The 288,358-nt window shown below is 40.8% G+C and overlaps 3 protein-coding genes and 1 long non-coding RNA gene across 8 annotated transcripts; 2 read left to right on the top strand and 2 right to left on the bottom strand.

Annotated features, from left to right (window-relative positions):
- Nucleotides 1-13,195: 13,195 nt before the first annotated feature.
- On the bottom strand, nt 13,196-78,936 carry ap4e1 (adaptor related protein complex 4 subunit epsilon 1). 3 transcript variants are annotated; one of them, XM_072565091.1, is made up of 21 exons: nt 78,735-78,936; nt 76,744-76,815; nt 71,577-71,700; nt 70,212-70,285; nt 61,275-61,396; nt 56,266-56,425; nt 55,218-55,384; nt 51,575-51,648; nt 49,586-49,708; nt 49,371-49,480; nt 48,901-49,040; nt 47,594-47,706; nt 47,035-47,153; nt 43,513-43,815; nt 42,475-42,589; nt 36,894-37,029; nt 33,605-33,839; nt 24,128-24,733; nt 22,362-22,552; nt 19,260-19,420; nt 13,196-14,877 (listed from the first exon to the last, which is right to left on the bottom strand). In XM_072565091.1, exons 1-21 carry the CDS (start codon nt 78,864-78,866, stop codon nt 14,711-14,713), a joined length of 3,444 nt encoding a protein of 1,147 aa, XP_072421192.1. In that variant the 5' UTR covers nt 78,867-78,936; the 3' UTR covers nt 13,196-14,710. The 3 variants fall into 3 exon arrangements, 2 of the variants coding, with proteins under 2 accessions (XP_072421192.1, XP_072421193.1); XR_011955897.1 differs by lacking the exon at nt 22,362-22,552 and having other exon boundaries at nt 14,723-14,877; XM_072565092.1 differs by lacking the exons at nt 70,212-70,285; nt 71,577-71,700; nt 76,744-76,815; nt 78,735-78,936 and adding an exon at nt 64,417-64,530.
- Nucleotides 78,937-88,440: 9,504 nt separating this feature from the next.
- Nucleotides 88,441-115,180, top strand: scg3 (secretogranin III). 3 transcript variants are annotated; one of them, XM_072565089.1, is made up of 12 exons: nt 88,441-88,762; nt 89,729-89,781; nt 90,115-90,154; nt 90,655-90,873; nt 91,066-91,208; nt 91,981-92,103; nt 96,185-96,365; nt 100,248-100,364; nt 108,556-108,639; nt 108,763-108,873; nt 111,149-111,235; nt 113,767-115,180. In XM_072565089.1, exons 1-12 carry the CDS (start codon nt 88,666-88,668, stop codon nt 113,883-113,885), a joined length of 1,374 nt encoding a protein of 457 aa, XP_072421190.1. In that variant the 5' UTR covers nt 88,441-88,665; the 3' UTR covers nt 113,886-115,180. The 3 variants fall into 3 exon arrangements, with proteins under 3 accessions (XP_072421190.1, XP_072421191.1, XP_072421189.1); XM_072565090.1 differs by having other exon boundaries at nt 88,450-88,762; nt 91,981-92,142; nt 114,778-115,180; XM_072565088.1 differs by having other exon boundaries at nt 88,451-88,762; nt 91,981-92,142.
- A 9,478-nt stretch (nt 115,181-124,658) lies between these two features.
- On the bottom strand, nt 124,659-195,291 carry lysmd2 (LysM, putative peptidoglycan-binding, domain containing 2). The gene is made up of 4 exons (XM_072565087.1): nt 195,274-195,291; nt 194,861-195,191; nt 147,521-147,852; nt 124,659-128,766 (listed from the first exon to the last, which is right to left on the bottom strand). Exons 2-4 carry the CDS (start codon nt 195,056-195,058, stop codon nt 128,703-128,705), a joined length of 594 nt encoding a protein of 197 aa, XP_072421188.1. The 5' UTR covers nt 195,059-195,191; nt 195,274-195,291; the 3' UTR covers nt 124,659-128,702.
- Nucleotides 195,292-196,349: 1,058 nt separating this feature from the next.
- On the top strand, nt 196,350-202,336 carry LOC140468952 (uncharacterized). Its single transcript, XR_011955895.1, has 2 exons — nt 196,350-198,987; nt 200,409-202,336. It is a non-coding gene; the product is annotated as an uncharacterized lncRNA (long non-coding RNA).
- The last annotated feature ends 86,022 nt before the right edge of the window (nt 202,337-288,358 follow it).

Below are 288,358 nucleotides of genomic sequence, written 5' to 3'. Positions count from 1 at the left end.
AAACTGATTGCAACTCTGACTTCTGGTTCTGGGAGGCGCTGCCACTCTCCGGCTTCGGAGGTCTGCACAGTCAGGATGAAAATTAGACGGACTGTTGCTGGACGGCCAGACTGTAACACAGAGTGACATCAACAGCACTGGTTCAATTTCAGCACTGGCTAAGGTTACCATGAAGGTCCTGCCATCTCAACATCACTCCTGACCTGAGCTGTGGGGACCGTCAGGTTAAACCATCACCAGTCATCTCTCTCCAAAGAGGCAGCAGCCCTCTGGGACTAGAAGGATTGCACCTTTAACAACCCACTGTATGTTGGCAGGCACAAGTTAGCAGTAATTTAGTTCATTCCTTCAAAACGAGACCCATCACGTCTGATAGTTATTTGCCAAGGATCTTTTTCTCCTACGAGGCAAAAAATTGAACTTTTAAAAATTATTTTGCGATTGATATTTTAGATTTTTTTCTTGTGCAGATGAGGTGAATGGTATATGGTGCAACATTCTTCTGCTACAGTCTCAACCATAAAATGTTACTGACAATTCAGGTTAAAAAAAAACACTGCCTAACAAACCGAGCATCAAAGATCTTGTACTGTGCCTTTTACATCTCTTCAAACACCCGTTTATAATAGCAACTCCATTATCGTCCATTGCCCTCCAACCTCCTGCACTAAGAATTGGATTGGGAGTTCACCAAACTGATTGTAAGTTATTATGAAAAATAAAGAAACTAAAAGAGAAACCACTCAGCAGGTCATTGGGTAGTGTTAAAACAGTGAGAAACAAACCATTTCAGGTCACCAGCCTCCCACTGGAGAGAAACCCCTTGGCAAACACAAAATGCTAGAAATCATAAATGACCAAAATGCCAGAAATAGCGGGCATGTCTGACCACATCTGTCCCAAAAGGAACAGTTCAATGATCGTCGATCAGAAAAGCGTTGATTGCATCCAACTGAACTCTGTTCAAAATCAAGTGCCATTCTTTTGTGACAGAATATTATTTCTGTTGGTAATGAGCTTGGAGGAAGGAATGGCATTTATACAGCCAGGGCAATGATATACCTGAACCCCTCTATCTTTTTTACATTTTTGTATCAACTTTGCCGGGAGGTTGTGACATACATCTCAAACAGATAGGACTTGAACCCAGATTTCCTGGCCCAGAGACATGGACATTACCACTGTTCCACAAGAACCCTCAACCTTGATATCTTACCCCATCACCCCTCCCCATCAGAATGAAGGCCTGAGCAGGAAAGCTTAGAGTTGACCTGCCTTCCCTGCCAACTGAAGGCCTTAAGTGGCCAATTAATGACCTCTTAAGGGTGTCACTCCACTTCCAGTCGTAAGTAGCCAATCATCACTCAGAATGCACAACAGGTGAGACTGTGCAGAATGCTTGGAGTCTCCTGGGGATAAGCAGGAAGGCCCTCATTCAAAGACTTAGTCAAGGGACCCAATGGTAACTGGTCCCTTCTTGTTCCGACTCCTCTGACATCACCCACTGTCCCCTTTCTGACACATATTATCTGTAGCCTGTGCCCTCTACAATCATGGGAACCTAAGTGATGACCTCCTCATTAGCACTGCGAAGCACACTGCTCGCTAGGCATGATTCACACTCCAGGCCCCTGATTCCAGATGAAGACCTGCAAGGGGCCTTGCTACTGCCCAATGAGGATGGGGTCAGGCTAGCAGATGAGAGGTAATGCCACAATGAGATTCCACTGTATATTCATTTGCCAGTAGTCAACTGTGGATTATAATGATACATTTGAAATAAATGGGATCACACACTTTAATCTTTCCACCGAATGACACACTTGCCAAATGCAGTATGATCTTGCCGGCAAAATAAGCTACTAACTATTATAATCTGAGAGTTTTTTTTGGAAGAACATCAGTGAAAGTTCAAGTGCTACAATGCCTCCACAGTTAGTGAGTCTAGGAGAAAAGATGAAGCTGATCTGTTGTTGGGTGACGGTAAGCTTGGTCATCTGTGGAATATAGGAGAGCTGCTGCAGTTGGATAAAGTGTGGAACGTAGAAATAAAAAAAAGGAATCAAATTAGAAGGATCCAGATAATGATCATAACATTAACTCTTCTTTGGTATATTGACATCTCAAGTTGCGACAAAGACCTGTAACCATTGTACTCATCAATGCCATAATCTTTTAGTCATCAATTGTAAATAATCTCTAAGTTATAGCCACAACAAGAATTACGTGTGGTGTTTGTTAATTGATTAAATTCAAACAATTCAACAGTGCAAGTTGAAATTTTAGACTTTAAACCAATATTTAGCGTACATTATAAAAACAGAAAAGAACTGCAGATGTTGTAAATCAGAAACAAAGACGTTTGATGGTAAACTAAGTGAAGTACTTAAAATAGTAAAGAGAGTAGATTGTGTGGATGCAGAGAAGCTATTTCCTCTGACTTGGGCATCCAGAACAAGGGGATACAATCGTAGAAAGAGAGCTTGACCATTTAGGAATCTCATTCTGCCAATTAGAAATCTGGAATTCTCTCTTATAAAAGGCTGGAAATGCTGGGAAAATTGAAATTTAAAACAGATTCAATTGGCGTATAAGGATTTGGAACAAAGGCCTAACCATATATTGTAGATTACCCACAAGCTATTAGAATGGCAAAGCAGTTGAGTGGCATATTTCCATTCCAGAAGATTGTGCTCCAGATATTAAGCTGAATCTTCATATGCCTGTTTTGATGAGAGAGCCCATTGCACTTCTGATAAAGAAATTGTCCCTGTCCATTTTTGTCTAAATCAACACCCTCTAAAGTCAGACTAACTGATCATTAGCTCATTGTTGTTTGTGTGTCCTAGCTCTGCATTTGCCTACGTAACAACCGTGACTGCACTTCAAAACAGTTCTTTGGCTGCGAAGCACTTTAAAATCTCCTGATCTAACAGGCACTATCCGAATACAAGCCCTTTCTTTTATAAGTAACTATCATTCACTGTGAATCAACAGCTACAGGAAGTACACATTTTGTCAGCAACCAGAACACCGGCAGCTGATTCAAAAACTTCAAGTTGAATTTCCCTCATGACTGCTAGATCTTTCTATGTTTTTGATATTCAAATATGTTCATTATCATCATACGTACTTGCTAAATTTTATTTTAGGTATGTCCCTTTGGGTGCTGTTCAATTTTTCTGTTGCACATAACTGTATAGTGTTGATAAGCTACAATGTGAATATAAAATTGTCTCAAAAGGTCAATCTGCAACTGATTTTTGAAACCATATTTCAATCACATTTAGTATATCTGGTTCTAATAATGCACAGACTTTGTATGAAGTACCAGTCATGTACTGTAAGTTTTCCATACCTTTTAAATAAAATGTGTATATTAAATGTAGAGTGGATTTTAAACAACTGTTTTGTTACGTGGTTACACATCTAAAGACTTGTAAACCCCAGAATGTTGATAGTAGTGGAGTCAGTGATGGTAATGCCAATGAATGTCGAGGGGCCATGGTTAGATTCTTTCTTGCTCAAGATGGTCATTTGGACCGCACAAGTGTCAGCCAAAGTTACCTGTCACTTCCCAGTCCAAGGCTGGATGCTGTCCAGGGTATGCTGCATCTGGACATAGTCTGTTTTTGTATCTGAGGAGTCGCAAATGATATTGAACATGCAGACATTACCAAACATCCCAACTCTGACCTTACGGTGGAGGGGAGGTCATTGATTTTTTTTAATAGATATTTTTATTGAAAATTTAACATTTTTACAAGTTTACAAATAAAAAACCCCAAGTATAAACATTGATATACAATTAAATCTTCAATAAATAATAACCAAAATTTATCAACAGAAAAAAGAGATACTGAGAGAAAAAAAAACTCAACTAACTACTAAGCTAACCAGAATGTATAATTAAGTCTCTTATATTATTCAGGGAAGAAAAAACCCCCGATGGATAACACAGAAATTGAGATACATGCTCAGAATATGTTAACATCAAATCATAACAAAACCTGTATTCGTGCTGGATTCCTCTCCTGAGGGGCCCCGGACCAGCTAGGTTCACCATCTCAATTAAATAAAAGCCCTTATTAGGATGGCCGAAATATCTGTATTTATGTAATTCAAGAAGGGCTGCCGTATTTTAGGGAATAATTCGGTCTTTTGGTGCACCATATTTGTAAGGAAGTCAAGGGGAATACATTCCATGATTAATATGTACCAATTCGAAAGTCCAGGGGGGCCCTCAGCCACCCAGTTTACCAAAATATTTTTCCTTGCACAGAGAGAATAGAAAATAATCTCTTCCCATGCATATCCAGGGAGGGTAAGTTCGAAAAGCCCAAAAGGAGAGATACAGGGTCCACTCTAATTTCCGTTCCTAAGATTTCTGTTAGAGCACTTGCTACTTTAGTCCAATATCTACAGATCTTATGATAGGTCCATAAGCAATGTACAAGAGTGCCCACCTCTATTTTATATTTGGGACACATTGGAGATGCTCCTGCCTTAAATTTTGCCAATCGGTCTGGTGCTATATTGGCCCTATGAAGTATCTTCAACTGAATTGTCTGAGTTCTGTTGCAGATGGAGATTTTTCTGACATTTTCCCAAATGTCATTCCACATTTCTATAGAGATTTCCAGTCCCAAATCCTGATCCCATGTTTTAAGCAGATTGTCTATATCTCCCGATACTTCATCATGTAATAAATGATAAATAGTGCTGACCGAAGATACCCCCGTTGGCCATAAAACTCTATGTTCTCTATCTGATTTATAAAGTCTATCTAAAGCGTAGTCTTCTTCTGTATGTATTCTCGAATTTGGAAGTATCGAAAGAGGTCTCCATTAGGTAATCTAAATTTCTGGTGCAGCTGTTCAAAAGACATCAGGACCCCTTCTTTAAACAGATCCTCTAAACAGGAGATACCCCTGGATCTCCAGAGTTTAAAAGTGACATCTGTAAGCCCTGGTTAAAATCCCCATGCTCCCACTATCGGAGCATGGGGGATGTTTTATATGAGTTGCCCTCATTTTGCCGCATTATATTCCAAGCTTTAATTGTATTTAGTATTATGATTTTCCTCTTGTCCGAAAACAAGAGGTTAATAAGTGGGCATTTTACCTGAGAAGCCTCGATGTCCAGCCAGATTGGTTGTGGGTCAGACAAGACCCAATCAGCTATGTAACTTAATAGGGAACTTAACTGATATTTCCGAAAATCTGGGAAATCCAGTCCTCCCCTTGCCTGTGGAAGTTGTAGCTTCTTCAGCTTAATGAGGGGCCATCTATGATTCCAGATAAAGGAACCCAACCAGCCATATAATTTACGTAGTGCCAGCCTCGGCAGCATCACCGGAAGCATTCTCATAGGGTATAGGAGATGGGGCAGGACATTCATTTTAATTAGTGCTATTCTACCCAGCCAGGAAATTGGAAGGTCTCCCCATCGCTGGAGGTCCTGCCTTATCCTTTCCAGTAAATACACAAAGTTAGCCTTGTATAACTGACCAAATACTGGGGTAATAAAAATGCCTAAATATAAGAAACCCTCCAGGGACCACCGAAAAGGAAAGTGGGATCCATCCAATAAGTGGGATATACTAGCAAGGCCACCCATTGGCATAGCATTCGATTTTGAAAAATTAATTTTATAGCCTGAAAATGCACTAAATATATTAATAACTTAGATTAAGCAAGGCACGGACATCAGAGGATTACTGAGAAATAGAAGAACATCATCTGCATAAAGGGTAATTTTATGTTTACCTGTACCAATCCTCAGGGCCGTTATATTAGGGTCAGCCCGTATAGCTTCTGCTAGTGGCTCAATTATTAGCATAGATAGCAATGGCGAAAGAGGACATCCCTGACGGTAGCCTCTATCCACACTGAAGCTATCCGAGCTTAATCCATTGGTAATCACAACTGCTTTGGGATCACTATACAGTGTTGAGACCCATTTTCCAATGCCAAACCTTTCCAATGTGTAAAACAGATATGACGAACGCCTTTTCTGCGTCTAATGAGACTACTATTCCTGGTATCTTTCCCTGATGGCAGGCTTGAATCACATTCAAAACCCTTCTAACATTATTGGATGATCTACGGCCCTTAATAAACCCCATCTGATCCTCCTTTATGATATGTGGCAATACCCTTTCTAGCCTCAATGCTAACGTTTTAGAAAAGATTTTAGAATCTACATTTAGCAAGGATATTGGTCTGTATGACGCGCAATCTTCTGGGTCCTTGCCTTTTTTGAGAATAAGGGAGATATTCGCCTCTTACAGCGAAGGCGGGAGACAGCCCTGACTGTATGAATAGTTATACATGTCCATAAGTGGACCAGCCAATATTCCTGAAAATTCTTTATAGAATTCAGCTTGAAAGCCATCTGGGCCAGGCGCCTTACCGCTCTGAAGTTGCCTGATTGCGTCAAGTATTTCTTGGCTTGTTAAGGGAACATTCAGGACCGATACCTGTTCCGGAGTTAGGTCCAGAAAGGTCAGACTTTTAAAAAATGATGTATCCTCCTAGTTCTGTCTTCACAATCCTGCGATTTATATAAATCAGAATAAAATTTTCTAAAGATTGTATTAATCCTTTTATGATCATGAGTCAGAATACCCTTACTTTCCTTGATAGACATGATAGTTTAAGGGGCCTTCTTTTTCTTTATGAGAAATGCTAAGTATCTACCAGGTTTATCGCCAAATTCATATAACCTTTGTTTTGCAAGTAATATTTCCCTCTTAGCCGTTTGGGTAAGCGTGGTGTTTAGAGCAGTCCCCAGGGCCGTAATCCTTTGTAATTTAATAATAGAAGGTCTGTCAGCGTATGCTGTTTCAGCTGCTTTTAAGCGAGTTTCAAGCAGACGCTGTTGTTCTCCCTTTAATTTTTTCTGGGTCGCTGAGTATGAGATGATCAAACCTCGCGCGTAAGCTTTGATGGTCTCCCACATCATTGATGGGTTGCTAGCCGTACCTGAATTAATTTCTAAAAAAGTTTTAAATTCCTGAGAGAAGTACTTTACAAATTTACTTTCTATCATCAGGAAGGGGTCCATACGCCAATGCCAGGGGGATGTCTCATTGTTCCTCGCCTTGATTTCCATATGTACAGCAGCGTGATCAGAAATTGATATACTGCCTATTTTACAGGATGATATGGAATTTTTAAAAATTGAGGGGGCAAAAAACATATCAATTCTAGTATGACATTTATGTGGATTGGAGTAAAAAGAAAAATCTCTGCCCTGTGGATGAAGGCATCTCCATACATCTACTAGTCCTAATTCTTAGTTCAAATCCACCAATTATCTAGATCTAGGAGATACTCCTGCAGTACTCTTGGGAATCCTATCTATTTCCGTATCTTTAATACAATTAAAATCTCCCCCTATAATTGTATGATGAGCACCAAGAGCCATCAATTTTGAGAAGGCTTCTGTTACAAATTTAAAAGGATGTGCTGGGGGGCAATACAGATTTAAGATCCCATATTCTTCTCCATTTATAAGGGCTTTAATCAGAAAATATCGTCCAGAATCGTCTATTATCTGATTTAGGATTTTGAAAGGGAAATTCTTCCGAATAAGAATAATAACTCCCCTACTTTTTGAGCTGAAGGAAGAAAAGAAGGCCTGATCAAATCCACCCTGTCGTAATTTCAAATGTTCTTTATCCAATAAGTGTGTGTCCTGTAGGAGAGCTATATCAACCCTTTCTTTCTTGAGGTTTGATAATATTTTCTTCCTTTTGACTGGTGAGTTACTCCCCTCGACATTCCAAGTGCACCATTTAACCGACTGATTAACCATAATCGTCCGGGCAAGTCCGAGACCCCTCGGGAGGAGAAATCCTATCCAGAACATCCCGAGCATAGAGCATATAAAATTCACAAAAATAAAGGCTTTTTAATACACTCACATCAATATAATAAAAAAACTATTTCTAAATAAAAAAAATATAAAACGTATTTAAATGGAGATTTTCCCCCTTGTTCCCAGGGGCATCACCTCCTTTCCAAAAGCCCATCATATTCTCTCCCAACCAGTGCCCCACCCTTGACCCAGGCGCCCCACGATAGGATGAAGAAAATTCAAATATACTACAGATCTAGAGTTAACAGTGAGCACCCAACCCCCCCACTCACACCAACACCTGGATATATTTGGTAATGTTTAATATCATGTATAAACATATATAACTATAAAATTACAGTCTCAGCAAGTAATAATTAAATATAGTAAAACAAAATAACAGAGGAAAACAACCCTGCTCCTAAAGACAGAAATGAAATATGATAAGGTAACCACCTCCCCCCACCTACATTAACTAAACCCCCCGGCGTATATTTATAAAAGAAAAATAAAGGGGAGAGAAAATCGCTAAGTAGAGAACAAATAAATAAACCCCTCTCCCCACCCCCCGAAGATAATATTAAACAGTAAGGTAATGAAAGGGATTAATATTTTAAAAAAAGGGGATTGTAAACCGGGGTGGGGGGAGAGCAAAACAACAGCAATTAATTCTTACAATTTATCTAAAAGAGTCCAAAAATTCCTTGGCCATCTCCGGCGATCCGAAGTTGTAAACGGACCCTTCATGGTTAAAGCGTAGCGTTGCTGGGTAGCGCAAGGAGTACTGAATATTTAAGTCCCTTCAACACGTCTTCGCTTCGTCAAACGCCATCCTCTTTCAGACCAGAGCTGGGGAAAAGTCCTGGAATAACATAATCTTGGCTCCTTTATAAATCATGGCTTGGGGATCTTTCCCAAGATTTCTGGAAGCTTCTAAGAGTATCTGCCTCTCCTTGTAGCTCTGCAGCCAGAACAGGACCGGGCAGGGGCGCTGGTTCGAGCCGGGCCCATGCATTGCAACCCAGTAGGCCCATTCCACCCTTACCTGGCCTGATCCAGCCTCCAGATTTAAAAGCTGTGGAAGCCACTGCTCCAGGAACGCTGTAAGCTGGCCTTCCTCTTCCCGTTCGGGAAGGCGCAGCAAACGAATATGTTTTCACAAGGTCGTCGATGTGATTCTCTAAGGTCCGCACTCGCTGTTCGAGAGTCCAGACCTGATTCACGGCTGATTCTGCTATAGTCTCGGAGGTCTCGGCCTTTAGCTCCGCCCCTCCGACTCAATTTTATACTTTTATTAGTTTCATACTTCATATTTCTTGAGCTACCAAACGCTCTGCTACCTCACTTTAATAGATATATATTGCTCTGGTGAGTGAAGTGAAGCGGGAATGAACACTTAAAAGTGCGAATAGAAAGAATGCGATTCTGAAGGACTCCTGCAAATGTCCAGGCTCTGATTTGATTGAGCTCCAACAACAGTAGCTATCTTCTATTGTGCTGGATATGATTCCTAGTGGAAAGTTTCCTCCCACTTCCCATCAATTTCATTTTTAATAGGATACCTTCATGCTGCACTTTGTCAACTATTGCCTTCATTTCAAGGACAGTCACTCTTGCCTCATTTTGAGATCAGCTCTTATGTCCATGTTTGGACTGAGTATAATGAGGTCAGGAATCAAGCGGCCCTGGGAGAATGGAGAATGAATATCAGTGAGCAGACTAATTCAGAGTGTCACTTAATAGCACTGTCATTGATCCTTTCCATCACTTTGCAATGATCGCGAGTAGACCAATTTAGCAGCATTTGGTTGAGTTGGATTTGTCCTGCTTTTTGCGGACAGGAAATAACTGGCACAGATTTTACAATTTCAGATAGATGCCAGCACTGTCGCTGTACCCAAAAAACCAAGATAGAGGCAGGACAGTGCTGAATCAGAGGTCTTCAGTGCAATGACCAGAACTCGAAGGTCCCAAGGTCTTTGTGGTATCCATTTGTCTTAGACCATAGCAATTAGGAGCAGAATTAGGCCATTCCATCATGGCTGATAAGTTCTCAATCCAATTCTCCTGCCTTCTTCCCATAACTTTTGATTCCCTTATTAATCACGAACCAATCTTTCCCCCATCTTAAAGACAATCAATGACCTGGTCTCCACAGCTTTCTGTGACAATGAGTTCCACAGATTCATCACCCAATGGCTGAAGAAATGCCTCCTCATCTCAGTTCTAAAGGGTTGTCTCTCACTCGGAGGCTGTGCCCTCGGGTCCTAATCTCTCCTGCAAATGGAAACATCTTCTTCATGTCCACTCTCTCCAGGCCTCTTAGTATTTTGTAAGTTTCAATGCAATTCCCCCCCCCCCGTCCAACTAAAGTCTGAGTATTGACCCAGAGTTCTCAACTGCTCCTCATTTGACAAGCACTTCATTCCCAAGATCATTCTTGTAAACATCTTCTGGACTCCCTCCAAAGCCAGCACATCCTTCCTTAGATACAGAGCCCAAGACTGTTCACTATATTTCAAATATGGTCTGACCAAATACTTAGGCAGCTTCAGCTGTACATCTGTGCCCTGGTGTCCTAGTCCCTTCCTAACTGCCAACTGAACTATCCTTGAAAGTTGCCACCCAGGTTGACAGGGTTGTTAAGAAGACATACAGTGTTTTAGCTTTTATTAATAGAGGGATCGAGTTCCGGAACCATGAGGCTATGCTACAGCTGTACAAAACTCTGGTGTGGCCGCACTTGGTTGTATTGTGTACAGTTCTGGTCACTGCATTATAAGAAGGATGTGGAAGCTTTGGAAAGGGTACAGAGGAGATTTACTAGGATGTTGCCTGGTATGAAGGGAAGGTCTTACAAGGAAAGGCTGAGGGACTGGAGGCTGTTTTCGTTAGAGAGAAAAAGGTTGAGAGGTGACTTAATAGAGACATATAAGATAATCAGAGAATTAGATAGGGTGGACAGGGAGAGCCTTTTTCCAAGTATGGTGATGGCGAGCACGAGGGGACATAGCTTTAAATTGAGGGGTGATAGATATAGGACAGCTGTCAGAGGTAGTTTCTTTACTCAGAGTGTAGTAAGGGTATGGAATGCTTTGCCTGCAACGGTAGTAGATTCGCCAACTTTAAGTACATTTAAGTCGTAATTGGACAAGCATATGGACATACATGGAATAGTGTAGGTTAGATGGGCTTCAGATTGGTAGGACAGGTCAGCGCAACAGCGAGAGCCAAAAGGCCTGTACTGTACTGTAATGTTCTATGTTCTATGAACCTGCACATTAACCTTAACAGAATCCTGAACTTGGACTGAATTCTATTGTGCTTCAGAATTTCAAATCCTTTACCTGTTTCCTGCTTAGAAAATAGTCTACTCCTCTATTCTTCTACCAAAAGTTCTTAAGCTCATACTTTCCAAATGGTATTCCACCTGCCACTTCTTCGCCCACTCTCCTTCTACAGCTTCCCCGCTTCCTCAAAACTACCTGTCCCTCCACCTATTTTTCTCTCATCTGCAAACATTGTAACAAAGCTCAGAGTTCCTTTGTTCAGATTGTTAATGTATAATGTGAATAGTTGTGGTCCCAACACTGACCATCTCACAGAACTCCACAAGTCACTGGCAGCTATCCTGAAAAAAATCCCTTTATGTCCATTCTCTGCTTTCCGCCTATCAGCCAATCCTCCATACATGCCAGTCCCTCGCCCCTTACACCACAGGCTCTTCTCTCGCTCAGTAGCCTCCTATGAGGCACTTGTCAAAGGCCTTCTGGAAATCTAAATAGTCCTCAGTTGTGAGTTGAACTGGCTGGCATCTATGCTGCTAGGGACCTCAGGAGGAGGCCATGTTGAATCACCCACTCAACGCTTCTGGTTGAAAATGGTTGCATGAGATTCGACACTGTCTTTCACACAGATATGCTGGGCTGCCTCATCATTCAGAATTGGCATGTTTGTGGAATTTCCTCCTGCAGTGAATTGTTTGATCGTTTACCACCATTGACAACTGGATGCACCAGGACTGCAGATCTTCGATCTGATCAGTTTAATCATAGAATAGAATCCCTCGTGTGGAAGCAGGCCATTCGGCCCATCGAGTCCATATTGACCTTTCAAAAAGCATCCCACCCAGACCCACTCCCCTGCCGTATCCCTGCATTTTCCCATGGCTAATCAATCTAGCCCACACATCCCTGGACACTGGGCAGTTTAATCCACCTGTGGGAGGAAATCTACACACACACGGGGAGAATATGTAAACTCCACACACACAGTTAGCCTTGGCGCTATGAGGCAGTGGTGCTAACCACTGAGCCACAGTGCTGCCCTTGGTAGTGGAATCACTTAGCCCTGTCTATTGCATGCTGCTTCTGCTTTGGGCATGCAGGTTACCGTGTGTTGTAGCTTCACTAGGTTGATGCTTCATTCTTTAGATGTGCCTGGTGCTGCTCCTGCCATGATCTTCATTGAGCCAGAGTTTATTCCTCAATTTGATAGTGATGGAGGAGTGTGGATTTTCTGGTTATGGTTGAAAATAATTCTGCTGCTGTTCTAAAGATCTTCATGGTTGCCTAGCTCTGAATACATCTCACTTAATATGACGGTAGTGCCACACAACACAGTAGAGGACATCTTCAACGTGAACATGGGACTGTGTCTCCACAATAGCTATGTGGCGATCACCCCTATCAATACTGCAATAAGCAGACTGACGATGACTGGCTCAAGTGGGTTTATTCTCCCCCTTTAGTTTCCTCACCACCTACTAGAGACACAGTCTCTCAGATAGGCCTTTTCAGACTCAGCTCAGTTAGCAATGGTCCACCTAAGCCACTTTGTGTTCGACATTGAAGTCCTACACCCAGGGTTCATTACCACATGAAGATCTCAGACCCATTGTTAGTCTGTCCAAGCAGCTATTTGATCATGGAAAAACTGCAGTGCCTATAGATTAATAATAATCCCACAACATTGATAGACCACATGGCCAAAGACAATAATAATCAGCCTTGGAGTATTTTCTGCCAATCTGATTACATTTATGCCACTCATTTCATTAGCTGTATATAATGAAGCTGACAGCTAGATACAAAAAGATGGAACCATCTGTTAGTCCCAACGGCTGAGGTTGGTTGTGTAAAATAAGTATGACTTGAATTCGCATAGCCTCTCAGACATGTCAAATTGACTCTCAAAGCTCTTCACAGGGTTACTTGGAGACCAAAGTTTGGACCAATAAATGTAACTATGCTACACCAACAAAACACCAAATAAAAATGAGCTAAACAGCCAATGAGTCTTTTGTTTTGCTGGTACTTGTCTTTATTTAAAGTCCTTTAATATCGTCAGTTTGTATTTAAATTAAAAATATTTAACTTAAAGCAGATCAAGTTAAAAGGCTTTTTTTCTCAAGAAATGTACATAGTTCATATGCATTTTGCCTTTGAAAAGAGAATGGCAAAAGAATCAGTAAATATTTCACACTGAATTAAGTATCTCCAAAGAAACCAGACTACATCACAGTGGCGCAGTACCATCAACTCTGACTGGTCAATGCCAGTGATGAGTCTGAACTATGCAACTCCAGGTTGTGAAGTACGATTCATAGGATGATGATATGGGAAGCAGCTGTGTACTGAGAAACAGGATAGAAGTCAGAATATGGATGAAAGACTTTTTTTAAGCATGGTATATTTATTAAATTACAGGTGCTTAAGAAAATCATAATAAATCACGTACAATATGATTTTTATATATATGATATACATATCCATTATTAAATAGGGAGGTTGTACCATAGGTACAAACCAGCTTGGATTATTATACAAACATAAGGCTTTGGGTTAGTCTTCGATAAACACTATTAAATTACATACAGGGTTGACCTGTTTCACCATGAAAAGTCTTCCCTGATTTTTACTTTTATCTTGTCCACAGTGCAAAAAAATAAGAAGCAAACTCACTTAATTATAGTGCAACAAACCAGTAGAGCTCTTGTAATGAATTTGAGTGTTAGAGCTTAAACACTTGAGCAGTAAATTGCTGCTTAGTACAGGACATTGCTTCACTGCTCCGGTGTTTCAGTTCTGACTACAGCAAACAAGATTCAATATTAATGCTTAATATAAAGAATACAGGTTTGATCATTTCGGTGCTTAGAAAAAGACAAAAATATGTACAAAATACTTCAGGTACTTGAATAGATTACCAATACATAACTTACTTCAAGTTGTACCACAGGCAGAATAAATTGGCGTGCACTTTGGTGAAATTGTAAAAATGAGAACTTTTAAGCCCACCTGTAAACTGTAAATATATTACAGCATCCAAAGGCTATTGGCATTAAAAAATCTAGGAAACTGTGCATTTATTTCATTAATCCCAACATGTCCAAAATTTCAAATATGTTTTATCTAATTTCTTTTAGTTCCCACTAGCACACGCTCGGAATTCATTGCTACAACTTGGCAATTGCCAAGGTCTTAACTGGAACTTAAAAAAACACTTTGGAAATGATATCAAAGTGAAATATTTGAGTATCTCTCAAAGAAACCACCAGGAAGACAAATCTATTACAGACCTACAAAAATCAGTCAAGTAGCTGCTGTATCGGGTTGTTTTAATTATTGCAAAACTCTCTTATTCTGCAATTAAACATTACTGACAATGGTTAACCATTTTTGTGTTGTGTCACTGTTCTTGAAAAACCAATCCTCACTGATCATTAACAAAACATCTTGCACACCAAACACTTCAGTCATCTTGAGTCCAATCTACTCAACAACCTCTGCAAACCACAATGAAGCTTAGATAAGCTAGTCCACTTTAGTTTTGGCTTGAGTTTTTGCTAAAGTTGAACATTTTGCATCACCTTTTGGCATTCATATAACATACAGTCTGGAAGGACACTGCAAGGTGATCGCAGCCACACTGATAAAATCCCACCATGAAATCGACAGTGAAGTAAACAGGGCGTTGATGGAAGCAATTGGCATGCTATAATCCCTTCTGTTCCTGCAGAAGGAAGGAAAAGTTAATTTGAACCAATATTCCATACTCAGCACAGTGAAATACTTCATTGTGGGGCAATACTTACTTTTGCCAACATACGTTTTATAGCGAGCATTGCAATATTGAATGTAAACTGAGGTCTATGTTCTGAGAGAAGAATCCCATCCATCAGTTTCTGAACCAAGACAATTCCAACACATTCCAGTTGAGGTCAGTGCATAAAAATATGCTCAGTGTGGAACAAGATGCTACAGCATTCCAGGGACAAGGGAGAACATGCTCATTCCCACCTAACTGTCCACAACACCATGAGCTGAAACCAAGCAGCATTTGGTCCATGAAATGGTCACAGCTGGTTCGTTCAATATCATTTCTTCCCCCCGCCCCACCTCAATCCAAACAAATAAAGAGCATATATTAAACTTTGTCTGATAACAACATTAAATTAGACAGTCAGCTAGACTGAGCTACCGAAAAGGGTGAACAGTTAAGAGCCATAGAAACAAAGGATGTAGTGAAGGCTGTTTCAAGTTGCACAGTTTCTTGCAGTTTACAAACCACCCCTGGACTGCTGGGTGGTGCGAATTAACTTTATTTATGGTCAATATATTAATTGGCAATAATGCATCTGTCTAAATTTCTTACAAATTCCTGTCAAAAGAGCCACACTTTACAAAAGTAGTGGATTAGGCTTCTCCCTGATCGCTATCAAACCCATTGCCCAGGGTTGAGCCACGCACAGCAGCAAAACCTCCAGGTTCAACTCCTGGTCAGAGTTCAAGTTGGCTGCTAGCTGGGACAATTGTCAGATATCTAACGGCAGAAACAAAAAAAAGATCAGCGGAGAAATGCTCACACTAAGACAATCAGGTGCGGGGAGGCTGGGTTTTTGTCTGTACTGATTAGATGGATTGTTTAGTTATCAAACATGCGTGCAGCTTCAGATGAAAGTAATTTACTTCAACACTTCGTTCCATTAGGGTCTACTGACCATGATGTTTTCGCCAAATTTCCCTATTCAAAATTGATTCAAATATGGCAATATAAAAAGGCACCCAATGAGGAGCCAGTCTCAACACAACAGACAGTAATAAAAACCAGTATTCAGCACTTTTTATTTTATCTTACTCAAGTTTCTTCCTCAACATTTTCTAAATTGTTTCCAACAGAGATAGGGTAGAGTGTACAGAAAATAACAGAGGTTCCCAAACTAACTCCTAGAGGTGTTACAAACCAATGTTCTCGGGCCATAACAGAGGTTCCCAAACTAACTCCTAGAGGTGTTACAAACCGATGAACTCTGAGGCGGCAACAGTGAGTTAGCGATGAGTGCTCAACGTAGTGGGACACCTCTAAATTATTGGAGTGTGTTTGCAACTTAACCCAGCCAAATAGTGAGATCTGGATGCTGCAAATCCAATGGAGAAGACTCGCTGCCACAGGTCCCTTCCCAACATTCCTCATTGCAGTCCCCCACCTCTGCAAAAAAAAAACTACACTCAAGGGTTTGGGGTCATGGCAATGGGTGAACACCAAATTGAGTCACAATAGGAAAATGTTTGGAAAACACTGAAATAAGAGGTGAAACAAGAAAAAAGAGGATTACAAAGGGAAAAATAGAGCAGGAGGAGAAGAGATGAAGACAGAAGGAAAAAGAAAACAAACAAAACTTTTCAAATAACTGAAACAAAATCAAAAGAGAAAGATAAATGGCAGAAGTGGAGGTGAATTCGAGAAAGAATTGTGTTGCCATAGTCTTACAGACCATAGGGGCTGCTCTCTCAGAGAGAGAGAAGTGACTGGTGGTGATTTAACCTGAGGGCAACCAGACCTCAAGCAAGGGAAGAGGTTGAGAAGTAGAGTCCTTCATGGTAACCTCAAACTGGTGATGGGAATTGAACCCATGCTGTTGGCATCACACTGCTCTATAAACCAACAATCCAGCCAACTGAGCTAAACCAATTCCTCAAGAGAATCCAATAAGAGGAGAAAAATTATTTTTCAACAAAATGGGTCATGACACTAACACATTTGGAGGGTGACTGTGTAGTGCTGCACAAAAACAGAGATATTTTGAAATGAGAGTATTCTCCAAACATAGCTGTTAACTTCTGGAGGTTGTAAATCAATATTTATAACCGTAAATATATATTGCTAAACCAAATGTGAAGATCAAACCCACCTCCACCTCAGACTATTGAGAATGTTTTTGGGTGTTTGAAATGGATTAATGCCTCTCCTGAAATAGAAGGCATAGCAAGCAAATGCAAACTAACTAAGTATTTGCTTGCTAAAACCAGCTTAATGAGTCCAAGTTCCTGATTAAGTCAGGAACAAGTTTGATGAGTGCGTAACAAAGCAAAAGTATGTTAAATATCCATTCTCCAGTGTGCAGGTAGTCATTAGCAGAATGTTCCTTTACAAAAAGGTGCTTGCAAGATAATAAGGGAAGAACATCAGATTGAGAATCCTAATATAAATTCTTTGAATTAACAAGTTATTAATGCTAATCGGTTGGGATCGTACGATGTTTAGTCAATGACTTTAAAAATGCTAATGAGGTGAGGGAGTAAAACTCTCAGCCATCACAATCAAGTTCCTCTCCTCACTTCCTAAACGGAATCTTCTGTTTTCACTAGTGGGGTGTTTGGACATGAGAGGGGCATTTAATTGAATGGGGTGGTGTCTTACCTAATCCCACTGCCTTCCGGCCTCTGTCAGATTTATGTAGGAGTGGAAAGACCCGAGGCTGACCTCCTCATCCCACTGCTCACCAAGGCTCTGAAGTGGTCCACTTGAGGGCCTCATCCCAACATTTCCAGGAGTAAGCAAGCTGCAAGTGGAGGTGTCTCCATACAGCAGCTAAAACTGTGCAGCCAGTGTGTCATCTGGTGATTGTGGTGGACAGTCTTTTTTTGGGAGGGGGTTTGGTGGGTTACAAATCAGGTTGGAATAGGAGGCAGCCGAGAACCAACCCCTCTGCCGTTGTTACTGGCACTCCCACCCTAAGTGTCCCACATTAGGTGCCAGTGGCCTGATTTGCTCTGTGCCTCCCAGCGTTCTAATGCCTTTTATTCCAGCTGTAGCAACAATCAATGTCACTCTGCGGACCGTTTGATTAGACAGCAACTCTTAGCAGGTAAGACCTTTGACCCTTGATTCTAACCTCACCACTGCCAAATTGACATTTGATTTGATGGATAAAGTTGCACAGGTTTCTTGCCAGCAACAAAATCCCACCAACTCAACAAGATTCCATCCCCATTTCAAGCGACGTGCAACCATAACATAGGAAATTCATTCAAAAACTGAAGATTTAAAGGTTTCTAAACAAGACCAAAAACTTCAGTCTATTTCCTTCTCCAGACTCATTTTACTTCATTCCCTGGGTAGGTGTAGTCACTTTTAAAAGCAGGCATTCTGAACAACCTGCTGTGTTTTAACAGTTTGCCACTGACATCTACTGGCCCAATTGTGTAACTGACGATATCTGTGGAATTAGGCTGTTGCACCAATGCTAACCACAAGGTCAGTCCAAAACACTGCAGCTGGCCAGATATAGGTAGTTACACATCAGCAGGAAGATCTATTTGGAAAACGTCTAACATGCTATTCTACTATTTTCTATTCAGTTCTATAAATCAATCGGTTGAAAAGGGAAGCACAGAAAAGGAAGAATTTGAGAAAAAGGATATTAGGAGAGAGTAAAGGGCAAAACATTGAGATTATTAGTTTTATTCTTCTTGCACATGTTTAAAGTGTTCCAAACCATTCTCTTCAAATGTGACAATGTCTTCTATAAACAAACATGAAATTTAAAATCCCTTTTGTTTTGGATTAAAGTATGGTATATCCATACCCATTGTTAGCCATTTGACAGATGTGATGCCAGTCACAATACTGGCATGGCCAATATCCTAGATTTTTTTAACAGATTAAAGTCAGCTGTAAATTGTTTTAAAATTCATCAGAATGAGCAATTATTCCAAATATAAAGCCTTCCAAGGGAAGCTCCTCCTAGGACTGCATACTTTGGGGCATCGTTTAAAATCTGCTGTCTGCATATAGATGGCTCTTCTGATTCATGGTAAATGAATACATGTTGGTGTTGAATGAGTCAGGGATCACACTTCTCCATGAAGCCCACTGTAGTCACCTGGACAGCTGACAATCATGGGCAAGGTTGACAAATGAATAGTGCCCACTTAACATAAGATAGCAGGCCAACAATCACATTCAGCATGGTTCTTCAGCAAGAATTCAGCAGAGATGAGAGGGAAAATTGACCAAAAATGCAAAGTAAAATGAAATATTTTCAGGTCAGGCTTGCACAAGCACTGACTCCATTAATATATAATTTCAGCTGTATAATAAATAGATGTTACCTATAATATCCACAATATGTAGCTTCAGTTCTTTCTGCAGTGTATGAAGTGCTGAACTCAGAGCTTCAGGTGCATTTGGTGCAAAGCTGAGATTTTGTTTCACATCGTTGGAAAGTGAAAGCCACAGGTGCCCAAATTCTTCAGTGGTCAGTTTTAATGGCCTGGAAGTAGACAGACAAGTGAACAAAGTCAGAGGGCTTATCAAATGAGAACAATAATTTTAACCATGTACTTGTCAAAAAGTTGCGTTTAATCTCATGAGTTCATCAGGACAGTACCAGTACAATTGTATTGAGGACCAACTGGATAACACCAATTTTATCCAGTTTTTCATATTAGAAGGTACAGGAGCTAAACAAATCAGCGAGGTCCAATCTAGATGCACAGGGTTGGTTTTGTGAAGATAGACCATTTCCTTATTCTGACCTTAGTACAAGGATAGTGCTAAAAAACAACAAATATTATCCCATCATTGTAATCTTTGCCAATTTTTTTCTCTATCAGGCTCTCCAATAACTCTGAATGCAAACAAGGTAAAATTTATCTTTACATGTGTAAAATGGATGGCACTTATTCTCTCACTGTTGGAAGAAATTTTTGTTCCGTTGTAAGAACAGGCAAGTGAAGCTAACTTGTTAACAGGCAGAGGCACTATGGCCACTTTGTATGTTGTATAGTTTGATTAGGCACAAAGGAGTTCATTGTCTTGTAAATACTGCCTTGTATACTTGTCTTTACCTGGCAATTTTTAGTTAAAAAGACGTCATCTACATACACCGTTATAACTTGAGTACGCTGAGTAAGTTTTGTTGCCAACAGCCTAATATTAATGAATTGTTACAGTGCACAGAGGCCATTCAGCTCATCATGTCTGCATCTACACTCCAAATGAGCATTAGGAACAAGTGACACTCCTCTCCAAGTCACCCAATGACATTATAGCTGAGAAATACAACTATTTAATTGCTATTAAAAGTCAAATAATGACAGTCTGAAAGGTACTTTTGACCATATCCAAGCATTCTTTAGCTCACTTAATGCAAGACGTGAAAAAGACATTTTGTATTTGCAAAATAATTTACTCTGTCATTATTCCCTCACGCATAGATATTACCATTTAAAGTGGGATCACGATCCAAACATGTCAGCTACCTTCATCCGAAATTGACTGCTACAAGATGTTAGGACACAGTTTAAGGAAAGTCTTCCTTAGTTATTCTTAACTGTTACTGTACGGCATACCCTGAACTCCAGATGGCATCTCCTCACACTAAAACAGAGAAGATTTCACAAAACTGCTATTTACAGAAGGCAACATTAGGCCTATAATTTCTGTAGCAGCTCTCTAAAGGACCATCATACCTAGTGTCACCTCCCACTCTTCTTCCCATAGCTCTGTGCTTTCTTTTCGGATAACAATCTAATTTTGAGTGTCTTGATTGAGCCTGCACCTCCAGCATATGAGCAGCATTATTCAGATCCTAACTACTTACAGCATGAAAAGGGTTATTCTCATGTCACACTGATTTTTAAGTCAAGTGACTTAAATCCATGCCCACTTATTTTCAATGCTCTCACCTACAGGAAGATGATTTGTTTAGCATTTCAGGGAATACAGTATAAGCTCAATGGCAGTGATCTAATAGAAAATAATGAGGTTCTAGCTGTAGCACTGGACACCCCTCTCAACAAAAACTAGGATCCAAGCCAAAAACTTCAAGGGCTGTTGAATTCGCTTGCCTTCCAGTATGGGTTTATCAGCCTGCAAAAAAAAGACTGAAATATAGCAAGTTTCAATCCATTCTTCTTAACTGAATGCATCAGTATCTGGGAAAATACCTAAAGTTTATTATACTCAACACCTCCCCAAGAGTTTTATATTCCACATTTTCGATCCAATTATTAGAGAACTTGGCCAGCGACTGTCCCACAGATGACAGGTGAGTCTGCACTTCCTTTTACAAGATTAAAAAGACAGTAAGTTGGATTGTTCCCAGGCAACAGCCAACCCTGCCAATTCTGCAGTTGCTCCTTCTCCTTCCACTCAGAACAGACTATGTGATCAACTACCTCAGGATATCAACATTCACAGCCAGTAGTTCAATCAGTGCAGAGATATTACACCTTAGTATTTTCAGGTAAATGCTTTTTTCATAACTGTGCTGTTCAAATGATGTTAAATATTTTAATTGCCCATCAAGCAAAGTGAAGGTCCAAAGGTTGTAGTTCACAACCACATTCCCCACAGGAGGTTAACAGGACTTGAGAATAACATGACACAGATATTAAGTACCAAATACTTGGCTATTATCCTCAACAACACAGTTATGAGCTAAGGTTCTTATACACTTGGGATTAGAATACTAATACCCAATTTATTCAGGACCTTTAACAGCTAGTTACTTTTGGACCTTTTGTTCCTGATATTTCATTATGATAAGCAAATGTGCAAGTGCCAAAAACTACAAATAAAGTTATTTGAATAAGTTTCAGCAAATTTCTTCAATATACAGAAACACTTTCTATAAACAGCACAACAGAAAGCATCAGTATTTAAAACTTCAATGAACATTCAATATTCAAAGAGTAATAACCAAACTTGTAATACAGCAATTCATTCTGAAATTCAAAGCAATTTTTGAGGAGATTTGTAGTTCAGTTTGATGATAAGTAAGTTAGCTCGCTTAGCGAGATGATTTGTTTTCAGTCGTTTCATTACCATACTGGATAACATCATCTCCGGTGAAGCACTGATGGTATGACCCACCTCTCTATTTATACGTCTTGGTTACTTAACGTGGGTGATGTCATTTCTGGTTCTGTTTTTCAAGGGAAGGTAGATAGGATCTAAATCAAGGTCCTATCTACCTTCTCTTGGAAAAAATATGCGGAAATGACATCACCCACCTTAAGTAACCACGGCCTATAAATAGAGAGGCGGGTCATACCATCAGCACTTCACCGTAGACTCTCACTGATGATGTTACCCAGTATGGTAACGAAACGTCTGAAAACAAATCTGCCATCTCAACAAGCTAACAGACACACTTATTCATAGCAATGTTTATCAACCAATTATTTTGCTGCACATTAGTCTCATACCTGATGAAATCAATTAAAAACAGAATGAGTGTAAATTCCTCCTGGGTACAATGACTGGACTCTAGTTGATAAGTAAGGTGTCCTGTGAGTAGCACCTGGGTACATGGATTCACCATCTGTAGACAGAGGTGACATTTGACTGTAGTTTGGGATTGCACCACTGGAAAAGGGAAGTCCGTGCTCTCAGAAGTCTGCATAATTATATAAAGAAACATTAAAAGTAGAAACGTTAAGGTTGAACTTATAAATGCACCACAATATCCCATTTAATCAATGAAAAATATGATCTGATAAAATGGCAACATATTGTGATCCTCCTGTAGGTTAAGGTTGCAAGAGATCCTCCACAAAGTAAACTCTTATATGAACACATGAATTAGGCACAGGATTGGACCACTTGGCCCCTCGAACCCTCTTCTCTATCCAATAAGATGATGGCTAAGCTAATTACTCAACAATCCCACCTACCCCCAGTAACTTTTCACCCCTTTATCAAAATCTATCCACCTCTGCCTTAAAAATATTCAAAGACTGCTTCCACCACTTTGAGAAAAACTTTCAACCATCTGAGAGAAAAAAAAAGTCCTCCTATCTGTCCTAAATGAGTGCTCTCTTATTTTTAAACGGTGACCTTTAAAAAAAACATTGTTGTTAAGTTTTAGACTCGCCCACAAGAGGAAACATCCTTTCCACATCCAACCTGTCAAGTCCCCTTAGGATGCTGAATCAAGTCACCTCTTACTTTTTCAAACTCCAGCAGATACAAGCCTAGCCTGACAAATCTTTTCTCTTAGGGAAACCCACCTATTACAGCTAAATGTCCTCTGAACTGCTTTCAACATTTTCTTTAAATAAGGAGACCCTATGACTCTATAGGAACTTGGATGGGTATATGAATAGGAAGGGTTTGGAGGGATATGGGCCGGGTGCTGGCAGGTGGGACTATATTGGGTTGGGATATCTGGTCGGCTTGGACCGAAGGGTCTGTTTCCGTGCTGTACATCTCTATGACTCTCTCTATGACAATACTGTGCACAGTTCTCCAGATGTGGTCGCACCAATGTCATGAATAAATGAACTATAACCTCCCCACTTTAGAATTCAATAATGCTCAGGGGCTTTCCCAGCTACTTTTGTGACTGATGCACTGGAGCACACAGATCCCTCTACATCTCAGAACTGTCATCATTCAGATATTATGCTTCAATTTCATTCTTCTTGCCAAAATGGAAAGTGGCACTTTTCCACATGAAACTCCATTTGTTAGATCTCTGCTCGCTCACTTAACCTATCTCTATCCCTTCGAAGTTAGCCATCTTTATTATTGCTCATCCATCCATAAGCAAGCCTGAGATGATGATAAACAACTTTCCCAAATCAAAAGCCAAAGGATTTCTAGCATTAAGTTGCTGCACAGCACATCACATGCCCGACTGTCTGATTTCAAAGCTGAGGAATAATGTGTGCATTTCGAAAGCGCATGACAAGCGGGATTAAGAGAGAAACCGAGAGAGAAACTCTAATTCTAATGTTAAAATATACATTCATACAATTGTGGTTTTATTTCAGAATTTTATATGATCAGCATTAAAGGGTTTCTTTTTATAAGTAATGTACACCACAAATCCCAATAATGTTTAAAAACTTCAGACAATATTTAATTCCAATAATCTTTTAATGAGATTAAGTTAAAAAAAAGTATTTAATTTTAGCAAGTTGCCTTATTTTAACTGTTCAATACTATACTACTGCTAGATTGTATTTACCTGCAATTCGTCAGTTAATGCAAAGTTGACTGTTGCATTATGAACTTCCACACTGCTGCGGTTAGTAATAAACAAAGGGATTAGCAGACAGTCCTCTTTCCAAATTTTACAGGAAAACAAAGCTATATTTTCATTGGCACAAAGAAGCTCAAGCTTTGAATGAGCATGCTGAGCAAACTCTTCTGGCAAACTTGGAGCTAGACCGGAGATTTGGTCATGAGCCTCAAAGGCAGAGCGGCAATTTGCAGGCTGTATGATGTCAAAATTTCCATCTGCAAATAGACCTGAAAAGGGTTCCTTTGATGCTGAAGGCATGGCTTTGATTGTCTTCAAGTTGTTACTTGGAGTCCACGATCTGTCATATCCTTGGGAAGGCTGCTCTGTAGGGACCTCTGCAGAGTCAGATGATGTTTTCCTTAACGGCATTGCTTTACTTTCTTGGAAGAGACTACATCTTTCTCCGACATTATCCATGAGGTTTGGAATTTGAGGGGGATGTGGAACAATTGTCTTCTGTGCATTCATAGCTTTCTCATGACCATTTTGCCCCTCAACAATCTTCGACTTTCTCCAAACTTTCTGGGTACTGCTCTGAGGTTTGCCCATCTAAAAAGATTGTAAAAATGTAGAAATTATAATTTTTATGGTCTTGATATCGCTAAGCAGCATCAGTCAAACATTTTTATTCAGGTGAACACATGCACATTGAACACACTTTAAAATGAACATTAGCTGCAAGATAAAAAAGATCTTTGTCTTTAAGTCAAATATAGCAAAGAACCAGGTTCACAGTTAACCAAGATTTAAAACTAGATAATTAGTAAGTCTTCTGTTGCAAAATGTCTTAGACATTACAGGGATAATGCTTAAACTGCTCTCTAGTTTTTATTATTTTGTAGATTTTGATGACAATAGAACATGCATCTAAAAGGCTAGAAAAATGGATGGTGAGTAAAAAAAAGAAATCATGGAATAATAATTTGCAGCAAAAATTGGTTACCATGAGTGAATAGAGTAGATACAAATCAGTTTGAAGTTGTACTTGAATTAACAGAAACAGTTAACCACCTCATTGAATCAGTGTGTTATTTGCAATTTTTAAACTATGCAAAATGTTTCCTGGTTAAGTCTTGCACATATTTTCAAATGAGACTGATCCCAAAATAAAATATAAACCTGTTTAGGATCTCATTCAGCCTCATAATACTGAAAACTACGTTAAATGTTTGGCAGATCCAACAAACTATGCTGATGTTTTCCTTTGGGACTTAACTCTCCAAATGCTGAGCCCATTACCCTTTAATTTCCAAATTCATCTTGAAACTGTTAATTAAGGGCACTTGTGGTAGTGGTAGTGTTCCTACCTCTTAGGTAGGAGACCCAAATTCAAATCCCACCTGCTCCAGAGGTGTGTTATAACATGTCTGAACAGGCTGATCAAAGCATCGACAACTGTTGATTACAGATGCGCATGCATAAATATGGCGGCCAGTTAGCTTAGTTTGCCAGCATGCTGTTCAGAATAATGCTAACAATGCGGGTGGTAATTCTGGTTCCAGCTAGGTAGCCTGGGGACCTACCTACCTACTTACCATGCCCTATCCATGCAAGTGGAAGGCAAAGAGAAACTACCACTGACGGAAAAAAACAGCAATGACAAACAGTTCAGGGTGATATTCAGCCAAGGCCCTGCCTTCCAGAACAGCACTTATGGAGCCGAACGGAATGCACAAATATATGCCACTGCTTCACAACCTTTTTTCCTCTGTGACCCCATTTTGAAGCTTGAAAATTGTTGCAATCCACTCAGTGGGAACTGAGGATATGGATATGGGCTGGGGAAAGCTGTGACACTCAGAGCCCTGTTAGGGGAGGGAGCACAACTGTTATAAGTTGGTCAGAGTTTCACAGAAGCAACTGGCGTCGCAGAAACTGACAGCCCAAAATTACAGCTGGCGACACCATTTCGGGTTCTGACCCCCCACTTCAGGAAGCCCTAGAGTCATGTGGTGTAGGTTAGCCACAGTGCCCTTAGGTGGGAGTTCCAAGTTTTTGTCATGGTGACACTGAAGGAATATCAATACATTTATCAGTTAGGATGGTTTGTGACTTGCAGGGAACCTTTGTAGGTGTTCCATGATTTTGCTACCCTTGTCCTTCTAGTTAGGCAAGATCACAGGTGTGGATGGTACTAAGGAACTTGGAGAGGTTGATTTAGTGCAGTTTGTAGATAGTACACAGTGCTGCAACAAATGCAATGGATGTCAGACAGGGGAGAAATCAAGTGGACTCCTTTGGCCTGGACAGTGTCAAACTTCTTGAGTTGATGGGGTTGCATTCATATAGTCATAGAGTTATGCAGCATGGAAACAGACCCTTTGGTTCAACTTGTCCATGCCAAGTATCGCAAACTAAACTAGTCCAACTTTCCCACATTCCTGAAGGTCTTATGCTCAAAACATCGATTCCCACATTCCTCGGATGCTGCCTGATGGGCTGTGATTTTCCAGCACCACACTCTCAACTACTTTTGGCCCATATCCCTCTAAACCTTTCCTGTTCACGTATCTGTTCAAACATCTTTTAGAAGTTGTAACTGTATCTGCATCTACCACTTCCTTTGGCAATTCATTCCATATATGAACCACCCTGTGCATGGAAAGGTTGTCTCTCAGGCCCCTTTTAAATCTTTCTTCTCTCACCTTAAAAATATATCCTCTAGTTTTGAGCTCCCCAACCTTTGAAAAAAGACCTTTACTATTCACTTTATCTATGCCCCAAGTGATTTTAAAAACCTTCATTAGGTCACCCTTCAATCGCCTATGCTCCAGTGAAAAAAGTCCCAGCCTCTCCTTATAACTCAAACCCTTCAACTTGGTAACACCTTTGCAAATCTTTTTTATGCATCATCTCCAATTTAATAATATCCTTCCTATAGCAGGGTGACCAAAGTGGTACACAGTACTCCAAAGTGGCCTCACCAACTTCCTGTTTAACAACAACATGACGTCCCAACATCTGTACTCAATGGTCTGAACAATGAAGGGCAAATGGGGAGGAGCCTATCACACCCCTGACTTGTACCTTGCTGAGAGTGGACAGTCTCTGAAGGGTCAGGGGGCAAGTTACTTGTCACAGAATTCACAGCCTCTAAACTGCTTTGGTAGCCACAGTATTTATGTTGCTGGTTCAGTTTGGTATCTTATCAAGAGTCAACTCCAGAATGTTGATTTTGAGGATTCTTACAATGACAATGTCACTGAATGTCAAGAGGCAATGATTGGAACCTGTCTTGTTGGTGATAGTCATTGCCTGCCACTGGGGTTGCACAATGTTTCTCACTACTTCTTAGCCCAAGCCTCGATATTGTCCAGATATTATTCCATTTGAACACAGTTAAAAATCACACAACACCAGGTTATAGTCCAACAGGTTTATTTGGAAACACTAGCTTTCGGAGCGCTGCTCCTTCATCAGGTGGTTGTGGAGTATAAGGTCGTAGGACACAGAATTTATAGCAAAAAGTTTACAGTGTGATGTTACTGAAACTATATATTGAAAAAGACCTGGATTGTTTGTTAAATCTCTTATCTTTTAGAATGGGCAGGTTGGTTTCAGTTCTTTCATACGTAAATTTCAGAACTTTCTTAAAGTTACATTCTGAAATGAACTTTAACAATAGGCGCCATGTTGGCCCAGATAATGCACTGAAGGTGTGAGGTACCCTGTGTGTGGCTGTCTGTGCCCCAATGTTCAGACTGTTTCTAATCTAAAAAGGGGATTTAATGAATCTTACATGGATTCATGCAGTTTTTGAGCAAAATAAAATGTAAGTCTGCAAACACAAATTCACCCCGCAAACCTATGTGTGCATGCGCGTTGGGGGGTGTATGAGTGCCTGTGTGAGAGAGAAAGAGAGAGAGAGAGAGAGTGAGAGTGAGTGTGTGAGTGTGAGTGAGTGTGAGTGAGTGTGAGAGAGAGTATGAGTGTGAGAGAGAGTGAGTGAGAGCGTGAGTGAGTGAGTGAGTGAGTGAGTGAGTGAGTGAGTGAGTGAGTGAGTGAGTGAGTGAGTGAGTGAGTGAGTGAGAGAGAGAGAGAGAGAGAGAGAGAGAGTGTATGCGAGAGTGTGAGTGTAAAGAGGTATAGGTCTGTGAGAGGTGGGGCTGAGTGTGGGAGTGTGTGTGTGAGCATATGAGAGAGAGCTTGTGTATGAGAGAGGGTCTGCGTGAGCGTAAGCGTCTGTAGGAGTGTGTGTGTGGCTGTAGGAGTGTGTGTGCATGTGTGTGTGTGTGTCCCTGTCTGTCTGTTTGTGTGGATAGTGCAATGGGGGTCATCTGTAATGTGACATGAACCCAAGAGCCCGGTTGAGGCCATCCCCATGGATACCAAACTTGGCTATCAGTCTCTGCTCGGCCACCTTGAAGGATGGTCTTCCAAAGGTCCGAGGTCGAATGTCCCAAACTGCTGAAGTGTTCTCTGACTAGGAGGGAACACTCCTGTCTGTTGATTGTTGTGTGGTGCCCATTCACCCATTATTCTGCTCGGTCTCACCAATGAACCACTCCTCAGGACATCCTTGCCTGAGATAGACAACATTGGCTGAATCACATGAGTACCTGCCACATACATGGTGGGAGGTGTCCCCACGTGTAATGGTGGTATCCATGTCCACACTCTGACATGTCATGCAGCGTCTACCGTCTCATGGTTGTATGGTGTTGTCCTGAAAGCTGGGCAGTTTGCTGCTAACAATGATCTGTTTGAGGTTTGGTGGCTGTTTAAAGGCGAGAAGTGGAGGCATGGGGAAGGTCTTGGCAAGGTGCTCATCCTCGCTGATAATATGTGCAGGCTGTGAAGAAGATGATGTAGTTTTTCAGCTTCTGGGAAGTACTGGGCAACGAAGGGTACCCTGTTGGTTGCAGTTCATATCTGTCTCCTGACAAGGTCATTATAGTTTCTCACTGTGGCACGTCGAAACTGGCGGTCGATGAGTTGAGCATCATATCCCATTCTTATGAGGGCATCCTTGAGTACTTCCAAGTGCCCATCACATTGCTCCTCATCTGAACAGATCTTTGTAGGCATAGAGTTTGTCTGGAGGGGATGGCTGTTTTAATATGTTTCGGGTGGAAGCTGGAGAAGTGAGGTTATTCGTGGGTTGCAGTAGAGTGAGGTGCTGAGGTATGCATCCTTGATGGAAATGTATGTGTCCAAGAATGAGACAGATACTAGAGAGTAGGGCACCTCACACCTTCAATGCATTATCTGGGTCAACATGGTACCTATTGTTAAAGTTCACTTGAAAATGTAACTTTAAGAAAGTTCTTGAATTTACATATGAAAGAACTGAAACCAACATGCCCATTCTAAAAGATGAGACACTTAATGAATAATCCAGGTCTTTTTCAATATATAATTTCAGCTACATCACACTGTACTCTTTTGCAATAAATTCTGCGTCCTATGATCTTACAGTCCACAACCACCTAATGAAAGAGCAGTGCTCTGAAAGCTAGTGCTTCCAAATAAACTTGTTGGAAATAACCTGGTATTGCGTGAATTTTAGCTTTGTACACCCCAGTCCAACACTGGCACCTCGAAATCATTTGAACATAGACTGCTCCAGTCTCTGAGAAGTTGCAACGGTGCTGAACATTGTTCACTGATACTTGCACATTCCCACTTCTAAGCTTATGATCCACGGAAGGTCATTGATGAAGTAGCTGAACCTATGAGGTCAGGAGCTGAGTGGGCCTGGCACAACCCGAACTGAATATCAGCAAGCAGGTTGTTTCTGAGAAAATGCTGGTGATGACACCATCCATCATTTTGCTGAAGAATGTAATCTGACGGGCCAGTGATTGCAGGTTGGATTCGTCCTGCCTTTTGTGCACAGGGATTATAACCTTGGCACATTTTCCATATTGCTGGGTAGATGCCAGTGTTGTAGCTGAGCTAGAACAGTTTGACTAAGGGCATAACTATTTTCCATTTTAAAGCATTTCAATGAGCTAAACGTAGTTAGTTTCCAGAAAAAAAATAAGCGTTTTTGTTATTTGGTTGCATAGTTACTCATAACAGACTTGAAAGATCATAAAGTCGGGCAGCAATTTCAAATGGTTCAGTGGACTATATTTAGCACTCCGATTTTGTAGTCATCCAAAAATGGATTAAGTTCTGTATACATTCCCCTATTAGCATACGCAAACATCTGAAGTTTTAATGTGAAAGAAATCTTGGCAGTCAGCACCTTTGAGTAGGTAGTATAAATTTTAAGCAATTAGTCCTAACAATTACTTGAACTGTGACAGCAAGATTTTTGGCGAGATCCTGGAGTGATTACACAGGTTAATTTCTGCCAATATCCTCACAAATAGCCTTTAAAGGTTTTATTTGGAATTACGGCTTGGGTTGCTGAGGAGCACATAACTCATCTGGAACAAAGAGATTTTATATTGAAGAATCACCACTTATGCTTGGCACATCTTGCAAATAAGCTTCTTAATTTCAACCAGAAAGTCATATTAGATCATCTCAAAAGAAAATATATTTACTTAAGTAGTCAAATTTAAGTCACTTGTCCTATTTCATCAGCCTCACTACTATGGTGATTAGTTTGGCTCAATTAGTCGCATTTTTGTCCTGGGAACCAAAGAGCAAAGCATTACTTTGGGACTAAAATCACTTGTTGCGAAGTCCACTCTTCCATACGATTAAATTAGATTCCCTACAGTAGGGGGACGGGCCCTTTGGCAACAAGTCCACACCGACCCTCCAAAGAGTAACCCACCCAGACCCATTCCCCTACCCTATATTTACCCCTGACTAATGCACCTACACAATATGGACAATTTAACACAGCCAATTCACCTGACCTGCACGTCTTTGGACCGTGGGAGGAAACACGGAGGGGGGAATGTGCAAACTCCACACCGTTGCCTGAAGCTGGAATCGAAACCGGGTCCTTGGTGCTGTGAGGCAGCAGTGCTAACCACTGAGCCACCGCACCGCCCCAGGATAATACACAGCTAGTGCTATGACGAGAATGGCCAGTGATGGGAAGACGTGAGTACATTAGAAATTCAAGAGGTGAAATAGAAGGCACAAACTTATGTCATCAGCATGGGGTAACTCTAGAGCATGAACAAAAAAAACAATTGGTTTGAGGTACATCCAATCGTACAAGTTAGGAACGGCAGGCCATTCAGCCCCTGAAGCCTGCTTCACCATTCAATAACAAGATGGCCAATTGGAGTGTAAGCTGAAATCTGCAATCCCACCTGTCCCAATAACATTCTACTCCCAGGTTAATAAGCATCGCTCCAATTCTGCTTTAAAAGCATTCAAGGACTCTGCTCCACCACCTTTTCAGGAAGAGAGTTCAAAGACTGCCAACCCCCATCTTTAATTTAAATGGATGACCTCTGATTTTTAAATGGTGACCCCTAGTTTGATATTCTCCCATGAAAGGAAACAGTTCTCTACATCGACCCCGTCAAGAACCTCACGAGGTTGTATGTTTGAATCAATAAATATATATATCAATCAAGTCACCTCTTAAACTGCAGTGAATGCAAGCCTGACCTTTCAGATTTTTCCTTAAAATACAACCCAAACAACAAAATCTGATCTGTCGATCATCACACTTCAAGGTTCACACATACTTGATGTGTTGAGAATATTAATTATTTCTAATTTACACTTTGGGAGATCAGATACACAAAGAATTTACTTTCTAGTTAGAATTAACAGCCCAGTGAAATGGGTGAAGGCTATCAAATCCTCAACATCCAACGGTGCAGCTGGAGTACACAAAATGGTTGTAATTTTGATAGACTTTATAACCAGCCCACTCAGAATCGCACCTGAAATTGCTCCACAATACCTCCAGGTGCTACATGTAGGAGTGTCACCAAAACAACACTAAAACAGTAAGATGGCACTGAACCTGGGCCTGCTCCATTCCATCTGCATTTCTTTTCTCGTTTTTTTCTCCCTTATTTTATTTTACTTACCTATTGGTGAAGAGCTCAGTCGTGACGTCAGCATCAGCAAGCAGGCTGGTGCTCCAGACCCCAACTGGGCCCGGCGCTCCGGGCCCGGCGCTCCAGGCCACGAGCGGAGCGGGACCGGCGCTCCAGGCCACGAGCGGAGCGGGACCGGCGCTCCAGGCCACGAGCAGAGCGGGACCGGCGCTCCAGGCCACGAGCAGAGCGGGACCGGCGCTCCAGGCCACAAGCGGAGCGGGACCGGCGCTCCAGGCCACAAGCGGAGCGGGACCGGCGCTCCAGGCCACAAGCGGAGCGGGACCGGCGCTCCAGGCCACAAGCGGAGCGGGACCGGCGCTCCAGGCCACAAGCGGAGCGGGACCGGCGCTCCAGGCCACAAGCGGAGCGGGACCGGCGCTCCAGGCCCCGAGCGGAGTGGGCTCAGTGCTCCGGACCCTGAGCCAGCCCAGCAGCACAGACTCATGGCAGTGACGGAGGCAAGTTCAGGATCACAGCAGCTTCTGCATTGTTGAGGCGATCCTAGCGCCAACTCAACTTCAAGTTCAGCTTGACGCCTTTTGGCTGCTTTAGGTGAGGAAGAGCTTCCAATAGGCTGCAGTAACAGAGAATGTGGTGTGGATCTGGCTGATTCTTGTGGTTGCATCCTGGTGGGTTCTTTGACTCAGCTGCTTCAGCAGCTGCTAAAGGCAAGGTGGGTTCAGGCCCAGGATTCCAATGGCCCAGGTTTCCTTAAGGCTTCTGCAGCATCTTCACAATGACGTGGTTCGTCTGGTCCAGCCTGGGAGACTTTCGGCGGTTTGGTGGCGACCTGGTTGGCTGTTTTTGTCAGGGTTGGTCTGGGTCTTTTTGTCGTGGCTTCAGTCAGTGACTGACTCCATGCAGCCTTTCCTTCGGCAACGTGGTGGGTCCAGCCTGGGATTCCAACACAGGACTGGCTCCTCAAGCCCAGAGCCGAGAAATGGACTACGCTGACTTTGTCTTAAATTCTCTTATTAAATTTTTTTTTTCTTGGTTATATTATCATGGAAGAACTATTATTCTGAACTTATTTCTTTATTTTTCTAATTTATTACTATGATTTGTACATTTGAAGGCCTGTATTGCTGAACTTTTTTATTTTTCTATTTATGTTTTCCTAAGAATTTGTTCTCAAGAATTTGTATCTAGGTACCTTTGTTACTAAGATGGCGTCAGAAGTAGCAACTTGTAAACATTTCATTGTACTCGTGAGTATGTGACAACAAAGCTAATTCAATTCAATATTGTTCAAAAGTTGTACAAATGCTGATAATTCACCTCCTAGAAGTCTTAAGTGCAGATCATTTATAGCATGCATTATAAAAAGCAACCCAGAGACAGACACATGACAATTCTTTTAAACAGTGATACCAATGAGGCTTTTGTAATTCATGCTTAGAGAACAATTCTACTTGTGAAACTGTCGACAAACATGTTAACATTCACTTACCAGACTGACTAAATTGTTGGATCCCAACCCAACAAACAGTGAGGATGCCAACTGCTGCTTTTCCTGTTCTTCTTCAGAAACAGTTGCAGTTCTTTCAGTTTTGGAGGAGGTGTCTGTAGTTGTTTCACTTTCAGAACCGAGACTTGCTAAAGCTTCTACTTTGGACTCCCTCTTCCGAAGGTAGCCCTCCTTGCCCCACACTTTCTTCACTCCATCCAGCTTAAGACTATTTGAACTAAATGAAACAGGTTCACAATTCAATACATTTTATCCAAACACTGGCTGAAGCAGTCTTATTCAACCATGTTAGAAATCAGTATTGTAGGCATTTAATTGCTTTGATTTAAAAAAAACAAACAGAATTCTCAACATTTTTAGACAATGTTTCCTCTAAACAGCTTGCCACACAGCAACTGAAAATGGGCTATGCACAGGTTGGGCACACAGGTTGCACATGTGTGGCTGCACAAGAAGATTTAAACACTTAAGTACACAGATTACTACGGATTTGCATAATGGAGAACAATTAATATTTGTAAGTACTGGTTGAAAGCTATTTGTCAGCCTTGGTTCAGTGTAAGCACTTCTGCTTTTATTAGGAGGTCATGGGTTCAAGATCTACTCCAGAAACCTAAGCACTCACTTCTAAGTGAACACTCGAGTGCAGCATTGACAGCATCCTTTGGATCAGACTTGAAGCCAAGATACATCAGCTTGTAAAAGCAAATACACAAGGTCCTAAGACACTATTCAAAATGGTGCATGAAAGTTCACCTGATGCTTTGGCCTAATCCTTCAACCACGATCACAAATAATAAGCTGTGCTGTTGTAAATCACACTGAAGTTTGTGGAATGTTTACATAAATTACACTTCCCATAGACTGACTGTTATATTTACCTATGAGATGCAGTTAGATTAGATTAGATTACTTACAGTGTGGAAACAGGCCCTTTGGCCCAACAAGTCCACACCGACCCTCCAAAGCGCAACCCACCCAGACCCATTCCCTTACATTTACCCCTTACGGGCAATTTAGCATGGCCAATTCACCTAACTTGCACATTTTTGGATTGTGGGAGAAAACTGGAGCACCCGGAGGAAACCCGCACAGACACCGAGGAGGCAGGAATTGAACCCGGGTCTCTGGCGCTGTGAGGCAGCACTGCTAACCACTGTGCCACCCTGCTGCCCTGATTGCACTTTGAAATATTCCAATGAATTACTTAGAAAATACTTTACAGCCAAAGAACGCAGGAGGCCATATAACAGGTACATTCTCTTTCAATGCATTCTCAATTTACACTGCTCTTTTGCAATGTCGCATCATTAGGGTAAATAAAGTAGATGAACAATTGCTCCCAGATTTTTGTCAGGATCACTTCTAAGGCAAATAGAAGTGTGACAATACTCAGTAACAATTCTTCATACAATTACCTTACCATTTGCAAATGCCTGTCCTTCATTCAGCAGTTATCCACAATCAGGAGACCAGAAATAGATCAGAATCAAGGGAATGAAACCTTAGTTAAAACCTTACTTAATTAGAATTTCCAATGGAAATTAGCTATAATTACCTTTATTATGCATTTGTAATTGCTTATTATGCAGTCTTTTCACCTTCAAATAATTCTTAACTTATTTATAATAACTTAAAATGATCAGTATGTAACTGTTAAAGTACAGAAATTAGGCTAATGAGATCAAAGGACCTGTTTTCTTAAGATTGACATTTTTTATACATTTGAGATACGTTTGGAGTACTGTGCATAATTCTAGTTGCCCTGCTATCAGATAAGATCCTTACAAGGATGTTAGCAGGACTGAAGGGTTGAGTTATAAGGAGAGGCTGAGACCTTTTTTCACTGGAGTGTAAGAGGTTGAGGGATGACCTTAGAGAGATTTATAAAATCATGAGGGGCATAGATAAAGCGAATAGCAAAGGTCTTTTCCCTAAAGTAGAAATACTCAAAACTAGAAGTCATATATTTTAAGGTGAGAGGGGAAAGATTTAAAAGGGATCTGAGCAGCAACATTTCCCACAGAGATGGTGGTTCATATGTGGAATAAACTGCCAGAGGAAGTGGGAGGTGAGATACAGTTAAAATATTTAAAAGATATTTGGACAGCTTCATGAATAGGAAAGATTTAGAGGGATGTGAGCCAAACAAAAGCACGTGGGACGAGTTTAGTTTGGGAAATTTGTTCGGTATGGATGAGTTGAACTGAAGGGTCTGTTTCAATGCTGAATAACTCTATGACGTGAATACTTACATACTGCATCTTTCTTGACTTACATAATTGCAACAGTAAAGTTTGTTTTGAAAGCTTAAAATGTATTAAATGGTCTCAAAACCTCAGTTTTTAAACATGCAATTCACCTGCAAACAAATCACATGAAGGCTGTGCAGGATAGCTGCAACTGCTACGTACTGGTAAGCTTCAGGTTCAAAACGGTAATTTCATTTTTTTTTTAAACACACAGGCAATTAGAATCAGAAAGCTGAGAGTTCAGGACCATTTCAGAGAACCGACTACATGATCTAGATTAGCACTTCAATGCAGAAGTGTTGCATTGCTGGGAATGATAGCTTTTATCAGCAGTCATTAAACCCTCTCTCGCAACAAAAAAGATCCCATTGTACTATCTCAAGAGCTGAATGGCATGTATGCCAATTGTGTAGCTCTCAAGTAACATTAGAACAGATCATTTAGTTATTGTATTGTTGCGGTTTAATGTAATATTGCCGTGTCAGAATTGGTTGCCTCATTCACCCACATTCTAACAGTGGCTACATTTCAAAAGCATTTTATTTGCTTGTACAGCACTTCAAAACATCCTGAAGTGGAAAAGGGAGCTAAATAAACACTAGTCCATTGATTTCCAACAAGAAAATGTTGCAACTGTTTGCAAGTAATTAAACTGTGGGTGATTAAAATTACATGCAGGTAGTTACAATCTTTGCACCTTCAAATTGAGTAAAGAATAGATTGGAAAACAGGCATGAATATTCCAAAGGATGATTCCAGTATCTTATGGCAGTCTCTTCACAAATAACTGAAGACTATATGAATGCCGCTGTGAAGATGAGTGAGTCCAACACTTTTGTTCAAAAACTAATGCTGGTTGTATCTCAATCCTAAAAATTTGGAAATATATCTATTTTGCACTGCAAACAATAACCATAGAAAAGGCTACATCTACATAATGGACCTAATACTATAACTTATCAAACAAGTAGAATTCATGCTTTCATCGGCTGGTAACTACTGAAACAGTTTAAACTTACTCTTTTATTCCAGCTTCTGTGCTGTTACAAGAAATCTCAGAACCGATGGATAATCCTGCTGGTGACTGCCTTCCAGTAACACTGGAGGCTTGTGGGCTTGTAACAAAAGCTAGTCCATATGGCTCAAAGTTCAACACTGCAGCAAAATAAAGTTGGTTGTTTTGATTTTGTGTAATAAATCTTTAAACATATAAACCTGAGTTAAGTTAAATTGTTTAGAACAAACAAAAATCCACACTTACTCTTCTTACAGGAAACATTTAAATACTAGTTAATATAGTCACAAAGAAGCAACTATATCTTCTAATATTATCCCTTTTAGCTCCACTTTACCACTTGGTGGTGCTCTCTCTCAGTGAAATGCATTTACTGAATAATGAATGTAATCTAGATGAAATGTGTTACGTCATAAATGGGGAATCTGAGCCTCACAAACACCAGCTCCAATGTTCTTTCTCTTCAACAGTAAAGTTTAAAGATAGATAAAGAAAGACTCAACAACAGAGAAAGAAATGTGTTGAATTAAAGACCAGAAAGATACCAAAAGATACCAATAGAGAAAGGAAGAGTCAAATAAAGAAAACAACAAAAGGTTTTAGAAAATATGTGCCAAGTTTTTAAAAACTCAATTTACTTACTACCTATGGAAGTGACCTGCCAGTTTGGTGTCTCCAAATGTTGAATGGAATGACAGGACTATAAGTCATTTCCGTAATACAGTGCTTCCAACTTGAATTGCCAGCTATAAGATTATTTTGCATTAATGGTACAAATCCTCCAATCTTATGACTCACTATGGACTCACAGAATGATGTTGTTTATCAATTTTCACAAGGCTAACCGAGCAAACTGGGACAATTGTTTTGGGGGGGCGCAAATTACTATTTAATTAAAGCACTAACAACAAGCAAAGTCCATTCGCCATTACTTTCCAGCAATTTCTGGGCCATTAGTTTGATATAGTGCAGTCTGTTTGTCCAAATATTTGATAATTAGCTCCCCAAACACAGCCAAGTCCCATTCTTACTGAAGTATTTCAATAGGATTAACAGAAACAGTATGTTATTCTTCAGGAAGACCATCCTTTCATGTGAATGAAGACAAATATGAAAAGGTGCTGTAATATTAACAAGGCTAATAATTTCTCTCCTTCCCAAATTAGATAAAATAAAACCAATATGGTCAAGGAGAATATATCCACACTGGGTCTGCACAATAATTATGATACCAATTTGGTTTCCTTTAAACAGGATGTTAGACTAAGGCAAAAAAGGAGAGAATTATCCTGATCTTTGGTCAATAGAGCATTTAAATTTGGAAAAGCTAACCTACGGCCTCAAAACAAAATAAACAGTCATACAATACATTAAAGAATTGGTATAAATGACCACGAAATCCAAGGAAAGGAAACTTAAGAACCCCACATCTTTGGTTACAGTTAAACTAATCTTTAACAGCAGACACATTTTGTAAGGTTTTCAACATTTTCCCAGCCTTGTAACCGACAGATAGTTAAGCATTAAGTTGGCATCATTAGAGTGCAAACTTAAAACTGGTAATGAATCTTAAATTATCTGTCAAATGAGCACTATTCAAAACAGGATAAAAGCAATCTCCCAATCCTAGAATGAAAATCATAGAATCCCTAGTGTGGAAACAGGCATTTTGGACCATCGAGTCCACACTGACCCTCCAAGGAGCATCCCACCCAAACCCAATCCCCTACTCTATCCCTATAATTCTTCATTTCCCACAGCTAATCCACCAAGCCTACACATACCTGGACACTGAGCAATTTAGCATGGCCAATCTATCCAACCCGCACATCTCTGTACTGTCAAAAAGATGAAAGTCTAATTTTACTAACAGCATTAAGCAGACCTAATTAACACTGCTCCTCTTTGAATAATATCAAACAAACAACTGTTATTGCTCAGTGTTGTCTGTAAGATATACGATGGTTTCACAGAAAAGGGGCTAAGGTTGACACATGTAACAGTCCCAAAAAAAACAGCATTTATTTTGCTGTTTAGCTACATGTTCTTCTCTGTCCCCAGCTCAAAGGAAACTGAGTGGTGACAAGCATCTAAAGGTTGATCTGTGGTCTGCAGATGCATAATGTCATACAACCAAGGATAGTTGTAAACAAAGAGTGACTAGGTTGCATACTGAAGACACCAATATGGGCTAAACGGCTTGGGAAGAAAGCAAATTACTCAAATGTCAAAAAACAAACTTCACCATTATCTAGACAAAGCATTTATTAGCTGGGGATGGGTTTAGGTCTTAAGCTACTAAGCAATTTCTTTAAAACAAATCATTGTTTGAAAAGATTGCTTTACTGCTGAGTCACATACTGATTTCAAGGACCCTTATATAATTGACTAAAGGTTTTAAGTCAGAAACTTATTAAAGTGGATTAAATTAAATGTCATTAGTAAGCTTAGCTGTGCATCAGCTTTTCATATGAGTCATAACTAACCCCCAGAAGTCAGTCCTCCCTCTCAAAGCAATCTCTGATTTAATTTTTCAAAATAACACCATTATATAAGGTGAGAGGAGAAAGATTTATAAGGGACCTGAGGGACAACCTTTTCATACCTAGGGTGGTTCGTATGTGGAATGAACTGCCAGAGGAAGTGGTTGATGCAGGTACAGTTACAACATTCAAAAGACAATTGGACAGGTACGCGAACAGGAAAGGTTTAGAGGGATATGGGCCAAATGCGAGCAAACAGGACTAGTTTAGTTTGGGAAACTTGGTCAGCATGGATAAGTTGAAGGGTCTGTTTCCATGGTGTATGGCTCTACGATGCTACATAACAGCTTTAGCTAGGTACAACAAGATTCAACAGTTTACCCATGCACAGTATCACAACTGATCAATATAAATAACTAGTAAAATACATGAATCATCTCCAATAATACTTGATTTCCTATAATAGCTGCTAATAACCGTCAAACAGAAATTCCAAATTGACTGATCAGATACTTGGCATGGTCTTTGATCTTTCACATATTTTGTAAATGCAGAGTATAGAGATAGCACTTCTTACTACAGTGAGGCAATGGTGAACATACACTCTTCTTAATATAAACTATATCCAGAAATGGAGAAGTCAGACTATGTGGCAAGTTTAATTTATTGGGACCCACAAAATTCGATGACCTAAAGTTGACAGCATGTTCCAACTTCAGCTTTCATCTTACAACATACTTACAAGTATCAAATTTTGATTTGCACAATTGATCAAACTAAAATAACAATAAAAGATCAAAGAATATGAAACAATAATCTAATGTAGTTATCAAAGACTACTCCAATTTCCAAAGATACCAGCTCTGATCAGAGGGGAATTCAGAAACAATGGGCCACAATCCCAGATCGGGGAACAGTTCAGAACAGAAAGTCATGTCGGGGGATGAGGCAAAGAGAGCTCCAACCACATGCAGGAATGCAACCGTGGGAGTCTGGGAGGTCCAAGATTGCCTTCTTCAATCTCCAGCCGATACTTAGTTGTGTGAAGGTTACATTACTGGGCTAAATTGGACCACAACCCCAGCACCGTTGCCCAATGCAAACTTGTAACTAAAATTCAAATTAGGCTTCCGTTCACATACTGAAAACAGCAGGTTAAGACCAGACAGGATGGTAGAGCACTGGAATCGAACAGGGTAAGTAACCAACTTCATTTAACAAAGTCCCTAATGTTCAGTTTCTTCCAGACCCCAAGATATTCAATTAACTATTGCCATTTGAACAGGGTTTGATGAAGATGCAGTATCAAAAATTCTAATTATAAGGAAGTAAATACTTTACACATTTGCTTCCCACTACATAAAAGAATATTTCACAGCAAAGGGCTTGGATTGTCCAGACGATATTATAATTCTCCATGTTTCCTCTCCAGTCCAGCAGCTGTGTAAGCATCAATAACAGCTTTGCATTAGGAAATCATATCACAGTAAGTTATAACAAGTGCCAAAAAAAATCAAAATCTGTTGCACACTTTCAAACAATAACCAAACTGCTAATGGAGAAGTGGCAAAGATCCTAGTCCAAAGAACCATTCGTTCTACGCTTTTACTGCAACTTGACCAGTATTTCAGAAGCGCCTATTCATCATCCATAGGATTGATCAATAAACTGCTACAAATAGAGTGCTGCTAATCTTCTAAAGGTAAAAGATTTTGTTACACTATTTCCTATGCACACCTATATGCCAAAATAGCAAACCCCAGAAAACAGATGACTCAAAAGCAGTTCTAGTTTCATATATCTTGAGTGGTGGGTACACAGAACATTTCTATGCTTAGTATTAAAAAAAGAAAAATACTGTGGATTTTTATTTGCTTCCAGAGGAGGGAAAATAACTTCGGGACACAAAAGTTTGAAGAGGCAATCCAAATTGTTGACAGCAAATGAGGAGCACATTTTCAGTTGAATCCAGAGTTCTGCTTCCCTGGATAATTTAATATTACAAAGTGTGGATTTCATTTCATTACAAGGCTATATATATTGTAAAAATGAGAATCTAAAGCAAGGGAAAATCTCAATAGCAATATCAATCAATTACTTGAAGGTAGGGGGAGGCTGTGCTTCATAGTAATGTCAATGAACTCGTACTCCCGAGGCCCAATATATGGTTGCAAATCCCACCATGGCAGCTGGAAGAATTTAAATTCACTAATTTCTGGAACTGAAAGCTAGTCTCAGTAATGGTGGCCATAACACCATTGTCAATTGTGTTAAAAATCCATCTGACTCATTAACACGCTTCAGGGACAGTATCCCATCCTTACCTGGCCTACAGGTGAATCCAGGAGAAAGTGTAGATGGACAGTCAGAGTCAAAACACGTGGTGCTGGAAAGGCACAACAGGTCAGTCAGCATCCGAGGAGCTGGAGAGTTGACGTTTCAGGCATAAGCCCTTCATCAGGAATCGATGAAGGGCTAACGCCTGAAACATTGACTCTCCTGCTCCTCGGAAACTGCTTGAACTGCCGTGCTTTTGCCAGCGCCACACTGTTTTGACTCTACAGGTGAATCCAGTCCCATACCAAAATGGCTGACACTTAAATGCCCTCTGCAACGGCACAGCAAGCCACTCAGTTCAAAGGCAATGGAAGATGAGTAACAAGCACTGGCCTTGCCAGCAACACCCATATTCTGGGGAAGAAGACATTTTAAAAACCTGTTGCTGTAATTTTCTCCTTATCCGGAAAAGCATCCAATCGAATATCATTTTAAGAGAATCATTATAATCTCTTTACTACACAGTTTAAACAAGGCTCTGAAAATAGACATTAAGTTTGTCTCCTTGGATTCTAATGACTACTATAATACAAAATCAAGTTTTCTTTCATCAATGTTTTAAAAGTCAGCTTTTATTAGTGTCTCTTCCTGACTTTGGGAAATGCCTACTGATGATTTACTGCTTCATCAAAAAGCTCCCAGAGGTTGGACTTTCACTTTGAATTTAATTTAACGTACAAGCCTCTTATATCTCTTATGTTTAAATTTGTGCGTCAATCCCAATGCTCTATCAGCTCATCATTAAAGTGAAATTTTTTTCTTTACCTTTCTCTTGCGACAACTTCTCTTCCTGTCTTTGATGGTGTGGCTTATAAGGTGCAGCACCATGACCCAAAGCTTCAGCAACAAAACCATCAAGGAAAGATAATGAAGCATCGACCTATACAAGCAAACACAAGCTCAGTCATAGAATTACTGTCATACTCTTCTGATTGAAAGTTACATTTGCATATAGAATCGAGGGTTGGTTGGAATTTCACATTGTAAAATTCAAAATGTCACATTTAAATATCCCATTCTTACAAAGCTGATGTCAACTGATTCTGCAATCATCTTGTCACAGGTACCATTACCCTTATCCAGTATGTTTAACTTCCAACAGGAATAGCCAGATAATCACGAGGAGCATGAACCACAACCAATTCTATTCCAGAAACTGAAGGCAAATATTGGTAGCTTGCCTCAATGGACATCTTCACCTCTTAAACAAGATGACCAAAGGTTCTCAACTCACTGCAAGATATAAGGAAATAATCTTAGCAAGCACTGCATTACTGGAGGTGCTATCTCCCAGCTGGGACATTAAACCAAAGCTAGATTTGCCTCATAAAATGGGCTGTCCTCCCAACATATTCAGGAAATTTTTCTGTTGTCTTAAGCCCTGCATCAATACCACTGAAACAGATTATAAAAGCACTGATCTCATTATTGTACAGAAATTGTCTGTCATGGCTACAAACGTGACAATGGCATTTCAAAAGTAATTCCATAGCCATGGATCACTTTGAAACATACTTGGTGGGGAAAGGTGCTACATGAATATTTCTTCATGTGAAAACCTTATTGTTTTCTGCTAACATTGAGACTAAACCTGGGATCTTAATGAGCTATTTACAGTACTTCAGTTCTACACCAAGAACTACACATGAGAATTGAGCCAATTAGGAAGCTGGACACAGTTTTTAATTTAAATATAACATTCATTCTATTTCCAAAGATTAAACCATGTCTGGATTCTTTTAGCCCCATCAAAATCATTTTAATTTTGTAAAAGGAAAATTAAAATTGCTGCACAGAACTTACCACAATATCATCGCAACTTGCATCCAGAGGTAAAACTGTGTTCATTATTTCTCTGTTCTCAACAAGCTGCTTCAACTCAAAAGAGCATTGTCTTAAACAAGAATCCATTGAATTGCCATAGCTTTGCAGGACTTCAGGCAGTACTTTGACATTCAGTGTTAGACGAAAGAGTTTGGTAATTGCACTCAAGATCCAGGCTTTTGTCTCTGAGCTTACAGAACATTTCCCGAGTAAACAGTGCAGTTTTTCTATGATATCTTCTGGTTTGGTTTCTGTTTTGAGGTAGGAATACTCCCCCAGCACCTGATACATGTGTCAGACGAAAATATTTCAATCACTTAATGCCATCCATGTGAAATTACTTCCCATGATTTCTAAAAAGCAAAGATGCTTTTATTTTTAGGCTTGCAAATGTTTAATTATAGATAGTATTAAATCTCAAAACAAATAAATCGTTTAAAATACACAGACTGTGTTAAGCTTGTGCTCAAATCCTCAGCAACTGTCTCAACACAATTTTGTAAATCCCTATGCAATGTTGTGGACTAAAGTCCCTTGCATGTTGCATGAGCTAAGATAGGTAGGACACGCACATTTTTTTTTGACAGCTGCTCATAGTGAACAGTTAGACAACAAAAGGATCAGTGAAAGAAGATACAAACTTAGAATTATTCAAAAAACGTATCTAGATACTGGGTGAAGTGTGAAATCAGAGGAGGCCCAAGGCTGACTAGCATATAATGAAGTAATCAATCCCAGGCAGAGTATTATTACAACTGACATTGACATGATCTGGTTTAGAAAGGGGCAACTTTCCTGCTCCCAAGTTGCATCATCAAAAGCCATTGGTCAGGTGCTGGAAGACTGACGTGTGGTTAATGTTGTGCCACTGTTTAAAAAAGGGTGCAAAGGAAAAGCCAGAGAACTACAGACTGATGACAGTGGTGGCTAAGTTGTTGAGGGGGTTCTTAGAGACAGGATTTATATATATTTGGAAAGGCAAGGACTAATTAGGGACAGCCAACATGGCTTTGTGCATGGGAAATCATGTCTCACAAACTTGATTGAGTTTTTGAAGAGGTGACCAAGAAGATAGAGTGGCAGACTTTGTCTATATGGACTTCAGCAAGGCCTTCAACAAGGTTCTGCATGGTAGACTGGTTACTAAATTTAGATCACATGGGATCCAGGAAGAGCTAGCCAACTGAATACAAAATTAGCTTGATGGTAGGAGACAGAGGGTGGTGGTAGCGGGTTGTTATTCAGACCAGCGGTGTACCGAAAGGATTAATTCTGGGTTCACTTTTGTTTGTCATTTATTTAACCAATTTGGATGAGAATTTAAAAGGCATGCTTAGTAAGTTTGCGGATCACACCATAAAATTGGTGATATAGCGAACAGTGAACATGATCATCTAAGAGTACAATAGGGTCTTGATCAACTGGGCCAGTTGGCTGAGAAATGGTAGATGGAATTTAATAAATATGAGGGTCCTGAGGAGTGTTGTCAAACAGAGAGATCTCAGGGTGCTGGTACATAGCTCCTTGAAAGTTATGTCACAGACAGACAAGGTGGTGAAGAAGGTTTTGCACCCTTGCCTTCATCAGTCAGAGAACTGAATACAGGATTGGAACATTATGCAATGGCTGTACAAGACATTGGTAAGGCCACATTTGGAGAACTGCGTACAGTTCTGGTTGCCCTGTTACAGGAAGGATGTTATTAAACTGGAAAGGGTTCAATAAAGATGCCAAAAAGACTGGAGATTTTGAATTATAATGAGAGGCTGGATAGACTGGGACATTTTTTGCCCTGTTGTACAAGAAGCTGTGATCATATAAAGGTTTATAAAATCAGAAGGGGCATGGATAGGGTGAATAGCCAATGTAGGTAAGGGAGTCCAAAACTAGAGGACATAGGTTTAAGGTGAGAAGAGAAATGTATAAAAAGGGACCTGAGGGACAACTTTTTTACACAGAGGACGGTGTACAGTATATGGAATGAGCTGCCAGAGGAAGTAGTACAGGCAAGTACAAATACAACTATAACATGTAAAAGACATTTAGACAGGTTAAATGGATAGGAAAGGTTAGTGGCATATGGGACTAGATCAGTTTAGGAAACTTTGTCAGCATGGACAAGTTGCGCTGAAGGGTCAGTTTCTGTGCTGTACGACTATGACTCAAAGTCAGATGTTCATTCTGCTGCAGTCTCATGATTGAAGTCCAAGTAATATGATACCTTCATCAAGATAAATGCAACAATAACAAACAAGAATCAAATTCAATCCAACACTGCAATGAATATCAAACCTGATGCACAACCAGTGTCTATGAACAAGTAAAAAGATTGAGCAATTACTTGCTTAAGGCCTGTTACATCTATAATTTCAGTTCTGATAAAAGCTACATATCTGGAATATTAAGCTTCTTTTTCCATTGATGTTAGTCGACTTGCTCAGAACTCTCGGCGGTTTTTTGTTTTTATTTCTGACTTCAAACACCTTTTGTACAAAGGTGGAAGCTTTCATTTAAAAACATCACAAAAGGAAAGGAAAGGAAAGCAAATCTTAGCAGGACTTATACACTTAATGGTAAGGTCCTAGGGAATGTTGCTGAACAAAGAGACCTTGGAGTGCAGGTTCATAGCTCCTTGTAAGTGGAGTTGCAGATAGATAGGATAGTGAAGGCGACGTTTGGTATGCTTTCCTTTATTGGTCAGAGTATTGAGTACAGGAGTTGGGAGGTCATGTTGCAGCTGTACAGGACATTGGTTAGGCTGCTGTTGGAATATTGCGTGCAAATCTGGTCTCCTTCCTATCGGAAAGATGTTGTGAAACTTGAAAGGGTTCAGAAAAAATTTACAAGGATGTTGCCAGGGTTGGAGGATTTGAGCTACAGGGAGAGGCTGACCAGGTTGGTGCTGTATTCCCTGGAGCGGAGGCTGAGGGGTAACCTTATAGAGGCTTATAAAATCATGAGGGACATGGATGGGATAAATAGACAAAGTCTTTTCCCTGGAGTGGGGGAAGTCCAGAACCACAAGGGCAAGAGGGGAAAGATATAAAAGAGACCTAAGAGCAACTTTTTCACTCAGAAGGTGGTTGTGTATGGAATGAGCTGCCAGAGGAACTGATGGAGGCTAGTACAATAGCAACATTTAAATGGCATTTGGATGGGTATATGAATAGCAAGTGTGTGGAGGGATATTGGCCAGGTGCTGGCAGGTGGGACTAGATTGGGTTGGGATATCTGGTTGGCACGGACAGGTTGGACCAAAGGGTCTGTTTCCGTGCTGTATATCTATGACTCTAAATGATTCATGGGTGATGACAGGAAACCTAGTACGGTCTGTCGTAAGTCTGTACAAAACTTGTAATTATTTCATTGTCATTGGTAGCCACTTCTAACTGTTCAATTTCCCTGATAAATATTTCAGAACAGATTGATACCAAACCACATGCCTGAAAGAGCCCGACCCTAGCTACTTGCCTACTTCATTAATTTGAGTTTCAATCTTACCCAGCTCATAACCTGTAGGAATCGCTGAGGATATTGAACTTGATCTTTTTCCAAAAGTGCAAGATAAGAATTCACTGCATAAAGCCTCAGCTGCTTGTCTTCCACTTCATCATCAAATCCTAAACAGATTTAAAAGTATTGCATTTCAAACATTAGAACATGAGCCCAAAATATTGCTGACAAAATCAAACTTCAAGAATCATCTTTAAAAAATAATCTAGTTTACAACACAGCCAAATATATAAATTAAGATTGAAAGACATATTATAGTCAATAGCTATACTTACACTCCATACGCACTCACAATAACAAACCAAGACAGAAAAATAAGTCTTACAAAAATATTTTTCAAATGAGTTTGTTAATATGATCAAAGAGGTACATATAGAGTTGTCAGTAATGAACTAAATGGAATTACTAAGAAAATTCCCATTGTCACTTAAGAGGCATGACATTAAAAGAGCAATTACTGAAATGAAGTTACTATGGCACAGTTTAGAACTGTCCAAAAGTTATCTTTAATTATTTTTATTTATAGAGCATCTTGCTGTTTAATTACCCTCAGCCAGCAGCCTCAGGAAGTTGCTTGGGATATCTGACGGTATCATATCTCCACCAACTGCGAAAACTGCATTCATGGTTTGTACAAACCACTCATTGTTGGGAGCATATGTTTGTGGGTTGTCAAGGACAAAAACAAAACCAAAATAGAAACCAGTTTGGCATTATATTTTGAGAGTTAGAAATGAATAGGGTGCATTTTAATCTGATATTATTTAACATATTTTTTAAAAATGACATTTTTAAATGTCAATCTGAAATCATCACCATTACATCAACTCCCTTTTAATCCTTTTAGCAATAGGATTAGGTGGTGTTTTCATTTCATTCTCACAGCTACACTTTCACTGAGATTAGCTAATGATATAAGTGTTGATCTGCATTCTTGTGCCAGACACACGCATGGATGTCATTAACAACTCCAAAGTAGATGCTTTAATTAATCTACCAACTACAAACATATTTTAATTTCAGGGAAGCCTGAACAAGAACATAAGTGCAGTAAAATTTATTTAAATGTAACACTTCCATTTACTCTATAGAACACTTCTTTAGAAATGTGCCATTTATAATGTTTCAAATTTCTGCCAGCAATGCAAACTGTTAGGTAAGGTGTGAACTTTCAAGGATTTTTTTTTGCTACGCTATGTAATACAACCATCAAGGAATGCAAAATAATTCTTAAAGATGCAATAAACAACCAGAATCACACTGGAAAACCAAAGATAAAACGGACTTTTGTTTCAAAAATAGAATTTAATTTCATACCTATTTGCTTTCATACCCTAATTTCCCCTCCATTCAGTGCAGATTACAATCTGCCATAAAGTAGCTCAGGTCGTCACTTTGTGTATAACGATTAAGGCAGAAATAGAAGCCAAATGTATAAACTTAAATGCTACCACAACGCAAAACTTCATCTTGTCATTACATTGGGGTGGAACTACAGAATATGGAACAAACATGGGTTATGCATTTATTGTCCTACCTTGTCCCACTATCTCAAAAGCATTCATGACTGCATGAATTAAAGAGTTTTTCCATTCGCAAAATAAATGCCTCTAGTACTGTTTTCTACTTTGACTTATGGTTGAATAATAATTCAGTTCACATTTCACAAACATTTCCAACAGAATCAGAATTACAAACACCACTTTTCAACCAATGCCAGAATATTTTATTACCCAATCGCCATATTTTCAATCTCAGCAACTGTCTCATTCTAATTATGAAACAAAACAGTACTGCCCATTAGCTCATACAACACCATTATGTCTTGACTGATTTGCTGTGTTAGAAGGATATTTTTCAGCAAGTTCAGCTACTTTGCCAACCAAGCTGATGGTGACATATTCATCTTTGCTTTCTCTTAAGTACTCCAGCAGTTTTTGGACGATAACAGTTACATTCTGTGCATTTGTGATTCGGTAGAGCAATTCTAGAGTCTGTTGAAAGAGCACACCACAGAAGATAGGACAGTCAGATAAGCATGATTAAAATCAGGAAACACTCAAGCAAACTGTACAGATAGGGCAGCATTAATTGTACAAAGTTTGCATGCACTTCCCACTTCCCAGAATCAATATTCAACTGCAATTTGCAACCTATAGTGACTCTTAGTTAATTTTAAAAAAAATCCCTCCAAAGAAAATGCCAGTGACTAATATAATGGGCAACGGTAACATAGTAATGGATCTTCACATCAATTTTGAACAAGTACAACACTATCTCATTAGCGTTAGTATTCAAACAGCCTAGGTCAAAGTAACTCTTACCACTCGCTTTATAATTGGGTCAGAATGATCCAGGCACTCAATTATTGTCATTTGGTGCTGAAGAACAAGATTCAAATCTTGCTGAATTACGTATGTGAGGGCTTTTAACCCTAGAACACAAAAATAAAAAATATACACCTTCCAACATATGTATGTGTGTGTGTGTGTATATGCAAAATAAAAATATGACCAGTTATTTCATAGAATATCCTTACCCAGATACTTCAAGTTGTTTTTAGGTGATAAGATAAATTTTCCATTACACGTGGCTGCCTTCTCCATTAGATCTGCCTTTGGATGTACAGTATATACTGTTTGAATACACTCAAACAAAATTGCTGAAAAGATGTAAAGGAGAGGTTACTGCAATACGGAACTAACAGATACTTTTAGAATAGTGGTTCTGTATTGTAGTAATGCACAAATAAGAAAATATTGATAACACATTTTAAAATTTAATAAAGTGTAAATAAACAAAGATCAATATGTCAGAATCAATGTCATATTAGCAATCTTACTCTTCAGGTTACGAGAAATCAACAGAGAAACAAATGTGTGAAGTCCTAAATAAGGCAGTTCAAGTTCAGTCAAAATAAGTTATAAGGAATCCAAATGAACAATTTAAGTAAGACCAAAATGTTAATAACTTGCATAAATCAGTTACCACACAAAGCTTTTATAATTACATAATAACAATATAGAAGCAGCAGTAGGCAATGCAGCCTCTTGAGCCTACTCTGTCATTCTAGACTACAGTTGACCATCCACCTCACACCCTATGTTTATACTATTTTAATATATTTTGATGTCATTATTAACCTAAAATCTATCAATCTGTGACTTGAACTTACTTAATGATTGAACACCCTCAGTCCTCTAGTATATAGAATTCCGAAGACTCATCACCCTGTCAATGAAGAACTTTTTAAATGGCTTGTGTTTAATTCTGAGTGGGTCCCTGATTCTAGACCCCATAGTCAGGGAAAGACTTCACTGTATCTTCTCTATCTGGTCCTTTCAGAATTGTGTAAGTTTCTATGTGATAGCCTTCGTTCTTTTAAACTCCAGAGAATACAGGCCAAGTCGCTGTGCAGAGAAGGCTTGCACAAGTTATTGGAATACTGGCAGATAGTACTATTTTCTGACATTCACTTTACAAATGTTGATTAATGTGGAATAGTTCATATTGCATCACATGGACATACAAAATAGTCCATTGAGTAACAGTGAAATGTAAACGTCGGACTAAGCATTTAGAGCATCATAAGGGAGGCACATCTCACAGGCTACAAATATGCCAATGATCCACTGCTGAATGGGGGGGGGGGGGGTGGTGGAGAATTAAATCATTTTTTTCAATTAAAGCACCATTTCTTACAAAGTTTCAAGCACTCGCAGGTCAGGTACAACACTATACAGACACATTGTAATCACAAATTGTGCTTATCACAATTCTTAAACCTCCTAAACTATTTTATTGATTATGATAATTACCCCAACTATTATCACATCCCTAAATTGCAACTTTCCAATGCTAGTAAGTGAATTACAAACAACATCAACCTATGGGCAATATAACACAGTTATCCAACCTTGTTTTAAATAATGAAAAGCTTGCATTGATTATTGATTAAAATTCAAGATTACTGACTGAACTACTTCACACATGTAAGGAAACTAAAATGCCAGCGGGTTTATTTTTCTGCATTTCAACAGACAATGGTGCTGGTCTATGTGCAAGTTCTCAGTCACGACATCTCATTACACATAATGAGGCATTTCATTACAATACACAGAAGATTCAGATAACTGTATTTTTGATAAACAAAAATAATGACCAGAATGAAAATACAAAACTGCCAACTACTGAGTTTTTAATTCAATAATGGTTTGCAATCGAAACAGTTGGGCCACAGCAGAATAGCCCTTCCAGCTTCTTGGGTAGAAGGCACAATTACCCCAAATACTGGAGCAGCTCAGTAAGTTTTAAATTAGGGCTCTGGGATAGACTCTATGAACTCATGAATACAAAACATTCTTTCCAAACAAAGCAGTATGTCTGGGGGAAATATGTTCACTGGAAACCAACACTAACAATACGAACGATAACTCTTCACTATGTCTTAGTTTGAGAGTTGATCTACATGGATTTGGCTCCTTCAGATGACACAGAAATAAAACAAGCTGCACTTGCCAACAGTTACCATAAGTGATATTGTGGTTGATTTCAGCTCTTCGCAAAGACTCGTCCAGAACATCGTACATTTGCTCACTTGTTCTGTCCCAAAAAGAATAACAGCACATTTCAGACAGATTGCAAACTGAGATTAATAAATGCCATGGTAAATACATGAAAGAGAGAAAGATAAATAACAAAAGATTTGCAATTATGTATCACTTATCACAAACTCAAGATGTCTGAAAGCACTTTGCAGCAGTATTTTTAGGGAAACTGGATACCAATATATGCAGTTAGATCCCACACACAGCAATGCAGGTTAACTGCCCCTTAAACAGCAGTGTGGTTTAATTGTCCCTTAAACAGCAGTGTGGGTTAACTGCTACATAAACTTGTTTAGTCATACTCATTGAGGGATCAATATTGATGAATACACCATGCAATCTAAACTCCTTTCTTCAAATAAAATGGGGTTTACATCTGACTGATGTGAACCCCATTTTATGAGGCCTCAGTTTAATATCTCAACCAAAAGAGGGCATCTCTGACAAAACTGTGTCTCATCAGCACTGCAACAAAGTGTCAAGTTAGATTGTGCTCTCAAGTGACCGAAGAGAAAATTTGAATACAAGGCCATGTGACTCAGATGAGCACATGTCAGTGAACTAAGACTGACAGCTAACAATTAAATTATCAATAGAGATGGTTACACTAATACATCCAAGGTGGACTTCTTTCTGTACAATGTGCTCCTTTAATTAGCTTCCTTCTTGATGATGTCACCTTTTGCTGGTACAGAACATGGGTATTTCCCTAATATGTCATCCGAATAACTAAAGATCTCACGAAAGCCTAGAGAGCAAAAGCTGGTGAAATAATAGGAATCAAAGACAGGGGTTTCATTTCTATTGATTTTGTGTACAAATGATTATTACACAATCAGGCGAATGCAAATTTTTAAGTTATTGCCTTCCGGTGATAATTCACAGTTGAATTCATATATCAATGAAAAGTCAATTAATTTCTGAACCAAATCTGGCTAATATTTTCAAAGTAATCAGTTTCACCAATCATAAAGAGACTCTTTCTTTTCCAAAACAATGTATTGCTGTCTAAACCCAGAGCAGGTAGCTAAAACACGCTGCTCAAATCCACACACCGACAGAAATGGTGCTTAAATGTTCCCTCCTAGTTTTACACTAAAGTATTAAAAATTGTTAAACTTCAAAAAGACCCCGACTATTTATCAAATTATATCACCAACTTAGGTGGGCTCTGCATTTAACATAAAACTCACTTTTCAGTTACACAGTCTACTGTAACATGGTATTAGCAGACAATTCAAAGAAATGTAAAATTTGAGGATTCAGAAATAAATTTTAAGCACATTGTGATGATGCTACTGCCGCTCTTTAACAAGATTAAGATGATTTTTTTTTTCAGGAATCATAAAAGCACAGGCTCCAAAATGTCTGGGCGTGATCTACTTGAGGAAACTTTTAAGTTTTAAAAGAAACACTTGTACAATGAAAAGGGAGTGGCCAGTTCTACCAGCTCAACTTTTCTCTGAGTTTGGTTTGGGTTCAGAGCTGCTAGTCAGTCATTTGTGAGGCTGTTGGTCCAAGAAACAGCTACATGGAAGAAGGTGTTCCATGTTGAATCTGTCTTGCCATCTTTCTCTCTCACTCCCTCCCCACCCCCTAATAAGATCCTGTGTTTGGTTTGACTTTTTTGCCAAGGGGTGTTCATGGGGATTGTTGCAGGAAGTTGGAACAGCATCATTAAGTTGGGATGGTCTATTGGGTTTTTGGAAAGGTTAAGTTATTTAACATTCTATTCTCTTTTGTTTATGCTTCATTTGGTAATCTTGCAAATAAATTCTGTGTTGTTTAAAACAAAGTGGTTGGGCCAGCTGCATCCCCCCTGCAATATCACTGCACACCTGCTTAAAATAAATAGCAGAGTTAGGGCTACTTTCTTGAAACGTTTTGAGGGGGTCTGGCCTGGTCCATAACAACATCAGAACTTATTAAAGAAATTGCATATTGTTTTAATTTGGTGTACTAATGCCTCAGTGCTGCTCTCACTTCTTAAAATGATAGTATGAGCCTTCATCACAATATTACTTAGAAACTTAGGTGCCATAATGCAGGATAAATGGATTTAGTTTTTAGCTCTAGCAAGGTCTTTTTTTTTAAACTAAGGTCAGAAAGTCCATTTAAGAGAAATCTTGCGACTTTTGCTAAATGACTATTTAGCAATTTTCATCTCCATGCAGTTTCTGCAAGATAAAGTGACTCCATAAAGATTCAAGTCAAATCTCTATAGCGTTTGATCTAAAGTCCTAAATTTTAAAAATATACATCAGGAATCAAAAGCAGCTCAAAAGCTTCAGTCTCAATTTCAAAATGTGGGCCTCACTTCTTAGGCCAGCATTTATAGCCCATTCCTAATTGCCAGAGAAGGTGTTTGTGAGCTGCCTTCTTGAGTTGCTGCAGTGCATGTAGTGTGGGTACATCCAGAGTGCTGTTAGGAACAAATAATCCTGGAAAGGGTTAATAATTCAAGTTTATTTTAAAACTATAAAGAAGAACGTGGGAGCTACAGGGAGAACACAGGAGAGTATTCGTTACAGCCACAAAAGGCTGAATGACCTCCACTGTGCTGAAACCATTGTACCATTCCAAAATAGAAAAGCAAATGAAATTGATTGCTGTTGAAGTAATGTTTAAAACATTCATACATCTAAGTTTTTATTTACTTAAATTGAAGTTATTAGATTATGAAAGGAGAATTAAAATACATTACAACAAAAGTGTGTGTTTTGGTTTTCATTTTATTCCATTAAGATGGTCTTTTCTGTACTTAATTTGGACACAAATCAAACATGTATACCAACCCCTCAAAATCAAAACCCAAATAAAAGTCATGATTTGGAGATGCTGGTGTTGGACTGGGGTGTACAAAGTTAAAAATCACACAACACCAGGTTATAGTCCAACAGGTTTAATTGGAAGCACTAGCAATCGGGGTGCTATTGGTTCATCAGGTGGTTGACAACCACCTGAAGAAGCAGTGCTCCGAAAGCTAGCGCTTCCAATTAAACCTGTTGGACTATAACCTGATGTTGTGTGATTTTTAATGAAATAAAAGGCGTTCGCATCATGATCACCTTCAAAAACTGACCTCAAACATTCAACTCTTACAAAAGGATGTACAGCGCATTTACATTGTGCCAAATTTAGAGAGCCAGTTACTATTGCTGTATAGATATAGACACCAGAGCTTACAAACAAAATAAGAACAAAAGTAAGGGCAGAGTGTACAACTTTAAAGAGGGGACAAAATTACATCTGGTCAAAATACCAAAATCTCAGCTGAAGATGATTTTATTTTGACGTAACATTTTGAGAGGTGACTTTAAAATTAATCAAAGTCCTTGCATTGGTAGTTGTAATGCATGGGCACATAAAAATCAACTGTTAACTCAGTAATGGCACTGCCTGCTGCTCTTTCAAGCAGTGTTACTACATTCTTCTGTCTGCAATAAACATACTCATTTCCTGAGGGAACACTGAGCAACGCAAGGATTCCTAGTATAACAGTTTCATATTCAAGCATGACAAGATCAACAACTGAAAAGGAAAACTTGGTCAAGAACAACTTACACTGGATCATCCTTTCCCAGTAATCTCAAAATTCTCAGCAGCTGAATCTGGAGCCAAGGTGCTGGTACACTATGATAGTTGAAATCCACTGCAAGTTTTCCTCCAACTACTTGCTTGAGAATTGTTACAAAGCTCCCGGTTAAATCTTTATAGCCATCTGGATTTTCCTAAAATAGAGGAACCAAACTAATACATTCCAATAAGGCCTAAAAATCGACAACTGCTTCACAAAGTTTCAGATTAGATTAGATTCCCGACAGTATGGAAACAGGCCCTTTGGCCCAACAAGTCCATACCAACCTTCCAAAAAGTTACCCACCCAAACCCATTCCTTTACTCTATATTTTCCTTCTGACTAATGCACTTAACACGATGGGCAATTTAGCATGGCCAATTCACCTGACCTGCACATCTTTGGAGTGTGGGAGGAAAGCGGCGCATCCAGAGGAAACCCACGCAGACACGGGGAGAATGTGCAAATTTCACACAGCCAGTCAGCCTAGGGTCCCTGGCACTGTGAGGCAACAGTGCCAACCACTGAGCCACCATGCCATCCAAGGTCACTTGACCATCATTCCTGCCCTGCAGCCTGAAGGATTTTGCTTATTGGTGCTCCAAGTCATTCAAAGCAAAAACCTTTCATTTGATTTCTAGCAAATACTAGGTTAGCCACTGTGACTGAGTATTTCTGTCAGGTAAAGGAAGCAGTTCTGTTCTTAAATGTAAGCCAATGACTCCTGCCTAAAAAATGTGGCTTAGAAATATGTCATAAACTAGGCTCAAAAGAACAATTCAGATGGCCCTTCAACACTTGGTGTCTAGGTTCCCACACTATTACTTGATAGAGTTGCTATGCAATTCGCTAGAACATTTTAAAAACTATTTCCAATTCATTTAAGAAATTTAAATTCATTATTCTACTTTTAAACTTCGACTATAAATTGATGGCATTTGAAAAGTTTGTAAATTGATCGTGAGCTTTGGCTACTAAAAGAAAATTGCCAACATAAGTAGCTTAGCTTCTCCATGAATGGTTACAACATAATACCTTGATCAGCAGTAGGTAGATGTGAAGGGAGGCAGCCATGACTCCAGGGTCCCTGTCACATAGAGCTTTCCTAAATTTGTCATGAATATGCTGAACTTGGTTTGGAGCAATAAGATAAAATTTGTGCAGGGCAAGCACTGCCTTCCGTCTTATTATTTCCCTGTGAAGAAACAATATTTAGTGTTAGAACACATTTTTAACACAGCATTCACAATTACTTAACTGAACAGTTAGAGAAAAGCCCAGGAGCCAGGGCATTATTTATAAAGCAGTATTCTGTTTCTTTCTGCTACACAATTTTCTATTATAAATATCAGCTCCAAGAAACAAAACTTTCCATACCTCCCTAAACTTCTCTTTTATTGATCATATGCTCATTCTCAAACCAAATGTCTTACCAAGTTCACTTACGTGATTAAGAATTTTGGAACATCTTTCTGCATCAAACCCAGCCTCCAAATGCCAGATTTCCAAATATAGCTAAAAAAATTAATAAAACAAAGGGGGAGGGAATCTTCTTGGTGGCAAGACCACCAATAAGACAGGAAGGACGGCATAAACTAATAGAATTAATACTCCTCCACACTAAGTATAGAAACTCCTCATGAATAACAAACAAATTCAGAAAGATTTTTTAATATAATACTGTTTGCATAAAAGTTAGAAGATTGACCTTTTCAACCTGTTATCAAGGTTTCCAAATTAGCAGTTTAAATAATGACGAGGATCAAAGATCGAAATTCCTTTCCTCAGATCTGGAGGTTTGAGAGCTGACTGATAGAGGATTTGAGGAGGAGGCTGTTTTCAGTTGATGGGAGCTTTTGCTAAGTGCTGGATTTTTAAGGACTTAAAAATTGTTTTTTTCAATTTTGCATGCTTAAAATAAAATACTGAGAAGAAGGAGAGTTTGTCACTTTTTTTGAAATAAAAGAACTGTATTTAGAGCTTCTTCTTTTAGGCTTTATGAGATAGATTACATTTTTTAAGTGGTCTTAGTGTAACGTTAAAATATTAAATGAGAATATCTCTCTGGACATTAATGTAATATTAAAGAGTTAGACTGCAAAGCTGAACATTCTGGAAGTGGATGGGGACAACATTGGAGTCACTGAGGAGCACACAGGAGATACAGTATGATAGTTAGCAGATTTAGAGAGGTGGTTAACACTGCAGGTTCAGTCAGATAGATGGGTGACCGTCAGGAGATAGGAAGGTAGTTCAGGAGTCTCCTGTGGCTATTCCTCCCTCAAACAGATATACCATTTTGGCTACTGTTGAGGGGATAGTCTCTCAGAGAAAAATCGATGGGGCATCTAGATCTTGGGCACCAAGAATGAATTTTCTATTCAGCGGGGTTTGTCAAGATTCAAAAGAGCAATTGTTATAGGAGATTTTCTTGCCAAGGGCACAGACAGGAGATTCTGTGGTTGAGACACTCAGGGGCAGCACTGTGGTTCAGTGGTTAGCACTGCAACTTCACAGCTCCAGGGATCTGAGTTTGATTCCACCCTTGGGTGACTGTTTGCATGGAGTTTGAGCATACTCACAATTTCTACATGGGTTTCCTCCTACAGTCCAAAAACGTACAGGTTAGGTGGATTAGCCACAGGTTACAGGGATAGGGTAGGGGGCCATGATGGAAACATGGCTGAGTGAGGAACAGGATTGGCACCTCAGTGTTAGATGCTACAGGAAGGATAGAAAGGGAGGTAAGAGAGGATGGGGAGTGGTGTTCGCAATTAAGGAAAACATTCTTGCTGTACTTAGAGAGAATATTTCTGAGGGATTGTCCAGTGAAACTTTATGGGTTGAACTCAGAAATAAAAAGGGCAAGATTACCTGGATGGGATTGTACTATAGGCCCTGCAATAGTCAGAGGGAAATTGAACAGCAAATATGTATAGATCTTAGATATATGTAAGATAATTGGGAATTTTAGCTTTCTAAACAATGACTGGGATTGCCATAGTGTTAAGGGCATAGATAGTGCAGAATTTGTTAAATGTGTTCAAAAAACATTTCTTTATCAATATGTAGATGTACCAACTAGGGATGGAACAAACTTCAACCTTCTTTTGGAAAATAAGGCCAGACAAGTGACTGAACTGTTTGTGAGGGAACACTTTGGAATCAGTGATCATAATTCTATTAGTTTTAAAAAAGGATAGGCCAGGTATAGAAGTTAAAATTCTTCACTGGAATAAGACAAATGGTATGAGACAGGAACTTTCAAATGCTGAGTACAGTAAATTGTTTGCAGGTTAAGGGACTGGCAAGTGGGAGGCTTTCAAAAATGAGATAATGAGAGTATAGAGGCATTGTGTTCCTATTAGTGTAAAGAGTAGGGTTGGCAAGAGAGAGGAACAATGGATGAATAAAAATATTAAGACTCTGGTCAAGAATAAGGAGGAGTTATATATTAGGTATAGTCAAGTGGGATCACATGAATCTCTTGAATAGTAGGGGCATTCTTAAGAAAGAAATCAAGATGCCAAAAGGGATTAAGACATAGTCTTGGCAGACAAGATTATGGAGAATCCAAAGAGATTCTACAAGTACATTAAGAGCAAAAAAGCAATTAGGGATAAAATTGGGCCCCTTAACAATCAACTAGATCATCTATGTGTGGAACCACAGGAGTTGGGAGAGATACTAAATGAATATTTTGCGTCAGTTTTTACTGTGAAGAGATGGAGGAGTGGAAACTCGGGAAAATCAATACTGAGTACTTGAAAACATTTCAGAAGAGGAATTGCTAGAGGTCTTAAAAAATAAAGGTGGATAAATCTCCCAAATCTGGTCGAGTGTACCCCAGAACATTGTGGGAGGTTCGGGAAGAAATTGCAGGGTCCCTTCCAGAAATATTTGTATCATCTACAGCCATGGGTGATGTGCCAGAGGACTGGAGAATAGCTAATGTGCCTTTATTCAAGGAAGGCTGTAAGGAAAAGCATGGGAACTATAGACCTGTGAGTCTAACATCAGTGATGGGTAAATTGTTGGAGAGGATACTGAGAGATAGGATTTACATGCATTTGGAGAGGCAAGGTCTGAATAGAGATAGTCAGCATGGCTTTGTGCATGGGAAACTGCTTCTCACAAACTTGGTTGAGTTTATAAGGACGCAATCAAAGGCAGAGTGGTGGATGTTGTCTACATGAACCTGAGTAAAGCCTTTGACAAGGATCCACATGGTAGACTAATTAGTGAAGTTAAATAATGCGGGATTCAGGGAGAACTTGCCAATTGGATACAAAATTGGCATGATATTCGGAGGTAGAGGATGGTGTGGTGGAAGGTTGTTTCGTTGGACTGGTGGCCTTTGACCAGCAGTATTCCGTAGGAATCGATGCTGAGCCTACTTTTGTCTGTCATTTATGTAAACGATTTGGATGAGAATTTAGGAGGCACGGTTAATACGTTTGCAGCTGATACCAAAATTGGTGGTATAGTCGACAGTAAATGTGGTTATCTAACATTGCAAAGGGACCTTAATCAATTGGGCCAATGGGCTGAGGAGTGGCAGATAGTGTTTAATTTAACAAAAGGAAGGTATTGTATTTTGGTAAAACAAACAAGGGCAGGATTTGTACAGTTAATGGTATGGCCCTGGTTAGTTTTGTCAAACAGAGAGATCTAGCGGTTCAGGTACATGGTTCTTTGAAAGTTGTGTAACAGGGAGACAGGGTGGTTAAGGCAGCATGTAGCACACTTGCCTTCTTTGCTTAAACCATGGAGTATAGGAGTTGGGACATCATGTTGAGGTTGTATAGGACATTGGTGAGGCCAAATTTAGAGTACAATGTATAGTTCTGGTCACCCTGCTCTAGGAAGGATATTATTAAATTGGAGACGGTTCAGAAAAAATCATTAGGATGTTGCCAGAACTAGGGAGTTTGAGTTATAAAGACAAACTGGATAGGCTGGGACTTTTGTGTCACTATAGGCAAGGAGGTTGAGCGGTGACCTTATAAAAGTTTATAAAATTATGATCTTAGATAAGGTGAGAAGGTAAGGTCTTTTCCCTTGGGTGGGGGAGTTCAAAACTAGGGGGCATATTTTTAAGGTAAGAAGCGAAAGATTTAAAAGACTGGAGGGACAATGTTTTCACACAGAGAGTGGCTTGTATGTGGAATGAACCATCAGAGGAAGTGGTAGATGCAGGTACAATTATAGCATTTAAAGGACATTTGGATAGGTACATGAATAGGAAAGGTTTGCAGGGATATGGGCCAAATGCAGTCAAGTGGGGCTCATTGATTTAGGGGACATGGTCAGCATGGATGAGTTGGACTGAAGGGTCTGTTTTCGTGCTGTATGACTCTGTTCCACCTGAAGCACACTCACTACACAGAAATTGGATTCCTAATGGGACATCTCACTCAGCTACAGGGAATAATAAAATGAAAATATCCTCATGTTCTAGATTTAGATATTCGACTTCTTCCCAACTTAGTTCACTTACTGAAGGTTCGATTTTAAGCCATATAATTTTTTAAAAATCATTTTCAACTATATTATATAACTGCCTTCAGTCAGTGGAGTTAGCCCTCTGTAGAGCTGCAACAATATTCCATAGATAGTATGTACAAGTCATGGTGCTGCAGGTTACTCGGCATTATCAGTGAGACAAACAAGTATCTTCCAGCCAGCCAGTGTCTGTGTGATAGCACACAATTCAGTCATCTTCATACACTGTAAATTAGGATCATTTCAAACTCCACTCTAAACCTATCAGTTGGCATGGGAGAAAGGGGAAAGAGGTGTAAGAAATATTTATTCCGCAGCCTTAACAAATCACTAAAAATTATTGAGAAATAAGTTTATATTATAAACTATAAACAGTGTCAATCTTCTCCCCTCATGGTGAAAATGTGACCAAATCTAGTAAAACACAAAACCTACAATCTACAACCCTGACCAGATTCAGACTTGATTGCTCGTCTTGCCTTACAAAATACGTAATGAATGTTGCAACTTTGTAATAAGTTTTCTTCATATTTACTTACTTAGAATGCTGAAGCTTCTCTTCAACCAGAGGAAGAACTGCAGGGATCATTTCTGGTGGGAATAGCTGGCTAGCAACAGTCAGAGCCATGCACACCTCGAGAAGGTTAGTGCTCTGCAGATCCTGAAGTTACAAAAATAGTTTCCAGAATTGATGAAAAGAGTATAACAAGTCTGGGCTTCACTCACATCTACAGACAGTCAATTGCATTAACATAAAAACTACGAGCAGGAATGGATCAAATGGCCCCTCGTGTCTTCTCTGCCATTCAATGAAATCATGGCTGATCTTACAAATGTAGGTCTGAAGTGTTTTATTATTAAACCCAACACTATACAGAAAAGAAGTGCTTAACAATATCGAAGTTCAAGCACAGAAATGGCTCATCCATAAAGTGTGAAACTCTAAACATCTACAGGACAGGAGACGGTCATTTAGCAAATTATGTCTATGCCAGCTCTCTGCTGCAGCAACCCAACAAGTACCATTCCTCTGCCCAGTCTGGTCATCCTTAAAGGAGAATGTTACACATTTATTAATTCATGCACACAAGTAAAATGCATTCTGCAGACATCCATTTAATTTTAGCCCACCTGTTCACTTTATGAAACCAACCGTTCCACTTAATTAATGGATCCAAAATAAAAATTTACAACCACTATTTGATGGTGGAGCCAAATACCAGTCCAAAAAAAAAGCTGAAGTAATTGCAATCATGATTCATCTCACCCCTATTGATATACTCAACATCGTAGACATCACTCTTTCGCAAATTCACTTCACTGCACGTGATGTCAAGAAATGGCTCAAAGACCAGGCTAGGGAACCTGTCATAATCCTGCAGATTTTGCTCCAGAACGAGCCATGTTGATTGCAAAGCTGTTCTGGTACAGCTACAACATTGACATCTAATCAACAATGTTGAAATTCTCAAGGTACACCCTGTCCACAAAAAACAGGGCAAATCTAGTCAATAACTATATCTTCATTTGTCAATGCCCTAAGCTCTGAATTCCCTCCCACTACACCTCACCATATTTCTTTAAGACACTCCTTAAAACGTTCCTTTTACCCATGGTTTTGGTCATATAGCATATTTGTTTTATATCACGCGTGCTATCTTACAATATTACATTACATTAAAAGCAACAACTTATAGCAAATGTTCATCATTGCATTGATTCACAAGACAGTTAGTATTTCATGCACAAACACGTACAAAGGTTTGGAAATAATTGAAAATTATCTTCACCTCTACATTTAGATTTTCCAACTCGACTAAATTATATAAACAAAACGTAAAATTTAACCATTTACAATGATACCAAGCATTACTAATAACTCAAACTTCAGTTAATGAAACTGTACATTGATAAAAGTATAATCTTAATTGACTTGTTCAGACATGACAAAGTTCCAGGGCAACAGGACTTGAACCAAAACTTCTGGCCCAGAGGTTGGGACACTTCCAAAACATCCCAACAGCCTGCCGAAGTATTCTAAAATTGTCTGGTCATGTTATGACAACTCCAGAGCAGGTGTGCCTTGAACCCAAATCTTCTGGCTCAGAAGTGGGGCACACCATGTGAAAGCACTCAGCCAATGAACGGCATCTTGGATCGACAACCAAACTATCTTATTCATGGCAAATTGGCCCATTGCTTATTTCCTCCAGATGCACTGACTCTGAAGCCCTTCAAATAACAGCATATTACAAAACGACTTACCAATCCTACAACACTGTGTTCCTCTATTTGTTACTCTCTACAATTATTCTCTATGTATAGACTCAGAGTAGATTAATGAGATTTCTTGAATAGTTCACTATAATTACCCTGTAAAATTACTGCAGTTTCAAAGTCTGTGCGCTTAAAAACATCTTTTAAACTTCAAATGTGAAAGGTCGATGTTGTTTGGGCCATCCATTTGCCATCTTTGTTATTCCTCCTGAGTCTTGTGAGATGTAAAGGTAATGGATAACAAACAACATTTTTAGGGTCTTCACTGGCTAGGCCAGCATTTATTGCCCATCCCAAATTGCCCAGAGGGCAGTTAAGAGACAATCACGTGACATAGTCAAAATTATTAAAATTACCCCAATTCTTCAATCGTTAACAACTGCACTAAAATATTTAGGTTTTCATTTGTGCCAAAAGACTAAAGTTATTGTCCAATGTAAAATGGAAATGATTATTAAATTGAGACTTAAGAGCTTGTTTTAATTTTATATGTGCGCTCTCTCTGCCCTGGCACTTTGCAAACTCCCCATTTTGGAATTTGGTAACTCCTAGATCTCTGCCACACTAAATTGCAATTGCCTCACAGACTAGGGGGAGTGGATCTCCTGGACATTAAAAACTATCAACTAAGCTTGCTTTTATCTTATGTGAGTGATTGGGTTTGTGGGGACTCCCTTTCAATATGGTTAGATATCGAAACCTCTCAGGCCAGGTGTCCCCTTACTAGCTTGCTGTTTTTGGACAAAATGAGGATAGTTAGGGAATATTTTCTTCACTCAATAGTTATCAATACTGTTAAAGCATGGAGGGCAATTCAGCAGAGGGAACGCAATATTGGCACAACATCTTCTCTTACACCTATAGTGGGTATGCCGGGTTTTCAACTGGGGATGGTGGATTCAGGATTCAAACATTGGGCAGCTAGGGGTGTGGCTTGCATGAGTGATTTATTTGAGGGAGACGCAATGATGTCTTTTGATCAGTTAGTAAGGAAATGCGAGCTATCTAACAGGGACCTCTTTCGTTTTTTTCAAGTTTGGGATTTTATTCAAGAAAAGACTACACTTTTGACTAATCCCTATAAATCCGACAGAGAGAGGAGGGCGCTCAGTGCTAAGAGTACACTTTCTGTCAGCACTTTATATCATCAATTGGGGGCGGCGCCTCAAATGAGTTCGATCGACTTTGCAGGGTGTAGGAGAAAGAGCTGGGTGTTGAGGTCTCCTCAGAGGCATGGGAAGATATTTGGGAAAACGCAAGAAAGATATAAATTTGTAATAGGACTCATGCTTTACAGTTGAAGATTCTCCACAGGGTCCACTTGGCTCCGGATCGTTTGTCAAAATTTAAACCAGGAGTATCTTCAACAAGTCCCAAGTGTAAGATTGGTACGGGCATTCTTACCCATTGTCTCTGGTCCTGTGGTAGGCTTCAAACATACTGGAGCGCTGTGGCGGGTGCAATGGAGGGGATTTTGGGAGTAAGGATGGAGAAGGACGTGATCTCTCTGCTCCTTGGCCTGCCCAGGGTGTTCCCTGTAGATGCGCATAAGACAAAACTTTTCAACATCCTCACGTTCTGCACAAGAAAGAATATCTTGTTAGGTTGGGTATCCAGAAATCCCCCATGCCTGTTGGCTTGGCAGAAGATAGTTACGGCGTATATCCCCTTGGATTTTCTCACAAGTATGGTACACCACAGAACTGAGAATTTCTATAAGACATGGCGACCCTTTTTGGAATACTGGACACAGATTTGTCTACTACACTAATAAGGGCTTTTATATAGCTGGAACGATTGTGCTTTACGAGTCCGATATCCAGAGAGGGGGAACTGTGAATGTATGAGCAGGTGAAAATTAATGCTCTTGATATTCGAGTGTTAGTGTTTTTTTGGCTGTTATTTATTAGTTTGTTGTAATTTATTTAGTTAAGTAGTTAGTTGGGGTTTTTAAAAATATTTTAATACATATTTATACATTTGTACATGAGGGCAATTTGGTTTTTTTTTACATTTTGTGGTGTTCTTCCTTTGTATTGTTTTGAATTGTACTATTTTATATTTGTTGTAATATTTTAAAAAATCTATTCTTCAATAAAAGTATATTAAAAAAATACTTGCAACAATCCCCATAAACACCCTTTGGCACAAAAGGTAAAATCAAACATAAGGTCTTACAGGAGAGAAGTCAGAGAGAGAGGGCCAGCATGGACCTGCCTCTCTGGGTGCGGCAGCTTCAAAACACTGACTGCCAAAACCAAATCAAACCAGAGAAAAGCTGAGCTGAGAGAACTGGCCACTTCTCCCTCACTGCACAAGTTCCCTTCCTCAAACTTGAAAGCCTTTTTCCCGAGGCAATATCCGTCAGCTACAATCAAACTGGCCCCAAAACCCGTCCAAAGCCAGACCTCCAGGAACCAGCCTCTTTCATGACCTCTCTGAAAAGAAATCCAAGGACAACACAACCCCGTCAAAGGAGCATCATCATCACAACTTGTATCTTCTACATCTTTTGAAAAATTAACCATATTATTTAAATGACATCTTTCATTTCATTACATACTAGCAATCTAATTGTAATGTAAACAAATGAATCTCATTTGGCCTTTGGGAGAAGAACTCCCTTGATCTAAAATTATAAGGACGTTTACTATTTTGTTTTGCATAGAGGAAATCTATCCCCCTTGGAATAAAATTTTAAAATGGCAAATTCAATTAAACAAGCTTATTATATCATCACTACAGTTGTTCCTCGCTTTTCCCAATTACAGTTTAATAGCTTAATTGTGTGATAATTGGGAATTTTATTTAAAATTTTAAATATTTCCTGGCATATCAACCAAAATAGTGTTTGAGGAAAAGGTAACAATGCACCAACATGCTGTGCGTCAGAGAGAGAGATAGTTCGTCCATCTCCATTTTCCTTAAGTTATTGCCTCCATCTGGATCATGAGTGAATGACAATAAAGGTTTCCCAATACTATCCACGCAAGGGAATTTTTGAACATTGTGCGCATGCTTTGCCTCTTGCGTACATGTATTGTTTTCATCCTCCTTGCAGCAATTACTATATAAATTCGAGTAAAACTCAATCTCATGTAAATGTTGACTGCCCATTTTTGGCCAAAAACAATCTGGAATTTTCTACACATCTCGTGTAAAGGTCGACCCTAGTTCTTCACATATAACAGGTCAACCTTTGTGAGTCAAGGTACTATCATGTACATAAATGTTACAAAGAAGGAATGATTTTTTTTGTCATGCTATTATGCTTTAATGTACAATTTACACCAATTTGGCAGGAAAGATTTAAGATGCATCAGATCAGAGTTGGGGGACAACCTCCCATTGTGTGCAGCTCAGCAAACTGTATTTTGTTATGTTTTTTCTTTAATCGTTTAGAGATCAATTGGACTTCTGCTAATGATATGTTATTTTGGACTGTAGCATGAATTTCAGGTAGTGTCCAAGTAATAGTTGATCCCATAAATTTAACCTTCAAAAATAGTCTAAAAAATGCAACTTTTACACAAGTATATACAGTATTCAGGATAGAGTTAATAGTTACATGGTATAATTCAGATTGATTTGGAAGATTCTGCATGGATTTGTTAAGGGAAAATTGTATCACAGTAAGGGCGGCATGGTGGCTCAGTGGTTAACACTGCTGCCTCACAGTGCCAGGGACCGGGTTCAATTCCCACCTCGGGCGACTGTGTGTGTGGAGTTTACACATTCTCCCCCTGTCTGCGTGGGTTTCCTCCGGGTGCTCCGGTTTCCTTCCACAGTCCAAAGATGTGCAGGTTAGGTGAATTGGCATTATAAATTGCCCATAGTGCTTTTCCTAAAATACATAAGCGATTTAGATCTTGATGTCCTAATTTAGTAAGGGGCTGCTTACGATGCCAAAGGAAACAGCTGAATCAGTCACTCAGTCTCCTGAATGTTTGCTTATCGAAAATCAGGGGGAGCATCCGTAGAGGGTATAACAAACAGGGGAGAATATTCATCTTAATAAGCGCTATCCAACCTAAATCATGAGATCAGAAGCGCCTCCCATCTTTGAAGGTCTTGCTTGATTTTGTCAAATAATTGAACAAAATTAGTTTTAAACAACCAATTAAAAGCTGGAGTGATGAATATGCCCAAATACATAAAACCCTGCTGTGACCACTTAAATGGGAATCGAGATTTGCCCTCAAGACCTAGCACCTTCATAAGATCACCCATAAGTGTAGCCTCTGATTTTGCAAAATTAATCTTGTACCCCAAAACGGTGCCAAACATGCTGACACATTACATCAGGCGAGGCATCGAAATGCTGGGTTTGACAACAAAAAAATGCAGACATCGTCCGCATACAACAAAATCTTATGTGACTTTGACCCCACTTCTGGAGCTGTTAGATTAAGATCCCTAGGAATAGCCTCCACCAATGGTTCAATTACCAACGTAAAAAGCAACAGCGAAAGGGGACAGTCTTGCCGGCTGACCCTAAAAATGTTAACATTGCTTGATTGTACCCCATTGGTGATGACCGCAGTGAGGGGTCACCGTAGAGAACCCACCATATAAAGGTTTCGCCCAAGCCAAACCGCTCCAGAGTATAAAAAACATATGGCCACTCAACTCAGTCAAATGACTTCTCTGCATCTAGACAAATCACCAATCCCTATTTTTGACTCGCTTGAATTATATTAAGCGGCCTCCGAACATGATTGGAGGATCTGCAACCCTCTATGAAGTTCGTCTAGTCCTCTTTAACAATAGAAGGTAACATAGTCTCCAGCATTAACGCAAGAGTCTTAGAGAAGATTTTAATGTTCACATTTAAGAGTAAAATGAGCCTGTAAGAAGGTTGTGAATGTGAGCAGATGGTTGGAGTTTTGTATAATCACTGCATTTTAATGTTGGAGATGCTGAATTTGTTTTCTCAATTTAAGTGCTGGAGAATAATCCAATAGATTTTGGTCTGTTTACGAGTAAGCAGAAATTCAAAAAAGATCTGCAACAGAAAAGCACACTTTGGCTTTTTTGCCTTATCACAAAGAAATGTACATGTACATGGTTTAAAGCTGGAACACAGCCTTGTCTCAAAACATTATAGTTATCTACTCAATGGCTTCATGACATCCAGACTGAAAAAACAAAGCAATGATTACAACATCATGTCTCCTACCTGTTCAGCATGCAACAAGGAAGATTCAATTAAATTTGCAAAATAGTTCTTGAGAAAAGAGAATTAAATAGGATTGCCAGCACTGTGTAAGACAATTAAATGGTTTGCTCCTATTTATTTTTGTAGTTTAGGTCAATCAATTGGTATTTTGCCACCACCAAATACAAGGCAACAGTAGAGCTAACATGACTCATCATTACTTCTTGAAAGGTAATCAACCCGAAACATTAATCATTTCTTTCTACATAGGCACTGTTAGATCTGTCAAGATTTCCAACATTCTGATCTTTATTTCAACTTTGCTTCTTTCCAACCACAGATGGATCTTGTAACAAAGTTTTACACACTAACAAAATGTGTTATTTTAAATGTTAGGATATTCTTGATGTAGCAATTCAGAAAGAGTTACTTTCTACTGTTAAGTTATTTATCTCTGCCTTTTAAAGTAAAGTCATGTTTTTGCTGACGTTTCCTTGGTCTATTTTTCTGCACAACGCTGTTACTTGCTGGTTTTCCGACTTATACTGAATCAAAGTTTGGGAGAAGATTTGTAGCTCTGGTGCTCGTTGTTGTGGTTCTGTTCACCAAGCTGGGAATTTGTGTTGCAAACGTTTCGTCCCCTGTCTAGGTGACATCCTCAGTGCTTGGGAGCTTCCTGTGAAGCGCTTCTGTGCTGTTTCCTCCGGCATTTATAGTGGCCCGTCTCTGCCGCTTCCGGTTGTCAGTTCCAGCTGTCTGCTGCAGTGGCCGGTATATTGGGTCCAGGTCGATGTGTTTGTTGATAAAGTCTGTGGATGAGTGCCATGCCTCTAGGAATTCCCTGGCTGTTCTCTGTCTGGCTTGCCCTATTTGTCAACGGAACGAGGACATGCCACAACCCAAAGGACTAGCCACACCATCATACATCAGGAGTATTTCCGAACTGACAGCCAGACTACTGTGACCACAAGGACTCATAACAGCACACAAACCAACAGCCACTCTCAGACAACAACTCACCAGAATGGAGGACCCGATACCCAGCATGAGCAAAACGAATGTAGTGTACAAAATCCCATGCAAGGACTGCACAAAACACTACATTAGGACAAACAGGAAGACAGCTAACGATCCGCATCCATGAACACCAACTTGCCACAAAATGACACGACCAGCTATCCTTAGTAGCCACACACGCAGATGACAAGCAACATGAATTCGACTGGGACAATATTACTATTATAGGACAAGCCAAACAGAGAACAGCCAGGGAATTCCTAGAGGCATGGCACTCATCCACAGATTCTATCAACAAACACATCGACCTGGACCCAATATACCGGCCACTGCAGCGGACAGCTCAAACTGACAACCGGAAGCGGCAGATACAAATCACTATAAATGCCGGAGGAAACATCACAGAAGTGCTTCACAGGAGGCTCCCAAGCACTGAGGATGTCACCTAGACAGGGGACGAAACATTTGCAACACAAATTCCCAGCTCGGCGAACAGAATCACATTATACTGAATCAGTTGTGATGATTCACTCAAAGGTTAAAAGTGAGTCACAAGTCTATTTGAAACTGAATAATTATAAGCAATGCATGCTGCTAAGGAATTTCACTGAAAAATGTGAGTAGTTGTGGAAAACCATCTCAAAAACATCAGCAAAAACAATATCATAGGATTACAGTCCATACAATAAAAGCAAAATATGACCTATTCAGTTACCATAAACCAGAAGCTCAATTTGTATCAGCATGGATCAGAAACGAAGAGAAAGGAAACTTGAAGGAAAAGTGACAATTTTTATTTTAGAATGAGGCATACAGGACAGAAAGAAAAAAATGAGAAGTAAATGATTCTGCTTTACTATTTTGTACAGCAGAATTTAATCCATTTTAATCTTTGCTGACCGTGTTTATGGAGTACCATCCCAGCAGGCCAAAATAAAGAGGGATAGAGTTGCAAATTAACTAGGATTGATTCAAGTCAGCATTTTTTGTGAAGCAGTTATGATTAATTATAAATCCAATATACCTTTAATACAGTGTTCACCAGCAGAAGCAGCAGTTGATGGCTTTCATTTAGAAAGAGAGACACGGCCAAGTATCCTAGCAAAAATAAACAAAAGTATTCATATTATAATTTCCACACTGTTTTCTCCATTGCCCAACTTCAGGATAGATGATCACATATTCCCATGAAACCCTCAATCCCACTCCTTGACAAAACCAAATGTTACATTTAGTGGACACGGGCATGCACTTTCGCTATTTTCGCCACCTAGTTAACCTGGCTGAAGACTGTAAAAGTCACATTCTACACAACGGCATCTGCAAATCAAAATAACATAGGAGACTGTGCATTGCAACTACAAGTTTTCTAATGATGCAGCCGCCTAACTGTGCAACCATTTTACTGTCTCCAATCCCAGGTCTATATCAAGTACATGGAGTTGAAGAAAACTCAGGAAAGCCAAAGCATTGTAGATGCAACAATCCACAAGACTATCATCATGAATACTGCGATTCCCAACAGGAGCCTGAAGCAACTGCAATGCAGTGACCTGTGAGCTTCCATACAGTAAAATTAATCAATATTAACTTGAAATAAGTCTTGTGCAATTCCAATTAACTTGCAACATTCAAATTATGCATAGTTTAGAATTTGTATTTTCTTACCTTTAATAAAAATGAAAGCAATATTTAATAGCACACTAAACTCTCCAGTCTAAAAATCTGTTCGTCAGAAAAACCAATTGACTGGAATTTTTTTGAGTAAAATCAATTGCCATCATTATTTTCATCCAGTGTTTTGGGAGCAGAAAATGAAGGACACAGTATTAGGATAACTAAAATTTTTATTACTGCTTTTATATCTGCTTTATGTTTCAAGTTAATGTTAAAACCTATGATTTTTCCAAGTTTATATGCTTGAGATTAAGCATTCTAATGTCACTCTATAATTGAGACAATTGTAGACAAGAGGGGTTACAATGTATAATATTTGTTTTCCTTCTTCCACAAAGGTAGAGTTTTGTACTGGGGGATACGTTTTCAAGTTACTCATAGTTCTACACCCAGGTAACAATTCTTGCTGTATCAGCTGGACAAGCACAGTATCATATTATCTCATTATGGAGCAGGATCATACTGAATTCAATATGTCCTCAGTGGACAACGTGCACTTTAAACAGATGATTTAATCACAAGCGGTGGACTTCCTCCCTCTGCATCCAGCCAATTGTAGGATCACCCTTGTTATGACTGAGATCCATGGACCACAGATCAATTATTGGGCCTGCAAGTATTAACTGGTTGCTGAGCCACCAGGACAGTTTAACAGATTAGTTACAGTTTAAAAATTGTCTATTTACTCAATGTGTTTGAAGAGGAAACATACCAACTCTTTTTTCCATTAGACTGCCCTGCTGAGCTAGTTTGATGGCGTGAATGTATCCAAAGGAGGCCTCATACCCCAGCATTTCACAGTAGATTAGTCGCACCAGACATTCTCGCATCTGCTTCTGTAAAAAGAATTAAACAAAGGATTACTTTCCTCCTGCCGAATATGACTCCTCGTTGGGTGCTAGTTTTACTGATGTGAATTACTTCAACAGCAGGGACGTTGCAACAAGTTTACTCCTGTCCTCAACCAAACTCCACACTGTTCCTTTCTACTAGGGCTTGGGTACAAATCAATACTGGAATCATTGTCTGGTTACTGTCTCCCTAGCTCTGATGTGCAGCTTCAAAAACATGGCTAGTAATCAGCATGGTGATCTCAAGTTTCTGCTGGACAGGCAGTTATTGCTCCAGCAAAGATTGGAGGTGCACAAGGGGAATGGTGGAAGCCCCATCATACAATACACTGAAGGAATTGGCCAGAAAACTGAATTTTCCATTGGACAATTCCTCTGCACTTAGAACCGTCCAAAGTCCTCATTCAAAGGGTTCCAATGGTATGATGTAGTCAGTCAGGAATAGTTAGATGATTAAAAATATAGTCCAATTCCTGAGTAACTCAAACTGACACCATACTTTTCTCACCCATCCCCAGCTACACCTCCTCCAGATCCTGACACTGCACCCTGCTCTTCCAAAACTGACAAGACTAGACCCAATCCAAAACTTATGCTGCCAAAACCATTCTGAAACCAATCCCTACCATCTCCAGTCCTGACACCATGTCACTAGATCCGACATTCACCTTCCCTACTGCCCCACCAAACCTAACCAAAACACTGCATCACTTACTTTATCACTTTGCACACTGGCACCCTAGCCCCTTCCTACTTGGCACCCTATCCAGATAGTGTCCAAGTACGAGCATCTCACCCTTACTCATCTGACATCCTATCCCTAGCACCGACACCTTCCCCAGCTGGCACTCTACTGTTGGCACCTTAGCCAACTGTCACCCTGCTATGAAATCCATCTGGTACACTAATATTACACTTACCAATTCACAGATGTAGTCACAGCTGTCAGAACCTTTACATTTCAGAATTTAGCTGCTGATTGCTAGGTAAACGAGGTGTGGTTTGACTTCCTTTTTTTATTTCAAAAATATACTTTATTCATAAAATTATTTGGATCTCTTCACAATTGGTCATGCCATTCTTGTGCACACATTACATTGCTTTACATACAGACATCAAAATTTATTTTTCCTATATACAAGTCTGTACATTTACTATGCAGCTCTTCTGCTGAGGCGTCAGCGCAGCCCAAATGACTGGGTGGGCCCCCTGTTCTTCTTAGGCAGGCAGATGTTACACGGTGGTCTTTCCCCACCGCGCCTTGGCGGCAGCTGCCCCCAAGCTTCAGCGCGTCCCTCAACACGTAGCCCTGGTCCTTGGAATGTGCCAGTCTGCAACACTCAGTCGGGGTCAACTCCTTCAGCTGGAAGATCAACGGGTTTCGGACCACCCAGAGAGCATCCTTCACCGAGTTGATGATCCTCCAGGCACAGCTGATGTTTGTCTTGGTGTGCGTCCCGGGGAACAGACCGTAGAGTACGGAGTCCAGATGCTGCTTGGGACGAACCTCGACAAACACCACTGCATTCCTCTCCAGGCTTCTTCTGCATAGGCACATTCCAGAAGGAGGTGTGTGACAGTCTCATCCCCCCACAGCCGCATCGAGGGCAGCGTGCGGTGTGGGAAAGAGTCTGGGCGTGCATAAAGGATCTCACAGGCAGAGCCCTTCGCACCACCAGCCAAGCCATGACTTGGTGCTTGTTGGAAAGTTCTGGCGATGAGGCATTCTGCCAAACGACTTTGACAGTCTGCTCAGGGAACCGCTCAATAGGATCCACCCTCTCCTTTTCCCGAAGGGTCTCAAGGACGCTACGTGCTGACCACTTCCTGATGGACTTGTGGTCAAAGGTGTTTTTCTTCATAAACTTCTTCACGATGGACAGGTGATTCGGAACGGTCCAACTACTCGGAGCATTCCACAGCAGCGAGACCAGACCCATCCTTCACAACACCAGGGACAGGTAGAACCTCAGTACATAGTGACACTTGGTGTTTGCGTACCGGGATCCATGCACAGCTTGGTGCCCATCAGGGTGAGGGTGGCATTGGGTGTGTTTTCTCCCCCGTTGCCCAGATCTTTATACATTGAGTCCCTTCGAACCCAGTCCATCTTTGATCTCCATATAAATTGGAAGATGGCCAGGGTGACTGCAGCGACGCAGGTTCTGGGAATAGGCCAGACCTGTGCCACATATAACAGCAATGACAGTACCTCACACCTGATGACCAGGTTTTTTCCCCGTGATGGAGAGCGACCATAGCTTCCATCTGCCCAGTTTCTGCCTCACTTTGCTGATACGCTCCTCCCAAGACTTGGCGCACGCTCCAGCTCCCCCGAACCAAATACCCAGCACGTTCAGTGGTCGGTCCTGACAGTGAAGGGGATCGAGGATTGGTTCACCCAGTTCCCGAAGAGCATGGCCTCGCTCTTGCCTCGGTTTACCTTGGCCCCCGAGGCCGGTTCGAACTGGTCACATATGCACATGAGTCTGCGTACGGACAGCGGATCCGAGCAGAAAACGGCGACATCATCCATGTACAGGGAGGCCTTAACCTGCAGGCCCCCGCTGCCAGGAATAGTCACCCCTCTCAGGCTCGCATCCTTCCTGATAGACTCGGCAAATGGCTCTATGCAGCACACAAACAAGGCAGGAGAGAGAGGGCAGCCCTGCCTGACTCCAGATCTGACTGGGAAGCTATCTGATTCCCACCCATTGATTGAGACTGCACTGACAATGTTGGCATAGAGAAATCTGATCCAATTGCAGATTCCCTCCCCAAAGCCCATTTTGGAGAGAACATCTCTCATATACCTGTGTGATATCCTGTCAAAGGCTTTCTCCTGGTGCAGGCTGATGAGGCAGGCGATCATATCCCTGAGGAGTGCAAGACTCTCAGCAATCTTCCTGCCCGGTACAGTATAGGTTTGGTCAGGGTAAATTACCGACCCCAGAGCAGATCTGACCTGTTTGGCGATAACCTCTGAAAAAATTTTGTAATCTGCATTCAATAATGAGATTGGTCTCCAATTTCTGATTTCCTCCCTCTCCCCCTTCCACTTGTAGATGAGGGTCATGATGCCTTTCCTCATGGATTCACTCATGGTACCTGCCAGAAGCATACTGACATACACCTCCAGCAGGTCCTGGCCAATCAAGTCCCACAGAGAGGGATAGAGCTCAACCAGTAAGCCATTGCTTCCAGGAGTTTTATTCTTTTTGAGGGTCTTGGTCAGCTCGTCCAGAGATAGCGGCTGGTCCAGCCTCTCCCGTGTTCTGTTGTCTAAGACCTCCGTGATAGAGGTCAGGAACAACTGGGAGGCCGCGCTGTCAGTCGGCTTCACATCATACAGACTGGCATAGAAGGATTTGCTGATCCTCATGACATCAGCCTGAGATGACGCTATCGAGCCATCTTCTTCCTTCAGGCTACTGAGCACGGAGCTCTCTTTGTGCACTTTCTGGAAGAAGAAACATGAACATGTCTCGTCCTGCTCCACCGAGCGGACCCTGGACCAGAAGATTATCTTGGAGGCCTTTGAGACAAAGAGCGAGGCTTGCTGGCCCTTCCCCTCCTTGAGGTCCTCCGTGACATCGACCCCCCAGAATTAGAATCTCTTTTCAGAAATAGGGAGCTCCCTCCTTTCATAAAACAGAAGGACCAATGTGGCAAACTGCCCAAGATTTGACACTCCTCCGTAAGTCAGATGCTACACATAAACAGATGCTGAGTGTCCACGAACTAACGAATCAAACAAGTTTCAAAAACTAAATGATCTATCCATTCACCAGTTAACATTGCTGTCCCAAGTCAGGTGATTGTTCCACAACGTCAGCAAAGTATTGTCAGTAAAATTCCAAACAAATTCATACAAATGTGTACTTCAGGGAGACCACTAGTAGGAGAAATTGCTGTAACAAGTTTACATTGGTAATTTTCATTGTAAATGTTGATACAGTATTTTGTAATGACCTTTAGAAAATTAGCAATAGTGTTGGAGGTGTACATTTGAACAATCCACTGTCCACCACTCACATTTCACCTAAAGATTAATCTTAACTCCCTAAATGTAATGTCATGCAAGTGGGCTTTCTTTTTTTTTTCTAAAAACCCTGTAGCCTAATGTTCAAAAGAAAAATTAGTTAACAATGACAAACTCTCAAACAGGAAAAATGTTTACAGATTCCCATTTCAAAGAAAAATATGAAGTCACATTCATTGTTGTACTTGTTCACGTCCGATATTTACTTGCCCCCATAAATGCAGGACAACTGCAGTTGCTTCATACCACAGCTCTCCAGATATAAAATGATAACACAAGCTGGAGGGGGTTCAGAAGAGATTTACCAGGACGTTGCCAGGTATGAAAGGTTTGAGTTATAAAGATAGGCTGGGATTTTTTTCACTGGAGCATTGGGAGGTTGAAGAAGTTTATAAAATAATGAGGGGTATAGGTAGAGTTAATGGTAATTGTCTTTTTCCCTAGGATGGTGGATTTCAAAACTACAGGCACATTTTTAAGGTGAGAAAAGAGAGGTTTACATGAGGGGCAATTTTTTTTTTTACATAAAATGATTCGTGTGTGGAATGAATTTCCTGAGGGACTGGTGGATGCGGATACAATTACAACAATTAAAAGACATTTGGATAAGTACATGAATAGGAAAGGGTTGGAGGGGCATGTGCCAGGGACAGGGTTAGAGTGGTGCTAGAAAAGCACAGCAGTTCAGGCAGCATCTGAGGAGCAGGAAAATCAACGTTTTGGGCAAAAGCCCTTCATCAGAAATCCCAAAACGTCAATTTTCCTGCTCCTCAGATGCTGCCTGAACTGCTGTGCTTTTCCAGCACCACTCTAATCCAGAATCTGGTTTCCAGCATCTGCAGTCATTATTTTTACCATGGGCCAGAAACAGGCAGGTGGGACTAGTTTAGATTTCGGCATGGACTGGTTGGACTGAAGGGTCGATTTCTGTGCTGTATTTATGAAAAGGTGGAGTTAATCTATTGCTTTAGATGATGAATTCTTACCAGTGATATGCTAGGAGCAGAAACCTGTTCTTTTAATGCAGCTAGTTCCTTCTTTATTAATTTTTCCTCATCCTAAAATCAAAAACATTTAAATGTTAAAACAAAAGGTAGCATTCAAGTGTAACAAATTTCTACCTATACCATACTGATTTAGTAATAAAGACAGCACTTAAACGAATACCAATAACTTTTGTTCAATTCATAATCTGAACATGAAAGCTGATATCACCCCAGAATGCAATATTACAAAGAACAGACAAGATGCTTTTTTACACATAAATTTGTTTCAAAAGTTTCAAAATCCACATAAATGAAGCTATATTTTACAAAAAAAAAGGAATAGGAAAGCAACTGTGGAATCTATTCAGAGTTCAGCAATACAGACACAGAAATTAAGAAAACTACTGTACGTGGAATTCTACAATGCTAATAGAACAAGAGGCTATTGGTTTAACAGTTGGTTCAATGTTAGTTTGTTTAATGTTAGCTAACTAACTTTTGCAAAGAATATCAACACTTGGAAGGGACTCTGGGCAGAGCAGCGCCAATTAAAACTTTGGACACTGTGATTGCATGGGGTGTGCTGAGGAACTATGGGTTTCTTCCAGTTATGACAATCCTTACCTCTATCAGCACCATGACCCCTTCCTTAACCCCATCAGCACCATGACCCCCCCTCCTTAGCCCCATCAGCACCATGACCCCCCTCCTTAGCCCCATCAGCACCATGACCCCCTCCTTAACCCCATCAGCACCATGACCCCCTCCTTAACCCCATCAGCACCATGACCCCTTCCTTAGCCCCATCAGCACCATGACCCCCCTCCTTAACCCCATCAGCACCATGACCCCCCTCCTTAACCCCATCAGCACCATGACCACCCTCCTTAGCCCCATCAGCACCATGACCCCTTCCTTAACCCCATCAGCACCATGACCCCCCTCCCCATAAGATAAATGCCTATTAACATTTGTCTTATGATCATACACTTAAGCAATACGACAAATTCTTATGGAAGTTTTAATTTGATTGTAAGATTTATTTTTTTAGAGAACTATGATGATCAGGAATACATTGCCTGAATAGTTGAATGCAGGAACATGGAAAATAGATGTAAAATATTGATCCCCTAAAACCTGCTCTATCAGTCAACTAGATTATGGCTAATCTTCTGCTTTGATATCACTTTCATGCAGTTTGCCCATATCCCTTTGATATATTTAATATCTGGAATTCTACTATAGAGTCATAGAGCATGGAAATAGACCCGTGAAAATACTGAATGACTGAGCCTCCACAGCCCACCTTTGGAATACCGTGTACAATTCTGGTCTTGGGGGGGTGGGTGCAACGAGGGGTGGAGGTAATGGGAGCTGAGGTTAATGGGGGAGGGGAGTTGGGGTAATGAATGTTGATTGGGGGCGGGGTCTGGAGATAATAGATGGTAATAGGGAGGGAGTTGGAGTCATGCTGCAAAGGGAGGGGGGCTCATGATGCTAATGGGGGTAAGGGAGTCATGGTGTTCAGGGAGATAAGGGGGGGGGATGGTGCTGATGGGGATAAGGGGAGGGTGAAGTCTGAGACCCCTCCAGCTCCCTGACCCCCACCCCCCCACAGTCACTCCCTGACCCCTGACCCCCCACCCCCCAGTCACTCCGACCCCTGACCCCCCCACCGTCACTCCCTGACCCCTGACCCCCCCACCGTCACTCCCTGACCCCTGACCCCCCACCCCCCACAGTCACTCCCTGACCCTTGACCCCCCCAGTCACTCCCTGACCCCTGACCCCCCCACCCCCTAGTCACTCCCTGACCCCTGACCCCCACCCCCCACCCCCAGTCACTCCCTGACCCCTGACCCCCACCCCCCCACCCCCTACAGTCACCCCCTGACCCCCACCCCCCCCACTGCCATTCCCTGAACCCCGACCCCCCCCACAGCCACTCCCTGACCCCCAGCCACCCCCTGACCCCTGACCCCGACCCTAACCTGCTTCGACGCCAGTTCAGTGATTCCTCTGACCAAAGCTCCGAGCCTGGAGGCGGCGGCCAGTTTGGCGCCGGGCTCGAGGGAGAGGAGACTCGGCAGCGCCGAAAGGGTCTTCTCCATCACGTCGCTCATGGCGCTGCCTGCCGGAGGGAGCAGGGAGAGAGTGAGGGTGCTGCCTCCCCGGGACCCTGGCTCACGCCATCTTACCCCAAACAGTCACTTCCGGTGTGAATCCGGAAACTTTATTAAAATCCGGGTCTGGGAACACTGTCATTCCAGGATCAGCCAAGGGGGTGCAGCACTGAGCCAGCTCTGTATCTCAGGATAACACCATCCACCAGAATGGAGTTAAAAATCACACAACACCAGGTTATAGTCCAACAGGTTTAATTGGAAGCACACTAGCTTTCGGGGCGTCGTACACCCTAGACCAACACCGGCATCTCCAAATCATCAGAATGGAAACTGCAACACAAACAGAGACACTCAGATTTACACCAGGGAAACAGACCCTTCAGTCCAACCTGTCCATGCCAACCCAATATCCTCAATTCATCTCGTCCCATTTGCCAGCACTCGGCCCATATCCCTCCAAACCCTTCCTATTCACATACCCATCGAGATGCTTTTTAAATGCTACAATTGTACCAGCTTCCACCACTTCCTCTAGTAGCTCATTCCATACACATACCACCCTCTGTGTGAAAACGTTACCCCTTAGGTCCCTTTTGAATCTTTCCCCTCTCACTTAAAACCTATGCTGTCTAGTGCTGGACTCCCCCACCCCACTTACCTTATGTCTATTAACCTTATGCATGCCCCTCATGATTTTATAAATCTCTTTTACGTTACCCCTCAGCCTTCAATGCTCCAGGGAAAACAGCCCCAACCTATTCAGCCTCTCCCTAGAGCTCCAAACTTCCAATCCTTGGAAATCTTTTCTGAACCCTTTCAAGTTTCACAATATCCTTCTGATAGGAGGGAGACCAGAATTGCACACAATATTCCAAAAGTGGCCTAACCAATGTCCTATACAGCTGCAAAATGACCGCCCAAGTCCTAAACTCAGTGCCCTGACCAATAAAGAAAAGCATACCAAACACCTTCTTCATTATCCTTTCTACCTTTGATTCCATTTTCAAGGAACTATGAACCTTCACTCCAAGGTCTCATTGTTCAGCATCGTCCTCAGGACCTTACCATTAAGTGTACAAGTTCTGTTTTGATTTGCCTTTCCAAAATGCAGCACCTCACATTTATCTAAATTAAAATCCATCTGCCACTCCTTGGCCCATTGGCTCATCTGATCAAGATCCCGTTGTCCTCTGAGGGGACATTCTTTGCTGTCTACTACACGTCCCCTTTTGGTGTCATCTGCAAACTTATTAAGTTTACCTCCTATATTCACATTCAAATCATTTCAATAAATGACAAAAAGCAATGGACCCAGCACCGATCCTTGTGGCACACCGTAGGTCACAGGCCTCCAGCCTGAAAAGCAAGCCTCCACCACCACCCTCGGCCTTTCACCTTCAAGCCAGTTCTGTATCCAAATGATTAGTTCTCCCTGTATTCTGTGAGATCTAACCTTGCTGACCAGTCTACCATGAAGAACCTTGTCAAATGCCTTACTAAAGTCCATATAGATCACTTCCACCTCTCTGTCCTCATCAATCCTCTTTGTTACTTCTTCAAAAAACTGAATCAAATTAGTGAGATATGATTTACCATGCACAAAGCCATGCTGACTATCCCTAGTCAGTCCTTGCCTTTCCAAATACATGTAAATCCTGTCCCTCAGTATTCTCTTCAACAACTTGCCCACAACTGATGTCAGGCTCATTGCTCGATAGTTCCCTGTGTGCTGAGAGAAACTCCAGAGCACAAACTAAATCAAATAAAAGCAAAATTATGAGGGGCTTTTCGACAGAATAAACAAAAACTGTTCCCCATCTTTGGGAAGATCAAGAGCGTGAGGACACCAAATTTAAGGATGTTTTCAAAAGAAGTATCTGTGTTTTATGTAAGCAATGGCCACATGCAGAAAATCACTTTCAGGCAATGAGTAGTTAAGGTTACCCAAGAATGAAGTCAAGGCAGATTCGAGTGCATCTTTCAAAAAATAAGAGAACTAGATCTTTATCTGAAGTGGAAAAACTTACAGGGCAGGAGGCAAGGGATTGGCAGCAGGTTCATCGTTCTTGCAAAAAATTTGGCACAGAAACTGTAAGGAGAAAACAATTGGATATGGGTCACTAAGATTATTTCATACAATAAACTACCATAACAGACACTATGGACCAAGCGGCCTCCTGTATTACAAATGTATGAGTTAGGAGCAAGGATAGGCCACTCAGCTGTCTGAACCTGTACCTCTATTCCATAAGATCATGGCTGATCTGATCATTCCACATTCCCACCTACACTTGATAGATAATCTTTTACTCATTGCTTATGAAGAATCTATCTACCCCTTCCTTAAAAATATTCAAATATTCTGCTTCCAATGCTTTCTGAGGAAGAGTTCCAAAACTAAAACTAGTCCAAAACTAAAGGGCATAGATTTAAGATGAGAGGGGAAAGATTTAAAAGGGGTCTGAGAGGCAAAGTTTTCACACAGAGGGTGGTGCGTGTATGGAATGAGCTGCCAGAGGAAGTCGTAGAGCCAGGTACAATTACTACTTAATAGACATTTGGACAGATACATAGAAAAGGGAGAGTTTAAAGGGATTTGAGCCCAATGTAGGCAAATGGATCTAGTTCAGTGTAGGAAACCTGCTCAACATGGACGAGCTGTGCCGAAGAGCTGGTTTCCATGCTGTGCGACTCTAGTTCCAAAGACTCAGAACCCACTTTGAGAAATAAATTCTCTTTGTCACTGTCTTAAATGGTCAACCACTTATTGTTAAGTAGTGACATCCCTCCACCAATTCTAGATTCTCTTGCAAAAGGAATCATCATTTTCACCCTGTGAAGACTCTTGTATGTTGTAGCTATTCTGTGATTTAGTGATAAAAATCTGCATCAAAAATAGAAAAGTTTCAAAATTACAGGATGTCAGACAGGATCACCATAAAGAGCAGTCAACAGGTTTTGAAATTATGCACTTCTGAGATCTAACTGAAGAGTAGGCTTTTTAGTTAATACTCAAAAAAAAGTGAAAGGAAGGAGAAAATACCCGGACTTCAAAATCGGACAACTGTCAAAGAGAAGTGTTAAATTGTGTCAGTCAAAGAATAGGCAGAGAAATAGAAAACTGAAGAACCTAACTGAATGTTGTATATTCAGGACGAAGGAAAAAGTGGTTATTTTCTATGCCTCTGTTTAAGACAATAGAAGAATTGCAAAGAGAAATTATTGTGAGAATGAAACCCCATAGTAAACAAGAATTTAAGTAAAAAAAACTTTATTAAACAAGGTTTTGGAAAATAAATGAAGGCACATACTAATAAGGGTTAACCTCCCAAGGCCACCCTCGAAGTAAGCTATAAAGTTGAGATAACATTGGCTTGGTAATCCAGGGAGAGTTTTTGCTACCTTGGTTAATATTCCTTCATAAACTGACAACATTTCTTTTAAATGGATATTAAAAAGATCCCAAGGCGCTCCTTCGAAGGAGAACAGTTACCTTCAGTGTCCTGGGCAATATGAATCTCTTTATGCTGTCAACATCTCAAAAAATTGATCATTTGATCATTACTTGTGGGTTTACTTGATCATTGTTGTGGAATCTTGCTGTGCACAGATTGGTTGCCTTTATCCTACAGTAAAAAGATTTTGTTGGCTGTGTGGTCATAAATGGTATTAAACAAACGCACATCCTTCTTTTCATTTTTCAAAGGGGGTGATGTTATGATTCCTGTTGAGACTGATAAGTTTGGAACATTGGGAAAAAAGGATCAAAACAATGGCATTTTTGTGGTTATATGAATAGGAAGGGTTTAGAGGGATACGAGCTGGCAAATGGGACTAGTATGGGTTGGGATATCTGGTCAGCATGGACGAGTTGGACCGAAGGGTCTGTCTCCATGCTGTACATCTCTATGACTGTATGATAACATTTAAAATAAATTAAACTTGCAGTAAATTGCTGAAAGGATCACATGACAATGTTTTGTGTTTTTAGGACTTATTGTAACAAACTAAACACTATTACAATCAACGACTTTAATTAGAGAATAGAACACACTAAAAATCCCATGCCTCATCCTTTCTCTTAGGTAAATATTCAAGATCCTGGGACCAGTCAAAGTATCATTAGCTCTCAAGAGTTTAACTTCCATTCTTTCTATTTCTCAGTTGGAAGTTTTAACCCCAGAATTCATGATGAATGTTTTACTTTTCATGCAGACTCTCCCCATTTCTCAATCTAGGTAAATGCTCAAGCTCATTCTAAATCCTCACAAATTTGATAACTCCAAACTGAGTACAAGCTCCCACCTGCATTTATGGTGGCTCAGTGGTTAACACTGCTGCCTCACAGCACCAGGGACCCAGGCTTGATTCCAGACTTGGACAACTGTCTGCATTGAGTTTGTATGTTCTCCCTGTGTCTGTGCGGGTTTCCTCCCACAATCTAAAGATGTGCTGGTTAGGGTGGATTGGCCATGCTAAATTGTCTACAGTGTTCAGGGATGTGTAGGTTGGGTGCATTAGTCAGGAGATAAATGTAGGAGAATGGGTTACTCTTTAGAGATTTGTCATAGACTTGTTGGGCCTGTTTCCACTCTTTAGGGATTCTATGATTCCTGTACAATGAACCCTATAGAGTGGTTACCTCCCTCCATTAGATCCTAGCAACTTTTTTTTTCCATGAATTTCAAGTTATCTCCCATGGTGGTATTAATTGGTCCATTCTAATTAGAAAATCCATAAATGTCAATTAATAAGATGTATTTTTTGCCCATATTTCTCTTTTTTCTTACCAATTATTGACTTTATTTATTTCTCCTAAATGAGTGAATGAGCAAGAACGTGGCAGATGGAATATAATGTGGAAAAATGTGAGGTTATCCACCTTGGCAGGAGATACAGATGTGCAGAGAAGTTATTAAATGTTAACATGTTGGAAAGTGTAGATGTGCAAAGGGATCTGGCTGTCTTTGTCAGCAAGTCATTGAAGGCCAACATGCAGGTGCAGCAAGCAATAAGGAATATAAGCCTCTATTAACAGTGGGTTTCAGCACAGGAGTAGTAAAGTCTTGCTTCAGTTATTAAGGAACTTGCTTGAACATACCTGGAGTACTGGAGTTTTGGTCTCCTTATCTTAGGAATGATATTGCCATAGAGAAATGTAATGAAGGTTCACCAGATTTGTTCCTGAAATGGGACTGTCCTACAAAGAAACTAGGCAAACTGAGCCTGTATTCACTACTCTTTCAATAAGAGGTGGTCTCATTAAAACTGGCAAGATACCTAAAAGGATAGGCAAGGTAAATGCAGGTAAGATGTTTCCCCAAGTTGGGGAATCTAGAACTGGGAGGGGCATAATTTAAAAATAAGGGGGCTACCTCTTAGTGTCCAAGGTCAGGATTTTCTTTTTGTTCAGAGAGTCCTAAACTTCTGCGACCAGAGGGCACCAGCAGTTCAGAGTGTTCAAGGTACTGATTACCAATGACACACAGGGTTACACGGATGGGATGAGTAAAAGCTTTTGAAATTTTCAATCAGTCGTGATTGCATTGAATGGCAGGGCAGGATTGATGCGCTGAGTGGAATACTACTTTTCCTATGTTCCTTCTTTATTCAAGGTAAGAATCAGCTTACCTTTTGTTTTTAAAAAATGTTCAACAAAGCCTCAACCCAGTCTATATGTATACTTTCTAGCTTTTTGGCCTTATCTATTTTATTAAATACTGTGATTGATGCTGGGGTCTTTCTTGTATTTTATAGAAAGCAAAGTCTTTGTTTGTGATCCTGGACATTAATTAGCAGCAGTTTTTGGGAAAATGTCACAGCTGAACTGGAACCCATTCAAAAACAAACCAGATTATAGGACGCCAGTAATCAAATTTTCAATGTGATTATCTGTGTGTTGAACCTCAGGAGATGGGAGAGATACTAAATGAGTACTTTATATAGAATCCCCACAGTGTGGAAATAGGCCATTCAACAAGTTCACACCAACCCTCCGAAGAGCATTCCACCCAGACCCATTCCTTACTCTATTCCTGTAACCCTGCATTTCCCCATAGCTAATGCATCTAACCTATGCATTCCTGAACACTATGGGCAACTTAGCATGTCCAATCCACCTAACCTGCACATCTTTGGATTGTCAGAGGAAACAGGAGCACCTAGCATAAATCCACGCAGACCCAGGGAGAACATACAAACTCTACATTGAGAGTGGCCCAAGGCCGGAATTGAACCTGGGTCCTTGGCACTTTGAGGCAGCAGTGCTAACCAGTGCTAACCGCCCGTCAGTTCTTACTGCGAAGCAGGAAATGGAGGCTGGAGAACTTGGGGAAATAAATACTCATCTTTTGAAAACAATTGGCATTACAGAAGAGGAAGTGCTGGAGGTCTTAGAAAACATAAAGTTGGGTAAGTGTCCAGGATCCAATCAGGTATATCCCAGGATGCAGTAGGAAGTTAGGGAAGAAATTACAGGGCCCCTAGCAAAACTATTTGTATCATCTATAACCATAGGTGAGGTGCTGGAGGATTGGAAGGTGGCTAATATTGTGCTTTTATTTAAGAAAGGCTGTAAGGAGAAGCCTGGGAACTATTGAACAGACAGAGTTTAATTTGAATAAATGTGCGTTATTGCATTTTGGTCAAACAAAACAGGGGCAGGACTTATACAGTTAATGGTACGGCGCTGGGTAGTATTGTAGAACAGGAGACCTAGGGGTTCAGTTACATAACTCTTTGAAACTTGCATCACTTGTAGATAAGATAGTTAAGAAGGCATTTCACAGCAGATGTCCAGGATCTTGTGTTGATGTTACTGCTCCGGCACTTTGAGGTGCCTACTGTAAACAGTCCATATCTCAGGAGGGTGGGAGGCATGTATAACATGAGCTTGGTGTCAGATCTGATGTTGTTGTCTTTGAACACCCTTTTCCTCTGTTGGCCGAAGGCATGCTAACACATTGGAGGCGGTGCTGGATCTTTTTAGCAATAACTGCTTTGGTTGACAGGACATTCCTGAACTTTTGTAACAACATCCTCAGCTATTGGAAATGGTCAACATTCTCTAAAGCCTCCCGTGGACCTTAATAATCAGGGGATTGCTCCACAATGCCGAGCTAAGTTAGTGGAGGACCTTTGCCTTGTGGATGTTCAGGGTGAGACCATGCTCTCATTTGCCTCTGTAAAGGTGCTCACAATGGTTTATAGCTCTTCCTCTGAGTTTGCAAATATGCAAACATCGTCCGTGTATTTCAGGTCAATGACTTTGGATATGCCCTGAGATTGAACAATTTGTGCTGAAACTGTAGGTTAGCTCCACTCTAGTGGGGAGCTTGCTGACAGTGAGGTGAAGCATTGCAGTGAGGTAGGTCGAGAACACTGTTGGGGCAATGACCCAGCCCTACATGACACCGGTCCGAACAAGGAATGAGTTGGTGGTGGAGCCATTGCCATACCACAACTTCCATGTCATCGTGGAGCAGGCAGAGAATAGTGACAAACTTCATGGTGTAGCCAAAGCAGAGAAAGATGCTCCATTATGCCTCCCTGTTGATGGTGTCAAAAGTCTTCATAAGGTCAAAGGTGGCCATGCATAGGGGGTAAGTTCTTTTCTCTGCATTTCTTCTGCAGCTGTTGAACAGCGAAAATTATGTCCATGTGCCCCTCCTTGGTGGGAAAATGCACTGAGATTCTGGGAGGAGACAGTTGAGGAGCACCTGGGGTGGGGGGGGGGGGGATTGCTTAGATAAGATGGAAAGCAGGGGTCTTTTTATTAGGGTGGGGGAATTCAAAACTAGGGGGCATAGCTTTAAGTTGGGAGGAGAAAGTTTTAAAAAGGACATGAGGGGCAACTTTTTTTTACACAGAGAGTGGTTGTATGTGAGGAAGTGATGGATGCAGATAGAGTTACAACATTTCAAAGACATTTGGGTAAGTACATAAATAGGATAGGTTTGGTCAGATATGGACCAAATGCAGGCAAGTGGGACTAGTTTAGTTTGGGAATATGGTTGGTGTGGACTAGTGGACCAAAGGGTCTATTTCCATGCTGTATGACCCTATGGCTCTAAGTTTGAGAATTATCTACTTAATGAAAAGGTGCTGAAGCTAATTATAACATCCACAGCACTGGTACTTCACTTCATAGTGTTTTCTTTGTTTACCATACTCAGACTTGTCAGTTAGCTCCTCTAATTTTGTTCACCTACCTCAACACATTGCTTTCACAATCGTTTCTTCTCCTGTCCCTTTGAGTTGTCTATTTCCCATCTAAAACAAATATAGTTCTCATACAGAGCTCAGTGAGTTTAAACGTAGCACCATCTTGTCTTTGTTTGAACGCTAACCAATCCAACATTGCACATGTATTCTCACCATTGTTGTATAGAGTTATCAATGTGTTCTGCTTTGCTTTCAGTATATCTGTGTAAAACCTACAGTATCCTAATGTCTGAGAAGGTGCACAACATAGTATGATATATATATCGTATGCTCAACTGAGACAGTTAATTCTCTCTTTCTGACCAATGGCAAAGCTTTAGTTATGCAATCACGTTTTAGGTTACAGAAAGTATATTCGTTTTTCTTTGCAAAATATTATAATTATATGCGTGCTCACAAGCTTTTCCATGATTTGAAAATGCTTTATGTTAAATCCATCGTTGAACACACTTGAGTTCTAAATTCTTGTTTCACGTTGAGGCGGGGGGGGGGGGGGTCTCTTTGGTAAAAGCCATTCCTCAAAAATTACGTGGACATTTTTATCCCTTCATTGGACATCTATACAAATGTACTTTCTTTGGTCAAAACAAACATAACCATTAAAAAACCTCTACAATGCTATCTGCCATTATCTCCCATTATCACCTTGCATCATTGTCGCTTTTGTTACTCGCTCCATATCTCCAGCCCCCAGCTTTTGTCCCACCAGCGCCCCGCCCCCACGCCAGTCATCTCTGGTTATGTTTAACATCCGTTGAAAGATGTGCTGTCTCCACGGACCTTGCCTGACCTGCTCAGAGCTTCCAATCTTTCGTTTTTGTCTTTACTTCGAATTTCCATCAGCCTTCTTTGGAATTACAATGAACAGCAAATCGGGCTGTGTACAGTATTATACAGCTCCAGGACACAAGTCGGCTTGCTTATGTATTAAAGGAATTTATGGTGTGTAAATATTATAGTGAGCTGTGAGACGCGCATGAAAGAGAGGACTTTTTGGAGAATCTCACCAGGCCTCCTTCATTAATTCATGCTCAGCCTTTTTCATTCAGAGAATGTCAAGATTCCCTTCTGAAAAGTTGGGTACATAAACATTAATCATTGTTCTGTTGGTCAAAGTGTCGACCGAACAATGGCTCTCAATAAGATATCCTTTCAGCTATTGATTTATGCATTTCACTTTTCGTCATGGAATTATTAGGCATTCGGTGTCTTTTGTAAATGTGGAGGGGGTGGGAGTAAACGATGAAAGATGCTTAAGTGCAGGCTGCTTCCTGTTAAACCACTGGGATGAAATGGAAACATCTAATCGTTTGCTTTGGGGTTGTTGGGTTTTTTTTCTCTCCATGTCGGGTGACGCAGGTTGGCAGCGAGCTGACGCACAGGAGTGGATTTGCATGGAGTCCACCTCCTGAAAGCTGCCAGAGAGACGAGCTCCAGACTCCAGCCTCCACCATCTGCAGAACAGCGCCGCTCAGTCCAGAAGCCAGCGCCGCTCGGGCTGCGCTCTCCAAGGTGCTGAAACAGACGCCGAGTGCGCTCCTCGATCGGGAAAGGACTTTCTCCTCGCCCAAAGATGACTTTTAAATGTGCAGTGCTTGCAGTTTTTCTCCAGGCGTTTGCACTGGTGTCATACCAGATTCATGCATTCCCCACACCTGGAGGATTGAAAGGTAAGTCCAATTTCAGACGCATAAAATTAAAATCACATTCTCGCTCAACAATAGATTGGCCTATATTTATTATGCCATATGTTAAGACGAGAGTAGTTGAGCTTATTTTTTGTTTGGTTATTCGGTCAAGTATTGCTTCTAGTCAGCGTGGTTTGCGTTTTCCAGTTCTGGTAACCAGGCAGCTCTGATTCTGTTGCAGTACGGCTGTTGTGCGAGGGAGTTGCTGCAATTATTTCCGAATTATCAAATTTTTCGCGATATATGTCGTCAGACTGCTCCACCCGCTGTTGACTTGTGTGCTGCGATTACACTAAAATATCTTGAATTTATTAGAGTGTGTTACCGGCTCATAAATATTTCACACAAACTTACTAAATATTATTGGGAGGGGGGGGGGGGGGTTCCCGAGCTCTGGGAGAGAGGTAAATCGTGAATCTGGTTACTTTAGTTAAATTTCACTCTCACAAGTTGAGGTTCTAAATGAAAGGCTGTAATTTTAAAATAGGAATGTGCTTTAGTTCGTCAAGGCGAACAGGGGCCAATGGGTGCATTTCGGAATAAGGGCTTTGAAATCTTGATCTCAGAAAACAGTTGAAAATGGCTAAACTGTCCCCTGTCAAGTCCTGCTGACAAATGTGTATGCCTTCATCAATAATACTGTCACTGTTCAATCCCATAATGTGTAATAAAACTAACCGTCACACTTACTAATAACGCCGTAATAGGTCGTGGGAGGATTTCACACTCAAGATGGTCACAAATTGTCCTACAATTGGTAGGAATTTGCTTAAATCAGGTTCTTCAGCGTCAACGATCTCATCGTTTCAAATTAAGGTGAGATTCGGTGTAAACATAATGCTGATCGGTCGGTAACTAAGTCTTTGTAAGGTGTATGGAACATTCTGTGCATTGGAACATGTTTTTAACATTTCACAGATACAATCATGCATGTTTTATTCATTCCAGACAAAACTGAATACAATCGGGAATTATCAGCGGAAAGACCAGTAGAGGAACAGGTAAATGATTTCCAAATAGTAACGCTTTGTCTCAGAGATGAAACCTGATAAGTTGTTTCCTATTTTCGCTGAATTACTTTTTATTAGTTCATTGAACGTGTTCATAACCTGTTCCCCAGCTGTAGTGTTCCCTATTAAAATCTGATTGAAAAATGACTGCACTGCAATGCCTTATTTAATCGTCGTCCTTTCGAGACAATAAAGGACAAACAACATCTGGTGTATTCTCTCACCTCGGTCTCCATTTATTGGTTGTTTTCAAGTGGATTTGGGGCAAAACTACCAAGAAACCAATATTCAAATTCACTTTAGAAATGTTATTTTTTTCTTCAGATTGCTGAAGCCGGACGCACTAGTCAGTTGACAACTACAGGTATTTATTGGTATTTTTATTTACAAAGGCTGTACAAAGAGAAGCAGGCCACTCGGTCCAAATGCTGGTGTTTGTCACGCACTCAAACCGAATGATACAGCAGAAGTTCTCAATTAGGACCCCTCATTTTTTTGCGAAAATAACATGCCCACCCTTCCCCACCTCCAAGATTGCCCTACTTGATCCTTTAATACTGGCCTTTCTTTTCACCCTAGCAAAGGCAGCATTGTCTCTGATCCCTTATGAGCGCAATTCACCGGCACGCTATCTTTTAGTTTGCTTTTCACAAGTCTCTCTGTCCACCCAAATGTTGAGTCTCCCCTCCTAACCCCATTCTTCGTCCTTCGATTTAATCTCCCTCCTCTCTCTTTGTGAAAATGTGAGACATTAAAGGCGCTATCTGAATTCATTGCTATGCTTGTACCTTACATTCTTCGGATATCAAACGCCTGGGATTCCGCGGTTCCCTTTCACCTCATGTCGATTTAATGTCCTTCTAGAGAACCAGTCCCTGCAACAGAATGACTCGGCAGCGGATGACTTCCTCCTGCTCGAGTCCCTGGCCGAGAAAGAAAGGAGTCAGAAGAGAAACCATGCTCCAAAACCCCTTTTGAGTGGTTCATCACCTCCCTCTGCCAATACAGACTCAACCAAAAACAGAAGGCTAGCGGAGGACTACGGCGATTCCACCAAAAACGCAATGGATTACGAAAATGAAGGTCTTGTTAGTTTAGTTGAAATGGTTGTCTTCATTGTACCTATTGAGGGACACTTTCTTTCCTCGGGGCATTGGCCCATCTCTATGTTCACGGTGTTTGCATATTTTGGATCTACCATTATTGTGCATACGTTCTAAAATAAATGTTAAGCCTTTAGACATGATTGTAATCCAGTGACCTCTATCCTTATAGATGACCCCGATGGTCTTCATCAACTGGACGGGACACCTTTAACAGCGGAGGACATTGTCCAAAAAATTGCCAACAGGATTTATGAAGAAAACGATAGAGGGGTTTTTGACAGAATCGTTTCCAAACTCTTAAACCTGGGACTGGTAGGTGCCTGAACCCATAAAATCCAAAACGGATTTCCTATAATCAAACAAGAAAACAAATGTATTGTCTCGACATCATACAGGTAGTGACATGATGTGAATGGTGGATTAATACTGCATTGATTCGACTGAATGATTCAAAGCTTTTCTTCCGGATCATTGTAGGTTCCCTGGCAGCTAATTGGAACACCATAGGCGCCCCTGGAGTGGAGAACGAACAAATGCAATTATACTTAGTATAACAACTTGAGAAGACATGAAACACAGTCTGAATGCAAGCTTCGTGCTTATACAATTTAAACAATAAAATAGATACTGTGGAACAACTCCCTCCCTAACAGAGAGAGAAACAGAATTAACATTTCAGGTCGAATATAACTCTTTTTGCAACTCCAGGAAATGTGAACTGTTTCTGTCTCCACAGAGGTTCAAAGACCTGCTAAGTTTCTGCAGCACTTTGTTTCTTTTTATTTCCAACATTTCATTTTTAAGATTAGTCAGGGTGTCTGATTGCCATCCAAGAAAATGTGCCTGCCGAGTGAGAGTAGAATAAGACTCTCAATGGCCCAAGTACTGCTTAAATCTCATTGACCCTACAAATGAAGATGGCCCATTTGGCTGTAGCACTAGAAGATGTCCAGTGGCTGTGAAACTCTATGGCAAGAGCCAGTGCTTTTTTGGCAGGAGTTTGATCAGACAAAAGAGAAAATGAAACATCATTGATGCAGCTACTGTTTAAACCTAATCCGATGTTCAATCATTCCTGTTGCAGATAACAGAAAATCAGGCTTACAATCTGGAAGATGAAGTAGCAGCAGCTCTACAACAACTTATTACCAATGAAGCTCATAAGAATGAAGTGGAGGCTGGAAATATTGATTATCCAAGTATGAAGGTAGATGATGACTTGAATGAAAGAGAAGAGGAGAAAATGGCAAGTTCATTACAGTAAATTAAGAATTTGCTTTCCTTAACAGTAAACAGCTTCAATCTCAGTAATTATTTATACAGTAAATACAATTGTTGGAGTGTAATTTCCATCAAGGGGACCATTGTATTATATCCCCAAACTGAGCATGCTCTAGCAATATGCAGTCAGACAGGACAAACTTAAGTACATAATAAATAGGAGTAGGACTATACTACATGGTTACTCAAGCCTTCTCTCCATTCAATTATATCATGTTGTTTTGATTTTGAACTTAAGACTTTGCTGTCTATTCCCCATAATCATTAATTCTCTAAAGTTCAAAAATCTATTTCACTGAGCCTGATTTATATTCAATGATAAAGCCTCCATAGCTCTCTAGGGTAAAGACCTTAAGACATAGGAGCAGAAATTAGGCCATTCAGCACATCGAATCTGCTCCACCATTCAATCATGCCTGAGGAGTTTCTCAACCCCATTATCTCCATAACCCTTGATCCTCTTGACAATCAAGAACCTATCTATCACCGCCTCAAATACACTCCATGACCTGACCTCCAAAGTCTTCTGTGGCAGTGAATTCCATAGATTCCGCACTCTCAGCCTGAAGAAGTTCCTCCTTATCTCTGTTCTAAAAGGTATTCCCATTACACTAAGGCTATGCCCTTGGGTCCTAGTCTCTCCCACCAATGGAAGCATCTCCCCAAATCCACTCTGTCCTGGCCATTCAGTAAGTTTCAATTAGATCCCCCTTGTCCTTAGCAACTCCATTGAGTCTAGTCACAGAGTCCTCAAACATTTGTCATATGTTAAGCTTTTCATTCCTGGGACCATTCTCGTGAACATCCTCTGAACCTGCCCCAGGGTCAATACATTCTTCCTGAGATATTGGGCCCAAAACTGTGCACAATATCCTAAATGTGGTCTGACCAGAGCCTTATAGAGCCTCAGAAGTATATCCTTGCTTTTATATTCAAGTCCTCCCAAAACAATTGCCATCATTTGCCTTCCTCACTACTGACTCAATCTGCAGGTTTACTTTGAGAGAATCCTGGAAAATTCCAAAGATTCCCAAGCCTCTGGGAGAAGACATCCTCCCTATCTCCCAGTTAATCAGATGATTCCTTATTCTGAAACTATGTCCCCAATTATACATTTCCTCAGAAGTGTAATATTATTTCAGCATCTATCCTACCAAAGCCCCCATCATTCATTGGTTTCAAAGAGATTGCTCATTTTGCTAAACACCAATCACTATTGCTCATAAAATCAGAAATCACATGTCCACCAGGTTATAGTTGAACAGTTTATTTGAAATCACAAGCTTTCAGAGCACTGTTCCTTTGTCAGACTTCACCTGATGAAGGAACAGTGCTCCAAAAACCTTTGATTTCAAATAAACCTGTTGGATTATAACCTGGTATCTTGTGACTTCTGATCTTGTCCACCCCAGTCCAACACCAGACCTCACATTATTGCTCACAAGACAACTCCTTGATCTGCAGATGAAACACTGCTCTATTTGAAATATATTTGACTACTCATGGCTAAAATCATTTTAAAACCCTAGTTAAAGAATGGAAATGGCTTTTCCAATAATCTGAGTTTATCACTAAGTATTTCCCTATTGATCGTAAAATCCCAGGTCCATGCTGGGTTACATATTCTTGAACAGCATCAAGCTAAAGTTACTATAGTTGACCTTGACACTGTGTCAGGAAGGAGAACCATTCCCCAGTATTTTCAGTCCTGATTGCTAGATGCTGACTCATGTTGGATGTGCAAAAGGGCATGCTCATCTGTAATCTGCATGTAATTGAATAACAAAGTGACGTGGCACACAAGGGCCACATTGAGCTACTAGAGAATACAGTTAGTGCCCACAGAATCATACCCTTTTAAGGAGTTAATATGTTGAGAAGGTAAGGAGGAGAAAGCAAACTGAAGCAATTCATGAACTTGTAGCAGTGGGCAAAAGAGATTGTCATAAAAAATACTGCTGGGTTGTTGGCAACATATACAGAAATATCATTGTACATGTGATGTTCACTTCCAATGTGATAGAATGACAATACAAATGTGGAATCAGAAAGCACTGGTGATTTAATGTTTATCAAATATTTTTTAAGGAAATAATTCTCTTACAAGTGTGGAATGTATTATTAGTCACAAGACAAATGGCATCATCCCTCTTGAATTGGGCAATAAAGCACAGAGTTTCTCATTCATGGCTCCTTAGCAACTACACTGTGGTAATCATATCATCCTTACTGTCTGCTTAATTATTTTTATTATTTCTGGAACATAAGTAATAATTTACAATTTCAAAATGCCCACATTACTGTTACGTTTATGTGGAAGTTTTCCTTTGTTCATTAACGTCGCATAAAATGTAAGGTATCAGCCATAGCTCAGTGGGTAACACTCTCACCTCTAAGTCGGAGGGTGTTGCAATCAAGCCCTACTCAAGTAACTTGGACATACATTCCAGATTGCCTAAGGCAGCAGTGCACTATTGGTGCTGTTTTTCAAATGAAACATTAAACTGAGATCCAATCTGCCCTTTCAGATGTATGTACCAGATTCTATCATACTTTTTAAGAAGAGCAGTGAAGCTTCCTTGGTGGTTCTTTACCAACACCATTCAAGGAGATTATTCAGTAATGTAGGCTGTTTGTAAGACTTTAATGTGTGAAAATTGTCTTCCATATTTCTCTTCATCAGTGACCATGATTCAGGGGCAAAATATTTACTGTTAAGAATAATTGACAGTGACACAATCCTGAAAACAAGTTATTTTGTCTTCTTAATTGTCTTCTTAATTGTCTTCTTAATTAATTAGTCTTCTTAATTCTTCATTCTGCCTTTAGTGCAGTCTAAAGTGCAGTTCAACTACATTGTGGCACACTTCAACAATTAAGATATGGGTTCAGAATATGTCCATCAGTAGAACTTGTTCTTTCAGCCAAAGCACTGCAGCAAGTTGGTAAGGAGAGACCAAGTGCTCCCTCATCGAAATGCAGGAAATAGCCACACGTGTCCACAAGTTTCTTGATATACCTTCAGATGGAAGGGATTTCAAAACTTGCTGCCTTGCTCAATGCAAGGCAAACTATATCCAACAACTGAAAAAATACTTGTGCGATGCCCTATGTTTCGAAAGCAATATTAATTGAAATATGACCTATATTTATATGCTTAACATCATGTTGCACCCATCACTATTGCAGATATATAATTACTTTTTGATAATTATAAGAGTTATACTATCATATTTGAAAGAAAATAACCTGAAACTTTAGAGGTATTTCACACTTTTAAACTTCCTAAGCCATTTTTCAATTTATTACAGTGATTGAGGCAGTTTGTTTGTCTTGCGATGTTGCCAATTCACTTTTTAAACCATTCGCTAAAAGTTACCTAAGTAGAAATGACTTGATTCCTCTCTTCTGCATTTCTACCTTCAGTTCTTTTTCTGTCCAAACAGAGAGTCAGCCTTACTGTTGACCTGTTTTGATTAGATTAATTAATTAGATTGATTTGATTAGGTGAAGGCTCTTCAATGGGAAATGTTGATACCAACACATTTACTACCATTTCAAGATTAGTAGTGTGTAACATATTTACTTGCATGGATTTCACTACAAGAATGAAACAACACTGTGTAATCAACTATTCTGAGATCTCCATAAATAGCTCAATGAAATACCGGAGTAGGTTTCAACGTGGGGAAGCAACTTTTTTTAAAATACTATTTGTCTGTACTGTACTCCTTACCCAAATGCTTGCCTATCAGGCAAGCGATTGGGTAGCACAAGCAATTATTTCTACTTTTGAAGTGAAATTTGTGAATGTAATTTCCAAACACACCGCAGACCCTCTCCATTGGCCATTTGTTTACCTTGTGTTGTTAACTCCAAATGACCCCATCTCCACAGCTACAAATTTCTACCACTTTTTATGTGGTTCTTAATTTCACTGCTGAATAGTCTAGCTTTAATGAGCGTATGTTTATTGCTTCTTTTACTTCATTTCTTGCATTTCATAGAAGATCAAAAATCTTAAGAAGAATGAAGAGGACCTTGTGAAAGGAGGTGATGGTACTCCAGGCAACAGCCGGGTCTCAACCAATAACATGAATCAACGAAGCAGTGCACTTGCTGCTGATGACCTGAGTGATCTTCAGTATTTCCCAAACTTCTACAACCTGCTGAAGAGTTTGAACACAGGTAATTCAGATTTTGGGATAGATCTAGTTGTGGAAATAGCAGTGCTTGCTATTGAGAGTAACATGTAACTTCCAGTGACTGCTTCTTCACAATTAAATGGGTGAAGCAGGGTGTTACTGTCCAGGGCACCATTACTTCTCCAAAAACTGCATGAGAATGATGTCTTACCAAAAGCCTTGCTATTGAAATATTTGGAATGATATTAAGTTGTTGCACTTTGCTGTTATATACACATTAATTTCACCTGAAAGCTTGCTCATTTCACAGTAATGCTAATTTTTTAGTCTTTCATTATACTGACGTGTAATTTTCATTATCAAATGTTAATCATCCTTGCATGACTGAATTTGCTTTTGCACATTTTTCAATAACTTAATTTCATGCCAGTTATGTGAAATTAGACTTTCAGAGAATAATGTTCATTTGTGATCAGTTGAAACATTTAACAGAGAAGTGTATTTGTAGTTTTGAAATTTAATGGCATACTTCCCCTTAAGTACTACCAAAAACCTGCTACAGAAAATTAACCTTTACAAGGGTGAAGTTTCATTCTTTTATATTTTAACTATTTTTGGAGACATTAAAAATGATTTTGCTTTTTTGCTTTTTCTCATTTATCTCTCTTTAATCTTTCTTTAGCTTTCTATACCTGACTTAATGTTGAATTAAATATTCTATCTGATACTCTCTAGTTCAGATTCTGTGCTGCACTTTAACAGTACTTTAATCTGATTTGGTTAATCAAATGCACAGTGGCTGGCTGTTCATACATTACTTCCAGAGGTGCCATGCTTTTGTCTGACAGGAACTAGCAATAATAACATCTGTAGAAAATCTATGGGCAAATGCCAAGAGGGAAAAAGGACTGGCGCCATTCATTCACTGCTAACCACAGAATCTGGCCCATTATATAGTCTCAGAAAATAAATTATTACTTCAATAATTAATATGGTCGGATATTATTGTCAGATTGTTGTGTAGCTACTCACCAAAGCTAATTGGCAATGAAAACCATCCTAAATATGGAAAATAGTAGAAATGGCACATTTGATGAAGAAATTTAACAATCCATCCCTTTACAGCAATGAAGCCTTGCATCAATATAGTCACTTGAAAATGGTAAACCTGTTTAGCTACATGCTATGAATGAATTTTTGTAGCAAAAAATTGCAATTGATATATATGAGCCAACAGTTTTCTGTTCCACATCATCCGAGGTGCATTAGCCACGTTATTCAGAATAAAAAGTAAGATGTGAACACATGAATTAGGAGTAGGAATGAGCACTTATGTCAAACCTCCTCTATCTTCAATACGATCATGGCTAATGTAATTACTCCACATTCCCATCAAACTTTGATGCACACACATGAACCCACCACTTTGCATATCAAGAATCTATCAATGTCTGCCTTACAAAAATTCAAAGACTTCTCTTCCACCATTTTTTCATGGAGTCTTCAAAGATGCATGACCCTCTGAGAAAAAAATTCTCTTCCTCTCTGTCTGAAATGGGTTACTCCTCACTTTTAAACTGTGTTCTCTTAGTTCATGATGCTCCCACAAGTGGAAACAGCCTTTCCACATCAACCTTGTCAAAACCCCTTTTATCTTTTATGTTCCAATCAAATTGGGAGGCAATGACTCATTAATATTATCACAAATCTATTCATCCAGAAACTCAGCTTATGTTCTCAGAACCCATATTCAATCCTGACATGGCTGATGATAGAATTTGAATTAAGGTCTAAAGTTAACCACAAAATAATTGCCAAACATTGGGAAAAACCCATCTGGTTCATTAATGTCTACCATCCTTACCTGGCCTCCATGTGACCACAGACTCACAGCAACGTGGTTGATTCTTAACTTTCCTCTGGGTAATTAGATGCTGGTCTAGCCAGAGAAACTCAGATTCTGAGTGAATCTTTTAAAAATGCCTGTTAGTCTTCTAAACTTAAACAGATACAAGCCTAAACTGTCTAACCTTTCATTTCAAGTCAACACACACATTCCAGATATTGATCTAATAAACCTTCTTTGAATTGCTCTTAATGCTTCCTTCCTTAAATAAGGAGACCAATACTCTGGTTGTGGTCTTATCAATGCCCATTATGACTGAATCTTGACCATTTGCATTTTGTTTTCCTTACAATAAACACTAATATTCTATCAGCCCTCTTAATTAACTGCTGAACCTACATTGTAAGTCTTTAGAATCTTAGAAAATAGGAGCATGAGTAGCTTTTTTTAAATTCAAGCCTGCTCTACCATTCATTATGATCATGGCTGTTCAACCAGCTCATTAGTCTGTTCCTGCTTTTCACCCATATCCTTTGATTCCTTTAGTTCTGAGTCCACTTTGTGATTCATGCACAAGGACACCTAGGTTCCTATATACAGTGTATATATCTGAGTCTGCAATATCTTACCATTTAGATACTGCTTCCTTTTTTATTTTTCCTTCCAAAATAGTTAATTGCACATTTTCCCATATTATACTCCATTTGGCAGGACTTTTACCATTCAATTGATCTATCTCCATATCCTTTTGTAGCTTTCTTATGTCCTCTTCACAAATTCCTAACCTACCTACCTTTGTGTCATCAGCAACTCTAGTAACCATACCTTCGTCCCATCATTCAAGTCATTTTTATAAATTTTAACCAGTTTGTTTCCCTGCACTGATCAGTGTGGCACACCGATTGTTATATTAACCCAATCAGAAAATGACTCATTTATGCTGATTCTCAGTGTCCTATTCATTTGCCAGGCATGTTAGGTGAGCAGGAGACTGGAAGAACACAGCAAGTCAGGCAGCATCAGCGGTGGAGATGTTGACATCTTGGGTGTAACCCTTCTTGGGGGTGGGGGTGGGTGTAAGGGGAGCTGCAAATAAAGGGGGTGATGGGAACAGGGTGGTGAAGTGGGGATAGGTGAAGATGGGTAGAGGGTACTGACCTGGTTGGTCAATGAGAGGAATGAATCTGGTAGGTGGCTGGGAGGAGTGCAAGGGAGGGGGAGGGGCTGGGAAGGAAGTCGGGGAAAGGGAAGGGAGGTTATTTAAAATATGAGAACTCGATGTTGATTCCACTGGGCTGCCGAGGCAGAGGATGAGGTGTTGTCCCCGCGATTTGTGGTGTGCTTCATTGTGGCAATGGAGGAGGCCAAGGATGGTCATGTTGGAAAGGGAGTGGGTGAGATGTTCGGTGAATCATTCCCCAAGTTTACATTTGATTTCCCCGATCTATTATGTTACCCCCTACGTAACAATTTTCTGCAATAACCTTTGATGTTGCCCATTATCAAAGGTTTTCTGAAAATCTAAGTACATTACATCCACTGATTTCCCCTTTATCCAGAGCGCATGCTTTTTTAAAAAAAGAACTCCAAAAGAATTGGTTTAACATGAGTTCCCTCTTGCAAAAACCTGATGGATTATCTGAAACATTTCTGAGTGTCTTGCCATAACATCTTTACTAACAGCTCTTAACATTTTCATTATGACTGATTTAAGCTGACTAGCCTATAGTTCCCAACTTTCTGTTCTCCTCTCTTTTTTGAATAAATGAATTATGTTCTCTAATTTGTATCCTAATGAAACTTCCTACAAATCCAAGGGAGGTTGAGAAATTAAAACCAATGCATCAAATAGCTCACTTCTTTTAAGATTCTAGGATGAAATCAATCAGGATCTGGGGACTTGTTAACCTACAGGAAAATAAGTGACAAAAGCAAACTTGTTGCTTCAATCAGACCATCCCTTTGCTGGCTTAAATATTGAGATGTGCCTGTTAATTCATCATTATGTCTCTGGATTTGTGGAAAACTGATGCTGTATACAAGTTTTAGATAACACATCAGATTATCTTCTGTTAACAGAACAAGATGCAAAGGAGAAAGAAACACTAATAACCATAATGAAGACGTTAATTGATTTTGTGAAGATGATGGTGAAATATGGAACAATCACGCCTGAAGAAGGTGTTACATACTTGGGTGAGGATGCATTTACTGATCAAATATGAACCGTACCTTTCACTGTGACAGCGATGTGGTTCCTGTAAACGTTGCATGGATAAACAAATACGTAGACAGCATTCCACCTATTGGTTTGTGTTCAATTTTTTTTTGAAGTTCAGGTATTAATTTCAGGCAATTTCTTCTTAAAGATTTTTAGGCATTAAATAGACTTACATTGTTAATAGTGTAGAATTGGTTCAAAGCAGTGGACTCAATCAGCTGAGTGGACCTTTCTCATTTTCATGCATTTATAAATCACACAACACCAGGTTATAGTCCAACAGGTTTATTTGGAAGCACTAGCTTTCAAAGTGCTGCTTCTTTATTAGGTGGTTCAACCACCTGATGAAGCAGCAGTGTTTCGACAGCTCGTGCTTCTAAATAAACCTGTTGGACTATAACCTGGTGTTGCGTGATTTTTAACTTTGTCCACCCCAGTCCAACACCGGCTCCTTCAAATCACGTATTTATGTTCGTGACCTCTACGGTTTATATCCAGCTGGTGTTTTAATGAACAGTGCACTAGCTCCATTTTGGTAGTGAGGTTATGAAGCTAGATATAGAGAGCTGATACTATTTCTAAATCATTTTTAAAAAAGCAAAAGAACTGTGAATGTTGGAAATCAGAAACAAAAGCAGAAATTGCTGGAAACACTGAAAAAATATCAGTTCTGAAGAAGGGTCACTGGATCCAAAATGTTAATTCTGATCTGTCTCCACAGATCTGTTGAATTTTTCCAGCAATGTCTGATTTTGTGATATATGGATATACTTCTTGTTATATCAGAATTCCAGAAATATGTTCTAAATCATGCAGGTAGAGAGTTAGATTATATTTCTAAATTATATTATGCATGTTTAGACAAGAGTTTCAGAAGATCATCTGCAGATAAAGAGTGATGAACACCTGTAATAATTGACAAAAGTAGGATGGTAGAAGGCAAAACCTTAGATTCACTCAAGATGCAGTTAGATGACATGATGAGGAAGTGAAGGAGATTTTTAAGGATAACCAGGTTAGGAGTGACAGAATGGCTTCCCACATTTTTACTCAATTTAACTCACCCTATAAGCTCATAAGCAAACGAGTTAAAATCAGAATAGTATTCTTTTATGTGGTGCTTTTAAGTTGGTAAAACAAATTGCGCAAGAGGAGATGCAAAGTTAAAGTTTAAAAGCACAAATCATCAAGTATGGTATAGCTGTTCAAATTTAAGTTTTAACTGCTTAGAGATTGCAGAAGGAATTAACTAGTAAGGGAGATAAAGTGAAGATTTATGAATCCTGGTAAAAATGAAGTTACTATAACAAACAAAGCAGTAAGTATTCAACTAAATGTCACAGTGAATAAAAGTGTTTGACTCTGTACATTTGCATCAGAAGCTTGTACGAGAAGCTTTTTTAGAATAGGGCCAAGTTCTCAGAAACACTCAATCATAACAAAACTGTTAAAATAGAGAAATGAAAGCACTATGATGAAGAGAAATAGATCAGGGCAAAGGGTGAGAGAGGAATTGCCTATCAGTTGATGATTTTTTTTTGTGTCTTAGTTGTGTGAGAGAAGTGTTAGAAAAACATTCCCAGTTACAAGATTGGTATTCCAGTCTTGACTAGACCTCAGCTTCAGGTGCAGTAAAGTTAAGAGTGGTCCAGAATAAAAGAAACCGTTTGAATTAAAACATCTCAGATGTCTAGAAATGGAAGAAAATGTAGTTGAGGTCAGACAAGAGTAGAGCTGTGAATTCTTGACAGAAAAGAAATACTAAGTGTAGCAACAACAGAAAGGAAGTCAGTAGCCTTTGAATAGATTTGTAAGAAATATAAATAAAACATGTCTGAAAAATTGGAAGTAGTACAAGTTTTTTTAAATGCTTTTATAACAAAAAGCTCAAATTATAGTGATTTAGGACTGGAGGCATGTTTCTGTGATGAATATAGACTAAAATGATTTGTTAAGAGGATTGAGTTGGATGGTTAGTTGCCAAGGTCATTGACATGAAACTGAAACAAAATGTGAGCGAGAACAGGGAATTTAAAAAAGGTCAGAGAATCAGCCATCAAATGCAGTACAAATCGAGTAATTTAAGATGAAATTAGATAGCAATAAATGCAGTTTTCAATCAGTAACGTCTGGTGTCAGGTGCTGTCCAAGTCTAAAATGTACAAAAATGTAAATGCTTCACCGTAGTTCCAGAAGTATCTAATATCAATAACAGTGATGTTGTAAGGTCTCTGCCAATAAAAAGTCACAGATAAAACCAAGACTGTCAGAATTAATGTCTGTTTCTATAATCTTGGGAAAGTATTAACACTGGTACATGACCTGAATATTAGATTGAAGAACTATGCTACATTTGGTAACATTTTAGTTTTCAAATTGAGTATTACTTATTCTAGTGCAAGGCTTCCCAAACCGGATAGTGACTACTGGAACCCCAGTGTTGTTATAAGACAAGAGTGTGGGTTGAGGAACTCCGCAGCAGCAATGAATATTGTGGAGCTTAGGCAGCACACTAAGAGCTGGAAAGCTTATTTAAGTTGATGTATTTTCTAATGGTGGGTATGGTCTAATGGACAGATGTTCGTGGCTTTATTGCTGCTGCTGCAACAATAGTGTGAAAAGATTGGTGTAGCTTTTTATATAAACTCTGCATTTTAAACACTGCCTATAGGTTCAACCTACCACTCAACAGACAGATGTCTGCACCATCCCAAACAATCAAGCTCAATGACTGTCATATTGCCCAAATTTTAACGCTGGGTTCACATGACACGGGGCAAGTAAACAAAGCTACAACATTTGGAAAGTTTGAGAAGCACTGGTTTAGTGCGACTAAGTTTACTTTTGTTCATGTGGGCAATGGTTTTATTTCACAAAATCACAGAAGTGTTAAGATGTAGAGGAAGTCCATTCAACCCATTGTGTCTTGAATGCCTTAACTGAGCCCAACTCCCCCACATTTCCAGGCAATGCATTCCATGCCATTTGTGAGACATCTTGTCAGAGACAAATAAAGACAGAAGATGCTGGAAATACTCATCAGATCAGGCAGAATTGGTGCTGAGAGACACAGTCGATGTTGCAGATTGATCGTCTTTCATCAACACAAGGCATGATGAAAGAATGACTCTGCTTTTCTCATTGCCAAAAGGATGAGGTTAGGTGGATTGGCCGTGGGAAATGTGGGGTTATGAGAATGGCGTGGATTTGGGCGAGATGTTCTTCAGACGGTTGGTGTGGACTGAATGGCCTGCTTCCACACTATAGGGATTCTTTACAGAAGAATGTTTATTTATGAACAATTTCTAAAAATTGAATTGTATCGACATATGTTGATAAATTTTTGATGGCTATGATACCAATAGAACTGCTTGCTGTTTCTCATTGTGATGTAGGAAAAGGAACTTTGGTCTTTTAAAACAGGAAACCAATATGTGTGGATGTTTGGAACTAATCCACGATAGGGTAATTTTGCACCAACTCTGGACAAGGAAAGTTTGGAGAACTGAATGATCGTTTCTAGATTTTGCCTTTCTTCTGCTCTTATACAGAAAGGATGTCATTATTATGATAGCGAAAAATAGATTGTGGGTATTTGACACCTTAAGGAATCAATTTATATCATCTATAATATTAGATTCTAGGCCCAGCACTATACCACTCTGTTAAGGATCCAGTATATAATATGACCAAAGGCACTTTGAAATATTACAGCAAGAGCTATTGATTACTGTTTCTTTTCTCACCTCAATCTACGTGCTTTAAGTTAGAGCTATTTTCTAACTATTCTAACATATTAGAAACGACAGTTCTTAGAAAAGAAGAAAATCATGCTTGATAAAATCGTCATGTCAGCCGTTGAAAGATTGGCAGATTGAATTCCTCAGTTGCAATTTATGCCACCCACCATTTCATTTCCTGTCAGTCACCATCTTGAAACTGCATGCTTAGGATAAGCAATCACTCCCTTGAAATGCTTTCTCAATGTAACTCAGTCATTTGAAAGTATCAAGGCAAATCTCTGGTAAGTATGATTACAGTAATAAAATGCTGCACAGCTAGAAGTCAACTGTAATATTAAAGTGCGTGTAGCACTTGAAGGTGATAGAGAGGAGCCAACAATCGGCATATGATATAATTCATAAGTCTAGCATGGCTCCGATATTTTATTTGCAAAACAATAGTGTGACAATGCTCACAAAGGGAATACCAGGAACTTACTGCATTGAATCCTACAAAGAGGGTCGCTATGTTATATATAAAGAATTCATCGAAGCTGCGATTTCTTCACCATTAAATTCAATAAATTAACAGCATATCACTTTGAAATTCACCGACACATCACAAGGGCATACAGGAGCACAATGGTGCCACTGGTAAATATAGAGCACACTTACTTTACTGGAAAACATATCAAGTGCATATTAAATATTAATTTTGTTGATGGGAAAGCTTTGCAGTTGAACTTTTAAAATGGAGCACTTTAATAGACCTGTCTTTATCATTACTTACAAAGAGTAGTGTTTTTAACTGTATGTTTTCATTTGCAATGCTGTCCATGATTTATAGACTTATTTACTGAAAGACATTAAAAGTAGAAATGCACATATTGTCTTTAAGAATCAGTCCAGTGACTGTTTTCATTTTTAGTATTAGTTAATTTAACCTATAGTTAATAAGGAGATTATAATGAACTTAGTCCTGAGCATCGATGCAGTATAAATGTTGATTTCAGTCAGATTACAATGGTACCATTACTGAACTGGAGTACTATGGTTTTGAGGTTCATCCCAGAGGCTTGAGCTCATAATTGTACTGACACACTAATGCAGCACCAGCTTTGATGATATTCTTCAGAAAGACATTCAATTGAAGTCCTACGCACCATGTGTCTGTTCTGTTGAACATTAAGTATCATATGGCATTGCTCGTCTGGTTAACTTTCATTTCTCACCTTATATTGTAGACCTTACACTACAAGACACAAATTAATTGTAGGTTACTCCAACTCAGTGATGTTCAGGAATATTGCAGTGTACAAACTAATTGCTACATTTATTCTATAACACATTTCACTACTCTTCAAAGTTACTGACTGAGCCTTTTAAAAATGTGGATTGAGTTTCAGGATATCAACAATTAGGTGCCGCACAGGGAAGAGATTAAGGATTGTGTAATTCTAGAAAAAGCAACAAATTCAGTTAAAAATTGGTTAGAAAACATGAAAAAATAAAAGGGCAATTTCACACAGTGATTAGAAATGGTTAAAAATGCTCATTAGTATTTTCTGCTGAAGATCCCTTCTACTCACATTGAGTAAAGACATAGTTCCTCATGTTGGTCTTAAATGGCTAACTTCATAGAATTATGAGTCTCACAGCAGATTGATCCAGCCTGTTTCCAGTGAGTAAGGAACCTGAAATGAGGACTCACTAGGCATGAAACTAAATGGAAGGAAGTTAGTATGGAGCAGAAGAAACTTTGCCTTTTCACAAGGGGTTGTTGAGTTGTCAAATACACAATTGATGTTAATGACTGAGCCAGGCTCTATGTTAACACTTAAGAATAGAATAGAAAAGATGATATTGAAACACAGCCGAAATGCTCAAATGAAAGATAAGTCCAAATGCAAACTATTTGGACAAAGAGGCAATTTCTGTACTGCAATGTCAATTTATTTCTATACAAATGATGTCTTTTGAGACAGTTCTGCATAATATGATAAGGCATTATATAAATGCAAGTCTCTCCTTAATTGTTCATCATGCACTTGCATAACATTTGTGCTCAGTGATGGGACTTTATCTATTTTTCAAGTTTCTCAGGTTAGTTTTTGTTGCTCCAAAGTGTCCGATGTTATTGTTGGAGAATGGAACACTTTCTATTTTGTGCAACAAGTACCAGATTAAACACAACCGATCTTGACAGAGGACAGTTTATATCAATAAATCATTTTCATTTACACATTTGCAAAGAAGTGTCTCTAGCCTGAACACAAATACACATGATAGCATTTTGCCATCTGTCACACAAATTACTGTCTTACCATTCTGAGTGAAGTAGCCAATTTAGTGCCAATTGGTGCATATTTGTGGTAGTTTTGTATTGTGGACCCACTTGTGTTAGAAACTTGATTAATGTGGCTGAAACGTGCATCATAAGAATACAAGAAAATCCAGGATAAGGTCATTTGGTCCTTCAAACCCTTCTCCCTTGCACACTAGCTCTCATCATGGAATCTAGATTTTTAAAATAACCATAATTTTTGCTTTGTAATTTATTTCAAACATTTAGCATTCCAAGCTAAATAATAACCTTTAGAACACTTACAGCTAGATGGTTAACATGAATCTGAAATGGGTTTGATCAGAGGTGAAAGAATGACAGTTTTTAACACCTCCTCTGTCTTTGTGCATCTCTGCCCATAGTTAATAGACTCCTGTAACATGATACAACAGGCCATTGAATTGGAAAAAATTAAGTTGTTTGTTGCAAGGTACATAATTCTTCAAAGAACAATTCTATTTTATTTTCTGACCATGAACAAAATCATAAACCTTTATAACATTATAACATATTAAGCCAGTATACAGATTTACTGAATCATATTTTAAATAGCAACCTAATATTGAGCTAAATTAAATATCATACATTTTCCAAAAGAGAGTTTTTAAAAATATTCAAGTAAAGCTTCAGCTCAAATCACAAAGTGTCAATGTCTCCACTGAAATGAATAGACAGTTCAGCAAATAGTACCAGTGCAAAGGATTTTGATTGAAAAAAATGGAACACAAACACTAGAAATCTTTTGAAACCTACATTGTAGTGAGGGGACAAAATTAGTTATCATCAAGTATTCCAAAAACATGTACTCAGATATTTCAAAAATTGAGCAAGGCCAATGAGGAGAACTACAAAGACTGAATGCTCACATTTCTCCAAGGGACACTAGTTGCTATGGGAACTAAAGTCACAGCATTGTATGATTCTACAAGAATCAGCAGATAAATACCTCAGTTGCTTGGATACTGAGCCTTTATTTATGTCCAGACTGTATGTCTATTTAGAATTCAGTAGTGCTGAGCAACTTATGTGATTCAGTTGTTATCAGGTCCCTAAGTGGATTATTTTGAAAGAGTAGCTTTAATTTCAATTTGGAGCAAATGTCATTTATGCTGGCAGTTTCTAAATTAAACTGATGTATTCCTGTCATTAACCCCAAGGTGAATAGTGAGGTGTTAAGATGAAGCTGAATAGCTGTGTAACCATCCTATTTGCTAGTCTACAGCTGCGAATTAGTTATTATAATTAATTGTATTCACATTCGAATTAGATTGTGTTACTTATAGTAAGTTAAATGTGAATCCTTTTAACATAAACTAAACACTAGAAAATTGTTGCTCATCATACAAATAAATACATCACCTTTCTTTAGAGCTAGGAGGTATATCTTTGGGCTGGGGAGAAGGAGGTGAGGCAAAGAGTGCTGAAATAGACACTGATATTTGAGGTCTGGGACGTTGGAATTCTCTCACTGTCTGGAGACTTGAACATCTGTTGGGGAAAGGACATCAATGTAATCTGTTATTTGGAGAAGCTTGTCTGCTACTTAATTAGTGCATCCGAGGCTAGAGAATAAGTCCTCACTTTGAACACATTTGGATATTAATCTCGAGATCGGAATGTCCATCTGAATCAGCTTAGTAATGGGGGAGGGGAAAAGGGTCTTGTGGCACTGTGGTAATGTTCCCTATCTCGAGCCCAGGTTTAAGTCTTGCATGCCCCAAAAATGTGCCATTACATGTTTGAGCAGGTTGATGAAAAATGAGTTGTCAGGGGAAGGCTAAGCTATTAATTTCTGAAGGCTTGAGCAAGGTGACATCTAAATCGAATGATAAAGGAACACAACTATTCAGTTGACTGAATTTACCTGTGGTATATAATGTTTTATTTTACATATTACTTGAGGGATACAAGGACTTTGTGTGTTTGAGGGACAGAAGGGAAAAGAAGATTTGAAAAAGGCTGCTTTTTGACTAGATACAAAATAATCATCACCCATCCCTAGCTGCGACCGGATTCTCTACTACTGTATGTTTATAGAATGTTTGAAAACACTCTGATTCACTTTGTATTTTTGTCAAAATTAACTCTGTTTTTCTGCAGAAAATCTCGATGCAATGATAGCTGTGCAAACAAAGACAAAGCTTAGTAAAGCCAAGGCTTATCCTATGAGTAAGGAATCAGCAGGTAACATTCAGATCTAAATGCACATATTTTAAAGAATTGAAATGAGTATATTGGCTCACAGGAGTGTAACTTCTGTACAAATAGCACATCTTACTTAATTAAGGATTGATTGTTTTTTTGCAGATTGGAGTGAAGACATAGACAGCACCAAGAGTGAATTTGGAAAGCTGCAGAAAGAGTCTGCAAGTTCTGAGGACTCCACAAAAGAAGTAGAAAAAACCGAAAATTCTAAAGGTGCAAATTTTCCTTTGAACTAGAGGTGACTTTCTCTTCGCAGCGACCGAATAAGTGAGAACAATTGTCCTTATGCCCATTAAAATCCTCTACAGAGAAACAATTCAAGGAGCTTGCAAGCAGCTCGTTGTCATAGAATTTTGCTGAGAACAAGATGAATAGAGTTTATATATATATATATAAACTTCTTTTTCCCTGGAAATTAAAGGGCCGAAATAAAAATCCTGAAAATACAAAAGATCAGTCAGCATCAGAACTAGGGCAGATGATCTCTATTTAAAACATCAGCTAATTTATAATGGGAGGTGCTTTCTAGCATTTTTTAAAATTTCAGATTTTGTGCCAATTTATCCCAGCCAGTATGGAGCGATTACCTAAGGGCACGCATGACAACATTTCTTTTACAGAAAACAAGGAATGTTTCAAAATAACGTTGGAGTGGCTCAGTGGTTAGCACTGCTGCCCCACAGCACCAGGGACCTGGGTTCGATTCCACCCTTGGGTGACTGTATGGAGTTTTCACATTTTCCCCTTGTCTTGCGTGGGTTTCCTCCAGGTGTTCCAGTTTCCTCCCACAATCCAAAGTTGTGCAGGTTAGGTGAATTGGCCACGCTAAATTCTCCATAGTGTTCAGGGATGTGTAGGTTAGGTTTCTTATTTAGGGGAAATGAAGAAGAGGGTCTGGATGGGTTGCCCTTCAGTGCACTTGTTGAACCAAATGGTCCATTTCCAAGCTGTAGAGATTCTATGATTTTAAAAAACGCATGCACAAAAAAATCATCATTTAAGCATCACCATTTCTTGTCAATGTTTATCTAATCATAAGATGAATATTAAACATTCTCTAACAGATTGTGGGGAAACTGGTTGTGTTTCAAATGATAATTTTTATTATCACTACTTTTGGATGTGAAGCAACTCTCCCTGCATATTTATTTGAGGCTGCTGTTTTTGTATGACTACTGTAAGTAGCCAACAAGCAAAAATGCTCATTTTAATCCTGACTTGGAATTCTGCTTATGGCTGATCCAAGTCCCAGTCCTGTTGGCTGAACTCCATTTAATCCCTGAGGAGTTACCAGCTGCTCAATGAACAAGATCAGTTCTATTGCAGTCACAGAAAAGTCACTGCAGTTGTTTAGGAAATGTTTGAGGACAAAATGACATTCCCAGCATACTGTCCATCGGAACCACGTTATACATTGGAAAATGTGGAACAGAACATTTCAGCGTTGATCAATGAAAAACAGGCAGGATAATTTAAAAGTAGCTGGAATCACAATGTTAAAGATAATTTGTTAGTCTTACACCAGCAATCCATTAGGACATTGCTGCTTTACATTACATATTTAATTTAGTCTCTTCTAAAATCAAAATAGAAAATGTGGTTCTGTACATTAATGCATCCATTCATGATCCACTTCACTGTGGAATGATGACAGAGATGGGTCCCTCGATTTTCATTGCTGTCCAGTGTGTTACAAAGTAAAAACCACGAGAACTGCGGATGCTGGGAATCAGAAACAAAAAAGAAATGGCTGGAAAAGCTCAGCTGGTCTGGCAGCATCTATGGAGAGAGAATGGAGTTAGCCTTTCGAGTACAATTACCCTTCTTCCGAACTATGACACTTTGATGTTCTGAAGAAGGGCCACTGGACTTGAAACATTAACTCCAATTTCTCTCCACAGATGCTGCCAGACCTGCTGAGTTTTTCCAGCCATTTCTGTTTTTATTACAAAGTAAGATCATCTCAGCCTTCAGCCTGAAAATGAAGTTTTTTTAAAAAAAAATTGGACATACAGGTATATAGATTGAAACTGCAGATACGATTTATCAATCCAATTTTTTTTTCCTTTTCATATGTAAAGTGTTTGTGGCATTATATAGATATTTGCTAATCAACTCATTCAGAGATGTTATTACACTTTGCTCCATAACTATTTATGAGTATTTCGACAAAGAATACTGAAATACTGGTTGGAATGAAACTCGTTGCACCCAATTCCATTTCCCCATTAGTTCAAGCCCAGTATTAACGTTCTGCCACTACAGAGCACAAGAAATGCCATGTTGGTTAATAGGTAAAAGAACAGCTGAAGGAGCAGTCTCACTTATACTGTTTGCACAACATGTGGTATTTGCCATGTATTGTTTTATATGAACTGCATCATGAGATTTTACAAATGCACAAACCTTTCACTTTTAAACACGAGTCACGGCACATAATTCTTGTTACTCAGCAACAACGGCTTTTTTTTCCCTCCTTGGTCAACAGATTTTGACAAAACTGAATCTTATTTATCAGCAATCAGAAAGAATATTGAATGGTTGAAGAAACACAATAAGCAAGGAAATGGAGAAGGTATGTTTGATAGTCTTGGACAACAAACACAGTTTCAGTAGTTAAATATTAAAAAGATCACACTGTCTAATTTATCTGCATGTAAATAACACAATCTCTTTCCTTTTTAAGACTGACAGTAATTTACATTTTTTTTAAAAATAACTCATTGATAGAAAGGACTCCATTTTATTATGTTTAATTCCAAATATGGAAAAATAGATTCACAACTGATTTTGTACTGGATATGATGTACTGGGCATATAATAAAATTGCATTTTTGATTAGTTCCTATCAGAAGGAAAGGCAATGCCCTGATGGTATTACCATTAGAAGATCCAGGAAATTTTCTGGAAACCATTGTTCAAAACTTGCCATGGCAGATAATGGAATTTGAATTCAATCAAAAAATACTAGAATTAATCCATTTAATTATGGGCAAGAAACCATTGTTGATTGTTGTTTTTAAAAAAACCCATCTGGTCGACCAACATCCTTTTTAGGGAAGAAAATCTGCCATCCTTACCTGGTCTGGCCTACATATGACTTTGGACCCACAGCAATGTGGTTGGTTCTTAACTGCCCTCTGGGCAATTAGGGATGGGCAATAAATACTGGCCTAGCCAGTGATGCCACATCCTGTGAATGAATTAAAAGAGCATCATACTCACCTTTGATTACAGTGGGATTAATTATTTCAGTTTAACCACACTCCACAGATAAAATAAGCCTTGCAAATAGAAAATGTGAAAGAATTTCACTCTATCTAACAAGCTTCTAATTGTAATCTGCATGACCCCTCAATGTGTTCTAATTGAGGGCCAGCTTCAGGTATTTTTAAATAACTTTAATGGTTAATCACATTTCATATTTAAAGGTCACATGTCAGCCAACATATCAATAAGGCAGCTGTGTAAGGTAAGCCACAGCTGGTTTGCAATTATTTAGACCCAACTATAGAGAATGCAAGTGTGTGCCTTATTCTTTCATGGGCATTGCTGGCTAAGCCAATTATTTATTGCCCATCCCTAATTGTGCAGAGGGCAGTTAAGAGTCAGCCACATTGCTGTGGGCCTGCAGTTGGACATAGGCTAGACCAGGAAAGGAAGGCAGATTTCTTTCATTAAAGGACAGGGCAGATGGACTTTTATAACAATAGTTACTCATTATTGGACTAGCTTTTAAATCCAGTTTTATTGAATTTGAATTTCACCAGTTTTGAATCATATCCCCAGAACTTTACCCTGGGTCTCTGGATAACTGCTCTAGAGGCGTCACCACTATGCCATTGTCTCCCCAGATGAGAGTTGGGTATAAACATTTCTTCATGAGGGTGTGTATAACTTAACATCTTCACAAGTCCTGTGTATTCTCCATCTAGACCAGGGGTCAGCAACCTTAATTTTTTAAAAAAAGCTCCTTTTGTTAAAGTCAAAAAGAATTATCTTGAACCATAATGCTGTTACACAATTGTTAATAATAATGAAAAAGACCGACACATTTCAAAAACACTTTTTTTTAAAACAAGAAGTTAATTGAATAGAAGTTTTATCAACATTGTACTCATGATTATTTGGATGTTATCATTGACCAGAAATATAACTGAACAAACCATTTAAATACTTTGGCTACAAAGAAGATCAGAGGCTAGGAACTATGTCAAAAAGTGTGGTCTGGAAAAGCACAGCCAGTCAGGCAGCATCTGAGGAGCAGGAGAGTTGACGGTTCAAGCATAAGCTCTTCAGCAGGAAGCTCTCCTACTTGAAACATTGGCTCTCCTGCTCCTCGGATGCTGCCTGACTGACTGCGCTTTTCCAGTACCTCACCTTTTGACTCATACCTTCAACATCTGCAGTCCCAGCTGGGAATGATGTGTCTATTAACTTACCTCCTGACATCCCAAAGCCTCTCAGGATTTGCTAGCATTTGAACGCAAGTCGAACAGCATTCAAGAAGCTTGACAGAAATCTAGGACAAAGCAGCTTGCCTGACTGGCAGCTCACCCATCACTTACAACATTCACCCCTCTGCCGCTCAAGCAGTAGTAGCACTGCATACCATCCATAAGGTGCACTGTGACAACCCACCGCTCCTACCACAGTATTTTCCAAACCTGCTAGCTTGATTATTTAGGAGGTTAAGGACTAGGAATAAATTGGGAGCACCTACACCTTCAAAGTCATACAATGTTTTGTCTTAGAATTAAATTGCTTGTCCTTCACTGCCACAGGGTCAAGATCCTGGAAGTCATTCCCAAACAGCACTTTTGCTCTATCTACACTGCATGCATTGTAACCTTTCAAGAAGGTTGCTCACTACTACTATCCAAAGGGCAGTTAGGGAATGGACAATAAATAACTAGTGATGCCTACATTCCATCATGAACAACTTAAAAAATAATTCAAAACAAGCCATTTAATTATCATTAAAACTGGTTCAAAGTCAGGGACTGCTTAAGCAACATGCAACTTTGAAGTCATAGATTGCAGATCCCTGGTCGAGACCATTGTGTGAACATACAGCTAAAATGGGCTTTATATAATTTATTATAGAATATGACCTTCAGAAGCTGCGTGACATCATTGATCAACAAGTTGACACCTATATCCAGAAAGGAATCCTGGAGAAGGCAGAAGGAGATGTAATCAAACGTATTTACAAAAGCCTGTGACATTCTCTAATGCAAGAGGGAAGCGTCCTGATTGTCAAATCCTTCAAAAATGGCCAGCAATGCCACTTTTCTGAATTCTAGTTCACATTAGGCTGTGTTTAATAGATTTCTTTTCCTTGGCTATTCTGCAACATCAAACAGATTCTAACCAAAATAGGGGAACAAAGTCAATACAAATCGAAGATAAAAGGGAATGATTTTATGGGTGCCAGTGGAGAAACTATGTTGTCAGGCAGGGAAGCTAGAAAGAATGCTGCATTGGCTGTTCCCTCAATGCTGCTCCCTGCTGGAAGCACAGATCCTTCTGATCACCTGAGCCGACTTCTCTTTCCCCATTTCGGAATAGAGACTGCTGAATGTGCAATATGGCCATTGCACGCGGTGAAGCTTTCAAATCTTTTAAACATCCATCTTCAACACGAGGGACTGTAGCAGCAATTAAAGCTCAATTACAACAAGTTAAGTGTAAAGTTTACTGACAATCTTTAAAGCAACGTCCACAGCCTCTGATGCATGCCCAGATTTGTCAGTGACTGATTATCACATAAATGCAAGCCTTGGTTGATTTACAGTAAAGTCAATTTATACATTCTGGGTTTCCTTTCTATCTAATTTATTTTGAACTTAAAATCCCTGAAAACAATCACTTGCAATGACAATTTATATGGTTGAACTTTAACTCACACCCTCAAGAAAGTTAGTTTTAATTTTATTCAACTTTAGCTAATGGCAGTAGATTTATGAAATATACAAAAGTTTGCTGGAAGTGTTGTTAATTCTTATAAGGCTCCCAATTTGTTTTGTTCTTTCTGTTGGAATGGTTTGTACAGAATAGCTTGGTTAGTATATATTAGTTTAGAAATTTATGCTGGCTTTTTCTTCTGCCCAACAGAATGATGACTAAAACAGATTTTGAGGGACGCATGAGTGGAAACATTACTCTGAACAGTATTTCTACAAACTAGTTCTCATGTTCTTGTATCTCCATTTGTTTAATCACAATAAATGGTCCTCTAAAATAATGTGTAGAGAATCATGGGGAGTAGGGGGAGGGTTTGGTGGAGAAGTGCATCAAGTCCAGTATCACTTGAATGAAGAATGTTGCAGTTGATTACCTGAATGAATTGCGTGCAAAACCTTGTGTCCTTTGTACATGTAAATGGGACCCATTCACATGTTGTCAGTAAAGCGCAGAAAAGTACTTTGTTCAAGTGTAAATATTTGTTACACCTCGTGTAAAAAAAATTAAATTGTTTTGAGTTTTCTTTACAAACTTAAAGTATCTTGGAACAATACCGATCAGTGCTGGCATCTCAACTGTTTATAATCTAGACCAAAGACTTGGATGAAAGGATGAAATGTATGGTAGCCAAATTTGCTGATAACACCAAGAATAGAAAGGCAGCATTTTATTTGAATGGAAAAGGTCTGCAGAACTCTGTGGTTCAGAGAAAGCTCTGAGTGCTAGCATATAGTGAAGAAGGTGTTTGGTATGCTTTCCTTTATTGGTCAGAGTATTGAGTACAGGAGTTGGGAGGTCATGTTGTGGCTGTACAGGACATTGGTTAGGCCACTGTTGGAATATTGCATGCAAGGAGGAGAAAGTGAGGACTGCAGATGCTGGAGATCAGAGCTGAAAAATGTGTTAATGAAAAAACACAGCAGGTCAGGCAGCATCCAAGGAGCAGGAGAATCGACGTTTCGGGCATAAGCCCTTCTTCAAGAATAAGGATGGTGTGCCAAGCAGGCTAAGATAAAATGTAGAGAGGAGGGACTTGGGGGAGAGGCGTTGGGAATGCGATAGGTGGAAGGAGGTTAAGGTGAGGGTGATAGGCCAGAGAGGGGGCGGGGCGGAGAGGTCGGGAAGAAGAGTGCAGGTCAAGAAGGTGGTGCTGAGTCCGAAGATTGGGACTGAATAAGGTGGGGGGAGGGGAAATGAGGAAGCTGGAGAAATCTGCATTCATCCCTTGTGGTTGGAGGGTTCCTAGGCGGGAGATGAGGCACTCTTCCTCCAGGCGTCATGTTGCCATGGTCTGGCAATGGAGGAGGCCAAGGACCTGCATGTCCTTGGCGGAGTGGGAGGGGGAGTTAAAGTATTCAGCCATGGGGCGGTTGGGTTGGTTGGTGCTGGTGTCCCAGAAGTGTTCTCTGAAACGTTCCGCAAGTAGGCAGCCTGTCTCCCCAATGTAGGAGGCTGCATCTGGTGCAGCGGATGCAGTAAATGATGTGTGTAGAGGTGCAGGTGAATTTGTGATGGATATGGAAGGATCCCTTGGGGCCTTGGAGGGAAGCGAGGAGGCAGGTGTGGGCGTAAGTTTTGCATTTCTTGCAATTGCAGGGGAAGGTGCCGGGAGTGGAGGTTGGGTTGGTGGGGGGTGTGGACCTGACAAGGGAGTCGCGGAGGGAATGGTCTTTCCAGAACACTGATAGAGAAGGGGAGGGAAATATATCCTTGGTAGTGGGGTCTGTTTGGAGGTGGCGGAAATGACGAAGGATGATACGATGTATCTGGAGGTTGGTGGGGTGGTAGGTGAGGACCAGTGGGGTTCTGTCCTGGTGGCAATTGGAGGGGCGGAGTTCAAGGGCAAAGGAGCGGGAAGTGGAGGAGATGCGGTGGAGAGTATCGTCAACCATGTCTGAGGAGAAATTGCAGTCTTTGAAGAAGGAGGCCATCTGGGTTGTTCAGTATTGGAATTGGTCTCCTGGGAGCAGATACGGTGGAGGCAAAGGAATTGGGAATATAGGATGGCGTTTTTACATGGGGCAGGGTGAGAGGAGGTGTAATCTAGGTAGCTGTGGGAGTCGGTCGGTTTATAGTAAATGTCCGTGTTGAGTCTGTCGCCCGAGATAGAAATGGAGAGGTCTAGGAAGGGGAGGGAGGAGTCTGAGACGGTCCAAATAAATTTGAGGGTGGGGTGGAAGGTGTTAGTAAAGTGGATGAACTGTTCAACCTCCTCGTGGGAGCACGAGGTAGTGCCGATACAGTCATCGATGTAGCAGAGGAAAAAGTGGGTAGTGCCAGTGTAGCTGCGGAAGATGGACTGTTCCACATATCCGACGAAGAGACCGGTATAGCTGGGGCCCATGCAGGTGCCCATGGCTATTCCTTTGGTTTGAAGGAAGTGCGAGGATTGGAAAGAGAAGTTGTTCAGAGTGAGGACCAGTTCAGTCAATCGAAGGAAGGTGTCAGTGGAAGGGAAGCAGGAAAGGAAGAAGCGGAGGGCTTTGAGGCCTTCGTGATGGGGGATGGAGGTGTACAGGGACTGGATGTCCATGGTGAAGGTAAGGCGTTGGGGGCGGGGAAGCGAAAATCATGGAAGAGGTGGAGGGCGTGCGTGGTGTCCCGAATGTAGGTGGGGAGTTCTTGGACTAAGGGAGACAGGACCGTGTCGTGGTATGCAGAGATGAGTTCGGTGGGGCAGGAGCAGGCTGAGACAATGGGTCGGCCGGGGCAGTCAGGTTTGAGGATTTTGGGCAGGAGGCAGAAACGGGCAGTGCAGGGTTGTGGGACTATGAGGTTGGAGGCGGTGGATAGGAGATCCCCTGAGGTGATGAGGCTATGGATGGTCTGGGAGATGATGGTTGGGTGGAGGAAGGTGGGGCCATGGTCAAGGGGGCAGTAGGAGGAGGTGTCCGCGAGCTGGTGTTTAGCATCAGTGGTGTAAAGATTGGTGCGCCAAACTACCACCGCGCCTCCCTTGTCTGCCGGTTTGATAGTGAGGTTGGGGTTGGAGCAGAGGGAGTGGAGGGCTGCACGTTGCAAGGGTGAGAGGTTGGAGTGGGTAAGAGGGATGGACAGGTTGAGGCAGCTAATGGCGCGGCGGCAGTTGGCTATGAAGAGATCGAGGGCGGGTAAGAGGCCAGCACGGGGTGTCCAGGTGGACGGGGTGTGTTAGAGGCGGGAGAAGGGGGGGGTGTGGCGAGAATCCTGGTTGAAGAAGTAGGCATGGAGGCGAAGGCAGTGGAAGAATTGTTCGATGTCTCGCCGCGTGTTGAACTCGTTAATCCGGGAGCAGAGGGGGATGAAAGTGAGGCCTCTGCTGAGGACTGATCTTTCATCCTCAGAGAGGGGGAGGTCTGGAGGGATGGTGAAAATACGGCAGGGCTGGGAGCTCGGACCTGGTTTGGGGCTGGAGCTGGGAGTGGGGCGGGGTTAGGCGTGGGGGCGGAGTTGGGCGTGGGGACAGGGTTGGGCATAGGGATGGAGATGGAGATCAGTGTGGGGGCAGCGTTAGGCATGGGGGCGGGGTTAGGCGTGGAGGCAGAGATGAGCGCGGGGGCGGAGATCGGCATGGAGGTGGAGACGCATGTGGCGTGGTCGTTGTGCAGGTGAGTGATGTCACTGGGGGCAGAAGTAGGTGCAGCGACGGCAGAAATGGTGTTGTTCCCGGTGGCTGTGGACTCCACGGAAGCCGCGAATCTGTCGGCGATGGACTTCCTGGCGATCGTGGAGGTGGTTGTCTAGGCGGCAATCGCGGAGGCTGCATGGTCGGTGCAATTCTGGGCTCCTTCCTATCGGAAAAATGTTGTGAAACTTGAAAGGGTTCAGAAAAGATTTACAAAGATGTTGCCAGGGTTGGAGGATCTGAGCTACAGGGAGAGGCTGAACTGGCTGGGGCTGTTTTCCCTGAAGTGTTGGAGGCTGGGGGGGGTGACCTTATAGAGGTTTACAAAATCATGAGGGGCATGGATAGGGTAAAGAGGCAAAGTCTTTTCCCTTGGGTTGGGGAGTCCAGAACTGGAGGGCATAGGTTTAGGGTGAGAGGGGAAAGATATAAAAGAGACCTAAGGGGCAACTTTTTCACACAGAGGGTGGTACGGGTATGTAATGAGCTGCCAGAGGAAGTGGTGGAGGGTACAATTGCAACATTTAAGAGGCATTTGGATGGGTATATGAATAGGAATGGTTTGGAGGGATATGGGCCAGGTGCTGGCAGGTGGGACTAAATTAGGTTGGGATATCTGGTCGGCATGGACGGGTTGGACCGAAGGGTCTGTTTCCATGCTGTACATCTCTAAGACTCTATATGAATCACCCAAGTGGGTATCCAAGTGATTTAGAAGGCAAATCGAATGTTGGCATTTCATACAACATGAATGAGTATAAACGAAGGGAAGTGCTTCTGCAGCTGTTATCGGGCTTCGTCTTGACTGCATCTGGAATACTCTGTACAATTTTGGTCTCTTTATTCAAAGAAGGATATAACTGCATTAGAAACGGTTCACTTCACTCATTCCAGAGATGAGGGGACTTAAGTATGAGCAAATTTGAACAGGTTGGGCTAAATACTCATTGGAATTTAGAAGAATGAGAGGTGATCTTATCGAAACGTGGAAGATTGAGGCATCTTGACAACACAAATGCTGGGAGAATATGTCCCCTTGTTGGGGAGTGTAGGGCCTGCAGCACAATTTAAAAATTAGCGGATTCCCATTTCAGACTGATAAGAAATTTATTTGAGTGCGAGGGGCCATTAGTCTGGCTCTTTGGCAGAAAATAGTGAAGGCTGGACTATTGAATATATTCAAGATTAAGTTCATAGAGATGTACAGCATTGAAACAGACCCTTCGGTTCATGCCGACCAGATATCCCAACCCAATCTAGTCCCACCTGCCAGCACCCGGCCCATATCCCTCCAAACCCTTCCTATTCATATACCCATCCAAATGCCTCTTAAATGTTGCAATTGTACCAGCCTTCTACCACTTCCTCTGGCAGCTCATTCCATACACGTACCACCCTGTGTGAAAAAGTTGCTCTGCAGGTCTCTTTTAATGGAGTTATGGATCATGGAGGGTAGACAGAAAACTGGAGTGGAGGCCACAATCAATCAGGATCTTAGCAAATGGCAGCGTAGGCTTCCATGGTCAAGTAGCGTATCATTGCTCTTCTCACGTTCTTGCATTTGTAATTCTCCTTGTCCAATTGAAACAGATTCTCTGTTCAAACAAATCCGAAAAAGGACCTGAAGGAATCCCTAAAACGCTAATGGTCTAGATTTATTTTCATAATTGTCAACCAATATATAACATGATTATATAACACAACAGTAATAAAAGTTAACTGAAGCAAATCTTTGGTAAATGCCAAATGGAGACATGTTTATCCAGCCTTCTGTTTTTGCAGTTTGTAAAAGTTTACAAATGTAGTAAGTGTGATCTGCCTCAATCCAGTTCTAAAGTGGGCACAAGGCAATAAGCACAAAGTTATCCTCAACTGTATCCTCAATGATAGATGTACTCATCAGTTTATAAAATAACCTAGTTGGAAATTAATAATGTGATATGGGGTGCATTACAAATGTTCTTGTAAAGTTAACACCAAAGCACATTAGCATTACAATCAACAAATGAAGGCAAATTTCTTTGTACGTATTAGAATGAACCAGGGAGTGTATGATTCATTGGATATTCAAAATATGTTTCTATTCCCACATCACGATTATCTCTCTGAACACAAGTAGTATTCTTCTGACTAAATGAAATTTTCAATGAGAACTTGACAGCAAGCTGAAAGTGCCCAACTCCACATGAACTATTTTAGAGAAATGTTTGAAAGGATCTACATTCACAGTTAGATTTCTTTGAAGCGTAACAGGTTAACCAAAAACAGTGCAATATTGTCTTTGGATATTACTTACATGAGTCGTAGATGTGATAGAAGCTAATGGAGGGACTGTAACAGTTTTATTACAATTATCTGAAGCCTCATCATAAAAGTTACCTTTAATTTAAAAAAGAACGTTCACACCAGAACTTGGAGCATCATCTCCCCTCAATCAAATGAGCAGCTTCCAATGGAGTGCACAAGGCTTTATTGTGAAAAGAAAGTGAGGAAATGATCCTGTTAGAAAAACACCCACGAACCAAACAGCTTTATGTACTATTAAGAAAGCCTTTGCAACAATGAAATCGGCTGAGATACAAACCCCAATAAAAAAATTGGTGTTAAGCCTACATACAAATCAAGAATATTTGATGGAAATAAAACGAGAACTTGCATTTATCGTGCTTTATATTTATCTAAAAGCACTTCATAGGGACAAACAGAATTGGACACTAAGACACAAAGAAAGCAATGTATCCCTATAATAAGTTTTGGCATGTTCTGTGAAAGTAGTAAGTTTTAAGGGGAATTTTTTAAAAGGAGGAAGGACAATAGAAATTCCAGATGATAGGACCTATGCAGTTGAAGACAAGACTGCCAATCGTAGAACAATTCTAATCAGGGATGTACTGGTTGACAGAATTGGTGGGTGGTAGGGTATAATAGAAAATGGGCAGAAGGAAGCCATGGAGGAATTTGAAACAGGGGTAAGGGGAATTTCAAAAATTGAGGCAATGCCATATCACCAGTCAAAGAAATTCAATGAGAACATGAATATTTGGGGATTTACTGGACTTGATTAGAGTAAGAATACAGGCAGACATTTGGTCATACATGTAGGGTGGAAGACTGGAGGCCAGCCACAACTGTATTGGAATATTCAAGTCCAGAAGGAACAAAGATACAAATTGGAGTTTCAGAAGGGTGCCATTTATGACTTTGAAAAAGGCTGTTTCAATAGTCTGGCAAGAAGGAACATGATTAGGAGGACACAAACATGAAATTGCAGGAAAGACAGATATAGTTTTACCTCTAAAATTGAACATAGAACAATACAGTGCAGAACAGGTCCTTTGGCCCTCAATGTTGTGCCGACCTGTGAACTATTCTCAGCTCATCCCCCTACACTGTCACATCACCATCCATGTGCTTATCTAAGGATTGTTTAAATCTCCCTAATGTGCCCGAGTTAACTACATTGGCAGGTAGGGCATTCCATGCCCTTACCACTCTGAGTAAAGGTCCTGCCTCTGACATCTGTCTTAAATCTATCACCCCTCAATTCGTAGTTATGCCCCCTCGTACAAGCTGACATCATCATCCTAGGAAAAAGACTTTCACTGTCTACCCTATCTAACTCTCTGACCATCTTGTATGTCTCTATCAAATCTCCCCTTGGCCTTCTTCTTGCCAATGAGAACAAACCCAAGTCTCTCAGCCTTTCCTCATAAGACCTCCCCTCCAGACCAGGCAACATCCTCATAAATCTCCTCTGCACCTTTTCCAATGCTTCCACATCCTTCCTGTAATGGGATGACCAGAACTGTACACAATATCCCAAATGTGGCCGCACTAGCGTTTTGTGTAGTTGCAGCATGATATTGTGGCTCCGGAACTCAATCCCTCTACAAATGAAACCTAACACACTGTATGCCTTCTTAACAGCACTATCCACCTGGGTGGCAACTTTCAAGGACCAATGTACGTTGACTCCAAGATCGCTCTGCATATCCACATTACCAAGAATCCTTCCATTGACCCAGTACTCTGTCTTCCTGTTATTTTTCCCAAAGTGCATCACCTCACATTTAGCTGCACTGAACTCCATTTTCCACCTCTTAGCCCAATTCTGCAGTTTATCCAAGGCCCCTGCAATCTGTAACATTCTTCCAAACTGTCCACTATTCCACTGACTTTAGTGTCATCTGCAAATTTACTAATTCATCCACTTATAACTGCGTCTAAGTCATTTATAAAAATGACAAACAGTAGTGGTCCCAAAACAGATCCTTGTGCCACACCACTGATAACCAGACTCCAGGCTGAACATTTTCCATCAACCACCACTTGCTGCTTTCTTTCAGAAAGCCAGTTTCTAATCCAAACTGCTAAATTACCCTCAATTCCATGCTTCTGCATTTTCTCCAACAGCCTACCATGTGGAACCTTATCAAAGGCTTTACTGAAGTCCATGTACACTACGTCATCTGCCCTACTCTCATCTACATGCTTGGTCACCTTCTCAAAAAACTCAATGAGGTTTGTGAGACACGATCTGCCCTTGATGAAACCATGTTGACTATCTGAAATCAAATTGTTGCCTGCTAGATGATTATAAATCTCATCTCTTATAATCCTTTCCTATAACAGAAGTAAGGCTCACTGGTCTATAATTATCTGTGTCATCTCTACTGCCCTTCTTGAACAATGGTACAACATTTGCAATCCTCCAGTCCTCTGGTACTAAACCTGTAGACAATGATGACTCAAATATCAAAGCCAAAGGCTCTGCTATCTCCTCCCTAGCTTCCCAGAGAATCCTCGGATAGATCCCATCTGGCCCAGGGGACTTGTCTACTTTCACTCCTTCTAGAATTGATAACACCTGTTCCTAACTAACTTCGATCCTTTCTAGTCTAATATCTCGTACTTCATTCTTCTCCTCAACAATATTCTCCTTTTCCTGGGTGAAAATCGATGACAAATGTCCATTTAGCACCTCTCCGATCTCCATAAAGTCCACCTTCAACTTGCCACTTCTGTCTTTGATTGGCCCTATTCCTACCCTAGTCATCCTCTTATTCCTCACATACCTATAGAAAGCTTTAGGGTTCTTCTTCATTCTATTTGCTAAAAACTGCTCGTGTCCTCTCTTTACTCTTCTTAACTCTCTCTTTAAATCCTTCGTAACTGATCTGTAACTCTCCATTGCCTCATCTGAAGCATCTTGCCTCATCAACACATAAGCCTCCTTCTGCTTAACAAGAGATGCAATTTCTGTAGTAAACCACGGTTCCTTTACCTTATCGCCTCCTCCCTGCCTGACAGGTACATATCTATCAAGGACACACAATATCTGTTCCTTAAGCCAGCTCTACATTTCCATTGTCTGCATTCGCCGCATTTTGCTACCCCATTCTATGCATCCTAATTCTTACCTAATCGCATTATAATTTCCCTTGCCCCATTGGTAACTCTTGATCTGTGGTATGCACCTATCCCTTTCCATCGCTAAACTAAACGTAACTGAATTATGGTCACTATCAAAATCTATGAGAACAAACATTACTTTCTTCACACAAATGCCACTGTGAATACTTTTAAAAAATTATCCTTATTCTTGAAATCCTTCAGTTTATCTTTCCTTCAAGACATTCATTTTGATAACACCAGCAGAACTGCTTACAGAGTGTCTTATTTATCTAAACACTGCACGGGGAATTAGTATAATGAAAGCTAGAACCACCGTCAGGTTCACAATCACCGCTCATGGCTGAATTAGGGCATCACAATCCTGGCTTCAGAATTTGCCCAAGATCACCGGATCAAAATCCTGGAACTCCCTCCCTTACAGCATAGTGGGTCAACTAGAGTGTATGTATTGCAGTGGTTGAAGAAGGCAACTCAGCACCACAATCTCAGGAACAACTAGGGATAGGCAATAAATCCCAGCCAACCACACTCACATCCCATGAGTGAATTTTTAAAAATCCACAAGTGAGATAAATCCCATTTCTTGCACTTAACCTAAAAAGGTTTTTCATTTCTGAAAACAATATTCAATGGGAGGCTTCATCTGAATATATAGCTTTAAAACGTGGGAAGACAATCTTCAAACACGTAACACTGTGGCCCCTATCCAAAGGCTTCAAAAACAATTTTACATTCAGAATTCTCATGTGACTTGCACTGTATTTTTAAAATAAGGGAGCTTGGAACTCAATTTTAGCCTTTAAATATACTAATAAATTAAAGTTAGTCAACAGATTTTCTTTAAAATATGCATTCATATCCCTTTCACACAAAACGGCACAGCCATTCAATGTTTTTAGAAATGGTCGATGTACTTCCTCAAAAGCTAACAAAAATTCAACACATTTGTCTTAAAAATTAATGGTATGTTTTAGTATCTAACTAAAAATATAAGGAACACACCACATCAGACTGAAGTTTAACAAAATCCATTTATTGCAGATTGTCAAATGAAGTATTAACCAGAGAACAACTGTTCAATGCCAGTACATTTAAAGAAACTAAGGCCACACTATTGAAACACAAACAATTCATGCGCTAAAAGTTCACTGCATCAGTTTTTCCACTTGACTCTTCAGAATGAAGTCACAGATCTCCACATGTTTAGAATCATCATCCCTAACTGTATTCTTCCAAATCATTTTTGTTCAATATAGTTTTGGAAGCAAGACAACCTTCAGTCAATTTATGAACAGAAAGAGAAGGCAATAAAAATAAAAATTAATTAATACGGTTTTAATAGCACATTTTCACAAAAATAAAAGGCATTTTGGATTTCTTATCCATATATCCTCACTCAAAATTGAACATAAGCAAATGTGAAGATCATTACAGTTCTAAACCAGTTTGGTTTGCAACAGTGCAGATTTTCAGATGATCAAACAATTTTTTTTCACAATCTGCATGGATGTTAACTCTGGAGTCGAAAATGTATTATGGTGAAAATCAAACATTTCTTTTGTGGATGCCTGATTAAAAAGAGGAGAGGCTGAGACTTGGAGAAATTAATATTTAAGAATCCAGGGAAGTATGTTGTGAATTCTTCAATTTTATAACATGATTGTAAGAAAGATTGTGCTCTTGAGACAAAGTTTAAAATAACCATCAGTAATCTACAATATTGTGGCATTATATTGTTAAAAATCATGGAAATTTTTGGACAAAGATCATTTTCAGATAAAATTATTGGTTAAAATGACATTTTAATACTGAATTTTAAAAATCTTGAAGATTTGTCCAGCAATTGGATACCTATAATATTTCCTTAACAGCATCTTTATAAATAAAAAAGATGATTTGGAGAAGTAAAATAGGATTGATCATAACTGAAAGCACACAGCAAAAATGTTATACATTTAAATACCTGAAAATAAAGGAAAAAAAAATACTTGTGGCAAACAATAGTTTTGATGTGCAATGCTACTACATGAAAAAACAATAACACAAATCAATAAGTACTCGATAGACCTCCTGTTGCTGATTAATAACCCCAATGAAATGTTAACTTCACTCCCTCAGATGATCATCCACTTGTATATCTCTAAAATGTTTTGTTTTAACTTGACTTCCAGCATCTATGGGTTTTCTTTTTGCTTCTATTTTCGATTAAGCATTTTAGACAATCCCCATTAACTATACTTAAAATTGCCTGAAAGATAAATTGCCTCCCTTTTATGGCTCACAGCAGTGAAATAGATATCGCTAGGTTAATTGTTTGATATATAAAAGGCAAAGCAAACTGAAGTACTCTGGATATTCCTCTCACAATAGATGTACTGTTTTTCCATTTTAACGTTCGAACCATCATCAAAATATTTTCTAATATTTAGGTATAAGCGATACAAAACAAATATTCTGAACTGAAATTACCACTGCAAGGATCTGTCTGAATGCATTCAAGGCAGATCCTTGTCACAGCTGAGTAATGTCTCCCACTCTGCATTCAGCAGTGACTGAAAATCTCACGTAGGGAAGAGCACAGCAAACAGCTCCACCACTCAAAATGTTCAATCAATCACAGTGAACAAATTGGGTGTGAAGGGACCTTAGCAAACATCCACAGTTGTTCACAGCTTGATGACAACCACCCAGCTCTGCAGATTGACTATCCTTAAAACTGGTTCCTATTGTGCAGCTACTGCTTTGTTTGAAATCCAAGACCTGAATATTTCTCCATTTTCTTAGCACTTATTACAGTAACTGTTTTTTTTTATAAAAGACAGACTGCTGTCAAAATAAAACAAGGAAAATTAAGTCAAATGCAGACTGCGGCTAAGAGAAGTAAACCTGGATTTCGAGGTGATGTCATGACAATCTTTTTTGGTGGTGTGCGCTCTATCACAGCATCTCAACAATTATGCTGATAATGGGAAGAGCATGCAAAATCTGACTTTTTGTTGTTGACTGTCAGAAGTACGTTATCTTATAAAACAAGCACCAACTAGTTGCACTAGTTTTAAAAAAGGCAACTAGAAATTAGAAGAATCAGGAAAAAAGAAATAATAAAAACTTATGTCGAAGAGCTTTAAAAAGGTATTGTGGTTTTAAATCAATTTATAAGGTGTAACTCTAAATTAAGGAATCACTGAGTAATTGATCATAAATACCTGGCTAGTCTTAATTGAAGAACGTACAGGGTTAGGCACATTGCCACAATCTCCTGCAGGGAAAGAACTGCACTCAATCTCTTTGGTACAATCAGATTCTGAACAGATATTACTAAGTTTGAGAAAGTGTGGCTTACACTGTTTAATACACCTCTCCAGTTCAGACATCATAATATATAAAACTAGTCAGCACCACCATTTTAATGGCTGCAGAATCCAACTGGTTTTATTTAAAAAATAATGTATCTGCATTAGGATTAAGTGCTCAGGTGCTCAAGGAGCTGGTTAATTGAAATGTAAGATGTGCTGTTCAGTTTCTTTCTGTTCCAACATAATATATTCACCTGGCGCCAAGCTGTGGTCACAGCTTTGGTGATACAGTCTAAAGCTAGGCCAGCACACAGGAACAAAGAAAAACATGTGTTTTCCTTCCTCCTCACCTCAAAAGAAGAATAGTTCCTGAATCAGTGCAACAAACTTATTTTCAGTAATTAAAAACAAACGCATGAGCATAGAAACAGAAGGAAGAATGGGGTACAGCGTACTGTACTTGTCAATCAGAGCCTGAAGATTGTGGGAAACCTGATTTTCTGGGGAGACATTAGAATCAGTCTACACCAGTTTAACATTCAGTTTTGTGGATTAGAGTGATCAAAAATAGCAGCCACTTTGTAGAATTCAAGCAAATAGCTGCATTGCTCACAAAATACTGAAATGGTGATACATAACAACAACGTGAAATCATATCACTCTCACCACTGCAATGGTAAGACTAATTATTTACCCCTAACAACTCTCTACCATTAACATAAATTTCCTTTACTCAATCAGCCAGTTCCATATTCAAAATAGCCACAACTCCCCTCTAATAGACGGTAGTTCGGTTCTATGACTGTATGATTTTGCCCATGCAATACCTTAACTGTGCAATAAGTTAGCTGTATTGATGAAACGCTTTCAGTTGCGTTTAGACTGATCACCTTGAAGGCAAATGCTAAATGTTCCTGTCCCTGCATATTAGGTTCTGCTTCATAAACATGATGTTGTTACACTTTTTAAAAGGATGAAATCCTGCAATTACCCCACTATCTTCACCCTAAATTGAGACTGTTGCTTAGAATGAAAGGTACTCTAAATTGCCTTTGGCTTTAATTTGGAGATTATGAACAAGTGACCTCTTCATCTCAGTTATTATGTATAAAACTACTGCATAATCATACGTGACTAGGACTTCTGGGCAATTCGATAAATGTGCGATTACTCTCCAGTCTCATTTTGCACAAAATCATAAGCCAAGGTCACATTTAGTTTGAATTTAATTAACTTCTGCAGAGCTGAGTCTCCAAGCAATTATACTCACCCCTGCCCAAACCCACTCGAGTGCCTAACAGTAGGAAAGCACAACAGTTAACTCATGCAAGATGTAGAAGGGACAACAGAGTTGCAATTGCTTTACACCTAATTTCAATCCCGTATCACAGTAGGTCTTCTGGATCAGGACTGCAGCAAATAAGCACACACTGCAAACCAACAGAAATTTTGTTGTTGTAGTATAGAAAAAGGGGGAGAGAAAGCACAAGGTAACACAAAATTAACAGCAGCTCACACTGCACACTGAAAATGTTCAAGTTAAAATCCTGCCTTTCCCTTTTACCATATTCCAGTGCCCTGCTAAGGTATATAATCCGCCGCATAGATTGAAGCAAAAGGTAAAGCGACTTTCCCCCTCCCCCAGAAACCTACAGACCACACAGTATGTGCCTCAGAAGCCAAAGTCTCCAACTCTGACAACTACGTGGAACAACATTGTTATCACTGGCCGTCCAGTCAGTCTGGATTCTGGTCTGTAATCAATGATGACTCTGGTAGGAGGATTCTGCATAGGAATAATCTTTGTATGCTGCATCACCGGTTCTGTTGAAAGTAAAAGATTTAATTATTACCTTACAGAGATTCATAAGTTGTTCTCTTTAAAATCTTAAAAATAATCTTTTATTTTTGTATTTCTCTTCAAATATCTGATTGTCATGACCCCAAAGTAGTGGTCAGGCTGGATCCCAGAGTGAAAATGGATTGATAAAAGCTTTATAAGAAGTTAATAAGTCTTATTTTTGCAGTTTGACTACTGGGTGGTCAGTCACTGAACATATTCACATGGGACAGCCAATGTTCTTTTAACACAAGGACACAAGCTTATAATGCAAAAGAAAGAAAAATCTAGATTAAATGACACAAATTCAATATTTTTCCAACCAATTTTAGAGGATGTGGTTGCATAGTGGTAACGTCACTGGTTATTCAGAATATTAAAATTTTGGAGACATGGGCTTGAATCAGACCATGGAGATGACAAAATTTGAATTTAGTAAAGATCTGGAATCAAAAGCCAGGCTCATGGCAAACATGTGACCACTATTAATTATCATTAAAAACCAGCTGGTTCACTGAAGTCCTTTAGAGATTGAAACCTGTCATTCTCACCTAGTCCATGTGACCACAGACTCACGCCAATGTGGTTTACTCTTAACTGCCTTCTGGGCAATAAGTACTAGCTTAGCCTGCAATGCTCACATCCCATGACTAAATATAAAAATCCTTTACAGTAACTCCTAACTGAACTCCTTAAATTCTTACTCAAATTGCCCTTTTCTAAGCAGTTCTTTGGATTGCTGAGAATCACGTTAAGACTTATCTCTGATGGCCTAGATCCTTTGTTCCAACACTTTTAGCCTGGAGACTTCCACATACAAAGAAAATGCACTTCTGCTGGAATGTCTTCTCTTTTCCACAACTCAACTCAACCTACTAATGACCTATCATCTGCTTTTGTATCATAAAACTTGTAAACATTCGGCAATTAACGCCCCCAGTAAGCTGGCCAAGTTAATTTACCTTAAGTTGCAAATTTTCTCGGAAAAGCTGTCTTTATTTTACTGATCAGAATTACTTTCTGGTCTCAGCAACTGAAGCAGTTAATGGTCTGCACAATATCCAGACTTGACCTGGCAAGTGGGAAGTGACATTGTGCTATACGAATCCTGGGCAGTGGCTAAAACAGAGGGAATCCGACCATTATTCCCTGACATTCAGTGATGTAATCATCAATGAATCCCCCACAGTTAACATCCTGAAGGTTACCACCGATCAGAAACTGAACTCTACTCATCACATAACAGCAATAGCTACAAACGCAAGTCAGAGGTTAGCAGTCCTGCAGCGAGTAACTCACCTCTTGACTCCCCAGAGCCTGTTCACCATCTACATGGCACAAGTCAGGAGTATGATGCAATACTCTCTTATTGCCTGGGTGTGTGCAGCTCCAATAACACAAGAAGTTTGACACCATCCAGGCCAAAGCAGCTCACTTCAACTGTACCACATTGGCAAACATTCACTCCCTCCACGCCTCTACGCTTAGTAGCAACAGCACTTCCCATCTACAAGATACACTGCAGAAATTCACCAAAGCTCCTTAAACAGCACTTTCCAAACCCACAACCATGACCATCGAGGACAAGGGCAGCAGATACATGGAACATTATCACTTGCACATTTCCCACCAAGCAAGTCATCATCCTGACTTGGAAATATAATGCCACTCCTTCACTGTCGTTGGATCAAGATCCTGGAATTCCCTCCTTAATGACATCGTGGACCTACCTACAGCATGTGGACTTCAGCATTCAGGTAGGCAGCTCACTACCGCCTTCGAGGGAGACCAGGAATTAGTAACAAATGCTGGCCCAGCCACATTCTATGAGTAAATTTTAAAATAAGTTTGATCGTATCCATGGAGACAGAAATAGGGGCAACATTTTGAGTTCAAAATGACTCTTTGGTTCTGTACATTTCAGATACAGCTGCTTAGACAAATGCAACAATAAACTAAAACTGTACATGAATACAATGACCATATCATTTGTTCTTCATTTATTGTTTGAGAAAGAACTGGCATTCAATTAATGGGAGAACATCCCATTCTTCAAATAGTGCCATGGAATTAGATGTCTGATCGGAAAGGATATGTCCAACAATGCAGCACTTCCTCAGCTGAGCTTATGCACTCAAGTCTACCAAGTGAGCTTGCAGCTACACATTCCTGACACAAACGTGAGGGCATTACCAAGCAAGCTAATCGGCAACATGAACCACAATGATACTCAGTAAAAATTCTTTATAAGTTACAGAATTAAAGATTCATACCAAGTGACAGATAGCTACAGTTCACAGATGAAAATTGTGGTAATTTTTATTCTTTGTGTAACTAGCGAGGACACTATCCAGAGAAAATGTGGTTCGCTCTGCCTTTTCCCTTAAGTCCCCAATTTAAGTCATGAATCATGGGAAACACTGCACAGAGCCTAGACTGAAAGGAGGCCGAAATTTCTACAGTCAACACTTTTACTGCTAACTTGGTATGAGTATAGAATAGAAAATTCTACTCATCAGGCCATGAAAACACGACAGTAATCATACAATATTCAAATGTAAAAAGGACCACTTCTTTAGACATTTAATCTGCTACAATTAAGAATTTGGATTACTACAATGATTTTGACATTGAAGATAGGATGGACAATGAGTAGGAAGAAAACAACAGATTAAATTGGATTAAGCTAGAGAGGGGGAAAATGCAGTTGTAATAAACGTCTTTTGCAGACTCTTGGAAACAGCATTTGTCGAAGCTGTAGAAATTTTGAGAATGATCATGAATAGAAGTGCAATCACTCATGATAGAATAAAGAAAATGAGAAACAAACACTAAATTAACAAACCAATTAAAATATGGTTCAATACTTTCAAAATGTGAAAACTTTTTTGTTCTAGCACATTGTGCTAGCACGTTCTAACAGGCCAGAAGCGTGATTGCCTGTGTAACCTCACTGGTGGGCCTATATTATTCTCTCATATGTAATGGATCAATTCTGGTATATAAATAGTTCTGGTTGGAAATAATCAAGATTAATCAATGAACACACACCAGATGTGTGCACCAGTACCTTGTCCCTCCTGGAACAGGTTACTAAATTGAACCAGAAGCTATAGCCAGCATGGTGAACAAGCAGACTCCCCATTTTTTCTTCCTGGGACATAATGGAAGATTCTGGATGTACATTTGCTCAGTGAGCTGGAAGAGTCATTTTCAGACGCTTCGTCACCAGACTGGGTAACATCATCAGTGAGCCTCCAGTGAAGCACTGGTGTTATGTCCCACTTTCTATTTTGTGTTTAGGTTTCCTTGAGTTGGTGATGTCATTGGGTTGGTCCATGAACATCAACTAGTCACAAAAAGACATGGCCCCACTCTCACTAGTATCCTTACATACAGATGAAGAAGGACACCATTTCGACTGGGGCAACACACCCATCCTCAGACAAGCCAAATAGAAGTACGCACGAGAATTCCTAGAAACATGGCATTCCAACTGGAACTCTATTAATAAACACATTGAATTGGACCCCATCTACCTCCCCCTGAGAAAAAGAACAGAAAATGACATCACCCAAGGAGACCTAAACATAAAAATAGAAAGTGATACATAACACTGGTGCTTCAATGATGATGTTACCTAGTATGGTGACGAAATGTCTGAAAACAAACCTTCCAGTTCAGCTAGCATACTTATATCCGGAACCTCAACCTGAGCTACAAATCTTCTCAAAACTCACTCATAATGGAGGATTTGCAGGTTGATAATCAACATGTTTGGTTATATTATGAACACATCCTTTTATTGGTTATCAAGTACTGAAGTGAGACTCGAAGTCAGAGATTCTGGTTCAGATGTAGGGATGCTACTCACTGTCTTGATAAAGCATGGGTGAATTTGAATTTGCAAGGGCTGTTTGTGTAAAAAATATCCTTGGTAATGGTAATTAGTCATTGCTCACAAAGGACCAAAGGCACCTCTCACCATTAAAAAAAGCTAATGATTACGCAGTCACTTGAAGGGCAGTACTCCCCAAGTATGGTGAAAAACTATAAAGTGATAAATAGCCCTTCGTTCTGACATGTAACAACACAAGCAAACATACAATGGCAGTGCAGTCTCTTACTTTGTGAGCAAATTAATATCTTTAAGTCCACAAACATTAGGATATTATTGGGATTTATACAGAATGAAGGAAAGGTCCAGTCTCATTCTGGGTAATAATTGCTACTACCTTTCAACATATAGGAGATCAACCTACTCATTCCCACCCATCAACCACAGATCCACAGTTTGTCTCCCACTAAGACAGGTCTCTGGGATGATTGTCAGCAGAGGCCCCTAAATGACCACGTAAATGCATGAATTGCTGAAGAATCAAAGAGGTGCCCATGGCAAAAGGGCCAGAGGTGTTTTGCAGCATTTCTGAACAGGTTGATTAAAAAACCCAATTAACTTTTTCATCCAGCACATAGTTGGGGAGGAACCAAGATTGGGAAAGCCCTAGAGAGAAACTGTTTGTCTTCTCACCTCCTTTAGGGAGGAGATGATTTTCACTTCCTTGAAAAAGTTTTACCAAGTCAGTCTGTTATTCACTTCCTTAATGCAGTAAACCATTTTAAAGTGCTTCACAGGGGCCTAATCCACCAAAATGTGACAGGGGGCCAAAGGAGGAGACATTGGGACAGATAGAACATAGAACATAGAACAATACAGCACAGAACAGGCCCTTCGGCCCACGATGTTGTGCCGAACTTCTATCCTAGATTAAGCACCCATCCATGTACCTATCCAAATGCCGCTTAAAGGTCGCCAATGAATCTGACTCTACCACTCCCTCGGGCAGCGCATTCCATGCCCCCACCACTCTCTGGGTAAAGAACCCACCCCTGACATCTCCCCTATACCTTCCACCCTTCACCTTAAATTTATGTCCCCTTGTAACACTCTGTTGTACCCGGGGAAAAAGTTTCTGACTGTCTACTCTATCTATTCCTCTGATCATCTTATAAACCTCGATCAAGTCACCCCTCATCCTTCGCCGTTCCAACGAGAAAAGGCCGAGAACTCTCAACCCATCCTCGTACGACCTACTCTCCATTCCAGGCAACATCCTGGTAAATCTTCTCTGCACCCTCTCCAAAGCTTCCACATCTTTCCTAAAGTGAGGCGACCAGAACTGCACACAGTACTCCAAATGTGGCCTAACCAAAGTCCTGTACAGCTGCAACATCACCTCACGACTCTTGAATTCAATCCCTCTGCTAATGAACGATAATACTCCATAGGCCTTCTTACAAACTCTATCCACCTGAGTGGCAACCTTCAAAGATCTATGTACATAGACCCCAAGATCCCTCTGTTCCTCCACCTGACCAAGAACCCTACCATTAACCCTGTATTCCGCATTCTTATTTGTTCTTCCAAAATGGACAACCTCACACTTGGCAGGGTTGAACTCCATCTGCCACTCCTCAGCCCAGCTCTGCATCATATCGAAGTCCCTCTGCAGCCGACAACAGCCCTCCTCACTGTCCACAACTCCACCTATCTTTGTATCATCTGCAAATTTACTGACCCACCCTTCGACTCCCTCCTCTAAGTCATTAATAAAAATTACAAACAGCAGAGGACCCAGAACTGATCCCTGCGGAACTCCACTTGTAACTGGACTCCATGCTGAATATTTACCATCTACCACCACTCTCTGACTTCGACCGGTTAGCCAGTTTTCTATCCAATTGGCCAAATTTCCCTCTATCCCATGCCTCCTGACTTTCCGCATAAGCCTACCATGGGGAACCTTATCAAATGCCTTACTAAAATCCATGTACACTACATCCACTGCTCTACCCTCATCCACATGCTTGGTCACCTCCTCGAAGAATTCAATAAGACTTGTAAGGCAAGACCTACCCTTCACAAATCCGTGCTGGCTGTCCCTAATCAAGCAGTGTCTTTCCAGATACTCGTAAATCCTATCCTTCAGTACCCTTTCCATTACTTTGCCTACCACAGAAGTAAGACTAACTGGCCTGTAATTCCCGGGGTTATCCCTATTCCCTTTTTTGAACAGGGGCACAACATTCGCTACTCTCCAGTCCCCTGGTACCACCCCGGTTGCCAGTGAAGACGAGAAGATCATTGCCAACGGTACTGCAATTTCCTCTCTTGCTTCCCACATAATCCTAGGATATATCCCGTCAGGCCCGGGGGACTTGTCTATCCTCAAGTTGTTCAAAATGTCCAACACATCTTCCTTCCTAACAGGTATCTCTTCTAGCTTATCAGTCCGTTTCACACTCTCCTCTTCAACAATACGGTCCCTCTCGTTCGTAAATACTGAAGAGAAGTACTTGTTCAAGACCTCTCCTATCTCTTCCGACTCAATACACAGTCTCCCACCACTGTCCTTGATCGGACCTACCCTCGTTCTCGTCATTCTCAGGTTTCTCACATACGCATAGAATGCCTTGGGGTTATCCTTGATCCTATCCGCCAGGGATTTTTCATGCCCTCTCTTAGCTCTCCTAATCCCTTTCTTCAGGTCCCTTCTGGCTATCCTGTATCCCTCCACTGCTCTGTCTGAACCTTGTTTCCTCAACCTTATGTAAGCCTCCTTCTTCCTCTTTACTAGACATTCAACCTCCCTCGTCAACCAAGGCTCCCTCACACGACCATTTATTTCCTGCCTGATCGGTACATACATATCAAGGACACGTCGCATCTGCTCCTTGAAAAAGTCCCACATTTCCACCACATCCTTCCCTGACAGCCTATGCTCCCAACGTATGCTCCTCAAATCCTGTCTTACAGCATCGTAATTTCCCTTCCCCCAATTGTAAAAACTTCCTTGTTGTGCGCACCTATCTCTCTCCATAACCAAGGTGAAAGTCACAGAATTGTGGTCGCCATCACCAAAATGTTCACCCACTAACAAGCCCACCACTTGTCCCGGTTCATTACCGAGTACCAAATCCAATATGGCCTCCCCTCTGGTTGGACAATCTACATACTGCGTTAGAAAAGCTTCCTGGACACACTGCACAAACACCGCCCCATCCAATCTACTTGATCTAAAGAGCTTCCAATCAATATTTGGGAAGTTGAAGTCGCCCATGACTACGACCCTGTGGCTTCTGCACCTTTCCAAAATCTGTTTCCCAATCTGTTTCTCCACATCTCTGCTGCTATTGGGGGGCCTATAATAAACACCCAACAAGGTGACTGCACCTTTCCTATTTCTGACTTCAGCCCATACTACCTCCAGAGGCAGATCCCCCTCAAACTTCCTTTCTGCAGCCGTTATACCATTTCTAATTAGCAATGCCACCCCCCCTCCTTTTTTACCACCCTCCCTAATCTTACTGAAACATCTGTAACCAGGATGACCAAAGGAAGTGGATTTAGGAAATGTCTTAAAGAGGAAGGAAGTCCAGACCTTAGACCTAAATAGTTGGAGGAATGATGTAGAGGAGCCGGTGTTGGATTGGACTGGACAGAATTAAAAATCACTCAAACCAGGCTATCGTCCAACAGGTTTAACCTGGTGTTATGTGATATTTAACCTTGTTGGAGGAACACAGTTCTCAGAGTTGTACGGCGGAACAAAGTTATACATATGGGAAAAAGAGACTCAAAACATGAAGATGTCATTCCTCCAACTCCAAGTAAACTGAACAGACCTAAGAAGATCTTATGTTATTAGGAAAAGGAGATGCGATAAAAATAATGAAAATTATGTTCAGAGAATCATAGAATCCCTACAGTGTGGAAACAGGCCCTTCAGCCCAACAAATTCACACCAACCCTTCAAAGAGTAACCCACCTAGACCTATTCCCCGATCCAATTATCCTATATTTACCCCTGGCCAATGCACTAACCTACACATCCCTGAACACTATGGACAATTTGGCATGGCCAATTCACCTAACCTGTACATCTTTGGAGTGTGGGAGGAAACCGGAGCAGCTGGAGAAAATCCACGCAAACACTGGAAGAATGTGCAAACTCCGTCTGATGCTGGCATTGAACACGGGTCTATGGTGCTGTGAGGCAGCACTGCTAGCCATTGAGCCACCATTGCCATCCATATATACACAGTAGTTGGCAAATCCCATAATGAAGTGCCTCCTGGAAACAACATTAAATCACTTTCTCCCTGAAGCATTTCAATTTCCAAGAAAAATGTTTTAAAAGTCGCACCAGATAAAGCTCTCTAAAAGACATGCATGTTAATAGCCAGTTTAGCTTCCAAGCCTTTTATACCCACAGCTCTCATTTAATTTAGCAGCATGCTCATTCTTGCTAGGAATAAAAAAAACGTGGCAAACTGAAAATCAATCTGACAAAAGGTTCACGATTCCCTTTGTTCAAGCAACTATGCATTCCCAGCATGGCGGTTTTAAACAGTGGGATTAATTTTTGATTCATCAAGGTGGCAAGTGGGGCTCTCTTCCACTTCTAGCTCCACACAAACCATTAGTTAGTTGCAAGGAAAAACACCAGAACCATTTGACACTAGGAACAGACAATGTACAAAATTAGAATTAAATGTAGGTTTTATTGTCACATGTACTCAAGTACAGGGATACATGAGCACAGTGATACAGGAGTACAGTGAAAAGCGTACAAATCTGGGTGGGTTACTCTTTGGTGGGTCAGTGTGGACTTGTTGGGCCGAAGGGCCTGTTTCCACACTGTAGGGAATCTAATCTAATCTAATCTCCATTTCTGGTGCCATAGCAATGAAAGGAAACATTGATATGCTGTATCAAATTGGTTGACCAGGTGTCTCAACAGCAGTAGGATGCCTAATGAAACAATGCAACAAGTGGCATAAACACTGACTCGTATCCCATGCTCTCTAATTTACATTTGTTTACACTATCCATCAGTAAAATAAATAGAAACAAATTGAATGCAAGTATTAATTTTAATATATGCTGATGCTCAAAGTTTAACTCTGGCATCTTGAAAGACTAAAATAAAATCTGCGATAAAGTTTACAATGCACAATCCAGCAAGCTCCTTTCTGCCATAGATGGTGCATGATTTTTCCATATTAATAGATTTAAACTCTTACATCAAACATACAAATCAAATGGAAATTCCCTCCCATTCCTGAAATTAGTGAGACTCCCACACGTCATTCAGTTGTGGCCAGGACTATTTAGTAGTTAACTCTACCAGGGCCCTAACAGCAAAATTTGTGCTTATATGAAGAGTTTTAACTTTTCCAAAACATGACATGGCCTGAGGAGTGTTGAACAGAGACACTAGAGGGTGCAGGGGCATAGTTCCTTGAAAGTGGTTTTACAGGTAGACAGGATGGTGAAGGTGGCATTTGGTATGCTTGCCTTCATCAATCAGAGCGTAGAGTACAGGAGTTGGGACGTCATGTTACAGCTATTCAAGACACTGGTGAGGTTACGTTTGGAGTACTATGTACAATTCTGGTTGCTCAGCTGTAGGAAGGACGTTATTAAACTGGAAGTGTGCAAAATAGATTTACAAGGATGTTACCAAGAGTATAAGGAGGGACTCACTCGGGGGTGGGGTGGGGGGGTTAATTTATAGAGATTTATAAAATCATGAGGGGCATAGAGAAGTTGAATAGCCAAGGTTGTTTCCCGAGGGTAGGAGAGTCCAAAACCAGAAGGCAGAGGTTTAAGATGAGAGGAGAAAGATTTAAAAAGGACCCAAGGGCAATGTTTTCACAGAATGTGTGGTGCATATTAGGAATGAACTGCCAGAGAAAGTGGTAGAGGTGGATACAATTACAACATTTAAAAGACATTTGGATAGGTATATGGATGGGAAAGGTTTAAAGGGATACTGGAGATAAATGGAGATAAAAAGGACTATAGGTCATCCTTTCTATAGCTGGGCAACCAGAATTGTACACAGTACTCCAAACGTAGCCTCACCAGTGTCTTGAATAGCTGTAACATGACATCCCGACTCCTGTACTCTACGCTCTGATTGATGAAGGCAAGCATACCAAATGCCACCTTCACCATCCTCTCTACCTGTAAAATCACTTTCAAGGAACTATGCACCTGCACCCCCTGGTGTCTCTGTTCAATACTCCTCAGGGCCTTGTCACGTTTTGGAAAAGTTAACACTTCACATAAGCACAAATTTTGCTGTTAGGGCCCTGATTGAGTTAACTACTAAATAGTCCTGGCCAGAACTGAATGACGTGTGTAGGAAACCTAGTCGGCATGGAGGAGTTGGGCCAAAGGGTGTGTTTCTGTGCTGTATGACTCTATGACTTTAATACATTCCTTTTGCCTCTTTCCAACTCAAAGAAAAAGTCAACTTGGTTGATAGGAAAGTGAATTACAGGATACTGCAGAAGGAAGCTATGACAGTATTTGCATTCCTACTGGTAAGGTTGCTCAGCAGTTTTGCAAATTAATGTAATCAGACCTCATGGGCTGTACAAAAAGCAGCATAGCCCAAGACAGTCCAGGAGCGAGAGAGAAAACAGAGCACTGCAGCATAACTCCTCCAAATATGGTCATTACAGGTGACTGAAGAAAGGCAAACGTTTATCCTACGGTTACAAAAATGGTGGGAAACACAGGAAACCACACTCCAGAGAATGTTTGTACTGGCTAAAGTTATGAAAAATGCCACAGAGCACTTGAATAGAAATAAAATCATAAAAGACTGCTGGATGGGTTAATGAAGGTCAAGTCTTTATTTCACTGGCTTTCTTTGAGAATGCAACAAGCAGGCTAGTAGATGGTGAACCAGATGGACTGTGCTCCTTTTTACATCCAACAGTTATATTCAGACACTACAAAATAAAAATACATTTTGAAAGGCTATCCTCCCAGTAGGGACTCCCTAACATAGCGAAGATCAGATAATCAGCTTTTTGGATCCCAATTTGCTGATGAAGAAACTAATTGGGAGCACAAAAAGCTTCGTTTACAGATCTCTGAGAAAATGGTGCCACTTACATTTTGTTTTTGTGTTCCTGCAAAAGCAAACCTCCACAAAATCTGTAACTACTCAACTACATTGAAGCACAAAGACGGTCTTTGTTTTTCATGGAAAGGTTTGTTTCTGAAATTAATGTTTTTCATGTATTTAAAACAATCCATGTGATCAGTATTACAGATTTTCCCAAAAAAAGAGTAGAAAAAAATTAATCTCAACAAGTTTGTGATAAGGTTTTAATTGAGCAGCTGAATAATAAGTGTGTAAGAATATCGATGCAATTTTATTTTTAAAAAACTAGAAGCTTTAAAGATGGGAGCAAAGGCTTCAGACTTTGACAACAGTTTTAAACAAAACCTCCATTTTTTCTACCAGGAAATTTACGTCTGGTTTTCTTTCAAAACAGAAATACGTCATCAATAAAATATTAACGGAATGAACAAGAACTCGGCTTTCCATCTGAATGAAGTTTTAAAAAGTTTAATCTTTTCTTCAACTCCATGCTCAAATCCCTACAATAAGCCTTTCACATCTACACAATGAGAAGACAGCCTTCACCAAAATTCAAAATGACTCACTTGGATGCTGTCATAATGGCCTCCAATTTCCCGAACCTCTCTGGCACAGTTGGCAAGAATATTCTCCAATGCCTTGCTGGCACGGTGGCACAGTGGTTAGCACTGCTGCCTCACAGCGCCAGAGACCTGGGTTCAATTCCCGCCTCAGGCGTCTGACTGTGTGGAGTTTGCACATTCTCCCCGTGTCTGTGTGGGTTTCCTCCGGGTGCTCCGGTTTCCTCCCACAGTCCAAAGATGTGCAGGTCAGGTGGATTGGCCATGCTAAATTGCCCGTAGTGTTAGGTAAGGGGTAGATGTAGGGGTATGGGTGGGTTGCGCTTCGGCGGGGCAGTGTGGACTTGTTGGGCTGAAGGGCCTGTTTCCACACTGTAAGTAAGATAATAGAGTAAGATGTAACCTTTGCCCAACCGGTTGTATCCATAACTTTCCCAACAAATAAATTAAATATTCTCTCTTGTGTTTGCAATATTTCATGGCCTCGGCCCAGAGTACTTGGAAATTCCTCCATTCACTCAAGACAAATTCTCTGTTCCAGTGGTCTGGCCTGTAGTGTTTCACCATCGCTCTTCAATCTGAATCCAACAGCCATGATTTCACCCTCCTAAACTTCAGCCATCCTCACTTCCACCTGCATTCAAGACCCTCAAAATCTTAGATTATCACATCTCTAACTAGGTCTTTCTGTGCTTTGGCCTTTTTTTTCTAAATTAAGCCTATGAAGTGCCTTCAGACTTTGCTCTTTACTTAAAAGATACCAAAAAAATGCAAGTCATTGTTCAAAAAGAAAAACATTGCTATAATTCACAACATTCATTATGTAGGAGCAGGGCATCTGTCAGCTTTACTTTGCAAAGTGTGCTCTGAGCCATTTGTACTCCAGTGGGAGGCACAGTACTAGTGTCGTAATGACTAAGATAGCTGTACCATCTAACATTAAATCCATACTGCTAAAGAAAGTGATTCTGGAATGCCTGATGCAGCTCTCAGTTGTGTAGAAAGTGGTGACTACATATTATCACGGGAGTTCCATATACATCAAAGCAGCAAAGTAGATACGAATGCAAAATTCAAAGAGGCTAGAACTGGCATTAAAGCCATTCATTAATAATGTTTCTGTGTCCATTCCTTGCAACGTAACTTCAGAAAGGTGTAAAGGAACAGAATATTTCATGCTTTAAGTACATGTTATACTTACTCTAATCTAAAATCTAAGCTCCTTTCACATTGGTAACTTTCACATTCGCAACCTGAATTATCACAACAGAAAACCTTGCTGCAAAATTTACAATCTCACAAGTGAACAAAATATCACCCTGCTGATTCTGAATACTGAATGGGTCCACAAACTAATTTTGTTTTTACTAACTAAATATGCCACAGAGGCAGCACACTGAAGGTTAAAATTGATGCTTCAATAGGTTGAAATGTAAATAGTAGTCCTGTAACCAAGTAAGATGATAATTCAGGAAAAATAAACATGACTCATTCAGGGAGAGGTGCAACATTTCAGCTCAACAGGGTTTGAAACTGATGAAAAGCACTAGCTTCTTGGCTGCACATCAAAGCAATAGATTCCCATCTTAGAGATGGGGCACATGAACATTAGTGACATAATGGTATTATTTTGCAAATATGGCGTGGGACTTCAAAGTCAATATGAAGCACATTGCACAGCAAGGATGAGAAAAGTGGTAATGAAACCCCGTGCATGATATGCAAGGTGAAAATTGATGAAAGCTAGAAAATGGAGTAGGTAGACTATGAAATGAATATATGTCAGAACAAAAGAATATTAAATGAACCAAGGACAAAAGAATAAAGACGACCCATACACATTCCCATTTATTATTGTCATGCAATATGTGGAATGTAATAAAAAGCTCATGTCCAATGTCTTTAATAATGTTTCCTGTAATGTTTCTATTTTTGTTGCTTTCCAACCTCCAAAGACTACAGCTGATCTGAATCACATCTCAGTGCCACTTCTCCACAGCAATATGATATTGATCCCACTACATTACAGTAGGCAGGACAGCAGGATAGATCTAACCACTGAGCTTTCCTTCTGCTCAAGAACAGGATAGACTGAATTACTGGGAGACAATTTCAAATCAGGTTGCAAATGAAACTCAGTGCCCGACTGCATGCTGTTAAACAGTTCACACTGTGAACAGTTAAACAGTGAACTTACTAAGGATTGACTACCAACAAACTGAGTGTATTGTGACCATACTGTGCCTTTAAGAGATGTGCCCTGTTTCTCTGGGAGGAATATCGTCACAGTGGTGCTGAAATGTCTCCATCAGACAGGCTGCTGATCAACAGCTTTGAGTTCTCCCTGGATGTTTTATTACAAGACAGACAAAAGAATCATGAATGGGCGGTGTCAGGCTCATAGACCCAAAAGGACTTCAGTTTTGCTTTCAGTAAGTTGCTGATTTGTGCTGGCTGCTGGAGCTAAAAGCCTTGAGTTCTCTGCTGCTGGAGCAAATTCTTAGACAGCCAGGCTTTCTCTTAAAAAAGAAAACAGGCAGACTGTTCCTTTGGGTGTTTCTTCCTGGAATGGACAGAATCAGCACATGAGAACAAGAATGTGTTTATGGGAATCTACCTATATTGGGGCAGTTGATGATTAGTGGCTAAATAACACATTATCTCAAGTATTCCAAGAGTAAAAGGTTATGCCAATTCTTATTATATTTTAAATGTATTGTAACAATAAGATGTGTTTCAATTGAAGATACACAGTGGACCACTCGAATTATATCTTGAACAGAGCGTGTTACACTTGCCTTTTTAAATAATATAGAAGTTGGGGCTGAGGCCATCTTCATAATATACTCTAGGTGGTCTGGTCTGGTCCTTAACACTATGCAAGTCACATGGTGGAAGGATCTGGCTCACTGTCTCTATTCTTTGGCACCTATCCATTACACTCACTGGCAGCTCTCTCAGAAACAAAGAAGCCCAGGCCTGAAGCTCTTCTACTTAGTAAGAAAAAACAAAAGATCTCTGTAATTAATGGGCAAATAAAATGCAAATGTGTATATTCCTGTCCTGGGTGATTGTCTGCATGGAGTTTGCATATTCTCCCAGTGTCTGTGTGGGTTTCCTCCGGGTGCTCTGGTTTCCTCACGCAGTCCAAAGATGTGCAGGTTAGGTGAACTGGCCATGCTAAATTGCCTGTAGTGTTCAGAGACGTGTAGGTTAGGTGCATTAGCCATGGGAGATATAGAGTAACAGAGTAGGGGAATGGATCTGAGTGGGATATTCTTCTGAGGGTCAGTGTGGACTTGTCAGGCCGAATGTTTCCAACACTGTGCGATTCTATGAATCCACATGGAATTTTCTGAATGAATCTTTACATTGCACTCAGTCAAAAATCAGGCAGCAGAAATTTCAACGCTTATCATAGAGTCATACTGATCTTTTAGTCCACTCATTCGTGTTAACCAGACATCCCAATTTGACCCAATCCCATTGGCCAGCATTTGGCCCAAATCCATCTAAATAGTTCCTATTCATATACCCATACAGATGACTTAAATATTACAATCGTACCCACCTCCACCACTTCCACTGACAGCTCATTCCAGACATGCACCACTCTCTGCCATGAAAAAGTAACCCTTCACATCCTTTTTAAATCTTTCCCCTCTCACCTTAAACTTATGCTCTCTAGTTTTGGATTCTCCCATTCTGTGAAAAACACATTGGCTATTCATCCTAACCACGCCCCTCATCATCTTATAAAGCTCTATAAAGTCACCCTCAGCCTCCGATGCTCAAAGGAAAAAGCCTCAGCCTATTCAGCCTCTCCCTATAGCTCAAACCTCCAGTCTTGGCAGCATCCTTGTAAATCTTTTCTGCACCCTCTCAGGTTTAACAACATGCATTGTATAGAAGGGCGACCAGAACTGTACACAGTATTCTGTAAGTGGCCTCACCAATGTCCTGTAAAGCAGCATCATTATGTCCTAACTCCTGTATTCAATGCTCTGATCAATGAAGTCAAGAGTGCCAAACACTGTTTTCACCATCCTGGCTACATGCGACTCTATTTTCAAGGAACGATGCACTTGCACGCCTAGGTCTTTTTGTTCAGCAACATGCCCCAGAGCCCCACCTTTAACTCCAAGTCCTGCCTTGGTTTGCTTTACCAAAATGCAACGCCTCAGATTTATCTAAATTAAACTCCATCTGCCAAAACCACAGCCCACTGGCTCATCTGATCAAGGTCCTACTGTATTCTATGATAATCATCTTCACTGTTCACTACAGCACTTATTGTGGTGCCATCTGCAAAACTTACTAATCATGCCTTCTATATTAACATTCAAATCATTTATATAATTGATGAAAAGCATTAGATTCAGCACCAATCTTTAGGGTACACCGTTGGTCACAGGCCTCCAGTCCAAAAAGCAATCCTCGACCATGACCCTCTATCTCTTACCTTCAAGCCAACTGGCTAACTCCCCCGGATCCCATGTGACTGTCCTTACTTAACAAGCCTACCATATGGAACCTTGTCGAATGTTTTGTTGAAGTCTATATAGACAATATCTACCGGTCTCCCTTAATCAATCTTGTCATCTCTTCAAAAAAAAACTCAGTCAAGTTACAGAGACAAGAGAGACAATTTCTCACACACAAAGCCATGCTAACTATCCCTAATCAGGCTTTGCCTTTCCAAATGTTAAAACAACTTACCGTGCACCAATGTCATGCTCTGTCTGAAACATTAACTCCATTTTTCTTTTCACAGATACTGCTTAATCTGCTCTGATTTCAGATTTCCTGCAGCCAATGTATTTTGATTTTGTAAAGAAGAGTTCAAGCAGAGAGACATTTAGTTTGGTTGGATCAGGGGGGAGTAGAATCATAGAATCCCTACAGTGCAGTCAGAGGTCTTCCTGTCCATCAAGTCTGCACCAGACCTCGGAAGAGCATCCTATCCAAACTGCACCACCCCCACCCTATCCCCATACCCCACATTTCCAATGATTAATCCACCTCACCTACACAACCTTAAACACCACGGGGCAATTGAGTATGGCCAACCTACCTAACCTGCACATCTTTGGACACAGGGAGGAAACCAGATCTCCTGGCAAAAACCCATGCATAAATGGTTTCAATCTTGGTGAGAAAGAAGTCCACATGCTTTCCACATATTGCAGGTGGGAATAGAGAGAAGTTTGAAAAGATGCTTGGTCGTGATGGAGGAAACTTAAGAGCATTATCGTTGCTCTCTCTGAAGACTTGGGATACAGATAGTGTTTTAAACTGGACAAGAAAGAATAACATTTTACTTGCATTTGCTAAAAGAGCCAAAGAGTTAACTTGCTGACTTTGAAAGGTCTTGAGCAGCTTCGGCTCCAATCCACCATTTGTCACACATGCCCACTTACAACCTTCTCTCACATTGAATTATGACCTCAGCTGTGCACAGCAAAGAGGAAAATTAAACAAGCAGCAGTCTCCCTTCCTCCGAGGAAATGGGGAGCCTCAACTTGAGCCTGAAAGATATAACTTTCAGCTGACATTTGTGTGCTAGGAAAAATTAGAATTGTGCAAAAACCTACAAAGTCTTGTCTTCAGAGCGATAAATGCAAGGTGATGCAGAATTAACTTACAGTTAAAAAGGAGACTCAAGGCAATCTTTTTTCATCATCTTTGTAAAATGGGGAGAAAGTATAATATGAATTACTGTCCCAAATCTGGCTGGCATATCAACTTATTACACATTCCTTTGAGTTTGGAGAACTGTCAGGCTGATGGATGAAACTCTCTTTGTGCTGTTAAGCTTCAAGAATCCTGCATAAAATTAACCAGTTTTAACTCAGGTCGACAGCTAAACATAGATTACATTGGATTCCCTACAGTGTGGAAGCTGGCCCTTCGGCCCAACAAGTCCACACTGACCCTCCAAAGAATAATCCCCCCAGTCCCATTTCCCTCTGAATAACGCACCTAACACTATGGCAATTTACCATGGCCAATTCACCTGACTTGCACATCTTTGGACTGTGGGAGGAAACCGGAGCACTTGGAAGAAGCCCACAAAGACACAGGGAGAATGTGTATACTCCACACAGACAGTCGCCCAAGGTTGGAATTGAACCTAGGACCCTGCTGCTGTGAGGCAGCAATGCTAACCACTGAGCCACCGTGCTGCCGATAAATATAGATGAGGATGGTTATTGAGCCTACTTTAGATGTTTCATATAAACAAGCTTTAGTTTCAGCAAATCAGAAGGGACACTGCACAAAACATTAACAGTAATTTAATACAAGGGATTCCCACTCGTGCAATACGGATGGTTTGTGTAAGGAAGATGAAAATGTCCACAATGCGGTGATGGGTAACAAGGTCTCAGACAGAAAAGTAGAGGCAAATTATAAAGGCACAGCAAGAGGTGCTTTACCTACCATCTATCTGATTTAGATCCCAAGCAATAATATGCTCACCTCCACAGCCCAAAATTTGTCTAAAGATTAGTCAACACATTACTTAAATACAATTAATAATTATACAATAGATATTCAAGAAATGCTACCCCATATCCTTAAACTATGACCTCTCTTTCTAGGTTGCTGCACAAGGAAATATCCTTTCTACATCTACTTTACTATCTTAGATATCTCAATTAGATCTCCTCTCATTCTTCTAAATGCCAGAGATTATTGGCCTAAACTATTCAATCCGTCTTCTTACGACAAACGCCTCAGCTCCGGTAACAATCTAGTGAACTTCTTCTGAGCTGCCTCTGACACAAGTATATTCCTCTTTCAGTCAGGGGCATTGGATATTTGCTAAATAATATTATTGTAAGTATGCCAAGTATTATTGCTTATTTCTAATATTGACTGTGGTCTGCTTTGCTCAGTTGGATAGAATAACACCAAAGTGTGGGTTTGATTCCTGTTCCAGCTGAGGTGGACTTGAGAGCAGCCTCTACATTCTGCCCGAGCATGGAAGACCATGGGAAATTACCAATGGTAAAAGCTGCCAAGAAAGCAGCACAGGATGAAACATCAACAGGCAATGAGCCAAGGGACTAGCTTCAGGCAGAGCTCACATATCATCCCACACCAACAGGTTTATGTGATGCACCATAATCATAAAAATGACAATAAAAATATTATCTGCAAGTCTATTTGCTCATATAAACTCTGCTGTTATATAGAATTATAATTACCCATTATCATCCTCCTGTATTGTCTTAGTAGCTGCTTGCGTTGACAGTTTAATCTGCAAGTCCAGTCTCTGCAAGAAGTCTTTGGCAGACAGTTCCTCAGGGTGAATGGGTCTATTTTCAATATCCTCTGGACTCGGAGATGTCGAGCTTTCTTCTTCTATATTCAGTGGCCTTTCTTCACACAAAGTGTATGATTCATTCTCAGGAGATTCCAATGAGTTCAGTCCATTAAATAGTAACCCTTTGTCAGATATGACTGGAATAAGAAGGGTTTTTCTTAGGAATATGCAATCACTTGTGAAGAGTTTATTTGCCCTTTTTATTTGCTCCATCTAGAATAGAATTATGACAAATGTTATTAACATTTTAACAGAAGGCCTGTTTTACAATATTGTACCAGACCTTTTCAAAACATATGTTAAACTAAAGTACACAGTGGATTGAATCTAGCAAATATTCCATACAAAAATGAAGTGACAGTGTGCAAGACACTTGCCGCTCTCCTATGGGACCTTTGGTCCAGGCTGACAGGCTGAAGCATTTTTAATCAGTTGGCTGTAATGCTTCTTGCTGAGATGAGTTTGAGCAGCACAACCCAGCTCCAAGTAGGGGATGCCTACAGTGCAATAAAATTGGTGTGGAGGATGGGAAACTACTATAGCATTGCAACAGAGGGTGAATTTCTGAGGATAATTCTAGGTCACACTGCTGGCACGGAGGTATTGTATTGGAAGAGAGCTAAAAGAACACTGTTCAGTATCTGACTGTACTACACTTAGTCTCCCAAGAAAACGGTAAACCTCAAACCAAAATCTTCAAATCTCCAGTAGCAACATCCTTTGCTTTGTTGGTCGCTTGATGATCAACCTGTACATTACAGTTATATGGGGCCTTGAAGCAAAATGTATTCAAGCTCTTCAGCATAACAGATACAGCATGTTTATGATGCCACAGAGCACAGACAGAAACTACAGACATCAAAGCACAACCTCAGAGATACTGGTCTGAAATTTTGAGTTGATGGAACTATAATGGGGCACCACGGCCACGGTCGGGGTCTGGGTAGTATGCTCTTCAGAGGGTTCTTGTGGACTCAATGGTCTCTTTCTACACTGTAGGGATTCTATAAAAAAACAACTTTAAAATTATGATTAGGCAGGACTGCATCACAAATCTGAAAAGCACAGATCAGTGATACCCAATTAACTGACAGGATAAGCTTGAAGGGTTGAATGGCCTACTCCTGTTCAACGTTAAACAAGGTCAGCAAATACTCAAGACACCTGGGCTGCAAACTGCATCTGAAATACTGCACTCAGCCATCATCTCAGCAACTGATCATCCAAACCCAAAAATGTGATATTTTCTGGTATTCTTTTTTGGAATGTATTCCAAGAGAATGCAGTTGATCCGATATAAAGTAACACAACCAAAAAGGTATTAAATTGACTGATTTCAGAAAGGAATTTTGAAAATTATATATAAAACTGCTTGATTTTTCCTTTTCCATGGACAGACTCTTTATATCAGGGAAGGATCAGATGTTAGCTGAGAGGGAAAAGGAACACGTCAATGATGGGATAAATATACATATTCTTAAAGAAGCTTGATAGACATCCAGAGTTCTCATTCTTGTTCTAATCTAATCTACCATAAGTACAATCTCTGTTTCCTAGAGAGGCTGTGACATTGATGGCTTTTCAGGACCACACAGTCAATTCAGACTATTGAATTTTCTCAAGGTTGAGTTTTTTTCTCAAAAACCCACAGTGTTCTCAACAATGAAAATCCTGCTGATACTTGGTAACTGAGAAACAACACTTTTTTAAAAAAAAGTAAACAAGCAGATGTTTGTGAAATCATAAGGGGCATGGATATGTGAAGAGACGGAATAGGTTTAAAGTGAGAGGGGAAAGATTTTAAAATGACCCAAGGGGTAGCTTTTCCATGCGGAGGGTAGTCAGACTATGGAATGATGATGTGATGGAGGAAGGTACAATTGATTATGGATCAGGTCAGACTACCCTAAAACCCGATAAGAAGGTAGCCCAGACTCTAACTTTTCTTATTTTAAAGGCAGATGTAAAGTGGATATTTCAGGAGTGATGAAGCTGGTCAAACCACTCAGCTTTAAGCAAAACAGAATTTACTGTTGAAACATGAACAGAATTGAGAATAACTTCACCATGTGGAAACCCAACCAATTTGAAATCACAACTTAAATGAAGGAGCTGTTCCAATACACGCAACATCCCAAAAACACACCCCTTGGCAAATGGTAAATTCAAACTCAGGTTCTTAAAATCTCCGGAGAGATTGCAGAGAGAAGAGTCAGGCAAGAAACATCTGTCAAAGCATGGAATCTTTCTTCACAGTAACAGCTTCTCTGCTACCAGCAGTTTCTGACTGCCTGCTAAAACTAAAACCAAACTAGAAAAACCTAAACTGGCAGAACTGGCCTCTGCTCTTTCATTGTACAATTGGTTTTTTTAGGCAGTTTCTGTTATCCATTTTGGCACCTCTGCCTTTACAACCCCTCTTGAAAAAAAAGACAAAATAGCCTTGTTAAAGGGGCACAATTACATTGTTAAACTGTCACAATTACAACATTTAAAAGGCATCCAGATGAACATATGAATAGTTAAAATTTTAGAGGGACATTGGCCAAATGCTGGCAAATAGGACAAAGTCAGATTGGGATGCCATAAGTAGACATTTTTTAAAGAAATGTTGCCTGGCCAATCCGTACCCAATCATGCTGTATATTTTACATAGTTAATCCAGCCTCAATTATTCATAATATGTCATTAATTACAGATTGGTGCTTCTGCTGAATTGAAGTTCTATTGGGAATAAATAATATATACGAATATTGGAAACAAAATCTGAGTATCTGTTTAGATACTTCAGGGGAAGTGGAAAAAAATGAAAGAGTTGTGTTTATTTATCACTGGATGAAGAAGTTCTTCTCAACGTCATTTTATACAGAGAAGTATAACTCAAAATATTTCAAATATCTTAAATGATGGTTTAGCCTTAATTATCTCCTTTTCACACAATATTATGGACAGATAATCTGATAAGTGACATTGCTGTATGTGGGAGTTTGTTGGACAAATTGGCTGTCATGTTTCCCACATTGCAACAGTAACTACACTTCAAAACTAATGTAGCACACACTAACACACTTTGGAATGTCTTCAGGTCATGACAAAACATGACTTATTCATCATTTGCACAGTTTGCACTTCTCTAATCTATTAAACATTTTACTGTGTAAAATAGTTCACACATTTTTAACATTTAGTTTCCTTCAGGAAACTGAGTAAGCTGTCCCAATGGCTCAGTCAGCAATTAACATTAAGAAGCCACCCAGATCTATTGGGTCAGGATTAAATTTCCCAGTCTATGCTAAATCCAGTGATATGAAGTGTAGTGTCACACTACAACTTCTACTTAACAATTGCCCAGTAATTCCTGCAGGAAAATCTGCAATCAATTGCGGGTTGGTCAGACATTTTGATAAAAAGCATAATATGGAAAAAACAAATAGAAGGACATAACAGAATCACAAAAGGATTACAGCAGAGGAGGCCATTCACTCCATTGTGTCTGTTCTCAGTGAGAGCAACTCAATAATCCAAACCCCTGGTCTTTTCATCGCAGCCACGCAGTTCTTTTCACCACAAATAATAATTTAATGACCATTTGAGAACTTCCTTAAATCTTCCTCGACCACTCTTTCAGATGCTGCACTCCAGACCCTAACAACTGGCTGTGCAAAAAACATTAATCCTCATATTATCTTTAGTTTCTTTCCATATTCATTAGCATCCTCTGGCTGTCAATGGGAATATGTTGATCGGGTCAGATGAAATAAATTGAATGAATGAGGAGCATGAAGGCCTGTGCTGCAAAATCAACGTAATCTGTTTTAAGATGTCTTTTCTCCTTCACAAAGAGCTGCCTTAAACCTTAAAAGTTGGCTTTCTTCTCATCCCACTACAGAAGGAGAAATCACACCAGTCAGAACTCTATGCCTGGACATTCCCCCAATTAAAAGGATGTTTATTCTGCATCCACCCATGGTTTCAATTTAGAAATATCAGCCAATTTCCTCTTTTTATCAAAAATGTCTTCTAAACATAAAGCTTTCATCAGTTACACAAGTGCTTAAAAAGACATAATTTAACTGCAGTGAAGCTCTTTGAAGTAAAATCAATTGACGTGATATACTATAATGCTGCCTTCAGATAGTCTTAAGCATTATAGTCTATGGTCTCAAATTCAAATCGCATAAATTCACCATTCACTGGAAAGCAACAAGTCATGATCATTAAAGGAAGTTATTCAGTCCATTAAGGCACATCCATAGCTCTCCAACATACACGCTCAACTGTACTTGGAATGCCACAAATAGCTTTACTGAGTGTTTGTGTTGTTGTATATTCCACATTAACTACACTTCAAAAGTAATTTAACACACTTTGGAAGATGCCATATAAATGCAAATTATGTATTTCCCTTTTATTGAGTTTGCACTTATCTAACATATTTGTTCATACTTCGCATTTTTTTACATATTTTACTTTGCATAACAGCACTTTTGACATTTAATTTTCTTCAAGAAACTAACAGTAAGCTGTCTCGGTGCTTCATTTGGCAAATGGGATCAAAAAGCCATTCAGATCTACAATCTCTGCTTGGTGCATTGCTCTCAACATCTGCTCCTGGACAAATATCAAGTGATTTCTGAAGGGAAACGGTGCTTGCAAGCACAGGGTCAGTATATCTCAGCCACAATGCTCCCAGAAACTGCTGAGATTCATTTCTGAGTATCACCAATGAGAACTGATCACCTGGGCAAGCTACTGGACAATGGCTTCTGTCAGGGGCACCATCCCCAAAGCATGAGTCAGTGCCTTCATGACAGAAGGGGAAGAAATTCACATAGGTGAAAAAGACAGTTAATAGCTTTTTTTTGGAAAGAGGAAATACTGATGTGTTAGAAATGCAGCGATGTAGGAAAACACAGAGATAACTTATTGACAAATGAGAATGCCTCTTGCTCCTTAGGAACCAAAAACTTTTGTTGTTTTGCAAAGGTATGTTACAGCCAAACATTTCAAGAAAATATACATCGATGGCCTCATCAGTGGTACTGGTTTAATCATAGAATCATAGAGTCATAGAGATGTACAGCACAGAAACAGACCCTTTGATCCAACTTGTCCATGCCGACCAGATATTCCAACGCAATCTAGTCCCACCTGCCAGCACCTGGCCCATATCCCTCCAAAACCTTCCTATTCATATAAACATCCAGCTGCCTTTTAAATGTTGTAATTGTACTAGCCTCCACCACTTCTTCTGGCAGTTCATTCCATACACGTACCACCCTCAGTGTGAAAAAGTTGCCCCTTCGGTCTCTTTTATATCTTTCTCTTTTCACCCTAAACCTATGCCCTCTAGTTGTGGACTCCCCCACCCCAGGGAAGTGACTTTGTCTATTTATCCTATCCATGCCCCTCATGATTTTATAAACATTTACAAGACCACACCTCAGCCTCCAATACTCCAGGGAAAAGAGCTCCATCCTAGTCAACCTCTCCCCATAGCTCAAATCCTCCAACCCGGCAACGTCCTTGTAAATCTTTTCTGAACCCTTTCAAGTTTTACAACATCTTTCTGAAAGGAAGGAGGTCAGAGTTGCACACAATATTCCAAAAGTGGCCTAACGAATGGCCTGTACAGCCAAAACATGACCTCCCAACTCCTGTACTCAGTAATCTGACCAATAAAGAAAAGCATACCAAATGCCTTCTTCACTATCCTATCTACTTGCGACTCCACTTTCAAGGAGTTATGAACCTGCACTCCAAGGTCTCTTTGTTCAGCAACATTCCCTAGGACATTATTATTAAGTGTGTAAGTCCTGCTCTAATTTGCCTTTCCAAAATGCAGCACCTCACATTTATCTAAATTAAACTCCATCTGCCACTTCTCAGCCCATTGGCCCATCTGATCAAGATCCCATTGTAGATGGAGGTAACCTTCTTCGCTGTCCACTACACCTCTAATTTTGGTGTCATCAGCTAACTTACTAAATATATGTCTTATGCTCACATCCAAATCATCTATATAAACGATGAAAAGTAGCGGACCCAGCACTGATCCTTGTGGCACTCCACTGGTCACAGGCCTAGAGTCTGAAAAGCAACTCTCCATCACCACCCTCTGTCTTCTATCTTTGAGGCAGTTCTGTATCCAAATGGCTAGTTGTCCTTGTATTCCATTAGATCTAACCTTGCTAACCAGTCTCCCATGGGGAACCTTGTCAAATGCCTTACTGAAGTCCAAACAACATAAAGGAGAAAGTCACTATTTTCTGTTCTGGTTCTTTATATGTCAGCCAAAACAGTAGAAACGCATTATAACTGGTCCAAGTCCCCAGGGTGCACAGGGAAAGCGTTTCAAAAAGATTGCAAGAATCTTACATCCTGATTATTCTGTTAAATCCAAATAATGGCACAAAAAGAGACCATTCGGCCAAACTACTTGATGTTAATGCTTATGTTCCACAATAGTTTCCTTCCACTCCTCTTCTTCTAAGCCTATTAGCATTTACTTTCATTAGTTTGTCCCTTTTGGACTAAATAAGCTTCCCATTGAATAGGTATCTGCTCCTTTTGGAGGCAGATTTAATCAAGGAATTTAAGAGGGAGTTGGATTATCTGAAAAGGAGCAACGTGCAGGCCCACAAGGAGAAGATGAAGAAGTGGCATTAGGTGAATTGAAAATGTCTGAATGGCCTCCTTCTGTACTGTACTTATTCTGTGATTCTGCTATTCATTTCAAACGTTCAGCAATAGTAACACAATGTTACCACCCTTTGGACATATTTTTTTTGCTTGATTTCCTACTCAACTCATTCTTTCTTTAATTAATTCATGGGATGCAAACTATGCTGGCAAGGCCAAAATGTATTCCAGTCTCTAACTGGCCTTGCCCAGTTGCTCAATTAAAAACAAAAACAAAAAATCAGGAACCCAGTAGATTCTGCAGGTTTGGCGCTGTGGAGAGAGAAAAACAACTGGAAGGTTGAGGCGTGGAAAGGTTGTTTCCTCTGTGGAAGAGTCGAGAACCAGAAGGCATAATCTCAGAATAAGCAGTCGTACATTTGAGATAAAGATGAGGAGGAATATCTTGTCTCAGAGAATATTGAATATGCAGAACTATTTACTCTTATTGCACGGTGACTGCTGGGTTATGTATTTTCAAAATCAATGTAATAACTCAGGAAGCCTGAATGGAAAGGAACATTGTTTATTGCCGAATACCAAATCAGAGCCACTCCTCATGACTTACATAAGCTAGGCCCAGTTTGGAACAGTTTGTTCTGCAAACACACCCCTGGATTCGTTTTATCATATTGTTTCATCAACCTGTTCAGCCATGTCATTAGGTGGGACTTGAACCTGGGCCTCCTAGGTCAAAGGTAGGCATGCTGCCACTGCGTCACAACAGTCCTAATGCAGTCACCATGGTGACTTAGGAATGGAGCAGTCAATTTGCACACAGCACACTACAATGTCGATATTTGCTCGCCAAACCTGTTCAGAGATATTACACACTCCTGGAGCAACTGGGACTTAAACCCAAGTCTCTTGACTCAGAGGCTGGGCACTACCTACCTCTTCACCATATTGCATGATGTAATCGTTTTTAATCACACTTGAGGTAGTGGGACTTGAGTGTAAGCCTTCTGACCTAGAGGTCGGGATAGTACCACTACACTACAAGTGCCCACTGTCTGCTGTATTCTTTGTTCTGTTTTTTTTTCTTTTTGGATATTTAAATGCAACTGAACAGTGTTCGCCACTAAATCACCATGACTTTGTTTTTCACTATTAACCACCACCAGTAAAACATCAATGCAGCCAACTGGATTTTTAAATGCAAAGCACATTAAAAGCAATGCAAATCACCAAATGTGACGGAAAGGGAGGGATAGCAGAAGAGGTCGAATCAAAATAGAATTAAAGAGGGAAATAGAAGACTGTATCCCCCACGGTGCTCAGTATTTTCTAAAGGCATCAAGAGTATTGGCTGATACTGTGTTCTCACTCTCCAAGGTCACTTGAGTCTGCTTTATTTTCTAACTAAAGTGTTCAGGGAAGTTATCACATACTCTGCAGCAAGTGAGACACAAACGCAGGCCTCCTAGTCTCGAGGTAGGGATACTATTACAGCACCATAAGTGCCCTATGTGCAAGGCCCGTTACAGGTGACCGGGTCTGCATTTTTTTTTGGCTGGGTCTACTTTATGGATATTTTGTAGTCAACTTGTGCAGAGTGGCTGTTACACAATGCTGGAGTCGGTGGGACTTAAACCCAGACCTCCTGACTCAGACATTGGGCACTACCACTACGACACAACAGCCTTTTTACAGCATTGAATCTACTTGCTGAGGGATGCTACTACATGTATCTGGAGGGAGTAGGGCTTCAACCCAGGCCTCCTCATCTAGAGGTAGGGACATGACCAAAATACCACAAGAAAGCTGGGTCTTTTTTTTATATCCATAAGTGGTACCACATACAACTGAATGACGTTCGCACCACCAAATCACTATGACATTTTTTTTTGTTTTTAAACTATCAACCACCACAAATAAATCATTGGTGTAGCCAATTAGCAGTTGACACGCAAAGGCCATTACATGCAATACAAACCAAAGTGAGGGGCAGGTAGGGAGAGTGGAAAGGGGCTAAATCAAAATGGAATTGGAGAGGAAAGTAAAGCAATATATCCCTCGTGGTGTCCCACTCCCTCTAAAGACATATAGAGCATTGATGGGTTGTCGTGCTGGGTCTGCTTTTTTAAAAAATATATGTGGAAGTGCTGTCACACACAACCAAACAACTCATCCACCACCAATTCATCGTGACAAAGACCCACATTATTTCCTAACATTGGGTGATTAAATTCAGTTGCAGCAGATAATAACTCCACTAGTATAAAATCTTTTTCTATATCCACCAGAATAAAATCTCTTTGTAACGTTAAATAGCTCTGTCAGGTCACCCCTTAGTCTTCTGTATTCAAGGAGAAAGAGTTCCCCTGTTTAGCCTTTCTGAGCAGGAGCCAGAAAGCTGGGAATGCAAAATTAACTGAGACTGTAGTGGGCTTTCATTTGCATGCCTATCCAGTTCATATCCTATAAAACTAAATATCTTATAATTACAGTGGTAACCCAATTAAATTAAATAGGTTACTGCTCACATAACAATCAGAAAATCTGGAATTTACTGTCCACACACTCATGCATAGAATAACAGGGACTGGAAGAGCTGCCAGTTCTGGCAGGATTATGAAATATACAAAAGGAAAATTGGAGATCTCTTAAATATTCAAAATAAGATTTGATATAGCTGGTAGGGGGATGTCTCCCTTGTTGCAGTTCCATCAATTATAAGGGTCAAGTTCGAGTCATGCTTTTCTGGTTGATAAATAAAACAATCTGAATATTTAATACCAAAACTATTCTAAACGCAGAGACATTTCCACTGCAATGAGAATGCAATACCTGAAGTCTACAATACTTAGTACACTGGATGAACAAATACAGTTCATAGTCCACAGAACAGATGTCACTGAGATTCTTTTCCATTTGCAGGAACTTACTACCAGATCAATTTTAAACTAATCTCCGTTGCTTTGCTAATTGGCAGGCTAATACATTATGCAAAAAATAAAATGAAATCAGAAACAAAAACAGGAATTGCTGGAAATACTCAGGGGAGAGAAATGAGATGTAACATTTCTGATCCAGTGACTCTCCAGAACAGTTCTGAAAAAGGGTGGCTGGACGTAAAATGTTAACTCTGAATTCTTGCCACTCGATGCAATCAATCAACAGGAATGTTCTTTAAATCATTACATTGCTAGTGTATTTGGTGAGCAGGTGTGGCACACCAGAAAAGGCACTGCTGATGAATGTGCTCCTTCTTCACTCACATCACTGGGTGATTTTGAAATTATTAAGAAAAGTACACATTATTTCCTAAACGGGGATAATTACATTCAGTTGCAGAAGATAACATTAACGCCACATTTGCCATTGGGTGGTTGGATAAAGTAGTTTTGACACGTTTATAAGTTTCATCATTTAATCTGCACCATGATTTCTACTCAATAAAGCCATGGGTCCAATGGATGTCAATAATTTGGCAAAAAAACCCCATTAGACTGAGCAAAACAATGGAATAAGTCAATAAAATTGACAACTAAATTTGTTATGGTAACAGCAGTGGAATTTGAAAATGATTTCACACTTTGTTTATGACAAGGGTAAGGGTAAATCAAAGGTAATTTATTTTCATATTTGCTATATTCCAATGATATAAATTGAAAGTACTGCTCCATTGCAATCATTTTCAAAAGCAATATATGAGAGTCTTCTAAATCACTGAATTGAAATGGAAAAGGTGCTATACTATTAAAATGCTAAATTCAGAAACAATTTTCAAGCACAATTATATTGATCTCCAGTATTCAGCAAATGTGCAATAATCGAAATGGAACAGTGCCAGCTGTCAAACCATTTACGCGTGACAGCTTTTCTCATGCATTTTCAGCTTCTCAAAATTGAAATTTAAAACTGGTGACCTTAACTGGACAGTCACGATTACAGACAGCCTTCAAAATTTTAAATCAGAACCCAAGGCTACAGAAATCGATGCTGCAGTGGATTTTTTCCAGGACTGAATCAGATTCTGAATTTGGGAGGAATCGATGTAAATTCCTGGAAGATCTAGAGAACAGCATGCTGCATGTTAGAACCTATATTGTTCCAAGTCTGAGCTGTACTGAGAACAATTGCATCTTTACCGTTTTGTGTGGGAGCAGTCAATAGTAATGATGCCATGACATATGTCTTATCTAATCAAGACTGTTCTTATACCAAATGCCATTGTGCAATGGGGTTGATCCAAGCAAGGAGACAATTTAAACTTTTAAGCATGTGGTAGGCAGCTATCAGTGCCATATTGCTCTTCCAGTTTTTGGGTACTGCCCATTATAAGTGGAGCAATTATGCCCACAGGAATTAGTATCTGACTGCCCAAAGCTATAAGTCCTGTGACTCATCCAGCTCTGCTTAACCCATTTAATTCATTACTTTAATCCTAAATAGTCTCCAAAATGTTTCAACTGTTTACCAAGCAAAATCAAACAAAAAACAAGGCAAATTTTCCATGTAATGAAATCATAGTTACTGCAGCACAAAATATTTATTGTCCACAATGGTTCCACTAATCAGTGCTGTACCAGTGCCAATTCCTCTGCTACCCTGAATTACCTTGAATGAAATAATCACATGCATATTCTTTCTGTTACCTTCAATTACCAAGCTTACATTTTACCACAGAAACTGGATTCTGGGTTCCTCTGTTTCATTGGGGTCATGGCACAGGTTTTAAATTTCTTGGAATCACAATCTTACCATAGCGGAGTCATTTATCCTTACCTTTGTTACCCAAGAACAGTTTTAACTGTTTCGGAGTTCTATCCAACATGGAACACAACCTGACCCCTACCCATTAAGCTCTAACTTGTCAGGAGTAATTACTGGTCAGATTAGTATAGGACCTCACTCTTGTTCAAATTTACAAATCACTCCAAGAATTGTTCCCTCTGCATTTCTGCAATCTCATTCACATGAGATTGTCTTTAGTCTTTAGTCTACAATGTTCAAATAAAACCAAAGAACTGCAGATGCTAGAAGTCAGAAATAAAATCAGGTCTGGATAAAGCAGAATTAACGCTTTGGGTCCAGTTTGTAGTGTGTGTGTGTGTGTGTGTGTATGTGTGAGAGAGAGAGAGAGTGTGTGTGTGTGTGTGTGTGTGTGTGTGTGTGTGTGTGTGTGTGTGTGTGTGTGTGTGTGTGTGTGTGTGTGAGTGAGTGAGTGAGTGAGTGAGTGAGTGAGTGAGTGAGTGAGTGAGTGAGTGTGAGAGAGAGAGAGAGAGAGAGAGAGAGAGAGAGAGAGAGAGAGAGAGAGAGAGAGAGAGAGTGTGTGTGTGTGTGTGTGTGTGTGTGTGTGTGTGTGTGTGGAGAGAGAGAGAGAGAGAGAGAGAGAGAGAGCGAGCCTGTGTGTGTCTGTGTCTGCGGGCCTCTGCATCTGCGTGCGTGTCTGTCTCTGTGAGAGTGTGTGTGTGTGTGTCTATGCGTGCGCATGTGTCTTTGTACATCTGTGTGTGTGTGTGTGTGTGTGTGTGTGTGTGTGTGTGTGTGTGTGTGGTGTGTGCGCACGTCTGTGTGTGTGTGTCTTTGTGCATTGGTGTGTGCGCATGTCTGTCTGTGTGTGTATGTCTGCGTCTGTGTGTGTATATGCGTGTGTCTTTGTGCATCGGTGTGTGTCTGTGTGGTGTGCGTGCGCATGTGTGTATGTGTGTGCGCGTGTGTATGCGTGTGTCTTTGTGCATCGGTGTGTGTCTGTGTGGTGTGTGCGCGTGTCTGTCTGTGTGTGTGTCTGTGTGAGTGTGTCTTTGTGCATCAGTGTGTGTGTGTGGTATGTGTATATGTCTGTGTGTGTGTGTATATATATATGTCTGTGTGTGTGGTGTGTGGTGTATCCATGTTCAGGTGGAGTTGGAGCTCAAAGAGAGAAAATCAGTTGGGCAGGCAAAGGAATTAATAAAGGCCACCCTGGGAGAATGAATAGTTTAGCTGCTCATGGGGACCATTAGAAGCTGACAATGGGTTGGTTGTGATAGCAGTTCACGTGAATGACAAGGCCTGGTGTATGGGGGGGGATGGGGTAAGGAAATGGGAGAAGATGCTCAAGCGTTAAAATTGATCTTGACGTTGAGACCAGAAGGCTTCCGACCTCCCAAGTGGAAAATGAAATGTTGCTCTTCCAGCTTGCAATGAACTTTGCTGGACAACAGGAGCAAACCTGAGACAGAGATGTTGGCCAGGGAATATGGGGTGTTGAAACGGCAGGTAACCAGAACCAGGTTATTTCTGCAGACAGAACATAGGCGTTCTACATAGGAGTTGTCCAGTCTGTGCTTCTTCTCCCCACTATGGAGAAGACCACATTCTGAGCAGCAAATACAGTAGACTAGATTGAGTGGAGCAGGTAAATTGCTGCTTCAATTGCAAGGTGTATCTGGGAGCTTGGATAGCAAGGAAGGAGAAAATAAATGGGCAGGTGTTTCACATACCATTGCAGAAGGTGAAAGTGCAATGGGGTTTTGGAGGGGATATTGGGATTGAAGGAGAAGTGGACCAAGGTGTCCCAAACGGAACGTTCCCTGTGGAAGGCTGACAAGAGAGGGGAGGGGAATGTGTGTCTGGTGGTGGCAGAAATGGCAGCTGATGATGCTTTGGATTTGGATGCTAGTGGGATCGTGGGTGAGGACCAGGTGGACACTTTCACTGTTGTGAGAGGGAAAGAGGGAGTGAGGGCTGAGGTGCACATGATGGGTCAGACATGGATGAGATCCCTGTTAACCATGGTGGTGGGGAATTCTCAGTCGAGGAAGAAATTGACATTTTAGCAACCTGCCCCCACCAACCCCCACCTTGTTGAAGTTGACATTATCAGAATAAATATGATGGAGATGCACAAACTGGAGAATAGAATAAAGTCTTTACAGGAAGTAATGTGTTAGGATGTGCAGTCAAGGTAACTGTGGGGGGTTGGTGGGTTTCTCAGGGGTGGTGGGTTTCTCAGGGGTGGTATATGGGATCCAAGTCAATGTGTTTGTTGATAGAGTTCTGGTTGGAATGCCATGCTTCTAGGAATTCTCGTGCATGTCTGTATGGCTTGTCCTGGGATGGATGTATTGGCCCAGTTGACATGGTGTCCTTCTTCATCTGTATGTAAGGATACTAGTGAGAGTGGGTCATGTCTTTTTGTGGCTAGTTGATGTTCATGTACCCTGGTGGCTAGTTTTCTGCATGCTTGTCCAATGTAGTGTTTGTTACAGTTCTTGTAAGGTATTTTTTAAATTTTTTTTAGTTTTGCTTGTGTGTATAGGGTCTTTGAAGTTCATTAGCTGCTGTTTTAGTGTGTTGGTGGGTTTGTGGGCTACCATGATGCCAAGAGGTCTGAGTAGTCTGGCAGTGATTTCCGAGATGTTTTTGATATAGGGGAGAGTGGCTAGGGTTTTGTCTGCTTGTTGGGGTTTGTTGCTGAGAAATTAGCAGACTGTGTTCTTTTTGAATACATTGTATAGGTGATTTTTCTCTGCTCAGCGTAGTTCCTCTGTGCTGCAGGGTGTTGCGGCTTATTGAAATAATGTTCTAATGCAATTTTGTTTGTGAGTGTTGGAATGATTGCTTCTGTAGTTCAGTATTTGGTCAGTATGTATTGTTTTCCTGTAGACGCTGGTTTGAAGTTCCCCATTTGCTGTTCGCTCTACTGCAACATCTAGGAATGACAGTTTGTTGTTGCTTTCATAGAGTCATAGAGGTGTACAGCATGGAAGCAGACCCTTCGGTCCAACCCGTCCATGACGGCCAGATATCCCAACTGCCAGCACCCAGCCCATATCCTTTCCTCCTCTTTAATGAATTTTATGCCAGTAAGGGCATTATTGATGGTCTGAGACTAAAGCATGGCATTCCAACCAGAACTCTATCAACAAACACATTGACTTGGATCCCATATACCACCCCTGAGAAACCCACCAACCCCCCACAGTTACCTTGACTGCACATCCTAACACATTACTTCCTGTAAAGACTTTATTCTATTCTCCCAGTTTGTGCATCCCCATCATATCTATTCTGATAATGTCAACTTCAACAAGATGGGGGTTGGGGGGGGGGGGGGGGGGGGGGGGGGGTTGCTAAAATGTCCATTTCTTCCTCGACTGAGGATTCCCCACCACCATGGTTAACAGGGATCTCATCCATGTCTGACCCATCATGTGCACCTCAGCCCTCACTCCCTCTTTCCCTCTCACAACAGTGAAAGTGTCCAACCAAGGAAACCTAATACAAGTGGAAAGACAGTGATGGCAGTGCGAAATTTAACAATTAGTAACCAGAGATTGAACAGCACATCCGCAATTATGTGTTAAAATTAAACAATGTTCTGTGTGACTTTTATTTCTTCTTCCTCCATTCTTTCTACAAAGACACCAAGTCACAGCAGACCCAGTTGATAAAATAAACATGCATTGAGAAATATAAATAGAAAGCGGGCCATGCCATCAGCGTTTCATTTGAGGCTCAATGATGATGTTACCTAGTATGGTGATGAAACGTCTGAAAACAAAACTTCCAGCTCAGCGAGTAAACCTACATCCAGAATCTCAACCTGAGCTACAAATCTTCTCAAAACTCGATGTCATTGATGTACAAGAGACAGTTGTGGGTGGGGCTTCCAAGTAGGACTGGAATAAGGAGTATTCAATTTATCCCATAAGGAGACAGGCATAGCTAGGGGTCACGTGGGTACCCATGGCCACTCATTTGACCTGAAGAACGTGGGTGGAGTTAAAAGGAGAAATTGTTCAAAGTGAGGACGAGCTTGACCAGACAGAGGAGGATGGTGATGAATAGGGACAGTTCAGGCCTTTCCTCCCGAAGAAGCGGAGAGGCCCCGAGACCAAACTGATGGGGGATGGACATGTAAAAAGGATTGCATGTCCACGGTGAACAGGAGCCCGCAAACTAGAAATTCTGAAACTGACGTAAAGCGTCAGAAGAATCGTGGATGAAAGTGGTAAGGCAGTGGACAAGGGGAGAAAGTCCCATCTAAATCACATTGCCTAGCGACCTCTTTTCCCATGTTCAAAAGCTCTCCTATCACTTCTGTCATGTAAGTAGCTATACAAATCCACATACAGCATCTTTGAACGTTTTGTTATATTAATAGATAATACATAACTGCAAGTGCTAGCATCTTGCACTTTGAAACAATATATAATCATATGAGTTCAGGTATAAATTTATCATTGCCCAGACTCTCTTGCTTTCTGGTATTCTCTGCTATATTAAAGAGCTCCTCCATTAATTATCCAACTGTAGTTCTCTTTGACTGATAACTCTAAGCCCTCAATGCCAAGTCTTTTGCAGTGCAGCATATGAATCACTGCATCTTCAGCTTCTAGATACACTTCAGTGACGCTTTGTGAATTTCAATTCTTTAAGACATGTTTTATTTCCAGGTCTTGCCCACATCTCACCAATCCCTTAGCTCTTTAAGGGCTCCATCCTTAAGTCATGTTCCTCTCTGATATTCTTGACCACATTGTGCTCTCCAATTCAAATGGAATTCCCACATCTCTCCCATCACTTTCTATGAGATACACAGCTTTTCTTTGGTACTGAACACTTATTTTCCAGTTAACTAATTATTCAGAAAGAATCAAGTTCAACCAAGACTTTAACATTAACATAATACCCAAACTGAATCTTGAATTTTCTGAAGCTCTCTGCATTTAGTTAACAGTCCTTGTGGATCTCAGAGAAAAAAATTTACTGTGGTCCAAATGATTTTGCAATTGTTAGGAGCTGTTCATATGCATTTCATTATCTTGGTCCACACTTGGACATATTAAAAAGAGAATTTTATCAATACTACTTCTAAAACCAATTAGCTCCTTAACATCACATGCCAGATATTCTAAAAGGTGACAGGTACATCATGCTAGAAGTATCTTCTCTCAAGGTGACTGCGCAAGTAGAAATACAAAAGCCCCTGACAGAGATGTACTGGCTCCACTGGGATAGGTAGGTGTGGAAAGGCAATCCTAAAGAACTATACGGAAGAGAAAGCATGAATAGGCTGGTATTATTAATTAATCAATTAAAAGCTACAGACAGACGAAGAGATAATATGTCACAAGATGAAAGCTTTCTCAGAGACATTCAGAAGACTTCTGAAAGAGGTTAGCAGGGCAAGGGAACACAGCTCAACAAGGGAAACGAGATTGGAGTTGAGATGTACTTGGAAAGGACTCATGAATCAAAAGGTGGTATTTTTGAGAAGTATGTGATAGTGATGTTTTTGAATGGGAATGAGGTAATGTTCATGAAACGAAAATCATCAATTATATATGGTAAAAATAATTCTAGCTTTTTTGCGCTGACAAAGGACCAACAAGGACAACAATACTGTTCATACACTTAACACCTCTATTTTTCTTATTTCTTGAACAAATTTCAAGTCTCTGAAATTTACATAATGATATTTTAAAAACAACAACATCTAAACTAGAGAGCAAGACAAATCTATGCGTGGAAATGCCATACGAGTGAGAAGACAGTATCGGCAGTTCTAAATTTAACCATTTAGTATTCAGAGATTGAACAGCACATCGTCAATTACATGTAAAAATTAAACAATGTTCTGTGTGACTTTTTTTCTTCTTCCCCCATTCTTTCCACACCTTTATTTTCCTAAAGACACCAAGTCACAGCAGACACAGTTGATAAAATAAACTGACATTGAGAAACCTGAAGCACCAAATGTTTTAGGAGTCTAACCCACAAAGAAATGTAAAATCATAGAAGGAAAGATGGAGTGTCACAGAGTTGAGAGACAAAAATCCACAGCATACAGCCTGTACTGAAGGAAGAGCAACCAACGGTGAGACAAAGGGAGGAAGAAATACACAGTTAAAGAAGGTGAACGCGTGACTGGATTGAAATGTAAAGATAAAAAGTTGAAGTTGAGGCAATGACAGACGGGAAGCCTATGTGGGTCAACAACCAAGGGAGTGATGGATTGACGATTCATGGAAAGGGGCAGGATACAAAGAGACGATCAACAGCAGAGCCACTACACATCAAGTAGTAGTGACCAATGCTGCATCCTTTGATTTATTTTACATCACATCAGTAAGAAAGCAATGCATTACTCACAAAATCTTGTGGATTCTGAACACCTGTCACATAACAGATGTTATAGACCAGGCCAGACCCTCTCAGAACATTTCAAGAAAGTAGCCCAGACCCTAATTTTGCTTGCTGTTTTAAGCAGGTGTAATATGAATATTACAGAAGCGATGCAGTTGGCAAAGTCATGTAGTTTTAAACAAAGCAGAATTCATTTATAAGATTACCGAATGAAACACAAACAAATGAGAATAGAATACTGAATAACTTAGCCTATCTGAAAGCCCAACAGATCTTCCAAACTTAATGATGCTGTTCCAAATACGTGCAACAATCCCCCAAAACACCCCTTGACACAAAAGTTAAAATCAAACACAGGGCCTTACAGGAGAGATGTCAGAGAGAGAGAGGAGGATCAGCATGGAGCTGCTTCTTTGGGTCCAGCAATTTTTTCAACTGCTTTCAGTGAATGACCAGACTGCCAAAAACCAGGTCAAACCAGAGAAAAGTGGAGCTGTGAGAACTAGCCACCCTCCTTTTGTTGTACAAGTGTTTTGTTTCAAACTCGAAAGCCTTTTTCTTGAGGCAGTATCTGTTAGCTATAATCAAATTGGCCCTAAAACCCATCCAAACCCAGATTTTTCAGAACCTGTTTTTTATAAGGAGGTCCTAAAACACAAGGACAACATAACCCCATTAAAGGAGTAGCATCATCACACAGAACACATCTATTGTGATTATTCCATCCGAATCATAATCTATTAAACTATTTGTGAACATAATGCTATAATATTCATTCATAATCTGTACCCTAACCTAACTGCTTGATGGGTGTTTCAATGTTATTTACAAAAGAGTTAGAGTCAAGCACTCAAATTAAAAGCGATACAAAACTACGTCTTAGATTCAGTGTATTTTCTTAAACCACTTCCTCAACAAGCAGATGTTCCTGTTGCTGAGAATTAAGCTGTTGGATTGCCTATGTGCAAAACATCTAGGCAAATCAGACAGGAAGGAAGTCATGCTCTGTAAAGCAGCTTTTACTGGAGATACTTTGGTGCATAAATAAGTAAGAGTGGAATGACTCATTTGGATACTCACACTGAGGTAGTGAATGCAGGAGAGGCATTAGATAAGGAGGCCACTGCGTACACCATGTTAAATTGGATTAGATTAGATTCTCTACAGTGTGCAAAAAGACCCTTCTGCCCAAGATGTCCACACCGACCCTCCGAAGAGCAACCCACCCAGACCCATTTCCCTCTGACTAATGCACCTAACACTATAAGCAATTTAGCATGGCCAATTCACCCGACCTGCACATCTTCGGAAAGTGGGAAGAAACCAGAGCGCCCAAAGGAAACCAATGCAGACACGGGGAGAATGTACAAACTCCACACAGACAAATACCCAAGGCTGGAATTGAACCTGGGTGCCTGGCACCATGAGGCATCAGTGCTAACCACTGAGCCATCATACTGCCCACAGACAGGCAAGGAGGATAAGTGTTACAGACACAGAAGGTGGCATATGTGATTGTTTAGGGTTGTTGAGAGGCTGCAGCAGGGCTAAAAACCTCAACAGTGAGAATCAAGCATGTAGTTGCAATAAAAATGTATTTGAGAGACAACAATACATCCACGAACTTTGGAGAGAAAGAGAAGGCTTTGATTTTCCATCTATTATGTTAAACAGATAGAAAATCAGACGAGTTCACTCACAGGTACGTGTTCTTCCCAACTTGACTTGTTGCATACTCTCTTCACCTAGGAAATTCACCAGCCAGCAGGAGGACAGAGAAATCAGCACTCAGCTTTTAAAGGGGGAAATATTCCAAAGAAGCAATAACTTTCTCAGAAAAAAAAGTTGTCCTCCTTCGTTAGGCTTTGTATCTTTTAAAACAAAACCAAAAGTTATAAATTCTTAACTTGTGCTTTTTAAAAAAATTTGATGACATGATGGCCGCAGGTTCAGGCGGCCTTTCAAGGGGCTAAGTTATATTTACAAACTGCTGTCTCTATTATACAGTTTGACCCTCGAATATCAGCAGGAAAACTTTACAGTGATTACAAGCATCATGACTGAAATGGTCACTAAATGAAATAGTAGCAACGTCAACCTGCTCTTAAGGTTTAGATTAAAAAAATCATTTGATACCATTATAATTAAGGCAATAGTGTATTTCTAAAGCCACATAATATATGGGTGGAAAGCTTAACTAGCACAGCAACAATTCTTAGAATACTCATAAAAATGTACTCTATCTCCTTAAAGCTTTGGCAAGTACAAGTACTGCCCATTCAACGTAAACACAAATGTTGTTCATTGAAACTATTGAAGCGTTTTCAGGTAGAATCTAAAAATTATTTAAGAGACAGGAGAAGATGTTTACAAAATCATGAGGGGTATAGATAAGGTGAATGGCAAGTGTCTTTTTTCCAAGGGTGGGGGATTCCAAGATTAGGGGGCATATTTTTAAGGTGAGAGGAGAAAGATTTAAAAATGACGAGGCATATTTTTTTCTTTAAAAAACAAGTGATTCGTGTGTGGAATGAACTTCCAGAGAAAGTGGTGGATGTAGGTACAGTTTCAACATTTAAAAGACATTTGGATAAGTACATCAATAAGAAATGTTGGGAAGGATATGGGCCAGGAGCAGGCAGGTGGGGTCTAGTTTAGTTTGGGATAAGAGTTGGCATGGATTGTTTGGACCAAAGGTGCAGGTTAGGTGGATTGGCCATGCTAAATGCAGAGCTACAGGGACAGGATAAGCGTCTGGGTGGCATGTTCTTTGGGGAACTGATGGGCCAAATGGCTTCTTCCCACACTGTAGGGATTCAATGATTCTGATAAGCAACTATAACACAAATTAAAACAGGTGATACTGTCACTTCATAAAGTGTTGCTCCAAACACCATCTATTCTTGATACCTAATCACAGGTAGGATACTGGTACTCTTGACAAGGCACACAGACAAGCATCTAATTCACAAGGTTATGAGGAAAGATCCCAAGCATTAGTATTACTAATTTTTGGAAAATGGAGAACATTGGCTACTTTTCATCATTTATATAAATGATTTGGATGTGAGCATAAGAGGTACAGTTAGTAAGTTTGCAGATGACACCAAAATTGGAGGTGTAGTGGACAGCGAAGAGGATTACCTCAGATTACAACAGGATCTTGATCAGTTGGGCCAATGGGCTGAGAAGTGGAAGATGGAGTTTAATTCAGATAAATGTGAGGTGCTGCATTTTGGGAAAGCAAATCTTAGCAGGACTTATACACTTGATGGTAAGGTCCTAGGGAGTGTTGCTGAACAAAGAGACCTTGGAGTGCAGGTTCATAGCTCCTTGAAAGTGGAGCCGCAGGTAGATAGGATAGTGAAGGCGGCGTTTGGTATGCTTTCCTTTATTGGTTAGAGTATTGAGTACAGGAGTTGGAAGGTCATGTTGCGGCGGTACAGGATATTGGTTAGGCCACTATTGGAATATTGCCTGCAATTCTGGTCTCCTTCCTATCAGAAAGATGTTGTGAAACTTGAAAGGGTTCAGAAAAGATTTACAAGGATGTTGCCAGAGTTGGAGAATTTGAGCTACAGAGAGAGGCTGAACAGGCTGGGGCTGTTTTCCCTGGAGCATCGGAGGTTGAGATTGACCTTATAGAGGTTTACAAAATTATGAGGGACATGGATAGGATAAATAGACAAAGTCTTTTCCCTGGGGTCGGGGAGTCCTGAACTAGAGGGCATAGGTTTAGGGTGAGAGGGGAAAGATATAAAAAAGAGACCTAAGAGGCAACTTTTTAAACGCAGAGGGTGGCACGTGTATGGAATGAGCTGACAGAGGGTGTGGTGGAGGCTGGTACAATTGCAACATTTAAGAGGCATTTGGATGGGCATATGAATAGGAAGGGTTTGGAGGGATATGGGCCGGGTGTTGGCAGGTGGGACTAGTTTGGGTTGGGATATCTGGTCGGCATGGACGGGTTGGACCGAAGGGTCCGTTTCCATGCTGTACATCTCTATGATTCTATAAGTGGACCCAACGATTCAGACTCGAGTGAGCCCAATGCGGACTTGTGGCGGTGAGTTTGAGTTCCCAGCGGCATCTGCTTACAGCGCAAATTCATGCAGGCAGCGGTGGAGGTGAGTTTGGGCCCAACACGAGACCCTGCAGCATCAGCAGCAGCTGTATTGGTAAGATGGGCCTGAAGCAGACTCATGGTGGCGGCAGAGTAGAGTTTGAGCCGGTCCAGTCCCTGGTAGTAACAGTGGCATCTGCATTGGTGCTATCCAGCATGTATTCAGTGGCGAGGGGGTTGATGGAAGCGAGATGACGCTGAAGAGAGACAACATTCATTCTGGCAGCAGTAGCATGGCGAAGGAGACTCATGCCCGACCACCAGTCCCATGACCCTACGGTGAAGCACTTAAAGACTGTCAAGTTGGACACTTTCTTCATTTCTGCATCTTTCTGCCTTTATATTGTACATTTTGGATTATTCTTTGGTGTTTTAAAATGGCAGCAGAGTGGCAACACTATACAACACTTTTCATTACATTTTGTAACAGAATACACATGACAATAAATAAATCAAATAACTCAAACCAGCCTATTTCAAAGTTCCATCCTGTAAGCACAAGAAAAAAGGAGAAAGTGAGGACTGCAGATGCTGGAGATCAGAGCTGAAAAATGTGTTGCTGGAAAAGCGCAGCAGGTCAGGCAGCATCCAAGGAGCAGGAGAATCGACGTTTCGGGCATTCCTGAAGAAGGGCTTACCCTTGGATGCTGCCTGACCTGCTGCGCTTTTCCAGCAACACATTTTTCAGCTGTAAGCACAAGAACCAAGAACAAGACTGATTGGTAATAATGTCAACGGTGCCCCTGCTTATTACCAAGAATGAAACTATAAAATAAGGTGTTTTGCAATAATTTCCAAAAAGACAAATTCAGTATGCCACAAAGAAGTGAGCTGATGCCGTGCCTCCACAACCATTTCTGCTGCAAAGAGTTGTGAGTAGATTCCTTTTTGATGCACTCTCTTGCATGTCATGTTTAAACAGCTCAGTGGATCAACAGGTCAGTGGAATTTGATGTCCCTTTGTGGCATTATGGGTTGCAAATGAACAAGAGAGTCAACAACTGTCCAGTCAATTTCATCTTTTGCTCTCTATATAGCTGATGATCCCTCAACCATGTAAACAGCTGTTTAATGAGACAAGCACAAACACAGGCAGCTAATCAAATTGCTTGCTGCCATAACTGCTGGTGCCCTAAGATAAGGTCAGATGCAAATAGTCACGAAAGCAGACTTTTTCAGGAAGTGGGCCTGAAACTCATTTCAGTATTATATTGGATTTTCAGTTGAGATCTTATTGTGCATGAATCTGCTGCAGTTTTTTTTTAATGGTACTAGTCACTCAGAAAAAAAGTTATGTTGTGCTAAATTAGATGAGTGGAACATTCATGACAAAGTCGGCATCCTCACGAGCAAAATGGTTGAGAACTCCCTGCTCCATGTAATATTGGTTTAGTTATGAGATGCTGCACCTATACAGATATTAATTATATATGATGAACCTACTCAATCCTAGAAAAATATCAGGCTAAATGGATTTTCCACCAGTTGACAGAGACATATCCAACTGAAGCACTCCCAAAGCTGTCCAGACTGAAACTTCACAAGGTTGGCCCCAGCAGGGATCAAATTGAATTACTCCTGATCGGCACAGGTCAGCGTTTCGTGCCATAATGCACTGACTCACTCAACCATTAAGCAAAAGGGACTAAATTAAACAAATGTCTAACTCTTTGATTCTCACTGTCATAAATTCTAGTTCAGAATTTCTAGACTCTTTAAGGAATACTGAAATAACTTGTTGTAACAGGATCAGTAATAAATCTCCTATGCCGAATCACAACATTTGTAATACTGTGGAATAGTTGGTCTACTGCCATTCAACATGCCCAAGCAAACATGGTAATATTCTACTTTCACAATTGTATCAACTGTCTGATCTTTGATCACACAATCGGGTCAGTTAAACAAACAAAGGCTTACATTTCCTGGTCAAGTACATTCACATACTCAAAAACATCAAACCAGCTGCTAGTTTTAGGCAAGTTCCAGAAATGTTACATCTAACATGTAGTCAGCCAAGTTTCAGGAGTGATACTTCAAATTTCAAGGATGGTTTATAAGGTTCGAGTAAAGACAGGAATGGTTGTCTCTTCAAATCCTAGACACAAAGTGCAATGAACTAGCCTGTTTTTTTTAAATCGAGTCAATTAGAATGAGATATTTTTCAACATTTATTTTCTCAATACAAGCACAATGACGAGACATTAATTGCCTATCCCTAGCTGTGCAGAAAATGTTCATAGTTTTCACTTTTTATTTAGCAATCCCAGCAGCGACAGTCCTCCCACAAAGTGAATAGTGACTTTCAGAATTATGACCTTTCATCATGTCTTGTAGTAAGACATGCCCAAATCACCTTGATTACCAGTTTTGATCATTGCTGACTGTGCCTTAAGTAGTCTAGATACCAATGCTCTGGAATTCTCTTCCTGAATCTTCCCACATCTCCTCCTTCAAGACTCATTTCTTTGACCAAATTGCCCCTTTTAGATCCTCCTGCGCTGACGTGGTATTCAACTGGTTTTCTGATTAGACCATAAGACCATAAGACATAGGAGTGGAAGTAAGGCCATTCCTCCCATCGAGTCCACTCCGCCATTTAATCATGGCTGATGGGCATTTCAACTCCACTTACCCACATTCTCCCCGTAGTCCTTAATTCCTTGTGACATAAGAAATTATCAATCTCTGCCTTGAAGACATTTAGTGTCCCGGCCTCCACTGCACTCCGTGGCAATGAATTCCACAGGCCCACCACTCTCTGGCTGAAGAAATGTCTCCGCATTTCTGTTCTGAATTGACCCCCTCTAACTTTAAGGCTGTGCCCATGGGTCCTAGTCTCCCTGCCTAATGGAAACAATTTCTTAGGTCCACCCTTTCCAAGCCATGTATTATCTTGTAAGTTTCTATTAGATCTCCCCATCACCTTCTAAATTCCAATGAGTACAATCCCAGGATCCTCAGCTGTTCCTCGTATGTTAGACCTACCATTACAGGGATCATCCTTGTGAATCTCCGCTGGACATGCTCCAGTGCCAGTATGTCCCTCCTGAGGTGTGGGGCCCAAAACTGGACACAGTACTCCAAATGGGGCCTAACCAGAGCTTTATAAAGTCTCAGTAGCACATCGCTGCTTTTGTATTCCAACCCTCTTGAGATAAATGACAACATTGCATTCTCTTTCTTAATCACGGATTCAACCTGCAGCCTCTCCACTTCCTCAGTACTACCTGCCTGTCCACCTATCTTCGTATCATCGGCAAACTTTGCTAGAATGCCCCCAGTCCCTTCATCCAGATCATTAATATATAACGTGAACAGCTGCAGCCCCAACACTGAACCCTGTGGGACACGGCTGGCACCGGCTGCCATTCCGAAAAAGAACCTCTTATCCCAACTCTCTGCCTTCTGTCAGACGGCCAATCTTCAATCCATGCCAGTAGCTCGCCTCGAACACCATGGGCCCTCACCTTACTCAGCAGCATCCCGTGTGGCACCTTATCAAAGGCCTTTTGGAAGTCTAGATAGACCACATCCACTGGGTTTCCCTGGTATAACCTACTTGTCTCCTCTTCAAAAGAATTCTAACAGGTTTGTCAGGCACGACCTCCCCTTACTAAATCCATGTTGACTTGTTCTAATCCGACTCTGCTCTTCCAAGAATTTAGAAACTTCATCCTTAACGACGGATTCTAGAATTTTACCAACAACCGAGGTTAGGCCAATTGGCCTATAATTTTCCATCTTTTGTCTTGATCCTTTCTTGAACAATGGGGTTACAACAGCGATCTTCCAATCATCCGGGACTTTCCCTGACTCCAGTGACTTTTGAAAGATCTCAACCAACGCCTCCGCTATTTCCTCAGCCACCTCCCTCAGAACTCTAGGATGTAGCCCATCGGGGCCAGGAGATTTGTCAATTTTAAGACCTTTTAGCTTTTCTAGCACTTTCTCTTTTGTAATGGCAACCATACTCAACTCAGCCCCCTGACTCCCTTTAATTGTTGGGATATTACTCATGTCTTCCACTGTGAAGACTGATGCAAAGTACTTATTAAGTTCTCCAGCTATTTCCTTATCTCCCATCACTAGCCTTCCAGCATCAGTTTGAAATGGCCCAATGTCTACTTTTGCCTGTCGTTTGTTTCTTATGTATTGAAAGAAACTTTTACTATCATTTCTAATATTACTGGCTAGCCTGCCTTCATATCTGATCCTCTCCTTCCTTATTTCTCTCTTTGTTATGTAGCTTTCCCAATCTTCTGATTTCCCAGTGCTCTTGGCCACTTTATAGGATCTCTCTTTTTCTTTGATACATTTCCTGACTTCCTTTATCAGCCATGGCTGTCTAATCCCTCCCCGGATAATCTTTCTTTTCTTGGGATGAACCTCTGTACTGTGTCCTCAATTATACCCACAAACTCCTGCCATTTTTGCTCTACTGTCTTCCCCGCTAGGCTCTGCTTCCAGTCGATTTTCGTCAGTTCCTCTCTCCTGCCCTCATAATTAGCTTTGTTTAACTGTAACACCATTACATCTGATTTTGCCTTCTCTCTTTCAAACTGCAGACTGAACGTGACCATATTATGATCGCTGCTTCCTAAGTGTTCCCTTACTTTAACATCTTTTATAAAGTCTGGTTCATTACATAGCACTAGGTCCAGAATAGCCTGCTCCCTTGTGGGCTCCATGACAAGCTGTTCCAAAAAGCCATTCTGTAAGCATTCCAAGAATTCCCTTTCTTTGGATCTACTGGCAACATTATTTACCCAGTCCACCTGCATATTGAAGTCCCCCATGATCACCGTGACCTTGCCTTTCTGACATGCCTTCTCTATTTCCCGGTACATGTTGCGCCTCTGGTCCTGACCACTGTTAGGAGGTCTGTATATAACTCCCATTATGGTTTTTTTGTCTTTGTGGTTCCTCAATTCCACCCACACAGACTCCACATCATCCGACCCTATGTCATTCAGTGCCATAGACTTAATTTTGTTCTTAACTAACAAGGCCACCCCGCCCCCTCTGCCAACTTCCCTATCTTTTCGATAAGTTGTAAATCCTTGGATGTTTAACTGCCAGTCCTGAACCCCCTGCAACCATGTCTCTGTGATGCCTACCACATCATAATCATTCACGATGATCTGTGCCGTTAGTTCATCTACTTTGTTACGAATGCTATGAGCATTCAGGTAAAGTGCCTTAATGCTAACATTCTTTTCATTAGAGATATTGGAAGTCATAAGTTGTCTTAAGTTATCCTTCCTTTTTGTTGCATTCCTAATTGGCCTCAAGGTTAAATCCACCTGCATACATGCTATCCTCCTGCTTGTCTTTCCATTTAACTCCATACTCCCTGTTGCTTTCACTTTCCCTTCCCCCCAACTCAGAAATTTAAAGTCCTACTGACCACCCTATTTATCCTCTTCGCTGGAACATTGGTACCAGATCAGTTCAGGTGGAGACCGTCCCAACGCTACAGATTCCCCCACTTCCAAAACTGATGCCAATGCTCCGTGAAATGGAATCCCTCTTTCCCACACCAATCCCTTAGCCACATGTTTACTTCCCTAATTTTCTTATCCCTATGCCAATTGGCACGTGGTTCGGGCAGTAATACAGAGATTATGACCCTTGAGGACCTGTACTTCAATTTCCTTCCTAGTGCTTGATAATCCCCAAACAGGTCCTCCACCCTAGCTTTGCCTATGTTGTTAGTCCCAACATGGACAACAACTGGATCCTCCCCCTCCCGCTCCAATATCCTTTCAAGCCAGTCGGAGATGTTCCGCACCCTGGCACCGGGCAGGCAACACACCATGCGAGACTCCCAATCCGGCTTGCACAGGATAACATCTGTCCCCCTAATTATAGAATCCCCTATAACAACTACTTGTCTTTTTGCTCCCCCCTCTTGAATGGCCTTCTGCACCATGGTGTCGTGGTCAGTTGGCTCATCCTGTCCATAGCTCTTTTCCTCATCCGTATAGGGAGCAAGAATCTCATACCTGTTGGACAAGGTCAAGAGCTGAGGCGCCTGCACTCAAGATCCCTCTGCCTGCCTCATTTACAGTCGCACTCTGTTGTCCCTGATCACTAATTGAATGTGAATTACTTAATCTCCCAGGTGTGACTGCCTCCTGAAACAAAGCGTCCAGGTAACTCTCCCCCTTCCGGATGTGTCGCAGTGTTTGAAGCTCAGATTCCAGATCATCAACTCTGAGTCGGAGTTCTTCCAGCAACCAACACTTGCTGCAGATGTGGTCACTGCCATTCCCAATGGGATCAGCCAGCTCCCACATCATACAGCTACAGCACATCACCTGCCCAGCCATCTCTGCTTAGTTAATTACTTTATTACTTTGTATAAGTTTGAGTTAAAATACTTTCTGATACCTCTCTGCTATAGTCTTTTTCTAAAAACCAATTAATAGATAAACCATAAAAAGTAAATTTTTAACCATTCACTGATAAAGAAATAGAAAATCTTACCTTAACAAACCAGAGTCCTATTTTTAGCTGGGGGGGGTGGGACACACAACATGTGTAGTGTCTCGGGTTCAGCTACTGCCCAGATATATTACCGGCAGTGCCCTGGTCATCGCTCCCGCTCTTCCTACTTATTAACTAGTGTTCACTCCACTAAGTGAAAAAGAATCTGGACTAAAATATAGAGAAATACCAGGGCACATCCACTCGTGACATAAAAAAGGAAATGGAATGTTACAACCATGGTAATACTTCTGCAATGATATTCGATATATACTTCTAAAAGCATCCTGAATTAGCTCATGAGAGATACAGAGCTAACCTCAGATGTGCACTTTCTGGAAAAGTCCTCTAACTTGCAAGCAGGATTTAAGTCAGCCAAAGCCACATTGTCACAAGAATGTATAACGTGAATAGGAATAAGTAATAGAATAAGTGTCTGATCTCCATCACAAACGTTGGTCAAAATGTAACAGAAAAACAGAATGCGTTTTGTAGAATTTTGGAACTATAACCCCTAATGGGGGAAAGGCGTCAGCCAGCCCAGATGTCTATCTAGGAAGAAAGTAACAATAGCAACAAATACACAACTCCTCAGACACTGAAGTAAGCCATGTCCATATGCAATAAGGCCTGAACAACATTCATGTTGCTGGGTATGGAAGATTTGAGTTATAAAGAAACGCTGAATAGTCTGGAGCATAGGAGGTTGAGGGGTGCCCTCAGAATTTTATATAGATAGATAGAGTTAATGGTAATTGTCTTTTCAAGGCTAGGAGCATATTTTTCAGTCGAGAAGAGAAAGATTTAAAGAGGACACAAGCATCTTTTTTGTTTACATAGAGTGTAGTTTGTGTGTGGAATGAACTTCCTGAGGAAGTGGTGGATGTGGGTACAGTTACAATGTTTAAAAGACATTTGGATAAATACATGAATAGGAAATATTTGGAGGGATATTGGCCAGGAGCAGGTAGGTGGAACTAGTTTCGTTTAGGATTATGGTCAGCATAAACTTGTTGGACCAAAGGGTCTGTTTCTGTGCTGCATGATTCTTACGCCACACAGGTACCCAACACCGAACATTTCCAAAAAGAGGAAATCCAACCATAACCCCTTCACATACAATTGCATCACCATCACTGAGTTCCCACTATCAACATTTAGAGGATTACCACGGACCAGAAACCGCGCTGGACTAACCATGTAAATACTGTGGCTACAAGAGCAAATCTGGGAATTCTCACTGAATAACTCAACTCCTCAAAACCTGTTCACCATCCATCACATTTAGGTCAGGAGTGTGATGAAATACTTTCAATTTGCCTGGAAGTGTGCAGCTCCAACAACATTCAGGAAGCTCAACACCATCCAGGACAAAGTAGCCTGCTTGACTGGCACCCCACAGTGGCAGTGTCCTTACTTCTGGACAGGAAAGTCTGGATTCAAATCTCACCTGCTCCAGAAATGTGACATACCACGTCCAACCAAGTTAGCAATAAATGCCTACAGCATGTTAAGTCAGCATTCGGAAAGATGAACACCCTCAACATTCACTCCCTCAAGTGCTGACAATGTTCATCAGTTTATGTACGAACTACAAAATGCTCTGTAGAAATTTACCAAAGCTCCTTAGATAGCATTTTCTAAAACCAGTGATCTCTAATATCGAGAAGGGCATGCCAGTCAAAGATGCATGGGAACCTGCAAGCGCCCTTCTAAGCCTAACTTTGAATTACATGGCTGTTCCTTTATTATCACTGGGTCTAAATCCTGGAACTTTGTCTTAAACATCATAATGGGTTCACACATACTCCATGGACTGCAGTTTTTCAACAGTGTAGCTCACCAATGCATTCTGTTTGCAATTAGGGGTGGGCTATCAATACTGGCCCAGCCAGTGACATCCCCATTCTGTGAATACACTGATATTAAAAAAAAGTTCATCAACTCAATTTTACAACATGTTACTTGTTGATTATTATTTAGCTTCATGGTGAGCTATTTAAATCAATTTTCATTGATGAACTGCACCACCATTAAAAACAAAATAATGTCAGCGTGTTGCAATCTGATTGCGTAGCCAACCTGAAAGTAATATCTTTAGACTGTCATTTCCAAGAAAGCCACTGGATTTAATGAAGTAGCGTCAGTGACACATTTCAGAAGTTCTTCCAATTAAGCTTTAGAATCTAACAACCAATTTTAAAACAACATTCAATTGACAATTTATGCTCTCAGTTTCAAATATTCTAGCTTTACTAACACCTGAAAACATGTGCCAATTATATATGAAACTAAATGTTAAATGTTTTATTCCAGAGTCATAGAGATATACAGCAAGGAAACAGACCCTTCAGTCCAACTGGTCCATGCTGACCAGATATCCCAACCCAATCTAGTCCCACCTGCCAGCACCCGGCCCATATCCCTCTAAACCCTTCCTATTCATATATCCATCCAGCTGCCTTTTAAATGCTGCAATTATACCAGCCTCCACCACCTCATCCCAAACATGCACCACCCTCTTTGTCAAAAAGCTACCCTTTAGGTCCCTTTTATATCTTTCCACTCCCACCCTAAACCTATGCCCTCTAGTTCTAGACTACCACACCCCAGGGAAAAGACCTTGTCTATTTACCCTACCCATGCCCCTCATGATTTTATACACCTCTATGAGGGCCACCCTTCAGCCTCCGAAACTCCAGGGAAAACAGCCCCAGCCTGTTCAGCCTCTCCCTATAGCTCGAATATAACTTCAGTGACTGCGTAGCAATGCAGCATTTAAGTAGTAAATATTCTTATTTATTTCCAAATGGTGATGTAGTCTCATCAACAACTGCAAAGTGGTTACACACATTTTGTAAACTGGATGCTGTATATTGTTTTGTAGATAATATGCACCGTTCTTGAACCATTGTGTTTTTCATATTTAGTGATTCCTCTTTTAAGTGGCACTGGTGTTTTTGACTTAAAATAAATTAGATCATGCTTTGTATAGTTAAAGTTTACTCTGTGGGAAGCAAGGGAAGTGATTGTTGGGCTCCTTGCTGAGATATTTGTATCATCGATAGTCACAGGTGAGGTGACAGAAGACTGGAGGCTGGCTTACGTGATAACACAATTTAAGAAGGTTAGTAAGGACAAGCCAGGGAACTATAAACTGGTGAGCCTGACGTTGGTGGAGGGCAAGTTGTTGGAGGGAATCCTGAGGGACAGGATTTACATGTATTTGGAAAGACAAGGACTGACTCGGGATAGTCAGCATGGCTTTGTACATGGGAAATCATTTCTCATGAACTTGATTGAGTTTTTTGAAGAAGTAACAAAGAGGATTGATGAGGGCAGAGTGGTGGACGTGATCTATATGGACTTCAGTAAGGCATTCGTCAAAGTTCACAAAGGGAGACTGGTTAGCAAGGTTAGATCACATGGAATACAGGAAGAACTAGCCATTTGGATACAGAACAAGCTTGAAGGTAGAAGACACAGGGTGGTGATGGAGGGTTGCTTTTCAGACTGGCAACATCCTTGTTAATCTTTTCTGAACCCTTTCAAGTTTCACAACATCATTGTGATAGGAAGGAGACCAGAACTGCACATAATATTTCAAAAGGGGCCTAACCAAATGTCCTGTACAGCCACAACATGACCTCCCAACTCCTCTACTCAAAGCTCTGATCAACAAAGGAAAGCATACTAAGTGCCTTCTTCACTATCCTAAATACCTGCTACTCTACTTTTAAGGAGCTATGAACCGGCACTCCAAAGACCTTGCCATTAAGCGTAATGCTGTCATTTGTTTTTCCAAAATGTAGCACCTTGCATTTATCTAAATTAAGCTTCATCTGCCATTCCTCAACTCATTGGCCAATCTGATCAAGATCCCGTTGTACTCGGAGGTAACCTTCTTTGCTGTCCACTATACCTCCAATTTTGGTGTCATCAGTAAACGTACTAAGTGTACCTTCTAAATTCACGTCCAAATCAATTATATAAATGATGAAAAGTAGTGGACCAACACTGATCCTTGTGGCACTCCACTGGTCACAGGCCTCCAGTCTGAAAAGCAACCCTCCATCACCACCCTGTGTCTTCTACCTTCGAGCTTGTTCTGTATCCAAATGGCTAGTTCTTCCTGTATTCCATGTGATCTAACCTTGCTAACCAGTCTCCCTTTGAGAACTTTGACGAATGCCTTACTGAAGTCCATATAGATCACGTCCACCACTCTGCCCTCATCAATCCTCTTTGTTACTTCTTCAAAAAACTCAATCAAGTTCATGAGAAATGATTTCCCATGTACAAAGCCATGCTGACTATCCCGAGTCAGTCCTTGTCTTTCCAAATACATGTAAATCCTGTCCCTCAGGATTCCCTCCAACAACTTGCCCTCCACCAACGTCAGGCTCACCAGTTTATAGTTCCCTGGCTTGTCCTTACTAACCTTCTTAAATTGTGTTATCACGTAAGCCAGCCTCCAGTCTTCTGTCACCTCACCTGTGACTATCGATGATACAAATATCTCAGCAAGGGGCCCAACAATCACTTCCCTTGCTTCCCACAGAGTAAACTTTAACAATACAAAGCATGATCTACTTTATTTTAAGTCAAAGACACCAGTGCCACTTAAAAGAGGAATCACTAAATATGAAAAACACAATGGTTCAAGAACGATGCATATTATCTACAAAACAATATACAGCATCCAGTTTACAAAATGTGTGTAACCACTTTGCAGTTGTTGATGAGACTACGTCACCATTTGGAAATAAATAAGAATATTTACTACTTAAATGCTGCATTGCTACGCAGTCACTGAAGTTATATTCGTACAATATTAGCACCACAGCAGTGAAAACCACTAGACTGGAGATGTATGTTTGCAAGTAGCACAAGATACCATGACATCATAGCACTGCCATCTGTCCTGTTCTGTAGCACATTGAGATGCTATTAATTTTCTGCAAGAGAATGTGATGACATTCACTGGGAATGACAGGTATGGGCATTTCTTAATGCAAGATTAATGACTTATAATCTTAACACTACATCGTTTTGCAATAATCAGTTTTAGCTTTGTATTAAAGCAAACAATATGATGTAACATGAATGAAAGCAGTCTTTGTAGAGTATAATGCAGTTCATGTAAAACAAGGGGTCAAAAAATGTTCCCAACCTGCCTGTCACATGAACCTTTTGCTAAAGTTGAAACAGATATTTTAACATCAATGAATAGTTCATTTGCTAGGAAGGTAAAGCACAGCCAGCAGTATAACTGCACAACTGGCATCTATGCTACTAGAAAACATAAGAGTGATAGCTCCAAAATCAGGAGCACCATTTTAAAATAACAATTGGTGAATGAGTAAAGAGCGAAAAGGGAACTACAATAAAAGGTAAGAATATTATGGAAGAGGATACTAAATTTTGTAATGATAATCAATCATAACCGCTATTTACTACAGCAATGTTGAAGTATTTTCTGATTGTACAAAAAGCGATATTTATCTTCAACCCAAAACAAAATACCAGTTCACAATGTACTCACAATTTAAATAGAGCTGGATGTGTCCTTGAGATTGGCTAACATAACTGTGTATAAGACTTAGAGGGGTCACTCTGGAATGAGACAGATTGCTAATGCAGGATTCAGAAACTTGAGCATAGCACCACTCACTCATTATATCCTGCCAACTCTTTGAAAGATCAATTCTTCTATTTCCCCCCCACACCAGCTTTCCACTTTTTTCCTTTCAAGCATATATTGAACTTCCCTTTGAAAGGATCTGCTGAATTTGCTTCCACACCCTTTTAGGCAATTCATTGCACATCATAACCCACCATGTTTAAAAAAAACTCTCTATTTTTGTGATTGATCACTTTCATAGGTTCGAGAGGAATTTCTCGGTTAGTCTAAGGTTTTCTGGCAAGTTGGTTTTTGTCTCTCATGGGAGACTGTCAAGTTGGAGGAGGGTGAGGAGTTACACTATGACACTATGGGAAAGACATACGGCAACAGCTGGCCTGTCTTTTCTTCATAGGTTTGTATAAAACTTCAGACACATTTGTTTCAAAAACTTTGTGAATATTCATAGCACATTGGTCATTCAGTGCCAGCTCCATTCTGGTTTTTATACATCCCATTAACCTCCTTCTACTGGACTTCATCTAATCCCATCAACATATCCTTCTATTCCTAGTCGGTTTGTGTTACCTCTAGCTTCCACCGAAATGCATCTACAGTATCTTATTCAACCTCTCCATGTGACAATGAGTTTTTTTTATTCAAACCACTCATTGGATAAGTAGTTGCTCCTGAATTCCCTGTTGGATTTAATTATGACTGTCTTACATTTATGGTCCCTCAACCGCTATTTATAGCCTCCGTGCTGCAATAAAACTATGCAAGAAACAAGAATATGCATAGCAATTGCAAGCCAATTGTTCAAAGGAAAAACAACTCGTGCACCATCAGAAAGCCCTATGACACATCAACACGAATGGCAAACTTCTGAAAAATAAAAAGAGAAAGTGCTGGAGAACCTCAGCAGGTTTGGCAGCATCTGTGTATAGAGAAATGCAATTAACATAAAGTACAATGTGACCCTTCGGAGATCACACAGAGGGTAATTTCTTTATGGAATGAAGTGCCAGAGTGAGATGTTAAAGGGTTAATTTGTTCTGCTGACATGTAAGAAATTGAATGTTCGGGGCGGGGGGGGGGGGGGGGGGGGGGGGGAATGCAGAGTGTTTTTCTGTCTGGCAGGCAGGATGTGACAATCTAATCATACTCAGTAAACACTACAATTTAAAGGACTAACCTATTCACTTTATAATGCTTTTGGGTGGCATGTGACTATGGAGGAGAGGCAGAGGGTTGTATTTTGCATGCATGACTGACTGTGATGTAAAACCCTATATAAAGGGAGGATGGTTCTCTTGATCAGGGAGCCTCATTTGACACGCTCTGCAAGCATCGCAAAGAGTGTTAAGTGATCCTCCGGAAGCTTGTACTTGCTGAAATAAATTGTGACTGTTCACAGAAATTGGCGTATTGCAGTTGCATCAAGCGTGAAAGAATCTCAAGAAGGGAACTTGACGAGAGGAAGTGTGAATGCAGGTAGAATTACAACATTTAAAAGACATTTGAACAGGTGTATGAACAGGACAGGTTTAGAGGGATTTGGGCCAAAAGCAGGCAAGTGGGATTAGTTTAGTTTGGGAAACTTGGTCAGCATGGATCCGTTTGGATCGAAGGATCTGTTTCCGTGCTGTATGACTCTATGATTCATTGTCTCTTTACTGATGCTGCTTGACTGTGCTGAGAGTTTCCCACATTTTCTATTTTGTTATGCCCCTGACTATGTTGATTTAACTGTAAAATTACAATATCCACAACTTTCGGGATGATTGGCATATTTTTCAACTGCACACAGGCTTTATAAGCAAACAATTGAGTGCCTATAACCATTAAAATAAAGATTCATCTTAAATTGGGTGGTCAATTAACTTACTGATTATATTAATTTGCGATTACAGCCAGACATAAATCATGTTAATTTAGTAAAACACAAAGACTAAGAAAGATCAACAATCATGTTCCTAAAAGAAAATCAGAGCAGGACTTATACACTTAATGGTAAGGTCCTGAGGAGTGTTGCTGAATAAAGAGACCTTGGAGTGCAGGTTCATAGCTCCTTGAAAATTGTGTTGCAGTTAGAAAGGATAGTGGAGAAGGCGTTTGGTATGCTTTCCTTTATTGATCAGTGTGCTGAGTATAGGAGGTCATGTTGCAGCTGTAAAAGACATTGGTTCGGCCACTAATAGAAAGATGTTGTTAAACTTAAAAGGGTTCAGAAAAAATTTTCAAGAATGTTGCCAGAGTTGGACGGTTTGAGCTATAGGGAGAGGCTGAATAGGCTGGGGCTGTTTTCCCTGGAGCATTGGAGGCTGAGGTATGATCTTAAAGAGGTATATAAAATCATGTGCACGAATAGAGTAAATAGACAAGGTCTTTTCCCCAGGGTGGGGAGTCCAAAACTAGAGGACATAGGTTTAAGGTGAGAGCGGAAAGATTTAAAAGGGGCATAAGTGGCAACCTTTTAACACAAAGGGGGTGGTACGTGTATGGAATGAGCTGCCAGAGGAAGTGGTGAAGGCTGGTACAATTACAACATCTAGATGGGTATACAAATAGGAAGGGTTTAGATGGATATGGGCCAAACGCTGGCAAATGGGACAAGATTTATTTAAGATTTCTGGTTGGCATGGACAAGTTGGACTGAAGGGTCTGTTTCTGTGCTGTATAACTACTACATTTTCTTGAAAGTAAGTGAAACAGTCCCCAGCAGATTCTGAAATACCATGAGTCCTACTGTAACACCAGTTGCAAAGTGCCTTTTATAGGGTAATAAATCTCAACTTTTGGTTATTTAATTGAGGGACAAAGAATCGCTGGAAGGAAAACAAGCCCCACCAAAATTGACATTTAAACAACACATTTAAAACAAAATCATTTAACTGCAAGTTAGCAATATTCCCATCTGACAGTATAAATCTACAAATCCCTAAAATGACCAGCACCTGATATAAGATTATTAAGTATGCCATTATAAATTAGGAATTCACTTAAAATACTATCTTTCTAATATGCCTTTCATGACAAGTTGATTCCCTAATGATTACAAAGATCATGTTATATAGTTTACTCCTGATATTTCAAAGCCACCATATGTGCTAAAATGTTGATTTATCCAATCACGTTGGAATTTAGTACTTAGTAACACTGAATTAAGAAAAGTGGCTTCGGGCTACTTTATAATCATACAGACCAAGTTGTTTTCATATACAGTTATGCAATGCTTTATCATTTAAAGCTGCTGCAATGACATTATCTCAAGGAGCCTCTGCATGCCTGCCGTTGTACAGTAAATGCTTACAGCTCATTGGTAAATGACAATCAAGGAAAGGTATAACCCCCAAAACACACAGAAAGAGTTTGGTTGACATAGATATTGTACTTAGACTAAATATTAATGTATAGCAGTAGTTACATTTACAATAATTACCTGAACCCAGAAATGCAAATCCCAAATCCCTCCTCCTAATTCCCTTTATCCTTAACTCACTGGCTTCTAATAGTCAATTGCAGTCAATCGCTAAATAGGTCTGCAACAAGACATTAACATATAAACCTCTCATATGAGATGTTGCCATGAATCAAGTATAGGTAGCCTACTCATAAAGCTAATACAAACAACAGTCTAACCAAAAAGATAAAACTCCACTTAAAGTTTAAACCTTTCAATTTATTTCTGACAAAGTGCTGACCTAGGTTGTAATTTAGTCTATGATAGTTATGAGACATTTGAACTCATAGGATGGGGTTTATGGGCATAAGATTAAATCATTAGAATCACAAAATAGGCATTAAAATAATCTATGTTTCATTATTAAATATAGCCAGCAAAGGTTGGGTTTACTTTCTAACTTAATGCAAATTTGAATACTTAGAAACTAAAACACCGCTGGACTGGTTAGATAATAAGTCTGGGATATATGACTAAGGAGGGAATCATAAAATTAAATAGAATCCCTACAGTGTGGAAGCAGGCTATTTGGCCCACTGAGTCCGCACAGACCCTTCAAACAGCATCCCACCCAGACTCACCCTCCTGCTTTATCCTCATAACCCTGCATTTCTCATGGCTAATCCACCTAGCCTACACATCCCTGGACACTATGGGGCAATTGAGCATGGTCAATCCACCTAATCTGCACATCTTTGGACTGGGGAGGAAACCCACGCAGACACAGGGAGAATGTGCAAACTCCACACAGACAGTCCAAGGCTGGAATCGAATCCAGATCCCTGGTGCTATGAGGCGTCAGTACCAATCACTGAGCCACCGTGCTGCTTTTTTATGGTCTGCTGTACGCAGTTGTCATCAACTTGAAACCAGTTGTCAATCGGGTCCTGTCAGGCTTGTCACACACGACACAGCTGAGCTCCGTCACGTACAAAAATTTCTCCTCCTCAAAAGGCTGCTCACATTCTCCCAATTCCTCAGGAACTAATTAATCCCTTCATTGCCTGCTCCAGTTGTGCAGAGCACAAGGATGATGTCGCACACTCTATCCAGACTTCACTGGAGGGCACCCCTAGACTGGTCCAAGCAGTGGAATCACCTGTTAAAAGCCTTTTCACTTGCTCCACCAAGGACCTGGCCACAACTTGGTAAAAGTGCTGCACTTGCTGAGGGACCAACACATTACCACATTAAGGAATTGCCTGCTAACCTCACCATTACTCCAGACAAATAAAAGTGAAATCAGAGCTGGAGGCTGTGGCTCAAAGGGAACCAATGGAATTCAATATATTCTGTGGTTTTGTAAAAGGAGCTTAAACAACATATAGTTTGTCAACCTCAAGGCTGTTACCCCATTCAATAAGCATACATGTGAAAAGTGGAGGAAATTCAAATGATAGCATTTTTAATGGTTATCCAGAACTGTCTTCATCATCTAAAATATTTATGGTAGCTTGAACATCCAGCAAGTTGGAACACCAACTTACAAAATTCAATTGGGTAATACAGCAACTAAAACTCTCCCTTTAACATCGATACATAAAATAATCTCTAAAAATGGAAAGGGCCATCTTCTTTAAAAAATTCAGACTTTTTGAAGTAAAAGGTTGATGAACAACATGATTAAAATCTTTATTTCTATGCAGAGACATACAAGACAGCCAGAGACAACATATTTTTCACAGCACATGGCTAGAATTTGGAATGCATTACCTGGGATTGTGGTGGAGCCAGCATCAATTGTGGCTTTGATTAGAGAATTGGCTAATTACCTGAAGAGAAAATAGTTGCAGGGCTTTGGGGAAAAAGGCAGACGAGTAGGATGAGCTGATTAGTTCTTACAGACAGCCATCATGGACAGGACAGGCTGAATAGTCTTTTTCTGTGTTGTAACCATTTATGTTCCTGCAGAAATCCAAACCTCGTGGTCTGAAATATAAACTGACTTGATCAATCCAACAGACTGGGGAGAAATTTCTCTCCGAGGACCCCTTCGCCCACCTCCAACACAATGCATCCATCTGGACACCCCATGCTGGCCTATTACCCGCCCTCGACCTCTTCATTTCCAACTGCCACCGGGACATTAACTGCCTCAACCTGTCTACCCGCCTCCCCCACTCCAACCTCTCACCCTCACAACGCGCAGCCCTCCAATCCCTCTGCTCCAATCCCAACCTCACCATCAAGCCAGCAGATAAAGGGGGTGCAGTGGTAGTCTGGCGCACTGACCTCTACATCGCTGAAGCCAACTCGAGGACACCTCTTCCTACCGTCCCCTCGGCCATGACCCCACCCCTCCATCACCAAACCATCATCTCCCAGACCATACAGAACCTCATCACCTCAGGAGATCTCCCACCCACAGCTTCTAACCTCACAATCCGGGAACCCCACACTGCCCGGTTCTACCTCCTTCCCAAGATCCACAAGCCTGACCACCCTGGCCGACCCATTGTCTCAGCATGCTCCTGCCCCACTGAACTCATCTCTACCTACCTCGACACTGTCCTATCCCCCCAGTCCAGGAACTCCCCACATATGTTCAAATCACCACCCACGCCCTCCACCTCCTCCAAGACTTCCGTTTCCCCAGCCCCCAATGCCTCATCTTCACCATGGATATCCAATCCCTCTACATCTCCATCTGCCATGACCAGGGCCTCCAAGTCCTCCGTTTTTTCCTCTCCAAACGTCCCCAATAGTACCCTTCTACCGACACTCTCATTCGTTTGGCCGAACTGGTCCTCACCCGTAACAATTTCTCCTTCGAATCCTCCCACTTCCTCCAGACCAAAGGGGTAGTCATGGGCACACATATGGGCCCCAGCTATGCCTGTCTCTTTGTTGGCTACGTAGAACAGTCGATCTTCCGTAATTACACCGGCACCACTCCCCACCTCTTCCTCCGCTACATTGATGACTGCATTGGCGCCAACTCGTGCTCCCGTGAGGAGGTTGAGCAATTCATCAACTTCACCAACACATTCCACCCTGACCTTAACTTTATCTCTGACACCTCCCTCCCTTTCCTGGACCTCTCCATCTCCACTAATGATGACCGACTTTACACTGACATTTTTTAAAAACCCACCGACTCCCACAGCTACCTGGATTACACCTCTTCCCACCCTACCTCTTGCAAAAATGCCATCCCATATTCCCAATTCCTCCGCCTCCATCATATCTGCTCCCAGGAGGACCAGTTCCACCACAGAACACACCAGATGGCCTCCTTCTTTAGAGACCGCAATTTCCATGCCCACATGGTTAAAGATGCCCTCCAACGCATCTCGTCCATAGCCCGCACCTCCGCCCTCAGACCCCACCCCTCCAACCGTAACAAGGACAGAACGCCCCTGGTGCTCACCTTCCACCCTACCAACCTTCGCATAAACCAAATCATCCGCCGACATTTCCACACCTTCAAAAGACTCCACCACCAGGGATATATTTCCCTCCCCACCCCTTTCTGCCTTCCACAAAGACCGTTCCCTCTGTGACTACCTGGTCAGATCCACGCCTCCCTACAACCCACCCTCCCATCCTGACACCTTCCCCTGCCACCGCAGGAACTGTAAAACCTGCGCCCACACCTCCTCCCTCACCTCCATCCAAGGCCCTAAAGGAGCCTTCCACATCCAAAGTTTTACTTGCACATCCATTAATATCATTTATTGTATCCGTTGCTCCCGATGCGGTCTCCTCTACAGTGGGGAGACTGGATGCCTCCTAGCGGAGCACTTTAGGGAACATCTCCGAGACACCCGCACCAATCAACCACACCGCCCCGTGGCCCAACATTTCAACTCCCCCTCCCACTCTGCCGAGGACATGGAGGTCCTGGGCCTCCATCGCCGCCACTCCCTCACCACCAGACGCCTGGAGGAAGAATGCCTCATCTTCCGCCTTGGAACACTTCAACCCCAGTGCATCAATGTGGACTTCAACAGTTTCCTCATTTCTCCTTCCCCCACCTCACCCCAGTCCCAAACTTCCAGCTCAGCACTGTCCCCATGACCTGTCCTACCTGCCTATTTTCTTTTCCACCTATCCACTCCACCCTCTCCTCCCTGATCTATCACCTTCAGCCCCTCCCCTACTCACCTATTGTACTCTATGCTACTTTCTCCCCACCCCCACCCTCCTCTAGCTTATCTCTCCACGCTTCAGGATCTCTCCCTTTATTCCTGATGAAGGGCTTTTGCCCAAAACGTCGATTTTACTGCTCCTCGGATGCTGCCTGAACTGCTGTGCTCTTCCAGCACCACTAATCCAGAAATTTCTCTATCCAGAGTGTGGAATATAATACCACAAGAAGCAGCTAAGGCAAATAACAAGAGAGGCATTTAAGGGAATAAATATGTTTTAATCTGTTTGCTATGTTCTATCCAAGCTTTTGACATGTTGGGAGACATATTTCCCAGTTTGTTCTCGACAAAGTCCTAAATGCATGCACAAACAATACATGGGCATTAACTAATAGTTAACCTGCCATAAGGGGCCAACCTGAAGAGTCAAAACATCTGCTATGCCTCACTACTTGCTTTGCTTTACAAAACTGCTGATATTTTGAATCTCAGGCTGTCAATAATTAACATTATGTATCAGTTGTTTCTCTGACTATTCATGATTCAGACTTTAGAGACAGCTAATACTTCTGATCTAGTTTTGAAAATCAGTGCTATCAAGGGCAAAGACCGAACGGAGTTTCCAGTAAATGCTAGATAACCACACAACCAGAATTCACACGTGTGTCCTACTTCACACTTATAACCTATTTATCACAAAAACAACCTGACTGTTACATCCCACTTCTCGCCAACCCCCATCAAAAACCTCAAATGAGTAATTAAAAACACATTTTTCATGCCATAAACGCATAATCTGATTTGACAAGTTTTATCAGTTCTTCCTGTGAAGTATTAGAGGAAGCAGGCCCTGAGTTCAACACAAGATCACTGTTCAAAAATTAAAAGAAATCCAAGTCTAATATCGCCAATAACTGGGTGAAGGACTGCTGGTGTATCAGCAACACCTGTTTCTTTGAGCTAGAGGCTCTGGGTTCAAGTCCCACTGGCCTTGGAAGGTGGTTTCAGACATGGTCAAACCCTTCCAGCACATCTATGACAGGTGAAAAGAGCAAAGAAGTTTCCTGGTTTGGCCACAACCATATGGCAGCTGCAGCACACGAGTCTCTACAAATTTAAAGGCTCCATGTGCACGTTCTTGCCATAGGGTACATTCCATAGCAAGTATCATCCTCACAAATGTCGCAAATTAATGAATCATCAATAATCAACGGTCAGGAGAAACCAGGGGTAGCTTACTTTATCTCTCACGCGATGCCATTTATTCAAGTACCGCTGGCACATGTTAATAACTGCTGAATGGCGAACAGAAACATTTAGCCTCAGTATAACAGAACGCAGAAACCAACTTGGCTTGGATCTACCCTAACTAATAATTCTTTTAAGTATTCAGGACCAATTTCAAGTCTAAATCTGTTTATTTAAGGTTGGAGAGATGGTCCTGCAACTGGTCTCTGTAAGCATTTGGTCAGTACAGGATAGATAGTACTGGGTGCAATTTTAGCCATCTTATCTGAAGATGTTCTGGCTATGGAGGGAGTGCAACAAAGGTTTACCAGACTAATTCCTGGGATGGTGGGACTGACATATGAAGATAGGTTAGGATTTCAGAAGAATGAGCAGGATCTCATAGAAGCCTATAAAATTCTAACAGGACCAGACAGGATAAAGTCAGGAAGGATGCTCCCAAATACAGGGGAGGCCAGAAACAGGGGTCACAGTCAACAAATATCAGGTAGGCTATTTAAGACTGAGATGAGGAGAAATGTCTTCACCCTGAAAGTGATGAGCCTCTGGAAAACCACAGAAAGTGGTTGAGGCCAAAACCTAGAATGTTTTCGAGGAGAAATTAGATGAAGTTTTTAGGGTTAAAGACGTCAACTGATATGGAGAAGTAAGTGGAAACGAGAGACTGAATGCAATCACCAGCCATGATTAGAATTAATGGTGGAGCAAGTTCCAAGTGCCAAACGGCCTTAATCCTGCTCTTATTTTCTATGATAGCAAATGGGAAGATAGCTAGTACTTCCCTCTGAATTCATGATGTCTGATTTCTGTTCCAATTCTCAGTCCCACAGCCAGCCTTATCCTCAACCACTGCTTTGACAACAGTGTATTGTTAATTTGCTACTCCATCAGCCCCTTCAACATCAATGGTGTGCCTCCTCCTGCCCTGTACCAATGGTGGAGCCCAGTCATCTACCAACTTACACCTCTACCTTTACATCACAGAAGTGTCCAAGTCAGTGTGGGGAGATGAAAAGGGAATTACTGTTGCTGTAGGGGAGACAGAGCAAGTTGGGGTGGGTGAAGTGTGAGATGGCAATGTGGGGGTGTGAGATGGCACGGTCGGGGGGTGGGGAGTAAGATATGCGGGGTGAGATGATTGGGGGGCGCAATGAGATGACGGGGGAGAGTGAGATGACGGAGGGGGGAAGAGTGAGATGACGGAGGGGAGGAAAGTGAAATGATGGAGGGGGTGAGAGTGAAATGGTGGAGGGGGGAAAGAGAGTGAGATGGTGGGGGGGGGGAAGAGAGTGAGATGGTGGGGGGGGGGGGGGAAAGAGAGTGAGATGGGGGGGGGAGGGGAGAGTGAGATGACAGGGGGGGGAAGAAGAGTGAGACGACGGGGGGGGGGGGGGGAGAAGAGTGAGACGACGGAGCGGGGAGAAGAGTGAGACGACGGGGGGGGGGGGAAGAGTGAGATGACAGAAGGGGGAAGAGTGAGATGACGGGGGGGGGGGGGGGAAGAGTGAGATGACGGGGGGGGGGGGGGGAAGAGTGAGATGACGGAGGGGGGGAGACAGTGAAATGATGACGGGGGGAGGAGAGTGAAATGATGACGGGGGGAGGAGAGTGAGACGACGGAGGAGGGAGTGAGACGACGGAGGAGGGAGTGAGACGACGGAGGAGGGAGTGAGACGACGGAGGAGGGAGTGAGACGACGGAGGAGGGAAGAGTGAGATGATGATGATGGGGGAGGGGAGAGTGAGATGACGGGGGGGGGGAAGAGTGAGATGATGGAGGGGGAAGAGTGAGATGATGGAGGGGGAAGAGTGAGATGATGGAGGGGGGGAAGAGTGAGATGACGGGGGGGGAAGAGTGAAATGATGGAGGGGGAAGAGTGAGATGATGGAGGGGGAAGAGTGAGATGATGATGATGGGGGAGGGGAGAGTGAGATGACGGGGGGGGAAGAGTGAAATGATGGAGGGGGAAGAGTGAGATGATGATGGGGGGGGGGAAAAGAGTGAGATGATGATGGGGGGGAAGAGTGAGATGATGATGGGGGGGGAAGAGTGAGATGATGATGGGGGGGGGAAAGAGTGAGATGATGATGGGGGGGAAGAGTGAGATGATGGAGGGGGGGGAAGAGTGAGATGATGATGGGGGGGGGAAAGAGTGAGATGATGATGGGGGGGAAGAGTGAGATGATGATGGGGGGGGGAAAGAGTGAGATGATGATGGGGGGGGAAGAGTGAGATGATGATGGGGGGGGAAGAGTGAGATGATGATGGGGGGGGGGAAAGAGTGAGATGATGATGGGGGGGAAGAGTGTGATGATGGAGGGGGGGGAAGAGTGAGATGATGATGGGGGGGGGAAAGAGTGAGATGATGATGGGGGGGAAGAGTGAGATGATGATGGGGGGGGGGAAAGAGTGAGATGATGATGGGGGGGAAGAGTGAGATGATGATGGGGGGGGGAAGAGTGAGATGATGATGGGGGGGAAGAGTGAGATGATGATGGGGGGGAAGAGTGAGATGATGATGGGGGGGGGGAAAGAGTGAGATGATGATGGGGGGGAAGAGTGAGATGATGATGGGGGGGGGAAGAGTGAGATGATGATGGGGGGGAAGAGTGAGATGATGATGGGGGGGAAGAGTGAGATGATGGAGGGGGGGGAAGAGTGAGATGATGGAGGGGGGGGAAGAGTGAGATGATGGAGGGGGGGGAAGAGTGAGATGATGGAGGGGGGGGAAGAGTGAGATGATGATGGGGGGGAAGAGTGAGATGATGGAGGGGGGGGGAAGAGTGAGATGATGGAGGGGGGGGGAAGAGTGAGATGATGGAGGGGGGGGAAGAGTGAGATGATGGAGGGGGGGAAGAGTGAGATGATGGAGGAGAAGAGTGAGATGATGGAGGGAGGGGAAGAGTGAGATGATGACGGGGGGGGGGGAAGAGTGAGAGGATGATGGGGGGGGGAAGAGTGAGATGATGGAGGGGGGGGGGAAGAGTGAGATGATGGAGGAGGGGGAAGAGTGAGATGATGGAGGGGGGGAAGAGTGAGATGATGGAGGAGAAGAGTGAGATGATGGAGGGAGGGGAAGAGTGAGATGATGACGGGGGGGGGGGGGAAGAGTGAGAGGATGATGGGGGGGAAGAGTGAGATGATGGGGGGGGGGAAGAGTGAGATGATGATGGGGGGGGAAGAGTGAGATGATGATGGGGGGGGGAAAGAGTGAGATGATGATGGGGGGGAAAGAGTGAGATGATGGAGAGGGAAGAGTGAGATGATGATGATGGGGATGGGGAGAGTGAGATGATGGAGGGGAGGAAGAGTGAGATGATGGAGGGGGGGAAGAGTGAGATGATGGAGGGGGGGGAAGAGTGAGATGATGGAGGGGGGGAAGAGTGAGATGATGGAGGGGGGGAAGAGTGAGATGATGGAGGGGGGGAAGAGTGAGATGATGATGATGGGGATGGGGAGAGTGAGATGATGGAGGGGAGGAAGAGTGAGATGATGGAGGGGGGGGAAGAGTGAGATGATGGAGGGGGGGGAAGAGTGAGATGATGGAGGGGGGGGAAGAGTGAGATGATGGAGGGGGGGGAAGAGTGAGATGATGGAGGGGGGGGAAGAGTGAGATGATGGAGGGGGGGAAGAGTGAGATGATGGAGGAGGGGGAGAGTGAGATGATGGAGGAGGGGGAGAGTGAGATGATGGAGGGGGGGGAGAGTGAGATGATGGAGGGGGGGAAGAGTGAGATGATGGAGGAGGGGGAGAGTGAGATGATGGAGGGGGGGGAAGAGTGAGAGGATGATGGGGGGGGAAGAGTGAGATGATGGAGGGGGGGGAAGAGTGAGATGATGGAGGGGGGGGGAAAGAGTGAGATGATGGAGGGGGGGGGAAGAGTGAGATGATGGAGGGGGGGAAGAGTGAGATGATGGAGGAGGGGGAGAGTGAGATGATGGAGGAGGGGGAGAGTGAGATGATGATGGGGGGGGGGGAAGAGTGAGATGATGGAGGGGGGGGAAGAGTGAGATGATGGAGGGGGGGGAGAGTGAGATGATGGAGGGGGGGGAAGAGTGAGATGATGATGGAGGGGGGAAGAGTGAGATGATGGAGGGGGGGGAAGAGTGAGATGATGGAGGGGGGGGAAGAATGAGATGATGGAGGGGGGGAAGAGTGAGATGATGGAGGGGGGGAAGAGTGAGATGATGGAGGGGGGGGAAGAGTGAGATGATGGAGGAGGGGGAGAGTGAGATGATGGAGGGGGGGGAAGAGTGAGATGATGGAGGGGGGAGAGTGAGATGATGGAGAGGGGAGAGTGAGATGATGGAGAGTGGGGGGTGGGGAATGAGCTGGGGGGGCGGGGGGGGTCGGCCTGGCGCTCGGTCTGATCGCTCCCAGCCCCGGGCCGGGGCCGGGGCCGGGGCCCCCGGACTCACCGTGACTCCATAGCGCAGGGCGAGGCCTCGGAGGGTGTCGCTCGGGCTGACCGGGTGCTGGATGTATTTCTCGGCCAGCGGGGCCGCCACACTCGCCGTGCTGCCGTACGAGCGCGTCTTGGTCCGGGCCAGACTCTGGGACAGCTCGGCCTCCGACTCATCCCCTCCACCGGCCCCGGGAGGCAGCGGCTCGGACATCCTCCCCTACCCCGGAGTGAGGGAGGGGGGAAGCGGGGTGTGGTTGAAAGGCGAGGCCGGGGCCCGAGATGCTGCTTCTTTGATGGAGAAGGGCGGCAGCTGAATGACGACAGGAGCCTCACCCTCCGAGAGTCTGCAGCAAAAAAAACCGCCGTCAATTCCCTGATAAAAAGGCCACTTCGCGCAGCGCCAAACCCTTGGTGTTTGTGGCTCACCGACTAATGCGTCTGTCTCGGAGAACGAAGGGTCTCGGGTTCAAATCCCTCCCATGGTCCTATGTAATCTGATTACTCAGTGGTCTGAAGAGGAGTGCTGCACTGTCAGAGGTCTCCCAAATATCAACGAAGTTAAACTTGCATTCTCCAGTGAATGCAAAAATCCTAGGTCACTGTAATCCCAAACGTTTTCCCACTGTGACTCCCTTTTGAGGCTTGAGGCCAGACCCTCTTGATCAATGTGTGAAAGTAAAAGTAGTGTATTGAGATGGTTGGAAAATTGTTTAACAGTCGGGAACCTGCTGTGCTTTTCCAGCACCACTCTAATCTTGACTGATCTCCAGTCCTCACTTTCACCTAAGTTGGGATATCTGGTCGGGGCATAGACGAGTTGGACCGAAGGGACTGATTATTTGCTGTATGTCTTTATGACACTCTTCCTCCTCTGTTCATGCAACATCCGAGGAGCAGGAAAATCGACATTTCGGGCAAAAGCCTTTCATTCCTAGATTGGCTCTCCAGGTCAGTGGTGAGGTTTTTCTCTGTGCAAACTCCTTCTCTGGACATTGACCTCTCAGAGAGTTCTGACGAACAGTCTACAGCTGTTGGACTGCTGTCAGTTCTCCTCCCAACTGTTCAATTTTTCCTGGTCTTATACCCCACAGCATGAAGGGCTTTTGCCCGAAACATTGATTTTCCTGCTCCTCGGATGTTGCCTGACCTGCTGTGATTTTGCAGCACCACTCTAATCTTGATTCTGATCTCCAGCATCCGCAGTCCTCACTTTTGCCACAATGTAACATGTGCTCCAGCTGCTGGGGTAGTTAGTTGCCTGGAAACAACACAACAGATTCGCATTATACCCTGAAAAATACCAAATTCCAATCAAGTTTGAATTGAATATATTGACAATCTTAAAAGCCAATGACACAATCTGATGCTTTGGGGTATAAGACCGGGAAAAACTGAACAGTTGGGAGGAGAACTGACAGCAGACCAACAGCTGTAGACTGTTAGTCAGAACTCTCTGAGAGGACAGTGTCCAGAGAAGGAGTTTGCACAGAGAAAAGCCTCAACACTGACCTGGAGAGCCAATATACCGATGAAGATAAGGAGAAGATTTGACCACTGGCTGGTTTTAAAATTCGGATTTTCCTGTAAATCTTCATTGGGGGTTTTATTAAATGAGTATTATAGAAAGGAAAGTAAAAGATAGGTTAGAGGAAGGAATTGTAAATAGTTGTTAATTAATTATTCTCGGTTATACTTTAAGAAATAAAGTTCTGTGTTGTTGGTTTTAAATTAAGCAAGAGGGTTTGCCCCATGTTGTAATAGTTTAGGGGCTTGGGTCCATGATTTGAACTGGCTTAGACAGTTTTGAATAGATTTGGGGGTATGAAAAATTCCAGCAGATTTAGACACTTGCAGGTTAGTGTCCTAGATCTTTAAATAAAACATAGGTGAGACAATTTGTTTACTTTCGGTGACTTATGGCTGAGGAAATTAAAAGTGAGAGAAATGGCTCTTAAAATTGCTGAAGAGGTTCTGAGATTTGAAGATGTTTGTCAAATTTACCAAGAAAGTTTAGTAGAAAAGAAAAAGGCCATACTTTTAGAATTAGTGAATAAGTTAGATTTGGGTTTAACCATGGACAAAAATAAAGCTGAAATTGTAAAGGGGTTACTCAAACACTTAGGTGTGTCAGAGAAACAGACAAGTGAGCAATAGAGATAGAAAAACTTATATTACAATTGAGGAAAATGGATTAGAAGGTAAAGAGAGAGAAAGGGAAAGAGAGAGAGAAGAAAGAGAAAGGGAGAGAGAAAGAGAGGTAAGGAGAGGAAAAAAGAAAAAGTTATTGGCTGAGCAAAGAGAGAGAGAAGAAAGGGAGAAAGAAAGAGAGAGAAAGTTCTTTGTGGAGCAAAAAGACAGAGAATTGAGAAGTTACGACTTAGCGAAATCAAGTGAACAGGATGGAGATTAAAAGAGAAGGTAGTGATATATATAAGTATGTCAAAACTCAGCCACATTTTGATGGGAAAGATTTTGAAGCCTTCTTCATTTCATTTGAAAAATTGGCTAGGTAGATGGAGTGGTCCGAGGATTTATAAGTAATGCTAGTTCAGACTAAACTGGTAGGCAGAGCTCGTGAGGAATCTGCTGCATTTTCAGATGAGGGGTCAAGAGATAATGAAGAGGTTAAACAGGCTATTTTAAGTGCTTATGAATTGCTACCAGAAGCATATAGACAGAGGTTCAGAAACACAAAGAAGGAACCAGGTAAGACTTATGTTGAGCTCGAAAGAGTTAAACATAGTCATTTTGATCGTTGGGTGCATGCTTTGAAAATAGACAGGACACTTGAGGCTCTCAGAGAGGTTTTTCTGCTGGAGGAGTTTAAAAATTCACTTTCAGAGATGCAAAGAATTCACGTGGAGGAACAGAAAGTTCAGGAAGTGAGAAGGGCAGCAGAATTAGCAGATGAGTACATGTTGGTGCAGAAGACAAGCTTCAGGCCAGAATTTCGTCCTGTGAGGGATAGATGTTGGGAGAAGGGGAGATCCTACACTGCAAAACCAAGAGTAGAGAGCACGGTGAGATTTTATCACAGGATAAAAAAGAAGCGCAAAAGCATGGAAAGGAGCTGAAAGATCTCAAGTGTTTCCACTGTGATAAAGTGGGACACGGAAAGTCACAGTGCTGGTCGTTAAAAAAAGGTGCTGTGGGAAAAGATGTGGTAAAGGAAGCTAAGCCAGTGGCATTAGTGAAGATTGTAAATGAGACCCAAGAAGAACCGAGGAACTGCAGGAGAGTGCACAGTCTAGGCAGGGGCTGGGTATGGAGTTAGTGCCTGATCTCTACAAAGAACTTTCCTCTGTGGGTAAAGTTTACTCAGAAAAAAAAGGGGAGAAGGACAAGAAGTTATAACTTTGAGAGATACAGGATCTAACCAGTCACTGATAGTAAGGGATGAGTGAATATGCACTATTTCTGATATGTTACCCAAGAGTGTGGTAATTTGTGGGATAGATGGACAGAAATTTCGTGTTCCCCTATGTAAGATCAGGTTAAAGTGCCAATTTAAGACTGGGGAAGTTACAGTGGGAGTGATTGACCGAGTGTCAGATCCAAGGTGGGAGTAACACCCCTTGATGTGAAGAAGCCCAAGGAAGACCAAGAAAGTGAGGAGTTCAACCAGAAATACCCTGGTATTTTCCCAGACTCTGTGGTTACCAAATCCCACTATCATAAGTCACAGCATTAAGTGAAAAGCAAAGAGAAAGATGAAGGGGTTGAGGTTCAGTTAGCGGACACTCTGTTTGACGTAATGGTGCAGGAAAAACCTGAACAGGCAGACAGTGTTTAGTCCTGAAAGGCTAAGAGACTTGCAACAGCAAAGCAAGATGATAAAAGATATATACGTGGATGCATACTCTGAAAAGGAGGCAGAGAATATTCTGGAGGGTTATTATATGAAAAAAATAAGGCAGAAATGGAGACCATGACAGGTTAATGCAGAGGAGAAATGGGCCGAAGTGCAACAGATTGTGTTGTCGGTAGCATACAGACAGGAGGTGTTATGGGTAGCACATGAACTACCTGTAGGAGGTCACCTAGGGGTACAAAAGACTCAGGCTAAGATACAAAAACATTTTTATTGGCCTGGAATGCACAAGGATGTACTTTTGCTGGACACATCATTCATGCCAAATGGTAGGTAAGCCACAGGCAGTAATAAAACCGGCACCTTTGTTGCCAATTCCTGCATTTGACAAACCCTACACGTGGGTTATAATAGATTGTGTAGGCCCCTCTCGAGAACTAAAAGTGGGAACCAGTACTTGTTAACCATAATGGATGTGTCTCCCAGATTTCCACAAGCAATTCCATTACAGAGTATAAAGGCAAAAAGGGTAGTAGAGGAGTTAGTAGCTTTCTTCACACAGTTCGGGCTACCCAGAGAGATTCAGTTGGACCAAGGGTCAAATTTTACTGCTAGGCTGTTTAAAGAGGTTTTGGATAGCTTAGATGTACAGCACTTTAAATCCAATGTGTATCACCCTGAATCCCAGGGAGCTTTAGAAAGATGGCATCAGACCTTGAAGATCATGTTGCGAGTATACTGTCAGGATTACCCGAATGATTGGTATTGTTTGCCATTAGAGATGCCCCAAATGAATCTACTCAGTTCACTCCCTTTGAGTTAATATTTAGTCATGAAGTGAGAGGTCCTTTGAAATTAATTAAAGAAATGTTGACAGGACCAAAGTTGGAGATCTCACACTTGTCGGATGAGGGAGAGATTAAACCAAGTAGGTGAGTAAGCTAAACAGCACCTAAAGAGGGCACAGTATAGAATGAAGCAGGTGGCAGATAAAAGCTCTGAGACTCGGATGTTTTCCTGAAGGGATAACATGTTCGATTCCAACCCTAGGTGACTGTCTTTGTGGAGTTTGCATATTCTCCCTGTGTCTGCGTGGGCTTCCTCCAGGTGCTCCGGTTTCCACCCACTGTCTAAAGATGTGCACCTCAGGTGAATTGGCCATGATAAATTGCCCATGGTATTAATTGCATTAGTCAGAGGGAACTGGGTCTGGGTGGGTTACTCTTTGGAGGGTCAGTGTCGACCTGTTGGGCTGAAAGGCCTGTTTCCACAGTGTAGGGAATCTAATCTACTGTTACCAGTGATAGGAGATTCCTTCAAAGCCAGGTTTAGTGGTCCCTATCATATTGGGAAAAAATTTGAGTCCAATGAATTATCTAGTAAAGGTACCAGATAGAAAAAAAAAGGTAATGAGTGTGTCATGTGAACATGTTGAAACCATATTATACTAGAGAGAAAGAACTGGAGAAACAGATGTTAGTTACTGCCTTGCAGAGTGAGGAATCAAATCCAGATAATGTGGTTTTGATGCGCCTCAAAATAGATTAAGTAATGAAGAAGTCTTTGAGGAGTGGGATAGGTTAATAAGCTACCTGTCTCATGAGCATAGAACACAGTTGAAAGATTTGTTACTGCAGTACAAAGACGTGTAAGAATCAGATGGGGAGGACTAATGCTATTGTACATTAAGTAGATGTAGAGACATCTGCTATGATAAAACAATACCCCTATCTGCTTAATCCTTTCAAAGCTAGACAGGTCCAAAAGGAGGTGGAGGCCATGCTCGATGAGAACATCATCGAACCAAGCCAGAGCGAGTGGAGTTCGCCAATCATCTTAGTTCCCAAACCGGATGGGACTCAACGATTCTGCGTGGATTATCGGAAGGTCAACGCTGTTACAAAATCGGACTCCTATCCAATTCCTAGCTTGGAGGACTGTATCGAGAAAGTCGGATAAGCCAGTTACATCACCAAGTTGGACTTAATGCGTGGTTACTGGCAGGTGCCTTTATCAGAGACGGCAAAATAAATTTCCCTGTTTGTGACCCCAAATGGGCTCTCAGTTTAAAATGATGCCCTTTGGAATGAAGAACACATCCGCTACATTCCAAAGATTCATGAACAGAGTTGTGGCTGGGTTAACAAACTGTGCAGTCTATTTGAACGATGTAGTGATCTTTAGTAAGTCCTGGAAATATCACATGGTACTGTTGCTAGAGCTCTTTGAATGACTATGAGAAGCAAAACTGGTCATAAACTTAAATAAAACATAATACAAAGTAAAGGTAATGTTCTTGGGACATAATATTGGTCATGGAAGGTTGACTCCACAGAATGCAAAGATGAAGGCTATCAAGGAATTTCCACCACCAACCTCGAAGAAAGAGGTGCTTTGATTCTTAGGATCAGTAGATTTTATTAGAAGTTATTGCAAACTTCAGCAGTGTCGTGGCATCATTAACCGATTTGCTGAAGAAGAACACAGTTTTGGTGGACAGAACCATGCCCGGAGGCATTCGACCATTTGAAAGTCATATTAACCACCAAACGAGTTTTAGCTACACCAAACGTTTCAAAACCTTTTAAAGTCACCATTGATGCTAGTGACATAGGAGTTGGGGCTGTTTTCTGACAGGAAGATGAGAATGGGATTGAACTGCCAGTTGGTTACTTTATGAAGAAGATCAACATCCACCAAAGGAAATACTCCATGATCGAAAAAAGAACTATTGAATTTGATACTGGCCTTGCCACATTTTAATGTGTATGTTGTAAACAATGTGTCAGAGACGGTTGTGTACACTGACCACAATCCACTTACATTCTTACAACACTTTAAAGATAAGAATATGAGACGATTTTGTTGAAGTCTTATGTAATTGCCAATGTGTAACTGATAGAGTTTTTAATTTAATGTTTATATATATATATGTATATGGGAGGACGTTAAGGTGAACTTATATTAAATTTATCTGTATGTTAGGGTAATGGTTTAAGAAGTAGAGAAGAAAAAAGAAACCATCTTTTCATGATGATGGTTCACTTTTTTCTTAATTGGGGGAGGTGTTATGACGATGTGGGTGAACTATACCTTTTAAGTGAGTAAAAGCTAGCAGTGACAGCACCAAGTGTTCTCAATAACACACAATGTAACATGTGCTCCAGCTACTGGGGTAGCTGGTTGCCTGGAAACAACAAAACAGATTTGAATTAGGCCAATCAGTTTAAATTATACTCCGGAAAATACCAAATTCCAATCAAGGTTGAATTGAGTATATTGACAATTTTAAAAGCCAATGACACAATCTGATGTTTTGGGATACAAGAGCAGGGGAAATTGAATAGTTGGGAGGAGAACTGACAGCAGACCAACTGCTGTAGACTGCTAGTCAGAACTTTCTGAGAGGTACCTGTCTAGAGAAGGGGTTTGCAGAGAGAAAAAGTTCAACACTGACCTAGAGAGCCAATCTACAGATGAAGATAAAGAGAAGATTCGACCGCTGGCTGGTTTTAAAATTAAGATTTTCCTGTAAATTTTAATTGGGAGTTTTATCGGACTAGTATTATAGAAGGGAAGGTAAAAGATGGGTTAGAGGAAGGAATTGTAAATAGTTGTTAGTTAATTATTCTCAGTTATACTTTAAGAAATAAAATAGTTAAGTTTTACTTTACATAATTCTTGATCACTCATAGAGTCATACAGTCACAGAGATGTACAGCATGGAAAGAGACCCTTCAGTCCAACTTGTCCATGCTGACCAGATATCTCAACCCAATCTTGTCCCACCTGCCAGCACCTGGCCAATATCACTCCAAACCCTTCCTATCCATATACCTATCCAGATGCCTTTTAAATGTTGCAATTATACTAGCCAACACCACTTCCTCTGGCAGCTCATTCCATACACGTACCACTCTCTGAGTGAAATAGTTGCCCCTTAGGACTCTTTTATATCTTTTCCCTCTCACCCTAAACCTATGCCCTCTACTTCTGGACTCCCCATCCCAGGGAAAAGACTTTGTCTATTTATCCTATCCATGCCCCTCATGATTTTGTAAACCTCTATAAGGTCACCCCTCAGCCTCCAATGCTCTGGGGAAAACTGCCCCAGCCTGTTCAACCTCTCCCATAGCTCAAATCCTCCAACCCTGGCAACATCCTTGTAAATCTTTTCTGATCCCTTTCCAGTTTCACAACATCTTTCCAATAGGAAGGAGACCAGAATTGCACACAATACTCCAAAAGTGGCCTAACCAATGTCCTGTACAGACGCAACATGACCTCCTTACTCCTGTACTCAATACTTTGACCAATAAAGTAAAGCATAAGAAACACCTTCTTCACTATCCTATCTACCTGCGACTCCACTTTCAAGGAGCTATGAACCTGCACTCCAAGGTCTCTTTGTTCAGCAACACTCCCTAGGACCTTACCATTAAGTCTATAAGTCCTGCTAAGATTTGCTTTCCCAAAATGCAGCACCTCACATTTATTTAAATTAAACTCCATCTGCCACTTCTCAGCCCAATGGCCCATCTGATCAAGATCCCGTTGTAATCTGAGGTAACTTTCTTTGCTGTCCACGACACCTCCAATTTTGGTGTCATCAGCAAACTTACTAACTATACCTCTTATGCTCACATCCAAATCATTTATATAAATGATGAAAAGTAGTGGACCCAGCACCGATCCTTGTGACACTCCACTGGGTCACAGGTCTCCAGTCTGAAAAGCAACCCTCCACCACCACCCTCTGTCTTCTACTTTGAGCCAGTTCTTTATCCAAATGGCGAGTTCTCCCTCTATTCCATGAGATCTAACCTTGCTAACCAGTTTCCCATGGGGAACCTTGTCGAATGCCTTACTGAAGTCTACGGATACTGGGAGGATATTTCCTCTTTAGGGAGAGACCAAGACTTGGAGAAGCACAGTTTAAAAATATGGGGCTTCCCTTCTGGAACAGATTTAAGGAAAAATTACATCTCTGAAAAGTCTTTGGAACTCTCTTCTCAAGAGAGCAGTAGGGGCAGGGTTATTTAATTTTTTTAATAGATATTTTTATTGAAGAAAAACATTTGTTAATAACATATTATTTACAAACTTACAAAATAATACACACAAATACTAACATTAATATCCAATTAAATATTAAATAAATAATAGCCAAAACATAGCAAACAAAGAGAAAAGATTAAAAAAAACACTACTAATCAAACCTATAACTAACCAGAATGTATAATAAAATATCTTGCATTACTCAAAAGGAAAAAAAAAGGATAACATAGTAGTTAAATAATGAGGTACATGCTCAGAATGAATTAACATCAAGTCATAATAAAACCCGTATTCGTATGGGATTCCTCCCCCCGGGGGGCCCCCGGACCAGCCAGAACCGTTACCACAACTAGATAAAAGCCCTTGACAAAATGGCCAAAATATCTGTATCAATATAGTTCAGAAAGGGCTGCCATATTTTATTAAATAATTCTATTTTTTGGTGCACCATATTTGTAAGGAAGTCAAGGGGAATACATTCCATGACCAATCTATACCAATTCGAAAGTCCTGGAGGGCCCTCAGCTACCTACTAAGATATTTTTCTTTGCACAAAAGGAGAGAATGGAGAATAATTTCCTCCCGTGCACATCCAGGGAAGGTAGGCTTGAAAAGCCCAGGAGAAGAGATACTGGACCCACCCTAATTTCTACTCCCAAGATTTCTGTCAGAGCATTTACTACTCTGACCCAGTACTTGCAGATCTTGTGACATGTCCATAAGCAGTGTGTGAGAGTGTTGACCTCTATTTTACATTTAGGACACATTGGATATGCTCCTGCCCTATATTTTGCCAATCGTTCCAGTGCTATATGAGTCCTATGGAGTATCTTTAATTGAATAGCTTGGGTTCTATTACAGATAGAGATCTTTCTGGCATTTTCCCAGATGTTGTCCTACATTTCTGAAGAGATTTCCAACCCCAATTCCTGATTCCATGTTTTAAACATTCTTTCCATGTCTTCTGATACTTTGTTGAGTAGTAAATGATAGAGAGCGCTTACCGAGGGTAATCCCATTGGCCACAACACTCTTTGTTCCCTATCTGATTTATAAGAGCAATCTAATAACGTAGTCTTCTTCTGTATGTAATCTCGAATTTGGAAGTACCGAAAGAGGTCTCCATTCGGCAGTCCAAATTTCTGGTGTAGCTGTTCAAAAGACATCATAACCTCCCAATTGACCAGCTCCCTTAAGCAGGAAATACCCCAGACCTCCAGGATTTAAATGTGTCATCTGTGAGCCCCGGTTGAAAACCCCATGCTCCCACTACAGGAGTATAAGGGGAGGTTTTTTGTGAGTTGCCCTCATTTTGCCGCATTATCTTCCAGGCTTTAATTGTGTTTAATACAATAAGGTTTTTACAATGGTCCATAATGACTTTCATTTTATCTAAAAATAGGAGATTAATAAGGGGACACTTTGCTTGAGAGGCCTCAATGTCCAGCCAGATTGATTGCGGGAGACCCAATCAGCTACGTAGCTTAATCGAGAAATCAGCTGGTACTTCCTAAAGTCTGGAAAATCCAGCCGTCACCCTTGCTTGTGGGAGCTGCAGCTTCTTTAATTTAATAAGGGGCCGTCTATGATTCCAAATGAAAGAACCAAGCCAACCATATAGTTTACACAATGCTGGCCTCAGCAACATCACAGGGAGCATTCTCATAGGGTATAGGAGACAAGGCAAAATATTCATTTTAATTAGAGCTATTCTGCCTAACCAAGATTTTGGAAGATCCCCCCAAATTTGAAGGTCCTGCTTTATCCTCTCCAATAGATGAACAAAATTGACTTTATACAACTGGCCAAATATTGGGGTGATAAAAATACCTAAATATAAAAAGCCCTCCAGAGACCACTGAAAGGGAAAGCAAGATCCGTCCGATAAGTGGGACATACTAGTGAGACCGCCCATCAGCATGACCTCCGATTTTGTGAAATTGATTTTGTATGCTGAGAACACACTAAATAAATTAATTACTTGGATATCAGGCAGGGCACGGACATCAAAGGATTACTAAGAAAAAGGAGAACATCATATGCATAAAGGGTAATTTTATGTTTACCTGAACCAACTCTCAGAGCCATTATATTAGAATCAGCCCATATAGCATCTGCTAGTCGCTCAATTATTAGTGTAAATAACAACAGTGAAAGAGGACAACCCCTACCTACACTGAAGCTATCCAAGCCTAAACCTTTAGTAATCATGGCTGCTTTGGGGTCATTATACAATATTAAGACTCATTTAGCGAATATCTTTCCGACATGAACTTTTCCAGAGTGTAAAACAGGTATCTGGATTAGTGGTGCTGGAAGAGCACAGTAGTTCAGGCAGCATCCAAGGAGCAGCTTCTTGGATGCTGCCTGAACTGCTGTGCTCTTCCAGCACCACTAATCAAGAATCTGGTTTCCAGCATCTGCAGTCATTGTTTTTACCTTATAAAACAGGTATGACCATTCAACCCAGTCAAATGCCTTCTCCACGTCCAACTACTATTCCTGGTACTCTTTCCTGATGACAGACTTGAATCACATTCAGAACCCTTCTAATATTATTAGATGATCTACGGCCCTTGGTAAACCCCGTCTGGTCCTCTTTTATGATGTGTGATAACACCTTCTCCAACCTCAATGCTAATGTTTTAGAAATAATTTTAAAATTTACACTTAACAAAGATATTGGTCTATATGATGCACAATCTTCTAGGGCCTTTCCTTTTTTGAGAATGGGAAAGATATTCGTCTCTCTCAACGAAGGGGGGAGGCAGCTCCGACCATATGAATAATTATACATGTCTATAAGTGGACTAGCTAATACTCCTGTAAACTCTGTAGAATTCAGCCTGGAATCCATCTTTACCGCTCTGAAGCTGCCTGATTGTGTCAAGTACTTCCTGGGTTGTGAGGGGAACATTCAGGACCGATACCTGTTCCGAGGTTAAGTCTGGAAAGGCCAGGCTTTTAAAAAAGGACTCCATCTTCTTAGGTCTGTTTTCACAATCCTGCAATTTATACAAATCAGAGTAAAACTCTCTGAAGATTGTGTTGATCCTTTTATGATCATGAGTTAAAGTATCAGCACTTTCCCTAATGGAAGTGGTAGCTTGAGGGGCCTTTTATTTCCTTGCAAGATACGTTAGGTATCTACCAGCCTTATCGCCATATTCATATAATCTTTGTTTTGCAAATAATATTTCTCTCTTTGCCATTTGGGTAAGTGCAGTATTCAGGGCTGTCCTAAGGGTTGTAATCCTTTGTAATTTAGCAGTAGAGGGCCTATCAACATAAGCTGTCTCAGCTTCCTTCAAGCGAGCCTCGAGTAGACGCTGTTGTTCTCCCTTTTGTTTTTTTTTGGGTCGCCAAGTATGAAATAATCAGACCCCGCGCTTAGGCCTTAATGGTCTCCCACATCACCGACGGGTTACTGGCCATACCTGAGTTAATTTCCAAAAAGGTTTTCAATTCTTGAGAAAAATATTTTACGAATTTACTACCCTTCATTAAGAAAGAATCCATACGCCAATGTCAGGGGTCGTTTCATTGTCCTTAGTCTTGATTTCCATGTACACTGCAGCATGATAAGAGATTATTATACTACCTATTTTGCAGGATAGTATGGAATTCAGAAAGGTAGAGGGAGCAAAAAACATATCAATTCTAGTGTGACACTTACGTGGACTAGAATAAAAAGAAAAATCTCTACCTTGCGGGTGAAGGCACCTCCACACATCTACTAATCCTAGCTCCTTATTCAAACCTGCCAATTGTCTGGATCTAAGAGATATACCCGCAGTACTCTTGGGTATCCTGTCTACCTCCGGGTCCATAATACAATTAAAATCTCCTCCTATAATTGTGTAATGAGCCCCGAAAGCCATCAGTTTGGAGAATGCTTTTGAAAGAGTGTGCTGGAGGACAATAAAGATTCAAAATCCCATACTCTTCTCCATTTATAAGGGCTTTGATCAGTATATACCGTCCAGATTCATCCTTTATCTGACTTAAGATTTTGAAAGGAAGGTTCTTCTGAATGAGAATGACTACTCCCCTACATTTTGAACTAAAAGGTGAAAAGAAGGCCTGAGCAAATCCTCCCTGTTGTAATTTCAAGTGCTCTTTATCCAGTAAATGTGTCTACTGTAAGAGAGCTATATCAACTCTTTCTTTTTTGAGTTTGATAGTATTTTATTCCTTTTGATTGGTCAATTGCTCCCCTTGACATTCCATGTGCACCACTTAATTGAATGGCTAACCATGATCGTCCAGGCAAGTCCGAGACTCCCCCGCCCCCCCCGGGAGGAACAACCCCCCCCCAAAGCACCCCGAGTATAGACCGTAGAAAATTCACAAAAATAGAAATTCTTTAATGTACTCACGCTAATGTAGTGAAAAACAATTTCTAAATAAGAAAAATATAAAACACACTTAAAAGGAGATTGTCCCCCTTGCTCCCAGGGGGCATCACTTCCTGTCAGTAAACTCATCGTATCCTCTCCCAACCAGCGCCCCACCCTCAACCCAGGCGCCACGTAGTAAAATAAAGAAATTCAAGTGTACTATAAAGCTAAAGTTGCAAGTGAGTTCCCCAATCCCCTCGCCCACTCAAACACCTAGATACATTTAGTAAAGATAATACCAAGTATAAGCATATAAAACTATAAAGTTACAATCTCAGCAGGTAATAACTAAGTATAATAACAGAAAAAGAAAACCTCACTTTAAGAAAGAAATGAGGTAGGACAAAGCAAACACCCTCCCCCACACGAATCAACGAAACCACCCGGCCTATATAAATAAAAAGGAAATCGCATTTGGAGAACAAATAAGCCCCCCCTCCCTACACCCCGGAGACGATATTAAACAATAAAGGAAATAAGAAGATTAAAAAAAGGTAGACCGGGTGAGGGGATGCAAAACAGCATCATTAACCACACAGATTAATACTTACAGTCTATTTAAGAGAGTCCAAAACGTCTTTGGCCTTCTTCGGCGATCCACAGTTAGTGACGGATCCTTCGTGGCTAAAACGCAGCGTCGCTGGGCAATGCAAGGAATACTGAATGTTTAAGTCCCTGAGACACTTCTTCGTTTCATCAAACACCCTCCTCTTGTGGACCAAAGCTGGGGAGAAATCCTGGAACAGCATAATCCTCGATCCCTTATATGCCATGGCTTGACGATCCTTCCTGAGGGTTCTAGAAGCTTCCAGGAGCATTTGCTTCTCTCTGTAACACTGAAGCTGGAACAGGACCAGGCAGGGGGTGCTGATCCGACCTGGGCCTGCGTATTGCAACCCGGTGGGCCCATTCCACCAGCACCTGGCCTGACCCAGAATCCAGCTTCAACATCTGAGGGAGCCATTGCTCCAAAAAGACTGCAAGCTGGCCTTCCTCTTCCCATTCGAGAAGGCCCAGCAAATTAATTTTTTTTAGCGACCCCGATTCTCGAGGTCGTTGATGTGTTCTTCTAAGGCCCGGACTCGTTGTTCGAGAGTCCCGACCCAGGCCACGGCCGACTCTGCAACAGCTTCTGAGGTCGCGTCCTTTAGCTTTGCCCCTCCAACGCGATGTTCGAGATTTTCAATATCTCGGTCGTGCTTTTGCAGCGCGACCAAAAGTGATTCCCACCTGGACCTAGATTCCTCTATGAAAACGTCAATGTTCTCCTGCAGCTTGTTAATTACAGGCTCGCTACCACAGGTAAGTCCCCCGAGGTGGCCATGGATGTCTCTGCTGCTGCTGGAGGGGGTGGGGGAGGGGTTCCTGCCTGCTGCAAGCATTCTTTCCTTTAGTCATTTTAGCACCTCATCAAACTACTCAAGTTTGATGCAGAAAGACCACATGAATTAGGTAAAAGTTATTTGGAATGGTTTGGAAGGTGTAGTGGAGGCAGGTAGCCCACTTTGCCCGGGCTTTGGGTGGAGTACTACAGACACAGACTTGCCGGGTCGCCGCCATCTTGGATCTCTTTTAATATTTTTAAAGCAGCAATCAATTGTTAATTAACTATGGAGTCAAAGCTTATTAGAGGTGGGCAGGAAAGTGGAGCTGAAGCCACAATCAGATCAGCCATGAGCTTATTGAATGGCAAAACAGGTTAGAGTGTTCAAATGCTGGATTAGTGGTGCTGGAAGAGCACAGCAGTTCAGGCAGCATCCAACGAGCAGCGAAATCAACGTTTCGGGCAAAAGCCCTTCATCAGGAATAAAGGCAGTGAGCCTGAAGCATGGAGAGATAAGCTAGAGGAGGGTGGGGGTGGGGAGAGAGTAGCATAGAGTACAATGGGTGAGTGGGGGAGGGGATGAAGGTGATAGGTCAAGGAGGAGAGGGTGGAGTGGATAGGTAGAAAAGAAGATAGGACAAGTCAAGGAGACAGTAACTGAACTGGAAGTTTGAAACTAGGATGAGGTGGGGGAAGGGGAAATGAGGAAGCTGTTGAAGTCCACATTGATGCCCTGGGGTTGAAGTGTTCCGAGGCGGAAGATGAGGCCTTCTTCCTCCAGGCATCTGGTGGTGAGGGAGCGGCGGTGAAGGAGGCCCAGGACCTCCATGTCCTCGGCAGAGTGGGAGGGGGAGTTGAAATGTTGGGCCACGGGGCGGTTTGGTTGATTGGTGCGGGTGTCTCGGAGATGTTCCCTAAAGCGCTCTGCTAGGAGGCGCCCAGTCTCCCCAATGTAGAGGAGACCACATCGGGAGCAACGGATACAATAAATGATATTGGTGGATGTGCAGGTAAAACTTTGATGGATGTGGAAGGCTCCTTTAGGGCCTTGGATAGAGGTAAGGGAGGAGGTGTGGGCACAGGTTTTACAGTTCCTGCGGTGGCAGGGGAAAGTGCCAGAATGGGAGGGTGGGTCGTAGGGGGGTGTGGACCTGACCAGGTAGTCACGGAGGGAACGGTCTTTGGCCCTCCCTTGCTCCTATTTCATGCGTTCTGAACTGGTATGTATCTGTCAGAAGCGATTAACATGATAAGAGGTAAATCCTTGTACACATCACCCAGATTGAATAACGTTTTCATGATGTAGAAGGCTACCTCATCAAGGAGAATGTATATTCTGTACTGATGGCAAGAACACATTAAGTCTAATTGTACAGTTTTATCAGTATAGAGTCAGATGGCATAAGTGTTTAACTCTACAAGTGATCTGAATTTAAGGACTGTAAGTTAATCCATGTATCATTGGTAAATACTGTTAATCTTGTGTTATGTAGAGTTGGATTTTCTTGAATGTTCACCTAAATATCCCAGAAATCAACACTGCCATCCCAAGGAAATAAGTTTAACTTTGGTATATTGCTGGTAGGGACAAGATTGTGGATGTTTGGAGGCATTGCTAACCATCAACAAATATACTGTACTTTTCTTAGTCATCCTTGTGAACTTGCCAAGTATCTATAGTTACTCCTAAAGAAACCTTACATACTTGCAGTAGCCTTGAGCACTCATTTCCACTGTAAGTAAAGAAGCTGAAATTTGGATTTGCTTAAGTTAACTGATACATTGAACTGCCTTTGCAACTTGTTATTTATCTTGTTAACCAACTTATTCAGCACATGTTATTCAATAATTTGTTCACTTAGTGACCAATGTGGGGTAAACAGATGAGCTCAGAATTAATCCAAATGATTTGAATTATGTCAGTTTGGCAAGCTAGCTCTGACATTATTAAGGGTTCTGTAGCAGTAGTGTTGCTACCTCTGAGCCAAAAAGCCTGGATTCATTTCCCACCTGTTCCAAATGTGTATAATAACATCTCTTAACAGGTTAATTAGAAAAAAATCTAGTCTGACGTTGTTTTCTTGTAGACCACAGCTGGTTGGCAAAATTGTGATGGCTCTTTAGTGAAGAGTTATAATAGCAGGAGTAGACAGGATTGCAGGTTCATCTGGTTCCTGGGGATCTCATTCAAGAAACTTAATTACAATGTTCTTACACGACCTGTCAAAGTCATAGAGTCATAGAGATGTACAGATGGAAACAGACACTTCGGTCCAACTTGTCCAGGCCAACCAGACATCCTAATCCAATCTAGTCCCATTTGCCAGCACTTGCCCATATCCCTCTAAACCCTTGCTATTCATATACCCATCCAGATGCCTTTAAATGTTGTAGCTGTACCAGCCTCCACCACTTCCTCTAGCAGCTCATTCCATACATGCACCACACTCTACATGAAAAAGATGCCCCTTAGGTCCCTTTTAAATCTTTCCCCTCTTACCTTAAATCTTTGCCCCTTAGTTCTGGATTCCCCCAACCCAGAGAAACTACTTTGTCTATTTATCCTATCCATGCCCCTCATGATTTTATAAACCTCAATAAGGTCACTTCTCAGCCTCCGATGCTCCAGGGAAAACAGCCCCAGCCTATTCAGACTCTCCCTGTAGCTCAAATCCTCCAACCCTGGCAACATCCTTGTAAATGTTTTCTGAACCCTTTCAAGTTTCACAACATCCTTTCTATAGAATGGAGACCAGAATTGCATGCAATATTCCAAAAGTGACCTGACCAATGTCCTGTACAGCCGCAAGATGACCTCCCAACTCCTATACCCAAGGTATTTACAGGTTTGACAATATTACCAGCTACAAACATTAGGAATGAATTAAGAGGTGATACAAAATGGAGCTCGAAGAAGCACAGCACCCAAGCAGCATCAGGGAGCAGGTGAGTTGACGTTCCAAGCAGGACCTTTCATCAGGACTGATGATGTTTGATCTGCTGTGCTTTTTCCAGCTCCACATTTTGTCAAATCTAACTTTCCAGCATCTGCAATCCCCACTATCTCCCACTTAGGAATGGATTAAATAAAACAGGACATTATATTTATAGAGAAATGAAAAAAATTCAAATCCCCATCATACGTTCTATTCAGCAGTTTTAGAATTTGAGGCAATAAAGGTTGTGGTACAATTACTGAAAATATATTTTCACCTTCTTTAAAATCAGATATTTCTGAATGGTCCACATGTCTCACTCTGGGGACACCTCAGGTTTGTACACCAAACTACATTATTTTAAAAAAGGATCGAAAGATGCCATTGAAAACAGTAACAATGAAAAGCCCCTCTCTATTTTATCTTTTCATGGTCATTAAATGGGATAATTTAATGCTATTAGTTAACACTTTGCAATTAGAATATACATTTAGAAGAATATATACATTTTGTTCCAAGGAGAATTAATATTTTGTTATTCAGGAGGAATATGAGAGGCAATTGCCCAAATCCAATGTTGACTAATGATTGTTTTCTTAGTATTTATTGCATATAAACTCTACTTAATCTTTAACAAACACAAAAAGTGCTCAGCAGTTATGGCAGCATCTATGGAGAGAAGAACAGAGTTATTGATTTGAGCCTGATGTGACTCTTCTGAACCAATTCTAATCCACTCTTGTAACTGAAGCACCTTATCAAAAACCATTGACCATCTGACTGGCTTACTAATGGAACCTAGAAGGGTAGTCAGTCGAAAATGGGCTTCACCCTGCCAGTAATCCCACAAGGCAAGGTTATGTCAGGTAAGATGTTATTTGAGCTGAACAGCAGGAGGATGTTTCCCTGGTAAGAGTTGTGGTTAAATACAGCAACGTCTTTGCATTCTGGGCAAAAGATCACTTTGGATAAGTTGGGTGTGTCCCTACTAAGTGTTCAACTCCATCAAGCAAATAAAAATCTTCCAATAAGGTCATTCAGTAGCTTAAAGTGTAAACTTTTAAACAAATGATGCACTTCCACATGTGTCAGACAATCAATTGATTGATCAAAAACAGGGCTGGGTCCAAAGCCCAGACAGGACAAGCGTCATTTATCGAAAATCTAGATGAAAGCAATCAATGCAATACTACCTGAGATAAGGAAGAAAGGAGAGTGCATCACTTCACAAAGCAAAATAATGAACTAACAAAAAAAAACCATGAACATGCACGTGAATCTAAATGGAGCATCTAAATGGAGCCTCACAGATGCGTGGTTGACACTAATATATTTTGCCTTTGGTGTAGTAGAACATACTGTTTGTTTATTCTGACTTATCAGATTTGCTGAGTGCTGTTAATGGGTTTTGCACAGAGGAATAATGGGAAAAAAAATCATCAGCAACAGAATCAATCAAAACTATTCTTATGAATTGCCTAGCAACAGGTTCAAAAAAGGTCGTATCACCACAAGAGTGGGAACAGAAGGAATATTAAAGTATATCTTCCTCCATTTACTTTGTGAGTATAAAAAAGTCACAGTGTTTTATATTCATAAAAATATTTTTACTATTATTGATGAATAGAGGAAAATATCCATTAAATTCAGGCCTGGACTGAAGATGGAAAAAAGCATTTAAACAATGGATAGTATTTCCCAGCGTTAACTCAGTTGAACTCCCTGTCTCAATTAGGTCCAGTGCTAGGACTTTGTTCTCTTCAGGGAAAGGAAAGAATGGCCGAATGCACATCCTAAAGATGTTTTTTTTAAAAGGGCAGACTTGCTTTAGCTGAAGAGATGAAATGGCAACAAAAAGGAGAAAGTCAATTCCATCAACTGATGAAAAGTTGCTGGTGCTTTTCGACAAATTGCGGCAACGATTTTCCTTCTTTGGCCCTGAAGGGTACCCGCCCCCGTGAAGAATGTGCACACTGCTTGGCAGGAGGTGACACATAAAGTGTTTTTAACGTACACAGAGAAGCTGCAAAATATATTCCTGTTTAATGCGTGACAGCATCCCACTTCAGTTACTCATATTCGATACATGCTTCCAAATCCTCATGAAGCTACTCCACTTTTAACTTCAGGTAGCACAAAGAGCTGGAAGACAAATGCAACTGTTTGCTACTTGGCCAATTGCATGAATGTCGAACTTCCTCTTTTAAACCATTTTACCCAGTCAGATTATCTTTCAAAACAGAAACAAGTTACTTCTGTATTACCCAATTAATATTGCAAAGTCATTGCTGTTACATAGCGTCTGTGTGACCAACACAAAATATCATATTAAAATAAGATTTTGACTAATAATATTTTGTTGCATCTTATTCTCCCTTCCACTTCAAAAAGATATATTCAACTGCTTTTGCATCTAACATGTCAGTTGAACAATGTTTAACAAGCCACATTTATGACTACATGATCCTTGTGACATTAACATTCTGCTTGGATTAATGCAGTCGTAATCTTTTTTTCCATAATTTCTTATTTAGTGCAATAGAATTAATGTTCATTTGGAAGTTGTAACGCAAACAGAGAAAGTTTTGCAGAAGAAGTTCTGCACTGTCTGTGATTGACTGGTCATGAGTGAAACCAAGTAAGGTTAGCCCCATGGAGCTGAACACTGAAAGTTGGTATCGTTGACTGTGTCAAAGGCTGTGAAACAGATTGTGAGGAAATTATTTACTGTGGTCATATTCATGATCATAAGGCATGACATTTGTGATTTTTGTTCGAGCTATTTTGGTTCTGTAGCAGGGTTGAAAACCTTCCTGGAAAGATTCAAACATGGATTTTCCAGAGAAGTGGCCATGGATTTGAACACAGTGATAGGAAGTATAAATTCAGGATGATGTTGCCAAACAGAGAACTGATGAAGGATAGTAAGGATGAAGGGATTCATTGAACGCAAAACACTTTTCTGAGAATAGCGATGAGATGCAGCTAAATATAATTTATTTATTTATTAAATTTGAAACATATATTTTGGTTCAGTGTGGCTCAGTTGCAAGCACTACTGCCTCACAATGCAATTCCAGCCTCGGGTGACTGTGTGTGGCGATTGCACATTCTTGCTGTGAGTGTGTGGGCTTCCTCTGGGTGCTTTGGTTTCCTCCCACAGTCGAGAGATGTGCAGGTTAGGTGAATCGGCCATGATAAATTGCCTATAACATGCAGGTGAGGTGGATTAATCATGGGAAATGCAGGGCTGTGGGTTTTGGGGGGATGCCCTTTGGAGGGTTGATATGAGCTGAATGGCCTGCTTCCACGCTGTCAGGATTTTACAAATCAGATGTCTTTTTGTAAACTTATATGGGATTCTGCAATGTAAATTAGTGTAGGCCTTATGAAGCTACATATTTGTTAATTTTGGTTTCACATCAACACAAACAGAACAATGAGGCATGGAGTCGATGATGTCAAGCCTGGTTTGGTTTTGCACTGGATAAAGTGTAGCCTCAACCAAGGAAAAAAGAAATTTTAAAACATCTCAAATAGTGAATTTTTAAAACATTGCTTTCAATCCTCTTCGCATTTGTAAAGAAGCTGAATGTACTGACAACTTCTTGGTGACACAATAGATTGCACAGCCTTCAAAAAGCAATGAATACAACTCCACTCATGAAGTTTGGCCAGGAGATCATCTCAAGCCAATAGTAAAGGTTGGCCTTCCCTGAATTGCTGTGCAGTTTCCAGAATTGTCCTGAAGTTCCCAGGAATTGAAGGTTGATCTCCAGGTCACTATGGTTTCTGGACCATGGCTGAGCTGATATTCCTACATCCACTTCCCTTCCCTTTTCCCATAACTGTTGATTCCCCTACTGATTAAGAATCTATCCATCTCAGCCTTACATGTACACAAGGACTCTACACCTACAGCTGTCCGCAGCAAGAAGTACCAAAAACTCACAACCCTCGAAGAGAAGAAATTCTTCCTCATTTCTGTCTGTTTTGGTGCCCCTTTATTCTGAGACTATGCTGGAGAAAAATCATTACAACATTAAAAAATTGTGTGCTTTTTAAAAAAAAGAACTTTTCACTCATAGACTTATCGGTCGTTTAAAAACTGAAGCATGTTTAAAACAGTTTTGAAGTGATATCAGGAATCATTCGTGAAGAGTACATTGACTTATCATTTGAGTTGGGTGAGCAGTTCTCGGTGAGGCTGGACTTTTTTTTAATCCATTCATGGGATGTGGGTGTAGCTAGATGAGCCAGCATTTATTGCCCATCAGAAGCTGGTGGTGAGTTTGAGCCACAGAGGTCCTTTTGGTGTAGGTACATCCAAAATGCTGCCAGAGGAGGAGTTCGAGGATCAACACTGAAAGAACAGCAAGTCAGGATATCATGTGGCTTGGTGGAGAACATTTAGGTACTAGTGATTTCTTACATTTGCTGCTCATGTCCTTCTATAGATGGAAGTGGTCATGGATTTGGAAAGCACTGACAAATGAGTCTTGGTGAATTTCTACAACGCATCTTGTAGGTTGGACACTCTGCTGCTACTGAGCATCAGTGTCGGGGGAGTGGTGTGCTGGTCTCTCCCATCATTAATGATCCGGATAGTTGTGGAACCTCCTACCCCAGTGAGTTGTTTAGTTGTCCATCGTCATGTACTACCAGATGTATCAGAACTCAGCATCTTACATCCTGCTGCTGCTTATAGAATTGCTTAGCTCTGTCTATCACTTACTGCTGATGTTATATGGTACACAATCATTCTAGGAGAAAGTGAGGGCTGCAGATCAGAGTTGGAAAATGTAGCACTGGAAAAGCACCGAGGATTAGCTGGGAAGCTGATAGGTAGATGGAGGTGTGGGGTGAGGGTAATAGGTCGGAGGGGAGGGTTGAGCGGATATTTGGTGAGGAAGATGGACAGTTCAAGAGGACAGCACCAAGTTGGAGCGTTGGATCTGGGTAAGTTTGGGGGAGGGGAGATTAGGAAACTGGTGAAATTGATATTGATACCAAGGTGGTCCCAAGGCGGAAGATGAGGCGTTCTTCTTCCAGGTGTTGAATGGTTTGGATTTGGCGGTAAAGGAGGCCCAGGAGTTGCACGTCCTTGATGAAGTGGGGGGCAGAGTTGAAGTGGTTAGCCACATAGCAGTGGGGTTGTTGGTGCATGTGTCTCAGAGATGTTCCCTGACACATTCAGCGAGTTAGTGTCCTGTCTCCAAGTGGTAGAAATGGTGGAAGATAATGCATTGTATCCAGAAATTAGTGGGGTGGAAGATGACGACTGGGAGAGTTCTATCCTTGTTGTGGTTGGAGGGGTGGGGTTCAAGGGAGGAGGTACGAGAAGTGGAGGAGATGTGCTGGAGGGGACTGTTGACCATGTGGAAGGGAAATTGCAGTCTTTGAAATAGGAGGGCATCTGGGATATCCTGGAGTGGAATTGCTCCTCGCAGAACATTTCAGGGAACATCTCTGGGACTGAAGCACCAAACAACCCCACCACTCTGTGACTGTCCACTTAAACTCCCCCTCCAAATCCGCTAAGGACATACAAGTCCTGGGCCTCCTCCATCGCCAAATCCTAGCCATCCGACGCCTGGAGGAAGAACGCCTCATCTTCTGCCTTAGCACCCTCCGACCACATGGCACCAACATCGATATCACCAGTTTCCTCATCTCCCCTTCCCCAACCTCATCCCAGATCCGACCTTCCAACTTGGCACTGTCCTCTTGAACTGTCATACATGTCTATCTTCCTTCCCATGTATCCACTCCACCCTCCCCTCTGACCTATCACCATCACCCCTCCACCAGCATTCACCTATCACCTTCCCAGCTACCTTCCACCCAGCTAAACCCACACCCTCCTACTTATCACTCAGTCCCTTCCCACATCCACATTCCTGATGAAGGGCTTATTCATGAAACATTGATTCACCTTCTCCTCAGGTGCTGCCTGACCTATTGTGCTTTTCCAGTGCCACACTTTTCCCACAGTGCCACACAAATCATTCTGTGTTGTAGTTTCACCAGGTGACATCTCACTTTTAGGTATGCCTGGGGCTGCTCCTGGCATGCCCTCCTGCACTCTCCAGTGACCAGGGTCGATCCCCTGGCCTGATGGTAATGTTTGAATGGAGGAAATACCGAGCCATGAGGCTGGAGATTGTGTTGGAGTCCAAATCTGCTGCTGATGATGCACGTCATGCCATGCTTGCCCAATCCTGAGTTGCTTGATTTATTTGAAGCCTATTCCATTTGGCATGGTGATAGTGCCACACAACACAATGGAAGATATTCTCAATATAAAGATTGGTCAAGTAATCATGGAGGCGTGGCAATGGAAGGCAGATCATGTGATGAAATGTCCTGGAATATATTAAACCATTGTGGGCAACCATTTTCAAACAGATTTAGATTCCTGAAATGTGACCATGGCAGCAATTTTAATCAAAACTATAGCTGGTTACAAACATTGACAATAGAATGATTATCTTGTTTGATGCAGTGCACAGAAGGAAATATTTTACTGGATACATCAGACAAACAAAATACACATTGCATGAAACAAATTGATGTTGAAAAAAAGTTCAAAAGCACAAAATGTGATTTAGCTTCTAGTTAACAAAAGCTACAAAGAAAATTCCTTCATTTTGCTTTGATGTTCCATATAATCATGTATCACTGAACAGATTCTCAGATAGAAGCTGTGCACGTGACCATTCCTCTGAATTTCAAATTATGAATTTACATACAAATGAGAACAAAGCAAACTGTTTTTCCGTAAGTTTGCTTGACCATGAAGAAAAATATTGCACACCAATTTTCAGATAAATTGTCAATCCTGATGAGTGTCATTAAATAGCATTCAGGGTCATTTTGACATTGAGTGACAGTGCAAATGTATTGTAAGTTGGATCAGCTGTCCATTCAGTCGGATTTTTAAAATAATTTCCTCATGGGACGAGGACATCCCTGGCTGGTCTAGTATTTATTGCCTGTCTCAAGTTGCTCTCGAGAAGGTGCTAGTGAATTGTTGTCTTGAATCGCATGTGTTGTAAGTTGACCCACAAAAGAGAGGGAGTTCTAAAATTTTGACCCAATGACACTGAAGGAATGGCGACATAGATTAGATTCCCTACAGTATGGAAACAGGCCCTTCGGCCCAACAAGTCCACACTGACTCCCCAAACAGTAACCTATCCAGAACCATTCCCTTATGCTATATTTACGCCTTTCTAATGCACCTAACACTATGGGCAATATTAGCATGGCCATTCCAAGTCAGGACGGTGAGTGCTTGGATAGAACTTGCAGGAATTTGCTCCCATGTATCTGTAAATTGTCTTTCTAGTTGGAAGTGGTCATGTATTTGGGGAAGGTGCTGTCTCAAGAATCTTAGTGATATTTTTGCAGTGCATCTTGTAGATGGTGCACACTGCTGCTGATGTGCATGTGTGGTGGAGGGAGTGGATGTTTGTGGATGTGGTGTCAATCAAGTGAGCTGCTTTGTCCTGGATGGTGTCAAGCTTCTTGAGTGTTGTTGGAGCTGCACTCATCCAAGCAAGTGAGGAGTATTCCATCACACTCCTGACTTGTGCCTTGTCAACGGTTTTGGGAGTGGCCAGAAGCCATCTTTTATGAAGACTGGGTGTTGCTGAGGCATCACGCTAAAACTCCAGTCAGACTCCAGTGAGATCAGTGTTCTGCTGCTTTCCTGATCACCTGCTGAAAAGGTGAGGTTTCTATTCTGAGCTGATGCACTTGGTGTTGGAATACAGCCTGCACCATTGTACTGGTTTCAGGTGTCCTCCAATCCAGTTTCTGTTTTGAGTGGTGGGTTAGGGTCAGTGAGAATTAATAATCGGGACTAACAAATTATGAATAGGGAGGGAGATCCATTGGGGCATTTTGAACAAAAGCCTAAGAAACTTACAGAATAAATGACTGATTCAAGTAATCAGTCTTCAAGATGTTGACATTCCTAGACAATCGAGGGAAAAGTAAGGAAGTAAGTTGGTGGAATTAATGTACAAGATAGCAACAAGCCAGTCAAACTAGTTTTTATTCCTACTTTTGGATCGTTTTGTTTAAACAAGTCTGTGTTCTGATCCTTCCTTTGAGTATTTTAGAAACATCTCTTCTGAGTTCGCTTATTATACTGCTACCACGTCCATTTCACCTCCCCAAACCTCTCTCCAGATCTTTGAAAACGATACTGTAATAAAGAGCTTATCAGATCTGCCATCTACAATATGTTACATCAGAGGAACAGCCTGACCACAAGCATGGCAGATTCTGAACGATAATTTCTTAGTCCTTACCGTGCACTGAATTAAAATTTATCTTCCGCATGTCAAATTCAATTTTACAATTACAATATTAAAAATGTGATTACCAATAATATAAAATTAGGACTGACTATAATAATGTCTATGGGTCAATAGCTTCTGCATTATGAGGGAAATTTAATTTCCAAGCTTATTCAAAGTTCTTTTGCATGACACAAAGCTTTTGTTGCAATGGACAAAACAGAAGACAATGTGAACTCATTGTAATAAACATAAATGGTAGAGACTAACCTGATAATTACCTCAGTTGATTTATTCTATGAGGAGGGCAGGACAAAATCATAAACAACAAAGTCCTTCATTGTGCTGTGCTCAATAGAACGGAGATCACTCCCTAGAAAATTCAATTTTGGCATATCCCCTGCATTGGTGACTTTCAAATCCCTGAGCAGAGCTTCACTGGGGAGCTGTCAAGGGGAAAACATCATCAAAATGGTCTGTACAAATGATCAAGGACACTTCACAAAAAAACCATTACGAATGTATTTATTGTAAACCATCTCTCTTGGGAAAATAACTGCAGCCAACTATGCAAAACTGAAATTTGATTCAATGTGTTTTGAGGACCATTTACACAAAACTCATGACTCTTTTTGTGCAAATGATGAGGTGGGGGAAATCACTGGCAAGGCCAGCATTTATTGCCCATCCCTAATTATTCAAAGGGCAATGAAGAGTCATAACTTTGCAAAGAATCACATGTAGGCCAGATCAGATAAGAATGGCATATTGGCCTCTCTGAAGGAGGCTAATGAACCTGAGTAGTTTTTAGGATAATTGACAGTGGTTACACGATCACCATTGGTCTAGTTTTTCATTCCAAATTATTTTTGTTGAAGTCAAATTTCACCATCTGCCATGGTTAGATTCAAACCCAAGTGCCCAGAGAATTAACCTGGCATTCCGGCTTACTCGTTCAGTTATTTTACCATTGCCACCTTGCCAGAGGAAGGCTAGACCTGGTATGGCTGCAGACATCCAATCCTAGAGGGACAACATTCAATGCCATTTCCGTTCACATTCACACCAATCCCTCATCAGGCTCTTCAGTCACAACAGAGCCCAACTGATACTAAAAGGTTAAACAACATGATAACACTGGTTGAAGTGAGACACTGGCAAGAATTCAATTGTACTGGTATAACAGACAAGCATCTGTCTTCTGTAGTTTTTGAAATACTGGCTACAGTCAACTTGAATTCAAGCAGTCAGAAAAGAATTTCCCAACATTTTCCATGAACTGACTTCAGTTTTCTTTATTTCTTTCTTTCTCTGTCCCTCCTAGGGGATCTAGTGGTTGGGAGGAATTATTTGGGTACTTTTGGCATTTTTGGATATTTGTGTGTTACATTCCCATAATCCACAAACTCCCCACAGAATGGACCAGACTTCCCTTTACACTTATTTATATTTCTTGGTTATTCACATCTTAGTACATCCTTAACTCCACATTTATTCATTTTCTTTCCTAATTTTCTCTTTTTTTTCTCTCTGACACAGAAAGTGATGGAAAGGGCATTTTATGAGTATCTGATGTTTTGTGGAAGTGACTGCAACAGAGGAACTTCCTTGCTTTCAGCCTTAGCTCTCTCCCTATCCCAAGCATTCAATTCAGAATTCGTTTTATATATGGAATGTAGTATGCATGTATGCAAATGAAGGAATGATTTGTGCATTTTTCATATAACAACACCTGGCTTTTGGAAAATGCACAGAATTATTTGAACATACAGGGGCAAAGGCCTTGTGGTTGAAAAACTCTACTCTAGTGTTTGCATTTCACTCAAACCTATTCCACCTAAATCTGTCACTGAAAACCTCTATTTCCTTTTTCCTTAATTGCTTATCTAACTTCAGCCTCAGCCTTTGCATGCAAAACTAAATATATTCCTAAATGACAAAGGCAATGTTAAGTCAATGAACTGGTTTTCGCTGAAACGAACGATATGCAATATACACAATGCATCAAGCAGTCGAATTGCAGTGTTGGGAGACAGCTCAAAGCAATTGTTTATTTCTATTAGCAGCCCTGGAATTGTCAAACCACAACTAAATTAAATGGATCATAAATTGTTGCCTCACATTTCCGTAGCATTTCATTTAACGGTGCTTTCCATCAGTTTATTCTACATGGCTTCTACATTGCTGATCAGTATAAAACAAAAGATAGGAGTTAAGATGATACATAAATCCCTTAATGAAATGTTTAATTTATTTTGGCAAAACAATTTTCAATTTTCAATTTGCCAGAATTGTTCCATTCTCTGAAGAAATGCAATACTTTTTATTTTGGTTATTTGGTAGGACAGAGCATGAGTACAGCTGAAAAATAAAAATACATTTTGTCAAAGCTTTACATTTTGCACTCATTAGGACAAGTTGCAAGAATATAAGTGCTGGCAAATGGGACTATTAATTTAGGATACCTGGTCGGCATGGACAAGTTGGACTGAAGGGTTTGTTTCTGTGCTGTATATCTTTGTGACTCTAAAAATAATACCAATTTAAGGAGAAAACCAATATTTATACTGTACAAGAAGAGGATGCTGATTGTTTCTCAAGTGGATTCTGATTGGTGGGAGTGTTGCCCCAGAGAATGCTCCAGTTAACAATGACTGACAATGAACTGGTCAGTTTTGATTAAACTTTAAACATAAACTTTGAAAATAGATGACAGCTATGCCCTTGTTCATTTCTCAAGTCAATGCCCTCACTGATCAGAGTCAACCTGCCTGGGTGGCCTGGCTCTGGGCAAGGGGGCAAGGTTAGCATTAATGCTAGTTTGCTGGGGGATGATGTCACACACAGCAATATTAAACTACACTCAATTGAGCTCTTCAATAATAAAGAACCCTGCTGATAGTAACAATAAAGTACTTGAGTGTTTTAGGTCATGGGCAATGAAGGGGTTTGACACAAACCTGATCCAGTCATGTTTGCAGCCCTCCTTTTTCAGTACAAATTAGATTACTTACAGTGTGGAAATAGGCCCTTCGGCCCAACAAGTCCACACCGACCCGCCACCTACCCAGACCCATTTCCCTAGGTTTACCCCTCCACATAACACTATGGGCAATTTAGCATGGCCAATTCACCTAACCTGCATATTTTTGGATTGTAGGAGGAAACTGGAGCACCCGGAGGAAACCCACGCAGACACTGGGAGAATGTGCAAACTCCACAGTTGCCTGAGGCGGGAATTGAACCCAGGTTTCTGGTGCTGTGAGGCAGCAGTGCTAACCACTGAGCCACCATGCAACTCAACTGGTGGCCAACTCTATTCAAACCTTTGTTGGCTCAACTGTGATGTATCATCTGATGCTGAACATTTCAATTTCCATTGCTGTTCCAGCAGCATTCCCCCAATATCTGAGAGTTAGAATGAAATTTAAGACTATTCTCATAAAAACACACGTTGCTTTCAGCATGACTGTGGATTTGAGTGTGCAAAGGAGCTCACAGGTTGTCCAGTGATCTGTCCTCTAACAGGCTATGAGGGTTTTTCAGGGTCTACCTCGGTTTCAGGATGAATTAATTTTCTATCCTCTCTCAGAAAAACCTGGAAACTCGAAAAACATCCTGCACCAGACACATCACTTCCTGTATTATTCTGCAATTTGGAGATCAACACTTGCAGAATTGACAAGACAACCAGAGGAAATCGACCAGCAACTAACCAATGGAACTTTGCTGATATTGTTATATAGCAGTGGTGGGGAATTGCTTCCTGCCACTTAACATGTGGTGAACCTTGCAAGAGGAGGGCACTTCCTGGAACATTGACCTTCAAAGTAGCATTGCTGGTGACACAGAGTTACAAGCAAAGTTGACTCTCAACCTGCCTGCTCTGCATACATCAGTGGGTATTAGCTGTGTGTGCAGCAATATCCTCGCCAGGACGCCATCTTGCATGGATATGACACAGTTCATACAGCGTCCAAACAATGGGTATTGCCAAATTACCCATCCAAGCTCTATGATGGATGATTTGTCTGATTGACATCTAAACAATAATCCTGAAATCAGTTTTTCAGGGACATCACCAGACACAGGCTATAGAGTGAACACTTTAAAACTAAATGACACAAATTGGGTTGGAGAAGGCATCTATGGGGCAGGTTACGGGTGAGGGGTGGGGGTGGTGAGGATGGATGTTGGGTTTCTAATGTAATGAGTAATTCCTTCTCACAGATGGTTCTTGCATTTTTTAATCTGTAAAGGCACGGTTATGACACCAATCTTGAAATCAAAAATATTAAAGCCACATTTCAGTTTATCTTCTCTGGAAGAACTCCTTGCCAGATATTGCATAAGTGATAAATACAGTTAGGTTGATCAAACAGGGAAGCAGTACTAAGAAATCTTCTCAAACTCCTTTTCACAATGTGTTCCACCATTGTGCATTTCCTCATCTAATGAACTGATCAGTTTCCATTTTTGTTCTGACATTTTTCAATATCTGCTTAGACCATTTGGATTTTTTTTGCTGTCTAATTCAGGATTGCCTGACTCAAATTGAATTAATTTCCCATCCCAGGGAAGGCAGTGGTGAATTGGTAATGTCACTAGATTAATAATCTAAATCCTCATGCAAATGTTCTGCCAACATGGGTTTAATAATCTGACCAAAGCAGATAGTGAGATAGGACTTCAATTAAAAAACAAAGCTAGCCTAAGGTGATTGTTTAATGTTCACTATAAAATCCCAGTTGGTTCAATAATGTCCTTTAGGAAAGGAAATCTGCCATCCTTACCTGGTCAAGTCTACATAAGACTCCAGACCCACAGCAATGTGGCTCACTCTGAATTGCCCTCTAGGGTAATTAGGGATGGACAAAAAAATGCTTGTCTAGCTAGTGATGCCCACATCCCATGAACAAATAAAAAAGATTTTTCATGAAAATGGAAAAAGTTATTACAGGCAAGCTATAATTTTCTCACAAGTTAATTGAGCATCTTTTCCCTTTGTACCTAGTTTTCTTGATGTACTAGAGCAGGAGACATTTCCCAATACTAAAGCAGACAACAGTGGAACAGACCAGCATCTGATATAAATCAATATATTTGTGACAGACTGAAGTATGAGTCTCTTGAGCATTTGCAAGAATGCATGACGGCAAATCCATTAAAACACATGCCTTTTGACACTTGTATTGGTCCTACTACAGAGAAGGTCATGCTATTGGCTGATTGAAGTTGAATTATGGGGTGAACCTTAGCTTTCTATAATCATGCAAAGCATATTTAGAGAGTAGTCAGTCTCTCCAATTCTATTTCTATCACTCAGTGCAGTACTGAGGCTCTGCTGCCCACTCATGGAGACATCCCCTTGTCGACAAGAGATCTATTTTTTAGACCGGTGCAAAAACATCATGGAACTATTTTGAAGAAGAGTGGGGCAGTTACCCCCAATGATCAGGCCAATATTTATCCCTCAATCAACATCACAAAAACAGATTAGCCAGTCGTTATAACATTGCTGTTAATGCAAGTTTTGCAGTGTACAAATTAGCTGCTGCAGTTTCTACAAGAGAACATTGTCTAAACTTCATAAATAATGCACTGACTGTAAAATACTTTGAGATATTAGTGATGTGCATTAAAGCAATGTGCAAACAGTAAAGGTGATGTAAGAAAAAAAATTTCAGTCAGTTAATGTCTGGAATGCACTACCTGCAAATATGCTGGAGGCAGGTTCAATTGACACAATCAAGAGGGTATTGGATAGTTATCTGGATAGAAATAGAGTGCAAGAATGTGGGGAAAAAGGAGGAGATTGGCAATAAGTAATAGATCTGGTGCAGGTGTGATGGGCTAAATGACCTCCTTCTGCACCAGACCAATTGTGTGATTCGGTGATTTCCAGCGCTCAGGAAACTGCCATAAAATGCAAATCGTAGCCAAATCTGAAAGCACTGAGGGAAGAATAAACTTCTGTGGAATTAACCTTGTTCTTAATTCTTGTGTAAATGGGAGTGGCAACGCTCATTACTCATAAACATCTATTCTTGTGTCTTTTGGGTTAACGCCATCAAATGAAGGGAGAAGGATTGGTTGGAGGTAGATTGAAGGATGTTGAGTGCCAGAATTTTAATATGTTGAAAGGCTTTTTTCTCACCATTGATTTTTCTTACATATTTAATTGCTTTTGCTTAAATTACAGGAACTGTCACCAGTCATTGCTGGTTGTACACCGGATGGTGAAACAATTTTGAAGTCACAATTGAAATGATTTACATTAAAATACCCTCCAGTGCTTTCCTGTCCCTGTTGATATTAACTTCAAATGAAAGAAACAGCAGGGTGGCTTTTGCAACATTTTGTCATTGTCTTTTGAACCTGCTTTCAAGCAGCAGTTTAAAAGGTTAAAATGTGATATCTGAATGTGATAAAGGAATAACTGAGAAATTGTGGAAAGTGCACAAGGTATAAGACAGCAAATCGCCAACAGAATAACAAAGGGAGCATCATGCACTCATCAGTAAATGATACTTGACTTTTATTAAAACATTACAAGGTAAATAAACATGGCAAACATTTCAACGAGAAATCCCTTTACCTTTCAGTGTCTCATGTTTTCCTTCAGACCTCTATCAGCTCAAAGAATTATGACAGTCATTTGGCCCATCGAATCAATGCTACCTCTCTATAAATCCTGATGAAGGGCTTTTGCCCGAAACGTCGATTTCGCTGCTCCTTGGATGCTGCCTGAACTGTTGTGCTCTTCCAGCACCACTGATCCAGAATCTGGTTTCCAGCATCGGCAGTCATTGTTTTTACCTTATAAATCAATGCAGTCAGTCCCATTACCCTACATAGACAGGCAGAAGGCTGGGAGAACACAACAAGCCAGGCAGCATTAGGAGGTGTAGTAGTCTATGTTTTGGGTGTAACCCTTCTTCAGGACTGTTACCCTATTCCATCCTTGTAGGCAGTGAGTTTCAAGCTTTTAATAATATTTCTGGATAGATGAAACACATCTGAATGGTAACCAGTGTTAGGTCTTTAAGGTCCATATGTAAAACTTCACTGCTTCAGCATTTAAGTCACAATAAACCACATTCAAAGCTTGAATGACAGTGCAGATTTATTACTCAAATAAATTGTTATAAGTTGAAGATGTGTACTGTACCTTTAAGAGAGAGAGAATGCTGTTTTGAACTGCAAGCTTGTAAGCCCCTGTGTATATGACTAGCTAGCAGTCCCATGGTGTACTGGAAATTTGAAAATATGTAACATTTGGCTGTGAAATGGACACCTGAGTTTTGGTTTGCTGTTTTGACAACAATTCAAATTTAACCAATCAATTTAAACTATGATACGAAAACCGAATCGAGTTTGAATTTATTGTTTTCGAACCAAAGAGACGACCTGATGTTGGGGAGATAAGAACTCAGACATTTTGAAAATTGGTCAGAGAACAACTGGCATATAGAGAGAGCATGAATTGCCAATCTAACATTTTGCTTTCCAAGAAATTAGGAAACACTCTCTACCAAAGGTACCTTTTCATGTCATAGAATCATAGAGATACAGCACAGAAACACACCCTTCAGTCCAACTTGTCCATGCCGGCCAGATATTCTAACCTAATCTAGTCACATTTTCCAGCACCTGGTCCAGATCCCTCCAAAACCTTCCTATTCACTTACCCATCCAGATGACTTTTAAGTGTTGTTATTGTACCAGACACCACCACTTCATCTAGCAGCTCATTCCAAACATGCTCCACCCTCTGTGAAAAAATTGCCCCTTGGGTCCTTTTTCTATCTTTCCCCTCTCACCCTAAATCTTTGCCGTCTTATTCTGGACTCCCCCACCAGAGAAAAGACTTTGTCTGTTTATCTTAATCATGCCTCTCATAATTTTATAAACTACTATAAGGTCACCCCTCAGCCTCCGAGGCTCCAGGGAAAACAGCCCCAACCTATTCAGCCCCTCCCAAAAGCTCAAACCCTCCAACCCTGGCAACATCTTTATAAATCTTTTCTGAACTCTTTCAAGTTTCACAACATTCTTCCTATTGGAGGGAGACCAGAATTGCATGCAATATTCCAAAAGTGGCCTAAGCAATGTCGTGTACAGCCAAAACATGATTTCCCAATTCCTGTACTCAATGCTCTGACCAATAAAGGAAGCATACCAAATACCTTCTTCACTTTCCTATCAAACTGCGACTCTACTTTCAAGGAACTATGAACCTTTTACTCCAAGATCTCTTTGTTCAGCAACACTCCCTAGGACATTACCATTAAGTGTAAAAGTGCTGTGAAGATTTGCCTTCCCAAAATGTAGCACCTTGCATTTATCCAAATTAAACTTCATCTGCCTCTCCTCAGCCTGTTGGCCCATCTGATCGAGATCCTGTTGTAATCTGAGGTAACCTTCTTTGCTGTCCACTACACCTCCAATTTTGGTGTAGGGTAGATAGCTAGGTCTTTTTCCTAGTGTGGGGAAGTCCAACGCTAGAGTGCATAGGTTTAAGGTGAGAGGGGAGAGATTTGAAGAGGACCTGAGAAGTAATTTTTTTTCACGCAGAATGTGGTGCATGTATGGAACAAGGCACAGAGGAAGTGGTGAAGGCAGGTATAATTACAACATTCAAAAGGCATTTGGATGAGTATATAAATAGGAAGGGCTTAGAGGGATAGGGAGGGCTGGCAAATGAGACTAGGTCAGATTAGGATGTCTGGTCAGCATGGATGAGTTGGACTGAAGGGTCTGTTTCCGTGCTGTAATAGCCTATGACTTTAAGACTCTTGAATGCCCAGACTTGTCAACATCAAATTGGAATGGATAAACAAGAACTAAACTGATCAGGAAAATTGTATGAATTTATCTCTGAAAGGCCTTTTCCCAGTAAAATTCAAACAAAAGCTTTCAGACTGGTGCATGGACCTGGCTTAGATGGGAACAGAACCCTTTGAGCCAGGGCTTCCCAAAGGCTGGGGTCAGGCTCCCAAAATGGAGTTGCAAGCTAAAGTTTCAGCTTTGCAAGCCCTGATGCAGCAATAACTGCTGACGAGTTCCACTCCTTTCCCCCACACTCTCACAGAACTTCTCCTCCGCAACCAGGTCTCTCCTGGGGTTTGTCCCCCTCGCCCACCCACTCCCAACACCAAATCCACATTTTTCAAGCCCTCGAAATGGGGTCAAAAAGGGAAACAGTTCAGGAGACATCATTAATCCAGCAAAGATGAACTAAGGCAGCACAAACAAAAACAGCTGAACTTGGGTCTTTCCTGATCATTACACCTCACTGAGTAAGCTGACTGAGTCAACTGGCTGGACTTAATTTAAAAGGATGGGTTAGCACTTTGGTGTAAGTGGACTTTGGCGAGTGATTGTAGGGTGCAGACAGCTTCAATCACGGACCAGAAGGAATGTTCCCCAACTGTCGGCTAACTGCTTAAGAGGAGAGCTGGGAGTTCATCACGGTCACAGGATGATGATGATATCCTGGATCTGGGAACATTTCCTTGGTCCCTAAAGAGACAAGAAAAATGATGCATTCTCTGGGCCTCTCGTGCCAAGCACTGGATCTGTTTACTGTTTAAAACTATTGACAAGACCAACCTTAATCTTTAGTAAAAATGGCATCAGAATCTCAGTTGTTTTGTAAGACTGTGCTATTATTATAGTTAGAACATCTTGATGATTTCTGAAAAGTAGGCAGTTGAAATTATGTCAGGGAGGAGTATGTCAGGAACCTACCTCAATAGCAATCACACGCCTGTCTCATTCCGGTTGGGCAGACAGAGCTAAAATGGAAGTTAAAGATGTAAGCTTTGTTATACCTTTTAGCTTGTCTCAATCATGAGTAACCTTTTGTTGGCACTAATCACCAGCCTTTTTTAATGCAACCTCCAAAGAAGAACAGAATCCAAAATAAAAGCAAAATACTGCAGATGTATGAAATCTGAAAGGAAAGTAGCACTGAAAGTAGTCAGCAGATCCAGCAGCGTCTGTGCAGAGAGAAGCAGACTGAACATTTTGAGCCAAATATGTTTGGTATTTTGAAGAAGGCTCAGATTCAATTTGTAACATTAACTGTTTCTCTCTCCGCAGATATTACCAGACCTGCTAAGCATTTCCAGCATTCACTGCTTTGAGAATAGCAAACATCATTGCACTCTTAGTTTACTGTGGCAACTAATGCCCTAGAAGAAACCTATCGCAAGGGAAAGAAGAGCTGTCTTAAAATCCCAAATAAGGTTTCAGTTGCTAAATCAGATGCGAGACTGTTTCCACTGGTGTTAAGGATTGTCATAGATCAGTGTTGATAGCTGATCTTTCCTGAGGCATTGATGACAACAAGTGCATGAAAATGTAATTCTAAATGTGCCAATGCAATCATCACTTAGCTACAGACATATTGAAAGTTGGCAGTTTTTAAAGAGTTCACTATCAAAAAATGCAAATGTCTCAAGAGGAAGATGGTGATGGAACTGGATGTTAAAGATTATACATCGGGACCTATTAAACTACAATGGCATACAATCAGATGAAGGAGAGTACTTTTGTGCTAGTGTAACTTTTAATTCTTCTTACACACAAAAATAAGGCTGTGATTGAAACAGTACTGCAAATTGAAAAAGTAATGAATGCATTTTACAATGTTTGATTAGTTTTATTAAAATGTCTAACAATATATTATGTAGCAAACCCGTAACCTTAACACAGCTATTTCAATGTGCAAAAGTTGTTGGGTGGGCAGGGGGAAGCTGCAGCACAACTCCATGAGATTCTCAAAATGCCACATTTGCCAATTCCTAATTCTTCAGCAGCCTATAATTTGGACAATTGCCCACATATATAAATCATCTAAAAGTAGAATTGACACATTCCTCTCATAATGTTCATTATGACATATTGTTCTTGGAATAAGAAGCACTTTTGAAAAGGATTATGGACATGTCCAGTTAACCTGACGAACCTGTATTGTCCAATGATATCTGTGAGGCAACGCATTACAGCTATCTTTGGCCATATCTCTTAGGAGCATTATTTAGTCTGGTAGATAAAGTCTCTTCAATTTCAGGTCTTCTTGGTGTAACCAATTGCCAATATTACTCTTGTATTTGTCCTTCTCAACACTAGAGAACTCAGCTGACTCCCAGAATTCAGTCATTGGAAATATGAAATGAGAAGACATTCAATCCCATCTGCCCTCCAGTGGCAGATGGTAGAGATTGTAGTGCCTGGATTTTCATAATTCAAACAGCATAAAGGTGCTACAAATCTTAATTCTGAGGGGCTGAAAGTAATTTATGTTTATGTAAAACTAAAACCAAAGTCACCATAGTCACACCAGACCATAGGGTTGCTCTCTAAATAGAGAGAGATGACTGGTGATGGTTTAATTCTAAGGGTCACGATGCCTCAGGCAAGGGAAGAGGTTGAGAAGGACAGTCTTTCAGAGTAACCTCAGCTGGTGTGGAAATTCAACCCATGTATCATAAACCTGGAATTGAGCTAACTGGTACCCTTATTTAAAAGTCATACCAATTAAAGTCAAAAATAGGAAAATATTGGAAATGCTCAGCAGGTCAGGCAGCATCTGCACAGAGAGAAAGAAACAGAGGTAATATTTGAGATTGATGATTTTTCATCATTATTCTGTTTTTCTCTCTCTAGAGGTGTTGCCTGACCTGATGAATATTTCCTGCATTTTTGTGTTTTTCCTTCCTATTTCTTGAACCCACTTTTTTTTTATTTTTGCATGTTTCATAAAACTATTTTTAATGGGGATGAAGAGGGTACAGTACCTGCACCACAAGTATATGGCTACTAAAGTTGGAGAGCATTCTTCTTAGTTGTTTCAATTATAACTAGTCAAGTACATTATTCAATGCAGGTTAGGAAAGGGCCTTTGCCAAACCTGCACCAATTCCTAATCTTTATTTAGACCCATTACTTAATCCCCGTACATGTTTTGTTATCCCTCAGTTCATCTCCCATTCGTGTGGCTATTAAGATACACCTTAAATGATGTTAATGTGTTTGCTTCCCCTCTCACCTTGAACCGTGTCATCCTGTAGTTAACCCTTTCACCCTGGGAAAAAGTTTCTGATTATCCACCCTATCAATGTCTCTCATAATTTTATAGACCTCTATCAGGTCGCCCCTCAGCTTCCATCTTTCCAGTGAAAACAATCTTTTTTTATTCAACCTCTCCTCATAATTAAAACCCTTCAGACCAGGCCACATCCTGGTAAATCTTCTCTGCGCCCTCTCCAAAGCATCCACATCCTTCCGGTAGCGTGACAACCAGAACTGCACTCAATAATCCAAATGTGGCCTAACTAAGGTTGTAATGTAATTTGACAACTTTCATATCTGATGCCCCAGCCATTGAAGGCAAGTGTGCAGTATGTCTTTTTGACCACCTTATCCACCACTTTCAGGGATCTGTGGACATATACGCCCAGGTCCATCTGTATGTCAATACTCATAAGGATTCTGCCATTTATTGTATAATTTGCATCTGAAGTTGATCTTCCAAAATGCATCACCTTACATTTGTCTGGATTAAACTCCATCTGCCATTTCCCTGTCCAAATCTGAAATCTATCTATGTCCAGCTGTATGCTTTGTCATCCTCCTTATTATTTGCAGCCCTGGCATTTTTGGTGTCATCCACAAACTTACTAATCAGCTGACCTAGATATTCCTCCAGATCATTTATATACATTACAAAAATCAAAGATCCTGGCATCAATCCCAGCAGAACACCACCAGTTACTGTTCTCCATTCTAAAAAGCACCTTTCTACCTCTACAGTTTATCTTCTATGACCAAGCCATCTAACCAGCACACTACAGATCTCATGAGATTCTATCATGAAGTACCTTATCAATGCCTTACTAAAGTCCATGTAGACAACATCCACTGCCGGTCCCTCATCAATCATTCTTGTTACCTCCTAAAATAAGTCTCAGTCAAGTTGGTGAGACACAAGCTCATGCTGCCTGTCAGTAACAAGTCATTCGCTTCCAAATGTAAATAAATCCTGTCTCTCAGTAACTTCTAGAACAGCTTCCCCACCACTGACATCAGGTTCACCAGCCTGTAAACACCTGGATTATCTCTGCTTATCTACTTAAACAAAGAAATAACATTGACTATTCTCCAGTCCTCCGGAACCTTGTCTGAGACCAAAGAGGATGCAAAGATATCTGTTAAGGCCCCAATTATTTCCTCTTTCATCTCCCACAGTATCCTGGGATAAATCCCATCTGACCCTGGGGACTTGTCTATCTTAATGCATTTCAAGACATCCAACAATTCCTTCCTCATAATGTTTTCCTGCCGGAGAGTTTTCACACTCCTTTCCCTAACCTCAACATCCCTCACATCCTTCTCTTTGCTGACTATCAATGTAAAGTGCTCATTAAGGATCTCAACCATTTCCTCTGACACTCCACATAACTTTCCTCCTTTATCCTTGAGTAGGCCTACTCTTTCCCTTGCTACCTTCTTGCTCCTAATATATGTATGAAATGCCTTGGGCTTCTCCTTAACCATGTTGATCAAGGACATTTCATAGCCCCTTTTAGCTTTTCTAACTCCCCTTTTGAGTTCCTTCCTACTTTCTCAATATTCTTCAAGGACTTTGTCTGTTTTTAGTTGTCTAGACCTTAAGTATGCTTCATTTTTTTTTCATTAAGCTGATCATTTTCCCTGTCATTCAAGGTTCCTGAATCCTGTCATTCCTGTCCTTCATTTTCACAGGAACATGCCTGTCCTGCACTCTAATTAACTGGTCTTTAAAAGACTCCCACATATCAGATGTGAATTTACCCTCAAACAGCTGCGCCCAATCCACATTCTCCAATTCTTGCCTAATTTGGTTATAATTGGCTTTCCATCAATTTAATATCGTCATTTGAGGTCCACTCCTGTCCTTAACTATAAATATCCAAAATCTTAGAGAATTATGGTCATTATGTTCTGGAATTACAGAATAATGAATTGTCTGGACTTTCTTATGCATTTCCTCTGAAGTAAAATTCTCTGCATTTTCCATTCTGGCGACAAAATCTTCCACATAAGTCTTATTACCACGAACAAGTAGACAAGATGCAATTATCACAACATTTGTAAACCCAATGATGAGATGGGGTTAGCAGACACAATGTGTCAATGTTAGTTCCGTGAGAAAATTGACAAAGTTATGACAGTACATTGAGGCCTTCGAACTAGCATAATATATCATTAACGAAGAATTAATCAAGATCAAAGTGCTCTTCTAGTTTTGGAATTCCAAAAGGTTAATTATCTCTAACCATCATGCAAAGGAAACATCAGCAGGATAAGAAACCTTATCAAGTATAATACCATGACATCTAGATGAATGAGTCAGGAACAATACAAAGATGTCAGCAGCAAATAGCAGCAATCAGGCACATATCTGTCAGTTGATGCGTGAGATGCATAACATTAATCATGCTTAATCCTTTATGTTGCCTCAACAGGATAGGTCTGTCTGCTGTTTTATATTTTATAGTATTATAGCTTACCTTATTGTAAACCAAATGGGAAATATTTTCTATTTTTTCCACAGTCACAGAAAGACAGCCTTAGATAATTAATACTTATCAGACTCGCACGTGAATTTATGCAATCACTGGAGAGGTGAACTTAGCTTGAACAGGAATCTAATAAAGCTCAATACTATTTTTACAAAACAAAACTCAATTATTTCAGAAGATTGAAACCTCTTGAACAACCATTGTTTAGATAGGAAGTAAATAAAATAGATATTTATTGATGACAATAAATGCTCCCTCAGTTACTATGCTGAAATTCTATCACTCTATAACTCCATGTCATATTGGATATATGATCAATACTGGAGTGGAGTAGCTCCCTACTGTGCACAGAATTGACTGTATTCTATTGGCCTTTGTTTAGCTAATGTTAATATCACTGAAACTACCTGAGGCTTGCTGTGAGGTTAAATGCTATGATGAAGACTCGATAATGAAACATTGTGAATGTGTTATGATGACTAGTCCCTGGATGATGATTCCCAAGTTATTATGGTCCCAGACAAATACCCCAAATTAGGTTCTCATAGGGAGGGGTGAGCTGGTTCTCCTCCTTTATATATCCACCCCCTTGACAAGTTGCATTAAGGTTAATTTGAAATAGCATCCATTCCTTGCAAATGTCTTTTTATAAGACCAAATTATTTATGTTTTAAAAGGAGCCAGTTTATCTAGATTTGAGTTGACAAAAAATTGAGTTAATTAGCTTCCATACATGCAAGGAATTAATAATGCAATGCGCACAGAAACAGATTAGGGATAATAAGTGAGTCCAAATCAAAGTTATAAATTAAAAGATACAGAGGTCAGTCTCTCTGGGTCACTTGTGAAGAGTCCAGACTGGAACGTTGATAATAAACAGTCAACTTCAGGACTCTTTACTTTTTCAGTTAGTTGAAATCTCTTCGTCCTGTTCCTTTAATGGTGGTTGAATGGCAGCAGTCAGAATGAGAGAGACTGTCAGTTATCTTGTTTCTTGCTGGCTGACTTGTTAACTTGCTGTCATCTACCACCATCTACCTGAATGATCTACTTCACCTGGAACCTAGGGGTGATTAATATTCTTCGGCCATGACCTTCGTGGCACACACTGGTACTCAAATCCAGTCCCACAAACCTCAGTTCACTAGTGCACATAGACCAGGGTTACAGTTGGTTTTTCGCCAATTTTTCTTTATATTCTTAGAAGTGCAAACCACAAAAAAAAATGCCTACTTGAGGCTGCTTCCTGCTGAGAGGGGAAAGGGAAAGATTGTCAGGCCCTTTATTATGACTTCTGTTGTGCTTCTCTGTCTCTTTGAAGTTTTGCTGGCACTCTGCAGGTGTGTCATTCTATGCGTCACAAACCGGACTTTGCCAGACAACACTGCATTTACATCTGCAATCTTTTCTAAAATAACTCATTTTGAAATTATTAAGAAGTATCCACAGTTACCTATTCTCAGGACAGTGTGAATCAAAAAGTGATGACCACAGAACAAGAGTTAATTGTATCATTGTACATAGTCACAATGAGTTGTAGAAAGAGAAAAGCAATTTGTTTATGATTATTGAGAGAATTAAAGGTTGCAAAAGAAAGTATTATGGTTTGTGGTCTATGAGCTGAGACACTGCTCGAAAAGATTTTTTGAAGAAAATATGACAGGATTTTAATCAGCACATATCAGTTCTAGATATTCAACAGAATTGACAACCAATTAATACTTCAATATAATGGAAGTATAAAAAAACATACTAGCAAAATTAAACTATTTTCCCTTTTGTAAAGGTTTGACTTGTCTGAGTATTTCAAGCATTTTCTACTTTTAAGCATCCAGCAGAGCTTTGTTTTAAGGTTTTAAGTTGCCTTAGTCCAAAGGACCACTCATTGTGTGATGACAAATGGTGAGTTTAACCTGAGGGATACCACAGGTAAGGGGGTGAGGTTGTGAAGGCAGGGCCTACATATTTACCACAGTTGCCGCAGGAAATGAACCCAAGTGAATGACATTACTCTGCTTTGTAAGCCAACACAGAATCAACAGAACTAACTGATCCCGGTATTAGTTCGATGCCAGTTTCTGTTCTGAACAGCACCGCAAATCAGCTGCACTGAATGATACTGTTCAGATTGTACTAACATTGGGTGTGGGAAAAGTATCTGAGTTCATGTCCCTGACTCCTGGATCTTTAGCGATCTCGATCTTTTTAGATAGTGGAGCAAAGTAGTTTCACTTCAACTTGCCATAATATAGCTACAAAGCTTAGATTAAAGTAACTTCAAGTTTCTAATGTCAGTAAAGAGCACTATTGCACCTAATGTTTTTTGGTAAAATAGGAAAATAATTTTGTGTAAGTGTATTAAAGTGTTATGATGCTGATTGGGTACGCATCATTCCTCAGCACAGATTCTTAGCATCATGGTTTTAGGAAATTGCCCTGTGAATGTGACTTTAGTGCAACTGCATTAAGGAAAATCATTTTGAAGATTTGGATGAAATGGAGTTTAAGTTTTGCTTAGACAGATTTGTGCAAGTGTCCCTTGCCACAACCATTTCTTCCTTAAGTATCTGTATTGGCTCTCCAATCTCCTTACATTTCATTCAGCAATTGAAATCGAGGCACTGATGTAAACAATCTAAAAAAATTACAGAGAATATTAATATTCACAGTGCAATTACTATTCAGAACAGCTGATGGATATTGTACGATGAATAGACAAATTCCTAAGAAAATAGTAATAAAGGTACTTTTCAAAATATGGGTAATATGTTAGCCTAACTGGCGCGTATACATCATACAAAAAGGGTACGAATCATTATACATTGATATCTACATCATTCTCCATTGGTCACAGATGCTGAAAAAGTAAGCAGCATAAATGGAAAACAGTTGAGTTGTTCCTTTATGTGAATTTGGTGAAAGAGCAGCAAAATCTTAGGCAGAATTCTTTTATAAATCACTATGGTTCAGCAACACATATCCCATTACATCATCATTCCCAAATAAGGAAGGTGATAATTCCTCCTTAAAAATCAAGCTGAACGAGCACTGGATACCGTTGAAAGTGTGTAATGTTCTTTGGATACAAATAACACAATAAACCATAATCAAAGAGAGAAATTTGTGAAACTTGATGTAGAAACACTTATGTCATTTGGTGCTAGATATCCCAAACTGCATTATAACCAATGAAGTACTTCCTTGAATTGGAATCATGATGTTGTAACACAGGAAATGTGATAGTCAATTCCATGTACAGCAAGCTCCCACAAACAACAATTGATACTGGTCAGACAATCAGTGTTTGTAATGTTGAGGGATAAATATTGGTCAGAATAAGAGGCTAGTTCTCCTGCTCCTCTTCATCTAAGCAAAAGGTACAGAAGAGAATGTGAGGAAGAAAGTTGTCTACGAGGCTAGTGCAAATAGAAATGATGAATGATATCACAAGGAAATCGATGGACGTTTGAGGAATAGAACCATACAGGACTCTGGGGATAGACCAAGATGTTGAAATTAATTGGATTGTTCTACCAAGAGCTGGCATGGACTCAATGGGTAGAATGGCTTTTTACTGTGACTTAATGATTCTTAGACTTCTGATGTGGAGATCATGGGAGCAGAGAGCCAGAAAGCAGAGGGGTTTTTTTTCCAAGTTTATCTTTAGGATATTTTAAGCATGGAATAAGTTTCAGTATAGAGAAAGGAATAAAAAGGTGTGCAACTTTGCAGAACTGCAAGAAAAAAGAAGTGTAGGAGGAAAGTGAACTCAAGTCTAAATAATGCACCAGAACCCATATGTTTAAACTGAGTTTTGGTGCCACCTGGAGAGCTATCTGGCATGTATATTACATCAAAAACATTGAATTCAAACCCTTTACTGTTTCTCCAATCCACAGGTAAATACAAACTTCTTAAAGCGGATCATCTTAAAAAAAAACTTGCAGAAAGAATATTCACTGAACCAATTTTATACTATTTGACATGATGACAATCAGAAAATTTGCTTTAAATTTTCCAAAAACAATTTAGATAATAATGATTTAAAATATGCTTTGGGCTACTTCCATCTTGAATATAATTCAATTTGCAAGTTAATTAATTCTTTCGAAATTTATTTCAATTTGCAGCATGTAGTAAAATAGAAAATATTTTTCTTTAGGATATAAAAAGGATACATCAACCTGAGTTTCAAAGACTAAAATTGTTCCATTACATTGGATATATGGTGTAGATAGAGGCCATTTGGCCCAACAAGAACACACTGGCATTTGTGCTTTCTTGCACAGTGGTTAGCAATGTTGCCTCATAATGCCAGGGATGCGGGTTCGATTCTAGCCTCGGGCAACTGTCTGTGGGGTTTGCACATTCTCCCTGTGTCTGTATGGGCTTCCTCTGGTTTCCTCCTACTGTACAAAGATGTGCAGGTTAGGGTGGATTGGCCATGCTAAATTGCCCCATAGTGTAAAGGGATGTGCAGGTTAGGTTGATTAGCCATGGGAAATGCAGGGATAGGATCGGGGAGTTCGTTGGGGTGGGATGTTCTTTGGAGGGTCAGTTTGGACCTGATGGGCCAAATGGCTTGCTTTCACACTGTAGGGATTCCATGATTCCTAGCCTCCTCCTATCTTTTCTCATTTAAATTCATTATCCTTTCCCCTCTCCCTCATCTGTTTGTCTATTTTCTCCTTAAATGCATTTTTACTAGTCTCAGTTCAACCATTCTCTATGGTAATACGTTGATTTGCTCCCCTAGTACACCTCTCAAGCAGGAGAGGCAAAATATACCCACAAGAGACATCACATCAACATGGCAACTGTGGTCTGCATTGCTAACTGAGCATGGAATACTTTCCTGTGTGCAACAGACCCAGTTCAACCAGTTTTCCTTTCTAAGCACAATGTTCCAACCATCACCTTTCATCAAATCTCTTGGACACCTGATAGCTGAACACATTTACTAAAGAACAAAGAAGCACCTGTATGCTGGAGGTGACAACAGTTCCAATGACATTTAATAAAATGCTCTTTGATGACTTGATTATGGAGGGAAGAAAGGGCAGCTGCCGTGGCAGACTGAAAAACCAGAGACTCTTGATTCCCAAAAAAGCAGTCACGATTTTTTGATTTCAAATTTAACAAAAGAGCACTTAGCAAAACATTTGCCTTCACCACAGTCTTCTAAATCTGGCTTCCATCTGTCAAATAGTAATGTCATGCCAAGCTCCTGACAACTCTAATCTCTTCAGAAGATGTGAACCCTCCCCCAGCCGTCATGTTATCTCCAGCTCTGTAACTAAAACCCACCTCTCAGTCTCACCCACAAGTCACAAAGAATCAGTCTCTAAAATTGAGAGTGAATGGAGAGATAAAATGCAATTTTAAGTTGCTATTAAAGTCTCAAGATTTACTTGGTAACAAGATTGATGCTCTGACATATCTGATTTTGCTGTACTAAAATACAAGATGAAAGACTAAATTTGTCTAATGGATTTACTATCACTACACCAACAACAAGCATATATTCTGTTCTTAAGATATTTTACTGTATTGTTTTCTTACAGGTGTATTTTCACAACAGTAACAGCAAGTTACATAAATTACATCAAATTCCAGGTTGGTCCTATTAGTAATTGTTCTGTGTTGTGACTATGAGGTATATTTCCGTAACGTAGTCAGTGAATTGAGTTAATACCTCTGAGGGGGAGCCATGTTGGACTCAAATGTTAACTTTGTTTCTCTCTCCATTGATGTTGCCAGACCTGCTGAGTTTCTCCGGCATTCTCTGTGCTGTTTCAGATTTCCCCCAACTGTAGTATTTTGCTTTTATTTAACTTAATCAATTTAGTTAAAGTAGCCCTTAATTTGTAATGATACAAGTGAAAGCAAATCAGAAGTCATGTGTCTTCTTAAACAGGTTAAAGGTTAGTTTATTAAAGATTTCATTGAAAGTCACTTGGTGAGAAATACAAAGTTATTGATAAAGTAAATATATGAAGAATTAAACAAATGCAGAAAAGGCAAAATAATATTTCAAAAAAGAAAGCAAATAGACTGCAGCAGTTCAGGAAAGCACTCACCACACCTTCTCAAGGGGCAATTAGGGATGGACAATGAAAGTTGATCTAGTGAGTGACACCACATCTCATGAATGAATATGTTCCAATAAGGCTCTGTGGTGTTTTGTTGAGGCCTACTCAGCAACTTTATTGTTGCAGAGGCAAAGTGGGTGAAGTTATTGCAATGGCTTCTAGGGCTCAATATTTGGTATTTTCTTATCAAAGTAAACACTGCAGAACCGGAGATTTCAGGGGAGAGAGAGAGAGAGAGAGAGAGAGACGATTCTTGGCTTCCAGCTCTGCTGATGTTGTACTTTTAGTTGCAGTTATGTTACAGCAGACCACTAGAGGTGAAGGAAAAACCAGTTTAAAAAGTAACGTTTGGAAATGAATGCATTGGTCATACTGGAGCACTGTTCTAAGGTATACAAAACAAGGTGGATCAGTGTGCATCATTCACAAGTTTTAGTGATTTCTCCTTCAGGGCTGTCATACCCTCCCCGTCTGGAAGGGGTGTTCATTCTGCATGGTTCAAAATGCAATCTCTTTATCGAGGCAGTTTGCCTTTCTGAATAATACCTAGCAGGCACGCTAAAATGACTACTGTTACCACATGACCTAAACAAAAACCAATATAAGGCATGGGCATTCCAAAGACAATTCTTTTGAGATTCTGAGCTTTCATTCTCAACAAAGCCCAATTTACATTCTCACAATGAATCATAAACGATATTGTTTTTTCCCTAAACAGGCAAGAGTAGATATATATCTAGATGCATCACTGTACACCACATAGCACATTGCCAGATGACTTGTAGCAATCATGTTTTGGCTTTTTTTTTCCAGTTATTGTCAGGTTAATTTTTTTTTAACAAAAGCACTGGCTTTCAGTTTTGTCCTAAGAACTGCTGGACCACAACTGCACTGTCATGACAATGGTTTCATGTGAAGTAGAGCCATGTAAATGAGGAAAGTCCCAGGCTCAATCAGTCCTCCAGTGCATGACCTTTGACAGAATAGTAATGAGCATGCTGGAATTGACTCCACTGCACTGTGTTCGAACAGAACAAATAATCAGCCAGCATTTCTAATCTTGAGTAAAAACATTCTAATATGGCACAGTGGGTACTGTCCTGATTCAAGTCTCACTCCAGTAGCTGATGGCCAAGGAAGATGTGTCATATCATGGTCAAATAGTTCAACCATAAATCCTTCTAAGGGCTAACAGCAAGTGCTAAGAATGGGAGATGTCCGTGGCCATCTCTTTGATGGGAAGAAATTGGAGCCTCCATGATTACTACACTTTGCTCTTGGCTACAATATGTTAACTGGATTAGTGGTGCTGGAAGACAGCAGTTCAGGCAGCATCCAACGAGCAGCGAAATCGACGTTTCGGGCAAAAGCCCTTCATTCCTGATGAGGGCTTTTGCCCGAAACGTCGATTTCGCTGCTCATTGGATGCTGCCTGAACTGCTGTGCTCTTCCAGCACCACTAATCCAGTATTTGGTTTTCAGCATCTGCAGTCATTGTTTTTACAATATGTTAACAGCAACCTGATGGTGGGAATGGCAGTGGCAGCTGCTTGGCTGGACGTCTGGTGTGAATCTGATTAGTGACAACAAGATGGAGTCAATCCCCATTCAGTTAGGAGGAATTAAGGACCTGTTGCCTTATCCCTGGTGAACGTTGTGGCTCCATGAATTGGATCTATTTTCAGAGAACTCAAGAAGCACATTGGGTGGAAACAGCTTGAACAATATGAATTGCAATTGTAGATATGCCTCTCAAGAAGGATGACCCTGAAACACATCTGCATGATACCAGGGGTTAAAGGGTTATATTGATATCAAGTTGGATAACTGTGGTTTGTATTCACATAGTTTAGGAGTTGAAGGATGATCCAAATCTGGTGTTAGAACATAGAACAATGCAGCACAGAACAGGCCCTTCGGCCCACGATGTTGTGCCGAACTTCTAACCTAGATTAAGCACCCATCCATGTACCTATCCAAATGCCGCTTAAAGGTCGCCAATGATTCTGACTCTACCACTCCCACGGGCAGCGCATTCCATGCCCCCACCACTCTCTGGGTAAAGAACCCACCCCTGACATCTCCCCTATACCTTCCACCCTTCACCTTAAATTTATGTCCCCTTGTAACACTCTGTTGTACCCAGGGAAAAAGTTTCTGACTGTCTACTCTATCTATTCCTCTGATCATCTTATAAACCTCTATCAAGTCACCCCTCATCCTTCGCCGTTCCAACGAGAAAAGGCCGAGAACTCTCAACCTATCCTCGTACGACCTATTCTCCATTCCAGGCAACATCCTGGTAAATCTTTCTGCACCCTCTCCAAAGCTTCCACATCTTTCCTAAAGTGAGGCGACCAGAACTGCACACAGTACTCCAACTGTGGCCTAACCAAATTTTAAGTGTTTAAAAAGATTCAAAATGGTAAGAATGTAGAAAACAACTTCCTCTGGTGGGGTTTGGCTTACAGTTAGAAGGAAACCATCCAGCAGTGAAATAAGGAAAGATTTTTAACACAACCTCAACTGAAACCTTGAACTGTCTTCATTATTAACCACCCCTTCTCCCTCACCAAATGCTGCACATAAAGGGATCTAAACCAAGGGATAGAAATGACAAACTGGAATGTTAAGCAAAGTACAGATTCCTGGAGAGAAAAGTTTCTTGTTATAGATATTGTTCCACAATGTACCTCTTCTCAATACAGGAGTTGAAGAGTCATATAAGACTCAACCCGTTAACTCCATAAATACTGCCAGACCTGTGGGGTTTAGAGTCATAGGGTCCTGTAGCACAGAGACAGGCCCTTTGGCCCAAACTGGTCCATGCCGACCAAAATGTCCGTCCATGCTAACCCCATTTCCCTGCACTTGGCCCATTTCCTTCTAATCCTTTCCTATCCATGTATTGTCCAAATGCTTTTTAAATGTTGATAATGTACCTGCCGCAACCACTTCCGCTGGCAGCTCATTCCATATGCAAACCAGCCTCTGTGTAAAAAAAGTTGCCCCTCAGGTTCCCTTTTGTTCTTTCCCCTCTAACCTTAAACTGATGCCCTCTAGTCCTTGATTCCCCAACCCTCGGAAAAAGACTGAGTGCATTCACCTTATCCATGCCTCTCATGTTCTTATACACGTCCATACAGTATCCCATCAGTCTCCTAAGCTCTAAAGAAGAAAAGTCCTAGCTTGTCCAACCTCTCCCTATAATTCAGACCATTGAGTCCTGGCAACATCCTTGTAATTTTTTTTTCTGAACTCTTCCCAGTTTAATAACATCCTTCCTATAACAAGGTGACCAAAACTGAATACAGTATTCCAAGTACGGCCTCACCAATGCCCTGTACAACTGCAACATAACTTTCTAACTTCTATACTCAATGCCCTGACTAATGAAGGCCAGTGTGCCAAAAGCCTTCTTCCCTGCCATGTCTACCTGTGACTCCACTTTCAGAGAACCATGCACCTGAACTCCAAGGTCCCTCTGTTCCACTACACTCCTTAAGGCCCAACCATTCACCATGAAACTCCTACCTTGATTTTACTTTCCAAAATACAAGTCCTCACACTTATCTATATTAAACTCCATTTGCCATTTCTCAACCTACTTCCTCAGCTAATCAAGGTCCTGCTGCAATTTCTGATAACCTTCCTCACTGTCCATGATACCACCTATTGTACTAATGTACTAATCATGCCTTGTACATTCTCATCCAAATCATTGATGTAGATAACAAACGGTAACGGGCCCATCACTGATCCCTGAGGCACTCCACTAGTCATAGGCCTCCAGTCTGACAAGCATCTTTCCACTATTACCCTCTGCTTCCTTCCATCAAGCCAATTTTGTATCCAGTTTTCCAGCGCCCCTTGGATTCCATGCGATCTAACCTTCCAGAGCAGCCTACCATGTGGAACCTTATCAAAAGCCTTACTGAAATCAATATAGACTACATCTACTGCCCTGCCCTCGTCAACCTTCCTGGTCACCTCATCAAAGAACTCTAATGTATTTGCGAGGCACGATTTCCCACTCACAAAGCCATGCTGACTACTCCTAATCAAATCATCTTTCCAAATGCATGTATATCTTATCTCAGAATCTTCTCAAGTAACTTATCCACCACAGATGTTAAGCTTACTGGTCCATAATTCCCAGGCTTTTCTTTGCAGCCCTTCTTGAATAAGGCGTAACATTCACTACCCTCCAATCTTCCGGGACCTCACCCGTGACTAACGATGATGCAAAAATGATACAAAGATTCCTGATGAAGGACTTATGCCTGAAACATCTATTCGCCTGCTCCTTGGATGTTTCCTGACCTGCTGTGTTTTTCCAGAACCACACACTCAACTGCAAAAATATCAACCAGGGTCCCTGCAATTTCCTCTCTAGCCTCTTGTAGCGCTCTTGGATATATCTGGTCAGGACCAGGAGATTTATCCACCTTCATTTCATTCTAATACATCCAACACCTCCTCTATTGTGAAATGGACTGTCCCCAAGATATCATCACTAACTACCCCAAGTTCCCATATCTCCATGTCTTTCTCCATGGTAAACACAGAGCTCTCCAGCATTTTCTGCATTTATTTCAGAATGGAGAGTTTGGAGTCTCCGATTATTGTAGACAACAAAAAGAAGGAAAGGTCAGTGAACAGGAGTTAATACAGGGTAGAATATAGACAATGTTATTTTGGATGAGCTGCAGTATACAGGTAAGAGATTGAAAGGCCATTCCAGAAAATATTGAAATTGTTGAGATTGGAGGAGATACCCTCCAATGAACAATGCATCAACATCAACTCTACTGGTAGAATGATCACTTTAATGAAGCATACACAGGATGTGTAAACACCTTTTAGAGGGAAAAGATGGGAAAAGGTACATAGTGGGAAGATATTTACTATTTACATGAACGACTATTTTTTCTCCACAGGAATCTCATTTTTACAACAAATGTCTGCTTCTTTATCTATTACATTGTACTTCCCTGACAGATGTGAAATAATGCAATTCATCACTAAATTGTCGGTTGTACTTTTACCACTGCTCATCAGATATAAGACCAATCTTTCAAGGAAATTACTTGAATTATTCAAGGGAAATATATTGTCTTGTCTGGATTGACATAGGATTTATGAGTTTACATTTCACAGCATTGCTGAAAAAAGTTTTGTATCTGCAAGTCTCTTTGCAAAAGTAACCTGTCCTCAGATAAAGTTAACTATGGATAGTAAGGACTGCAAATGTTGGAAGTCAGAGTCAATAAAATGTGGAGCTGGAAAGCCACAGCAGGTCAGGCAGCTTGGAAGGAGCAGGAAAGTCGACGTTTCGGGTCAGGACCATTCATTAGGACATATTTAGCTTAATGTGATCATTGTGCTCCCGGTCTCTCTTCAACACCTCACACTGTATACAGGCTGGATACTATTGAGAATTAGTAAACTGATTGCAGAAATAGTGCAAAATCCAGCCCTGACTCTCCACATTAAGAAGCTGAAAGAGAAGCATTGATCCAATGGAAAATTTATAGGCTCATGAAAGTGTGCCAGTCTTCAATGGTATTGTTTCCCAACAAATCTCCCAATTTCAACATCACTGTGCAATTGATAACATCCGCAGTTCTCTGACATATAAGCTATACTGTCGTAAAAAGAAGCCAGTGAAATCAGAGCACAAACATTCAATGAAAGGCATTAAAATTAAATTGAATTCAATTTATTGCCACGTGTACTGAGACACAGTGAAAAGCTTTGTCTTGTGAGCAATACAGGCAGATCAGAGTTAAGTAGCACAGATGAATAACTAATAGGTGAACAGCAGCAAACACAAAAACACAGGTACAGGCGAATGCTAGGAGTTTGTGAATCTATTCAGTATTCTAACAGTAGGGTAGAAACTGTTTTGAACTGGCTGGTGCGTGTGTTCAGGCTTCTGTACCTTCTCCCCGATGATAGAGGTTGTAGAAAGACATTGCCAGGGTGGGATGGATCTTTGAGAATGCTGGCGGCCTTTCCTTGACAGCGGGCCTGGTAGATGGAATCTATGGATGGGAGGTTGGCCTTTGTGAATGTCTGGGCCGAATTCACCACTCTCTGTAACTGTCTCCGATCTTGAGTGATACATCCAGACAGAATGCTTTCGATGGTGCACCGAGAAGGGTTGGCGAGGGTATTCGCTGTCATGTCAAATTTCCTCAGCCGCCTGAGAAAGAAGAGACGTTGTTGGGCCTTTGTTACTAGTGTGTCCACATAAAGAGTCCAAGAAAGCTTGTTGTTGATGACCACTCCCAGGAGCTTGACACTTTCCCCTTGTTCCACCACTGTGCCATAAATGTGTAGGTGGGCATGAGTAACATCCAGCCAAAAGTCAATAATGAGTTCCTTGGTTTTGCCGGCATTGAGAGCTAGGTTATTCTCAGTACATACTGAGAAAATACAGGGTACATGAGATTCCATTCATGATTATGCAGATTTAAGATCCAAATTCTGGCTCTCAAAAGCAATCTGCATCTATTTGTTTTAACTGGTCCTTGTGACTAGTGCAGGTCAGTCACTCAGTCAAGAACGCGAAACATCTACCATTCTTCTCAAGTCACCTATTCCCTTATGTAAGGATTAATTTAAGAAATTGATTTACTACCATTCAGTTTGTTACTGGTACAATATATGTGGATAGTTAATGTGATGAAAATAAAGTGTAACATAACCAGCTCCACCATTTACCATCTATAATGTACCATTAGCTTACCACGTATGTTGTCTATCAGACCATCACTGGAAAAAGTTCATTTTGAGATGTTTCAACCTGAAGGTGGCACAAAGATTCTTTAAATTGAAGTAGGTTAAACAAAAACATTGTATTCCCCTTCCAACTCAAAACAACAATCATGCAAATTTCTTTAAACTAAGGCGACTTTATAAAATATTTTCATGAGTTCCTGGTCATAGAGTTAAGATGATTCAAAAACAACTCTAAAATTTAATATTAAGTGCTCCTAGTAGCTAACTTTACTTAATATATCCCCAACGACAGAATAATATTTCACATGCATCTTTATACAATTTCAGTTGTAGGAATCATTATTGCAATCACAGTGGCACTGCTAATTTTTATGCATATCTGACATGTCTCATATTGGGTTTATACTAACTTGCTTTGTTAATCTGTACTAATTACCAGCAAGTAACATTATCAATTACAATCAGGGTTAACTGTATGATCTCCCTATTTTACGAGTTGAACGTTATGACAGTGCTTGTTATATACTGAAGAAAAACACAAGATAAAAATATATCAATGATGGTTAGAAATACATCTGTATTTATATTAGTCACACACTTGCTATGACTTATGCAATTTCTAACCCTGACTCTGGGGAAACTTTGCATGTGGATGGTGACTGAGCTGGTCCGCTTTTCCTTATGTTGAAACAACTCACTGTGGAAACATTTCAAATATAGCAGATGATGTGTGATGTCAACTTGGAGTCAACTGGATATCAAACAGATCTTTTATAACAGAGGAACAGAAGAGAGGTGTGTTGCATATTAAACAACTTTGTGTGGTGAATTTTTTTTATTATTATTTCATTCACAGCATGTGGGCATCACTGACAAGATGAACATTTATCATTCTTCCCTGTCCAGTTAAGTGGTTTGGTGGGCCATATCAGAGGCTAGTCGAGAGTCAATTACATAGCTGTGGGTCTGGAGTCAGATACAAGTCAGACCAAGTAAGGACAGTAAAATATCTCCCTCAAGTCACTGGGCAACTGGTTTGAGGCTGACCAAAGCCATTTCATCTTGAGCTTTTACAATCAGCTATCAAAAAGAGAAAATTTTGGCATGAAGACTTCTGGGTCATGTGTGGTAATTTGACAGCTTGTGAATGAAGAAAATCATAAGTGAGTCATTTTCTGCGATATGATTGAAATACAAACCACTCCTTATGGATCTTTGTGAGTTGATCTATTTTATTACAAAAACTAATTATATTAATTCGTCAATAAATTTTTAAAAATCAGATTTAACAGTGCACAGAATTTACACTGTGTTTTTGTTATGGCTGGTTTGCTGTGAGTTTTAACGTCATTGTTGTGTATGCAAGGAGCAGGAGTAGGCCAACTGGCTCCTTGAACCAGCTCTGCCATTCAGCAGACTGTGGGCCAGTTAGCTCAGTTGGCTGGATAGCTGGTTTACGATGCAGAGCAATGCCAACAGTTTGGGTTCAATTCCCATGACTACTGAGGTTACTATGAAGGACTTGCCTTCTCAACCTCTCCCCTCACCTGAGGCGTGGTGACCCTCAGGTTAAACCAGCTCCAGTTGTGTCTCTCTATTGAGAAAGCAGCTCTATGGTCCAGTAGGATTGTGGTGACTTTATGTTCAACAAGATCACATCTTGGGCGGCATGGTAGCACAGTAGTTAGCACTGCTGCCTCACAGCGCCAGAGACCTGGGCTCAATTCCCGCCTCAAGTGACTCACTGTGTGGAGTTTGAACATTCTCCCCGTGTCTGCGTGGGTTTCCTCCGGGTGCTCCAGTTTCCTCCCACAGTCCAAAAATGGGCAGGTTAGGTGAATTGGCCATGCTAAATTGTCTGTAGTGTGAGGTGAAGGGGTAAATGTGGGGGAATGGGTCCGGGTGGGTTGCACTTCGACAGATCGGTGTGGACTTGCTGGGCCGAAGGGCCTGTTTCCACACTGTAAATAATCTAATCTAATCTGATCTGATTGTAACTTCCTATTCAGACTCCCAAATATCGCTGATAATCTTTCACCATCTTGTTTAAGTAGAATCTATCTACATCCACATTAAAAATATTCAAGGACTCTGTTTCTACGAGCTCTATAGGGAGAGAGTTCCAATGACTCATAACCCGTGGACAAAAATGGATGACCCTGGTTTTTAAACAGTTGTTTCTTGTTTTAGATTCTTACTTAAGAGGTAACATCCTCTGTCAAGACCTCCCTCAAGGATGTGATGTTAATAACATTACTTTTCAGCATTGTATTCTGTATAGAGATAAAAGGTCCTGTGATTTATGCATTTGCTGCGAATTATCTTTAAGATAATTCCAGAAGTTAATATAATGCCAGTCACCAATGATGTTAAATTTTTAAAAAAACTCATGGACATGATATCACTTATGTTGTGAAGCCTGATTTCTGTTGTCCAATTAAGGCTGGATTTTAAGTAAGATCATAGTAAAAAGGGACTACATTCAATGTCACTGGTTTCATCTGATATCCTGAGAAATCCCAGAGAAAAGGCTCAAAGCCATCAGGACATAGAACCACATTGGATGTTGTAAGCAAACATATGGAGCAAAATCCTGTTGGGTAGCTCTGTTGAAATGCTTACTTGACCATATTTTTAGGATATCCCATTTTCCTTTTTCCAAATTCACTGAAGACCTCTCCTAATTAGTCATATTCCTCAAAGCAATAGGTAGATATGAACCAGTGATTTGACATTTAACATCAAAAGTAATAAAAATCACAGTGGCTGACCACTCTACACGGCATACAATAATGAAAGATTATAATGGAAATATTACATTCATGTCAAGCAAACAAGCTCAACTCTTGAATATTTATTATCCACAAGTTAGACACATATGTTTGCTTGATGCATTGACAAATTTATCCTGCAGCTGTACAGTACAGAGGTTCCAAGGTCTGCAGCAGAGGGAGTTAGCTGACCTCATGCACACTACAAATGGCTTTAGTATCCAATGACCTACATAATTCAGAAATGCTATGATGGTTTTGCTATTGTATGAAGTAAAAAAAAAGGTTTTTACCTTGGTTTTAAATAACTGTATTCTTAAAGCAGAGATTCATTTTTTTGTCAGGTTTACAATTAAACCTATTTTGAGCAAATTAAGAAATGATTGCCTATTACAGAGTATATAAAAGTATAAAATTATGCTTTTAGAGCCACGGTTGTCATAGCAACACCACCCACTGCTCTGAGTCATCCTCTATTCCTGCTCTCTATAATGATATCCACTTATCTAATGACAGCTTGGCAACTGTGGGTGAAGATTAATTTGTTGGCTTTGCATTTGCCTGTTTTGTATTTTACTTGGAAATGGATAGCACTGTTATAAAAAGCACATAATATGTTCTTAGGCCTCGAGTGTTGTCTGTTTTGTGGAGAACGCCAAACCCTCGGGTGGAATACATGTTTTTATTTATTCCTGAGATGCACCAGTATTTATTGTCCATCCCATATTGTCCTTGAGAGTTAGTTGTGAGCTGCCTTCTCAAACCATTGTGGCCCATTTGGTGTGAGTGGTCTCACACTGCTGTCAGGGAGGGAGTTCCAGGATTTTGGCCCAGCAACACTGAAAGAACAGGGATAGAATTCCAAGTCAAGGTGGCGCATGGGTTTAAGGGGAACATGTAACCTCCACCCCACCCTCCATCCCATTAGAGACTGCCAAACTACATTCTTTATTATCTCCATTAACTGATTTATCTTTCCCCAACTATATATTTTTATATCTAATATAGAAATGTTTGTTTTAATTCCTTATTTGCTGTTAAATGCTTGCAACTTTTTCTCTATGAAATTGAACTTCTGCACTTTGCAATGGATCTTAATGCCACGGTTTATGGAAGATCTGTGCTATGCATTTTGCTCACTGGCCATAAAAGAGGGGAGAGAGGCAGCATTCTGTCTCTAATGTTGACCAAACAAGAACTCTTGCATTATAGAAATGATCCAAAACTTTGCTCATCCCTTTCAAAATCACTGAGGAATCATTGGGTTAAATAAACTTTAAATAAAGAAAATAACTAAACCCTCCATGCTTCTGAGAAGCTTTCACTTCAGAGACACCATCACTGACAGTTGTAATTTCTGGCCTCTCTGTCTCCTTGTTACTGTGGACACCCTGGTTGTCCACACAACCATCCCTCAATAGAACAGTCGGAGGATCCTCCACCACATTCGTGAAGTGAGGTCCAAACAGGTTTCCATCATCCTCCTCCTCTCGTTTAACTTGTTCTCTCATGGAACAGCCTCTCTTTGAATTTAAATCACATCTTCCAAATAAAGGCTGTTATATTGGGTACCCATGAGGGTCATAATTATACCTGTCTTTTGGTGGGAAATCTGGACCATTCCTTTATCCGGTCTGACCCCTGTCCCTTCCCTCAAGTCTCTTTTCTGCCACCTTGTGGATTGTCCTGTCCTCGCCCTGAAATGGAAAAGGTCACATACTTCACTTCCAATTTCCGAACTTCACTCAGTTTCACGTGGTCTACTCTGACTGTTCCTATACTTCTAGAATATCCTTTATACTTTATTGTCACGTGTACTCAAGTACAGGAGTACAGTGAAAAGTTTACAATGTCGCCTCTTTTGTTGCCATGTTAGGTACAAAAATCTTACATACAAATGAGGAATAAAAAAGAAAAAAAATTGTATTACTTTACTGTGTTTCATAGTCTAAGTTAGAAATAAGACATAGTTAAAAGGATAGACATTACAGTCAGATAAATAAATTACAGATAAACATTACATTGCAGTTGCTCAGCGCAGGGGTTTCCACATGTGGTCTCACTGCCTGTACCAGTCCCCAGTCTAACAACCATCTCTGCTCTGCTCCAAGTCTCCAGTCCGTTCTGCATTGACTCTCAGCTACTCCAAGGTAGATTTTCTCCGGGAGTCGCTTCCCCGAGCCGGTCTCAACTACGGGACTCGCTTCCCTCAACACCGGCCTCTGCTCCGGGACTCGCTTCCCCTTGCCGGCCTCTGCTCCGGGACTCGCTTCCCTCAACACCGGCCTCTGCTCCGGGGTTCACTTTCCTGTGCTATCCTCTGCTCCGAGACTACTTATTGTCACTGTATGCAAATAAATACAGTGAAAATTTTATATGTTGCCACTTACAGTGCCACCTTAGGTACAAAGCTAGTTACAGAAGAGAAATGAAAAAAAGGTACATTACAGCTAACTACAATATAACAAAAAAACAAGAAACAAAAGTTGAGAAGATAAATATCTCATTCTCTCTCCAAAGGCTATCCACTGTAGACCAATACTGGGGGCCTCCATGTGGTCTGACCACTGGCTGCTGCCATGCTCCGTGCTGGGCTGTTGCCGATTGCTCCCTCAGTGACACCTTATCCACTCTTCAATAAACTCCAACACCTATTCCCTTCCACAGCACCTTACTACATAAGCACAGATGTAAAAGCTGTCATCTTACCTCCACTCTCCACACCATCCAAAGTCCCAAACTTTCCAAGTAAAGCTGTGATTATGTATGTAATCATATACTCCTTTCAACTTACCACAGTATATTTGCTGCTCACCATAGTCACTCTTTTCCACTGAGGAGACCAAAGACAGACTGAGTGACCGCTCTGTTGAAAGCCTCTGCTTTGTCTGCAGGCATTACCCCCCAGGGGCTGGTCATGTTAACTTTCCATTTTATTCTGAGAGTGACATCTTTGTCCTTGACCTTGCCTTTTCCAGTGAAACTTATTATAAGCTTAAGGAACAGCACCTTTTATTGAATGCTGTATTTTACGGTCTTCTGGGCTCAACAATTCCACACTGTAATTTCTGCAACCATCTCCCCAACACCCACCCCCATCTTATTGCCCTTTCTTTGCATGTTTTACTTTGTTTTTACTTTTATCTTTCCCCATTGCCAAACTCTCCGGCCTAAAACATCGATCATTGACTCTCTCATCTTTTTTACTCTATTCCTTTTGATTTTGACTCCCTTAACTCAAAATTTGAAATATATAGCATCTACAATTTCCCCATTTCTGATTAAAAGTCTTCAGTTAATTATGTTTCTCTCTCTTCTATCATACTATCAGACCAGAATGCTTTTCTATTTTAATTCAGATTTACAGCATGCGCGGTATTATTTTTTGATTACTGTCAGTAAAACACAGTTGATAGTTTGACTTTCTGCCCTACTTGAAGACTAGGATTTTGTATATTGGGTTGTTGCACAAGTAAGGATTAATTTGCAGCATCTATTATTGTATTCTGTACCAGGTTGCCCTCTGGAGGTTTTAAAATGTAACACATCATACTCATTGGTAAATAAACCACATTTCTCACACACAAGTGGTCAAAATTATGACAAACCCTTATATTTAAAAGTTTTTTTAGATTATACTAGAAAAGCCAGAAATCTGTAAATTGTAACACTCGGAGTGGCAACTCAATTCTGACCCACAAAAGGGACAGTGTAATGATTGTAATGCCAGGTGGACAACATAGAATATGAGTTCCCTGATTGAGGCTGTTAATCTGGTCCAAATACGGAGCCCTGGCTGACAGGTATAAACAGGAGTATAGAGGTTCTGTTCAGTCTGACAGCTGGCTCTGTGGAAGCTAGATCAGTGTCAAGGTCTTGCCATGAGTAAGTAAGGGGTTACTGGGTCACAGGATACTGGCCTTTGTGGAGTTATTTCAGTGGCAATGTGAGAAAAGCATGTTCTTGAAGAAATTCACTCACAGCAGTCGTCTTCGAATGGCATAAGTACTTCTAGCATCATGCTGTTATTTGGGAAGCTTGACTCATTCGATCCTGCAATCACAGCCTGGACCCAGTATGTGAAAAGAATGCTTGATCTTTTCCAGGCAAATTACATTGGAACTGATGAAAAGCAACGAGTAATTCAGCTTGTGGACCTGATACTTTCTCAGTTATTATTAGCCGAACTTTCCTTGAGGCACCAGATACTAAAACCTTTCAAGAGATGATAGATTTAGTTAAGGAATATCATGACCCCCAAGCTTCCTCTAATTCTGAGACATCATCGGTCTTACTCAGTAATTCAAGAACTGGGGGAATCCATATCGGGAATTTTGACGGGCAGAAGCATGACGCTTTGGTTATCCTTAATGAAATGTTGAGAGGTGGTTGCCATGTGGGATTAATGATGTAACCATGCAAAAGCACCTATTGCTGAAGCCCAACTGGACTTCAAACAGGCGCTACAACTGGCTTTATCACTGGAAAATGTTGCCAGTGGTGAATGTGAATTGCAGGGTATTCTGATGGAAGTGGACACCCTCGCCAATCTGACTGATCTCAGGGAACACCATTTAAGGGAAGACAATTGCATTGCCTCACTCAGGACATATCCTGAGCAGAGGACCTTTAGATCAGCCCATAGCAAAACCTCAAAACAAAGCCAAGCCTTAGTCAACTGGTTAGAATTTTCTCCAGGATCTGAGCTGGCAAGCCATTGGAGTTGTTACTAGTAAGTGGACTCAAGACAGCAAAACAGTCCCATGAGGCCAAGATTGAGTAGGAGAACTCATAGGCCAGTATCCAGGAGAGTGCACACTCTGGAAAGTCCATCTATGTCTGGTTTGGAACAGTTAAGTTGCTTACAACATCCAAATCAGAACCAATCAAAATAATAGCCTGGTTAAATGGTCACCCGGTTCTAATGAAGATGGTTATTGTCGTGGCTGTATCAATAATTGCAGAACTAGTATTTAACAAACTTCATTCCAAACTCCAACCCTTAAGTTTGAGCAAGACTGAAATACATACTGGGAAACCATTACAGTTTAAGGGGACAACTTTGGCTCCACTCTCATGTGAGAAGCAGCTGGTTCAGTTACCATTAATTGTAGTAAAAGACTTGAGCCCAAGCTTGATTGTGTGAAATTGGTTGAGAAAGATTCATCTAAATTAGCTCAATATTTTCTGATTTGAAAATGGCTGCTTGACTGAAATCCCAGTTAAATACCCAGAGACTTTTCAGCACGGTTTAGGGACTATCAAAGGAGCCAAGACCATCTTGCACATTGACCAGAAAGTAATCCCACTGTTATTCAAGGCCCACCAGTGCCATTTACCTTACAGGCAAAAGTAGAGGCAGAAAACCAGGAGGCTGGAGAGCGAAGCAATCATCAAACCAGTCCAGTTTGTGGAATGAGCAGCACCGGTCATACCAATTGAAACCTAATGGATTAGTTAGTCTTTGTGGGGATTTTAAATAAACAGTAAACTGCTTTTCGCAGCTGGATAAACACCCAATCCTTCGAATAGAGGATTTATATGCAAATCTGGTAGGGGACTGTCTTATCAAAGCTGGGCATGAGCCATGTGTACTTGCAACTGCAATTAGATGAGGATTCCCATGAGTATGCTACAATTAATATCCTTTAGGGATTAAATCAATGCACGAGACTGTCCTTTCGGGCTTTGTCAGACTGTGTTATTTTTCAGGAGACAATGGTGAACGTTTTACAAGGTCTACCCCAAGTTGCTATTTATCTAGATGACAGGGAAGAATAATAAGGAGAACTTGGGGAATTTGGACACAGTACTGAGAAATATGCATTTCAGGCACCCAAGTGATCTACTTGGGCTATAGAAACAAGACTGAGTTACATCCATTGACAATTAAGTGAGGGTGATCAAAGGTGGCCTGGCGACAACATCTGTACTGGAGCTTAGGTATTTCCTTGGGCTGGTGAACTATTATGAAACGTTCATACATAAACCTGGCCTCCACCCTGGCACCTTTGCATCAACTCTTATAAAAAGGATCTGCCTTGGAAATGGTCACGTAGTCAAGCTATAGTTTTCAGGGAAGTGAAGAAACAGCTATCACTCTCTAAGGCGTCGGTACTCTATGATCTCAAGTGTGATCTGGTATTGACATGCAATGCCTCCCTGAATGGCATCAAGGGCAGTATTAGCTCATAGATGGCCCCCTTGAGAGGAATGCCCAATTGCATGTGCATCCAGGACTTTGGCTAATGCAGAGCTTAAAAGCCCAGATTGAGAAGGAATGTTTAGTGGCCATATTTGGGGTCAGGAAGTTGTACCAACACCTTTCAGGATGTAACTCTATAATAATAACAACATACCCCAAACTGCTGCTAGGTCTAGTTAAAGAGGGCAAGGCAATGCTGTCCATAGCTTCAGGCCAAATTCAGGGTTGGACTCTAATACTAAGTGCATATAATTACAATTGGAACACTGACCACGTAGCAAATGCAGATGCATTGAACTGCTTCCTGCTGGCAGATATACCACGGATGGTACCACCACTGGGAGAGTCTGTAATGGTTTGAAATTTTCTGGACACACTTCCAGTTACAGCTGGCAATATCAGATTTTGGATACAGAATGATTTGGTCCTGGCAAAACTGAAACAGCTGCTGGTTGTGGGGGAAACAAAAGGGCCATCACAAACAGAACTGAAACCATTTTGGATATGGGGAGACCAGATCACCATAGAGGCTGGCATTTTATCACAGGGAGCAAGAGTGATTGGCCTGAACAAAGGTCGCCACCAGATACTGCCTGAACTCCACCAGGAATTAGGAATTTCCAAACTGAAGATGTTGGCAAGAAGTTATGTCTAGTGGCTAGGATTGGATACAGACATAACTGCATTGGTGGGGCAGTGCCCAGAGTGCCAGCAAGGACAAAACTTACCACCAGTTACTCCCCTATATTCATGGGAATAGCCAGGTAAATCCTGAGCTTGATTACACATCAACAATGCAGGTCCTTTCATGGTCTCAATGTTTTTAGTCATTATGGACACCCACTCAAAGTGGCCGGACGTACACAGAGTTCATTCAGCAAACACGGGATGACAATAGAAAACTGTGCACATCTTTTGTGATACATGGACTCCCAGACGTGTTGGTCACAGATAACGGGCCATTGTTTACCTTGAGTATTTCCTAAAGTTGAATGGTATTCACCATTTAAGGACAGCTTCATACCATCTAACAGAAAGAGCAGAACAAACTTTGCAGGCAGGCTTAAAGAAACAGCTTCACTAGATATCAAAGTGTCCTGATTCCCTCTTGATTATTGGACCAACCTTCATGAAACTACAGGGATAGCTCCAGCAGAGTTGCTAATGGGAGGAAACTCTGCAACAGGTTAAATCTGATCTTCCTAGACCTGACAGGCAGGTGTGTGTGTTGGGTCGGGGGGGGGTGGTGGTGGTGAAATGGCATCAGGAATGCCAATGATGGACATAAACTGTCTCTCTTGCTCAGCAGGATCTTATTTCAGGGGATGAAGTCTGGGTGTAGAAACCATGGGAATGGCATGGTCGACACGAGTTCAGGTCAGGTCCAGTGACATATAAAGTCAGTGCAATGGTCCTGAACAACACGTGGACTATATCAAAGCTAAAAGCTCCGAAACAGTGCAGGAGCAAAACGTGCCTGGCTCAACTACCTTTCTAACTTCCGTAACCTATGGGTTCTTCCTCTCCGCCAAGCATTGAAGATAGTTTGGAATCTGAGGTGGACATGGTGGACGTCACCACCTCGGTACCTTGTCTGCCTGAAGAAGGGAATGAATTTCTTCCAAGATACTCTGGGCACAAGAGGTGAGCTACGGTGCATTACATGCCGCCCATATCAGAGGCAGAGTTGGAGGAACCTGACCCGGTGCTAAAACAGGCAAGTAGAGGGTGAATGAGTGACAGGATACAGACCTCTGTGGAGTTATTTCAGTCAGGGTATTGTAAGGCTTTCAATAAGCTACTGATGCCAATCTGGGGGTCAAAGAAGTAGGTATCAAAGGTTACATTTGGTGAACGCGAGAGAGAGAGGGAGAGTGAGAAAGAAAGAAATGTAGGCTGCGTGTTAGGCAACTTGCTCTTAGCTCTACTGCAGAGAAGGCGAGTGAATTACATGAGGTCTGTCTCGAGGACTCAGTGTGAAGTCGAGAGCAGTTGGATGTCTATATGTAAGAACTCAGATAGAGGCTCTAACAATTAGTAGACAGCGAAGTGCTGAGGTTAGGGCTCTGGAAAGGTCACCAAAGCTGTGGGAGCTCAGAAGAACCATGAATCATTCAGCACAGTTCAGAGTGAGGATTGAAAGGCCCACAAACAGCCTGTGCTTTGTGCAGCTGAACATGATTACAGCTTGGAGACTGAGCTGTACCAACCTGGTGAGGGAGGTAGCTGTTTGCAGACAAGCTGAAGCTGTGCCTGACAGTCATTACTGGAATGCAGTTTTGGAGTTGGGGGAGCTACAGTAGATCCAGGAAAGGAGCAGTCAGCAGTTGGAACAGCTCGAGTAGAAGTTTCAAGGACAAATTGGCAAAAGTGAAGAATCATAATCACTTGTGAAGTTGAATGAGATTTATGACCCACTGTGTCATTAACATCTGAGGAGAACTGCTGAGAAATCCTAGTGATCTGATTTGTTCACATTTGCTATTTAATTGCAGTTTGGAGTATTTGATTACAATCTATTACCCATATTTTCCATATGTTACTTCTGCAGTGAGTATACGTTATACATGTATTGTAGATCATAATATATTTACCCTCGTCTAAAACCGTGGAATCTTGTGCCCTTTCTTTTTAACATACCCAGATCTCTCACTTCGTCAACTTTAAAAAAAATTACTGGCTCGTAGTTAGGTCATAATTGAAGTCTGGCAGCCTGGTCTCGGATCATGAAACATACCCTTATCTGTAACATAAAAAGTTTTTGAGCACATTTCATTCCTGGTACATTTTTGACAACCACGTAAAAGACACACATTCTCGAACACAAATGTCTTTGTTGCTTTTAAAAAAAACACATCATGAAATGAAATATTAATTCCATGTCAGGATGGAGTGTGGCTTGGAGGGGAACTTGCAACTGGTTATGTTCCCATGCTTCTCGAGGTTGGAACTCAGACATTTGGAAGGTATTGTTGAATGAACATTGGTCAGCTGCTGCAATGCACATTGTAGATGGTAGACACTGTTGTTACTGCACTTTGGTAATGGAGAGAGTGAATGTTGAAGGAAGAACACAGTATGCCAAAGGAGGGCTGCTTGTCCTGGATGGGGTTGCTTCTTGAGTTTTGTTGGAGCTGCATTCAGCGAGGCAAGTGGAGAGTATTCTATCAGCCTTCTGACTTGCACCATGTAGGTGGTGGGCAGGCCATGGGAAGCTGGAGAGAGTTACTCATCTCAGAATTCCTTCCAACATGCTCTTATTGCCACAGTATTTATATGGGAGACCTAGTTCAGTTCTTGGTCAATGGTAACTGTGGATGTCAATAATTGGGGATCTATTCATGGCAGTTCCATCGAAAGTCAATATTTTAGATCCTCTCATTGGAGATAGTCATTGTTGAGCACTTATGTGGCACAGATATTATTTGTCACTTGTCATCCATAGTCTGGATGTTGTCCAGACTCCACTTGCATACAGACTTCTGCAGTGTCTGAGTGGTGTATGGTGCTGAACATTGCATAGTCTGCAAACGTCTCTGCTTCTCTGCAGATGATGGATGGTAGGTTATTGATGAAACAGCTTAAGATGGTCATTGCTGGGACACTAGCCTGAGGAAATCCTGCATCCTGGACTGAGATAATTGCCCTTTAATCACAGTCAAATTCCTTTTGTGCTTTATATAACTCCTACTAGAAATGGAGTTTTCCTAGATTCCTATAGCCTCCAACTTCATTAAAGCTCTTTGATACCTTACTTGGTTAAATGTTGCCTCAATGTCAAGGAGAGTCACTCTCACCTCAGCTCTTTGTCTCTATTTGAACCAGAGCTCTAGTGGAGCAGAGCGGTTCTGGTGGATCCCAAAGTGAGCATCATTGAGTAAGTTATTGTTGAGCACACTTGACAACCCCTTTCATTATCTTTCAATGATACATCTGGATATAAGTTTTCATTCTTTATAGACCGAACAGATTAATTTGCACAGAAAATACAATCAACACACATTAGTAGTTTGGTCCAGTGGTTTTGCTCTGGAGTGCTTAGTTCTGCAAAGTCAAAATCAGAAAATGCCCATGAAGGATGGAACAGCAGATACACAAACGTAGTAACTTCCTGTTATTATAAAAATTATCCCTGAAGATCACACTTAGCATTGAGTTACAAAAAATTTGCAATATTTGAGAAGTGAGAAAACAAATCACATACATGTGTCTAGGGATGAAACTGTTGGCATTAAATACTGCAGTGGCAGCTATATGTAGGCAACATGTACTTGAAGCTATGACTGCAGCACATTTAGAATGAATACAAGATGGAAGCGCTTTTCCGGTCTCATTGATCCAAACTAAATCTTCTTTGCCCAGCTCAAGGAAGGCACTTGTTTGAGATGAGAATAAAGGAAGCATTTCAAAGACTGTTTGAAGACTTCCCTCAAAAATGTAATTTCGATGTCAGTGCATCAAAGAAGAAACTAATATGGAAGAAGCTCCTGTACGAATGGATATAATTCTTTCAGACCACCCATCAGCCAGAGGAAGTATGGAAAGGAAACTGGAGAAAGAAATGCCAATGATCTCAAGGCCAAGGGCCACTTTCATCTCTCTGAAACATCTGCCAAGTGTGTGATCAATATACAGCTCCAGGATCAGGCTCAAGATCCTACTGAACCCATGACCAGTGACATGGAATTGCCTAAGTAGACAATCATAATCATTAGCAAGTGATTGTCAACGATGACAATCCAACTTTAAACACTGAAGACATTTAGTTCACAGAATTATATTAGAAGAAAGTTAAATGGAGGTTAAAACAATTGTTTGCGTCACAATGAAATGAAATTTAAATACAGGCAAATATGAAGCAAAACAATTGGTCTGTGCATTGAGTGTAGGTGTTGGGAAGTCATGTTGTGGCTGTACAGAGCATTGATTTGGCCACTTTTGGAAAACTGCATTCAATTCTGGTCTCCCTGTTATAGGAAAGCTGTTGTTGAGTTTGAAAGGGTGCAGAAAAGAATTATAAGGATGTTGCTAGGGTTGAAAGGTTTGAGCTATACGGAGAGGCTGAATAGGCTGGGGCTATTTTTTCCTGCAGCATTGGAGGCTGAGGGGTGAGCTTAGAGGTTTGTAAAATCATGAGGGGCATGGATAGAGTGAATAGTCAAGATCTTTTTCTCTGGGTAGGAGTGTCCAAATTAAAGGGCATAGATTTAAGGTGAGAGGGGAAAGATTTAAAGGACCTAAGGGGCAATTTTTTCAGAGGGTGATGCAAGTATGGAACAAACTGCCAGAGGAAGTGGAGGAGGCTGGTACAATTACAACATTTAAAAGGCATCTAGACGGGTATTGGAATAAGAAGGGTTGAGAGAGATATAGATCACCTGCTAGCAAATGGGACTAGATTAATTTAGGATACTTGGTCAGCATGGACGAGTTGGACTGAAAGGTCTACTTCCATGCTGTTCAACTCTATGACTAAATTAACCTTGATGTACAAAATACTTCTTACGTCCTAAGATATTTCTCAGGGGCAACATGAAACAAAATTTTATGCTGAGCCAAATAAGGTCAGGCCAAATGACCAAAAGCTTGGTCAAAAAGGTAGGTTATAAAATGTGTCTCAAACATGTAGAATGAGGAAATTTTGCTGAGCAGGTTAATCTCAGGCAGATCAGTAATCATATACTCGAGGTGCAGCACTTGTGTTCTCGAAAAGAAAGATTGGTCAGATTATCTGCTCCTCCCCCCTTCCAGCATAATAACACATACCCAGGACTGACTCAGAAATATTGATACAGTCTATATAAAGAAGACCCCTCTATCTCAACTTCTAATACATAAGGAACACACTTCAATAACTACAAAAACAAAATCACAAGTATAACACACAAGTAATGTACCAATAAATCAGCAAATCCAGAAATCTGATAAAAATGGTTAAGAAATATGATGGTTTTGGCCATGGACCAAACTACAGGACTGAACGATGGAAAGCCTGCTTGTTTGTTGATTTAGTTTGCTGATGCCAAATGACTGCAGCTTGTTTACATGTCATGACCCCATTAGCCGACTGTAATAAAAAAGATCTTTGTGGAGATTAGGGAAGTTTGAATCCCGTCTAAAATAAGCAAAATGTCAAGTCCATCAGGATTATTTTTGGGTGCTTTCTTGTCTGTAATATCCAAACTAGCTTTCAACGACTTCTGCAACATGTAGCTGCAAAACGTTGCCTGGAGACATCAATTAGAACTACCGAGTCAAAATTGTGTACAATGTTAACATTTCCATAGCCCTGGCTCTTGCCCATGGCTGACCAGCAAATTAAAAACAGAAACGCTCATAAGAGCTCCTCAGTTTGTTTCACTAATTCTTTATAGATTTTGGAAGCGGTTTTAAAAATATTGCAATTATGTTCTAATGACGTACATTTCTATTTTAAAATTGGTCACAGCATAATCTGTTTGAGATGTATTTTTTTCCTTGCGTGTTACATCCAAAGAAAGCCCCATTATTGAAATGGCTTACATCACAATTGCTAAAGTAATCAGAATTTCAAAGGTATGGTGAGAATTTACATGGCAGTCTGCCAATAATAGAGCTATGACATGGCTTTGGGCTGCAGGTAATCATGACCGAATTCACACCATCCATCACAGCAAAGTTGGCCTGCATCAAAGTTAACAGGCCTCAATATGGTTAGTATGAAACAGGTAGTCAATATTCCATGGTGTCTGGAAGATTGTCAGTTTCTCCTAATTATTTTCTCTACAAATAGCTGAAAATAAAAACAGAATATTTTGATGTCCCTTACCAACACGTGTGTACGTATGTATGTGCTGGGGGGAGCAAGAAGAGGGAAGGATTTTGGTGGGGAGGAGAGACAGAGAGAAAGAGGCAGAGAGAGAGAGATATGGAGGGGGGAAGAGAGAGAGAGGGAGAAGGAGGGGGAAGAGAGAGGGAGAGAGAGCGAGCAGGAGAGGGAGAGAGAGGGAGCGAGCAGGAGGGGGAGGAAGAGAGAAGGAGAGAGATCAAGGAGTCTCTAGGTCAAACTAGATCGATATCTGGATTGAGTGGCTTATCTGATGAGGAAAGGTTGGACAGACTGGGCTTGTTTCTATTGAAGTTTGAAAGAATCAGGGTGACTTGAATGAAGTGTCTAAGATCTTGAATGGTCTTGACAAAATGGAAGTGCAAATTCCACACCTTTGGAAAGGGACTCACCATTTAAAAATGAGGGTTCACGTTTTTAAGACTGATGAGGAGAATTTTTTTCTCCTCAGAAGATCTTGCAATTTAGAACTGTCTTCCTCAGGCGCTAGTGGAGGGGGTCATTCTATATTTTTAAGGTGGAGCTAGATGACAGAACCGCATTGTTACAGTGTAGCAGGCTATTCAGCCCATCATACCTACACTGGTTCTGTGAGCATTTTAACTTAATATCAATCTCCTGCCTTTTTCCCATAACAATGCACATTGGATAATCATTTAAATAGAAACAATAACCCTTTGAATGTATCAGTTGAACCCAACTCTACCACTGTAGTACGTCCCACATAGGGTCCAGATATGTTTGGTTAGAATCCCGAAAGGGTGATTTTAAGCTAAAATAATCTAAACTCAGTTGTATGACTAATCAAGTAAAAGATTATCAAGCTGTCAAAATGAGGAACTAAGTTAAGACAAACCTATAGGTATAATACAGAAGGGACACTCTAGCACTTGAATGCTCTTGAGATTGTGTCAGAAATTATTTTATTTTGCAGTGTTTTTTGAACTGTATTATTTGTAAATAGCTTGGTTGTTCTTTTTTGTGTATATAGTAGACTTGCTTTACTGTGAAACAGAATCAGCAGCATTTTATGTTTACGTTTCAGTGGAACGTCTCCACATTAAATTAAAAGAATAAAATCTATCAAGCCAGCTTTCAGTCTGGGATCTGACTTTTCCAGGAGTAACATCAGATAGGATCCTAAGTACCCTGTATATTGTTTCTCCAGGTTCATTGTACCAAAGTGCATCACCTCACACACCTCTGCACTGAACTTCATCTGCCAGTTAACTGCTCACTTCATCAACTGGTCTTTGCCTTTTGAAGTTCTACACTGTCCCCCTCTCAGTTTACAATTGTCCTCGACTTTGCACCATTCATAAACTTTGAAACTGTCCCTCGCACACGAACATCTAGGTCATTTATATATAGGAAAAAGCTAAAGTCCCAGTACTGACCCCCTAGGGAACTCCACTACAAATTCTCCCCAGACTGAAAATCACCCATTAATCATCACTCTAAGTTTTCTATTTCTCAGCCAATGATGTATCTATATTGTTACTACCTTTTTTATTTCATGACTATAACTTTTCTTACAAGTCTGTTGTCTGACACTGTTGGAAGTCCATATACACCATATCAGTAGCTTTCTCATATTGTTACCTTTTTAAAGGATTCCAGCAAGTCAGACAACTTGCTTTCAACAAATTCATGCTGACTCTTCCAAATCAACCACATCTTTCCATGTGACTATTAATCCTCCCTTAAATAATTGTTGCTAGAAGTTTCCACACCACCTAAGTTAAACTGCCAAAATTGTTGGGCATTCCTGTCACCTTTTACTGAACAAGGGCATGGTAATGTTAGTAATTCTCCAGCCCTCTAACATCAGTCCAGAATCCAGGCAAGATTGAAAGCTTGCTGCAAGTGCCTCTGTAATTTCCATTCTCATCCCCTTCAATGTACTTGGTTTCAACTCATCCAGCCCCAGTGCCGTATCAACGTTAAATACCGACAAATAAGCCAATACCTTACCAAGTTTAAACCCTTCCATTGACAGTTTCTTTCTCTCTCACCACAGTCTGGGCAAGATCGGTCAAAGGAAAGACAGATGCAAAGTATTCTTTTCACATCTCAGCCATGCCACTTGACTGTGTAAACCCCATTTTGGTTCCCCATCAGCCCATATCCTCCTTTTACTCTATTCACTGAAGAGGAATTGAAGAATGCAAAGATCAAGGACCAATTCCACCTCCTGAAACATGATTGGAAAATCACCACGCTTGGTGCAACCCATCCACGCCCAATGTGAAAGATCGCAAATTCAATTCCCTGATGTTATGACTGCATCTTTTAAACTTTTCTGTACTTTTTATGTAGACTGAAATGGGAAAAGAACCATTTTAAAAAGCAAGTAACTTCTTTATAGATGCTGTTTACATTGCTGTTTGTTCAAGCAATAATGAAGCCTGGTTACAGGTGAGCTGGAGGCAGAGGGCATTATATAAATGGAATTTTGGCCAACAAGAAGTCCAAGTACTAGTGACCAGTTATTAATGAAAAAGGGCTTCTGTTTATCAACCATGTGATTGGCTGACCAGCTTGGGAGGAGCCACTGAATCTGCACAAAAGCAAAAAAAAATTTTAGCCGAAAGTGAGCTAGTTTATTTTTCTTAGCAGTTGCTTAACCAGTAAGTCAGAAACTTTATTAGTGTAAATCAGTCAGTCTGTAACTTCTGCAAGCAAGTGAAAGTAGCTAAATAAGAATCAAGGAGCAGCACACCCTACAAGACAAAAGAACTCTCAGTGAGCCCTATGTATAAGGACACAGTGAACTGTCTTCGCAGTCTTCCAGTGTTCATATTTGTGAAAATCACGAAAAAGAGCCATAGCTGACATGAAATGTCAACTGTTTCTCTCTCCATAGAAGCTGCCAGACTTGCTGAGAAATCTGCTTTTATTTGTGCGCAGTTTAAGAGTTTTAACTAATTGAAATACATGTCAACTGCTCATAACTGTTTATCTGTAAATATATATCTGTATTTATAAATAGTCACTCTTATAAAGTAGAGAAACCTGGTCCATGCTTTTGGTCAACCTGGGTCTATAGAACAGTCCAGCACAGAACAGGCCCTTCAGCCCAAGATATTGTGCCGACCACTGATCCTCATGTATACACCCTCAAATTTCTGTGACCATATGCATGTCCCCAATGACCTTGCTTCCACAACTGCTGCTGGCAACGCATTCCATGCTCTCACAACTCTGTATAAAGAGCCCACCTCTAACATCCCCTCTATACTTTCCTCCAACCAGCTTAGAACTATGACCCCTCGTGTTAGTCATTTCTGCCCTGGGAAATTGTCTCTGGCTATCGACTCTATCTATGCCTCTCATTATCTTGTATACCTCAATTAGGTCCCCTCTGCTCCTCCTTTTCTCCAATGAAAAAAGTCCGAGCTCAGTCAACCTCTCCTCATAAGATAAGCCCTCCAGTCCAGGCAGCATCCTGGTAAACCTCCTCTGAACCCTCTCCAAAGCATCCACATCTTTCTTATAATAGGGCGACCAGAACTGGACGCAGTATTCCAAGTACGGTCTAACCAAAGTTTTATAGAGCTGCAACAAGATCTCACGACTCTTAAACTCAATCACCCTGTTAATGAAAGCCAAAACACCATATGCTTTCTTAACAACCCTGTCCACTTGGGTGGCCATTTTAAGGGATCTATGAACCTGCACACCAAAATCCCTCTGTTCCTCCTCACTGCCAAGAATCCTATCCTTAATCCTGTACTCAGCTTTCAAATTCGACCTTTCAAAATGCATCACCTCGCATTTATCCAGGTTGAACTCCATCTGCCACCTCTCAGCCCATCTCTGCATCCCTGTCAATGTCCCACTGCAGCCTACAACAGCCCTCTATACTGTCAACGACACCTCCAACCTTTGTGTCGTTAGCAAACTTGCTGACCCATCCTTCAATCCCCTCATCCAAGTCATTAATAAAAATTACAAACAGTAGAGGCCCAAGGACAGAGCCCTGTGGAACACCACTCACCACAGACTTCCAGGCAGAATATTTTCCTTCTACTACCACTCGCTGTCTTCTGTTGGCCAGCCAATTCTGTATCCAGACAGCTAAGTTCCCCTGTATCCCATTCCTCCTGACCTTCTGAATGAGCCTACCATGGGGAACCTTATCAAATGCCTTGCTGAAGTCCAAATACACCACATCCACAGCTCGACCCTCATCAACTTTTCTAGTCATATCCTCAAAGAACTCAATAAGGTTTGTGAGGCATGACCTGCCCCTTACAAAGCCGTGTTGACTGCATTTAATTAAGCCATGCTCTTCCAGATGGTCATAAATCCTATCCCTCAGAATCCTTTCTAACACCTTGCAGATGACAGACGTGAGACTTACTGATCTTTAATTTCTGGGGATTTCCCTATTTTCTTTCTTGAAGAGAGGAATTACATTTGCCTCTCTCCAGTCCTCAGGTACAACTCCAGTGGAGAGAGAGGATGCAAAGATCTTCGCAAGTGGCGAAGCAATTGCATTTCTCGTTTACCAAAGCAGCCGAGGACAAATCTGGTCCGGGCCTGGCGACTTGTCAATCTTAACGTTTGACAAAATTTTCAGCACATCAGCTTCCTTTATCTCTATCCATTCCAATGACAGGCAATCAGAAAGTTTTGCATATTTGTATAATATCTAAGTTTTGTGATGATTGTGGGATAGAAGGGCACACTACCCCAGCAAAGCATAACCCTAGCATTTTGTCAGCAAACTATGAGCACCAAATGGAGTCCTCAAAGCAAAGGTGTTGTTTCCAGAGGTGGTGTGTGCAGGTGCAGTGGTCATAGAGAATCTGGCCATAAGCTGGAAGCTCTTAGTGGGGTCAGGATTGCTTTGTGGGAATGTTAAATAGTAAGACCATAAGATGTAGGAGTAGAAATAAGGCTGTTTGGACCATCAAATCTGCTCCACCATTCAAGCATAGCTGATATATTTCTCAACATCATTCTCCTACCTTCTCCCTGTAAGCTTTGATCCCCTTACCAATCAAGGACCTATGTGTCTTAAAGACACCTAATGATTTGACTTCACAACCTTCTGTGGCAATGAATTTCACAGATTCACCACTCTCTGACCGAAGAAATTCCTCATTATTTCAATTCTACACGGTCATCCCTTCACTCTGAGGCTGTGCCCTGGGTCCTCGTCTCTCCTCCTAGCAGAAAGACATCTCCATATCCACTCTATCCAGGCATCTCCACATTGTGCAATGATAATTTAAATAAAAGGGGAAGTAAATATATTTAGAATATTTCCAGTATTATCTTCAAAGACTGCCAATTATGCTTCTCAATGCTTGGAGAAAATGGGACAAGCTTTTGTTGCACGTATTGCGTCTACTTCCTATTTAAGTCTTGATTAGTTTCTAACAAAGATCACCCTACTTACAATACGAAACAATCTGCTACCTGGTTCTGCGTGATGACTTAAATATGGTCAGAAAAATGACGCAAGCAAATTTTTAAATGTTTATCATCCATTTTTTGCAGGAAAGAAATTGAGAGAACCACTTGAAAATCTCCTAAACTTTGCTACTATAATTAACTGGTTGTAAACTTGGCTTTGGTTTTCAAATCAGCAAATCCAGGAAAATCAGTGTTTGTATACACAAAGTAATTTCCACAAATATGCTTGCTGAAGCTTTGAAGTACTTTATTACTTTAAAAATATAAGAGATTAGGGCAGATTGCTGTTGAATACAATACTCAAACATAAGCTATATCAACACGTGAAATTCAGCAACTCAATTCTATCATGTAGACAACAACAGGATTGCAGTGACTCTGAAAAAATATCTGAAAAAATTTACTCAGAATGAGCAGCAGAGATTAGGCATATTTTGGCCTTTCAGAGGGAAAGGGCATTAGGGTGTTCTAACCGCCCTAATTACTTCATTTAAAACGTATATATACTTTTTATAGAAAATAAGTGCTGTGAAGTTTATTTATTTTGACGAACAACTTTTCCAGGTCCTTTTACTACAAGATACCCATCCTATACAATCCTGATTTGCCTCAAACGTATCCTCTTTTTCACTAATTTCTCTCAATTCCCAAACCTTCAAACTCATTTCTCAAAGAGATAGTTCACCAAGATCCCAGATATTCGGTTGCCTTCGCCATGCTATGAATTCACACTTCCTCTAAGCTCCCCCATTTTTCTTTTTGAGTCAAAGGATGTAGGATAAAGTTTAACAAAGCACATATACTATGTGGCACCCGCAAGTTCTGGCTCATTATCTTAATTACTACTTTAACAAGCACATGTGCCATATTATCTTGTCAAGATAGCAGAACAGATATTTGCTTCACAGAATATGGATGATCTTCTTCTCAGACGACGATACTGACTCCTGGCTGATTAAACAGAATTGGCAAATTTCTAACATCAAGCATTGCCTTTCCCTAAGCAGAACAGTTCTCAATCAACTGTTCAACTATCAAGTTTGGTGAATGAGTTCAAATTGTTTAAGATACTTGTTCTTTTACATACTTTACCCTTTTCAGGCAATAAAAAAAAATAATCTTTGCAGCTCTCACTTTTGGAGCCATTTCAACCAGCATAACTGGGAGTACACATAACTCCCAGCTCAGAAAAGGTGATCAATAAAGTTGAGTAGAAAAATACCATACTTGGAGAAGGAAGTAAAGAACTTGAAATAGTACGTACAAGTACACACAAATCAAATCAGACTCAGCAGTTCATTCCGTGCAAGTGTAATAAATCATGTTGTGACATGTTGAGTTTATAAGTCATTGTCCACGAAGTTACCTCACTCTCAGAGAATTTAACAACCTCTAAAACAGAAACCAATGTGAGGTCATATAAATGAGTTAACAAGCCATATAAAGAACTGCTGAATATTTATCTCTTTGTAGGTGTTAGGAACAAGTCGATCCATATTATAAAACATATATAGAATATATAAACTGAGTGAAAGCTCAATATCCCAGAGTGACATCACAGCCAAACCAATAAGTGATCGGCTGTTTGAGGGGTGAGTATACCTCTAATTCTTTTTAATCAAATCAAATAACCTGTTGAAATTACTATACTTACTAGTTAACTATTACCGTATGGTAGTAAGAAATAGATTTAGTTTTTTTTTAAAGTGGATAATTTTTTTGCTTAATCAAAGGGTTTGGCAGGCCAGCTCCCAAGTCGGGTTCTGAAGACAGAGATAATGCCGCAAGAAATTGCAGCCAAAGCAAAATCGGAGCATCATGAAACACTCAGCTGCACAGACCAGGGAGAAAAAGGCAATTAGGACTGTAGTGATACAAGACTCAATTGTTAGGGAAACAGAGGAGTTTCTGCAGCCGCTATAGTGATAACAGGATGATGTGGTGCCTCCCTGGTGTAAGGGTCCTGCAGGTTATAGAGTGGTTGCAGGGCATTGGGGAGGTAGCCAGTGATTGTGGTACACATTGTTACCAATGTCATAGGTAAGAAGAGGGGTGAGGTTCTTAAGGCTGAGTTGACAGAGTTAGGAGCCAGATTGAAAAAGTAGTAATCTCTGGATTACCACTTGTGCCATGTGCTAGTGATGCTAGGATTTGGCAGATTAAGCAATTCAATATGTGGCTGGGGGAGTGGGGTGCTTTAGATTTCTACATAATTGGGACCGTTTCTGGGGAAGGTGATGAGACCAACAATCTTCTGGGTAGTTTTGCTCACACTGTTACGTGAACTTTAAACTAGTTTAACAGGGGATGGGTACCTGAGTTAGCTAGAGTGGGTGAGGTGAGGGTTTAAGGAAAAAGATAATCATGATAGTAAATTAAAAGCAAGAAGCAGCTGAGCAGTGTAGCACTAAGGTAAGTGGAAACCAGGCAGTGACAGAAAAAGAGAGAATGTATAAAAATAAAGATTCTTCTGGCAGTTGTGGTATGATTTAGAAAAAAGGTATAAAAGCCAACATAAGGGCACATTACCTGAATGGTCTTAGCATTTAGTGTCATTGTCATAGAGTCATAGAGATGTACAGCACGGAAACAGACCAACCCATCCACGCTGACCAGATATCCCAACCCAATCTAGCCCCACCTGCTAGCACCTGACCCATTTCCCTCCAAACCCTTCCTAATCAGATACCCATCCAAATGCCTTTTAAATGTTGCAATTGTACCAGCCTCCACCACTTCCTCTGGCAGCTCATTCCATACACACACCACCCTCTGCATGAAAACATTGCCCCTTAGGTCTCTTTTTTATCTTTCCCCTCTCACCCTAAACCTATGCCCTCTAATTCTGGACTCCCCCACCCCAGGGAAAAGACTGTCTATTTATCCTATCAATGTCCCTCATGATTTTGTAAACCTCTATAAGGTCACCCCTCAGCCTCCGACACTCCAGGGAAAACAGCCCCAGCCTGTTCAGCCTCTCCTTATAGTTCAAATCCTCCAACCCTGGCAACATCTTTGTCAACCTTTTCTGAACCCTATCAAGTTTCACAACATCTTTCCGATAGGAAGGAGACCAGAATTGCACGCAATATTCCAACAGCGGCCTAACCAAACATGACCTCCCAACTCCTGTACTTAATACTCTGACCAATAAAGGAAAGCATACCAACCACCTTCTTCACTATCCTATCTACCTGCGACTCCACTTTCAAGGAGCTATGAACTTGCACTCCAAGGTCTCTTTGTTCAGCAACACTCCCTAGGACCTTACCATTAAGTGTATAAGTCCTGCTAAGATTTGAAACAAGGTAAATGAGTTGATGGCATGAATCATGTTGAACAAGTATGATTTAGTGGCTATTACAGAGACATAGTTTAAGGGTGATCACGACTGGGAGTTAAATATTCAGGGATACTGACTATTCAGAAAGATAGACAAGGAGGAGAGAGAGAGAGATCGAGTAGCACTGATATTTAAGGATGACATCAGGTCTGTAATGAGATGATATAGGTTCCAAGGAGAAAAAGACTAAATCAATGTGGGTAGAAATTAGAAGTGGTAAGGGGAAAAAAGTCACTAATAGGCATAGTCTATAGGCCACCAAATAATAACATCACAATGGGGCAGGCAATAACCAAAGAAATAACTGTAAAAATGGTGCAGCAATTATCATGGGGGATTATAATCTACATCTTGATTAGTCAAATCAAGTCAGTCAAGGCGGCCTTGAGGAGGAGTTCATAGAATGTGTCTGCGATAGTTTCCTCGAACAGTATGTAACGGAAACTATGAAGGAGCAAGCTATCCTAGATCCTAATGAGACAGGAATAATTAATGATCTGGTAGTTCGGGATTCTCTCGGAAGTAGTGATCACAGTATGGATGAATTTAAAATACAGATGGAGGATGAGAAGATAAAACCTAATACCAGTGTCTTGTGCTTAAACAAAAGAGACTACAATGGGATAACGGAGGGGTTGGCCAAGCTAGACTGGGAGCAAAGATTATATGGTGGGACAATTGAGGAACAGTGGAGGACTTTCAGAGCAATTTTTCACAATGCTCAGCAAAGATATATACCAGTGAGAAGGAAAGACTGTAGGAAAAGATAGATTAGCCATGGATAACTAAGGAAATAAAGGAGGGTAGCAAATTGAAAGCTCACGCATAGCAAAACGGCAAGGACTAGAGGAAACTAGGAGAATTGGGAAATCTTTAAAAGGTCAACAGAAAGCCACAAAAAAAATCAATAAAGAGAAGCAAGATAGATTATGACAGTAAATTAGTTCAGAGTAGAAAAACAGATAGCAAATGCTTCTACAAATATATAAAATGAAAAAGAGAGCCAAGATAAACATTGGACCTTTATAGGATGAGGAGGGGTATTTAATAATGGGAAATGAGGAAATAGCCGAGGCATGAAAACAGATATTTTTGGGTCAGTTTTCACAGTGGAATACACAAATAATATACCAACAATTGATGACAGAAAGGCTATGAAGGGTAAGGACCTAGAAATGTTTAATACTGAAGAGGTAACGTTGGGTAAGCTAAGGGGGATAAAGATAGACAAGTCTCCAGGGCCTGATGGAATGAATTCCAGGATACTGAAAGAGATGGTGGGGGCAATAGCAAATGCATTTATGGTAATTCACCAAAATATGCTGGACTCTGGGGCGGTTCTGGAATATTTGCAAAATAGCAAATGTGACACTACTTTAAAAAAGGAGGTAGACAAAAGGAGGGCAATTATAGGCTAGTTAGCTTAACTTTTGCAGTGGGGAAAATGCTTGAATCTATCAAAGAAGAAATAGCGAAACTGGATAGAAATTGGCCCATGGGTTCATGAAAGGCAGGTCATGTTTAACTAATTTACTGGAATTCCTTGAGGACATGACAAGCATGGTGGACAACAGGGAACATGTAAGATAAAGATGCACGTGACAAGTAATGTATTAGCATGGATAGAAGTGGGGTAAATGGGTGTTATTCTGGTTGGAGATCACGGCATGGTGGCTCTTATAGGTGGCACAGTGGCTCAGTGGTTAGCAATGCTGCCTCACAGCACCAGAGACCCGTGTTTGAATCCAGCCTCAGGTGACTATCTGTGTGGAGTTTGCACATTCTCCCAGTGTTTGCGTGGGTTTCCTCTGGATGCTCAGGTTTCCTCGCACAGTCTAAAGATGTGTAAGTTGGGTGGATTGGCCATGCTAAATTGCCCATAGTGTTCAGTGATGTGTAGGTTTGGGGCATTAGTCAGGGAAAACGTGTAGAGTAATAAAGGTAGGGGAATGGATCTGGGTGGGTTACGTTTTGGAGGTTAGGTGTGGACTTGTTGGACAAAATGGCCTGTTCCCACACTGCAGGGATTCTATTAAGAAAAGATCAGTGGCTAGTGATGTGCCTCAAGGATCAGCGTTGGGAGCTGAGTCCATGAAAAAATCAGCCATGATCTTAATGAACGATGGAACAGGCTTTAATGACCAGATGGCCTACTCCTCCTCCTATTTCTTATGCTCTTATACACAAAAGTGATCACTATTTACAAATGCTATAACACAAAATGAGAAGTTGTATTATTTGTATTTAATTTTAACATTTTGACCTTATTCCACATGAGATCAAAGAGCACTTCACTAATATGTTTTGATGATCATTATTCTTCAGATTAACAGGCAAACTATCAGGGAATGCATCACTATTAAATACTAATATATTCAAAGACTAATGAAAATTATACCATAAATTGATTGTATAAAAAATCAACCAACCAATACTCTTGTACTATTATACCAGCTAAATACAGGGCGACTGCTGTATCTGTGGGTCTGGTTACTGCGGTTTCAGTTACCTGTAGCTCAAACATATTACATGGAATATTCCAGAGCCAGGAACCAGGGTCTGCTGGGGAGGTAAATTTTCCATTTAAATGAACGGGTTTACTACTGTCTGCGGTTGGTCTTGGAACGTATCCCCTGTGGGTATAGGGGCACTACTGTCGTTCAAAAAGAAATCGGAAGCAAATGAAAATCATGTATTAATAAAGAATAGAAACAATCTATTTAACCTCTCCACAGCAAGATTTATTACAGTTGTGCTTAAAGAATGCCACAAATTTGTCACTTTGTTATTGAACTCATGTAGCAGTTATAGTAGTCATAGTAAACAAACCTGGGGGTATTCTATCTTGATAATGATATATTGAAAATGGATACCAAAGGTAAAGGCAGTCCTCGAAATATTCTATTGCACTGAAAGCCATGTCACCAAAACAAAATTAACTTGAGCACAGAGTCGAGAAGCATGGAAAAATGTTTGAGAATAGCATTTGGCTTAATGAACAATGAATTTTCGTACTGGAATATCGGGCAAGTCTAGCATTATTGTGTCATATGATAGTGAATCACCGACTGAAGTGCGAGATCAAACAAAAAGCAGAGTTATCAACTCGAATAAGTTGATAGTAAGATTATGTCAACTTACAATAGTTAAATCCTGAATGATGTGAGAAACTGAGAAATGGGAGACCCAATTCCATTACATGGTGCAAAGTGTTACCTTCCTGAATGATGTACCACACATGCATTAAAAGCTGAGTTTTTCTAACAAATTTAAGTTATAATAAATAGGAACTTTTTAAAAAAATTTACATAGTGTATGCTCTATTTATTATAAGTTTAAAGAGAGGTAGATTCCCAAAAAATGAACTTTTTTGGCAGAAAATGGTGATAAATCTGGATTTGAAAAACTAGAAGCCAGCTCCTAAAGCAAAGATAATCCTTGCACGAAATCAATTAGCTAAATATTCCTCAAATTAAATCACAGCAATAACCAAACTTAATCAAAAAGAATAGAATGGGTAAGTACATAGTAAAAATAATTCATCTGGAAATAAATGACTATGCTTATGATAGGACAGCTGAAATATTTCAAACTGTGGGTTTTGCACAAGGTAATAATGGCAAAAACATGAACAATTAATCTCATGCGCAAACACTTACCTCAAGGAAAATCTGTTCGTGGGAAAACATTGTGCCATTTGCTCCTTAAAGGTTGAGAACTGCTAATTAAAATAATGCTGAAATGTTAGCATAGTACTATATAAATACATAACTATTTTAAAAAAGTTAACTTCATTTGCAAAATGTTTGGTTTTGCGTTAGTCTACATTTACCATTCTATGGTTGCTATGTCAACGTTTCTCACTTAATTTTGTTGTGATACTTGCCATAATGTAGTAACTCTAATTTCTTCTAATTTTTCAACTTACTATGGTTAGGTCATAAGCAATTTAGCAGGGCCAAATAAAAGTTCAAAAATCAAAACCTATGCATCTCATTCTTTGCTTCCTCAAATTTACTTACATTCTTCAATTTCCTGCAACATACCAACCAAGTGTAATGTCAGGTACACTATGCTTAAAGTTCTACCTAAATGTCCCAAAATACGAGATTGCGTTTCCAGACTGTTTTGTATGCTTTGCTTCAGCATTTAATTGATTTGGCTGAATGATGAAATTCAGAGACTCATGATCAAAAATTAGTTATCCCATTAATGGCAAAGGAGGTTGGGAGGAGTGGTCGTCATAAACCTTTGCAGAGTTGCAAAACTACAATATGAATAATGAGTAGATATACTAGAATCAGGGAGGGAAAACTGAAAGATGATTAAATACCTTTGCTTGCCTATTTAAAAACTTTCCAATATTGTCCAGATGGAAACATGAAAGAAAGCATGCAATTCATATATTTAAGTGCAATGTTTGGTTTTAGTTAGTTGATATAAAGCTAAGCTTACAATGGTAGAGGACCTCGGACTCGTGGCATGTGCTCTTGCTTGATGTGGGAGCTCAGGAACATGGCTGATGCTCCTGACTCTTATACTTGCAACACGTGTGTCGAGCTGCAGCTCTTGTTTGACCACACGATGGCTCTGGAGCTACGGATGGACTCACTGTGGAGCATCCGTGATGCTGAGGTGGTCACGGATAGCACGTTTAGTGAGCTGGTCACACCGCAGGTTAGAATTGCTGAGGGAGACACTGAATGGGTGACCAAAAGGCAGAAAGAGAGTACGAATGCAGTGCAGGTGTACCCTGCGGTCATCTCCCTCCAAAACTGGTATACCGTTTTTGATACTGTTGGGGGAGATGGCTCACCAGGGGAGGGCAACGGTTGCCAAGATCATGGCACCGTGGCAAGCTCTGCTGTTCAGAAGGGCAGGAAAAAGACTCGTAGAGCCATAGTCATAGGAGATTCTATCGTAATGGGAGTAGATAGGTGGTTCTGTGGCCGAAAATGGGACTGCCGGATGGTATGTTGCCTCCCAGGTGCTCGGGTCAAGGATGTCACCGATGTATTGTTATGAGCACACAAACCAACAGCCACACTCAGACAACAACTCACCAGAATGAAGGACCCGATACCCAGCATGAGCAAAACCAATGTGGTGTACAAAATCCCATGCAAGGACTGCACAAAACACTACATAGGACAAACAGGAAGACAGCTAACGATCAGCGTCCATGAACACCAACTAGCCACAAAATGATACGACCAGCTACCCTTAGTAGCCACACACGCAGATGACAAGCAACATGAATTCAACTGGGACAACGCTACTATTATAGGACAAGCTAAACAGAGAACAGCCAGGAAATTTCTAGAGGCATGGCATACATCCACAGATTCAATCAATAAGCACATCGACCTGGACCAAATATACCGACCACTGCAACGGACAACTGGAACTGACAACCGGAAGCGGCAGATTCAAACCACTACAAATGCCAGAGGAAAGATCACAGAAGCGCTTCACAGGAGGCTCCCAAACACTGAGGATGTCACCTAGACAGGGGATGAAATGTCTGCAACACAAATTCCCAGCTCGGTAGAAGTTGTGGTGGGGGATTTCTTTAGGAACAGTGACCACAATTCTGTAAGTTTTAGAATACTCAGACAAAGATGAGAGTGGTCCTAAGGGAAGAGTACTAAACTGGGCCAAGGCCAATTATATCAAAATTAGGCAGGAGCTGGGAAATGTGGATTGGACACAGCTACTTGTGGGCGGCACGGTGGCACAGTGGTTAGCACTGCTGCCTCACAGTGCCAGAGACCTGGGTTCAATTCCCGCCTCAGGCGACTGACTGTGTGGAGTTTGCACGTTCTCCCCGTGTCTGCGTGGGTTTCCTCCGGGTGCTCCGGTTTCCTCCCACAGTCCAAAGATGTGCAGGTCAGGTGAATTGGCCATGCTAAATTGCCCGTAGTGTTAGGTAAGGGGTAGATGTAGATGTAGGTGTAGGGGTATGGGTGGGTTACGCTTCGGCGGGGCGGTATGGACTTGTTGGGCCGTAGGGCCTGTTTCCACACTGTAAGTAATCTAATCTACTTGAAGGGAAATCCACATTTGATATGTGGGAGGCTTTCAAAGATAGGTTAAAGATGGTGCAGGATAGGCATGTCCCATTGAAGGCAAAGGGTAGACAAGGCAAGATTCGTGAACCATGGATGACAAGAGCAATCGTACAACTAGCCAAGAGGAAAAGAGAAGCATATGTAAGGTCCAGGCAGTTAAGAACAGAATGGGCCCTAGATGAATATAGGAAGAGGAGGACCAGTCTTAAATGAGGAATCAAGCAGGCTAAAAGGGGTCATGAAATAGTTTTAGCGAGCAGAATGAAGGAGAATCCAGAAGCATTTTATTCTTATATAAGAAGCAAGCGGGTAACTAGAGAAAGGATTGGTCCACTAAAGGATAATGAAGGAAGGCTGTGCGTCGAACCTGAGAGAATAGGTGAGATTCTGAATGATTACTTTGTATCAGTGTTCATGATGAATGTTGAGATTAGAGATAGAAGTTCGATTAGTTTGGATCAAGTTGACATAAGTAGGGAAGATGTGTTGGGTAGGTTAGAAGTTATTAAGGTGGACAAATCCCCAAGAATGGATGGGTCTATCCCAGGTTGCTGAGGGAGGCAAGAGGAAATAGCTGGGGTTGACAGATATCTTTGTGGCATCCTTAAACACAGGTAAGGTGTTGCAGGACTGGAAGGTTGCTCATGTTGTCCCCCGTACAAGATCGGTAGTAGGGATATTCCGGGTAACTACAGACCAGTGAGCCGGACGTCAAAGGTGGGAAAGTTGCTGGAGAAGATACTGATAGGATCTATTTATATTTAGAAAAAAAATGGGCTTATCAGTGATAGGCAACATGGTTCTGTGTGGGGGAGATTGTGCCTTTACAACTTAGTTGTTTGAGGAAGTGAGCAAGTTAATACATGAAGAAAGGGTTGTTGATGTCATATACATGGACTTTAGTAAGGCATTTGATAAAGTTCCTATGGTAAACTAATAGAGAAAGTGAAGTCACATGGTGTGCAGGATGTTCTAGCAAGGTGGATAAGGAACTGGTTGAGCAATAGGAGACCGTAGTAGTTGAAGGGAGTTTCTCGAAATGAAGAAAGATGACCAGTGGTGTTCGACAGGGATTGGTGTTGGGGCCATTGTTGTTTGTGACATACATAAATGATCTGGAAGAGGGCATTGTTGGCAGGAAGCATAAGGGACTGTCAAAGAATACAGGAGGATATAGATAGACTGGAGAGTTGGGCGGAAAAGTTGCAGGTGGCGTTCAATCCAGGCAAATAGGAGGTGATGCATTTATGTAAGTCAAATTCTAGGGTGAATTAGATAATGAACGGAAGAGCCTTTGGAAAGTTGATGAGGAGAGTGATCAGGGAGTGCAGGTCCATTGTGTCCCGAAGGTTGCTGCTCAAGTGGATAGAGGGGTCAAGGAGGCATATGGTATGCTTGCCTTCATCGGACGGGATATTGAGTATGAGAGCTGACAGGTCATGTTAAAATTGTACAGGACATTGGTTCAGCTGCATTTAGAATACTTTGTACAGTTCTGGTCGTCACATTACCAAAAGGATGTGGACGCTTTGGAGAGGGTGCAGAGATGGTTTACAAGGATGTTGCCTGGTATGGAAGGTGCTAGCTATGAAGAGAAGTTGAATAGGTTAGGTTTGTTTTCATTAGAAAAAAGGAGATTGAGGGGGTAACTTGATTAAGGTTTACAAAATCATGAAGGGTATAGACTGGGTAGATAGAGATAAGCTTTTTCCCAGGGTGAAGGATTCAGTAACGAGAGGTTATGCTTTAAAGGCGAGAGTTGAAAAGTTTAAGGGGGATACATGCAGCAAGTACTTTACAGGGGGTGGTGGGTGTCTGGAACGTGTTGTCAGCAGAGTTAGTAGAAGCAGGCATAGTAGATTCATTTAAGATGCTTCTGGACAGATGCACGAGTAGTTGGGGAGCAGAGGGATACAGATGCTTAGGAATTGGGCAATGGGTTTAGACAGTAGATTTGGATCAGCTCAGGCTTGGAGGGCCAAAGGGCTTGCTCCTAGGCTGTAAATTTTCTTTGTTTTTTGAGAAACATTTTAGTTTATTGAGCCTTCTTACACGCACCCATCTAGTATGGATTCTTGACCATCTCTACTCAAGACTGCAAATCAAGTCCGTTTACACAAGCAGATCTGCCAAGAAACAGGTAGGAACAAGATGGCTTATGAGCACACTAAATATTATGTAACGAGTCAGGACACTCCAGCACAATATTAAAAAAATGGAGGCAGAATGAATTTGCTTTGGCACAAACATTTGTTTATTACAGCTTAATTTGAAAGCTAACAGTGATAGTTTGTGGGATGATGTACATTCTTTATACTCAACAAAGAAACATACACCCCTATTGATGGGAAAATGCTACAGCCCATTATTAAGAAAGAAATGGTAGGACATTTAGAAAAGGTAATACAAACAAACAATCAACATGGTTTTATGAAAGGGAAATTATGTTTGACAAACTTGCGAATTCTCGGAGAAGATACCAAGAGCTGATAAAGGGGAACCAAGACATGTATTTGGATTTCCAGACGATATAAGATGCTACACAAAATGGATTAATACATAATAGCTCTCAGTAGTGGGGGTAATGCATTAGTATGGGTTAAGTACTTGTTGACACAAGACTGGATTGATGGGTCTTCTACAGGTTGGAAAGATGTAATTAGTGGTCTGCTACAATGGTCAGTCTGAGGGCTTCAATTATTTACTATCAATATTAATTACCTGAAGGAGAGTGCAGGTAACAATGTATCCAAATTTGCCAACTATATAAAAATGTCAGGGAGCATGCTGTGATGAGGACACAAGGTATCCACAAGGAGATAGAGATAGGTTAAGCAAGGTGGCAAAAATCCTAGCAGGTGGAATTTGGTGTGAGGTTGCGCACTTTGATCAGAAGAATCAAAATGTAGTTCATTATTTAAAGGGACAGAGATTCAAAAAATTGCAGAGGGATCTGTGTGTTCTTGTGCATGAAATAAAAGGTTAGCATGCAGATTCAGCAAGTACTTAAAATGCTTATGCCCGAAATGTCGATTCTCCTGCTCCTTTGATGCTGCCTGACCTGCTGCTCTTTTCCAGCAACACATTTTTCAGCTCTGATTTCCAGCATCTGCAGTCCTCACTTTCTCCTAGATTCAGCAAGTATGTCAGGCATCAAATGGAATTCTAGCATTTACTGCCAGGGAGTTGGAGTTTAAAAATAGGAAGCTTTGTTACAACTGTACAGGTGGTGGGAAGGTTGCACTTGGAACACCCTGTACTTGTTCCCTGTATTTAAGAAAAGATTACTTCCATTGGAGGAAGTTCAAAAGAGATTCACTCAGCTGAATCCTTGGACGAAAGGGCCGATTTATCAAAAGTGGTTAAACTGCTAGATCTTTACTCTAAATTAGAAAAATGAGAGGTGATCTTATAGAGCCATAGAGTTGTACAGCATAGAAACAGACCCTTCGGTCCAACTCATCCGTGCCAATCAGATAGCCTAAATTAATCTAGTGCAGTTGCCAGTATTTGGCCCATATTCCTCTAAACCCTTCCTATTCATATCCCCATCCAGATCCTTTTAAATATTGTGATTGTACCAGCTTCCACCACTTCCTCCATACACACTCCACCCTCTGCTTGAAAGAGTTGTCCCTGAGGTCCTTTTCAAGTTTTTCCCCTCTCATCCTAAACTTATGCCTTCTAGTTCAGAACTCCCCACCCCAGGAAAAAAACGTTGTGCATTTATCCTATCCATGCCCATCATGATTTTATAAACTTCTATAAGGTCACTGCTTAGCCTCTGATGCTCCAGAGAAAATAACCCAAGCCTATTTAGCTTTTCCCTATAGCTCAAACCCTCCAACATCCTTGTAAATATTTTCTGAACCCTTTAAAATTTCACACATCCTATCTATAGCAGAAAGATCAGAATTGCACACAGTACTGTATTCCAAAACTGGCCTAACCAATGTCTTGTACAACTGCAACATACCTCCTATAGTCAATGCATGGACCAATAAAGACAAGTATACCAAACACCTTATCTGCCTATCCTGGGTGTTATCCTATTTACCAGTGACTCCACTTCCAAAGTACTGTGAACCTGTTCTCCAATGTCTTTGTTCAGCAACACTCCCCAGGACCTTACCATCAAGTGTACAAGTCCTGTGCTGATTTGCCTTTCCAAAATGTAGCACCTCACAGTTATCTACATTAAACTGCACCTGCCACTTTGGAGTCCACTGGCCCATCTGATCAAGATCTTGTTATACTGAGGTAGCCTTCTTCACTATCCGCTACACCTGCAATTTTTGTGCTATCTGCAAACTAACCATACCTCCTATGATCACAAATCATTTATATAAAAGCAGTGGACCCAGCACAAATCCTTGGTGCATACTGCTTATGGAAGCATACAAAATGTGAGGTGGCTTGACTGGGTAGTTGTTGAGAAGATAGTGAGGAAATCTAATACTGAGGAACATGCAGTTAAAACTGAAATGTGAAAAAACAAATTTGAGGTCAGTGAATGTCTGGACTTCCCTAACCCACAGAATTGTGTAGACTAGGTCACTGAAATTATTTAGAAGAGGCATAGATTTTTGAAATAGCAGGGTGTTCAGAGTTATGATGAGCTGGCATGAAGAGATTTGAAATCTTGGGCAGATCAGCATTACCTTGTCAAATGGTGGTATAGGCTGATGAGTCAAATGGCCTACTCCTACTCTTCATGTTCTTGTATGCAAAAAAAATCTAGTCATTCAAGAACCTAATGCAAAATTAGGTTCTCTTTATAAAAAAGGAATCTATAGTTGATAAAATTGTACAACTGCAGTTCCCCAGAGAATCTAAAATTATACAGTGCTTTAACATTCCTAAATGCTTTCTAGCAGGTTTACCAAACAAAGTTTAACACAGAGCCACATATTGAGATATTAGGTGACTAAAAAGGTTTGCCCAAGGGGCTGATATTAAAGTGTGCATTGAAGAACAGAAAGGTAGAAAGTCAGAAAGGGGGAATTTGAGAGCTCTGGGTCTGGGGACGTGAAAGCACAGCTAGTAAATGGTGAAAGGATTAAAATTGGAAATATTCAGGAGGCCAGAACTGGAGAGGCACAGAGGTGGAATGGTTGGAGCTAAAGGCGGTTAGAGGTGGGGACAGCTGAAGCCAAAAGGTGGTTTGCTAACAAGGAAAAAAAAATGGATAAGTGCTGCTAAACTGGGAGTCAATATTAGTCAGAGATCAAAGTGGTGACTATTTGTTTAAGAGTCGATCCAATTTGTAGCCACTCTGCAACTAACTGTTGAACAACTTCAAGCTTAGATTCAGGTTCAATGGATGATACCAATGGGTAATTGCAACTGATTAAAGCATTATGTTTTTTTAAAATGTCCAGTCTTGATAAGTGCATGAAAATTTGTTTCAAATATATGAGCAAAAGCTCATTTAATTAATGGTTGACTATCTTTTCCTTAGCTTTTCTGGACCCCAGGATAGATGCCTCATTTGACCAAGACAATAAATCGGCAAGATGTTCCTAAATGCCTGCTGTCATGTTGCATTGGTTGGCTTAAAGAATTAAAGACTAGTGTGGTGCAGAAAATCCTACTTTCCATCTTTTCATTTGAGAAGATACCTGGTGGTACACAATCTGTAGTTCCAGCAGCACAGCTGAGCTGCAGAAAATTAACTCACAAAGCAGTTCAAAATAAAAGGGAATTCAGGCACTTGCACACTAAGATGAATGGGAATAATTTGTGGCTGAAAACACATTGGAATGCCAAAAAGAACTATTCCAGGGGACACTGTCTAAATATTGAATGATATGCAGAATGTGCAGCTATACTCTATTTCTAAATATAGTGTATATCAGTTTGGAAAAAATGCTTGCACAAGGCCTTTGTATGTTCACAGTTCCAAAAATCACCTACTCCCATTTCTTTACTGTCATAATGCTTTTCCAAAAATATTAGAGCTTACAAGTCTGCTACCTGTATCGATTTCACACAACATAACCTGAGCAATTCCATTTACAAATTATTGACAGTCACATGCTGACTCCAGACAATTCGGGGATCATTGAACCATTCAAATTATTCAGAATGCAGAGTGTTTGCAAACACCTGATCACATTCTCATAAAAGGTCATTTTCTCATTTAGAAACAATCCAAAGACTGTGTGCATTAAAACAGCACTGTTAACAATTAAGAACTGATTAGTTTCATATTATGTCTATATTCCAAACATTTCTCCTTCCTCTCAGTGGCATTTGCCTGCAGGCTCAAATGTGGACCACATGTGGCTCTCTAACAAAACAAAGTGCTGGAAAAACTCAAGTCTGGCAGCAACTAAGGAGAACGAAAGTGTTAATATTTTGAGTTTGAAATGACTCGTCATATGATTAGAAATGTTAAATCTGATCTCTCTCCAGCGTTTTCCAGACGTCATTTCAGATCTCTAGCATCCACAGTTATTTTGCTTTCCAGGTTCTGTGAGAGCCATACTCAGTATTACCAACTCTTGCCAGTGAGTCAAAGATCTGGGTCCTCATGCAAACCACTCAGAAACAATGTGTGTAATAAGTTTGATGCCCTTCAGGTGACATGCTCAATTTCTGTGCAAAGATTTAAAATAGCATAGGAATAATCAGTGCTAAATATCTAACCATGATGATGTTAGGATCTTATTACAAACTTAATCTTGAAGGTTTTAGAAAACTGGTGCAAGTAATGCATTATTTTCTCTGATTGCAGAATAATGAGCTGTAAGACTTAGAAACCCAGGTGAAAATTCTGAACAAACAAAATATGGAATTTGCAAATGAAAACCACTTGATACCAGCTTATCCAGGGTAAAATTATATTGTGTTTAGACTAGGCATAAGTAGGAAAGCTTGACAGTAATTACTTTTAACTTCAAATTCAGTAGAAATTCAAAGTTAGATTGATATTGAGCATTTATGGTATTAAACAATTCAAAACTTTTAGTTGGATAACAGCATAATCCCAAATCATTTTTATACAGTGAATTATTCAATCCAAGGGGTTTTGCCTCAAATTAAATGAAAGTGTTGTTGTTAAGTATATTTTAAACTCACAAAGTGGTTCTATTCTTCCATTACAAAATCTTGCATTTTCAGTCAGGGCCACTCAGTTCGTGACCTCAATGTCTTGGTCCAAGCTCAGACAAACAACTGAACTTAGAAGGGGAGGGAAGTAACTGCTCGACATCAAGATGACATTTGACGGAGTTGTTGCATCAAGGTGTCTGAGCAAAACTGAAGTCAATGGCAATCAGAGAGAAAACGCTCCACTGGTTAGAATAAAAATGGTTATGGCTGTTGGAGGTCAATCATCTCAGCTCAAAGGCATTACCTCAGGATTTCATCAGGGTGGCGTTCCAACTACGTTTCAGCAATGAATGCTGCTCCATCATAAAGTTGAGAAGTGGGGACATTCACTGATAATTTCATGCAATGTTGTGGACTATTTGCCATTCCTTACACACTGAGGAAATGAGCATTCAGATGTGGCAATACTAGGACAGCACAGGCTTGTGCTAAGTGGCAAGTAATGTGTGTGCCTTGCAAATGCCAAACAATGACCATCTCAAAGGAGAAAGATTTTAACCAACTAGTCATGTTACTCAATGGCATTACCATTGCTGAATCCAATCAGCATCTCAAAAGGATACTATCGACCAGCCTATTGACAAGAGCAAGTCAGAAGCTTGGAATTTTCTAAGCTCACTTCCGGATTCTCCAAAGCTAGTCCACCATCTACAAGGCACATGGAAAACTCTCCGCTTGCCTAGATACATGCAGCTCCAATAATAGGCAAGAATCTTGGCATTCAGGACAAACTCACTTCACTGGCACTCCAGTTACCATCTTCAATATTAACATCCTCCATCATTAGTGCACAGTAGTGGAGTACACCAAGACAGACTTCAGTAATTCACCAAGCACCTTTTGACAGCACCTTCCAAAAACATGTGAACTTTACCATTTAGAAGGACAAAGAATGCTGATGTATGAGAACACCAACAATCACTAGTTCCCCTCCAAGCCACACATTACACTCACACTCCTTCACTATTTCTGGGTCAAAATCCTGGAACTGCTCTTCTAACATGCTGCGGGTGCACCTACATGACATATGCTATAGCAGTTCAAGATGGTGGCTTGCCAACCAGGGATGCGCAATAAATGCAGGCCTAGCCAGTGAGATCCACAGTAATATATTTTTCTTTTTAAAAAATTACCTCTAGTGGTAACACAGATCTGTGAACAAAATTAGGTGAAATTAATATAACTGACAATAGATCTTGGTCAAAGAGGTTGGTTTTATGCAGCATAGAAAAACTAAGAAAATGCAGAGGATATTCCAGAACTTCGAAGCTGGACAGCTGGCTGCACAGACACCAGTGGTGCAGTTATGAATATCATCGATAGGAAGAAAAAACCAGGGCTGATGGAAATCGGACAAAATCGACAATGACGATGTTCTGGAGAGATTTAAAAACAAGGATGAAGATTTGACTTAAATAGCTTAAACTGATAAGAACACTTATTTAAATCAGTAAACAAGGAGACAAAGTTTAGAATAATAATTAATGAAAGGACTGTTCCAAGTAATCATTCTGAAGAGATAACACAATTAGCCCAAATCTATCATCTGATCCTGTCCTCAACTGGAACTAACTGATCAAATAATGTATGGTAAAACCATCACTCCAAAGCAATTTTATGAATGAAGTGAGGAGAGATCAGTCTTGGAGTAGAATCAATGCTCAACTATACTATATTTCAAGCAGAATTAGAGCAGTAAGTGTAAATAATGAAATATGCAATTTTATACTAGTGAGAGATTTACTGGTTCTGAAGTGCAAGAATCATAGTTTTCACATTTTGTAAATGCATTAATTAGCAATCATACCAAAGCTCATTTATGTATCTCACTGCACAAGCATTTTTTAAAAAATGTTTTTGCACAGTATGACAGCAAATAATGGGGTATTTAAAGTCAGAACCTCCACATGCTTTGAGTAGCTGAAATGATACTACTTTGCTTGTAGCAAGTGGTTTCTGAAATAAAACTAAAATGAAATTAAATCTGCATTCAATGAGAGGCTTTAGTCACATTATTCAGAAGATACCTACATCAGGCTCCTCCTTAGGAATACAGCTCTGCCTTAAATATTATGATTCTAACCAAACTAATCTCCAAACTCAGACTTAGGACTCTGCTTCGCCTTCTGCAACTGAATCCTAGACTTCCTGACCCACAGACTTCAAATCAGTAAGAATAGGCAGCAATACCTCATCCACAACAATCCTCAACACCAGCACCCTGCAAGGATGCATACTCAGCCTCTTCCTGCGTACTTCCAGCCTCATGCGTACTTCCTGTATGGCCAAATTTTGTCCTAACTCTATCTACATGTCTGCTGATGACACCACTATTGTAGGCCTGATCTCAAACAATGACGAGACAGAATACAGGAAAGAAATAGAATGCTTGGTGGTGTGACATAAAGATAACAATCTCTCCTTCAACATCAGCAAAATAAAAAAGCTGGTTATTGATTTCAGGAAGCAAGGTAGAGGGCACACCCCTATCTACATCAGTGA

Source organism: Chiloscyllium punctatum, chromosome 48 (genome assembly GCF_047496795.1).
Source record: "Chiloscyllium punctatum isolate Juve2018m chromosome 48, sChiPun1.3, whole genome shotgun sequence".
NCBI classification, from domain to species: Eukaryota; Metazoa; Chordata; class Chondrichthyes; order Orectolobiformes; family Hemiscylliidae; genus Chiloscyllium; species Chiloscyllium punctatum.
The sequence above is the reverse complement of the archived record's forward strand: the minus strand, read 5'-3'. Positions and strand labels throughout refer to the sequence as shown.

Bases quoted from the DNA above. Each gene is read 5' to 3' on its own strand.
- ap4e1 (XM_072565091.1), bottom strand. From the start codon at position 78,866: ATGAGCGACGTGATGGAGAAGACCCTTTCGGCGCTGCCGAGTCTCCTC. The intron at 56,426-61,274 runs GTAAGTAAATAT...GTTTCTTCACAG, and splicing joins GAGAAGCTTCAGCATTCTAA to GGAAATAATAAGACGGAAGG. The intron at 43,816-47,034 runs GTAAGATTGAAA...CACATGTATCAG, and splicing joins TCCTACAGGTTATGAGCTGG to GTGCTGGGGGAGTATTCCTA.
- scg3 (XM_072565088.1), top strand. From the start codon at position 88,666: ATGACTTTTAAATGTGCAGTGCTTGCAGTTTTTCTCCAGGCGTTTGCA. The intron at 108,640-108,762 runs GTAACATTCAGA...GTTTTTTTGCAG, and splicing joins TATGAGTAAGGAATCAGCAG to ATTGGAGTGAAGACATAGAC. The intron at 111,236-113,766 runs GTATGTTTGATA...AATTTATTATAG, and splicing joins TAAGCAAGGAAATGGAGAAG to AATATGACCTTCAGAAGCTG.
- lysmd2 (XM_072565087.1), bottom strand. From the start codon at position 195,058: ATGTCCGAGCCGCTGCCTCCCGGGGCCGGTGGAGGGGATGAGTCGGAG. The intron at 147,853-194,860 runs GTGAGTCCGGGG...ATTCTATTCTAG, and splicing joins CCCTGCGCTATGGAGTCACG to ATGGAGCAAATAAAAAGGGC. The intron at 128,767-147,520 runs GTAATTATAATT...TACTTTCAACAG, and splicing joins ATACAGGAGGATGATAATGG to AACCGGTGATGCAGCATACA.